The sequence below is a fragment of the Brachyhypopomus gauderio genome, chromosome 12, assembly GCF_052324685.1.
Source record: "Brachyhypopomus gauderio isolate BG-103 chromosome 12, BGAUD_0.2, whole genome shotgun sequence".
In the NCBI taxonomy this organism is placed as follows: Eukaryota; Metazoa; Chordata; class Actinopteri; order Gymnotiformes; family Hypopomidae; genus Brachyhypopomus; species Brachyhypopomus gauderio.
The window spans coordinates 18838936-19127293 of record NC_135222.1 but is presented as its reverse complement, the minus strand read 5'-3'; the positions used below and the strand labels follow the sequence as shown (position 1 = coordinate 19127293).

Here is a 288358-nt window from a genome sequence, read left to right as displayed (position 1 = left end):
AATGCTGATGCAGTCAATTTACATTAAGAACATTGTGTCTTTACAGAGATATTAAGCTTAGAGGAAGGGCAGGATTAAATAACAACACCAAACATTTACCAGTTTAGTTAATGTTGTACTGGTAGTGCTAATCATTTCTTTCTGCCCCTGAGCCACTCTTATTGGTGGTCAGCTGTAATTGACAGTTGGATCGGCCAGTCAAGACGCACCTGCACCATGAAGTAGTCGCAGAAGCTCCAGCCGGGCTCGGTGCGTTTCTCACGCAGCGTGCGCATATCGTCCTCGAAGCGTCCAAGGTTCTTGGTGAAGGACATGAGCAGCAGAGTTCGCAGTTTCGTCAGGAAGGAGTTCCAGGATTCCTGAGAGCGGGACGACTCTTTCAGGGGGTCCAGCAGTGTTACACACCTGAGGGACAGAAAGACCCCCCCCCCCCCCCACACACACACACACACACACACACACACACACAAGACTGGAAAATGAGCATGAGAGCTTTAAGAGAAAATAGATTTGAATGTTTATGTATTTATGTATTCATAGTACAGTCTGAGCTGTAATACAGCTGTAATACCAAATTCACTAACACCTCTACACCTGTACGGCCGCAACTAAGCACAAGGCGAACCGACCGCAGACCTTATTTGTCGAGCACACCAGCCATGAGTCATGCCTTTTCACAGAGAGCCTCTGCTGGCCAGGTGGTGTCTGAGGCCAGAAATAGGGACCAGCTAAGCCCTGTCTAAATTAGCTCGGCCTGGGACGCCCAGCCCGCAAGTACCCACATCCAATCGCAGAGGCCCACATTTACACCAGACTAAAAAAGCCTTGAGTCCGCAAATGTCCTCCCTCTGGAGGGGCTGGCTGGGTGGGCGGGGGCTGGGTGGGTGGCTGGCTGGGTGGGCGGGGGCTGGCTGGGTGGCTGGGCGGGGGCTGGCTGGGTGGGCGGGGGGTGGCTGGTTGGGGGTTGGCTGGGTGGGGGTGGCTGGGTGGGTGGGGGCTGGCTGGGTGGGGGCTGGCTGGGTGGCTGGGTGGGTGGGGGCTGGCTGGGTGGGGGCTGGCTGGGTGGCTGGGTGGGTGGGGGCTGGCTGGGTGGCTGGGTGGGGGCTGGCTGGGTGGGTGGGTGGGGGCTGACTGGGTGGCTGGGTGGGGGCTGGCTGGGCGGGCGGGGGCGCTCACCTGTCGCTCTGCTTGTTGCAGAAGTCGTTGCGGATCTTGTCCAGGATGGAGGTGCGCGGCAGGATGTTGGTTTTGTTCTTCTTCTTGCCGTCGCTCTCCACCACCACCACGAGCCAGTCGGTGGAGCCGTGAAGACGCAGGGCGCCCTGCCACCGCTGCATGTCTTCCTTCACCGACGCCTTGTACGTCTCCGTGTCCTGGCGCCCACACCAGAGCACACCCACGCGTGATGTAGCAATAATACGAACCTCCACATTTCACAGGACTAAGTGTACAAGTGTACATTATATGATATCTATAGCCATATCTATTTATATGATATGCTGACGTGCATTTTACAGGTCCAAGGCCTTAAGCAAGTGTTGCTCTCAAGTGTATGATTGACAGAGGTCAAGATCATTTATTTTGGGGCATTGCCACAGGGCGCATGTCATATAATGGCGAGGACCAGTGATTGGCTGCGGCAGCAACTCACACAGCAGTCGGTCCAGTAGATGTGCAGGAAAGGGAAGGTGAGGAGGGCTTTGTTCCCCTCCTTTGGGAGCAGATCCTCTTTGAACTGGACGAAGTTGGCCTCCAGGTGGATCATCTTCGGCGCTCGGCCGTAAGACCTGCGGCAAAAGGCAGCGCGTTCACTGGCGAAGGAAGACGACGCAGCCTTTCGGATGAAGGTCTAGGGCTCTCGCAGATGAACGAGTGTCTATGGTCTTAGCCTGGCGCAAATCTGGGCAGCTTCTGACCGCTTCAGCGGAGCCTGAAAAACCTTGTGGCTAGCAAACCAAAACTGCTGCCTTAGATTTCACAATTGGAAAATACATTTGCCTTTCAGGCAAAATGTGGAGATTATATAATAGGAAGAATATATAATCCTTACAATTGATAATGTTTTCATGTTGCTAATCACAGTCATTCGGCCTCTTTCAAATGCCGATGCACTCGGTTGAATTGCTTATTTTAATTAGACCTGGCAGTAATGCTATAAGCTTAATTGAATGTTTCTGTTATAGAGAACAGACAAGTGTCACAAGTGTGTTTCGTTAAACCTTGCTAAAATAATTTCGTCACAGTGCAAAATCAAGTCCAGTTTTATTTTATATAGGACATTTGCTGGCATTGTGAATCCCAGCTGAGCCATAGACGTGAAAACGGTCATCCTCACCTCCTCCACTCCATGGGTTCTCTGGGCAGCTGCTGTGCCAGCAGACTATAGAGAGCAGTGAAGAGGGTCTGGTCTCCTGCACCTGTACCACAACAGAACATGGATATGGCACACTTTCTCAGTCCACACGCAGAAACGAGGATTAATATCAGTACATCCACTCATCCCGACACTTACTCGCACAATATTCCCCACGCCCACACCTGTGGCTACACCAGCAAAAAGAGCGTATTCTGTGTGTCTGAATGGTGGCTCCTCGTTCAGCCCAGATCATTAAACGACTGAACTGCTGAATACGCAGTCATCTGAGAAAATGGAAGCGAAAGAATACATTTCCCGCTTTCGTCAAACCGTGCGCATTACACAAAGCCAGATTTCTCCAATAAACCTCAACGAGCTGGGGGTTTTTTTTTAGTGCTTCGCGGAGAATGCCACTTATTCCCCTTCACGGGGGGCCAAACGTGACCGCACAAGCCGCTTGGGCCCGTTTCAAACCCTCCACATTCCGGGGCCTCCGGTATTTAACGTGACGTGTTTCAACCTTACTTCTTTACACATTAGGGCCTCCAGGAACATTAAACTGTTGGATAAGACAACTGGCTAGCCGACTTTAGCGAGCTTGCGAGGCGTCTGCCCTGCGTCGTATGGGACGTTGGCGGTGTGAAAGGCGTAAACGGGCTCTCCTCTCGGGGCGCACACCGTCAGACAGGCCCGGACTGATGTCGCCTGTTCGGGTGTTACTCCAGTACAGAGCAAACGATGTGTACACCGTTAGTAACAGCACACACACACAAAACCACTCGTTTTAGTGTGTCTGGGCTGTCCGTTATTCATTGTTTAGCGTGTAACCGTTTCGTGCTTGGTGGTATAAGGGCATAACGTATTAGATGTCACCGAATTTCACGCCAGTGTTGGCGGATCAGGCGGCTGTCTAAGCGGCTCGCGCGCTAGTTCTGCAGCGCTCGCGCACGGCTAGCGGGCTTAGCCGTTAGCTTAGCCCGCACTCGCTAACAACAACCGAGAGGCAAACTCACACGTCACTATCGGCTTGTTCTCCATGGTGTAGATGATGGGCTTCTCCTCATGGGACTCCATGGGTCACGAACATCGGCATTAGTCCACCATGAAAACGTCCGTCTCGCGAACAAAACACAATATCGTTGAATTGCGGTGCGCTAACGTATCGATAAGGCCCCTTCCCTCTCCATTTCCTACCCGCTGACACATTGACGACTTCCGGTCCTCGTCAAAGCGACAGACAGGAAGCAGAAGCCGTGCGTGACGTTCTATTATTAATCGTCCAAGTGAAACAGATATGGTCGCTTATTGTCAGCGGCAATGACTTGTTTGCTGCGTCAACGAAAAATAAGTATCTGTACTTAAGTTTGACTGAGATTTCTTTCCTGTTAACTGTACTACATTAAGTGTCAACAAAAGTCGCTCACTCTATATATATTAACATAACGCATGTTAACATAATTGAACATTGTAATAAAAAAGCTTGCATCGGGCTATCGTTCTCTAATCTACACGATCTAGCATGCGCAAACTCAACATAAAAAGGGTTTTGTCACACTGCCCATTCAGAAATCACGGCTATCCTTTGCATAATTATACATAATTTATCGCCTATTGAATCATTTTCATTATGTATCTCATTAGAGGGCGACAGTAGGATATCTAAGTGAGGCATTTCTGTTTTGTATAAATAACTGCGGCTATTCTATTTAATTGTACTTTTTGGAAAAATTACGATACTTGCACACATAAACATTTTATAATAACTCTACCACAACAAGTACATTCGTTATCAAACAGTATGCAGAATTTGAAATTATTTATCGTAATTTTAATTTATTTCCTTATTTCACTGTCTTCGCTTATTTACCATCTAACGTATTGAGACGTACCCTCGCACCTTTTCAATTTCATGCTTTTATTTTGAAAACAGCGCACGGTTTCATTCCTAGTCTGTGTATGCCTTGTGCTGGGACAAATTATTCTCTTAACTGCTGTTATGTTAAGGTGGGATACACTCACCCTCTGATTTGGTGAGAAGTTTATTAATTTGTCATACTCTTAAGAATAGTGCTGCACGTCCTGACGTTAGTTAATGTACAATATTTATGTTGCCTGAATTATCAATAAAAATTAACACGTACCGCGCTAACCGGCTAGCTAGCTAGCTAGCTAACTGGTAGCCAGGCAATGACGTTTGACCGTGAATTCCCCATTAGCCGTGGTTAGCTGCCCGGCTAGCAAGTGGCATGTTACCAGTTTTAACCGGCGAGGTTTTAACCGTGTTTGTTTTGAGTATATATTTATCCTAGCCTTGGCCAGTTGTCTTAAAGGTGAACATAAACAATTCACCTTGCTTTAATCGAATAATAAAAATAACACACTTATACTTCGGTATTTGTTAGCTAACCGTGCACATTGGCATTTTCCAAACAAACTAATTCGCCAGGCGTCAGAGTTTACAATAAACGACATGAGCTTATTAACTAACATGGCTAGCTACTAACTCAATAGCGACCGTAGATTACGGATGAATAAAGTACTTTATTTGGGATTTTTTGTGGTTATGGATTTAATTGCGGTTCACGATTCCGTGTCTTATCTAGACGATCAGTTTGTTGTGATTTTAATTTAGCTGGACATTCACCTGGACATTGGTTTCGAACGTCCATGCCGGTGGTCACACTCGTTCCAAGTGTTTTTGGACTATGAACAAATACTAAATAGAATACTCTGAATAAAAACTACAAATAATTATTCATGTTTTAAATATAATATCAAATATTACCAGTATCCAAAACACTATTCGAATCAAAGTACTTCTACAGACGTGGCACGTGTTGTGTGAGGACCTACAAAATAAGTTAACGTAAATTAACTGTCCACTGTGGAAAACCCGTCCCGTGGTTAAGTTGTCCATGGCTTTTCTGCAATTTGCAGGTAGAGAAATGGACCAAGGCGACCGCTCTCCACTGAAGCACTTTGTAGTGGCCAAAAAGAAGATTAGTGAAGTTTTTGAACACCTGCTTAGCTATGTTGAAGAGGGTTCGACTTTTGTAAATGGTGAGATGTAAAAGTAATTAAAATGGTGTGTGAGAGTGAAGAACACAAGGACTTTTGTCAGATGTATATACATATATCGTGTGTTTGTACTGTTTCTCACTGGTCGTTTGCTTCTGTGCTTTTCATACTGTCAACAGATACATGTCAAAATGAATCGCTGGAGGAGATTGCAAAGAGGACACAGCTGGAGGAGATGGAAACATATGCGAACAAACTGGCAGTCATCAGAGAGGTGCTTGCACGCAGGCACATGAAGGTGGCCTTCTTTGGCAGGTGAATTGTCTATTACTTTGCCAGGGTTGTCTTCACATGCTCTTATGCCACACATCCGATTTCTCACGCCGAAAAAATAATCTAGTTTACTTGCCTCTGATCCACATCTATGATTCAATGAGTTACTAGTTCGCTCTGGCGCCAACCACTGGCGATCGATCGATCGCGATATAATACTTAATTTGTGTCCATTTTACACCCCCCCCCCCCCATGATCTTGAAAAGTTGCCAACCCTGATTTTGCCCTGTAAGCTTTGCCCTGTGATCCTCGAGCCACAACAGCGATGTGTATGTTTATGTAGTTTAACATCAGAATTCCAGCTTAAGAAGCTGTTTGAAAACTGTGTTCTCTTAATAAAGGCCCGTGACTTTCTCCAGTGGTACCTTTATAGTTTGATTGTTTTTGGCGTTGCACACAGTAGTGTGTCGTTTACTGTCTTTCCATTTGACCAGGACGAGCAACGGGAAGAGCACGGTTATCAACGCCATGCTGCGAGACCGCGTGCTCCCCAGCGGCATCGGGCACACGACCAACTGCTTCCTCAGCGTTGAGGGCACGGATGAAGACAAGGCTTACCTGAAGACAGACGGCTCGGAGGAGGAGAAGAGCATCAAGGTGAGTGTGCACCATCTCCATTTGGACTGATGTAGTTAGAAGGAATAACATCACTTTGCATTATAAGCCTTGCACATCAGTATGTACTGATTTTACTTCAATCATATGCTGCCTTATTCAAGTAAAAACAAAGAAGTGTTGTGAAACTTAACGCTCACCGATTGTTCTGTGTGTGTGTGTGTGTGTGTGTGTGTGTGTGTTGATGTGGTTTGCCTGTGGTCCACAGACGGTGAATCAGCTGGCCCATGCGTTGCATATGGATGAGCGCCTTGACGCTGGCTGTCTGGTCAGAGTTTTTTGGCCCAAGACGAAGTGTGTACTTCTGAGAGATGACCTGGTTCTCATGGATAGGTGGGATTTCTGTTTTTTTTTTAAGTGTATTCATGATGAAGGTGGTGCGTACGCATGGTATTTTGCAGTTGTCTCTTTATGAGGGAGGTCTTTCCGTTATTTCAGTGAGTTTTGCCATTTGCCACATTTTGATCTGATTGTCCATTCTGGAGTAGTCTTGCGTATTTACACAAAAGACGTTCCCCGTAAATCTGGAGTACGCTGTGTGTAGTCAACTCCGTGTCGGCTAGAGAACAGGCTGGAGGGAGACTGATCTTTATAACTTCTGCTTCAGCCCTGGCACCGATGTTACCACAGAGCTAGACAGCTGGATCGACAAGTTCTGCCTGGATGCAGATGTGTTTGTGCTGGTGGCTAACTCCGAATCCACGCTGATGAATACGGTTGGTGATTACTGAGTTAAGACCTTTTTAATTAAATGAATTAATTTATTTAGTATTTTTTATAGTAGTATTTGTTTTTTTCCATATTTCTTACGGATGCTTCCTAAAAAGGTTAGAAGTTTAGTAGTAGTCTGCTTTTCTAAACTGAATGTGACTCAGTCATGTAGAATTCAACTGTGGTGCTATGTGATGTCACAGCTTTACCCTTGGGTGTATCATTGCATTAAGAATGCAGTACAAAGCATTTGCCCTCTGTGGTGTGGTGGGAGGGGCACACCGTTCTGCATGTTGATTGGCTGAGCAGGACTGGAGAATCCAGACTCCGTCCCTGCTGTTTTGACCAACAGAAGAATAACTGGCATGTTTAGTCCACTGAGGCAGTTTTACAGGCATGTAGGCAACCTACCAGGTGCCAGGATCTAGATCTCTAAACTAGCTAAATTAATAGCTGTTATGTTTGGTTTGTGTGTGTGTTTGGTTAATGTCCGCACAAGTTGTAAAAATTTTGGACATCAAAATGAATCCTTGATTAGGTAGTAACCATTGTACTATTGTTGGAACCATAGTTGAGTATCAAGATGGTGGTCACGAGATGTGTTTATAGAGCATGCTAGAACGTTCTCTCTAGTGAGTTCAGTTATCTCAGTGAAGAATCTATATGCACCAGAAAAGCATTACCTTCAGTAGCCTGTTGTTTGATCACGTTTTTCACGAGTTCGAACTTTCGTTAAGATCATTGCTTTGATTGATCTTTAAAAAGGGATTTTTAAAGATTGATCTTTAAAAGCTTTTCAGTCTGGGCTGTAAGCGCCTGACCTTCACGTCACGTATCCTCTCCTACAACGGGACGTACAAATATCCCTCCCTCGTGTTGTGTGTTTGTGTGTGGCGTGAGAGGCGTTGAAGGTCGCTGGGAGGGGAAGGTTTCTCTTCCGCCATGTTGTGAAAACGTTGGACCATTTTGCCCTAGCCCATTTTGACCAGTTTGCCCTCTTTCTGCCCTTAAAGGAGAAGCATTTCTTCCACAAAGTGAACGAGCGCCTCTCAAAGCCCAACATCTTCATCCTGAATAACCGCTGGGATGCTTCAGCCTCTGAACCGGAATACATGGAGGACGTGAGTGCTTTGTTATCCATCGAGGTCTGGCCAGATATTATTTTCCTTGCGTTGTTTCGATGGTATAAGTCCCAGGGGTTCAGTCCTTGTTCCTCGAAGACCCGGTCTTGGCTACGTCCTCTCCACATTTATCTGATGTGAGTCAAGACAACGGTGGCCAGTCAGTTAACCCTGTTGTACAAATATGTGGACCCGACCTTGATCCAAGGGCTTGGGTTGAGCATCAGGGTGTAAACCTTTGCCAATAGTTTGTTCATGTTGCTAATTCTAAACCCTGCCCAACGGCATCAGGTGCGAAAGCAACACACGGACCGCTGCGTGCACTTCCTGGTGGAGGAGCTGAAGGTGGTGGAGCATGAGCAGGCCCACAACCGCATCTTCTTCATCTCCGCCAAAGAGGTGCTCAACTCCAGAATGCAGAGGGCGCAAGGCATGCCAGAGTCTGGTAAGCAAGACGTCAGCCCTGGGCACTCGGCATCTCGGGCGAGACAGAATGCTCACGGGCACACGGGCATCACCTGAATTGTCGGGCAGGGCCTCTAGAAACACCAGGCCTTTTTTTAACAAGCCTACAGCCTTGGGAAAGTGTTTTGTCTCTGCACTGCTGCCTTGTGCACACTCAGCTGACTACGCATTTGCACATCAGGGTAGGCTCGAGCATGCTTTTGAGGTCTTACGTTGTATATCCCACAGTGTTGTGCTGAAGAGGTGGTGTTTGATTCCAGGTGGAGCTTTAGCAGAAGGCTTTCAGGACAGACTGAAGGAGTTCCAGAATTTCGAGAGGAGGTTTGAGGCAAGTCCTGGACTGCGTCTGCCCGGTGGTGGTCTGATGTGGGAGTGTTCTGCTCCTGTTCTGGGTGGAGGTCTGATGTGGGAGTGTTCTGCTCCTGTTCTGGGTGGAGGTCTGATGTGGGAGTGTTCTGCTCCTGTTCTGGGTGGAGGTCTGATGTGGGAGTGTTCTGCTCCTGTTCTGGGTGGAGGTCTGATGTGGGAGTGTTCTGCTCCTGTTCTGGGTGGAGGTCTGATGTGGGAGTGTTCTGCTCCTGTTCTGGGTGGAGGTATATCCCTGGTCCTGGAGTTGAAATCCATTTAAATTCATAGAAGACACTTAAATTCAGGAATACACATTTAATGTCTTCCAGTTTCCACTAATGACGGACGGACACACCCTGATAAAGCTTAATATGTGTCTACATCAGTAACTGAGGCCAGGTTTAAGTGCATATTACTGACTCAGGCCAAGTGTTTAACAGAGACTCCAGCAAATGTCTTCAGTGCTGCTTAGATATTCCAAACAGAAGCTGACAACCTGCCAGGATCCCGATTTAAAACAAGATGAGGATCTGTTGAACTGTAAAGGTTTCCTAGCAGCCTGCCAGCTGTCTGTATTGTGATGTTCTGTGTAGTTAATGTAACCTTCATGAATTACAAGTGAACACAGGACAGATTCAGTCTCTAGACAGGAGACGATACACAGTGTAGGACACTAGGAAGCCCCATACATCCCTTTACTGATGGGCAGCTTTCACTACAAGCTAATCAAGCATCTCTCTGGCCTCTTTAACTTATGGTGGTTGTGGGATATCCACCCACATCCGTGCTCTGCCAGATATGACCGTCTTGGTCTCCTGTCACGGTGTAGCTGAGCTTCTCTGCCAGACGTTCCCCCACCGAAGCAGCTCTGACCAAGGCGGCCGTCCCCCGGGACCTCCGTGCGTGCCTTTCCACTCGAGCTGTGTGTTCATTGCTGAAGTCTAGATTTGCTAAGGCGAAGGCACCTCAGTCTCCTCAGTTCCCTTTGACCCTCTTTTGTTACTCCTCCATTGCTTTTGGGTTTAAGTTGCCTTGCATTTTATGGAGTTTTTCCTTCTGTTCATTGCCAAAGTGGTTTGCTGGTGATTATAAATATTCAACGCACTGTTTAATTTCTGTTCAGTGTCGTATCGTGTCGCATTAATCCCTTTGTTTGGAATTGTGTCATTTATTGTGGACTTGTTTTGAAAGTTTTGCTTTTGGACTTGGTTTGCCCCGTCGTGTGTGTGTGTTGCTGTGAGATGAGGCCCGGTGCTGCTGGTGTGATGGTACGGACCTGCTGCTGGTGTGATGGTACAAACCTGCTGCTGGTTTTCATCCTCAGTCCCGTAACATTAGCAGCAGTAGGTCTGCGTCTCTCCCCCACCCACCCTCACTTTGAGCGGCCACCATCCCAGTAACACACGCACACGCGCGTGTGTGTGTTTGTGTGTGTGTGTGGCGCCACGCAGGAGTGTATCTCGCAGTCAGCAGTGAAAACAAAGTTTGAGCAGCACACAATCAGGGCAAAGCAGATTACTGAAAGTGTCAAAGGAATCATGGATCATATCCACATCGCGGCCTCTGAGAAGAGGTAGGTCCACCCTCCGGGTTTGACCCGCCTCAGCCGGCTCCACACCTCTACTGTCTTTCTGGATTGTGTTTGAAAGTGAATTAATTTTGTCATTAAGATGGTCCAGCAAGGCTTACTATCCTACTGATGCGCATGCCTAATGTGTGCTGTTCTGAACAGCCGGAAGAGCGTGACGGTGGCATGTGGCCTCGGTGAGCTGTTCTGTTCATGTGGCCTCAGTGAGTTCTCTGGTGTCCCTGGTCAGGGTGGCCTCTATGGCAGAGCGAGATTCTCTGAGAGACCGGCTGGACTTCGTCCGCGATCAGCTCACCTTCCTTATTGAGGACATCAAGAAGAAAATAAAGATGGTGACTGAAGAGGTGGAGAACCAAGTATGTAACTGTCCACTCTATTGTCTTACTGTACTGAACACACAGCTTGGGTAGCCTACATCTGTTAGGCTTGGTGTCAAACTGTGTGTGTGTGTGTGTGTGTGTGTGTGTGTGTGTGTGTGTGTTTCAGGTGTCTAATGCCATGGAGGAGGAGATTTGTCGGCTCTCTGTTCTCATAGATGAGTTTCGCTCAGATTTCCACCCATCCCCCCACATGCTTAAGATCTACAAGTCTGTGAGTTTGTACTCGGGCTCAAAATTGTTGTTGAAATAGACAATTGAAATGGCGGCTTTTGGATGAATTCGGTTTTTAACACGTGATCTGTATCTAGAAGCCTTCTTGTTTGGGTGAGTGAAGGCCATCCAGGAACGTGTGTGCTTGTCTTTCCTCAGGAACTGCTCAATCATGTGGAGAAAGGCATGGGGAAGAACTTGGCCTTCCGCTGCTCTGACGCCGTCAACGCTTCAGTGCAGACCTCTCAGAAAGACATGATCGGTACGGTCCGCACCCTGCGCGGTCTAATACTGTTGTGGTGATAGAAATTGGCAGTAATTTGGAAAAATGTTTGATGTAATTATACTAAACGGTATTAAGAGATACATTTTTAGCAGTGAGCTCTGTTCCTTTAACTGATTTTGAAAGGTTTTTTTTTTGTAAAGGGATCCTTCCTTTCAGTCAGTCAGAGATGCCTGTGAATGACCAAGGGTCACATTACTTTTATTTCCATAACAACCATAACTAAATGTGGTATACTCTATTTAATGTATATGCATTTTTACTGTAAGACTGGACTGGCTGTAACCAGCGCAGAAGGGCATTGTTCACCAGTGTCTTTTTCTGTGTCTTAACAGAGTGTTTGCAGCCTCTGCTGCCCCCTGCTGTTCAGAACCAGATCAACATACTGATCCCCAACAGACAGTTCAAACTCAGCTACGACCTGAACTGTGCCGTGCTCTGCGCTGATTTCCAGGAGAACATTGAGTTTCAGTTCTCTCTGGGCTGGACGGCCCTGGTGAGCCGTTTCCTTGGTCCAACTAATGCCAGGAGGACCCTCATGCTGGTAGACCAGAAGTTACAGGTAAACTTACCTGCACAAACAAACTAAATGTTTATAGCTCATTCATATTTCACACATTTAAATTTTAAGCTTGCATTCTTGATTACATGCTGTATTCCCTTAATCACAATGGCGACATCTCTCAGTCATACTCCCACTGGCCTAATTTTCCAGATTTTTTTTTTTGTTTGTTCCTTTCTTTCAGCTCTCACGGTCCTTGGCCACCACCCCAGTAGGTGGAGGCGTGGCCCAGGCTCCGCCCCCCCAAGCCCCTGGCACACCAGGCCAATCACAGGCAGTGGTGTCCCAGGAGGAGCTCATGATGTCCATGGTCTCCAACTTCGCCTCTCTGACCTCACGCACCTCCATGAGCGTGGTCATCGTCGGAGGGGTGGTATGTGACACAATAACACAAGAATCCTGAGGAAAATGTCTGGAATGCTTGATGGTTTATTGTTTTTTTTCCCCCTCCTTAAAGGAGCAGCAAGTCATTTTTCTTCACATTATGAAATGGCCATTAATCTGATATCTATTATACTGATACATAAACAGATTCAATCAAGGCTTAAAGCAACTGGAAAATGTAATCAACTTGAGCCTTTTACTTTAGAAAAAAATATATATATTTTTCACAAATATGGTTTTCTTCCTTTTGGTGGTAAAAATGACTTAATGCTCCTTTAAATACATGTGCCTTTTTGTGTTTGATTGTTTTTTATCTTTAGTGTACAGGGTTATTTTGTATTCCACTCCTTCCCCAAAGTTTGAGACGTCAGTGTTGAAGAGACGTCCTGAGCCCCTGTCCCCCATTCTTAAGTTCTTACACTGGCTACCAGTACAATACAGGATTTACTTCAAGGTGTTATTACTGGTCTGTAAATCACTTAATGGTGTAGGACCAGTGTATCTATCTGACATGCTGCAGAGCTATGAGCCAGGCAGAAATCTTAGGTCACTAGGAACTAATCAGTTAGTCCTGCCAAAGTTTAAGAAATAAACAATTAGATGCAGCATTTAGTTATTGTGCTGTTTCTAAATGGAACCAGCTGTTGGAAGATACGAGACGAGCTCCAACGTTAGATGTTTTTAAATCCAAAATTAAAGCTTATTTATTTGGACTGGCTTTTGGTTAGTGTAGCTACCATAAATTTTATTTTATTTTTCTTTTACTTTTACTGTTTTATCTTCTATAATCTTAATTCTTTTATCTTAATATTGTAATAATTTTAATTTCTATTTGATTTCATTTTTTAATACATTTTTATAGCTTTTTTGTGGGCAGTGACCTTCCCAAGGTGATGGACCTCTGGTTGTAATAAGCTTCTTCTTTTCTTGTGTAAAGCACTGTGAATTGCCAGTGGGTATGAAAGGTGCTATATAAATAAACTTGCCTCTGTAAAGGTGTGGAAGACGGTAGGCTGGAAAGTGATTGCTCTGTCGATGAGTCTTTACGGCGTGCTGTACCTGTTCGAGAGGCTCACCTGGACCACCAAGGCCAAAGAGAGGGCACTGAAGAAGCAGTTTGTGGATTATGCTACCAAGAAACTCCACATGATCATCAGTTTCACCAGCTCTAACTGCAGCCACCAGGTGCAGCAGTAAGTGGCCTCACCTCCGTATCAGAACAGAGCTCGTGGAGATCTTGGAGCAGGGATTGGGCCACGCGTCCCGGGCTGGTGGGCTGCGGTGGGGAAGAAGGGTCGTTTTGTGGGTGCGTAGTTTTGAGTGTGGGTCTGTGCCCTGCAGGGAGATGGCCAGCAACTTCGCCCGGCTGTGCCAGCAGGTGGACGTGACCCAGCGTGATCTGGAGAGTGAAATCAGCCGGCTGACCACCAAGATCCAGCAGCTGGAGGCTGTTCACAGTCGCTCAAAAGCACTCAGGTGAGCACACGCAGGCAGGCACACGCAGGCTATGCTCACCGAACCTCACATGCAGCTACAGCGCACACACTAACAATAAGGGCAACAAGTCAAGCAGTACCAACAGTTTTAGGCAACTAGGACTGCGGGTACGACACTGGGACATTAAAATAGATATTCCATTAGAAACCACGTTGATTATAAACAAACGCACACAAACCAAAATAACTCATGCCAGTGTGTCGAAATGACAACAGACAACTTGTCTGTTTTTCCAGATACAAGGCCACAGATTTGGAGAATCACCTGGAGAGCTTCACCAGGCAGTATCTCCAGCCACAGATCTGACCTGTGGTCCTGTTCACACCAGCAGCTCCTCAAATGCAGCCCTTGACCCGGCTCCCATGGAGACAGAGTTCAGCTTAACTGAGCCCACCAGGGGGTGCTGTGGGGAGACGTGGAGAGAGCTGCATGTGCACTTTACAGAGGGGTACCTTTTGCAAAAACAGTTATACACAAATTGTCAACAGTTGGTTTTAGATTTCCTTAAAATGAACTCTTTAGTTAGCGTGGTTGCTGTGGTTAAGTTAAATCCATTCTGTAATAATATGCAGTTATAAGGATACAAGATGGTACTACTGTACACGAAGGCATGAAGACAAAGGTATTCACGTATGGAGGACTGGAGCGTTCACACATTGTAAAGGTATTTTTACTGAACAAAGCAGGACGACTTCTGTTCATATTCAGCTCACATGAAATGCCCATCTTGTTTTCTAGAAAAGCAAAGGTTCAATGAAGTTCATAAATGTTATCACTAAGGAAGTATATTTTGTAGATAGCATTTTGATCACAATTCATGTTTTCTATATATTACTTAACCTTTCTATGATTCTGAACCAGTGTAAAAACTTTTTTTTTTTACAAAACTTCTTTGTAAAATCTGTAAATGATAATCTGAAATCACTAAATGTTTTTCCAATAGAGAAAACAATTAAAATATCATATGGCTACTTTAATGCATGTTAATTGTTTGGCTGTCTTGTTTCATTAATGCCCGACAATACATTTGTTAAAAGCTTTTTATTATTGAATACAATATCAACTTATGGCAACATACCATCACCACTAAGCCACTGTACAAATACAAAAAAAAAAACTGGTGAGACTATAAAAATCATTTAACAAATGATTAGTTCACACAATGGCACTATAAAAGGTGTCAAGGCATGAAAGCCCTGGTTTTACTGGCTCGCAAAAGTAAATGGGCCTGCACCTTTCTCTGCTCAGCACAACTTCAGTGTGCTGTGATATAATGTCTCTGTGAAAATGGGTCCCGTTCCCGCCTGCCGTTGCCTGCTCCATACCGCTCCAAAGGTCAGGGCGTGCCAACACTCGATCGTTTCGCCCCTGCCCGGCCGCGATGCCGAGAGCACAGAAACAGTGGGGAAAATGGCCGACGCTGTCGGGAGCATCACTGAAATACTGCTTGCTGCAATACATCAAATAACGTATGGACCAGTGTGGGCTAGAAGTGCACGAGGTGCACACCAAGCCAGTATGTGCAGGACACACACTCGTTACGTCATGAATTAATGTTTGAGCAAATCCCTCCAATGCTGTTAGTGCAGAAGAGTTAAAGAGTACAGTCAAATAAAAAAGTTTTGTATAGACCATGAACGTTGATGAATGTAAATATAAGTAAAAAAATTAATGATTAAATCAAATGTCATTTTTTGACTGACCTTAGTTTCATTGTGCCATTTCTGAAGAGTTCAGTGATACTGTGTTGCTAGGAATGCATGTAACAACCACAATCATTACAATAACCATTCAGATTGAAACTACATTTTGCAGCCCCCTTGTTTGCTGCTGCTATAACTTGATAAGATAAATGATATTATGAATTGTGGAGAGAGGAGACCAGGCCGTGAACTTGGCAGTTTTGGTCACACCAAAATAAAAATTCAGTAAAACCATATACATCAATTACCTTCTTTTTGTGAATGACAATACTGGCTGTATAAGTGGCAGTGAACTCGTCCTTAAAGATACGCCAAACATGTAAAATCACCAATGTTTAGAAACCCTCAAAAAGTTTAGTCAGAAAAAAGCACCAGTGGCCCAATAATTAGAAGCTAGATGTAGCCTCAAATCGTGTCTGGCAGATCAAAAGAGCAGGTGCAGAACCATCACCTGCACAGGTAAAAACCACCAACACAATCGTCTCCATAGTCAAGCTACTGAAAAGAACTCACAGGACAGATGTTTGGTGTATATCTTACATCTCACAGTAGTAAACATTTGTGCTGAGGAGTCGAATACAAGGAAAAACATCAGCAATAAGCTGTGATTGCTCTGGTCTGTTACTCTGGTGTGTTCTGTTAGTGCTACGTGGAAGAGGGACAGGGGTCTGCATGGCAACAGAATCCCCGAGCACCTTGCTGTTCTGGTGATTCCTTTTACCCCAGTGTAAAACTGCCTGGCAATCGCTATACTGTTCACCAGAACTCCTGAAAATCAATACAAACTACAGGCCATTTTTTGCAACATTATCTACCACCCTACCACATCTACCAACAGCAAAGTCATTCTGTAGACTTTGCTACTTAATTAGATTATGTGTAGTCAACAAGACCTAGGACACCTTTACAGAGACTAGCCAGATTTCCTTCTTGTCAATACTCAGGAAACTGATCCACAACATTACTTCATTTAAAATTCCCAAGTGAGTGCAGGCACTAATGTACAGTGCTTTAATAACCAAGTGAAAATGATACACAAATCATTACTAAAGCTTGTGTGTGTGTGGACATGTTTGTCCAGTTCATGGGGAACGTCCCGCTTTATACCATCATGTGGACTTCCAATATAATAAAAATGAAACATCTCAAAACTAAACAGCCAATGGGTGGGAATTAACTACAAAATATATACATTACCATTGTGTAAGCACATATATATATGGCATATACACACATATTGCTGTACATACAATGTTGCTTGAAAGTTTGTGATTTGCCTGTTGTTTTACCATGATCGTCTCTCTGGCAGCACCTGGGATAAAAGTACATGCGTCTACAATCGGGCGAAAAAGCATCAGACAACAAACAGAACAAACTTTGCCAGAGTGCACTTGGAAGTCCCTTCTCTGGACAGTTGAGCTCAAAATTTAATTACTTGGCCACAATCACAGGCACCATGTTTGGAGATACTGCATAAAAAGAGAAGAAGCTCCTCCCAATAGTGAAGCATGGTGGTGGAGATGTGAAGTTCTGGGCCTGCTCTTCTGCCTCTGTCCATATTAACCAGGGAACCATCCATTCACAGATCCATCAACACATTCTTGACTAGAATCAGTCAGGGAACCGAAGCCGAGTTGGAAATGCATTATGAAACAAGACAACAACCCAAAGCATTCCAGCAAAACTACCAAGGAATGGCTTAGGAGAAAGAGGATTTGCACTCTGGATCGGCCCAGTGAAAATCCAGACCTCAACCGCTTAGAAATTCTGTGTCAAGATGTCCTTCAAGGAGGAGTGGGAAAAAATCCCATGTGAGACACTTGGTGGTGATTACAGATGATGTTTGGTTTAAATAATGGCTACAAAAGGAGGTGCCATAATCTAAAAAATTATTTATTGTTGAATAAATAATGAAATTTTTTTTCCTGTGTCCCTTATTTTGAGATTTGGATGTTCATTTCATAAGATTATTAAAATTTGTCAATGCACATGGTTGGGTGGATCACAAACCTTCAAGCAGCACTGTATATACCATATTTATATTCATATACATATATATGTACAGAATGTATATAACACAATGACGCTTGTCTGATCTCGATAACCTTGCTGTCTGACCTCTGCCGAGTCAGCTTGGCCTCTTCACAGGAATGTGTTGTAATATATGAATACAAAAAGGTGCAATGTGGGAAGGTAGAAAACAGTGGCGTCCCCGCATCCGAGAACTGTAGTGCGGAGGCAGACGGTCAGTCCCTCCGTGAGGTCCAGCACCGAGGGCTCAGTTCCAGATTCGGAGGAAACTGTCCCACGAGCCCGTGGCCACAGCCATGCCGTCACTGGTCACGCCCAAGCAGCTGACCCTGTTGTCATGACCGGCAAGGACACCTGGGGGAGAGAATTGGAGGCGATTGAAATTCATCTTGGTTTCTTTGGCACTTTCTAAAGCTTCAAGAAGGGACCTGCTGGAGCTGAACTTATGTTACGCCTTGCTAGAAAGCCTCAGTCTCAGACCTGGTCTTCTGCCGCTATGACCTAACCTGAACATTCATCTAAATCGAATCATAAAAAACATATTACAGTGGCATATGCACCCAGTCGTAAGGAGCATCACAATATGCAGATGACAACTGACCTACGCGTTCGCCCTTCAACGTGTCCCAGACGTTGCAGTTGAAGTCGTCGTAGCCGGCCAGCAGGAGGCGTCCGCTCTTTGAGAAGGCCACGGAGGTGATGCCGCATATGATGTTGTCGTGGGAGTACATCATGAGCTCCTGGTCAGCGCGCAGATCGAACAGCCTGCAGGTGGCGTCGTCCGAGCCTGTGGCGAAGGCCTTCCCGTTGGGGAAAAACTACAAGGCCAGAGGAGTCAGGATCAGTCTACGGGACTGCAGGTCACGGAATGCAGGAACAGGAAAAGTTAACGTTTAAATAAAAATAACCAAAAGCAACTAGTCCGAGGTAATTATTTACTCAGCATTTTGACGTGTTTAGTGCTACACTCATCAAGACACATTCCGCTAAAAGCCGGTGGTCCCGCCGAAGACTCACGCAGACGGCGTTGATGTCCGAGACGTGGCCCGTGAAAGTCTGTCTGCACATGCCGTCGCGGACGTCCCACAGCTTGGAGGAAGCATCGCAGGCACCTGAGACGAACGTCCTGGAGTCGGGGCTGAGTGACAGACTCATCACGTCGCCAGTGTGGCCTGTGAAGGTAGTGGCCTGTTGGCCCGTCTCAATGTCCCACAGTGAGCTGCAGGCCCAGAGAGCTCAGTCAGCTGTGCTTGTGCAAAAACACCCCATTAAATCGGACAGAAGTGATTCCCTGACAGCCCCAAACTCTCATCGACTGTCCTGTAATGTGGAACTAAAGATTTTGGCATGGTCTGCTTTCAACAAATCAGGAAACTTCTCCAAAACCTCAATTCAAAGTTATCTAAAACTTCTTTCAAGGAGTAAACGACAAGATTGGCTATATTTAACATATCCTTGACCTAAATTATATTGTTTAGCCTGGCTTAGAGCTACCTTTACTCACAAATACACTGTGGACATATTTGTTGCAGATCAACTGAACAAACTTTGCTAATCACAAACCGCACTCAACTCACCACGTGGTGTCTCCAGAGCTGGTGACGATCTGCTCATCATTCAGAAAGCGGCAGCACGACAAATACCCTGTGGACCAGAAACAGGAACGGTTTGAATGCGACCGGTTCTAGCTCCAAACACTCCGAGTCACAAGGGGGACTGGAACACCCGTTAAAGAGAGTGGAGAATGCAAACGCCGAGCTTAAGGGTCACGGTGGGAGCGAGGGGGCATGGTTAGCCGTTGCCGCTCACGCCGCAGGAGGCGTGGCCGTGCGAGGCCCCTCACCCGTGTGTCCCGCCAGCTCTCTGGTGACGCGCACGTTGCCCTCGCGGGTCTTCAGGCTGTAGATGGAGCAGATGTTGTCCAGGCCTCCGCAGGCCACGTAGTTGCCGGAGGGCGCGTATGCGCAGGTCATGACCCAGGAGGAACGCAGCGGGATGGCGTGCACCTGAGAAACACAGCGGACGCAGCAGAATGAAAGAGTATCTACTGTACGTTATCTCTTCTCATAACACGAATACTTAAACGTCCAGGCAGATTAAAGTGGGTGATCTAGGGATTATATTACCTTGTTTGTTGTGTAACTGTCCCATATGATTAATTTACCATCTTGGGAAGCACTGACAAGTAACCTACACACAAAAGCACAAGAACCACAAATGTGCCTCCCATTTAGCCTTCACTGTGTAGAAGCCATGCAACATCCATTTTTCCCCACTGGTCTCAGACTGACCCAGACCCGGCTTTGAGAGAGTCGTGTCATGCAATATTCATCCCCTCAGAGTTATCTGAAAGGGCCCCCTGGTTCAGAGAGACACAGAACGGCATTCCCCGCCCAAACGCACACACACTTCCCATTTCACACACTGTAGGGAACAGAGGTCCATCTCAGTAGAGAACAGGGAGGTGCCCAGTTACTGCACGTTAGTGCCGAAAACCGGGACCACCAAAATGTCAATGACTGTGTCAGTGGGGGGAAAACTAAATCAAAGTAGACCTCCATCATAACCATTCAGAGTGAAACAGGACCTGCGAGCATACGCATGCACACACCCATCCATCCACACACACACCTCGAGTCAGTGCCCCAGTGCATGGCATAGATTTTGGCAAGATGGCCTCTAAGTGTGCGTCTGGTCCTCATCTGTATCCTTCCAGCTGAGTCCAGACCAGCTGTTATCTGCAAGGCAAACACAATGCCAAAACGCTTAATTTCATCACACAGGCCACACTACCATGACACACACACACACCCCAAATATTCACCACAGACAAAAACAAGGAGACAATACGATTGTCTAAGGCTTGGTAGAACACAAGTAGTATATTTGTAAGAATTTTTAGTGTTGTTGTTCGAGAAACTGGGACGAGCCCATGCTTTTGGGAAAGCAGGATAAGAACACAAGACACCTGACAAAAATGACCTCCCACCATAAGAGTTGAAATACAAAATGCTGATTTACATCCACTTATTAAATATGTCAACATACCTGTGAGAGGGTGGAGTCACTACAAGCCTTTCTGGCATCCTGTACACAAAACAAAAAGTGTAATGTAACATAAGTTCACATAAAGGTAGTATTGAGATAGAAATACCCGCGGCCCAATATTATGCAAATTTCAGCTGTGGTCCATGACCCCGCCCCCTTACCCGGATTTGATTGCGAAGCTGCTCAGCTTCCTGTCGAAGCTGCTCCAGTTCACTCATGGCCCCTGTGTGACACGCCTGGGCTGTGACCCACACCCACGCAGGAAATGACCAGCTGGCACTTGCAACACAAAGCCCTTTACACGGCGAGAACTGTAAAACAGCAGCGGTTTCAGGGGATTACTGAGGGCTAAAATTACTCTACACACTGTCCTAGGATTAGCTCAATCTACTTGTGTATTAAGCGTAACCAATGTGGCTGAACAATATATTGTTTGTTGATCATTATTGCAATATTATTCCTTCTGCAATACTGATATTGCGGAAGGCAGATGTAGAGAAGTCCTCAAACAAATCACATTTCTTCACGAAGTGCAGTGAATATTGAACGAATGCTGAATCTGTCCATTCAAATTATCAACAACTTAAATGCAAGACAAAATAAATGCAAGACAGTCTTTGACCATGTTAAATCAAGGGTTTACTAAAGTAAGCGTTAATATACCACCACCATTCACCAATACCAATCGCTATATGCAGCAATACAGCTGCAGTATAGTATTTTGTCCATATTATATAGATCCCAATGACCATTACAAGGAATTTCTGATTCCATTACAACTGATTTCAGATCAGTGTAATATAGCACTGGTTGCCACCCTATTGAAACTCAGACGCCAGCATCGCGCTCTCTGACCTTTGATCATTAGCCAGTGCCTTCTTCTCGTGTTTCTCTTTACCTTTGATCACACAGGAATGTGTAACATGTAAACACATGGCGTTGGGAATGTTTCACTTCTCAGTATTTTTGTAGTTCCACTACTTAATTGACTACCTTTCCTCTCATTGGGATATTAAAAAATTAAGGTTATATGCTAATATGTAACTTGCTATCAGGATATATTTTTAAAGATATTACTGTGACCTATTACTCTGTAATGATGGAAATGCTAGAGTGGGTTATTAAGGTTTGCCAGCAGCCTACACTAAATGTTATGTCTTCATACCCCCCCCCCCCCCCCCCCGAAAGCAAAAGTAAACATCAGCAAAATCTGTAACCCCACCATTTTGTAGGAAGTAAACATAACCCTTATTGTTCTCCCTCTCACTACAGGCTGGCGTGATGCTTAATCCTCATGTTGCACGGACAGTAAGAAACAGCTTTTAGGTAACCTGACAGATACTGCCTTTTTCTGGAACATCTCTAAGCGGGCAAAGCAAAACAGGAAAGGCGCAATGGACGGTGAGGAAGATTGCACAGAGTGAAGCATGAACACTGGGATCCTATTGTCCACTGTGGGGTAGCTCTGCTCGGCACGGTCTCACCAAGCACGCTTTCACCACACTGATTTAACTTGAAGATGACAACTTCTCTTAGTCACAAACTCTCTCTCCTCGTCCCCTGAAACGTTACACTTCCTACACGGTGAATGTTCTATAAACGAATCATGGTCATACCAAAAATAGAAAATAAATCGCTGTCACAAACTAAGACAGAATGAGATAGATGAATAAAAAAATGAAAAGACAACAATTGGTCCAAAAACACCCCATTTTTTCAAGTAAAACGAAAGTAAAAGTAGTGTTTTGTATAAAAGTTAGTTAACTCTCCCTTTCGGAACACAAAACGAAAGTGTTCCGTTTTGCAATAAAACGAGAAAATCCTCAAAGTATCTTAATTTGAGTTTTCTGTGCAACACATGCAAAGTGGACCAAATGACAAACACAACGCAAAAATAAAACTCGTCTATTTGCCTTGTTACGAGTTAATGTCGCTACTGCAGTCACACTGTGTAACTATGAACTTCCGGAACCTGACAGATTTTGACATCTCAGAAAATCTCGAAAAAGTCGCTTCTCAACCAACCGGCCAGCCTTAAAAGACGAAAGACACATCGCTTACACCAAATTCTCTCCGTAGGTTGCTAGCAAAAATGAAAAATCGCCGAGATGAGCGACGGTGGTTGAGTGTTTTGGTCTCTTGACAGGCCGCATATTGACAAATCTGTTGTAACAGTAACACACGACCTAATCTACGAGCGGAGTAACCGAGCAGCGCGTTACTGAGGTCAGCTGTAGTCGCCCATTTCACCGGCCTCAATGTATCCACTAGGAAAACACAACATGAGAGCGCTCGACACATTATATCATTTAACTTGTTGCTCAGTAGTCCGTCTACAGCTGGAAATACGAGCAAAGACGAGACAGAATGAGACAGTTTTCCTTCTTTAACGTTACCTGAAGCTTTTTCTTGGTACACGTCAAATTGGTCCGTCACTCGGCTGGCGTCAAAAGCCACACGCAATAGCGACGGCCAAATAAATGACAATACGGAGTACTTAATTTGAGCAAATTTAAGATATTTAAAGGGCCACGCACCCTTACCAGGTTTTGACTCAATTTTCAACAAGCTGTTTCTTCACCACACCCATAGAGAAAATGGGAACATGGCAACAACAGCGGCGGAGGGGTGCGTGCGGTGTTTATTTCTGACAACACAACATCCATGTACTGTGAATATAAATCGTCCTTCAGACGGCTTGTGTTTCCCATGTTGTCAAAGTCTAGCGTCACAACTGGTTTTACTTTTAAACACGTTTACGCCTAAGAGTGATATCGGCATAATGTAGCATCCCTCCAAAGTGATGGTATTGTCTGTCGGCGGCTACAACAAAACGAAGGTATGTGAAACAGGAAGTGTATCCGTTACGCGTTAGAGTTGCTTGGATCCAGATTCACAATAAATAAAATATTAGGCAACATTTGTTTTTTTCTGTCGGAAAGGCAGGACAGTTTTAACGATTATTGCCATTTGCAATTTGAGGCTATGATCGTGAGTCTTCATGCACAATAGAGAAGATATGTGAAAATCTAGTGGAATTTAGTTCCCTTAAATGTTTAAGTCTAGCCTACCCGTAAGTCAGAAATAAAGTAATTTGCGTTATCATCTTCAAGATATTCCAGCACACATCTGGCCTGAATAGTCATTCTCTAAACTTTTTGTACGTTCTGCGATGCACGTTGTTACAGCGTCAAAACATTCCGGATAGTATAGGCTATATGTATAAATAAAAGGACAGTTATGTTTATATAAAAAGACGTTTTAAAGGACTATATCTTAAACGTCTTTGTTGATGCTGAGTCATAGCTACTTAAAATAAAAATGTCTTGCCGCTTTGTTCACATGAGAGCTGTATTGATGTGAATAACCTATGTACACAATACATAATGGTTGCTTCTGTAAAATTATTAGAAATAAAATAGGTGACATGCAAATTATTACTCGGACGACTTACTGACTTAAAAACCACTTCTGCTACTAGAGAAAAATTTAAGTCAGGTATACAACTGGAAGTCTAAGGGCTATTGTAAATGGAGCCACATCCCATTTTCCAAGATAACGAGGTGTATTAAGTGGTACAATCGCTGGTACTATTTATAGTTTAGCTATATTTGTTAAACTTCTGTGATTTTATAATATTTCATATACATATATTACTTTCTATATTTCACTATTCACTATTTTCACTATTATTATTGTTGTGGTTTATTGTCATTCTATATTAGCTGTGTTTTTAAGTTATATATACTAATGCAAATTTGATAATGCTCCATGAACGGATCTTTGAAACCTACGACATCACACATCACAGATTTGATACAGGCTCACAAACCCACGTGATTGCTTTTTGGAATGAATCAGAAAGGAGCATAAAACCAAAAAATAGAACATAGAAAGGTTCTAAATGTTCTAAAGTTCTAAAAAAAAGATGCACGTGCTGCATGCAGAAACGATAACACGATGTGATTCAGCAACTGGTTAAGCATAAAACAATTATGTCATGTTAAGGGTTGAAGAAGAATATCCAGAATAAGTCAAATGCTACTACTGAAATTGAGATTTACACACGTGCAAAAATGTTGCCATGCAATAAATCCAAGCAGATAAACGGTTGGTCTATAGAGTGACACTTTAAAACAAAAACAGCGCTTGTCCTAACCATGAAACATATCTCTTGAGGATGTTAGTGGTTACCAGGGCAACCCTGACAAATGGCAAATGACGTCAGGAAAGTAGGGTAAGTAACCACAGAGAGTATATATAATGGATCTGAATAATGGATCATTCAGAGGGATTTTCTGAACAAGGTCCAAGTGACTTAAAACATGAACCACTCACTCTCACTCCCTTTCTAAAAAGAACTGACTCGGCAAAGCACTACATGATGAGTTTTGTTGCTCTGACTCGAAATTCTGCTGGAGTGGTGAAAACAGGAAACACTAATTAACAATGTACAAACAGAGTTAAATGATGGTGATCTTAACTGTTTGCAAAAGATCTTATGACAACCAAACTGCCATACACCACCATACACCATACAGACACCATTACTATGAGTCTAAATGAGATTACTATGAATAAGATAATGAAAAACATAATGGTTTTTGCAATGCAGTTAATCTGTGATTATATTACTGTAACATGTCAGTAACATGAGGCATACAACCAAACTCAATGCACATGCTAAATCTACAACATGTAGATCTTCAATGAGTTGTAGCTGAATTAAATCAATGCTGCAGTAGTAAATGTCATTATACTGATATGAATCTGTTGATGTATGTTTTCTGCCTGCTGAAGTTTTCTTTCTATCTGAAGTAATTAGTACAGGTACAGGCAAAACTTTTTTTTAAGTCTGTACATTTTGAAAGGGTTTGCACACGAGTAATGTGTAAGTGTAATGACGTTTTTATTTATGAGTAATATATAATTCATGCAAAATATAGATACTTAAAAACCATATGTGATAGAAAAATCTAATTTCAGAATAATACATACTATAAGATCGACCTTTTTTTAGCAAAAACTAATTTTGTTGACTAGTGTATTAAGCCTGCACTAGGGCATGCCTACTTTGTGTGTCTTATAATGTACCAACAGATGGCGCATGTGAGCACGTTACAGGTTAGGACGCGATACGCGTGGTCGCCAAATAGTTATTCTCCTCAGAGGATGAAAGCCAAACTTCGTGTGCGCTACAAAGACTTTACCTTTTCTGTATATGCTTATTGTTGTAAAGTCGTAATGTAGAGTATGTTTTTTTACAAATAGCATGCTGTCCATTTGGACACTGTTAATTTATAGTATATATCAGCAAAGTGTACGCGTTAACGAGCTATGGAATTACGGTAAGGATTCGGTGCTGATATTTTGCATTTATTTTTCTGGATTCATACAAGACTTGGAAAATCAAGATGATGATACGGTTAACACAAGTGTGCGGGTGAGCAATAGTCATCATATAGCGTAGGAGAGGATCTCCCTTTTCTCCAAGTACTGCACTTCTGTAAATTCTGACTGCATTGCCGATATCTAAGCACATCATAGTGCGATCATTTTATTTTACTTAATAGAATTCAATAAATTATTAAATAAAGAGTTTATCTTTATTACTATAAGAGTAATTGCTACTGGTCAGTGGGAATAGTCTACGCCGTGGCACCTGCTTTGATCTGACTTGAGCGCGATGGAAGTTGTGGACGCCAGCCCGCAACTCGGAGTCCTGTTAGGAGACAGCGAGACATTGGACGAGCGAGAACCGTGGATGTCCCTGGAGCACCACCACACTGGTGCAGACGGAGCGAAATGGGAGCTGGTACACGTAGTCCTCACCGGGGGAGCTCCTTGGGGTTTCAGTCTAAGGGGAGGTCTGGAGCACCAAGAACCACTGCTCATCACAAAGGTACAGACAGTACACACACACATAGACCAAGAACCACTGCTCATCACAAAGGTACAGACAGTACACACACACATAGACCAAGAGCCACCGCTCATCACAAAGGTACAGACAGTACACACACACATAGACCAAGAGCCAACGCTCATTACAGAGGTACTGACAGTACACACACACATAGACCAAGAACCACCGCTCATTACAGAGGTACAGACAGTACACACACACATAGACCAAGAACCACCGCTCATCACAAAGGTACAGACAGTACACACACACATAGACCAAGAACCACCGCTCATCACAAAGGTACAGACAGTACACACACACAGACCAAGAGCCACTGCTCATCACAAAGGTACAGACAGTACACACACATATAGACCAAGAGCCACTGCTCATTACAGAGGTACTGACAGTACCATGCTCATAGACATCTAACATCCATGTTATCAATTTCTCAAGTTCTTTCATAAATGTACTTAATAAAGATAAAGAAAACAAATGTTTATTTTCTTTCTGACATACTCTGGTACATGGTCTACTAATGTGCACAGGGAAAGATCAGACAAAAAAAAAAGACCAGGTCTGAATGAACATGTTGAAATGACTCTTAGACTTAATTTACATAAAGCTAGACTTATTAACTTTTCACTAGGTGTCAATTCAACAGTGACATTTGCAGTGTTTAGCCCATAAACTTCAGTCCATCTCATCTTCACTGGAAACCACATCTGTGCAAGAATAGCTCTATGGTCTTTAACAGTTTTAAATAGAGACTATATGCTGGACTGTCACATTCTTATTTGTCTTCTGCCCTTTCTCTGTGCCATATGGAACATGTTTTGTTTCTTCTGAATCAGCTGCATTTAACACTTCAGTTAATTCTTTCACACCTCGTGACAACATGACCTCACACTTTACCTCTTTGGCACACAACATTCTCATTCTCGGTCCCCGATTTATAGATACATTCATGTTGACTGCATTTCCTTTTGTGTGTTCCAGTGGTTATGACATGTAGATGTTAAACTCAAGATTTATAGGCTCTCATGACCTCTGTGTGTTATGAAACAAAATTACATAGAACTTTGTAGCCGGTTTGGTCAGTGGCCCTGTAGTTTGGAGATCCCAGGTTTGGTGTGAGCTGAGGGTTCGTTATAAATATAGCCAGTACATATTTCCAGGAAAGTCTCTGATGGAACAAGATTATTAAATGTTTTATAAAATCCTGTGCAGCCTCTAAAAGACGTTTGAGAACACTTTCTTAGTGAAGTGATGTCTTGAATGAGGAACTTCAGGTATCATTCTGGAGACTTATCATAGTGACTCATCTGCATTATGTCCATGCCGTATACATATAGGTGAGGGACAGAAGTTTTATCACTGAGAACTACACAGCCAGGCTCAGACTTGGGGGCAGCGGGATGCTAAATTACCCATCCAAATAAATGCCCTCAAGGTCAGCTGGTGCTGAAAAGTCTCCTTGCGGGATGTATGAGGAAGACAGGCTCAGGAGTTCGCACCAGAAGATACTGGCGGTGCCAGGAGCCGGAGCGGAATGCGTGCGATTTGTGGGATTCTGGGAGCGTGCTGAATTATTTGTGCCGTGCGCAGGCTCGCGAGGTGTGGCGTGGTAAATTTAGTCCTGGATCACATTATTCAGCTTTTCCAAGGCCGCGCAAACAATGGCACTCTTGCTCACTCTGCGCCCTCAAATGTCACAGACGTCCGAATGTGTGTAATGGACTGCAGCAGCCTATCAGACGAGGAGGAGATGGTGTGTGTTTTTTTAATGCAGAAATACTACGTACATTAAAAAGGCCACTCTGGGGTAGCTGAATGTGGCTTGTTACACTTTCCGTGTCAGTGGCATCGTGCTGCATAGATGTAAACAACACTTGGAAGATTCCTAGTTTTGTGGGGCACTGGCTGTCTCTGTGAAGTCCAAGCTGTGGGTGAGACATCAAGGTTCACTCTTCCTGTGACTCTGGGCCGCCACTGGCTCTGCTCCGGAGCACGCCATTTCAAAATAAACAAGCTGGTTATAATTAAAATTCCCAGCATATTTGAGTCTTTTTTGGAAGCAGAGGCTGAATTTCCTGGAGTCTGGAGATGACCTTTACCTTTTATACTGCACACCATGTTTTATTCTTCATTACTCATTTTCTTTCCTCATTCCAAGTTGTTTGACTGACACCTGTGTATGTACAGTACACTTGTGCCCTACGGCACTGGTGTTTTTTTTGTATGTACATGCACACCGATGCAGCGCGTTCATTGTAAATTATAGTGATGTCTTCAGAGATCGTATATGTTCAGTGACAACACACACACTTGTTGTCACCACAACAAATGTGTCATTTGTTATGGGGCTTTACTGAGGGTTTCTTGTTGACCTTGTACTATATGCACACAACCATCTTCTCATAAAACCTTCATCCTACAACTTTGCTCTATCCATGATGGCCCTGTCTAGAAGTATTTTTTTAGATACTGATCTTAGAGAGTAACTGTTTACCTGTTAACTGTTAATGTTGGCCATGCACTCTAAACAGCGTGAGGTGGTAGCCACCTCTAAGATGACCAAGTCTTGCTGATCAGGAGTTACCTTTTGTTGGGTCACCTCTGGACGTGATGGTTTCAAAACCCTCAGCTTGGTGTGGCCCCGCCCTCTTTACTCCTGTGTGGTCGGAGGTTGGGAGGCGGGGCCCCCAGCGACCTCTCGTGTTTCAGCCGCATGAATATTTTAGCCGGCGGACTCAGGTCACCTGTCATTCTTCTCTGGAAGGGAGGAACGTAACCTGCTGCTAATGGCGACCGGTAGGTCATCAGCCGCCATGCTGCACTTGTGGGCTGGGGTCTGTGTTCCAGCATGGCGGTTGTGCTAAGGTGAGGTCATTGCAGAGTCCAAAACGTACAGTGCATTCCTGTTTTATCACTGCCATCAGTTCTTTATTGGCATTGGCACAGAACATCCCCCGAGGCCTCTTATGAGCTTACATGAGTATGAGGAACATTTTGGAGTTATCCCTCATTAACTTTGCCACGTGTGAATTTCCCTGTTGTATGGCCTCTGGCTAAAGCAATAATTACGCCTCGCGTCTGTCTTGTCGTCCTCGTCTTCTGCAGGACTGGATCTGCGGTTTGGTTTGGTTGGAGAGATGTTATGTAGCTCGTCAAACGTGTCGGCTAGAAGTATCAGTGCCGACCAGTTTCCCACCAGTCAGCCAGCAAACGTGAGAACAGAAGAAGGAATGACCCAGGCCTGGCTGCGTATGCTGGGCCACAGCTTATCGGTTGCTCTCAGAGTGACGGCTCTGACCACAGCCCACGTCTCCAGTGGCTGTTGTGTCCTCTGCACTAACATGCACCCTGTGCCTGTCTGATAAAACTAAACAGAATAAAAAATAGATTCTGCTCTGTCATAGCACTTAATAGCAACATGCAGTGCAAGGTTTACAATGTGTCTTGCTATAATATCACTCTGTGTGTGCGTGCGTGTGTGCGTGTGTGCGTGCATGCGCGTGCGTGTGTGTGTGTGTGTGTGTGTGTGTGTGTGAGAACAGGTAGAAGAGGGAAGCTGGGCAGAATCTGCCTACCTCCAGGTGGGCGATGAGATTGTCAATATTAATGGCATTCCCCTAAGTGGCTACAGGCAAGAAGCCATTTGCTTGGTGAAGAGTTCATCCCAAACCCTGACCCTGAAGATCAAACGGTAGGGCTTGGTTCTCCTCTCACAGGGGTTTCCTGGGTCTCTTACAGGGGTTTCCTGGGTCTCTTACAGGGGTTTCCTGGGTCTCTTACAGGAGTTCCCTGAGTCTTTCACAGGGGTTCCCTGGGTCTCTCACAGGGGTTCCCTGGGTCTCTCACAGGGGTTCCCTGGGTCTCTCACAGGGGTTTCTTGGGTCTCTCACAGGGGTTTCTTGGGTCTCTTACAGGGGTTTCTTGGGTCTCTTACAGGGGTTTCTTGGGTCTCTTACAGGGGTTTCCTGGGTCTCTTACAGGGGTTTCTTGGGTCTCTTACAGAGGTTTCTTGGGTCTCTTACAGAGGTTTCTTGGGTCTCTTACAGGGGTTTCCAGGGTCTCTTACAGGGGTTTCTTGGGTCTCTTACAGGAGTTTCCTGGGTCTCTTAAAGGAGCTTAAGGTCTCATCACAACAGTTTTCTCATAAAGCCAGTTTGGTGTTTGGTTTAGTCTTAGTATATCCACATACCACCACTGGTTTCCACTTTGGTTAAGATCTAAGCTAAAAAATATAGGACTTGTATAATGGACTGAATCATCACTCTTGAAGTACTTGCACACTTCCTTGCAGACATTTGTCTTAAACTCTCCCTGTGCATTCCATGAGTAAAACCATGCAGGCAATATATGGCCCAATCTGAAAAGCTTAAGGAAAACAAGCTTCTACCACAAAAATCTCTTCATTGTTAGGTTTAGATTCAGACCTCACAAACACGCCATTGCCCTTTGTGATTCATCCGCATCTGCTAATGTGTCTGAGATCACTTTGCCAGTCCACAAACTAAACCGAGTTCTAAACCGGAGGCCGTTTTGGTGATAACTGATCATTACTTGACCACAGCGGATAAGTGGGGTTTGTGTTCCTCCTGTGCAAGAAGACGACTGTATTTAAATAGAATGTGTGAAATGCATTATATGATTCTGCATTGTTTTTTTACAAAATGAAAGGGACATCAAAGCCAAATGTTTAAAATAGCATTAATTTGGAAATGTCCATGCTAACTTTTAATGTGGTGACTTGTAGAGAATGTCACAATACAAGCTTTCTGTTTCAGTCCCAGATTGAGGCTAGATTAAGTGTTTGTGTCTTTGGAGTTTCAGAGTTAATGTTTTAGAATTAATCGGGTGGAGAGCTTTTAAAATAGTTGTTCTGCTTGTGCGTTGGGAGTTTGCTTTCGTTAAACATGTCTGGTTATTCATCATTCCTTTCCTGTCCAAACAGAGGTGGACAGACAATGGCTATAGTATTGATTCCACATTTATTTTTCAATAAAATACATTTATAGCAATGGAAATTCTCGTATGACCTATTTAGGCATGTAAGTTGTAATCTGTGCATGTTACAAAGGAAATGGAATGAAAATAAAGTCCTGGGTAAACAATGGAGCCACCACGAAAGCATGGTCAGTCCTGTTGGCTAGAGGATGACACCATTATTTAGCAAAGTGGAACAAAGGGGCTTCATTATTCTGCTGGAGTGAACACCATCTCACAAAGCTTCCATGGGTCACCATTGTCCCTCTCCGCTGTGTCCCGTCCTCGTAGGCTTTTCTCTGTTCTCCAGCGTTGCGGTCCCAGGGCTACCCGGCCAGTGTGTGGGTAAAGACTGTGGGGTACCTTTTACCAGAGACCCTGTGAGAAACTCAGCCCCTGCCAAGAACACAGGGAAACCCCTCCAGCCTCTTTGGAGAGTTTAATGAGGAACTAATGACTGTGTCATTTAATGGAAAGAGGTGTTGGGTGGGGTTTGGGGCCATAAGCCCTGATCTGTCTTTGAAACACTCGTCCTATTGGGTAGCACTATGTGCTGGATTAGAGTAACATTACCAGGATTGCCTGTTCTTTTGTGAATTCATGTCGGAATTGACATAGTGTGGTTATGACTGGTATGGCTTTGTTTCTTACTGTGCACATCATCAGACTCTGTTAGTGCCATTTTTCAGTCTGATTAGCATGAAGACACACTGTACCATGGCATGCAGGACGCTTGATATGCAACCCTGCACATTCACCTCATGAACATGGTCTACTTCTTACTGAATGATGCGTGCCATCTAGTGGCAAGAATGTTGTCAGCTTTGTGGTTTAAATATACTGTATATATATTATTATCAAAAATATTGAAGGAACAGTATAATTTGTGAGTTTTGCTGTACTTTTTTATTACAGGTGATTATAGGAGAATATGTATGTAATGTGAAGCTTTTAGATGACTCATTATCGCATGTTCATATCTGATAAAAGGTTAATGGGCTAAAGAACACTGTAATGTAACACTTTAAACATTTAAACATAGAATGTTTAGTTTATTTGAGCTGTGCATAAAATTGTATTTGTAGGTTGGAAGAATGTTTAGGCCACAAATACATTGGGAAAATAGCAGTCTTGACATAACAATTGAAGTAATAATTACAAGACTAATTTTTCCACTCTGTTACTCAGTTGTAATGTATTATACATATTATACTTTTCACACTTATTACATAATCTGAGTGAGTCTTTTGACCTCAGTGATGCCGGCTACTGCTGCCATAGTCCAGAATCCAATTACAACCCGCAAAGCTGGCCAAACCTTAGCAAACTGGATAACAAATAACCTTTGAATTCAAAAGGTACCATAAACTCATTTTTTCATTACTTAAATTGTATGTATGCATTATGTGAAAAGACAGTAACAATAATAAGATATTTTCTGTCTGAAAGTTATTGTAATGTAAACGGTAAGGCTAATATCCTTAACTAAACCCCCCCTTCATGTTAAAGAAATGGATGGTGCCATTGCCTAGGTGCCATTGCGAGTTCATTCTAGTCACGGGATTGGCTGTGGTGTGTTAGCCCATTGTTTTGGAGGGGCTTTTTGGGGACAGAGTAATCTTAACACAGGGGCCTAAACTCTGTTTAGTGCTACGTACATTGAGGCATTCCTTGGAGAGGAATACATCTCTATCCCATTCAACAGATAAGGTATTTCAGCAAATGAACTTGCTTGAAGCTATATTAAGATCTTACAGAAATGGGCAGGGACATCGCTTGCTTGTATATTTATGTTAGAGTTTGGTAGGTGCTTGTAAAATATTTACAAATGTTTTTGGTATTTGAATATATTTTTAAAGTCTTTTCACATGCAAAACCCTTTCAATTTGTTTAAGCCAGAAGTTTAAGGATAAGTTTTGGAAAAAGAATATGAACTGCTCTAGCCATGGCATATTTGGGCTCACCAAAGATTGTCCTTGAAGTGATGGGGGGATGCTTTATATGAGTGGAAATTATGCTCCCAGATTACAGATGACTGGCTTCATGTCAACACTTCTGCAATATCACACACATAAACTGGAGCCTGCCTTCTTCCTCTCTGAATGCGAAATCTTAATTTCAGTCTTTTTCACCCCCTTTATTTTCTATCACATCACGGTTAATGGTCACACGGTTAATTTGTCTGCTGGTGTGAGCCTCTATTTGGGCTTTGTTTAGTACCCTTAGTTTGCATCTCGCTGGGAGAACAGAACCCGAGCAGTACTGGTACCCCTTGTGCAAGGTGGGAGAAGCCATCAGGATTAGACACTCAGCACTGAGGGACGGGACCTCAACCACATCCAGTCACAGTATCGCATTTATTAGTCAGCAAGCACACCATAAGTTTATGGTTGACACAAGAGTTCAGGCTAATTTAAAAAGTGATGGGGAGGTTAATATGGGGATTTGGTTGTCCAGTCTACATGAGAGTGCCTGTGTCTCCCTCACACCCCTCATCACATGCCATATTAATTTTTCCTTTTTTTTCCACAGAGGATTGGCTGGGTGTGGATCTGTAGACTATGGCCACTTTCATTTCCCACTGTGATAACGAAGCGTGTTGAGTGTGTGTTTCTCTCTTGTGAATAACACGGACTGTGAAGGCGAGTGTGATCTCACAATCCCTGTTTCCTCCAGGTCACGGTGGAAGAATGAGACCGTGTCAGACATGTACTGTCTCTTCCTCCGCTTGGTTTTCTTTTACACCCTCTTCCCTTCTCACATTTCCATGGGGTCAGTAGCCCAGTGCTAATCCAAATGCCTCTTTGGGAAAGAGATGTCTTCACCAACACAGACCACCACAGTTCCAGGTAAACTCTCTGAGCGCAAAGATAACCTCTCATGACCCCTCATGACCTCTCATGACCCCTCATGACAGCTTCTTTGCTTGTTTTCACTCACTGGGTCCCACACCTGCAGTTTACTGAGCTTCAGCAATGTAGATATCCAGCACTAGTTTCATTGATGTAATTTTATGTAAATTGTAAGTTGCTGCCCATATATTCCACAGTCTAAGAAGACTCTTGAGAATGATTTTATCATCATCTAATCAGTGTTGAGGAAACCATGGAAAATGTTGATTAACCACATTCACAGTGGAGTGATCATCATTATTTGAAAGTTTCTCCTCAGAGTCTTAAGTGACCTGAATAAGAGATTAAAATTCCAATTGTCATTTCATCTTAATGTAATACTTTAAAAAATATTCAAAAAAGCAAAGAGATATCAGTTATCAATTAGATTTTAGTTAAATGAAACGTTTGGCCTTCTGCCAGAACGGTGTTAAAGTGTCTGTTTGGAGAAGGCTGTGGTGGCTTTGAGGTGCCCCCACACTGCTGAGCCTGGTTGTGATTATAGTGGCACTTTCCTTTGTGCTGTCTGCCTGGCTCCATTCAGTAAGCAGGCCAGACTAACAGCTGCCTCCTGCCTCACACACAGGCAACTGGAGCTACCGGACACATACGTGGTGACTCATTTAAGGAAGAATGTAACCACTTCTCTTATTCAATTATAGTTGGGAAAACCCAAGATGCATTACAGCTTGTTAAAATATTCACACAAAAAAAACAGATTATATTTCGGTTTAGAAAACACTAAAATGCCACACACCATCTCACCAACGCTGTTCTCTCTGTCTTCTGCTTGGTTAAAGACATATGACTACATGTGGAAATGATACACTTTTACAATTACAATACAATTATCCTGAATAATATTGGTCATACAATATTGATTTTTATTGTTTTGCTTTGCTTATGTTTTGTACATATAGATTTTTGTAAATTTTTTTATCTTATATATTGTTTTTATACTTCTTTCTCTGTCCCTTCCTCTCTGCTGCTGTAATATTGCAAATTTCCCCGTTGCAGGATTAATAAAGGATTATCTTATCTTATTTGTTTTTGCTATGGCAAGTCTCTACAGATGGCCCAAACCCTACAGTCCAATTACTAATAGATGAGTGATTGCTCACTTGTGACAACAAGAGAGCTCCTGCAGTCCCCCATTGTTTATGCACCATTAGCCTATCAGAGAAGCTGATTATGACACTTGTTATGACTGGACAGCCCCATACGCTCCCGTCCGCAGGTGCTAAATCTTCATAATCCCCAAAGAAAATCTCCTATTGACCAGGGCGCGCAAATACCATCAGCCACCCACTCAGTGGTGGACAGCACAGGGGCGTGGCCTTTGTGCGGAGCTTGTGTGTGTCTGTGAGTGTGTGGGAGTGCTGATGGCCTATTGGTCAGTCTCTGTTTTGCCTAGAGAGTTATTGTGCAGAGAGGTGGGAGGTCCTGGTATAAATGCATTAAAGGTCCTGCAGGTCTTCCAGGAGGTTCTATTGCACTCGTGCCCTTATTTAAAGCATGAGTGGAGGGCACTGGCTGGAGAAATATGCCCCAAAGCAGAGTCCCTTTCAGCTGGTCCCCTTTATTTTATTATAAAAACACAAGAATACGTTTAAATGCATGAGAAAATAACTGTGACTTTGGTTTGACTTTGACTGCAAAGATTAGGTGAGTGATGTTTTTGCAATTCATTGGAATTTGTAAGGAGAAAGTACCTCTTTACACTGAGTAGGGTTACAACTAAAGTGCATAATGCGTTGTGTTTGCTGTGTCTATTCAGGTAAAGCAGATTTTCTACTTTTGTCATATGTGGAAAAGGGACATTTTTATTGAACTGGAGCTGTAACTGTAACATGGCATAAGTCTTCTCAGTGAATCTCCCAACAGTCTTTTAGCAGACAAAAACATCTGTGTGCATGTACTCTCGAAAGCATGTACAAGAAAACGGCTCATTTATATACTAGACTAATAGTCAAGTTAAAAACTGCCACAATAACAGTTCATTTAATACTGAATATATTTAATAATTTAATTACATCTGCAAAGATGCTTGGAGAAATGTAAGCTGCAGCAGAAGTAGATTCATCTGTTGCAGTTCTTATGTCATGGAAATGTTTACATTTTAGAAATTAAACTTTAGACAGACAAAGCTTAAACAAAAGAAGTTAGTCTACATCTTATATTTTAAAGGCTCATTTCTCTATAAAAGATGTGCAATTTCTGTATGGCTGGTCATTGAATCTCTTAAATTGGGCAGTTTGATCTGGCTTATATACAGCTGGGAGCGTTGTACTGAATAACTTGAGTATTAACACAGATTCTGTGCACTGTACAACTGACATATTTAAGTGGTTTTGTTATTATAGATGCTGCTTTTAAACAATTCTGAGAAAACCAGTCATGAAAATAGGAGTTGCTCAGATGTTACTAAGGCCCTGGATTGTACAGGAAACTGTGCTGTTCAAGCATGTGTCAGCAAAATAGTATGCTGAAAAACATTGGTGACCAAAGACATTACTTAACATTGGATTGTTAGTTAATGATTCTGTGTAAGGCACCTCTCTCTCTGTCTCTGAGTCTAGGCCATATATACTGTCCAGGCATGTGGACATTTGACGAAACGGGACCTCTTACTGAGCGGTTTATACATCCCCCTTCCTTTTCCACGCTGTAAAAGGAAGGTTAAAATGATGGATATTGTAACAGAAACAATCCCTGCAAAAAATGACATACATGTGGCCAGAGGCTTTCTAACGAAGATTTTGCAAAGCTCCATGAGGTATTTTGCAACAGTTGGTTCCTTTCCAATCCCCAGCCCCATGATCCTCTCCTGTGTACCATTTCCCTTCCTCATACACTTCAGCGTTACCCGTAATGCCACGTGGTGTCTTAGCCGTAGCTGCTCTGTTCACGTGCAAGTAAAGGATTACACATAAATCTGATCTCCAGTATGGTCATTCATGGATTACCGTCACACATTAACATCAGACTGATATTTTTCACAATGGCGTATCAGTTTTCTGCATATGCTAGTTAAACAATATTCACACTGATTGATGATTCTTTCTAACATGGGGTTTTGTTTTCTTGACTTGCATGGTTCACAGGAAGAATCAGTTCAAATCAGTTGGAGTTTTCAGTTCATGGGTGAAATGATAATATTACAGATTTGACTTTAACATTTACAGTTTTGCATCAGCAGATTTAGCTCGATGGCCAGCAAACCTCCAACCCTCTCACTCTTTTGGGAACTCTCATCCTCTTAATATGCTTAATAGTGTTGGGCTGTCCTCAAACTAGCGCTTTCTATTTACCCATTAGGAGGAAAGAACCTTTAGGCCAACCTCATTCCTGGCATCCTGTGCAAGTGTCTGAAAATACCTTGGAACCGCCGCACACTGACACCACTGCTGCGCTCGGGCCAGCCGGACAGACGGCACGTGATGCAGGGTGAGTTCACATTCCTCTCCGTCACAGTCACCCTTGTAGGGCTTAGATGAATGGATGCTTTGCATTGTCTCCTTTATAAAGGTAGAGTAATGTTATCTATTTTTTTTCAGTTCATCCTCAAATGTCTTCACTAGCTGTTGGGGCCAGCAAGATCTGCACCAAGCATCCTACCAGTTCAGTTCAGCGGCTAATATAGAACGAATAGACCAGTCCGCTAACAATCTCCAGAGTGGAGCGGACCATTCGGTGGCCGGGAGGGGTGTCTATAAAAACAACTCTGCACACGACTCCTTTCCCTGTGGTACAGCAGACCAGAGCAGCACTGCCTCATCAGAATGCGTGTTTTATCAGGGCGGCATGAGCGAAAGCCACAGGTTCTTACAGGTTCCAGTGAGCAACGGAGGTCAGTTCAGAGCGAGGTTAGAAGAACAGACTGGCTTCGGATCCTCCTCCTCTGGGAGGATGAACCTGAACCCTTTGTGGCACATCCCTGAGAAAGCTTCAGCCGCTCACTCACCACCCCCACCCCTACCCCTCTCACCGCTATGCAGTGACAGTTTCACCGCAACTAAAGTTCATGAGAAAGGATCGACTGTGCCCTATTCACCAGGACCTCCTCCGTGTTCTTCACAGAAGACTCACAGTACAGTTACCCACAGGCATTTTGACGACTACCACGTTGGTGAAAGTGTACCCGAATTGCGAGGAAGCTACAATACGCTCCCTACGAAAGGCATTCGCCACGTATACCTGCCTGCTGAAGACGACGCTCCAAACCCGCTCAAAACAAGCAAGGCCTTGTCGTCATCGACAACTGATGTGAGACAGGGACAAACACCCTTTGCCTGTCAGTCTTGGCATGAGCAGCAGGGCAGCGATGAGCGTTCCTTCTACCTTCAGCCCAGGAATGCGAGTGCACCCAAACCGCACAGTGTTGGCAGCTGTTACAGCAGTCCGATGAGTGTACACAGTAGTGCAGAGGAACACTACCAGGCCAGGAGCTCCACTGCATCCCAGCCCAGTGACACTCAGGACCACAACCCCGATGAGCTGGAGCACTTCCATTACTATTGCATCACCGCCCAACAACCAACACCGTTGACGTCAGAGGACGATCGTATTCGAGAATCTGACGCTGCCCATGACGGCAGTGGCCAGAAACCAGAAAAGTCGAAGTACCCTCCACCCTACCTGCAGGAATCTGGCATCAAAGGCATTATTGAGCCCTGCAAACAGACAGTCTGTCTCCCAGAAGCTTCTTCACTTGGACAAAGTCCTGTAATGGTGAAGCCCAACTCTGATGAGAGAGACAAGGAAAATCCGTGGAGGAAAGACGGGGGAACTGCTGAGAACCAGCACAGCAAGCACATACTGTACCACCAGACAGAGCAGAGAAGTCTTCCCACAGTAGCACATGGAGATACCTTCAGGGATCCTTGGATCTCCAGGGATCAACATAAGATCTGCCCATACAAGACCCCTTTGTTGCACTCTCTAACTCAGGACAGCCAGATTGTGGCTCACAGTGCCACGGTGTCGACCAATGAAGAAACACAGCAAGAAACATCTGATCCTTCGAGTGGTAAGCAAGGCAGGCGCGGCGACCGGTATTCGACCTCATTACGTAATGATATCCAACAGAAGAGGGCCCAGTTTCAGAAGAGCCGAAGTGCAGTGTCTTTGAGTTTTATTGGTGAAAGTGAGGAGGACTCGGGGTTCTGGAAGTCCACTTCTACGTGCTCTTCAGATGGCTCTTTTACAAACACCTACAAGGACCATCTGAAGGAGGCGCAAGCCAGGGTCCTACAGGCCACATCGTTTAAGAGGAGAGACCTGGAGCTTCCTGGGAATGAATCATCCACAAAAACGTGTTCTGCTATTAGTCAAATCTCTCGCTTTGGAAGCCGAAAGCGTTTCCCCATGGTGAAAAGAGGGCATTCCTTCTCAGAGCCTGAGAAGATCAATGAGGTTGGAGTGAAGCAGAAAACCTCATACCACATGGCTGGTGGCTCCTTTGAAGATAAATGTAAGTTCTTTGAAGGAGCTTCTAGACCATCCTTCTCCAGACCGGTCCTGAAGAAGTTCCCTCTCAGCATCACTGAATACATCAGTGGAGGGAAAAAAAAGTTCACATCCTTTGTAGGTGAAAACGATAGAAAGTCTAAAGAGAACCATGGGAGCAGAGATGTCCCTGCAGCAGTGGAGAAACAGCGACTGGGAACCTTCGCAGAGTATGAGGCAACATGGAACTTGCAGAGGAAATTAACAGAAGGAAAAACATCTAGCAGGTACCATTCAGCAGAGAACATTCTGGATGCAGAGTTGGAGGAACGCATGAGCTTAGCTTGCATCCATGAAAGGTCCAAATCTTCTCCCTCAACTGATTTCCAAGTGGATGTAAGTACGAAATGGTATTGGACAGAACGAGCCACACTTCTCCTTTGATAAAGGTAGAGAGCACGTGTCTAAATTGAATGGATGTTCTCTCTCTTTAACAGAAAATCAATATGCCAGCACAGATGTCTATGGAGGAGTCTCATCCAAAATGCAAACAAGACCAACAGGAGATTTATACTGGCAGGTTAGAATCTTTTGACTTTCTGTCAACCCTTGTATGACCAGTTATTGTATTGGGTAGTGACTATAGCTGACATGTTTAAGATCAGACTTTTAGGTATTGCAAAATATGTAAATAAGCAAGGATATATTAGCTATAATTTTAATCAAATGCATGACAAAAAGCATGCTGTACACATATACAGTGCTGTAGATGCAAACACACTTCCAAAAGTGAAACACACTTCCACACTTTTATTTATCCCTGGTATAATAACCTTTTCCATTTTATGTCAAATCATCTTTGTTCAAGCCCATTAAAAATAACCTCTCATGTTCTGTGCACCCATCATGGTAATGTAAACATATATTTACATACAGCTGGCCAACAGCAGGCCGGAGATATGGCTGGTAGTGAATATGCCAGTTGAGCCAGCTAATGTTGCTCATATTATGTGTGGTGGGGAGTGTTCAGCTAATGTTGCTCATAGTAAGTGTGCTCTAGAGTGTTAAGCTTCACCCTGTCAGAGGTGTAAACCGACTCCGTTCTGAAGTTCTTCCATCATGGAGAAAAGTGTTTGGAAGACCACAGAAGGTTCCTGTTTTCAGTGGGGGAAAAAAGTGACCTGGACAAAACCACACTTTAGTGTTGTGGTTTCCAGTGAAGAGATTCCAAGCTGTTGTACTTGTATATTCCTGTGATTGCAACAAAGCTGAAATGTGCAACACTGAATTGTATGTGTGTGTTTTTTGTTTCAGTGCATCTAACACGAGACACAGCATGCTCAACATCTCTGAGCCTCTGGAGTTCGACACAGTCAGTGACCTGGACCACAGGAACATCACGGCACATTTCCTTTCCATCCACACCACCAAAGTAGCTATTCTGCCACCTCCGAACCCTCGCCACCTCCGTTTGGACCCGGCGTTAGAACAACTGCTTCCACCCGAATATAATGACCCTGCACCACAAAAGGTCGCCCAGCCCACCGAGTACAGCCCCATAAGGTCAGAAACCACATGCCCATCACGTTCCCTGGAAAGCCTCCCAGACCCGGGTGGTTCCCAGGAGAAAGACCCACAGACACTACCAGCGCCAGGAAATGATTGCAGGTCAGAAAGTGAAGACCACCTCTCTGCTGTGGCTGCACCAGCAACAACACCCTCCTCTTCCCCTCAGTGGAGTACTGAAGTGAGCGCACCTTCGGCATACGGCTCCTCGTCTTCCTCACCCCACGACGGTCGTCGCAGGTGATCCCTCTGCATTTTTATGACGGGTTTAATTCACTTGGTTAATCATATGTTCACCTACCTATAAATAACCGTTGTTTAGTCTGTAATGTGGCTTGAACTGTGATTGGTATAATTACGTAGCGAGTAATGTTTTTGTCATATGCAATATGGGGCTGTTTTGGTCAACGTGGGCACTGCCTCCTCCCGCAGAAAAGTGGTGGAGAACACATCAGGGCATAGCTCTGCTGTGAAGAAAGTGCCGGTGTGTGATGTCCAAGCAGGAAGCAACTCTGAGACAGAAAGAAGGAATTATCCAGTGCACGAGGAAGTGATCGGGACAACCGATGAGACGTCCGTCCACCGGGTTAGCCAGCTGTCTTCTCCAGGTCGGTCCCGCTGCCTGTCCCATGTCTACCCTTACCAGGGCCCGCGGAAAGATGCCAACTTCAGTTCTTCAAAAGCCCAAACTCCTGCTGGGACAATGCCAGACAATACAGAGGCGACCGTGGCGATATCGGTGCCGCCTGAGCTCTCTGAGGAGGATGTGAAGAGAGAGGAATTAGCCAGGGACATCATGGTAAGAGACAAGAGACTGGTGGACATCTTGGATCAGAAGAAGATGAAGACCACTATGGACCTGATGGAGGGGATCTACCCACAAGGCGAGCATCTTCTGGAAGGTGCGCAGCAAAGGCGGAAGAGTTCAGTGAAACGGACATCTGCCAGAACCCAGGAGAGGTGAGCTGTTGGTGTATGTTTGAATAGAGATATTTATTTGATTATACTGCAGCATCAGATCTGGTGAGAGATGTGTGATATAAATACTGATAAATGGCATTTAAAGTTAAAAAAAAAATTTTCACAGATACACATTTTGTGAATATTCAATATTCGAGAATGGTTATTATTCTTCTTCTTTCGGCAATTCCCGTTTAGGTTATAATTTTTTTTTTATTGTTTGTTTTGCTTCTGACTCTAAAAAGAAAACTACCCAATACTGCCCTCTGCTGGTGTAACATTGTATGTATGTTTATTCATTCAGATTTATTATTCAGCGGTTAAAGTTACCACAGGCATGACTCACAGGAGATTTACTTTCTCAGACCTCTTTGTTCTTTGTATTTCACCAGTATGATAATTACATATGCTGCTGTTTTTGTAATTTGGCTTGTTTTATATAAAAATGAATGAAATTAGGGTTAACGTGGTTCTTCTGGCCTTTTGATATATAAATTATAGGTCTGTTTTTGTAACATAAAATCATTATCATTCTCCTCACACTTAACAAGAATGACCCAAATGTGTCTCACTTCCAGAAGAGTGGACGACAGAGTGGCTGCCTCGGTTTCCCTGGTTACAAGCTCCTCCTACTACAGCACTTCAGCACCCAAAGCAGAGCTCCTGATTAAGATGAAGGACATGCAGGAGCAGATGAACGAACAGGACTGTGAAGATGAGTTCAACCTATCAAGGAAGAAGGTAAGAAGGTACAGGCGCCTGCACAGGCCGCTATGTTCAAAATCACCTGCTATTGTTTATTGTTTTGAAAAGTGAACCAAATCTGGTGGGCAGAATGTGGAGAAAAGTATGTTTTCATGTACTTTAATTCAATTAAATTAACATACTTGGCAGTTAAGGTAATTGTCAGTGTGTTCTTAAGGACATCATCACACATTTTATAAATGACTGTAAGGCTGTAAGGCTAGCTGACCTCTCATTTCTAAACCGCCCGGTCTCACCCAAGCATAACCCATCTGCAATGCCCTGCCCTTGCCCCGCCCTTGCCCCGCCCTTGCCCCGCCCTTGCCCCGCCCCTGTGTGTCGCCCTGCAGCAGGAGCTGATGGACAGCCTGGCCAGGAAGCTGCAGGTGCTGCGTGAGGCGAGGGAGAGCCTCCAGGAGGACATGCGAGACAACGACGCCCTGGGCGAGGAGGTGCAGGCCACCGTGCGGGCCGTGTGCAAGCCCAACGAGCTGGAGAAGTTCTGCATGTTCGTGGGTGACCTGGACAAAGTGGTCAGCCTGCTGCTCTCGCTGTGCGGCAGGCTGGCGCGTGTGGAGAACGCCCTCAACAACCTGGAGGAGAGCACGTCGGCCGAGGAGAAGGTAGGGGCGCTGGAGCTCTGTCCAGGGCCAAGGGTCTGCAGCTACGCTGGCTAGCTGTGCTACTTTCGCTAATGACCACACCTGTTTGTCTGTGAGGCTGACTGATCATACTGGATTGACTATTATGATTAAAAAAAGGTCCCATACAGCTGCTGTTCACAGTCCAACTTGGGTAAATACACCCACCGGCCACTTTATTGGGTACACCTGTCCAACTGCCCATTAACACAAATGTCAAATCATCCAATCACTTGGCACCATTTAGGCATGTAGACACGGCCCAGATGATCTGAGTGTTTCAGAAACTGCTGATCTACTGGGATTTTCACGCACAACACACTTAATTACACTTAATTAACTGATTGGCAACAAACAGTTGATTCATTTTATGTGCTGATAATTTGGTTGGACTGAATACCTGAAAAAGATCTCAGATATAGAACATAGGCTCTTTGTGGTTCTTCTCTTAACTGAGCGTCTGTGTGTGTCAACCCCCCATTCTGCCCCGCCCCCGCAGCGCACACTGATGGAGAAACGCAAGCTCCTGATTGGCCAGCACGAAGACGCCAAAGAACTGAAAGAGAACCTGGACAGGAGGGAGCGTCTGGTCCACTCCATCCTGGCGGGCTACCTGAGCGAGGAGCACATGGCCGACTACCAGCACTTCGTCAAGATGAAGTCGGCGCTCATCATCGAGCGGCGGAAACTGGAGGACAGGATCAAACTGGGCGAGGAGCAGTTGAAGTGTCTGAGGGACAACCTGGAGCAGACACTGCCCCCCCAGACACTGCCCCCCCAGGCTGATGGCCGAGTCTCAGCCTTCCTTCGATTTCCCCAATGATGATTGGTCATCCAGTGACTCCATGATGCTCATCCAAACATCTTGCACAATAAGCAGATGTTTATGTTGGAGATCTAAATGCTGCGCTCCCATTCGCTGTCGCGGTTGCCAGGCACACACACATCATCTTGATTGGTTGTATGTTTTAATATGCAACTAAATGCCTCTAAATTGAACTGCTGGTCATTTATTAGATAAAGGTCAAAGGATGAAACTCCTTGTACTTGTCATGAAACAGTGTGACCGGGACTCAAGGCTGAAAGACTAGATTATACTTACCTATGTCTGTAATCAGACATGACGGAGACACAGGGGAATACGTGGATTTGTTGAATGAGCTCTTTTTAAAATGTAAGATTTGTATTAATATTTAAAGGTAAGTCATATTCATAATGTATTCATAATGTACTGCATGCTGGTTCATTATTCTGAATGAAATTCTAAAGTCAGTTGTGTTTTGTGTGTTTTAAATTTGAAACTCAAAGGACTCGTAGTGTTGAATTAGTTTGTGTAGTTATAATCGACCTCAAATACTGTATGTATGGGATTTTATGAAATGTATAATTTACCTGCTTCTTTGTCAAAAAACTTTCCCACCAGGGATAGTGGATTTTAAAACTTGTATGAATTTTATTAATTTATTTCAATGTAGAGAATGACTTGAATGGAGTGATAATGCTTCATTTTAACACAACTCTAGGTTATTGTACTTTCAAAGTATTTTCTCAAAAGTGAATTATCATGTTCATAAATGAAGACGTTTTTACGACCGGCTGAAATATGTTGCATATTGTTTATTAACTTTTTGAAGCTAGCAAACCCTGCCTGGAGCAGTCTAATGAATCTAGGATTCAATGTTTCCTGAAGCAGTGACCCTGTTTTAAAGACTGTGGGTGGCATCCGGTATCTCCACAGCCATAGAGTTTGATATTAGCTCTAATAGCCCATCCTTCCTTTATCAGTGTGTGAGAAAAATGACATAAAACACGCCATGTGCTCCTGAATGTTCAGGGGACTTCTGCCACTGTGGCATTATAGGTAATGAGGTGAAACCACTTTAACTCAACTTTGTCCCCTGCTACACACTTTCACAATGAAGAGCATATCAAGCAATGTAATCTTGCATCGTAATTGCATCATAAGATGTTACAGTAACCTCATTTCTCCATGCTGCCGGGTTTTATGGCTTAATAGCGTGCCGTTCCCATCCTCTTGGGTTTTACTGTACTAGATCACACACTCTGGACTGCCTGTCCTGACTGAGCGTCTTCGTGGCGTAGGTGCTATGACGGTTTTATTGAGGACATCATTCGCCAGCGTCTGTGAGGGGCTGGTGTTCTCAGTCAATCATTGACAGACCCGCACTTGCTTCCTATTTACACGCGGCTGTGTGGAGAAGAGGACATGAGGTATATAAGAGGCTTTCAGGACCAACATACAGGACGTTTGTCACACCGTCAACAACGCCTTCAGAGCAGGGTAAGGGAGGAAGGCTGTGTCTATATAAATATTTATTTATTTATTTGCCTTCATCATCTTTGAGTGGATTTTTCTTTTAGTTTGCTTACATATGCGTATATGTGGACTAGTATATTTGAAACTTTTGTTGAGAACTTTACAATTGCTGCTTTTTTGGTGTAGTAGCCATTTTGTAGTGTTGTTTATGTGATGACTGATGAACATAGATAAGTAAGTAATCAAGTAGATTTGATTTAAATATGAAGAGGAGTCATTCATGTTATCCAAACACTTTCATATAGTGTAACAGTTCATACTGTTTTAATGTGCTGTTTTGTATACATTTAAGTCTTGAGTATTAAGGTTTAGGTGAAATATCACACCATTTCATTCTCCTACCATGAATGGTGTGACATTTGAATGGCTGGGCCTTCCCCTGTTGCTTGGTGTTGTTTCTGTGCTATGGAGATTTTGTTTATCTATTTCCTTTGTGTTTGCTTTCCTTACCACCATCAGTCTGTTCGACTAATTGAGTCTACTCTGATTTCCTCTCTCGCTCTCTCTTGCTTGCTCTCTCTCTCTCTCTCTCTCTGTCTCTCTACCTCTCCACCTCCCTCCTCCATGTCTCTCTCTAAGGGACCCTGGCAGTTTGTTTGCTGGGTTTCTTGGAGACGGTGCGGGATCAGCAAAAGTCACAGGTCGTGAGAGACGAGCTCAGTCTGCGAGGGGACAGCGCTAAAATCTCAAACGCTCTCACAGCTGGACGGAACCGAACCCGTCTGCCGAGTGTGCGCTCACCAAGCCAGATGGCCCATGACGGAGAGTGAAAGCTGGAGGCAGCATATCATGCCATACCTGGTCCACACCGCCCATGCTCAGTTCGTGGGGTTTTGGGTGGGGGCGATCGGCTGGATCCTCACCTTGGTGGCCATTGGACTGGTCCAGTGGAGGGTGTGGGAGGTGTCGGACCTGTCCGTCATCACCTCCGGCTTGGTCTTCGTGGGCATTTGGAGGGCGTGCTTCTTCACACACGTGCTGCTGACGTCCGAGTACGAGATCATGTACTGCCAGCGGATGCGTTCGTCGGACGCTTTCACGCCGAGCGAGATCACAGTTGCCCAGACGCTAATGCTGCTGGCGTTCATCCTGGGACTATTTGGAAACTCCAGCGTCATATATGGCCTCAGGAATATCTTCTTCGGGCTGGACAAGGGCAGACCTACCACGCTGGCTTTTGCCTTCGGTGGGGGACTTCTAGTACTTTCCGGGGTGAGCTCCTTCGTACCTCTCTTCTGGAATTTAAACTCGGTGCTGACCAACAAGACGATCGACTTCCCGCCCAACTTCCACTTGCCCCCAGCACCCGTGCAGCAGTACGTCGGACCAGGCATTGCTGTTGGCATTTTCGCGTCCATCCTGGAGGTGATGAGTGGAATGGTGTTCCTAGCCTACAGGTTTCCTGAAGGACAGAACCCAAGAGTCAGGCCCTCCGGGTCAAACACAGACTGCTCTGGGCTGGTGGAGTCAGGGAAGGGTCCATCTCCGACACCAACACCCACACGAAGTCAAGACCGAGTGGGCTTCCACGGGATGGATAACCCAGCCTTCCAGACACAGGCAGATGGATGAACTTTTCCTTCTTCCTCTTTTTTTTTACTTCAAGGTGTTCAATTCCCTGTGTATAAACTCATGTGAACTGATTACAAGCAGGTGTTGATCCAGAATGTTTACAACAGACGCAGGTGATTAGTACAAGTATGCTTGGTCCTCATGAGTAGGACCGTAATTGGGAAACGTCTAATACACAACTGGGTCTCTAGTGGTTTGACTGGTTCACTGCTGTGCTATCACCCAGGGGCCCCTACAGTTAGATAATTGACTTTAATATGAATTCACTGATGCTACGGAGACTTTCAATAAAACTTAAACATTTTTAAACTATGCTCCTGAATACATATCTGCAACTTCGTTTTGAACGTGTGTTTGGTATTTTGTCTTTGGTTTATATAGATGCATATTATTTTATGGCTTATTCACAAAAAACTATATTTTATTATTATCAGAATATGAAGGTAAAATATATTAGTGAAATATGCAAGTGAAATACATGAAAGAAAAAATACATAATCTACTTTTATGGGACTTTTTTTGTACATTTGACATGGGAATTCTTTTATGATTAGTAAGCCTCATAAAACAGAACGACAATTTCTGGTTACTTGTTTTGGTTTCAGAACCATTGTTACATTGATCATTATTATGGTTAGTTCTATTAATTACGAGGCTTTATTTAAAAGTGTACATACTTTGGAAAATGTTGAAAGTGACCAAGAAAGTACTGACTCATGGTACTGGGCTGAACTTTTGCAATATATTCTGCACGTGCCACAAAGCTGTCTGCAAGATGGTTATTGCCTCTTATTCTTATTAAGGTGGACATTGTATAAACAAAATAAATATCCACTTGAAAATTGTAGTTTGATTGTATGATGGAGATCAGATGACAGATGGTTTCCAGTGCATAATAAACACCTAAAAGGTATATTTCTGCAGGTGTGACTAATAACAATATGTCTCATAGATGTGGTTCGTGTAATTTAGGCTTTTGGGCTCCAGATTTCATGGGTGTAGGCTTCTGCTCAGCACATGTAATTATGTCCTTCCAGTCCGTGACCTCTCTTTGACCCCTGTTCATGTGAGTCGTTGGAGGGGGGGACCGGAGAGACATCAGCTCGTGTCCGGCGGTCTCGCTGAGGTTGGAATTGTTAGGCTGGAGATGCCATGTGTCAGGCTGTCTCTGAGTGGGCTCGGTGCTGGGACTGGGCTCGGTGCTGGGACTGGGCTCGGTGCTGGCAGACCAACGACACGGTGACGTGAGTAATCACAGCTCTGTCATGTGTTCGAGTTAAAGGCAATTAAACCTTTAGGCTCCTATTCTGGCCTGACCTTCACAACCCTGGGTGCTAATGTACAGTAAATGTCACACTCATGATTACAGAATCACTTCTGAAGCGTCACTGTTTGGCCTTGATTGTCTGCTGGGAAATGCTAAGTTATGATACGATCAGTATTGACCATGACCCTAGAGTAAATAATGTTTTATTCAGAAGAGAATCCTTATATTGTATCTCATTAAACAAGAAGTGATACAAACTCAGAGCATTGTCTTTTTATTGTTACAGTTGTTTACATAAAACAGGCTAGCTCTCCGAACCGCACCGCTTAAAACGACTGCCACGCCTTGAGCACGAATCCTTTTATGTTTTTATTGCTGAAGTGTTGGGAAAGGAAATGCATTCAAATGTGGTAAAGTACTTTGTCATTCTCTCATTATAAGAAGTCTTCCCGAGCAGGAAATAAAACTCAACAATGTTTTGACTTGATAAGGAGGACAGCTCTCAATGGCAATCTAATGTGTGTAGTATATTTTCAGAAGAGGAAAGTATTGTAAATATGTTATTTAATAATTAACTTGTGACGACGGCTGTGTATCGGACATTGAGAGACGTGTCACTAAAATGGATGTCGTTTTCTTCCCTTTGACACACCCAAAGGTGGAACAAGACGCAACGTTACATCTGCGCGCTACGCCCCGTCCCTACGGTTCATTAGCACAACGGAAGTGGGCAGGAAACAGCTAGTCAGCGAGTCCGCCATGTTGTGCCTGCCCGATGGTGAAGAAACCTTTGTATGCAAAAAGATGGTGAGATTAGCATACAATGATAAAGGGCTCTGTTGTTGGAACCGACAAAGAGTGCTTTCTCCCTCTAGCATGGGCACACTGTGGAAGTCTCTGTGGAAGTCGAGCACTTCAAAGGCCAGGCTACAACACGGGGTCAGCAGGACGTGGAGCGCGCCCCCTCCACTGAAGGACATTTAGAAAAAAAGAACATCTAGATGATTTAAAAAATACATGACCTGGACCCTAGCTTGTGCAACCGTGTAAAGGAAGCAGACACTGGTTTGGCTTTTTGAACTGTCCTCATTGGTTGCAGCAGGATTGTAGGGTCGTAGAATGTAGATCAGTAAGTACACAGCATGGACCAGGAAAGATTACAAACAGGCACTGCTTCTCAAAGAGCTGCTGGGCATAGTCTAGATTACAGAACAAGGCGTTTGTTCATAGTGCAGTGTGTGATGGAGGGGGATTCTATTAACTAGATACACATCAGAATTCTCATCCAAAGTTGTGGGTAAAATAGCTTTCTTCTGTTCATCTTTATTGAATATTTTGAATCCAGTGTTTGCAACAGCCCCATCTTTGAAACAGATGTTACATGATATCATCTGACATGACAGCAGAAAATATGTGGTACCTGTTTTTCCTTAAAGGACAACAACAACAAAAGTTAAAACATAAACACACGTCTCCCATCATGCACAGCTGTTTGAGCTACTTTCAGAAAATGTATAGATATTTAGATTTCTAGATATATAAATATCTCATGAACCCAAAACCTAAAATAGATCTCACATACACAAACACTTAACCAAAGCAATCTGCTAACCTACGATAGTAATATCTTCATTTCTACAGAAAGTGCAGTTATAACATAAATCTCTAAATATCTACATATTTGACTCTAAATGCACGTTTTATCTCACCGAAGCATTACATAATTAAGGAATCATTTACTTCTCAGTAAATTATTGACTAATATTTATACTTGTGAACATGTGATGCTACGTCACACGTACTTTCCTTTTGTCCTTTTCTTACCATACATATAATTGTCAGCTATGTCAGACCTTTTTACTTTATACTTATACTTTATAATAGAATTTTTGATCATATATATATATATATATATATATATATATATATACACACACACAATAGTTATCTGCTTGTGTTATTGCACTGATTTACCAACATTCAAAAATAAACTGATGATGGATCATTTGCAGACATGGGCAGAGTCACTTTTTACTTCTCCTATTCTACTAGCTCCAGGTCTCCAAGACTACACCTGCCCCAATTGAAATCACCATAACAACAATCAAAAGAGAAGGTTTCAATGGCAGCATGAAAACATCACTTACAGTTGTATTGTCTTACTGCGTGCTTTAACATCCTCTACATTCCCCAGTATTAAGAAGAAAGACTGGACTAGTGATGAAAGATTTTGATGACAATCAATGTTTAACACTTTCACTCAAAGGATCTGATTACAAATCAGTCTTACTGCCACACGGCTGATTCATAAATGCATGCTGTGTGCATTTAGGGAACTGAATCTTTGAAATGTAAATTTCATTACCTCTGTGATTGAAAAGGATGTGGTGAAGGGGTTGCATGATGTTCGTATTTTTTTGCATCATATTGCAAGATATTTACATTTCAGTAAGTCCATCTAACCACAACACTGCCCATGCGCTGCAGGGTGAGAAATGGACGTAGTATATCCTTAGGAAGATGATTTTGCCCTCAGACGTATTCTGCCCTCCTTCTTGGAGAGAGTGCAGGGCTGTTATAGCCGCCCTGCAGTGGTATGACCACCGGTATCGGGTAGGGCTGCACCTGGAAGAAGAAGCAGGAGGAAACCAGCAGCGTCCCAGCCACCAGGTTCATCAAAGCTGCCGCCCAGCCCCAAAAAAGGGCGTCCCCAAACTCCCAGCGGGGAACCACATGGGGGACGGCATTGTCGAAGAACTTCTGAACTGTCAGGTGGGCGATATGGGACACGGGCACAAGACCCAGGATGCCAGCTACCAAGCAAAGTGTCCCCCCCACCATCTTCAGGGTCCTCTTGGCTTTGAGGGTGTTCATGCTTCTGTAGCTCTTCACCACGTAGATCCCAGGGATGGTGAACATCAGGCCCAGCGCACCGGTGCCCAGCGCCATGCACATCAGGATCCTGGCCAGGCGGATGTCGGCGGGGAGGCCGAGGAGGCTGTCGTACGACTTGCACTCGAGCACGCCCAGCTGCTGCACCACGCACGTACCCCACAGCCCGAGCTCGTAGCTCTCGGCGGGCAGGAGGTCCGTGGACAGCGTGAGCCACTGGGACATCAGGGTGGTGGCCAGTGAAAAAAGCCAAGCGCTCAGTGACAGGAAAACGCCGAGAAGCTCCATCACACACACCGCTGCGTCCATGCTGTAGCTCCGACCGCGCCACTCCAACAGTGCCGCTCCTCTCCCTCTCCCCCTCTCCTCCCACGGAGCTCCCAGATAAGCTCCCCACGGAGCTCTCCAACTCCCAGATAAGTGCTTACAACACCGAGACCCCAGAGGAAGAAAATATGCTTACGTAAGTTCTAACGAGGAACCTCCTTCCACGGCGAACCTCCTCGGTTGGAACGCACTAAGTAGGCACGATGAGGAGGCTGGTGGCTCCCTGACATGTGGCCCTCCTCTCTGAGCCACTGATGAGACTGAGCACTCTAAGACCAAGGATGAGGGAGAAGGGGGGGGAGGAGGAGCAAGCAAGCACGCTGACAGACAGACGCACAGAGGCAGCAAACAAGAGCATCATTCACATATGCAGATTGTTGCAAACATGGAGTTCAATTCAGCAAGAATGCAGACAGGATGGCAAGAGAATGCAGAGACTGTCACTCGGTGTGAGAAGGCATGTGCCCTGTGAAAGCTCTCTTGCCTCCTGTGTTTTACTTTTTCTGGAACAAAAGTCACGCCACGAGGGGTGTCGCCAATTTGCAGTTAAAAGCCGTTCACCCCCAAGGAACGGCAAGTGTCAGTGACAGCTGACAAAACAATTTAGTGTCACGGGAGAAAAACAAAAAGCCGTTCTGTTCTCAGTCTGCGTGACAGTGACAGAACAGCGCGCTTCACTATCAGCATCAACGTTACTTTGTACATGTTATTGAATCTAGCATGCATTTCACCATTTGGCACAGGGACCTCATGCAAAAAGGTTATGCAAAAGAATTTTACAAATTTACATTTGCAGTAAATTCAGGTGCTACATTATATACAAAGTTTGCAGTACAAACAATCAAACAGCTCCCTGAGAGCCGAGAGCAGTGTTTTCTTGTCTTTTATTGCAACGCTGGAATGCAGGAGCCCACTACACACACGACTGTGACGTATGCTGGTAGGAGGCGGAACATGACAGGCATCTTGCGATAAAAAGAAAACTGGTACAGAACATACAGAAATGTGCTGGTCACACTCTGTTTATGAGTCACAGTGACTTCCACACTTTTATTGAGGGTGAAATGATACATAATGAGGTTTACATTTAGAGGTTTGTTTACAAAACAGCTATACAGCAATAGTAAGAGACCGATGATGATGAGGGTATGGACTATAATAACCATAATAAGAAAAAGGTTAATGCCCTCTCTGACAATAACAGCCATCAACGTTTACACACTCAGGTCTTGATACTGAGGGCTACCCAAAATGGAATATCTAAATTATGAAATTTTCATAATTATGTAATAATCCAACAATTCAAATAATCCAATATATCCTGGAAAAAATACCATTTTGTGCACACTTTTAAAGCCACGTTTATAAGAGTGGATTATAGATTGCAGGTTCGGTTAAAATTCCGTGTTAATTCGTGTATGCAACTTATTGCAACACCACGTCTTACACATATTATGTAATGCGTTAATATTTTGAGAAGAAAACATTGTGAACTGTTGACAGTCTTGTAGTGTGGGAACCTCATTTCGCCTGCGCTCTTTATGCGCATCTCGCCTCTCCATGTTGACGTTCACAAACCCAACCCGAGCGCTTTGACGTTAGCCCATTGCATGCTGGGAAGGCAGACGTCTCGCTCTCTTTATTTACTGCTAGCTAGCTGTATTATTATATGTCAGCCATAAAGTAGGTACTAAGTGCTGTGGTTTACAATAATGCTTACTTCCACAACTACATAATAAGTAATCGGGACACCTGTAGGCGCGGAGCGTCATCTCACATAAGGAATGGCGGAAGGAGAAGGTGAGATGATGACAGCTGCGATCACAGACATGGACGTGGAGTCTATGGTGCTGTCACTGAGAGCCCGATCACAGCATCTTCATTCATAACAGCACTTTAATGCATTCCCTTGTGTTTTTTTTATCTTATTCTACTCAAGCGCGGTCACGTTTCTGTCACATTTCTGGGTTAAGAGGTGTCGAAAGGCCGTTTAGATGTTCTGACGTTTCAACTGCCCCCCCCTCAATAAATCGTTTAGTTATGCTTAGTCTTAGAATATATTGTGAATAAAACGATCAATAAATATGTGTCTGCTTTGGCCCACATGAATCTCTGTGCACTGTTGAATGTATCCGTACGACGCAGCTGTGCAACAGCTTTAATGAAACCCTAAGGCCTTTCTTGTTGATATTGAGGTGCTCTTATTTAGATTTTTACTTATCGGTGATACAACCCTACTGAGAATTACAAATCGGTGTAGTTAGACTATCATTTCTAATTTAGAAAACGCACATACAATTATATGAACGGAACGGGCCTTTTATTGGCAGATTAAAACAATTCTAAGCGGGTTTATAATCCGTGGCTATCTGGGGAATTGGACACTACTGACACACGTCTGCATCCAGTACAAGGTCCTGGGTATAAGCTAAGAGTTGGTCTTTTTCTTAGCCATCAGCAGTGCAACTCCCACGGAGGAGATGAACGGTTCAGGGAACCTTATGGATTTTCTCGATGAACCCGTCCCTGATGTTGGGATGTACGAGGACTTCCACACCATCGACTGGCTCAGGGAGAAATCCCGAGACACTGACCGCCACAGGAAGGTATCGAAACACGTGATAATATTGAAACAGTAATAATAACATTTAAAACAGGTGTTGAAACAGTAATAACATTTGCACTTCATATATTTGCATGTGTACACAAAAAACATGGGTTAAGCATTATACTGTACAAAGTTTCAGCAATGGAATTACAGTGACCACCCTAATAATTATGCATAAATTTCCCTGTAAAGAAAATATTGATTGAATTTTTTGGCTTGTAGATTGTGGAAGCATCTCTGTAGTGGGTTGTATGTCATTGTTTAATTATTCAAACCCTCATTTAGTTGTGTGTCGTCCTTAACACGGTGCAGTTTGACTGATGCACAGCGATGTTGTCAGTAGATCACAAACAAGAGTAAGGAGTCTATCTGGGAGTTTGTGAAGAGCCTGTTGGACGCCTGGTCCGGATGGGTGGTGATGCTGCTGATTGGACTGCTGTCAGGTACGGAACAGCCCTAAAGGCCCCGGGCTGGACTCCGCTGCTGCCTGTTTGTTGTACACCTGAGAGGCTGATCCCCAACATCTCCTCCCCCTCTCAAACAGGAACACTAGCAGGGGTGATAGACCTGGCTGTGGACTGGATGACGGACCTGAAAGAGGGCGTTTGTCTCTCTGCGTTCTGGTACAGCCATGAACAGTGCTGCTGGACGTCCAACGAGACCACCTTCGCCGACAGGGACAAGTGTCCTCAGTGGCAGAAGTGGGCCGAACTGATGACGGGATACACTGAGGTAGAGGAGGCTGGCGGCTGACAGCTGACCTTCCTCTCCAAACTGACAAACAAAAACTAACTGTATGATGGACTAAACTAGTAAATTATAAACAAATAATGAGACATATCACCTTGCTTGAATAGATTTGATAGGAGTGAAGGTGAAAGGCATGGATGGTTGTGTTTCCTGGTCAGGGTGCTGGGGCGTACGTATTGAACTATTTCCTGTACGTGACGTGGGCGCTGTTCTTCTCCTTCCTGGCTGTGTCTCTGGTTCGGGTGTTTGCTCCTTATGCCTGTGGCTCCGGGATCCCAGAGGTAAGAGCTCACGTCAGCAAGGAATGCAGGTCCTGGATGCCACTCAGATCGAGTTTTCCCACCTGAAAGAAAAGTTTGGGTGATTTCTAAACCAGTTTAAGCCTCAGGAATCTATAGCCTGAGACAGATTTATAATGTCTTGTGAAATATTTCTCTTAAAATGTTTTTTTCAAGTAGGCTATGACAGCAGGTTCTGGATAATTCCATTGTGTGCCAAAATATTCAAAAAACATCTAATCTGTCTTTATACAGTTAGTAGGCAATCGTGTAATTTACTGAACGGAACTGGCTTGTCATTGGCAGATTAAAACAATTCTAAGCGGGTTTATAATCCGTGGCTACCTGGGGAAGTGGACACTACTGATCAAGACGGTCACTCTGGTCCTGGTTGTGTCATCCGGGCTCAGTCTGGGGAAGGAGGGGCCTCTGGTGCATGTGGCCTGTTGCTGTGGCAACCTCTTCTGTAGCCTCTTCTCAAAGTACAGCAAGAACGAGGGCAAGCGGAGAGAGGTGAGCGGATTTGTTATGCTTAGCGTCCTGTAGGGGGCGCTTTCAGATGGCCATTTTAGCACTTACGGTTATGTGATCCGTAGGTTTTATCGGCAGCTGCTGCAGCCGGGGTGTCCGTGGCGTTTGGGGCGCCAATCGGAGGAGTGCTTTTCAGTCTAGAGGAGGTACACACGTCGCGCTAACCGTATCTTACATAAAAAGTCTCCCAAGTGGAACATCAGCTGGGCTTAACCTTTTTTTAAAAAGCCAAAGCTAAGTTTGGTTTCTGGCGCCCCCTTCAGGTGAGTTACTACTTCCCGCTGAAAACGCTGTGGCGTTCCTTCTTCGCCGCCCTGGTGGCCGCCTTCACGTTACGCTCCATCAACCCGTTCGGCAACAACCGCCTGGTGCTGTTTTACGTGGAGTACCACACGCCGTGGTACATGGCAGAGCTGGTGCCCTTCATCCTGCTGGGCGTTTTCGGAGGCCTGTGGGGCACGCTGTTCATCCGCGGCAACATCGCCTGGTGCCGGCGGCGGAAGACGACGCGGCTGGGCAGGTACCCCGTGCTGGAGGTGATCGGCGTGACGGCCATCACGGCCGTGCTGGCCTTCCCCAACCCGTACACCCGCCGCAGCACCAGCGAGCTGATCTCCGAGCTGTTCAACGACTGCGGCGCGCTGGAGTCCTCGCAGCTGTGCGACTACATCAACAACCCCAACATGAGCCGCCCGGAGGACGACATCCCGGACAGGCCGGCCGGCCCCGGCGTTTACAGCGCCCTCTGGCAGCTGGCCCTGGCGCTGGTTTTCAAGATGTTCATCACCGTCTTCACCTTCGGCATGAAGGTGAGACTCGGCTTTTATGCACGTGTGGATGTTTGAAACATCCTCAGAAAAGGGTACTTTCATTATTAAAATGATATGCGTGTTTCCAAAACTTCCATTATAATAATATGTGTTTCCACCTGCGCTCTGTTAACACCACGGCTGTGAGTCCAACAGAAATGGAAAAATGTAAACAAGCTCTTTGTGTCGCTGCTGTTTTGGCCAGATCCCATCAGGGCTCTTCATCCCCAGTATGGCGGTGGGAGCAATAGCTGGTCGAATCATGGGCATCGCTGTGGAGCAGATGGCTTACCACCATCACGACTGGATCATCTTTAAGAACTGGTGCCGTCCCGGAGCCGACTGCGTCACCCCCGGCCTCTACGCCATGGTAGGGGCTGCAGCGTGTCTCGGTGAGATACTCCAGCGTTTGGCCCGTTTGCTTTACGGCCGTCGTCGAACGAGGTAAATTGGGTCGTTTTTCTTCCTTACACTCTTGTGTCCTCAAATCAGGCGGCGTTACCAGGATGACCGTCTCCCTGGTGGTCATCATGTTCGAGCTGACCGGAGGCCTGGAGTACATCGTGCCGCTCATGGCGGCCGCCGTCACCAGCAAGTGGGTGGCGGACGCCTTTGGGAAGGAGAGCATCTATGAGGCCCACATCCGTCTGAACGGCTACCCGTACCTGGACCAGGACGAGTTCACGCACCGCACGCTCGCCACGGACGTGATGCGTCCACGCCGCAACGAGCCGCCGCTGGCTGTCCTCACGCAGGACAGCACCACGGTGGAGGACGTAGAGACGCTCATCAAGGAGACGGACTACAACGGCTTCCCCGTGGTCGTCTCGCGCGAGTCCGAGAGGCTCATCGGCTTCGTCCAGCGCAGGGATCTGACCCTGGCCATCAGTAAGCTCCGCCCACGTGGGCCGACGGCGTACACGCGTACGTCTCTCCTTCGTGTGTCTGCGACGGACGGTTTGTTCACTCCGCTCTTTGCCGTCTCCCCTCTCTCCCTTCCAGGGACCGCCCGACAGAAGCAGGACGGCGTGGTGAGCAGCTCCGTGGTCCACTTCACCGAGGAAGCTCCACAGTTGGCCGCCTCGCAGCCGCTGAAGCTGAGGCGTATCCTCAACCTCAGTCCCTTCACCGTCACCGACCACACGCCCATGGAGACGGTGGTGGACATCTTCCGCAAACTGGGTCTGCGTCAGTGCCTGGTCACACGCAGCGGGTAAGGGCCTCTGAGCCTCGGCCGATGGGAAATGGATTTTACACGTAGACTTTACTGGTTAAAATATTACTGCTCCTTCACAGTGTAGCTTTGATCTTGTGTCCTTTTTATTGGATGATGATGTATTTACCATGATGCTTCGTCACTCTTGAAGAACAGAGAGCACACAAAAATCATGCTTTGAAAACATATAGTGAGAGTATTGTAAGAGTACTGATGGAGGAGGTTCCCTGTAACTGATCTGAGACCAGGGCCAATATTGCATACATATACATCGAGGCCTGAAGTATAGATCATGTACTGATCTGAGATGCATACTGATTATATGCTTTTGAACACTTGGAAAAGTTAAGGTCCAGTCTTCTAATTACCATCAACCATCTTTACCATCTAACAACCAGCAAAATGTATTGGTGCTGTATAAATCACCATCTTCAGATCTGATCCTGTACTTGTCCTGGAACTAAGCTTTTCAGTACATTATCCTGTACTGACTGGAGATTAGATCCATGGAATGTATTGTGTGTTTTAGATAACCTGAGATAACCTGAGCTCTTTGATCATGTCCTGTCATTTCTCTTCAAAGTGGGCTGTGGTGGTATTGATGCTCAGGTGTACTGGTGCTCAGGTGTACTGGTGCTCAGATGTATTGGTGCTCAGGTGTACTGGTGCTCAGGTGTATTGGTGCTCAGGTGTATTGGTGTTCAGGTGTACTGGTGCTCAGGTGTATTGGTGCTCAGATGTATTGGTGCTCAGGTGTACTGGTGCTCAGGTGTACTGGTGCTCAGGTGTATTGGTGCTCAGGTGTATTGGTGCTCAGGTGTATTGGTGCTCAGGTGTACTGGTGCTCAGGTGTACTGGTGCTCAGGTGTATTGGTGTTCAGGTGTATTGGTGTTCAGGTGTATTGGTGTTCAGGTGTATTGGTGCTTAGGTGCATTGGTGTTCAGGTGTATTGGTGTTCAGGTGTATTGGTGCTCAGGTGTACTGGTGCTCAGGTGTACTGGTGCTCAGGTGTATTGGTGCTCAGGTGTATTGGTGCTCAGGTGTATTGGTGTTCAGGTGTATTGGTGCTTAGGTGTATTGGTGCTTAGGTGTATTGGTGCTTAGGTGTACTGGTGCTCAGGTGTACTGGTGCTCAGGTGTATTGGTGTTCAGGTGTATTGGTGTTCAGGTGTATTGGTGTTCAGGTGTATTGGTGCTCAGGTGTACTGGTGCTCAGGTGTACTGGTGCTCAGGTGTATTGGTGTTCAGGTGTATTGGTGCTTAGATGTACTGGTGCTCAGGCTGGTGCTGAGGGTTATGTTGGTGTCACTTTTCTTGGCCTGCCATTCATGCTACGTTCTCCCAGTCTTTTAAAATCTGTCTTATGTTTGTCATCTTCTCAGGCGGCTGCTTGGGATCATCACAAAGAAGGATGTATTAAGACACATGGCTCAAATGATGAACCAGGACCCCGAGTCCATCATGTTCAACTAAAGCCTATCTTCACCTCTGACCCTTCACCCCTGCAGGCCAGTAGCCTCACAGGGCGCTGAACCCTAAAGACTGCTCATGTAAATAGTGCAACACTACTGTCACTTGTCAAGTATTCATTCCTATAGCACTACAATGGTGAAGCTCTGGTGTGTTTTCTCTAAAAAAAAAAAAAACAACCCCAAAACATAATCTGAAAATGAAAGGAGCAACTTTGCACGATGAGACTAGCAACATTTTGAGGTAAACAGGTGATTTTACCAGCAGGTACTTTTTTTTCTTTGGTGTGTGTGTCAATTTTGTAGCCTGCTGTGCTTATTACATGAATATCCTCTATCAGTCTGCTCTCCTGCTGCAAATGACACTGGCTCTTCAAGATAAGTTCCAACAAGTTTAACAGCGAATGTAAGAAAGATAAAAGATCATCAGATGTGTGTCTATCCTGATCATGTCATAAAGATAAGCTGTGTATTTCCTGTGCTAGGACCATTAAGACACAACACATGTTTTGCATCTTATTGAAGACTGTGTATGCTAAAGGTGTCAACATGATCTTATGTTAATAGCATGGCCGTACTAATTTGCCAGCGCGTCAGGTGCACAAACGCCAAATGTTTTGTCATGTTTTTGTTTTGTAAGTCATTCAAACTGCTGTTGCAATATTTATTTTTTACTAATCACTACACTTTGCAAAGTTGTAGCTTTGAAATGTTTGTTAATGAGGGACTTGATTAAACGCTACTAAAAATGAACCTGCAACCTTTTAAAAAGGGGTTTTTGAAGCATTGAGAAGTTTCCCGAACTTTAGGACTGAAGTAACTGCTGTTGTATGAAGCAGGAAACCATCAGTTTTAAAGTGACTTTGTTCTGAGGTATAATCTTCACTAGCAGAGCAAGGCCAAGCGTGTACTTTAAAGGGTTGGTAGCTCATTTTTGGCACTTCTGCACATTTCACCATGGACGAGATAGAGGGGAAAACGTGAACCTTAAGAACAAAGTTAATGGTGTTCATGTTTGTGTTGGATATGAGGACAATGCAGTTGGAATATGCTCACAGCTAACACTGTTAATTTAATGTGAATATTTATTTATAACTGATACAAGAATGTTCTTGGCATTTAGTTTGGTGTCTGTTACAATTGTTTTGTTTTGTTATTTTGTTTTTGCCCAAACTGATATATATACATATATATATATACAGAATGTACTATTGAGTTTCTTTTTTTTTATGTACACGTGCTGAAGCTACAAGAAGGGTTATGTTAGGAGGGCAAGCATTTCATTGTTTTAACTGTAGGCTATATGTTAAAATACCACTAACTCATGACGTGGATTCAGATAGTTCTGCACTGCAAATGAGTAAAACACTGAAGGGAAAAGCAATCAGTTGAATTTCCTTTTATGGTCATTAAACCATTAAATCAGCAGCAGATTTCTGAGGAGTTTTCTTGAAGACTTTTTGTCCACTCAGGCTCTGGAATACCAGCTCTTTCAAAAATCCAATCCAGTACAATGAAACTCAGTGTCCTTACGCATATGTTAATGTCCGTACCTCCTGACGTCCTCTAAAGATGTCACTCAAAAGGAAACTGGGTAGCTCATGGCCAAAACAAAACGCATGATTTACAATACATGAGTTCAATACAACAATACACTGTTTTGAGATATTCTTTAAAAAAAAACTCAAATTACAGGTAAGTTGAATTCATAAATAAACCCACCTTGCTGAGAAGTGCAGAAGCTTCTGTTCTTTTACTGGCCACAACAACAACAACACCGGCGTCTCTACTGAACAATATTTGTAATAACTTAAACACTCGGTTACTCAACACTAACCACCAGCATGACCTGCATGACCCCGTGTGTCCCATCATATCACATCACAGATTAGAAGGTCAGTGGCGTAATCTTTTTCAGAGTCCGTGGTCTTAACGCCGTCAGGGTTGAGGCTGGTGGTTTGGAACACTGCGTGGCTCCGCCCAGTTGTGGCGTGGCCCTACGCCCTCATATGGGCACGGAGACGATGGTGGGCAGGGCGCCCACGGGCGGAGGGTTGTACTTCTCCACCCGCATGAGCCGGCGAAGGATGTCGTCCCGGTCCCTGGGCCACCTGTACACGTGTGTGTGCTGCAGCCAGGATGGGACATAGCTCTGAGGGTGGTGACCAAGAGAAGAGATAATGACACACATGGGGCTGTTCCTGTGGTCCATATGTGTACATGGACTGGTTTATATTTGAATAACAATTTTATCAGAACACATTCGCTCAATTTGAGTGTGTGTTTTAAATGTTTAGTATGGTCTAGTGTGGCTATGACTGAATGAGTTGTCTGGTATTAATGACTATTAATATTGTCATTTCTTCTCTCTTATTTGACTGCTTTGTAAAGATGAAGACTAAGTACTCCAGTTTTGTACTGCATTAGATAATATTTAAACAAAAAAACCTTTGGAAACTTTGGAACCAAACTATCCATGTTTCTTTTACCTTCTTAGCCCCGGGAAAAAGAACCGGAATGAACCTGAAGTTCTTGCAGCCATTCTGAATGAATTCACTCTGCAGCTGGTTGGCACAGAAAAACAATTCATCATTCACTTCAAGAGGAAGATCCTATCGGGATTCATGTAACGTAATGAAAATAAACGGCAGTGATCACGAGATGGGTGTTGCTTGTGGCTCCTGAGTTATAAATCAACATTCAGAACCAGTGTGAAATAGCTCCGTACCTGCTTGTGAATGTACACAGTGTTTGATGTTCTCTCGTCATTGTCCAGACTCATTTTGGCACCTGTCACTGTCTCGAAATACTTCTGACTGATGATTATGATAATCAAATAATCTTTCTGCAAAAAAAAAAAAAGTTGGGATACACAAAGCATCAGAGACCTGCTAGTCAAGGCTCAGGATGTACATGCAGGCCCAATAGAGGCGGTTTTTAACACGACACTCTCTACCTAATTTTCGCCTTTTACCTCGTTCAGGTATCTCTCCATGCAGTCGATCTTACTGATGCTGTTCAGCTGCTGTTCGAAAACGTCAATCTGTAGGAAAACACATCTTATTTGGTCAGTGATGGCGACACCGTCTGACACCAGGTGTCATAAAGGGTTTCTGATCAGAAGCTGTGGAAGTCGACGCTCATGCCCTCACGTGCGTGTCGAAACCGTTGCTCCTCAGCAGAGCCACAAAGTTGATGACCTCCTTAAGGTGACCTTCATTGTCTGACTCATACGTGACAAACACTTTCCCTTTGACAGAGCAAGATTGAAAGAAAGAGGAAAAAAGAAAGAGAGAAGAAGAAAAAAAGCAGAGTTGTAGATCTTTGAAGCCGTTGATACCACGTCGGCTTGTGCGACAAGGCTCCTTGCTCAAAAGCTTCGTGGCGTTCGGATGAAAGTGAAAACGAGGTCTTGTAACACTCGCGCTGACAGCATATGACAATATTTCAACTTAACCACATTCAGAAAAGCAGGCCTTGTGTGGCACAGCTAAATCGATTTGATCATGACAAAATTTTAACATATTTGTTCATAGGAGAATAAAATTATAGAAATGTTGACAGCTATAACAGTTCTAAAGATCTATGTTGTGATTCTTGTAGATTCTTGTTGTGTAATCCAATGTACATACATTGTTACCTTCTTTGAAATTAACAAAGTTTATTTTGGGGGGTTCAGAGATAAAAGATGATAGCAATAATTTATAATTTACATTCAATTTACATTTGTACTGATCACCTTAATTGTGTAACAGAGGAATATGGCATGCTATTGTATTAACGTTGCATTAACATTTGAAAATGAGGCATTACATATTAAAAAAAACATATCATGTAATTACAAGTGTAGTGTATGTGCTTATTAATTTGTACAAGTGAACAGACATTAAGCTGTCAGCACTCACTCTGGTCCTGAGACAGCTGGCCAGTGCTGGGACTGATAGGTCTGGGATGGGGAGAGTCATGTCCACTGTGGATAGAAAAGTCCAGTTAGCCACAACAAGGCTGTCACTTTCCACACCCCAACCAAAACAACATTCGGTTATGAAAGGACCTCTGACCAGAATCAGAACACAACCCATTTTATATTTGGGTTTTGCATTCTTTGACCTATTCACTGAGAGCATTTTAAAGTCTGTCCCAAGTTAAGTCTACTGCTCAACTCAGATGGGATGGAATGATCGATTGAACAGACTTTAAAAGTTCCTTAATACTGATTTGATTTGAAAGTAGACCTTGTTCAAACACTGCTTTGTGAACACACAGAAAGTAGAGAAAGTACAGAGAAAGTAGATCATGAACATGAAAAAGAATTTCCTTACAGTTTATTGCCAGCAGCATTTTATTTATGAAATCTGATTTGAGGAGTGGCTGTTCAGGAGACTCACGTGTCAAAACTGCCTGTATGTGCGTGTCTGTAGCGCCCGGGGCCTGTGGGGCAACAACACCCACTGAGTCAGAGCGGCGATACAGTGGAACTTAATAAACCTCTGCACAATTTCCCTTACAGAATCTGCCGGCACCTGTCATGCACGGCACATGCGGGTCCGGGCTGTACCCTTGACCGACTGCATTCCTACACCTGCTAACGTGCAGGCTTGATAGCGCACTGCACTGGGCAAGCTCGAGAATGTCACAGTGTAAGGAACAGTTACCTGTGAGCCCATGGGGCAGGTGGTATCCGGGCCTGAGGGTGTGGTGGTGGAGGGGGCCTGCTTGGAGTAAATTGGGCCCGTAGTGAGCGCACCACAGCGGGCTGTGGGGGAGGCCGAGGAAAGGAGACGCGTGCTGGCCATGATGCATGGGGGGCGCAGCAGGGGGAAAGGAGTGAAGAGAACCAGGCTGCTCCAGACTGCCGAGGCTGGGGCTGTTTGGGCCCGGGAGGGAGTGGGACCCATTGGGGAAATAGTTGTCGGCCCCTGGGTAGCTCTGGTAGTCCGCGGAGGGAAGGTAAGATGGAAGGCTATTGGGGTAGCATCCTCCAGGGCTTTTGTAGTGCCAGGCGTGAGACGCTCCCGGTTCGGCCCGGCTGGGGTAGGGCGCGTGCTGGTCGTACCTGCAAAACGGGTCCCGGGGGAACTGGGAGAGGTCAGAGCATGCGGGGTCATGCTGGTGGTTACACAGCTGTGCCTCCATCGATGCCTGCAGGTGGACGGAGAGGTGGGGGGAGGTCTTTGGCTTCAGAAACCTTGTGAACAGCCCAGACTGGAAGTCCTCGCTCAGAGTCTCATCGTTTTCCTCAGGACAGTTTAGCGGCTCGCACTGCTGGCCGTGGCGTGCCATGCGGCTACGGAATCTATGCAAAAACCCAAACACGCCACAAAGAGTTCATCTTTGGTCTTCTCCTGAGCTGCATTACCAAGCCACAGCCATGACAAACAAAACACATTCTCAGACCAGTCTAATAATGGACAAAGTGACTGAGGTGCACGTTTTACTGCCAACAGCTGGACCCACGAAGCTCTGAGGGAGGTTGAGACGTGCTGGTATATAACAAGCGCTCCTCCGAGCGTGCCCACATCTCACAGCAGACCCAGAAAGGTTACTGACATTACATAGTGACATTTGTTGTACATTTGTGCGTGTGGGCTTTTTTTTTTTATTTGTTAATCTACACTGTCATAAACGGGAACAAACGGGGAAATCTTACCATACGCGAGATATACACAAGAAGGAGGGCAGCGCTTGTGGGCTAAGAGTAAAAAATGAGGTCTTCACATACAGAACAAGCAGCGCTCTAGTCCTCACATGACGATATTATTTAGGCCAAGCTGCATTTTAAAAAAAGGCTTTCTGACAACAAGAGTAAAGTTTCTGCAGAACTTGCAACTTACTGAAACCACATCTTAGCCATTATCTCTGTACAAGCCTTGTCTGCTTTCCCCGTCACTCAGGGATGTTCATTACACACAAAAGCTGATCATCTGAAAAAGGGGAATAACCTTGGTGTATTGACCTTCTGACGGGTGCGATCTGACATTACATCGGATGGCCTTAGGAATAGTGTACATTATAGGATAATGGTAATCAAATGAAAACCTGATCAGTATTATCTAATAATTACTGTGTGTGGGTAGCTGAACACCGCTGATAAGAGATCCTTCCTGTTATGCTTGGAAACAAGTACACAAACACAACATTAACACCACGCATTACTGACAAGGAACACTTAACATACCAAAACATGCTGACATACAGTCATTTCAGTATATAATTTTTGTTTATCCTTAAATATCAACCGTGCACCTACGGGAACACTATAAACCCTTTAAATACGATGAAACTTTGAAGACATAATTAGCCAATGTGTGTTTATGATCAGTTCGCTGATGAGACTTTTACATGAAACAGCCTTACCTGCTACTGAAGTAGCGCGTGACCAACTAGCGACAGCGGAGAGTGATCAGACTGTTCAAAAAGGTGCGCAATAAGAAAATACAGAAAACACGTCGTTCTCAAATCACACTACACCGATAGAGAATGTTTGCATAAAAATAAGAATAACTCGAGCAATAACACAATGCATGCCCGTTCCCGTGGATGTTTCATTTTAAATCTTCCTGCTTACTTTTTAAAAATCTGTGTAGGTTAGGTTTCCAGTGAACTTCACGCGGTAGTAATGTAAGAGATGATTGTGGTGAACGCAGATAGCAGAGAAGGTTTAACTAACTCCACCTAACCAGGAGGAGTCTCACCAAACCTGGGCTGCTGGCCAAGGTTGGCTTCAGCGCAGTTCACTGTCTACACAAAAATGTAAACTGCTATATTAAACCAAACAAAATCCGATTGTACTGGTTTTAAATGCCTTTTTACTCTGTGCATTATTTTTCTAATTGAACTGAAAATATGATTTAATTGTTTAAAACGTATTTGTATATTTTAATACTTGTTAGATGTAGCCTACATACTGTACATTGGAATTTAGAAATCTGGATACGGTTCCTCCGACTATAATTTGGATGAATACCAGGGACCCATTACATTGACGCAATAATACACGAGAGGGAGTGCTATAACGGGTAATATCGGCACTGCTGTGCTGCGGTCGTAGGCACGAGGCCGCAGGCCGAGTGCCGTAGATCAGCACAGCAGTGCCGATATTACCCGTTATAGCACGAACCTCGAGTGTATTATTGCGATTATACCACAGTTCCATTATCGCTGTTTATTGAAAGATTTTGAGTAAAAGAGGACGAGAAAATACGACCTGTTTGGTTAAAAACACTCCGCCAGTTAAAATAGTTCCATTCAATGGCTCGCTGCTAAACTTACACAACACTGGAACAGCCTTACCCAATAAATATTATAGAGGTAAATATACACAAAAACAACTGTTGATAAAGTTGTATTTATTAAAAATAAAGTACAATTATTGACCATCCACAGCTGATTCGTTCAGGTATATGTTCAGTCCAGCTCTAAACCAACGAAGCTGCTGATGCCATATAACTCTCCCTTCACGTTTCTGACGGATCCATAAAAACGTCGTAAAAGCTGATTCATTTCATTTTTGTTGTTAATACTAAAATCGACTGCAGTGTCGTTGCTCTTTAACCAGGATGTAAATACATTAAGAGCCCAGGACGTTTGTTTAACGGTATTAATTTCGTTTTTCTGCATTTCCAGCTCATCCAAATCATTATTTGTAAGCATGACAAACCTTGGAGGCTCATTGGAGGAATCAGGCTGGTCATTTATAACGTCATCCTCCAGTTTCAGATCGAAACAAATGGTTTCGAAGCCAATAGATTTAATTAAATCCGTGTAATTCATTTTGATACTTTTGATACTTGTTTGTAGTTGCGCTGTTTGGCTTGTAAACGCCGCTTCGTTGCTAGGTTACCTGTATGTGGCGGAGTAATACATGGAGAGCTTCGGTTACAGTGCTATAACATGTAATATTGGCACTCCTAGATCGCCTCTCAGCCAATCACATTGTAGGGTCGGAACTAACTGTGGTATAATTATACTTAGAAATCTAAAAGGGGTTTTATGTTTTTTTTTGTATTGAAGTGACGATGATTATGTCCACTACATTATTTAATCTAATTAATTATTTTATATGATTTATTTAGCCTCCACCTAACAATGTAAATATGGACCGCAGTTTGCTCTTAGCTTCACAGATTAGTTATTAAAGTCACTTTCAGTGATTTTAGACCAAACGCAAGAGCAAGAGCAACTGGCATAACTCTGTATTTAATATTAATGGTTTTATGCTGGAAGAGACGTAGAGGCCTTCCAATCCACGTGTTGCTCTGCTAAGTAGGCCTATACGACTTTGTGATTCTCAATGGAGAAAATAGCGTGCATATGAGTGGTAAGAACCTGTATTTACAGAGTTTTAGAATCCCTCGTTTCAGTTCATTTCAAATCTAGACATCAGCTTATTAGGAGAGGTTGAATGTGGAGGATCTGGGAGCTGCAATTCCCGGTATCCTTGTTTAAGTCTCCTACATCTGTTTACTTTTATTGTTAACCCCGTGTAAGCACCCACATTTGCTAAGAGAGTTAAAGAGAGTTAAAGAGAGCCAAATAACCTTATATTTGGCCTATACTGCATTTCTAACAGTATAGTGTTTGCCCGTTAGTTTTGTAGATTATACACTGCTCAAAAAAATAAAGGGAACACTAAAATAACACATCCTAGATGAATAATGAATAAAATATTCCAGTTGAAAATCTTTATTTATTAAATGGTGGAATGCATTGAGAACAAAATAAAAATGATCAATGTAAATCAAAATTATTATCCCATGAAGGTCTGGATTCTGAATCATACTCAAAATCAAAATGGAAAATTAAAAAGCTGATCCAAATTCAGTGGAAATTCCTCAAGACAAGTTAAAATGAGGTTCAGTAGTGTGTGTGACCTCCACGTGCCTGTATGACCTCCCTAAAATGTCTGGGCATGCTCCAGATGAGGTGACGGATGTAACATGTCATTGGTGGATGGAACGGGACATGATGTCCCAGATGTGCTCTGGATTCAGGGCGCCAATGATGAATCTGCCAATTTTGGTGTTCTCGACTCGGGCAATTGCCAATTAACTTGCACAGTGTTGGTCTGTAAGCCCAAGCCCCACTTGTGGACGTCGGGCCCTCACACCACCCTCATGGAGTCTGTTTCTCATAGTTTGAGCAGAAACATGGATATTAGTGGCCTGCTGGAGGTCATTTTGCAGGCACTGCTCCTCCTGTTCCTCCTTGCACAAAGGAGGAGGTAGCAGTCCTGCTGCTGGGTTGTTGCCCTCCTATGGCCCCCTTCATGTCTCCTGGTGTATTGGCCAGTCTCCTGGTATCTGCTCCATGCTCTGAACACCTGAGCAACTTCTGTGGGTTGTAGACACCGCCTCGTGCTACCGCTATGGTGAGAGAACTGACAAAATGCCAAAATGACCAAAACATCAGCCAGAAAGGATAAGAACAGAGAAAAGGTCTTTGAGCACCACCTGCAGAACCACTCCTTTATAGCGGGTGTCTTGCTAATTGTCTTTAATTTCGACCTGTTGTCTGTTCCATTTGCACAACAGCAGGTGAAATTGATTCACAATCAGTGTTGCTTCCTAACTGAACAGGTTGGTTTCACAGAAGTGTGGTTGACTTGGAGTTACATTGTGATGTTTAAATGTTCCCATTTTTTTAAGCAGTATATGTCTGTGTTGCTGTTCTTGTGAAACTTGAAAAGCTCAATAAATATTATGTTTATGAAAAAATCTATAACACTGAGGAATGATTTGGTAAACCCAACCCTTAAAATCTAAAATTCCAGCGACAGTTAGTGACATAAAGAATTGGGTTTTAAAGCTATTTGCTTGCTGTTTATATCAAAAACTGAAGTAAAAATATTTATTTTTTAGCTAAATGGAAATTAATAGCCCATATTTGAAAAAAAATGCTATAATATTTACAATATTTATTCTATGGTAGCAAAACTGTACATCAAATGTCCAGGATTATGGATACACCAACCATTAAATGTCAAAATTTTCTAAAATTGCATAAAACTGGCATTGACAAGGTAATGAAGTAATGTATGAGGGATTCAGTCAGAAAATCTAGAATTAGCCCAACAAACGTGTGAAAAAGTGCATGTCGCGCACCTTCATGGTTTTGACAGAAGAGGGCGCTGTTTCAACAAACCCGAACAAGGGCGCAAAGGCGCCACGATCGGCGCATGCGCGTTACGGTCTTTCATTTCGAACGGGGCAGTACGGGGCGGAGATCAACGGTACTCGCCGTAGAATTAACCGATCATCAACAAACCCACAATGACTCCGGCCGCCGAAGATTAAACATGGCAAGTATGACCGCTGTGCCTCGGTATCCTGCGATATCGACATTTCCGAAAGCGTCCGCGACAGCCCCGTTGACTGCCAGAAGAGATTTGTGTCCATTGCCAGCTTGTTTGCAAGTTAGCTGATACAAATCAATGAAAGTAGATAGTTGGAGCTAGCTAGCGAGTTAGCCGCCTGTCCAGCTAGCCTGGGTAACAGAGGACGGGGGCTGTGTCTGGATCAAACAGGCATATACAGATTTAAAGGGATGTCCGCCTACAACAGACTACATCGCATCTAAATTGTATTATTAGAGATCAACCTTCATAAAAATAATAATAAAAAAACAATAACCAACGCTACAGCATCCAGTTATCTCAGTATGAACTGTATATGAACTATATTTCACGTCTAAGTTGACATGTAGCTCTGCTGGACTGCTTGGTTTACTTGTGAGTGGTTCAGATATGCATGTGAAAAGCCGGCAGTTTTTTTATTTTATACATTTATTAAGTATTTTTATACTACTAGTAAGGTGTTTGTAACGCTCCCAGATAATAGTGTAGTGTGTTTTTCCCAGATAAAGGCCAGATAAATAACTAACTGGTTGTCCAGTCGCAGGCTACAGTAGATGATCTAGCTGGACGGCTAGCGAGCTGGTGAGGAACCGCCTGTCTCACTGACCACATCGGAGACACTGGCCAGCGAATCATTGTGTTAGAACATCTCAGATTTCTCCAGACTCCTCGCAGAGAGCTTGCAGCGTCAGTCTTGGGATTTTGTGTGTGTCTGATCTAACGTGCCCGTTATCCCCAGACTGGTTCAAGGCGATTGAGGCATATTGAGACAGTTGCCCGTCCTGTTTACATTTTGGAGACCTTCTGCAAGTCGGCGGTGCACACAACCTGCTGGCTAACGGGCTAGCCAGCTAGCGTGGATTTGCACTTCCCATGAGATAAAACTTAATAGAATTAATACTTAACAGCACATCTGGTTGTGAGTTTTGGTGAGCTAACATCTTCAAATTGCCTTTCAGAACGGCAGAAGAATGAGGGACTCATCATCGGACTCGCCTCCCTTCACAGATGCATTGCTGACGCTTCTCCATTGCCATTGTGTGAACTGTGTACTGTAAAAGCTCTGAGCTAACATATGGGTGCACTTGCCTTCTCCTGAGTTGTGCTCGCAAACAGTGGCCTGCAAATAAAAGGGACAACATTATTGGAATAAAGTACATTTTTGCACCATCCCTGATCACTCTTACTGCATTTGATTACTTTTTTATGCGTTACGTTCTGGTCTTGACTGGCCCAAATCTAAAGAAATATGGAAACCAGTATGGAATACATCGTGGAGCAGGTGATGCAGAAAGACTTGGGACGTCGACTGCAGGTCGGACAGGAGGTCATAGACTACATCCTGGACAGACAGAGGTCACAGGATCTGGAGCATGATCAGACCATGTTGGACAGGATGGTGGACAGCTTGGCGAGTTCATGGGTCAACTCCAGCAACTTCAAGGTGAATAAAACAAATGTTTTCATTTAGTCTGGTTACCTTATCGATGCTTTTATATCAGTTGCAGGATCTTGGGGACCCTCCAATACACACAAAAATGTTCTTGTTATGTAGATGTATCTTGTTGAATAGATATCACACTGTGTTATTAAGGGGAAAATGCTATAGATGAAAGCAGTTCTCCATCCTGCATAAGGAGTGAGGATCTTATACATATCCCAGATCTTTGGCCTTGGTAGGATGTCTTTATTGATGTATTAAGCGATTGTGATTAGCATTAGAAAAAAATGTAAACAACATTCTTGGATTCTTGGACAATTCTCTGTCATTTAGGAGCTATAATAGCTCATTTATTTTGAGATGTCTGGTTTGTAAATGGCACAGTTGATGCGAAATGGAAGCTCTGTTTTTTGTCCTTGATATTGTTAGGTGTTTGTTCCCTGAAAATGTCAAGTTTTGGACTATAGGCACATTTGGCACTGCTGACCGAAATCTGTTTGTAGAACACAGTAGCGCACAGTTAAGCATATAGTTGAATACTCAGTTCATCTTGTCATTTATTATATTGTCATGTGGAGCAGTTATGAGTACTTTGAAATGTGTGTCGTATTTAAGGCAAAGTGTGCTCGGGTACAGCACAGTTCTGCTAGAGTTTTATGGAGAATTTACCTTTTGTTTTACAGCATGAATTTCTGTATTCCATATTTGGCTTTCAGCTGTAAACTCATGGCCTCCATGACAAGAGTTGCAGTTAATGGTATGAACACAGTGGAAGGTATTTCAACGAGTAAGAAATACTGTCTGGAAAATGCATTGGGAGGTTCTAGGATTTCTGTCTTTCTTTTCATTGCAATCTGCGACGCTGCCCTCAGTATTAATCCAATCGAGTCGTAGCCCAGTTGAACACGTGGTTCATAATCGTTCGTCTTTGCAGTTTGTCGTTGTGACACTTCCCGCGCTTGTCATAGGAGCTTAATTGGAGCGACTGCAATGATTTTTATGGTCGTTTTTCATTTGGCAAAGCTGAGTGGTGTAGCAATCGAAACAATCTCAGCAGGGCCATCATCCCTTATAATAACATGGCCTTTGTGTCACAAGCCAAAACTTGTTGAATTTCTCTCGAAGCACTAAGCTAACCATGTCTGTTTATTCAGCGACGTACTAAACAGGACACCTGTGCTCTTGTGCATGTGTCCGCCGTGTGCGTGCGCCTGCGTGGGCGTGTGCAGCCGTGGGCGTGCACGGCCGTCTGCGTGTGCAGCCGTGGGCGTGCACGGCCGCCGGTGTAAACGAGACGAGTCATGTCTGGGGCTTGTGCGATGGAGCTGTGACTGAACGAGACAGATGTCACATCTGAGCACCGCTGTCCTCGGGGACACACACACACACACACACACATCTGCAGGGGAACCACAGGAGACAACATCTCTGATCTGCTGCTGCTGCCCCAAACTTGTCTAACCCTCCGCTGTTAGTTTTGGGGCTTTGAAACTCATGCAGTCAGGCAGGAAGAGGAATGTGTGTGTGTGTGTGTGTGTGTGTGTGTGTGTGTGTGTGTGTGTGTGTGTGTGTGTGTGTGTGTGTGTGTGTGTGTGTGTGTGTGTGTGTGTGTGTGTGTGTGTGTGTTGGACAAGTAGGCAGCTCGCTGTTTACACTACTCCCTAACTTGAAATATGTATACACCACTATGTCAACACTGTGTTGTGTTATTACATTTTAATGTCATATGAGAGAGAGTTGGCTATGTGAACAGAACACTGACTAGCTAGGCATTAATGTATTATGACATTGAATTTCTGTGGTATCCGTGATATAAATTCAGACTGCACAATATATCATTTGTTACCTGTTTTTCACTTTTGGCTGTTGCAGTAACTGACAGTGCAGATGGCTGGAATATGCAAACAAGCCGCTTAAAGCAGCAAAAAATAAATAATAAAAACGATTGTCTCAAGAGCATCCTGACCAATCAAAGAAGAGGAGAGCTGTGTGGGCATTGTGATGAATCACGGTATTCTTATTGACTGTAATCACAATGATGTAAGATGAAATGTAACCATGTGTCACCAGGGCCCACGAGCGTGTAGCGTTACATATTTGACTCTTGATGGCCAAGACGGTTTCTCTCATTAACCATTGCAGTCTTGACCTTGGACCGTCTTTGTCCACCGGGGTACCACTGTCCTCTGATGAATAAAACATAGGAATGCCCTCAAAAGAATGTCACGCAAAGAACTTTCTTGCACTGACTTGCTTGTAGGTACGACAAATGAAAGTAACCATTAGGCCAGAGGTGACATGCATAGTTATAACTGAAATAAACACATTTATAGCCTCTCATCTTTCATCCAGTGCAGACCATGGTCCCGCTTGTCAAAATAATTGTGCTGTTAAGATTCATATCATCTTAAAATGAGTGAGAGAAAGAGCTCAGTGCGACACCCACACTACCGTTGAAAGATTAGCGTTGTATTGCCACACTGTTGTGAAACCCTAACCCTCCTTTTCTCGTGAATTGACTGCCATGATGCCACTATGACACCTCAGATTGGATGAGGAGGAATTAGGTGGTACTGACTGGTAACTGAGATCTTTACCTGACTGACAACTGTGAAGAACGACTGGTAACCTCGATGTAGACGTCGGTTTTAAAGTTACAAATTGAGGAAGGTGGGGTGAGACGACGAGGCAGACGGAATAAAGTGCTTTTATCATTCATAACGGTTATGTGTGTTGGAGCTGCTCACGGTCATTAAGCAAGCGCAGCCTTCACGATATGATGGAGCTGCCTTTGCATTCTTCTACACAAGATCGTCGCACCATTTCGTGGTTGTTGAAGAATCACCACCATATTCAGATAGTCTTGATGAATTATATGTATCCCTCCAAGGCTACATACAAGGCATTGCATTTTCTCAAACCTTCTCCATCTTCATTTTCTCAAACTCGAAGCATCTTCACTCCAGATGTTCAAGGCCAGTGTAGGTGTGTCTGCTTGTAAAACCTGGGACTGATGTAAGTGGTGGGACATGCTTGTTGAATGGACACAAGAAAATGTGGACTTGCTAGAACTTGTGGACTATGAATGCCGTCATTTTGCACATCTATTCACGGCTCTTGTGGGTGCTTTCTGTGCAGTTTGCTTGGTCCAGAATGAACTTATTAAGGCTCAAAGCATGCCAAGGGAGTGTCTTAAACCTTAGCTTGCTTTAGGGATGCCTGTGGAACACGTGCTAATTAGTGTGATGTTTTTGTCAAGCTATGACTAAATATTGTTTATGATCGAATATTTAATATTGAGATCGAAGCGTAGCTGATATGACATAGTGTCCTGATACCACTGTCTATTAACTGGTACCAGATCGGATCCCTAAATTGACATGTTCGTTTTTTTGTGCATGCATGTGTCTTTAGGAAAATGCTAAAGGCTCGTTTAAAAAAACGTACCCTGCTTAAATGTTTCATAAAACATGACTTCCAGACTCCCCTCACTACTACGTCTGTGGCTGCATTCACTGCGGTACGGCTGGGCTTCTCTAAAAGGAATTTAAAAAGGCCTGCGACAACTGAACAGTTTAAAATTGCAACACACACACACACACACGCTCTTGTTTGCTCCAGTGCCGTTTTTAAGATCCACATGTTCAGTTTGATGGCTACGTTTCGCAGACTTGCAGGGTGCCACGACCACCCCTCCTCGCGCTAGCCTGGCTGGCTCGTTAAGTGAGGATGTCGTTTGCAGTCACCTCGCCGTTTGAGTTTAGTCCCCATTTATTAGGACCTGTCACACAACGCCTGAGCAGAGCGAGCCAATCAAAACTCTTCTTCCACAGCTGGCCTGGAAACCCACTCGTCTCCCCACACACTGGAATGAGGACAGGAGTCCCTCTGCAGCTCTGCCCATCTTAATTTACCACACACACACACACACACATACACACAAGCGCTGGAGGCATGGGGAGCTGTAGAGGATTAGCCATATGCTAACTGCATTATGACTAGAATATAATAACTACTTAAAACATGAGATGCTGCCTTTGGGATAGCGCATAGAAAAGACAGTGTGCGCTAATGCACGATGGCGGGACACATAGCCGAGGTGCATTATAGTGTGCTGAAGCGTATTCTGTCGTAAGCGCGACCGTGACCCGTGGTTCACACGAGCAGGAAAAGGTGGAACTGCAGCACGCGGGCGCTCTCCTCGTCGGAGGTGTTGACCCCTGACCAAGACTAGATATAAAACCAGATCAGCGCCATCACGGTGTTGTAACATTTACTGCCGGCTCTTGTTTTAATCGTTCCACAAGCTGCTGTTGTTCCACAGATCGGTTATCAAACGTCTTCCCCCGAGAATGCTACATTTGCTTGCAAATATGCGTAGATGCAGTCTTTCCATTTAGATCGCTACAGAAGTAATCTTGTTCAATTTTCCGTGATGACACGCTTGTGTTCCGTCTGATCATGTCTGTAGTTCACCGCTAGATGGCAGTGCTCCCTTGTGGTTTCTAGCTCTGTTGTTATCTGTTTTTTACAGGTTGTGTGAGGTTCCAAAAATTGCACCGTAGCCTGAACGTAAATGTTCAGGTGATGCTTTATGTGTTGGTTAGGTGTCAGCAGGGATGCTCTCACTAATCGTTCATTGACCATCCCAATCCACCCCCAGACAAGGAAAGTTGCTCGAACGGTGCCGCATAGGAGACTTTATAATGTCGTCGCGAACACTAGATCATGGTAACGATAATAATGTCGTTTTGCTTCATCATTCTTAATCGATTACAATGTAAATGTCACGAAAACCTGTTGGTGCGCAGTGTTTTCAAGATTACATTAAATATCACACAAATAAAAGGGAATTAAACGAAATGTCTAAACATTACCCACAATCCTTTGCGCTCCTAATTTGCATGATGTAGTTGCTGTAGAACTATCAAAGTATTTTGCAGCTTGTAAACGGAAATGCTGTAAACTGATTTTACTTTTTACATCTTTATCATGGAAACATCGAAATTTTTATATATTTTGAACTGTTATTACCTCTTTTCATTTCGATGCTTTTCTATTTCAGGTGGCACTTCTGGGAATGGACATAATATCAGCTTTAGTTACCAGATTACAGAATCGCTTCAAAACTCAAATTGGAACAGGTAAAATGCTGTTTTAAAATACCACAATTATTTTAAGTTGTAAAAATATTTTATTTATTTTCAAGGACAGTTCACGTAATTTTCCTGCAGTAGTAAGTGGGGTAATGCCACTCTATCTGCAGTCCTGTCGAGTTTAACGGACCGCTTGGGTGACGCCAAAGACCAGGTGCGAGACCAAGCCCAGACTCTGCTGTTAAAAATAATGGACCAGGCTGCCACTCCACAGGTAAACTCTCGCTCATTAGCGAACTTGTTCATAAATGTCAGTGATCCTCAGAGCTAGGACTGCTGAAACATTCTTGCGTATTCTGTACTCATATTGAGAATGGGAAAAATACAGATTATCCATGATTAATCTCACAAGTCGATAATTAGCTGATGACGAGCAGGAATAACATTAAACGGTGTAGTGTAGGACCCCAGCAGGACTCTGTGATGTCATACTGTGAAACGTGCGGTTTGTCCTGTTTACAGTACGTGTGGGACCGAATGCTGGGAGGTTTCAAACACAAGAACAACAGGACCAGAGAGGCTGTTTGCTTTTGCCTTATTTCCACATTAAATATGTATGCATCAATTATTGTCCACTCTGCCCATTTCAAGATGCATTTGTCTTGCATTCCAAGAAGTTAGTGTTTCCTTGCTTATACCTTCAGATATGGAGCCCAGGGCTTGACTCTTAGCAAGATTGTTCCCCATATATGTAACCTATTAGGAGACCCCACAAGTCAGGTATGTATACTTCCTCCTTTGCCGGTTTCTTCCCCGTCCTTTCCCGGTTTGGCTGATTTTCTGTTGATTTTTGCGATAATTTGAGGATGGTTGTAAAACTCTGATCTTGGAAGCCACCTGGTGGTTATTATTGTTACAGCATGTGATTTTTTTTTTTATCGACGTTCAGTGTGACGCTATTGCAGGGTTGACAACTTTTCAAAATCACTTGGAGTGAGGTTTTATTTGGGGGGTGAGATTTGATCTACATTGAATCATAGATGTAGATCAGAGATAAATAAACTAGATTTTTTTCAGCATGAGAAATCGGATGAATGGCGTGTGTTTCACGCTCATTGCGTGAGAGTTGGCAACCCTACTATTGGTATGAAGTGAGATTACTGTCTTTAAATATGAGAGCACAAAGATAAGGTTAAATCGAACAAGTCAGACACACTGAGCAAGCAAAATCAAGAAAACCCAACTTCATGATTACAAGTGTAAATACTTCACAGCTTTATCTTTGCGCTCTCACATTAAAGACAGTAATCTCACCCCATATATTGGTTATTTATTCAAACTAATATAGAAGTTCCTCGTATTACAATAAATAAAAAAATTAAATGTAGTTGTTTTGTTGGTTTCTATGGTCTAATCTAGGTTCGAGATGGAGCTATGAATTGTCTTGTGGAGATTTATAGACATGTTGGGGAAAGAGTGCGGATGGATCTCGGAAAAAAAGGATTGCCACAATCAAGGTAGAATGCAAACAGCTGTGTGTGCATCGTAAGGTTGTTTACTCCTGAGCGTCATGTCAAAGCAAGTTACACATGCTCCCTCTGAGGTGACACGCCCAAAAGAGAGAGTTCCCTTTTTTTATGTGAACGAAGTTCTCACTTTTACCATAAAAGACTGGTCTGAACAGAAGTGCAGACTGTATTACTGAAGTGTTTATCCTTTCTGTGTTCCTCATTTAGGTTGAATGTAATTTTTAGTAGATTCGATGAAGTCCAAAGAGCGGGGAATATGATCCTGCCTCCGGGTGAGTGAACACAGCCGTACGAGCCTGGAGGGCTTGAGAAAGCCTACCTGCATAGTCACCATGGTGATCTGCACATGTCATAGTCAGGACTGTGTCTTTATGACTCTGTTCTGAGAGAGGTTTCATTATTTTTATTAATAACAATCATCATTATTATTGTTAGTCATAGTCTGCCGATTCATATGGCACTGGTACACAGAGCGTGTTTTGTGTTGTGATCGTGGACACGTATCTGCTATACAGTATTAGGATATACGTTTGGAGTGGTAAAGATTACTGATCATCATCTGTCATTTGTACTCAAGGCTCTGACTCGGACTTTGTCTGGGGATGTTATTCTTCATGAGAATGAAAAAAAAAAACAGGCTCTCTGCGTGGGAGTGCCTGTGTGTGCCTGTGTGTGTGTGTGTGTGTGTGTGTGTGTGTGTGTGTGTGTGTGTGTGTGTGTGTGTGAAGTTCTGGCTCCCATTACAGTGTTGTTGTGTTCCCTTTGGGCACTATTAAACTGGGAGTTAATTGTGTTCACTGAAAAGCCGCATGTGTGTCCTTTGTGCGGGTCTATTCCTCCTCTCTCTTCATACATGGCTATTAGCGCTGGCAGGCTTTTGCAGAAGCTTGTGGCGTGGTGTGCGGTGGCTGGTGATCTACCAGCAGGCTGAACGATGCGCGTTGGTGAACGCAGGCGATGTGGCTGTATGTGCTGAGATGGGCCAGGCACACAGGCCGGGCACACAGGCCATGCACACAGGCCATGCACACAGGCCATGCACACAGGCCATGCACACAGGCCGGGCACACAGGCCGGGCACACAGGCCAGGCAGGCCAGGCACACAGGCCGGGCACACAGGCCAGGCAGGCCAGACACACAGGCCGGGCACACAGGCCAGGCAGGCCAGGCACGGTCCTGCACAGCAGGGGGACAGCTGCAACTCAGTTGTCATGCACAGCTGCACTGATCTGTGTGATTAATACTCTCACTCCCTCTCTCACTCTCTTTCTTTCTCTGCAGCTGCACTGTAAGTTTACTCTGGTCGATAGCTGACATGCTTAAATAGCCCAATTATCACTGCACTAAGCTTTCATATGCAGCAGCAATGTTTGACGTTTAATTCGCTTTCTTACTTTGAAAGTTTATGCAAATGTTATACAGAAGTGCAGACTGGACAGTTTGGGTTTGTCTTACTTATGACTTTCTTCTAGGAAGTTTTAGTTTTATGGGTAACAGGAGACTTAGACATTTGTTTAATTGCCTAGCACTAAGATAGACCTTTTCATAATACATTTGTCCCAATTCTGCTTTGTATTTTGTTAATGGAAATAAAAGTACAGGGTTTGTTTTGGGGATTTGAAGTAATAGGCCTACAACATTAAACAGCAGAGGGTATGGAAATGATGGAGTGCTTTTCTCACTGTTCCGTGCCTGGCGGAGAACCCAGGGGTTTTCCTTGAGCTAGCTAGGGGTTATTGCCACATAAAAGCACCGAGGGGGGTTTCTGAGGCCCCCGAGTTCTTCAGCCCTCAGTTCTTACGGTTGGGGAGAAGGGGGGGGGGGGTCCTTAGTGGAAACAGGAGGAACGTCAGAGCCGAAAGTATTAGCTCAGAGTTTTGATCGGGTGAACGAGGGGGGAGGCGTAGCGGCGACGCGCTGTGCACGCAGTCACACGATCAGAAAGGAGGGGAGGAGAGCAAGAACAGGAGAGGGAAGGAGGGAGGGAGAGGGAAGGATTGAGAGGGAGGGAAGGAGTACTGCGCAGAGCGAAGGAGCGACATATCGGCTCCGCACACGCACGCAGACGCGCTGGACATGACGATGGGTGAAGGTGAGCCTCCAGAAAGCCCTCTCCGTTCCGCCCGGTGCGCTCCGTTGGCATCACGTTTCCCCGAGGAGATTCAAGATCTCACGCGTAATCCGAGCGTGGAAGTTCTCGTTTACGAGTTCAACGCACCGATCCGGTTAGGTTGATTCCGCTTTCGATTAAATCGCGGTGGATAATTTAGCGCATTTCCATTTTTAGTGGAGCAGGTGCACTTGTCTAGACCTCTATGGTCACACTTTTACCCGGTGGTTTCCGGTGAAGTATCTCGTTATGTTTTGAACATCAAAGGACGAAGCGCAAAACAGCCGCGCTCTGGTTAATGAGATTTGAGTGTGGTGACAACAGTGAGTCAGTGTTTGTAACGAACTCTATTTTAAACTAGTAGTTTAACATATTTTAGTGAATTTAAACTTGAAACGGTAGCTTGGCCTTCTTCATGCCAATTCTCACACGTCTTAAGAGGTATTAAGTATTTATAACGATGACCTTAATGTTTCAAAGTGTGCAAGGCAATATGAGCGAACTATGGAGAAATTATTTCACTGTCTTAAATGCTTTTGTAGAGTAGTCTGTTTATTCATTATTATTACATTTTTTATTTTTACCAAGTATCGTGAACTTGTGGTTTATAGGTGAAGTACTAAACGTGTACAGGTCACAGGAAGAGCTTCAGCTCGGCTGCTTCTCACCCAGACGGTGTGTTGCGGTGCTGACGGTAGCGGTTCGGAGGCGAAACTCCAGACGTGGCCGCCAGCGCCTCTGGTGAAAGAGCACAACGTTCAGAGAGGAACGAAGGAAAAAAAAAACAGCTGAATGTTGTTTTTGTGTTCTGTTCCGGTTGGTTCACGAGCCCTGTGTGCTGGGTGCCCATGTGACCTCGAGCTGATGACCCAAATGGGCTCAGAGTCTCTCAGAGTCTGACAGAGGGGCAGTTAACAAGAGCGGTAGAATCTCGTACCCTGAATGCCTCCTAGTGGTATATTTTTCTTCTTCCTCCCCTTTTTATTCTGTCTATCCTTCATTCTCTCTCTCTCTCTCTCTCTCTCTCTCTCTCCTCACTTTATTCGCGGACGGCCGTACCCTAGATGTGGTGATCTACTCTTTCGCTGGGTCTTGGCTGCATGAGTGGCTGGTTAGCACAGACGCGCAGAAGGGATTAACAGTGATGACTGTTGCCTTTCCAGCATCTCAACATGCCTGCGTGTGTTTGTTTGTGTGTGCGCATGTATGTGTGTGCACGTGTCTGCTAGTGTGAGTGTAAGCGAGAGAATGAGAAATTGGAAGAATGTGTGTAGGATCCACTGGGTATGTGTTGATCTTTTACTGTGCTGAGCCCACACACACACACACACACACACACACACACACACACACACACACACACACACAACAGCACTTTCCAAAATAAGCCTTTTTGGTGAAAACATTCTTCTCCATATAGGGCAGCTATTTATCCCCCACGGCTTTTGTCCTTTTCAGATTTTTGTGAGCTTTAACCCACCTTCCCTGAGAGATCACATGTGCGGTGCAGAAATTAAGATGATGTTTGTATGCATGAGATTTCTGTGCACTTTAATCTTTCTCCGTAGCTCTTTCTCAGGTTTTCAGCAGGTTTTCCTCAATCCCTGGTGCTTGTTAATTGCCTACTGGGCAGATGACCTGTTTGTTCCACTACAGATCATCATTTATGAACTGCTCATTAATGCCCAGTACTGATTTCTACGCTACATTAGTTTCCCACTCTTTCAGGTTGGCCGATACCAGGAAGTTTCTGTGTTTTGATGATGTCAACAGGCTCATTTTGAGTCATGGCTGAATCAGCCTTCACCCTCCCTGGGGCTGTAGTAACGGCCCGTGCATCGATCTGCTGCTGCTCGGCCGGACGCGTCCGTGTCTGTCACTGTCGAAGGGGAACCAGAATGGCGGAGCGAGTTTGTTGGGTTTAGCCACCTGGCGACTCACCCTGGCAGCTTAGAACCAAGCCGGTGACGGAGGGCACGCCCTTTTGTCTTCTGTAAGCAGACGCTCAGGATCTCATTAAACTTTATTACTTTGCGTGTTCGTTCCTGCGTGTCCCGCTGGGCCAGGCTGTGAGAAGATTCCTCGTGTGCTGTGGTGCTGTGTCAAACATGTGTGACCCGTAGGGAGGGTGGAGGGGCCGTGTGCCGTGCAGGGTGTTGCGGTGGCTCTCGTTCTGTGGTTGCGGAACGGTTGCTTCTTTTACGGACTGGACCTTCTCCACTGATCCTGGCTCCACGTTCAGGGTCTGAAGAGCCCAGCACCAGCGTCCCGCTGTCCCATGACCTGTGCTGTGTCCAACGTTGCCATCTGAGCAGGACGGGGCCCGCATCGGATCAGGAGCTAGAGCAGGACCGTAGAAGAGAAACAGAATCCGCGGCTCACTGACTCCGGCCGTCAGGTGCCTGGTGCAGTCAGCCAACCTGTCACCCAAGAGATGTCAGTGGCTTCGGAGGCGCTGGGCTGAAACCTATAACACTCACCTGTAATAACTCACAATACATCAGTAAAGCTGATGAAAAGTACATGTGCTTTGCGAGAAGAACTAAAAAAACACCTCCATCCCTATGCAGCCGGGTGCTTGATCTTGTATGTTTGTACCACGGTCTTTATAAATAGCTCCAGTGTCTCTGGGATTGGTAGGAATGTTATTTACAGTAGCAACAGCAATGCATGTGCAGGTGTTAGAGAGCATGTTCGACTGAGATGCCTAATGGGGGCCATAGCCATCAGACACAGTAGGCAGAGTTGTGGTAGGGTGTGTGGAGGGGGCGTGGCTATTTGAGGGCGTGGTTAATTAGGGTGTTGGCCTGAGAAGCACGTGCTGCATAGCGCATGCGGGAAATTAGGCCGTGTTTTAAGTGACAGATGTGAAGGACGTGTGCCGACCTACTTAAAAGTCACACTTATGAGAACTGACCTTCACGTTAAACCGTATGTACCAAATGGTGAAGTAAGACATGATTTTGTTTTTTCATCTTTCTTTCAAGTCATTTCTGTTCCACAGCCCAATGAACCTTCCTTTTGTGAAGCGCTAGCTCTCTAACTCACGCTAACTCTTCTGCGAATTCCAGTTTGTCACGCTTTCTTTTCTTCTTCCCTGTGTTACTGACAAATAAGTACTGGAAGGAACTGGAGCTGCATGTTCTGTAACTTTGAGCCTTTGTTGCTATGGTAATGAAGTGAAGTTTAACCAAAAACAGTGAGATGAGTTGAAACCTAACCCCCCCATGGCGTTCCAGAAGAGAACAGAGACCTAAACTCTACCCTAAAGCCTCCTGTTTGGGTCTCTGTTTTGAGCAGGATGATCAGATTGCCTTTGAAATGAAACAGGAGATGCTGAATCTGACAGTAATTTATGAAGGTGTGGTGTTATGGGCCACCTCTTGGATTCACTCTCTGCGTAGACATGCACTGTGTTGTCAATGCAGGCAAATACTTTTCATCTGATCTCTGAGAGGATCCAAACTTGTTTCGGGTTCTTTGCCGAACGTGTTGATCTGCTGGGATCCCAGTGTCATGCGGAGAGGAACGTACTCTAGCTGTTTATTATTTTTTTTAACTAATTTTCTGAATTGGGGAGTGTGTAGTCAGCTGTCGGGAAGCATGCATCTCCAGAGTTCTGTGTTTTATCCAGGTGGGTGACCAGAAGTCCTGAGCATTTATGCAGCAGCCTAGAAAACGTTTCTGCACTTCTCTGAACTCTCTTTGTGTGTGCAATATCCACATTTGCTTCCTCCCTCTGTATTTGATGTAGGTCAGTTCTCCCTGCTGAAAAGATCAACCTGCTGCCTTAAATTTCTGTTGATCTGTTGTTCTTTGTGGCTGGGAATTTGTTATTGTTCTAATATGGAATTAAGCCAGCATACGTATATATATAGATTTTACAACCAAATGGCTTTGAATGCACATTTAGAACACAGCAAAGAATAGCCAAGGGACCATCTGAATTAGGGCTGCACCTAACGATTATTTTCTTGCCGATTAATCTAACGATTATTTTTTCGATGAATCGATTAATTGAATAGTTGTGATTTACCTACAATTATAAAAAAGAGAAATCCTCAAGACGAAACCGTGTCTGCATTGACAGGCTATAATGTTAGTTTAATCTATTCTCTTACCGCTACCCGGCCATTAAAGTAGACAGAAAAATATAAAATGACCGAATAACAATCTTGCATAACTATAGTATGTTACCATAACAGCAACAGTGCAGAAATTACGTTTTAACACGTGCCGATATAGAGAGTTAGCAAAACAACTTGTAGTGAATACTACAATGTATGAATGTGAATGTGCTAATTTACGATTACCTAAAAACAGAACGTACGGTGGTGTTTCGCTGCTATCTTGATGAAGTGCTCCGGGATGCTTGCGCTTCAGGTGTTCGTGCATAGCAGTCGTGCTGCTGTGATAAGCCATCTCCATTTTGCAAAGCTTACATAGCACCACGTTGTTCGGTCTCTGTCCAAAATAGTCCCAAACTTTAGATGCTCGTGTGCGAGTTTTTGTAGCCGCTGCATGCTCCCCAGAGAAAGCCATGGTTTTAGTGGGCGTGGCCATCTTTGTGGCGTCGACGCACGTTTTTGCAAATCGACATGTTTTTGTAGTCGATTATGTCGATAACGTCGACGCGTCACCCCACCACTAATCTGAATGTTTGATTAGCTGCATTAGCTACATGTTTGAACTATCTACTTGATGCAGAAAAAAAGATCCATTAATTTTTGTATAGATAGAGAAGACTGCCACCGAGTGGAGAAATATCAGATTGTACACCCTCTTTGGGATGTATCTGAAGTTTAGTGTTTAATATCACAGTACTACCTTTTATTAGATGTGGTTTTGTTATAGCTTTTTATCCTGCAGGAGGGTGTTTTTTGTATAAGAGCCGAATGGATAGTACATTTAGTATAATATGTCTGAATTTATTTTATACTTCACTGTGTGCCAAAACAATATAAATCGAGAAATATCAGCATGACAAATATGGGCTGATGTGTGATTTCCTGACTTCAGACGCTGACTGTGACATGTTTGCATTTGAATGTGACCCAACAATACACCAAACTACTACCTGTAACACTAACTACCTGAAACACTAACAAACAAAATTTTTACTTGAGGGGAGTCTCTTTTTATCAAGCTCCATCACTGATTGGCCACACAGTATACATATCTAAATACTAAAGAATACTGGAAATATTAATTTATAATGTACCAATAATTTATTAAGATTCTTGTACGCCAGATATCCTCTACACTGAGACACAAGAGCTTTCTTTAGGCTCACAGAGCTAAGTGTACCTTTCCCTTTAAGACAGGAAGTGAACATGCAGTTGTCTTGCTGTTACTTCCTGAAAGAGTCCTTTAATCTCTCATTTTAGGACTCTGGATCATCCAGAGAGCAACTGTGGACCAAATATACATGTGTTATGGGACCTGAATGAAAACTCTGTTGTGCTGTCAGGAAAGTTAGGTCCAACCGATGCAAGCTCATGTTGAAATCGGGCATGAATGTACAGCTGGCGAACCGTCCACACCGGTCTGTGCTACGGCCAAGAATCCGGTTCTGCATCTGTGTCCCCTGGGCTCCTGAAACATGCAAAACCCCACTGTGATTGTGTGTGTGTGTGTGTGTATATATATACATCTTCTGTTTATATTTTCTGCTGCATTAACAGCACATGTCAGTTAACAGTACACCATGTCCCTATCCTGCTGTGCCTCATTGTTACTGGTGTCACATCTAAATGTGTCCCTCGTTAGTGGCTGCGGAGTGCAGATACCTCAGGCGAGTTATTTTGGTGAGGGAGCAGGACGGCCATGGTAGCGAGGCAGATGGTTTAGGTTGGACACCTTCAGTCAGCCAGTGACCCTATGGGGAGGAGAGCGGGTGGTCTAATCCTGATGTAAACACATGACCTTAGCTAAAACAGTATTGACATGCAAATACATTTGCTGATGCAGTTGGATTTTATGGGGGGATGACAATGAATTTCATTATAAGGAGGTAGATGTGGCCCCTCCCCTAGTTTAGCTGCACCTTCCCCACCAAGTGAAAATGAGAGGCGGGGCCTGTTTGAGTGACAGAATTCAGCAATGGGGAATCCTGGTCCCAGCTCAACACAGAGGAGGTCTGCTTGTGTAAATCTTAACTGGACCGAAAGACCATGCCAGCCTGCCTGTGTATGCATCAGAACACACACGTTCGTTCCCAGAGGAGGCAGTAAAATCATTTTTACACACACAGCAGGCGAAGGAGGGAGGTAGGGATGGAGGGAGGGAGGGAGGGATGGAGGGAGAGAGGGAGGGATGGAGGGAGGGGCAGGCAGTGGGGACAGGGAAGCATGAGGCCGAGGGGGAGAGTGTGGCGGCATGTTGAGGAGACTGGTGTGCCGGAGGATCTGCGGCTGTAAGCACCTCTCTTTCTTACCATCTGAGGGAGGGAGGGAGCGAGGGAGGGAGGGAGGGAGAGAAAGAGGGTGTGAGAGAGACAGTCAGAGAGGGATGGCAGAAAGGAGCCAGCGTCAGACGGCAGTGTTGGGTGTGAAACAGGAAAGGCTGTGAATAGTAGCTAATCTTCATCGGAGCGTGTCGCGGTGATGAAGGGAGCAGCATCTGTGCCATGGCCGGAGCTGTTAGTGTGGACAGATGTTCAGTGTTTGACTGGGCTTCTCCTGGTTTGGTTAAGTGTGAATGGGGTGGAGGAATGTGGGAACCAGTATAGGTGTTTTGTTAAATCTCTTGCTGTGTTCAAATGGTAGGGTGTATGTCATTCTGCAGTGTAAGAGAAATATGATCACTATTGGCTTGCATGTGTATGTGTGGTGTGTATGTGTGAGGTTTGTGTGTGTTTATTTATGGCTTGGGTTTTTGCTTAGTAGTGTTTGCACCACAGAATATGTGCGAGAAAGACGTGTTGTAAGTGATGAATAGGAAATGATGTCTTCGGCAAACTGCTCTTGTATATGAGTGCATGTCTGTGTGTGTGTGTCCCTGTGTTTGTGTGTCTGGGTGTGTGTGAATAATTCATTAGAATTGATTGCTGGTCAGGCACATTTCATTGCTCTACCTCTTATGTATGTGTGGCTCAAGGGAAACTGTATAGACGACTGATGCCTCCCTAACACTTCCACACTAAGGTCAAGCTGGACAAGTCAGTGCCCTTCAGAGAGGAAACCCTTGATCAGGGCTAGTCTCACTCTCGTGATCATGTCATAGTGTAGCGCTAATGTTATACCGCAGCTGGCCTAGCATTCACGTGACAAGTTAACTCAGCATTCATATCACAGCTAGCCTAGCTAGCATTCACATGGCATCACAGTTACCTTGGCATCTACATCACAGCTAGCCTAGCATTCGCATGACATCACAATTACCTCAGCATTCACATCACAGCTAGCCTAGCTAGCATTCACATGACATCACAATTACTTTAGTATCTACATCACAGCTAGCCTAGCATTCACATGGTATCATAATTATCTCAGCATTTACATTACAGGTATCTTAGCATTCACATAACATCTCAATTATCTCAACATCTACATCACAGCTAGCCTAGCATTCACATGGTATCATAATTATCTCAGCATTTACATTACAGGTATCTTAGCATTCACATAACATCTCAATTATCTCAACATCTACATCACAGCTAGCCTAGCATTCACATGGTATCATAATTATCTCAGCATTTACATTACAGGTATCTTAGCATTCACATAACATCTCAATTATCTCAACATCTACATCACAGCTAGCCTAGCAGTCACATGACATCACAATTACTTCAGCATCTACATCACAGCTAGCCTAGCATTCACAAAAGATACAAGTTAATATTTTCAAGAGAGCCATATTCTTTAATTTAATTTCAGTAAAAAAGCAAGTTAACAAGCATGTAAACAAGCAAACATGTTAATATCTGTATATATATACATGTATCATGGATCAATAAAAAAATGTAAAAAAAAGCTAGCTTTTTATTTGATCCTCTGGAAATTGGAAATGTTGAGTGGAAAGAGGGTTTATTTGTTACTGTTAGATTAAATTACACATGGTGACCAAAAACAAAACAAATGCAAAGCTTCAGATGGCTGGAGAGGTTCATACTTGGTACGACGATGTATCGTATTGAGGCACTGAAGCGGTTTTTTGTTTGTAGAATATTTTACTATTAGTTATTTATATTTTACTTGTAGTCTTCCTGGCACTCTACACTTCAGTGAGTACAAGCAGCAATGAGGATGTCTATTCCCCTGAATACTGTGTAGCCAGACGCACAGCCTCTTTTAACCCAGATATAATTAGAAGTTATGAATCAGGTATTTGAAGTCTCTACTGTCTCCAGATAAGAACATCGATGATGATGACTCTGTGGATGGGGGACGCTCCTCCGCCTCTTCCAAGGGAGCGGGAACAGTACGGCGAACAGGATCCATGCGTCGCCCAAGCTCCGCCTCCAGCACCAAGAGCACAGGTTAGCCACGCCCTTCGATCTCATACAAACAACATAACTCATTCCACTGGAGCTATGCTTATAAAGTGCTGGAATCGAGATCAGTAAGGCAGTTAAAGACCTGTGTGTGCTCCTGTCGGCAGGTAAAGAGAGCACTGGAGCCGGTGCTGTGGACGAGGAAGACTTCATCCGTGCCTTTGAGGACGTGCCCTCCATACAGGTGAGACTGGGGCCCACACCATCTTTTACTACCTGCTACCGCCTGTAGGCTCAAAGGAGGTGCTTTTGAGCTCTGCATGTTGGCACCCCATTGGAAGAGGAATGCAACAATAACAATATTTGTGTCAAAAGATTTGATTAAATATCTCAAAAACTTCACAAGTTTTGATAGATGTTTGGTTTGATTTTGCAATGAATGAGCTTTAATTGCAGCGTGACCTGACATTCTAAAACACAAGCAGCTGTTGTTTCTGTTGCGGTGTGACTGCAGTCCTGTCAAATTGCAGGTTTTATTCACATTCATTTCAGGCGGGGTGACATCTCTACAAAGTTGTTGTTTCTTTATAAAAAGACTGTCAGTCTTTTTTGCAGTCAGCAGATGCATATCTATCTATCTATCTGTGGTGTTTACTAAAAATGCTTAAATATGCTCTCAGTTGTTGGATGACACACCTGGAAAAAAAGAAATAAGACGTGTGGTTGTGATGGCGGATTTTCTGTGCCAGTGTGTCGTTTCCGCCGTGAGCAGACTGGCCAGCAGCCCCGCCTGTCGTCCCGCGTGTCCCGTGCAGCGTCCCGGCCCTGCTGACCGTGCCCTCTGTTCCATCTTAGATTTATTCCAGCCGAGAGCTCGAGGACTCCATGACAAAGATCCGAGAGGTCTTGGCAGATGACAAGCAGGACTGGGAGAAGAGGGTGACGGCGGTGAGTTCACCGGATGTTCAGAGTTAAACTGATTCACAGAATAAATATCTGACACAGCCAGGGACTAAAATCGATCAGTGTAGTATCCGGATGTCCCAGAGGCACTTGATTACTGCCCGGTTTGTTTGGGCATTTTAATTGGTCCCTGGCTTGGAGTACAGAGGGAAGCTTGCTATGTTCTGCTGGATGCCCCTTACAGATACAGATACATCTGGAAGCAGGGTTTACTGGCCAAACAAACAAACAAACAAACAAACAAACAAATGAGAATTCCTCACTCTTGGATTGCTATTTTCTTTCATACAAATAATCTTAATTTCCTTTCCCTACACCCAAATCAATACTCCAGCTGAAGAAGGTGCGTTCGCTGCTCCTGGCCGGTGCCGGGGAACATGAGACCTTCAACCAGCATCTGCGGCAGATGGAGGCGGCCTTCAAGCTCTCGGCCAAGGACCTGCGCTCGCAGGTGGTCCGTGAGGCCTGCATCACACTGGGGTATGCCCTGTCTCGCCTCCTCTTGGCCCTCCTGTGGAAAGTGGTGTTCCATGTTGAATGGGTTCAAATGAGCTTTAACGACTCATGTGCTACAGTAACGCATTACTGTACTATAGGCATTACTGTACTATAGGCATTACTGTACTATAGGCATTACTGTAATATAGGCATTACTGTACTACTGTATTATTTGTTACTACATTAACGCCTGTACTATAGTAATGCCAATAATACAGTAATGCCTATACTACAGTAACGCCTATTCTACAGTAGCGCCTGTTAGGATATAAAGATGGTTGGAGTGTATGTACAGATGTAGTCACACACACACACACACACACACACACACACACACACACACACACACACACACACACACACACACATGCAGGGAGATTGTTAAGTGGTCTCGGGTGTGTCCCTCTCCCTCCAGGCATTTATCGTCCGTGCTGGGGAACAAGTTTGACCACGGTGCCGAGTCCATCATGCCCACACTGCTCAACCTCGTTCCCAACAGTGCCAAAGTCATGGCTACGTCAGGCATTGCAGCCATCCGGCTCATTATTCGGGTATGTACACACACACAGAGTTGGGGGCATGATTCACTGGGCCCCTTGTACAGCAGGCCGTTGACTGAGAGAACAGCAGGTATCAACAACAACCGGGTTGAGAGCTTCATATGTACCTTTTGGCATGAGGCTGGACCATCACTGAAGAGAGAGAGTGTGTGTGTGTGTTCTTTTCTGCATTTCATTCTTTCATTCACCTTACATGTGTTATTCAGCTACTACGCATGCATAACTTAAGCATAACCCGAATGACCAATCCTTACCTGGCTTGTGGATGATGTTGTGCATGTGTAAATGTACATGTATAAATGTATATTGATTTGTGTGTGTGTGTGTGTGTGTGTGTGTTGTTTCCTTCCAGAACACACACTACCCACGACTCATCCCCATCATGACCAGCAACTGCACGTCCAAATCCGTGGCCGTGCGACGGTAAGGACCACCAACCACTGCGGTCTAGCAGAGATCACCTGTTGATGTATCGTCAGACGCAGAGGCTGCTGGTCCTGATGTGGCTCCTCCCTCTCTCCTCTTCCCCTCCCACAGACGCTGTTATGAGTTTTTAGACCTTTTGCTTCAGGAGTGGCAGACGAGTTCCCTGGAGAGGTGAGACCAGCGTCTGCTTGGCCACTGCATAGTGTTTTTGTCATTCATCTCACAGCTCCAACCAAGTGTGTGTGTGTGTGCGTGTGTGTGTGTGCGTGTGTGTGTGTGCGTGTGTGTGTGTGTGTGTGTGTGTGCGTGTGTGTGTGTGCGCGTGTGTGTGTGTGTCTATATGGCAATGGCAAAATACAGATGTGCAGGATATGCACTGGAAAGCTATGTGGAACATGGGCATGCACACACACACACACACACACACACACACACACACACACACACACACACACACAGTCATGACCTTGGTCATCGCATCCATTCAGTCTGCTACACCGCCATTATCCCTAGCAGGGGAGGCCGTGGGAGGCCTTTTAGCGGGACGTCCTGCGTGCAGGTCCCCTATCAGGACTGGAGGAGCAGTAAAAAGAGCTCACGTGTGGTTTGAGGAGGCCAGCAGAGTGAACCCTGTCATTGATTACGGCTCCAGTTCCACCAGTGCTTACTACGGGACTGGGATCAGGGTCCGTCTCTCATAACGCTTCACTGTTTCTGTTCCCAGGCATGTGGCGGTTCTAATGGAGACCATTAGGAAAGGACTCCACGATGCAGACTCAGAAGCCAGATCTGTTGCCCGAAAGTACGTGTTTGGGTTTTGCACCGCTTGAAGTTCAGCCTGTATGTGCTGTACGGAATTTGTACAGTGTTGACATGCATGTTAGAAAATCACTCTGAACCTGAAGGGAATTTGGTACCAACCTGCCCCACCCTGTCCAGGTGTTACTGGGGATTCCATGGCCACTTCAGTAAGGAGGCAGAGCAACTGTTTCAGGCGCTTGAGCTGACCTATCAGAAGGCGCTTCAGTCACATCTGAAGAGCTCTGACAGTATTATGTCCCTCCCCCAATCTGATCGCTCTTCATCCAGCTCTCAGGAGAGTCTTAAGTAAGTCCTGACTCCTGACTCCTGAATCTCCAACCCTTTGCTGAACCTTCCTGTAACCTTTAACAGGTGTCAGTACCCTTCTGAGTTTACTCTCTCACTCTCTTTCAGTAGGCCGCTGTCTGCTAAAACTCCCGTCGGAAGCGGTGTAACCAGAAGTAAGAGCACATTTCTTTACTTTGTGTGTCTGAAACCAATCAGATCCTTCCAGACAGTTAAACTGACCAGTGATAAAATGTCTTGACTGCAACTCGTCTACAGAGTATCAAGCTTCATTTACCAGCATCAAATCTATTAACCAGCACATACAAATAAATTGCTCAGTCACTACCACAAACCTTAGCACTGTTTAGATAATCCTCAGCCCGTTAGTTCTAGAGTAAAACACAGTGTAGCTGTTGGTATCGTGCTGGTCACGTGATGTTGGCTCCCTCTCTCTGTGTCTCCCAGCGAAAGTGGTTAGCGCTCGAGTGTCGTCCACCCCCGGCGGGCTGCAGCGATCACGCAGTGACGTTGACGTCAATGCAGCCGTCAGTGCCGCCACCAGTGCCAAATCCCGCATGCCTGCTGTGCCCGCTGCTGCCCCCTTCAGCACGGCCGCGGCACTGCCGCCGGGCTCCTACGCTTCGCTGGGTAAAGGGGCTACGCCGTTCACACCTGGGGTTTATTGTCTTTTTGTTTTTTGTTTTTTTTAATTCGCCTCACAGTTGTACACATCACGGCACTTAATGGACGAAGCCTAAATATTATGATTTCTCTTAATTGTTTATTTTGTTTGCTGTATTTTTGCATTTTTTGAGTAATAGTTAATCGCTTTTTTCAACTCCTGTTTTCCTCTTTAAACATATGTACTACTTCCTGTTTTAATGACAGTAGTAATGATGCTAATATCGTCCTGTTTCCTTTGGTCCTGTTTGTATGTGCCTTAAGATGCTACTCCTGGTAATGTGAAGGGTAAGGTCTGTGTAGATGTGTGTGAACACCAGGTCTTGGTGTATTCGATGTGTGTGTTGAGTGGGGGATCTCTGTGTTGTAGACATGTCTTTCCTTCCGTTCTCATGCTCACCATGTGATCCAGGGGTGCTCAGCTCCCGTCTTGGCGTGTGAGAACACACCCGATTGGGCAGTGCAGCTAACGCTCGGGCTGGTTGCGTCCGTCACCCGCCAGTCGCCAGCACTGGCACTCGGCACCTCTGGCTGTAGTTAAGAAGAGCGTCTGTGAGCGTCTGCATGGATCGTCTGCATGGGGTGTACTGACCCGGCCCAGGCAGAGTGTTTTGGCTCCTAGACACCTGCAGATTACATGCCAATGGAGTGTTTCGGGTTGAGCGTGCTTTTATTTTTCTGGGGAGGTCAGCGCTTGAGGCTGCTGTGGGGGGAGGTCGGCTTTAGCTTGTGGGAAAGTCCTCTGAGGGGGAAAATGGGAAGCGGAGTTTGTGTTCGTCTACCACATCGTGTCTGGAAGTGGCCGTGCGTTCTTTTTGTTTCGTATTAGTGTTTGAATGTGATGCTTCTGTTGGTCTTAACCACTGTCCACTGTGTCTTGCATGGACAGGGACAGATTTAGATCCTGTGGGTTTTGGACTGGAGGGGAGGATGTTTATGTAGATTGAAATGATATTTGTGTCAGGTTGTCAGTGTGAGAGATTGACGTATTAATATTCCCTCAGATTTAGCATTTTCTGAACCTAGAATCTCACACAATAGTGAGTGCTGTAGGATCAGGAGGTTTTCTGAGATATAATTTATCCTTATTATAGTATTAAAAGTTGCTTTCTCTCTGCTAAAGTACAACATGTTCCCATGTCTTCCATCTCTTTCTAGGTCGCGTGCGCACTCGCAGACAGAGTTCAGGCAGTGGTGTTGGAGGCGGGGTCTCCATGACGGACAGTAGGGGGCGGAGTCGAGCCAAAGTGGTTTCTCAGTCACAACGTGAGTTTATCCCTGACATCATAATCCACAATAGCCACAAGAATGCTGTGTTGATCCTTCACAGTTCTTTGCTGTCAAGTTGTTTTAATTCCCCCCCCCAAAAATATATTGATTAGTTTACTTTTTCTTTTGCTACATTTGTCATACCATTTTCACTGAAGTGGTATGAATGTGAATGATACTTCTGATGCACAGAAAAATCTCTTTCTGTGCTGCCTCACCATAAACACTGGCCTTCCTTGCAGTATTGCCCCTACCCACAATCAGTGATTGCTTATGCAATTATTATGTCATGCCCAAAGCATGCTGGGTAATGTAGTTTCACTGACATTGTATAACGGGATGCCCTTCATTGCTCTGCGTGCTGCTCATCCAAAAGGATCCAGGTCTGCTAATCCAGCCGGTGGTAAGACTCACGGTACAGCAGCCTTAATGACTAGTCCCGCTTCTGCCCGTGTCCCGCTGTCTGCATGCTGCAGGACCCGTCTGTGCTCACGCGGGTTCCCATTAGGTCATCAGAGCATGAGCTGTCCACTCCCACCCCCCCCCGGCTCCCCGCGAAGGATTTGAATAGATTGTGAGATGACGAGTTTCCTTTTGTCAGTATGCTGATGTTCCCCATTATGTGACGTGTCACTGGTGAATTTTGTTGATGGTGGTGTGGTCAGTTTGCCTTTCGGTGGTTTAAGACTTTCTTTAATGGCCTCTCTGCATGTCCATGACCCTGAAAAGCTACGCTAAATTATTCATTCTATTACGATTAATGTGATACGTTTTGGTTCGGTTGGATTAACTGAGGTTTCTGTTTTTATGTGTCTGTATGTCTAGCTGGGAGTCGATCCAGCTCTCCCGGAAAGCTGATTGGTCAGTCGTATGGAAAAGTCTCTCGTGCCACCGGCGTGGTCACACCCTCCGAGAAGCGCAGCAAGATCCCTCGGAGCCAGGGCTGTAGCCGTGAGACCAGTCCCAGCCGCATGGGCCAGGGTGAGACACACACACACACACACACACACCCAGACAGCTGCTCTGTGAAATCAATACTGTGGATCCAGGATCCAAGATGTTCATGGTGGCAGGACCCATGTGGAATCACACTCTAATCTGCTGATCTGACAGATCACCTTGCTAGATCTGCTCAAGGATGACATTGATCTGAAATGATCTGAAATGTGTGCAACCTAGTCCTTAATGTTCCCACCTTGTGTTAGTTGTTTATTTCTGAAGTGACGGGACCGGAAGATCCATTGTTTAAATGTTTAGGGTTCAGTGATTTTCAACTGCACTCGTTTGCAGCTGTTCACCAGATCACGGGTTACAAAAGGTGCAACAATTATACCTTCTGCATAACTCCAGTTCTCGAAGGTGTTTGATCTTTTGTCCTGTCCTTTCTGCTCTTTCTAACACTCCTTTCAGCCCTGCGTGACTTACCTTTCCCTGATCTCTGTCCTGTCTTAATCGTTGCACTTTCTTCTCTCTTGCTGCTCGGCTAAATGTGTCTGTGTGGGACTGTGCTCGTTTGTGTGTGTGTGTGTGTGTGTGTGCGCGTGGGGGTGTTAGTGCGGGGCAGTCGTATCCCTCGGCCCAGTATGAGTCAGGGTTGCAGTCGTGACACGAGCAGAGAGAGTAGCAGAGACACCAGCCCCGCACGGGGGTTCACACCCCTCGGTGAGTCTCACACACACGTACACACACACACAGGTCTGAATTCATTTTACAAACTATTGTAATGTAGCCTGTGTGGCGAGGGTCAGGACAGACAGGACTTCTGCTTGTCTTCTCTCGTGTTGTCTTTCTTCTCTCTCTTCCTCGCAAACACCAAAATACAATATAGACCAAATTTAGCACGGGTTCTTATAAAAGTTAAAATATTTAGTTAAATATTTAATATAAAGATATATAAAATATTGTTATTTTAATGTAATCTTTGACCGGATTGTTGGACCTTTAAATCTGAGTTGTATTTGGGTTTGCTGCCCCTCTCCAATGCCGCCCAGCGTCCCGACGTCACTCTCGCTCCACCAGTGCCCTGCCAGCGGGCGATGCTCTGCAGACAGGTGATCTGCATGACCCTCCAATCCAGCATGTGTTCTTACCACTGCTAAGCTCCACACCTACAGGGGGCGTCAGAGAGCTGAAATGGTCACATTCCACACCTGCAGGAAAACAAACTGTTAAAAGTCCTGTTAACGAGTCTTTACCGCTTCACAACAGACAAATGTCTGGGTCACAAAACATGGAAGCAACACCTGTTTCTAGAGGCAAATGTGATTTTGGTTTCCATAAGGTGTGACATGTGCAGAATGTTTATTTGTGTTCTGTTGTTATAGGTTTTGTTTCATATTATTGGTTGTGTAGTTTTTATGTTTGTGTATTTATATTTTTTAATTTATAATTGTATCCTGGGATTGACATGTCTCGACGTCATGAAATTTTACATTGAATGATTTATGTTCAACTTATTAATAGTTTTTTTACATTTAATTTGGAGCTTTAAGGCTGCAACCAGTAGATGAGTAGATCTGGATTCGATGTGGATGATATAAAACTAAGATAGTGAGTTGATGCTTGGATTGCACTGAAGGCCTACTGTGTCAAAGTAACCAGTTCCTGGATGAACACTGGCTGTTTAAGTATGTGAACATGATGTCAGATAGATCAGAGTTATGGCCACCTCAATCAGGCACAAAAAGTCTTGATTTTAAAAAGTGTAGCTTAAAGCATCAAATTCACTTTGTGCATGTTTATTTTTTGTGATTTGTCTGGGACCTTTGTTGTTTTTGGTTGTAGCTAAGCAGTTCGTATCCCATTGCATCCAAATATTTTAGACTCCATTTTTGTTAACATAATGTGAAAGGATGCTTTTGTGACGGCAGTGTTACTTTTGCTCTGACTCTGTCCTCATATCTCCCTCTCTCTCTCTCTCTCTCTCTCTCTCTCTCTCATATCTCTCTCTCTCTCTCTCTCCCTCCCTCTCAGATCGTTTTGGTCTCATCCATCAGGCGCGCATCTCCGCCTCGGTCAACGCCATGCGCATCCTCAACACAGGCATGGAGGTGGAGGCTGCAGTAGCAGACGCCCTGGTGAGAACTCCCTCCTCTCCGTCCGCTTTTTTAACCTTCACTTCTACATGCTCCAGAGCCCACTAAGGGTTTTTTTTGGACGACCATTGAAAAGATAAATTCCCTGATAATTATCTGAGGATAACAACCATTAGATTATGTTCTTTCTGGATGATTTTCCAGATATTTCATGTTTCTTCAGGTTTCTTCCATGCCTACTCCGCACTCTTAATGGCAACATCACGCCATTCCGGCAGCATTATACAGCAAAAGCAATATATTGACTTTCTTCCGGAGGTCTGTTATAAAACTAGTTTTGAATGCTTTTTCGATGCACATAATGATGTCTGCTACTTCAAGAGCTCCTTCAAAGTAAATTGCTTTATAGTGGCCATTTTCCAGCTTTGACCTGTAGAGATGGGCAGAAAAAGCTTTGGGGCTTCTTCACGATTTAAGATTCAAAGCATTTGAGTATTTCAAGTTGATGACAAAACTGTGACACCTGGTGGTTTTCAGAAATTATAGCAGTCGTGGGTTCAAAACACAGCACTGCAAACTATACAACACTCCACCGTTTTCATATTTCATTTAAAAAAAAACATCCAGTGATGATCATGAATTATTATTAAAGTTGGTTAAAGTTCTGCAGTCAAAGCTTACAGAGTAATACTAAAACAAATGCTGCTATTGCAAAGCAATGGAATATTGCCATCTCCTAAGAGTGGCTGAATAATCACAATAATAATTATCATGGAAAAATCTTGGGCTGGTGGCAGTCAGATGGATTTTTATAGTCACCATCTAAACACAAACGAAACCATTTGCTATGTTGGTTTAATAAGATTCTTATGGATTGTTGAGAAAAACCCAAAACTGGTTGATGTTGACCATTAACAACTTTAATTGTTGATGTTAGCTCTTAGCGTCTTGGTTATAACACAAAACCAAAATTCCTGATATTTGGTTGTCTCTGCTTTCCCCTTTCTGTATCTAAAATGCCCTCAGCTTTTAGGAGACTCCAGGAATAAGGTAGATAGTCCTTCTACTGAAATCTCACCATTTTCCTCTTTTCTTCAACATCTTCAGATTCCATTTGCCGTACTCATAAACATCATTTAAGAAACTGAGGTTCTCTTATGTAGTGATTAACTACATTTCCAAAACCTACTGACCCAGATGTTTTCAGAGCAAATGTTCTGGAGAGCGTCAGAGTTAAGCAGCACACATGAAAAACAATCATAAAATCATAAACGCCCTGCATGTTTGTCCTCGATACATCAACGGCACATCCGCAGAAACGTAGCTAGCCCTGCATGCTTGGTGGTTCCTTGCTGGCGCATGAAAGCTTGATGGCGCGAACAAAGTCCCTCCGTGTCACGTGTGCGTTTGTGTCTGGATCGCAGCGGAGGCCCGTGCGGCGACGCTACGAGTCTCCCGGGATGTACTCCGACGACGACGCCAACAGCGACGCGTCCAGTGCCTGCTCCGAGCGCTCGTACAGCTCGCGTAATGGTGCCGTCCCGCACTACATGCGGCAGACGGAGGACGTGGCCGAGGTCCTGAACCACTGTGCCAGCTCCAACTGGTCAGAGCGCAAAGAAGGTCTCCTGGGCCTGCAAAACCTTCTCACAAGCCAAAGAAACCTGAGGTAAAGGCAGAGTCACCTTCAGTTATAAAACCTAAATTACAGTTCAGACCTCTTTTCTTTGTCAGTATAACTATATAAATTGGTACTTGCTTTTCTGCGGTAGCCCGGCAAATGAATATAGAACAAATGAAATATAAATGTTCTAGCTGATTTGGTAGCACAAGCTGTTCTAGGAGTGTCTCTGAAGGCCAAGTGACTGGTGATTACTGGGTAACTGGCTCAGGTAGAGTTGGGCAAGCCTCTGAAAACATGGTGGTTACACTTTCTGGAGGAATTCAGTTTGTGATTACAGGGCAGTTTGGTGGTACACAAACTGAGGTGAAATTCAGAAAAGCTCTCTTGAATTTAAAATGTGTGCCTGGACCTTCGACGGCTTAAACGAAGTGATCCTGTCTCCAGTTTTGACCTTCAAAACTCTTTTTAGAAAGTAGGATTGGTGTAAACTTTAAGTGTAAAGAAAAGACACGTAGCTGGTTTATTTTCTGTGCATCTCTCTCTCTTCCTCTTTCAGCCGTGTGGAACTCAAAAGGTTGTGTGAGATTTTCACCAGGATGTTTGCAGATCCTCACAGCAAGGTGAGTCCCATGACAAAAGACATCTTCGAATCAGCACCATGCTGAAAGCGTCACCTCCTTATCTGACGTGTGACAGAGTGCTGTGTTTCCAGCTACTAACCGGTTGTTTGTTTTCCTGCATGCCCTGCCTTTGGTTTGGAATGCTGCAACAGAGAGTACGTAAACCTTCCTCACCAACACAAATCAATCACTAATTTACGTCGCAAATGTTTTTTGCCAAAAAGTGAAGTGTTATGCTCTGGCGCTGCGGGGTGCACAGGTGTTCAGCATGTTCCTGGAGACGCTGGTGGACTTCATCACGCTGCACAGGGAGGAGCTGCAGGATTGGCTGTTCGTGCTGCTCACGCAACTGCTGAAGAAGATGGGAGCCGACCTGCTGGGCTCGGTGCAGGCCAAAGTGCAGAAAGCCCTGGACATCACCAGGTCTGAGCTCGCATGGGCGGGACGCATCCCGCATTAGATTAACTGGTGATCAACTGATCACAATTCATTTCCTCTTCAGTTTCATACAACTCCTGATACAGATGTTTTGTTTACGTCTTTACATCTCTCACAGCATTAATTAATGTGATTAAGGATGTGATTTATAGGATGCTCTTGTGAACACAGTGTTGTCCTCCCTCTCTCTCTCTCTCTCTCTCTCTTCCTCCCTCTCCCCACCTCAGGGATTCATTTCCATATGATCAACAGTTCAACATTCTGATGCGCTTTATTGTTGATCAGACGCAGACTCCGAATCTCAAGGTTTGCCCACTTTTTACATTTTCTTCTGTTGTTTCTGATTTTACTGGCATTTAAGTTGCGACATATGCATCACCAGCTTCAGCGATCATAGTACCGGCGGTGCGCCCTGACTGAACGGCTCTGCTGTGTGTAGGTGAAGGTGGCCATACTGAAGTACATCGAGTCCTTGGCGAGGCAGATGGACCCCAGCGATTTTGTGAACTCCAGCGAGACGCGCCTGGCCGTCTCCCGCATCATCACCTGGACGACGGAACCCAAGAGTTCGGATGTCAGGAAGGTGAATGTTGTCCCTTGATTCCCACGTCCCGGATATTTATATTCAAATGAACGTATGACGCACCGACGACACAACATCGTCCTGTCCCGTGGGTCGTGCCCTTTCTCCGGTCACACCTCTGGAATTGCTCGGCTCGTATTTGAACAGTGCTTGCTCATAAAGGCCCTCAGTAGGGAGGCGTACCGGTCTTCAGCTGTTCTGACCGTATGTGTGTGTGCGTGTATCCCACCCCCCCGACACTCAGACCCTGCATAGCTGGGTGAGTGAGGAGCTGTCAGGCAGGCTGGTGTCCCTGGCCTCCCTGCCCATGGAGGGCAACCTGGAGGAGAGGTGTAAGCAGGTAGTGACCTCTAAACTTTGAACTCCGACCCCTTCAACTGCCGTGCATGATCTGCCCGTAAACCAAACTTTGCTCGAGCTGGCCCTCTCCTGCTCTCACACTCCTCGAAACAAGTGTGTCCTCGAATGACCTGCAAATACATCATTCTTCTGTGATTGTACCCCTTACTCAATCTTTTAGCATGTCACCTTAAGATGCAGAACATAATCACTTTCTCTAATCTCTGATAGGTATTAACACCTCTGTCTACTGGAATGGCTGTGGTAATACTTACCTTAAAATGGCAGAGTTCTGGTTAATATTTTAAAAACCTTTTTCCAGTGCTGCCATTTGTTTAATGCCCAGAATAGATCTGTGGATGGGTCTCTGATAGCTGAGCCTGCTCTCTCTCCCGACTCTAACTTCCTCTCTCTAACTTCTGTTAGCTTCTCTCCCTTCACAAGGAAACGTCAGTGTGTACCGATGGCTCAGAGTCGGACTGCTGAAACTCAGCTGCGTTAACCTGGCACTGAGTCCCGGTGCGACTGACGGCTGGTCCGTGACCACGCCCACCCCCACCCTCCTCTCACCCTGTGCTGACTGTGTTCACGGCAGGCCGCTCAGACTGTGCTGATCTCCCTCTTCGAGCTGAACACCCCCGAGTTCACCATGCTGCTGGGGGCTCTACCCAAGACGTTCCAGGATGGAGCCACCAAGCTCCTGCACCACCACCTCAAGAACTCCAGCAACACCTGTGCCACGGTACCTCCGGCCTCTCTGCACCGCCCTTTGGGGCAGGTTTACTCCACATGCCCTTAAACGTCATGCTTTTGTTTGTTTATTTTCTGTTTGCTTCGATCGAAAGGGTTCACCCAGCAACACGGTGGGTCGGGCCCCTCCCAGACTCCCCAGTAACCGCACCAGTCCTCTGACGTCACCCACAAACTGCTCATATGGAGGCGTCTCGCCCAGGTAACCCACTGTTGTCCCAGCAGCCTCGAGCGCTGTCAATCACAGAGCCGGTGGACAGCGTCTCTGCTGTTTTGGCATCACACTCTGATCCGGGGACAGCTCTCATTCGAGGGCAAACCCTCTGTGTCCCTCAGCCAAATACTTTTTTCTTCTAGGTAAATCTGTGTGTGGTCAGTACGTGTCTGAGTACCTTGTCTCGTATTTTATTGCTAAAATGTGGTTGGGCAGCTTTCTTTGTGAAATGGCTGCATTTTGTTTGTTTCCTCTTCTGTCAGCATGTGAGCTGTCTTTAAATTCTCGAACTAGACGGGACTGAGTTTTTAGTGTTGAGGCAGAACACGTCTGACTCTCCTCCCACCTGCATGTTCTTATTAACCGGTTTATTCAGCTTTGCTTCTGAAACGAAATCCATAAACGAGTCAGGAAAACCCATAAACCATAAACCAAAGACAAAACATTTCCTCATTTCATTTACGGGTAGCATGTGAGTTGGTTGGCGGGTGTACGATCGTAATTACGAAACTCCGCCCATCTTTGTTTATGGATTTCCGCTCCACCTGAACACATTTTAATCCTGTCCAAATAGCCCGGAACCTTCTAGCACATCTGGCTTTAGGCCCACGCTAAAGCCGCTTTTTTTCCCCTTTGCTATTCTCCCTTTCCTACTACTTTTTTTCTCTTTTTCTCTCTGTTTGTTCCCTCTGCCCTTCTTCATCCCTTGTTCCTGGCTCAGTCGTTTGTGGGGCTGGAGCTCCAAAGCGTGTCCCTTCACCCCCCCTCCCCCCGGCCCCTCCGCTCCCTCCCTGCGGGCGCTGCGCCGGGCCTACTCGCCCAGGTAACGCGCCTTTGCTCGGGGGAGGGGGCGGGGTCACAGAGTGGCTAACAATGGGAGGGGGTGGGGTCGCAGAGTGGCTAACAATGGGAGGGGGCGGGGTCACAGAGTGGCTAACAATGGGAGGGGGTGGGGTCACAGTGTGGCTAACGGGAGGCATGTAGAATCAGGCCGTCATTTATACATTTCTTCCTATTGCTTTCAATTTTGCATACTGTATGGATAAATATGCCTAAATCATAAGTGGTAGTGTTTATGTTCACTTTTTCATCTATTTACATCCTCATCATTACACGTTGATTGGCTGAATCTTTGGGAATCTGTTGAGAGTCTGTTGCCATGGCGTGCCTGTCAGATGTTCACGCTGTGATTGTTTTTCCAGTCCTCTGCTCCTTTTTAGTCCCCCCCAAGCCCCTCCCCTCCCCCACGGCCCCTCCCCTCTGTGACCCATGGCTTCTGACCGTCTCGTGAACGTCACAGAGTGGTGCTGTGCGCGTGTGTCATTCTGTTTTGCATATTGGTGGAATTGAATCAAAACCACATTAAACTGCACCTCAAATAGAGTTTATTCAACTCCAGCCCATTAAAGCTGCAGTCAGAGGCTTTTGGTTGTTTGCATGTTTGTTTATTTTGTACTCCCTCAACAAAGAGCAGCCCACTCTACAGGCTTTAGAACTACAGTCCGTACAATCTAGATTTGTGAATGATTACCATGCTGTTTATCTGCGAGAGAAAGCTAAATTACTAATATATATGAAGTTAAACTGCACATTCCTACCCAGGTTAAGCACTAATCTTGGTTTTCACACTGCTAGAGAACCAAGGTGAATCACCTTGACAGAAGGTGAACAATTGTGAACAAATGGCCTCAGGCCTAATGGATGTTTTGGTGATTTCTGCTTGGACCTTCTTACTATTTTTTCTGGAGTGACACACTATCTCCTTCCAGACAGGAGAACTCAGTTGGTTTTGGTGCGTGTGTGTGCATGTGCACGTGTGTGTGTGTGTGTGTGTGTGTGTGTGTGTGTGTGTGTGTTCTGCACGCAGCATGCTGGAGTTTGACACGGAGAACTTGAACTCGGAGGAGATCTACAGCTCCCTCAGAGGAGTGACTGAAGCCATTCAGAACTTCAGCTTCAGGAGTCAGGAAGACGCCTACGAACCAATCAAACGCGACGGCAAGAAAGATGACGCGGTGAGCGTAGGTCCATGCGGAACGCATATTCAAATGAGCTGCTTGAAACGGAACTGCACTAGTTCCAACCCAACCCAGTACTGGAGCAGACCACCGACTCTGCGTGCATTAAAAGATCTTTCAAAACAGCACAGCACAGACACTGTACATCAAGGAGAGCCTGCTAAAGAAGTCACTATTGTTCAGATTGTGTGTCTTTCTTCATCATTTCCCCCTCTCCTCTCTCACACACACACACACACACACACACACACACACACACACAGTGTGGCGTGACATCGTCTGCTGCGGAGCCCCGTGTTGCCGCGGACGCGCTGGAGGGTGGCCGGACCGCCCTGGACAATAAGACGTCGCTGTTGAACACGCCGTCGCCCCGACCCTTCCTGGGACCGCGGGCACGCGACTACAACCCCTACAACTACGCCGACTCCATCAGTGCCTACGACAAAGCTGTCCTGAGGGAGGCAGCCATCGACGGCGACGTGGAGCAGTCACGTGATGGTAAGGGACCGCCCACAACTCTCCCACAGGTCATTACCCAGAGGCCTGTTGGGCAGCCGAAGGTTTCCGTAGTTAGCTTCTTTGCCATCTGCGATACGGAACGTGGCATATCGAGTTAAAAAATGGCAAAATGTCTTTGTACCTTGATAGGTCGTCGGCAAGATTTTGGTGAAAATAAAATCATGCATCCCAAAAGCTACTCGGCAGGTAATTGGATCTTTTGTGAAAGCAGTAAAACCATTTAAATGCAGTTTAAGATGTTTAAAACATTTGTGTTTTTCGGTCATTGGCCAGGCCCCACACAGCACGTGGAGCTGGTTGGTGACCTGCTGAAGGAGCTGTCCAATCACAGCGAGCGCGTGGACGAGAGGCGGTCAGCCCTGCTGGAGCTGTTGAAGGTTACCCGTGACGACAGCGTGGCCGTGTGGGAGGAGCATTTCAAAACCATGCTGCTACTGCTGCTGGAGACGCTGGGGGACAAGGACGTGAGTCGCGCGCTTTACACCGCAACACGCAATCCGAGGGGGGGAGGAGCTTGGTGCTAAAGGCCCCGCCCCTTCTTCTCCCTCCCCAGCACACCATCCGGGCCCTGGCCCTGCGCGTCCTGAAGGAGATCCTACGCAGCCAGCCGTCCCGCTTCAAGAACTACGCGGAGCTCACCATCATGAAGACGCTGGAGGCGCACAGGGACTCGCACAAGGAGGTGAGGCGTGCACACGCTCCACGCTCCTAGCCCAGGTGCACTCTGATTGGTCGGTTGGGAGTACAGTAGGGTTGTAGGGGCGTGGCGTACAGCAGATGAGCGGCAGTCCTTCCAGCGTACAAGCTCGGTTTTGCCTGTCCGTCAGGTGGTGCGTGCGGCGGAGGAGACGGCCTCCACCCTAGCCAGCTCCATCCACCCGGAGCAGTGCATCAAGGTGCTGTGTCCCATCGTGCAGACCGCAGACTACCCCATCGACCTGGCCGCCATTAAAATGCAGACCAAAGTCATCGAGCGCATCCCCCAGGAATCTCTTCGCCAGCTGATGCCTGACATCATCCCTGGCCTGCTGCAGGTGTGGGCACACACACACACACACACACACACACACACCACACACTTTTTTACGCACACACACACACACACACACACTCTCTCTCTCTCTCTCTCTCACACACACACACCCACACCACACATTTATTTACACACGCACACACACACACACTCTCTCTCTCTCTCTCACACACACACACACACACACACACACACACACACACACTCAGACAAACACACACTCCGACACATACACACACACACACTCCGACACATACACACACACACACTCCGACACATACACAGACACACACACTCGGACGCATACACACACATACACACTCAGACACATACACACACACACACACACGCGGATACACAATCACAGTGTGTGTGTGTGTGTGTGTATTTCAGGGCTATGATAACACTGAGAGCAGTGTGCGGAAGGCCAGCGTGTTCTGCCTGGTAGCGATTTACTCTGTGATTGGTGAAGACTTAAAACCACATCTTGCTCAGCTTACTGGCAGCAAGGTAAGACGCCCACATGACTGTGTGTGTGTGTATGTATGTGTACGTGTGTGTGTGTGTGTGTGTGTGTGTACGTGTGTGTATGTGTACGTGTGTGTGTGTGTACGTGTGTGTGTGTGTGTGTGTGTGTGCGTGTGTGTGTGTGTACGTGTGTGTGTGTGCTTTTGTTTTGTTACAGACTCCTTTCTATACATGCAGAAACATTTTTTCTTCTGCTCCTCATGTAGTCATATCCTCACTAATCTCTTCACATTTTGCCCTAACAGATGAAACTGTTGAACTTATACATCAAGAGAGCCCAAACCACCAATAGCAACAGCAGCAGCTCCTCTGACATCTCCTCCCACAGCTGAATCATCTGTCTCCAGACCTCAGCCAGTCCTAGCCTCACTCCTGTTCTGGTTCAGTCCCACTGAGAAGGCTGTCTGGGTTGCGGTCAGAACAAGTGCACTTCCACTGACGCGTCCCATCGATTAAGTCCTGCATTCTGTTCAAATCGCCCACTGCGGCAGGAGACGCCGATGGTGTGTGCGGTAGTGGTGGTGCGCTTGCCTGTCTGACAGCTCAGACGTCCAGTCGGTACACTACGGTGTAGGTGTTTTAGGAGACCCGTATTTAAACGCAGGGCCGAAGGACCGATTTTGTTACGTTTTTGTGTCCATGAGCCAACGGGACTGGTTTAAGAGTAGACTGTTGTCACATGACGTTGAGCGATTGTGTGTGTGTGAGACCGTGTGTGTGTGTGTGTGTGTGTGTGTGTGTGTGCGCACGTGTGTGCTACTGTCCATTGTAGGAGAGCAGTCGTGTCTCAGTCCTGCCAACCTTTATGGCTGTCCTCCCCAGTACAGTAATCTGTTGTGTTTGTCCCTCGCAATAAATGTGTCCCTGCCTTTAACACGTTGTTCCATCAGCACAGTGGCGGAGTTGTTTTTAATCTCATTTATGTCCCTCTTAGGACCAGATTTTACCGTAGCTTCTCATGCATATTTAAACCGGCTACGCGTACAATTCAAGTAACAAGGTTTCTTATGTAAGATTATTCAAGACTGGCTGAAGAAAACCTTCTGACCAATGACCTGCTGTGTTACTGTTAGCTTGAATTGGCTGCTTCAGTAATTTAAGCCTTTTAAAGTGAATGTAAGGACTTGTGACTGGTGGGATATTGACTCCCTCTGTAGTGATGGACGTCTTTAACACTGCTGCCTCAGACTTCTGGAACGTTCTCTTTGTGCATGTTAAATATTAGGGATTACAGAAAAAAAATCTTTTTTTTGTAGGGGCATTCTAAACTATATATGCAAAAACAGATTGTATTTGTACAGCGTTTTATTCTGCCCTGATGGTAAAGACAAAACAAGATGAAGGGTGAACGTCTTCCTCGTTTTAGTGTGTACAAAATGTATAGATTTCTTTAAGTGTTTCCCGTTCCTGCTGTAGTTTGGTGTCAGGATCGTTTGGCTGGTGCAGTTGTGTACCTCACAAGGCCTCTTTAGAATGAAACGATACAAAATTTAGTGGAGGATAAAAAATATATACTTTAATTGTCTTTAGGTTTGAAGACTAAAAAAGGTGTAAACTGACCAGGATATATATGGGTAATGACTGATTTGAAGGCTCAAAGACGACTTTCAGCAAAGTTGTATGTGGCTGTCCTCAAGTTCAACATTCCACAACAAAATAGAAGCGTTTTGCCTGAACCGATCTGCAGGCTCCAATATATGTTCAGTGGACGCAATAAAGGCAACGAAAATTATCCAAATTGGATTTACTGTTAGTCAAACCACTGTTTAAATCCAATGTTATGGTTTCCAGAAGGTGTGTGCTTACGTGGTCTTTCACCCTGTGCTCCGTCGCTGGTTTTTAAAGCTGCTTTGAAAGGAACCCCAGGCTCTGTGTTGTGCTACATGTTGTGGATGAATGTTGAGAGTGATCGTTTCTTGCTGTTGTTTTTTTTCTTGAGAATGATTGACTTGTCCTTCTGGTGTCCGAAACTGAACGGTACTCTTCTGAAGTAGGAAAGTGCCTCCGTTGTTTTTGATTTGGCTAGAGTGTCTAGAGGGGGTCCAAAATCCAGCCTGAGACTTGAGGATCCTTGTCTTCCCGATGCATTCCATGTGTTAGGCCAACGACGGCAAGTCTGTGGTGAATTGTACACACACACACACACACACACACACACACACACACACACACACACACAAAAATCACCAAAAAGTTGCCAAGGAGATATTTGCTATCTTTGTATCAGTAGAAAACTAAATGGGTGAAAATCATGAAGATACTAATACTCCGAACGAGACGAAAAAGCATTACGATGACTTATTTGACGCTTTTATAGTACCTAAGAGGTTCTGCTGCATGCAGGTGAACGCATGCATATTTTAGCAATCACTACTAGTAAGAACTTCTTTAAAACTTAAGTTCCCTTCTACTGCTGCCACAGTACGCTAATTATTTGTGCAGTGAGAAACGTTGTCCACTACGCGAAACTAAACAAGCTAACTTCAGAGGAATAAGTAATGCAACCCCGGGGTGTGTGTATACTGTAGATGTTTACATGTTCACTTCTTGCATAGGGCGCTATTCGCAGACTTGATAGGGTCCCTAGTTTTGCTAGGTTTGCTGGGTGGGTCCCACCTGTTCCCAGTGTTCGGAGGGGCTGAGCCCTTATCTTCCTGTTCACTAGTAATAATGTAAGGGACCTCTTTCTTACTTTGTGTGTGTGTGTGTGTGTGTGTGTGTGTGTGTGTGTGTGTGTGTGTGTGTGTGTGTGTGTGTGTGTGTGTGTGTGTGTGTGTGTGTGTGTGTGTGTAAGGCAAAAGCCAGTGTTTCACAGAGGACTGTTAATGGCAGCCAGTACAATGCTCTATCGCTTTTGCTGATGTATTGAAATATTAGACAGCGCCAACTAGTGCTTACTGCGCATGCCTTTTGTTTAGCTGCTCTTATTTAATATCCATATCTGTATTTATATTTTTGCTTTATTTTGTGTGCTCCACAGTGACTGTACATAAGACCTGTTTTTGTTACCTTCCACCTGTGGTAGAATTTGCAATATGTAAACTTTGTTTGCTCTAGATAAACAAAACCTCTGAATTTTGAAAATTCTGAAATCTGTCAGACCCTGCGTCCTTCTTAAAGTGTTGTGGTAATGAGTTCTGATGTACATAATATTCACTATTACATAAAATAAGCTCACATATCTCTCTCAGTGACAACACCGATCTCCTGGGCATGGTCACCAAACCACACACATTTACCCTCCTTAGTAACACCACCATCCTTTAGGAGTGGGGGGTGGGGGTGGTTAGTGATCTCCATCACACTATCTGTCCTTTGGGGTTGACGGTCCCCAGTATCCTACCCTCACCTTCGGGGGGAGATGGTCTCCATCACATGGTCTCTATCATTCCAACCACTGAGTGACAGTCGTACAAGTAGTATCACGGCTACGTTATTCTTCTGATACTGGCACGCTCGTGTGCATCACCATGAACCCTAGTGTCCTCCACAGCTCCTTCACATTACTCCACCACGTTACGGGTGATTGCATCATGGGTTGTTAGAGTAACCAATGGGGAAGCCCATTTGGGCCCTCTGAATGACATCACTGCAGGAGGCGGGGGCTTCCCTAGTCTACTCTGACCATGACTGCTGTAGGTTCCCTAATGAACCTTTGCCTGCTCAGTGGGCCTACATAATAAAACACACTGCTTGAGCCTGTTCCCATTAAATGGAGTTCAATTCAAATGTAACTGAGACACAGAAGTGTCCTTCACTGGACTGCAAACTAATGATACAGAGTAAAGTTGCTTTTAACTTGCTATAAAACTTAGAACAGTATCCCCATAAGCCTTAAGAAATTACTAACAAATATTTTGCACTCAGATTACACAGAACCAAAACAGAGTTCACACAGTAAACAACTGAACCCAGATTGGCAGGAGAGCCGACGACAGCTCTTCGGGGCATTGGGTTTAATCTCTTCGGTAGAGCAGGACGTGCAGAGGACACATCACATTACACTCTGGCACAGCAAAAAGGCCACTGTCGTAAAAATACGTACGGACTGCTGCACTTCTGAAGGGCGCGAGGCACTTCACCAAAGGCACTGGATTTGCAACACCTCTGTCGATTGAAGTGCGGAGAGGTAAGTGTTAATGGAATTCCCTTTCATGCTTCAGGTGGGAGATTGAAGGCAGGAACAGTTAGACTTACAGTTTGTCCTCTAGAAGAATTCCTTTTTTTTATCCACTTGCTTTTTTTCCACAGCTTTTATAAATCACTGCATACACATAAATCGCTGAATATTACGCAATATAGCGTCTCATAAACCATGTAAGATGAATGTTCCTTGTTTGCATAGGCTACATGTAGAAAAGAATTCGTCATCCAGTCTAGACTGGTGGTATTGCCACATTGTTGTTGCAGTTCCTAAGACCATCACAAGGGGGTAATATAGAGCTGAGTATACGGTTGCGAGTGCATTCCAACTAACTTTCCTCGATCTCACACAACCTCGACACTTGCTGCAAAATTTAGATGATGTATGGAATTGGAATGTTCATCCCACAGTATTAATATACCGAATAACAGAATAACGTTTTTGCTTATGATGTGCTTATTGTGATGGATTATACAGATAAGATCGTACGATAGCAGTAGACGAGCAGTAGGCCTACTGGCTTGTGTGATGGAGTTTGTGAAGGATGTCATAAAGTGGAGACAGAAAGTGAGCATGTACATTCAGACCTTACACAGACCTTTCTTGCCCCCCCCCTCCCCCCCCCCCAGCTTCTCATGAATAAAATTATGGCATAATAATCGAAGGAATGAGAATGACTGAGCAGTAATTGGCTAAATGACTGTATTTATACACATGTCCTGACAAGACATCATTGCTCTTTAAGATCAAGAGTGAGTGTGTCATCTTCTTAGCAGGACTGTCACTGGGAAATATAATCAAGCGCACTGAAGCTGAAAACGACTATATTGCGGTTCCGCTGAATCGTGATTGCGTTACTCGGGGTCACGTGAGCTGCGGCGCCGAGTGTTTTCTTCGGGCTGTCTCTACTGATAAATACATTTACATCAAGAAATTGATTTACTGTAGAATTTATCCTGTGTCATCAATCATTCAATTCCTAGCGCTGAATAGTTGAAAATTACCTGTTCGTAGTGGCTGCCCGCATACCAATTTATTGTAGCGCGGTTGTCAGCTGCCGTCCGTTTCGAAATCCCGGTTAGGATCAAACATATTGCCACTGTTTTTGAGGAGCTTCTGTGTATTCTCTTTTAAGCTGGTAAAAACGGAGGATTTCACGGATTTTCAAATGACGCCACACTTTACCAAGTATATAGCCTACTTTATTATACAGTAGACCTATTTAACGGGTTAGATATTCTAGCCCATATATGCTTTATTCATTTCTTGGTTTTCTTGTTTAATTATGTTGTGAACAGTGCATTGTAATGCTCTTATCATTTCATTTCTATTTAGGGCAGCAAATTAGCGATGCTGGTTTCACATTCCATTATTATACCAGGTAGTCTCTACCTTTTCTTTTGAGACGGACTCTTTATAGTAAGTTTATCAGAAGCTGGCAGCTCTACAAACTGGGTTGGCCTAAATCTCTAAATATCTCTCCCAAAGTGCACGTATTTATTTGTTTAATTTGAGGTGCAGTGTTGGTGTGGCAGGTACTGCTGTGCGCGTGATGCAGGTGTGAGTCTCGCGCTCCGGTGGTCACGCCCCCTCTCCAGCGTGGCGCCACACGCGCGTCCTCATCAATATTCACCTCGCCGTCCAAAATTAATTTTATTAAACCCCCCCCCCCCCCCCCCGTTCCTCTCGCCAGGCCTTTCTGTTTAAGCATCTTTTTAGTGTATGATTAGCGCGTATTCCCCAAACCTGGTCAGGAGTGGCGGCTGGGGCGAGGAGGTCGAGCCGGTGAAAGAGAGCGACTTCATTGTGCGATGACTGGACCATAAATCATCGGCCGTTTTCTATAAATCACGGCAGATGGCGGGGAGCGCGCGCAGGGCTCGTGGGAGCCCGCGCGGGCGCCGTGCATGCTGGGAAGGCTGGCCTGCAGCAGACGCCGGCCGCGTAGGAGGTCAGAGCGCGGGACGGTTGTGCGGCGCGGGGGAGAGGAGGAAGGAAAGGCGGAGCTCCGCCTGCGGGACCTCCTCGGCAGGCAGCGGTGATGAGATGCAGACCTGGAGGTCCGGACGAGCCACCTCTCCGGCCTGGCCTGCGCTTAGCACGTCTAATCGGCCTGATTAATATGTATGCGCTTAGCTCCCCCGGCCCATGTGAGGCCTGTCAAACTGACATTAAAATGTCTCGTGTTGGGGGGATTGCGGGGGGTGAGCTGCCCGTCACATCATCCATTTTGATTATGAAGACATAATTGAGCTGAATATTCCCGTAGTACAGTCACAACGCTGCGCAGTGTCAGAGGCTGTCAGACAGGCCCGCCTGGCATTATCTTCACTGCATAGGCCTTCACATCTTGCATATTTACCACTTTAAGCCATTTAAAAAAACAAACAAACAAAAACAAACAAAAAACAAGGTTTTGGAAGCTGCCTGGCGCACCTTATGGAAGGGCTTTGAGTATCATTAAGACACTAAGACTTTCAGTAGGCCTATTTGCTGCAGTGAATGTCTGTTCAGTGTTTAACATTTATAGATATCTTGTCAGCTTGTGTTATATGCTGTGTTTCCTATATCTCTTTTACAAGACATCTTCCTTCATTGTTCATTTTCCTCCTGTCATATGCAGTAATAATTGGTTCAGTATTTTCACAGCAGTGCTGCGTCAGTATTGGGCGGTTTTGTTCCAGTAGACGTTGACCCTCCACGGCTGTAGATATCTACCTCACTGTTCCTTCAGGGTTTAGACATTGTTACACGGAAAACCTCTAAATCCAAATTTAGATAAAAAAACAAACAAATGAAAGACATACTTTTGTTTACAGTGCTATTAGTATCTTCATTAGCTGCGTTCGTTGAGTTAAAAAACACACATTTAGCACGTTTTCTTTGCCTAAAGCCTTTTTAAATTAATAAACACCAGAAGGTGTCAAAATTACTTTTGCTTGGTTCCTGTTCAACATGTCCACTAGAGGGCGTATAAACGCTGATTATTTGTTAGCTCTTTGAACCATCTCATTGAGGAAAAGGAACAAACCCAAATGAAGCCTGTTGCGCTACTTTACAAAACAGATCAGTAATAAAACTAAATAAAAACCCAAATTAGTTATAACATCAGTAATATGTGCATAATAATATATGCATAATGGTTATGAAATATACAAACTACTAAAATCAAAGGTTTGGTTCTTTTCTAATACCAAACAAGCTTGAGGGAACTGTTGCAGTAAAACAAGGGATATAAAACAACACTTTGAAAAACCAACAGCAACTGGCCACCAAGCCCAAGTTTGGTGCTCAGGGGGCGTCTCTGTTTTCTTGCTGCGGTGAGAGAGGGTGTCGGGGGGCGACCCTGTAAACCTCGAGTCTGCGCAATCGCGTTCTTATTTAACAGCAGGGTAAAAGATGTCTTCCTCTGTGCCGGGTGAATTTATGCCGTTGTCTCAGCTCGAGACCTGCCGCTCCTCTGATCTGCTTTTACTCTGGTGACCTCTGACCTTGGGGTCATTAGGGACAGGCTCAGACTGGCGGTGGGAGCTTGTGCTTAATCAGACGGTGTGTTTAACACAAGCTGGGCCTCAGCTCAAAGCCATCTGACATCTGGTTAAAATTGCCACCTCACATAATTATGTGTGATTTCTTTTTGTTTATTATTGTTTGTTTTGCTATTTATAAATGTGGTTTAATGGTCAAAGCTTGTAAACCATCACCAGGGAATGAACTGTGAAGCCTTTTAATGTTTAAGAGGAAATTTTCTTCACTTTGTCATAGCTCACATAGAAAGACGAGAGAAAATGACTGAAATTGTTAACATGCCTTCAGATCTGTAGAAAAATCACACCTTTCTTTCTTTCTTTCTTTCTTTCTTTCTTTCTTTCTTTCTTTCTTTCCAGGGCTTCTTGGGAACTCCAGTGAGCACATGTGGTCGGCCAGTGTTCCCACGTTCATGGCTGTCTGACAAACACGCAGAGGGATCTCGCATTGCAGACTCTTGCTGCTGATCCAGCCCTCCACGAGCCCAAACGGGACAGACCCGCGCAGGACAGATGTGGTGCTGGCCAAGGGGGCTTCGTCTGGCGGGGACGCATCGGGCTGTCTTCTGCGGGATGTCCTTCTACACTCTGTAATCATGCTGCAGTCAGAGCATTTGTATTGTCTGCCTTCCTTAGTTGTGTTTATATAGCAGAGATTGGTAACTCTGAGATGTCTGTATTTAGATATGAATGATGTACACAGTGTGATTACATGCTGCATCGCTGCTGTGATTATGTGTTCTGAAGTCTTTCCTTTGGTCTGTATAACAGTTTTAAAACGATGGTGGTGTAGGTGTGAGCTGCAATGCTGGGTGGAGATGGGGCAGCAGGGGTGGAGAGGGGGCCACGGTGTGTGTGGAGGTGCTTCTAGAACAAATAGGGCAGTTTTGGTAATCTGCAATAATAACCTGTGCTGTGAATAGGAACTATTAGAGCAGGGTATTTGGTATCTGTCCGAGGTGTATACTGACTCCATACCAAGCCAGCAAGGGGATGGGAGGAATTAGGGATGTGTGAGAGATGGAGGGGAAGAACCTTCTGGAGGTCAAGGACATTTGGGGGTGGGGGTGGTATCTGAACATGGAACGATCCTTCTCCACAGCCGCCGCGCAGCCTGCTGTCAGGGGGCGCAACCACCGACATTAATGCAAATTATAGTCTGATAATTTAATAACTCCGCCAGCTTGATCTGTCCTTTTTATTACAATTATCATCGGCCAGGGGGTTGCGTTCCGTCATCGCAAAATAAACATCATCTATCATCCTTACGGATGATTAGTCTGTGACAGGCCGCGCGAGTCGCGTTGCATAAATGAGAGCTAATGCCGGTCGGCCGAAAGAACTGCACTCTGTTTTTCACACGCCCAGATTAGATGTTGTCGGCTGGGTCTGATGCGAGGTTATTACCCAGGGCCATAATCAGACCCAGGCAGAACAAACGTTGGCTTCGCCGGCGCACCGATCGTCCGCAGAGGCCGAAGAGCGAGCTGCATTTCCCGGTCGTGTGAGGGCAGGTATAACGCCTCCGTGAAACTTTACCCCACTACTCTCGCTATCGGAGGGGGGGGGGGTCTACCGTATGCTGTATTTCACAGCTGAAAGAACCACAGATATTACGTCAAATAATTTGGGAAACGATTTTTACAATATCATCACCTTCCAAATGTTCTATTTTCTTTTTTTCATAATGTTAATTTTATTTTTGTTCCAAAAATCCTTATAGTCCTTGTGTTTTTTTCAGTTCATGCTGGTCATAGATGTTTTAATCTCAGCCTTCAAGGATGAACAATATATATATATATATTTTTTGCGCTGTCGGGGTAAGAGACAAATCAAACGCGAGTGTGTACTCAGTGGGCATAGGAGACAGTCAGAGTCTTTGTTCTGAGGGCCCTTTATGGCTTTGTTTTGAAATTCTGAAGGGGAAAGGTTTTCCTACCCTGAGCAGAAGTCTACACCCCCCCCCCCCTTCTGACCACAACACAGTGCAATCTTTAAACCCACAGGCTTTGTGAAGATGTAAGATATATTATTTATACTCAAACCACCATTACATTGTTGACCTTGAGTGCCATTGAGATGAAAGACATGGCACCTGTGTTTTGGGTTCGGGTTGTGAGTGAACGCTCTGGAGTTTTTTGGGGGGTGGGGGACCTCCCCTTTTCTAGAGAGAAAGTGCTGGCGCAGGAAAACTCGTGAAACACCAGCATCTCTGAAACATTAGAGGCAAATCTAGGTCTCTCTCAACTTGTTTTGGTCTTCTCCTGCATGGCATTGTGCTACTTTATATATCACACCGTTTGAGTGGGTTTTTAGTGATAGCTTTCCATTAACTAAAGGCTTATTTTGGTTGAATTGCCAACAAATAAAATTACTAGAGTTTATCTGAGAAGGTCTAGTTGACAGGCCCAATGCCCTTTTAGACATTGTAATCTTTCATAAGACCACTTCAGTTCACTTCATAAGACCATCTTTCATAAGGATCACCGTGAATATGAATGTCTGCCATCCACAGTATTAATATGCAGCTGGTGGACTAGTGACTAGATTGCCCAAGTGTGCATGTGTGTGTGTGTGTGTGTGTGTGTGTGTGTGTGTGTGTGTTCAGTGACCTGGGGGTGTAGAGGTGTATTTTGGGGGGGTCCTGTGTTAGAATAAGAATGGTGAGGTTTTAATGAGGCTTTGAGGGGAGGAGACGATGGGAGAAGTAGGGAAGATCAGGGAGGAGAGGAGCAGGAGAGGAGAGGAGGGGGTTAGATGCCATCTTTGGACTCTCTCTCTCTCTCTCTCTCTCTCACACACACACACACACACACACACACACACACACACACACACACAGTTCTTGCTCACTCTGGTTTATCGCTGAGCTTCCTTCCTCCACCTCCATTCTTCTCCATGTTCTCCTTCTGTTTGGTTGATCTGAGCACATGTGTATGCTCTGCCCATTTCCCATTTGCATATTTTGTTCATCAAATATTCCAACAGGCCTCTCAGTCAGGTCTAGATCTGCACATCTTCTCCGCACTTGTTCAGCGAAGCACCTGACTGTTCTCACTGATGACTCACAAGAGCAGGCATGCTGGGAAAGAAACGAAAGGGTGAAGGGGGCGTGGCTACGGCAGGGACAGGGCAGCCCCCTCTCACCGGCGAGGCGTGGGGTGATCTTTGGCCCCCCGAGTGTTTGTTTCTACCCTGCAGGGATGCTGGGAAGGTTTTCCCACCTATAATGTGTGTGTTTTACACCTCTGGGTGCTAAAAGCCACCAACATCCTGTGAGGTGTGGGGACAGATTTACTAGAGGACAGGAGCTTCCCGCCAACTTCCTCTTCCCAGGGACAGCAGATGGGTGGTGGGTTTGCTGGTGGTGCTGACCACAAATCTCACACCGACCGTACCTTATGCTCGCTGCTTTGACATCTGGCTCAGAAGGGGCATCAGTAGTGATCAGGGAAGCATTTACTGTCATGGTCTTTGGCTTCTAGTTGGACAATTATAACAATGCAACAATAATCTTGAGCAGTGCAGATCAGCTCTCAGAAACTTGAACCAATGTTTCTCATCGTTTTGCTGTATTTTATATACATTTTGTATGCTAAACAGTTTTTAAGGAGTGTTTTATATCTAGTCAGTTTCTGTATAAAAAGCCTTTCACTGTATGTAATAATATGTGTACCCTGGTGAATTAATGAGACATAATAAACCGTTGAGGTACGCAGCAGGCAATGAATGCGCAAACATTTCCACTTGTTTGATGAGGGTTTCAGAACCTGATAAGAGACCATATATCACTTTAATAAAATAATACCTCCAAAAGAGCAATGGAAAAAATGATCTTTTTAGATCAAAATGGATAATGTGCATCACAGTAGCTTTTTATCGCAATTGTCTGTTAAAGTCCCAAAAACAGATGGTGTGTTATTCCAAAACAGATGCTATTTTGCATAGAACCACCACATGAATATTTATGCTTAATTATTTTGTGACACTGATGAACCTGTAAGCGTTGAGATGCTTCACACAAGCCACCCTGTAACCCCAGTTAAAGATGCAGTCTGTGGTGGCCTGTGCCAACAGAAACACTCTCTCACCCGAAACATGTTTTACCCAGTGTCCTTCTGACAAACTACCATACCAGCAGTAGACTGGACTGATTCAAGCCAGCTTTGGAACTTTCTAAAATTGGATTAGAGTTGTGCACTGCATTTGACTGTGTGTTTTCTCCTGAAGGTTTTTATCGATAAAGATCTGTCTGCACTATTACTCAACTGTACTGGAATTTTGGAAAAAACAGATTCTGATGTTATCGCCGTCGCGCTGTTCACGCACACACCTGCATGCAGACGCAGATACTCAGATCACAGATGTACAAACAGCAACAGCGCCCGCTTAAATGCGTCAAATCGCGTCAGGCACTGACAAAGTCTTCTGTCCTCCAAACTTTCATCCTGCAGGATGACTTCTTCCTTTTCCTGTTGTGACAGGCCCCAGGGGGGCTTCTGCTCGGGTGATGGGGCAGCTGTCCGGGTGAAGACACGGGCACGGAGGGGGATCTCACAGCTGCCCTGTGGTGCCGTCCGGACTCCCTGACTCGCTGAACGCCAGCCGTAATTAGACACTAGGAGGTGTTGGCACCTCTAGCCGTGTTAGCATTCTTAATAAAATACAAGCCCATGGCCTGCACAGGACAAGCGTTTTGATCCAAGCCTGCTTGCAGTGGTCGGATGAAGCCCTCCAGATCCAGAAGCGCAGCTCCTACTGTTACGAGGACTAGCCCAGGCTTGTGGTTTCATTTGTAATGGATAAGACTGAGAGAGTATTTGGATGAGACCAGCGATCAGGTCCCAGCACAGTAATCTGTGGACTGGAGTCTGCGGTGTAGCAGCACGCCCAGGTGGAGGTGTGTTTCCTGCATGGGGGCTCCGGGCAGTGGAGGAAGACAGGGAGGGGTGAATAGGGGCTGCCATCAGCAGGCTGGGGGTTGGAGGGTGGAGGGGTGAGGGTGGAGGTGGGGTGGGTGGGGGAGTTGGGTAGTGATTCAGCTGGGCCTGTCTGGTCGGCTGCAGCTGGACTCCATTTCTGTCGATACAAAGCTCCCCACAAGAGCAGAGTTAGCATTCCTGCTAAAGCTGTCCCATATGAGACTGAGCTGCAAACATACACCCATGTAAGAATGAATGTTTACACCTTCCTTCTCTCTCTCTCTCTCTCTCTCTCTCTCTTTCTGCCCCCGCACTTGCTCCCACTTTGTTCTTAAACACAGATTCACAAACTCAGCAGGTACAGCATATCACAGAGCCCAAGCCACCCCTAGTTTCCTGCCTCCACCAGGCGTGTGTAGGTAAACCTCTTGCCTTTGAAGTAGGTTACAGGAAGCCCCCTTCTCTAACTCTGCCACTGGGTCCCATTCACTCCCTCTGACCTTTTGGCATCAAGGAATTATGCAGTAAGGAATATTAATATTCACCAGACCCAGGCTAACGACCTCGAGTGTTCACCATGGTACCAGCTTCAGTCTGATTGGCTGTGAGGTGGTCTTATTATAATGAGGGGGGCAGAAGTCAGTAGGACAGAAGCATGAGATATTAATATGTCTTATAAATCGCCCCTTGGGTGTTCTTGCCACCCCCCCTGTGGCCCAATCGCAAAAAATATTCAAGCCGTTCCTGTTCCTCAGGAGGATCTGATCTTTAGTATCGCTCTGCATAGTTTTCTTTTTGCCCCCGGCGGTGCTTAACTCTCCCACTAACAGGCTCAGAAGGAGGCGTGTCTAAGACCTGCACAGTCGCTGTGGCGTCCGTGTGGAGGAGACACTCGAGAGCCTTTAAACGCACGCTGCCCAAGTTAAGCCGTCGTTAGCCTGGGGGACGTAGTGTGATGACGCTACATCCTGTCCTGGGCCCTGGGGGCCGGACGGTGTCGACACGTTCCTGGCCGGCGGGGGCAGGGGTGGGTTAGTGCAGCGTTCTGGAGACTTCGCTTCTTTGTGTGTGGTGTGCTGGAATAAGACCTGCACAGAATGATCACGCACAACCCTCACTCAACATGGACGTCACCTGCAGTCTCGGACATTATTGTCCGCAGCTGCTGTAAAGTGCTGCACTGAATATGGACTCATTTTTTCTGTGCTGCAGGTTGAGTGGCCACATCCAGGCCTGCTGCTTGAACTCTGCACATCTGTCTTTAACTTGTCTTAACAGGAGCTCAAAAGGACATTTGACTGTGAAATGGAATCATGTCAGATGTTGGTTCACACATTAGACACAGCTAAAGGCAACAGCAATAATCCAGAATTAAAATAATCCTTAATCTCTGATTATCCTGATCTCTTGAAGTTTTTTAAAATGTATGTCTTTATAAATTACATTATTCATCTGGGAACAGTTTTGCTGTTTCTTTTAGCAGAGATCACATCTCCGGTTGTGGGCGTGTGTTCTGCTGGGCCTATGGCTGGGTGGTCAGAACGATGAGCACTCTCGGGCCCAAGACTGACATCTCTCACTTCCTCACTCCCTGTGATGCTCTCTTCAGCTGCCTGGGCGTGGCCTCTGCCCCGGACCCGTTGCTCTTTCAACAAGGTCTGTTTTAAAAAGCCCATTTTAATGAGACTTTTCCCATCCAGCACAGTTACACTGAGCACTGAAGTAACCAGCACCAGTGTAAGTACGCAGGCCACACGTAAACACCAACTAACTTTTTAAAAAGGTGGTAGTGCTTTCATTATACAACTGCTACAGTGTGACTGTACCATTAATTACAGTGTAATACACTGAACAACCGTGTGCACAGCATAAGTATGTGTACGTATGAATGCATTGTTACATAAAAAAATAGCAGCCTAACCAAACTATGAAAAAAAAGATGCGTTTGGAAAATGGAGATTGATTGCAGTCCTCTTTTCACACTAAAAATGAAGGGGACAATTCACTGGGGTCGTTCTTCACTGGGGTCGTTCTTCACCGGGGTCGTGCTTCACCGGGGTCGTGCTTCACCGGGATCGTGCCTCACTGGGGTTGTGCTTCACTGGGGTCGTGCTTCACTAGGGTCGTTCTTCACTGGGGTCGTTCTTCACTGGGGTCGTGCCTCACTGGGGTCATTCTTCACCGGGGTCATGCCTCACTGGGGTGATGCTTCACTGGGGTCGTGCTTCACTGGGGTCATTCTTCACCGGGGTCATGCCTCACCGGGGTCATGCCTTACTGGGGTCGTGCTTCACTGGGGTTGTTCTTCACTGGGGTCGTGCCTCACTGGGTTCGTGCCTCACTGGGGTCATGCCTCACTGGAGTCGTGCCTCACTGGGGTCATGCCTCACTGGGGTTATTCTTCACTGGGGTCATGCCTCACTGGGGTCGTGCTTCACTGGGGTCATGCCTCACTGGGGTTATTCTTCACTGGGGTCATGCCTCACTGGGGTCGTGCTTCACTGGGGTCGTGCCTCACTGGGGTCATGCTTTCTTTACCTCTCATGCTTGCTCTTGCTTTCTCTCCATTAGTTCAAAAAGCCAAATATGGGACAGGCGTGGTCCATCCAAGGAGGTCTAGGGAGCTGTGACACTCCTCACCAGTAATCTTCTCCGCCTCCTACTGGCACAAGCAACACACGAGCCCTCAGTTAGCAAAATGACTCGGAAAATAATTTCCCAGTTCCTTAGTGGGAACATCTGTGAGAAATATAATGTGGTATGTAATGAGGAAACATTGACTGTGAATGCAAGTGAATGCTCAAACTGACTAGAAAATCATTTTTAAATCTAGATGCACTTCCAGGTCAAACTCCAGATGTTTTGCAGAATAAAACCGGAACGACCCATCTAGTATTTCCATGTTCTGTCCGTGTGGTCATGGCAGGTAACACACAGGGTGCAGCCAGGAAGCCTCAGTCCTTGTTACACAGTGACATCAGTAATCCCAGCCATGTGGGCAGCACACAGATGACGCTGTGGTTCAGAAGTGGGACAGAGAGAGGCAGAAAGAGGCCTTAGTGCCTGGCTCAAACGCTTTAACTGCGCACACATCTCTGCTGCAAAAACCTTAAAAAACAACAAAAACTAAAAACTAACACAAGCAAAAAGGCAAAAGAGACAAAACAGGCATGATGTGCCTGCTGGTTTGGTTTCGCTACTTTTAAACATAACTTTACTACAACTCTTAGGTAGGTATAAGTCAGAATGAAGATTTTAATAAGGGTCTTGAAATAGAAAATATTGAGTTTAATCTATTCATCAAATTAAACCCCACACCCTCAAATTTCTTCCCATTTCATGTCAGCAAAATAAATGAAATAATGAAAATACTCTGACTAACAGAACATTAGACAATAACACTGCTGGTCTTAGACTACAGAATGTTTAGAGGCATTATTCTCCCTCGGTAACATGGCTACCACCAGCAAACTAGTACCCAAGCCCATGCAAAACTAGAATAAAAGAAGTAATAGCTCAAAGTTGATTTGTTTTGAATTGATTAATATCAGTGTTACTTCTAAGGTGCCCATCAGTGAGAGGAGTCAGTCGCACGCTCGGGCGGGTGTGAGTCCGCCCTACCCCAGTGTGTGTTAATTAGCTGGCGCGCGCGGCCTCTGGGCTAGGGGGCTGGCCGTGTGCTTAATTGATTGATTGGGCAGCATGTGTGTGTGGCTTCTCAGCCTGCTCCCATAGCTCACCCAATCAGTCACCGGGCTGTTGCCGTGGACAGCAGCACTACATTACAGCCTCGTTAGCTCACCGCTCTCCTGAGCCCCCGCCCCCTGGCTCTCAACACACACCATTATCAACTCCCATAAGTCTTTCTCTCTATCACCTCTTCCATCCGTCTCTATCTGTCTGTATCTCTCTCTCTCTCCCTCAGGTGTGTAGGACCGAACCCTTTCTTGAACTAAGGAGTGCGCTTTAACAGCCATTCGTCCCATATAAAGTTTCTGCTGAGATTGTCCTGAATGCTTTGGGGACTGGTGTATTGGTGGAAGATGTCAAACTACCATCAGAAACCCGGCTATTACCTCCGTCGAAGCTTCTAATCTAACAACTCTCACGCTCTCATTTTAGAAATTAAAGACAAAGATTACTTGACGAGCGCTGAAGTTTAATTACATTATTTACATTCTGCTTTAAATTTGATGTGACATAGGCTAATATAATATCAAATACCCTGAATAATGAGCTGCTTTTATTGTAGTATTTCCATTTGATGCCACGCACCCTTCGGAACGCAAACTCCGTTACGCTGCAGCGCAGACGTTTGTCAGGATGTGAACGTTTATTGCTTCTGCCGAATTACTGCACCTATGCAAAGCCAGCAGCAGCCAAGCTAAATTAAGTGCCAACCGCACAAAACACACCCTTACTGCGCACAAGTGTCTAATTATCAAACTAATGAGGCACCTGGCAGAGGTGAGTGGGGTCACTCCTCCACAGCGCCTCTCCAATCAAAGCACTGGACGTTTCTTCTCAAAGCCCTCTCAGGCCCTCTCACGCTCGTCGCCCAGACGAACGCTTGTTAAGGTTTCTCCTTCTTCTCTTTTGCTCTCCTCCCATTCGTCCTCGGGCTATTTTCCCCCTCGTCGGTTTCTCAGAGAGAATAAGAAATTCCAGCTATCAGAAAGCGCAGATCAAACGGGGCCTCGGTTGAATTCGCTGTCAGAATAAAACCATTTGTTCCTGTGGATCACTCGTCCCTGGACTTCTTCCTTCTTCAAGTGTGTGTTTAATGGGCTTTCAGCTACCCCCCCCCCCCCCCCCCCCAACCCCCCTCCACCCCCCACACCAGGACCTGTCTGCCACAGTTCATTTCACCAAACATGGCGGTATGCTTAAGTGAACTCGCCTGCTCAGTATGCGTCTGTTTTTATTTAGGCCCCGTTGTTCATGTGTTTGTGGAAAAGTAAAGTGATTGTGTGCTTTGCACGGACCAAAAAAACCAGAGTAAGCTAGCGATGTGATTAAATGAGAAAGATATGCAAATGTTTTACATGCTACACGGAGTAGAAAAATGCAATGTGGGAAAAGGGTAAAAATGTTATTCAAAGGAAAAAGTTCCTATACTGGAAAAACAATCAACAGGTCTGTATGTTTAGCTTCTACATTAAAAAAAGCAACAAGCATATGCTTGTATTCAAGGAGGATCTGGCGCAGGTCTCCTGTGACTAGCCTCTCTTTCTCTCGACCAGCCAGTGATTAGAAACCCAGTCGTGCATTATTACAGGCTCTTGTGAGGACCAGTATTTCAAAAGACTCCCCAACACAACACCAGTAGAAAACCAACAATAATGTATTTCTTTAAAAAAATGTACAAAAGATATCTACATACCCAGCCCTAGTAAAAGGTATCTGGTCACATATAAAAAAACCCGCAAAATGATAGTGAAAACAAACAAACAAAAAGATTATATGTGACATCAGGGATCAGAGTTGAAAATCCAAGACAGTCATTGGCTGGGATGAGCTCTGGTCACGCCCACACTGCGTGAGAGTCGTCCGCCCTGTGCAGGGTCTCCGGGTATCACACGTCTCTGCATTCTGTCCTTATAAACAAGGGTTCCATAGCACGACACTACAACGTCTTTGTTCCACGTACAATTTCTGATATATGGTGCTCAATTCTTTGACATCTTTGACACCAAATATTTAGCCCGTGCAGAGGAAAAGCATTCAATTTGACATTTCCTTCTATATAGTGTGTGTGTGTGTGTATACCTTTGTTCCATCAGCATGTAAACAAAAATCAAACATTTGCAATTTACATAATGTACAGCGTTTCTACACATCCTCAAGAGACATGACTGGATCTTTGTTGCTTCCTGCATATGCATTTGCATAGCAAGGCACTTGATGTTTTCTGTTCACCACCATAAAAGCATACAAAAATATTGGACTGAGGCTATTCAAAATCTCTGTATCTGTACAGTATACAGTACAGTACATATATTGATCTACGGCAAAATATGGCTTTTGTAACAGGGGAAACTACCACAAAGTCTCTAAACTAATGCTACACAGGATAATACAGTTAAAATGTGTTTAAAAAAAGACATTATGCTATGAGAAGTCTGCTTTGATAAACATTCTTAATTTTATATTCATAGACAGCTTGTCTACTTCAACATTTTTGTTCTTGCTGGACTTCTTAAGACATCATGTTGAGGAACTTGCTCTCCTCTGCCAGTGCTGTCAGCATGGAGTTCATGTCTCCGATGGCCATGTTACCAATTCCTGCAGGAACTGGGGGCAATGTCACTGAGTTGCGAGGGGTTGTGAGGCGTGAGGAATTCTGGGACAGGCTGCGGAGGATGCTGGGACTCAGAGTTCCCGAGACGAGGCTGGAATGGTCACCGTCGTCCAGCATGGTGTCAAAGTCGATCTGAGGCTGCACCGCCCCGTTGGAGCAGTCCACTGTACTCGACACCTGATTGGCTCCTGGAGAGCCAACAGCAGCCATCGTCACGACGCCCGCCTCAGTCTCGGGCAGGTTCAGGCCGCTGGAGTCGAACATGCAGATCTGGCCAGTGTAGAACACGGTGCCGGCACTGCAGTCAGCCGTGTCGGCGGGTGTTTTTGGGCTGGCCTCGGAGGTGTTGTACTGCGGGCTGAAGCTCGTCCCCGACTGCGGCCTGCCGTAGGGTCTGGTGTGTGTGGGCGGCCTCGGTCGCAGCAGGCCGGGGTCTCCATTCAGAACAGCATTCTGGGACGCTGGACCGTAGCTCTGCTGACCACTGTTCAGATGATGGAAGTCACCCTGACGGTCCTGTAAAGCCAAGTGGCACTGAGACCCGACTGGCTTTGTTCTTAACCTGTTGTTCTGCCCGTGCAGGGATTGCTCCGCTGTGATTGGCGGGCCTGTCACAGCTGCCCCGCCTGCTACAGCAGCACTGTGAGAGGGAAGCTGGCCAGCATGTCGGTTGATGTTGGCAGGGGCGGGGCCTTGATGGTAGCTGTGTTGGCTGACGACCTGTTCACTGTGGTGGCCCAGGTTGGCTTGGGGCCCCAGGGACCGACCACAGTTGAGGCCCTGGGCTGGGATGTCAGCGCTCCTCTGAGCAGGTCCCTGTTGGGTTAGGCTCTGAGCCATACCTCCCGCTTGCTGAATGCATGTTAGGTTCTGGAACGGGCCGAAGATCTGCTTCTGCTGGTCCCCCCACGCCGCTGCCTGTAGATGCTTGGTTTGGCCGGGTGACGTCTCCACGGTCCCCGAGCTCACCTCGTTCCACTGCACGGGCATGTGGCACTTGCTGGCTCTGGGGGAGCGCGGGAAGGGGTGCGGTTGGGCGGGACACGGTGATCCGTCCACGGTGGCCGTCCGTCGCTGATAGTAGCACGGCTGCAGGGGGGGGGACGTCGTTCCCGTGGAAGCCCTGCTGGTGACGGTACCCGTGGTCCGCCGGGCGAGTCGCGTCTCCTGTAGCAGCGAGGTACTTCACCACATCTTCCGGCAACATCACGTCGTCGTCAACGACAGGGTTCGGGCCGCTCGCCTCGATCGATGTGGTCTCCATGGCAACGTGCTCCGAGATGCTGGGTGGGCGCGGTGGATAAGGGAGGCGGGGCAGGCTTCCGTTAGAGCGGCCGAAGGCTTGCAGCGACAAACGGGTGGGGGCCGGTAGACCTGTCGCCGGATGGGGGTTCATGTTGCTCATGCTGCCAGAACACGGCCCCTTAAGAAGGAACTGAGGCTCCGCGGTGACCCGCCGGACTGGGTCACTCGCCCGACGGGCGGCACCACCCGGCACGTCGCGAATCATCTCTCTGGCGTAGCCCGTGTCGCTGCACCTCCGAGGTGGTGCGTGGGTGCCAGATTGGTGGAATCCCCCCTCGTGAAAGTCCCCCAGCAGGGCCATCCGCATCTTCACACTCATCCCCTCCATGCTGGGCAGTGGCGTGGGCGGAGTTCCTCCCGTGGCCGCCGCGTACTTTGCCTTGAGCCGGTAATGCTGGGCCGGCGTGAGGCCCAGCAGGCCCGGGTGGCCACCGCCGCCCTGGCTGGCCTCGCTGGAACGGCGCGACAGGTCCGTGGAGATGGGGTCGTAGGAGTCAGCGGAGCGCACATCGTGCAGCCGGCCGCCCACCGCCGAGGCCTGGCTGGAGCGCCGGCTGGAGTAGCAGGGTGAGATGCCCGAGGAGCGGCGACTCAGGGTGTATGCCGAGCTCCCCGTGCTCGCCAGGCTGTCACGCCGGTCCGAGGCTCGGCTCACCAGCGCCGTCAAGCCTGGGCAGAGGTCACTGAGACGGGGCCCCGTGGCTAAAGCAGGGTCGATGGCATCTCTGGAGCACTCCAGGAAGGAGCCTAAGGCACAAGAGATTACATTTACAAAATGAATTTTTGTTTAATAGAGGTATATTGAGCAATTTTAAACGCTCTGAAAGCCTGTTATCCATATGTAAGGTGAAATGCACAAATGTCATGGCCTTGGGCCGCACCGCTGGGAGGGAGGGGCGGCAGCTTGGTGTTGGGGGCTTGCGGAGTGATGTGGGCCCAGTAGCACGAATCCCTCACTGTCTTCAGCTTCTCCTGTTTCAGGAGACCCAGCCGGCAGGCGGGGCTGGCGTTGGCGCGGAGGCGGATGCCCAGTGCCCCTGCACGGCTGCTGGAGTCCACCAGGGGGGCGTCGTCCGGCCCGCCCAGGTCTCCGCCCCCGCCAGGTCCCGCCCACTCTACTCCACCGTCATGGTGGGAGGCACTGCCAAGCGGTGACGGCTGGCTGCTACATGACGACTGACCACCAGGGCTGGACTCATACATCTGATGAAGAGAGAGAGAGAGAGGACAATTGATACTAGAGCGGGACAGAGCAGAGCGATTCTGCTGAGCAGGGGCACTGTGGGGGACGTGTCCACCACTTGTACCCTGAAGGTAAGGAACGGAAAGCCTGCAGAAACAATCCAGACTGTGTGTTACATGCGGAAACACAACTCATGCAGCTACCAAAACCCTGCACTCAAAGGGACGTTTCACGTGGAGAAGCAGGTCAAGCTTGCATTGTGTTTGAAATGTACTGCAGTAGGCTGCTGAGATATTAATAGTCCACCCAATAACAAGGCACACCTTCTCACTTGGTGTTTAATTGTTTTGTATTTTTTTAACAGTTGAGGAGACCAACCATAGAAACCAATGAAAACCAGATGAATGTATTTGCCTGACTGAAAAAATGCTACTCACTCTTCCTTTTACTCTCAGTGTCCTATGGAAGAACTGATTCTACCAGATCTTCCCACAGTCCCATGCCCTCTGAGATGTTCCCACCCCTCAGACATGATTAAAGCTTGGGTTAAACAGTTGACAGGTTGTTATTTCCTAAGGCAGTGTCTCTGGGCGTTATGCACGGGGGGGCGGGGCTGAAACCATCCCAACATTAGCATAAGGTACTCCGCCTCTCCCCGCCTGTGTCATGCGCCCACACCACCACCTGTCCCCCACTGAATGATGTAAATGTGTTCTGTCCCTGTGTGAAGTACCGCACAGCTATTTATCACAGTGTGATCATTTCCAATATTTGTATGTTGCACAAAAAGTGTCCCCCCCCTCCCCTCTATAGAATATTAATTGTGCAGAGGCTTTTAGCTCATGGCACAAGGCGGTTGAACCCCCTGTGATGGGGAGTGGGTGGAGTAGTCACCGGTGGTTGGGGGGCCCCCAGGATATCAAAGATACTTCACATTTAAAAGAGTCTCACACTGCGGGACTGTCGGATTCAAGCGTCTCTGACACTTTCAGGATACCGTCTCGCTATTGCATGCCTTGAACGGAAGATTTCAAATGAACGAACGGCTCAGAAACGATGATGACGTGAATCTCATATGAATGTCGCTGTCAGTGTGTGCTGTGTGTGGGGTTGACAGACAGCTCTGTGAGGCAGCATGACCCACTCAAGAGGAAGCCTGGGGTGGGTTGTGGAGTGTTGAAGGAAGCGTGTTGTGCTATCAAGAAAACGGAATGGCATTAGGAGTTAGTGCTCACCTCAGTAATGTCTGTCCGGAGGGAAAAGAGGCAAAAGCGGACAGAGTAGAGAGAAGGTGAAGGCAGATAGATAGATAGATAGATAGATAGAGAGAGAGAGAGAGAGAGAGAGAGAGAGAGAGAGAGAGAGAGAAAGGGGTGGAGTTAAAAGGAGACGGAATGCTCAAATCCAAAGTAGACTGCATGCCTTTGTTAGTATGTTTTAATTAGTGCAATCTCTGACAGTCGAAAAAACCTTTTAATGCATAATTAATCCGGAATTAATAAAACATTAAATAAGCCACAGACTACTGTACCACAACAGTGCACTGTGCTGACTTTAAAGTGTCTCTTGTTAAAATGACATGCCGGTTGTGTCCTGAAGCAGGACTTCAGCACACAGTTGGTCGCAGGACGTGATCTTACCACAGAGTTCTCCGTTTTGATAGACTTCACATGCAGGTACTCCTCCACGCCTCTAGTGGTGCTATTGGCCTCAAATTTGTCGTGCACCCCGCGGCCGGGGTGCTTGGTCCCCGCCTCACTCTCCCCGTTTTCCCGCGGTGGCGGTTGTGGGCGGGGCGGCAGGTCGCCGCGCTGTTTCTTGGTGACGTGCGCCTCAGGGCCGTGGACGGTCTTGACGTGCTTGCGGAGGGAACTGGGGTCTGTGTAGCGCTTGGTGCAGCCGGGGATCTTGCACACGTACGGCTTCTGCAGAGACAAAACGGCACCGCCGGCAGTCAAATGTACGACTCTGAATTAGAGCCTGATCAGCCGTCGTTTGGTCGGGTTAGCTTGTGACCGAGCTTTGTGTGAAAGTGCAATTAGAGGAATGGATTACTGTGTGAGGCGGTGTCATGCTGATTGGGCTAATGCTTAGTGTTCATGATTCATAGCTATTTGCTAATAAAGTTGGGATGAGCGGATCTCTCTCTCTCTCTCTCTCTCTCTCATCCCCTCTTTCTCTCTCTAGCCTTTGATGGATAGGAAGAGGACTGAAATGGCGAGGTTCCATTTTGTATTTGCGATCTGCAGGTGGTCCTTCTCACTCCGTGGGGGGATGTGCTTGATTCTCACTAATGCACTGTGGGCTGCCACACTCATTAGTTCTACACCTCATTATTTACACACACACACACACACACACACACACACACACACACACACACACACACACACACACACACACACACACACACACACACACACACACACACACACACACACACACACACACGTGTACGCACACACACACTTGCAGGCACAGTTTGTTAATGGGACAAGACTGGGCGTCTAGCAGCAATCACCAAACATGATGAGAGACTACGCATACAAACCTAATTCTGGCCTAAATATGAAACTGGATACTGCAAATGGAACATTTGCATAGAAGTAGGTGGTTAGCAGTTCGTTACCGCCACCGGGAAGTGGATTAAATAAAGCTGGAGCTGCAGTCACTGCAGGACCAGGAGACCAGCCGGATTGAACAGTAGGAACACACTTCAAAACAGCCCGCTGAGTTGTCAGAGGCGAAGTGAGTGTGTGTGTGTGTGTGTGTGTGTGTGTGTGTGTGTGTGTGTGTGTGTGTGTGTGTGTGTGTGTGTGTGAGAATGAGAGACACAAAGGGAACCCAATTCTTGGCTGAGTTTGGGTGAATGCCAGCTATCTGTATGTGTGTGTGTGTGCGCGTGTGTGTGTTTACCTCATTGGAGTGTGTGCGGTTCTGGTGCTTGGCCCGGTCCGAGGCGTTGGAGAAGGCCTTGTTGCAGCCTTCGTGCTCACACACGTAGGGTTTTTCCCCCGTGTGCGAGCGCAGGTGTGTTTTCAGGTTCTCCAAACGTGAATATGCCTTTGAGCAGCCCTCAAACTACACCAAAAGACACACAAACACACAAAAGACAAGTTACCCTCAAACTACACCGCATGTGCACACACAAACACACAAAAGACAAGTTACCCTCAAACTACACCGCATGTGCACACACAAACACACGCAAAAGACAAGTTACCCTCAAACTACACCGCAAGTGCACACACAAACACACGCAAAAGACAAGTTACCCTCAAACTACACCGCATGTGCACACACAAACACACAAAAGACAAGTTATTTCAAAGAAGGTTTTCCTCAGTTCAGAAGCCTCGCAACGCAAGAAACAAACCCCTGCCACGTTTCTGAGGCCGACTGTTCTGTGTCTGTGAATTTGTCTGTGTATGTGTGTGTGTGCATGAACGTTCGTGCGTGCACGTGCATGCTTGTGTGTGTGTGTGTGTTTGTGTGTGTGTGTGTGTGTGTGTGTGTGTGTTTGCCAAGCACTGCTCACCGTGCACTTGTGTGGCTTCTCGCCTGTGTGTCTCCGCATGTGTACCACCAGCATGTACTGCGCCTTAAACGGCTTCTGCTCCCTGGAACACTCCTCCCAGCGGCACACAAACTCCTTCTTCTCACCATGGATGTGCTCATTATTGATATGCTGTAGACACACACACACAGAGTGGCATTTAGGACTCTTGCTGTTTCCCCTCTGCTGAGCGTCTAAGTGTTCTGAGGTGGTTCCGAGTCTCCTTCATCAGCCACCGCGCTGAGTCTTTTGGCTGTGCCATCGCGATAAGTGCCGATGGAACTGCAGTGTGCTGGGAGCTCCAGAGAAGAAGAGCTTCTCCACGTCCGCCTGCTTGGCATTTAAGGCAAACATGCAAACCTGTGCGAGGCTGGTCAAGACCAGTAATTAGGTGGAAAAACTCTCCTGAGCTTAAAAAGTAAGGTGACCCAGAGCACTGCGAGGGGTCAGTCAGTCAGAGTGTAAGTGAGGAAGAGGAAGATGAACGGCCTGCGGTTCTCATAGCTGCTGGTCACTGGAGTCAGTGGGCTGTTTTTTTATGAACAGCTTCTCCACAGCTAGCAAGGCTACAAATACAAAACTCTCTCCTCTCTTCATCTCACTCTCTCTCACGTTCACCCTCTCTCTCATCCCCTCTCTCCATTCCTTTCTCTCTCTACCTCTGTCTCCCTCACTCTCTACTTCTCTCTCTCTTCCCTCCTTCCATGCACCTTTTCTCTCTCCCTCTGTGGCTGTCAACTCCCCACAATAACTCCTGTTCTTTCACAAATACAACTGTATTCCTGTCCCCTCCCTCTCTCTCTCTCTCTCTCTCTCTCTCTCTCTCTCTCTCTCTCTCACACACACACACACACACACACACACACACTCTCTCTCTCTCTCTCTCTCTCTCTCTCTCTCTCTCTCACACACACACACACACACACACACACACACACACACACACACACACACACACACACACACACACACACACACACACACACACACACACACACTCTCTCTCTCTCTCTCTCTCTCTCTCACCAACCTCTTTCACAATGTCATTATAGTCCACATCTGTATAAACTACATCATCCAGTAAGCTTTCCTACTGAGTTTCTTTAATGTCAGGTATCTGATAACAAGGTCAAAACTACACATGCACAAACACACACATACACACAAACACACTGAAGCATTTGTTCCTCTGTAAGACCATAATGAGCTGTTATCAGAGTGGGTATCGCTTGTATAAACAAACAATCAAGAGGGTGTAATCAGGTAAAAATACAGCTAAAACCTCTGCAACTAACTGACAATGGAGACAGACAGACGCTGTTCAAGTGTATCTGTTTCTCTGGGTGATGTTCAGGGCCTCTCTCTCCTCTTCATTCTGCTCCACCGGCTCACTGGAATGCAGGAATCACGTTGCCCCCCACCCCAGTGCATTATGGGGTTGTGTGGCTAAGGCCAGCCTCTGAGCACATCACGGCATTCATCCGTGAACAAGCCCTCATCCCATCCCTCTGTTTCTCTCTCTCTGTGTTCTCTCTTTCTCTTTCAGTCTGTCTTATACATCTTTCAGCCCCTCCCCACCACGATAACTGTCCACAAGTGCCTGATCTTATCACCACCCTTGATGCGTGCCATCGTTTTTCACACAAACTGAACAGATACACACACACACACACACACACACACACACACACACACACACACACACACACACACACACACACACACACACACTGCTGATACAGGACTGATGGTGTTGTAACTCGACTGTTTAGCCATGCCGAATTTCTTCTGTGTGCTACAGGGACTGGAGTCAAACAGTACAAGGGTGTGTGTGTGTGTGTGTGTGTGTGTGTGTAAACGCTACAGGGACTGGAGTCAAACAGCTCAACACCATCCTCTTGGAGGATCTACCATTATGGATTTCTCCAGGGTCAAAGGTGAAAAAAAGGTCAGAGGACAAGGTCAGAGGTCAACATGACCTGGTGTCACTTCACTGTGGAAGGTGGTTTGCTTTAAAGTGGTAATGATGGCACTCACCCATTTATATGATTACGCACTGGATTCACCAGAAAGCAAACGCTGTAGGGCTTAAGAGAGCACCAGCACTGTCCTGCACCAGCAGTGTCCTGCACCAGCACTGTCCTGCACCCGCACTGTCCTGCACCAGCACTGTCCTGCACCAGCACTGTCCTGCACCCGCACTGTCCTGCACCAGCACTGTCCTGCACCCGCACTGTCCTGCACCAGCACTGTCCTGCACCAGCACTGTCCTGCACCCGTACTGTTCTGCACCAGCACTGTCCTGCACCAGCAGTGACCTGCACCAGCATATCTGGTGAGTGGCTCCTGGCAGGCTGGGTTACTTGTAGCGGAGCCCGGTACCTTCAGGAACACTCACATGGACCAGCTGCTCCTGCGTGTCGAACTCCTTGGTGCAGCCTTCCCAGTGGCAGTTGGTCTCGTACACCACCTCAGGCTCCTGCTTGCCCTCGTCTCTCTCCACATCGTCCTTCAGCTCTGATGCCCCCAACGGGTCCTGAAGGGTGAGAGGAGAACGTCCAGTCAAACCCGTCCTGGGACTGTCCCACCCCACCAAACCACACTCAAGTGCTGGCCACTTATACACACGCACACACACACACACACACACACGCACACACACACACGCAGACACACATGCACACGCGCACACGCACGCACGCACACACACACACACACACACACACACACACACACACACACACACACACACACACATACACACACGCAGACACACATGCACACGCGCACACGCACGCACGCACACACACACACACACACACACACACACACACACACACACACACACACACACACACACACACACACACACACACACACACACACACACAGAAGCAGATGTTGGTAATTTGGCAGAATTAGAACCTGTTGGACTGATTTGTGCTCAGACAGAAGAAACGTTATCTTTCACTTCACCGACGTCAATTTATTTTAAATGTTAATGTGAAAAAATGGACTGGAAGAAGATAAAAATGAAGGCAGTGTGTCCATTATATCTGTGTGTGTATGTGTGTGTGTGTGTGTGTGTGGTGTGTTTGAGCACTCTCCAACTGAGGGATGTGAATCTCAAGTAGAGGGTTGTGAATGTGTGTGTCTCAGGCATCTGCTAACACACACACACACACACACACACACACACACACACACACACACACAGCATGCTGACTGCAGCATGTTTATCTCTGCCCCGTGAGCTATCTTCATCAATTCTGCAGGCCCCAAGACGACTGCATGTGCCTCAGACCCCATGCATCAAGCCCCAACCTGCCAACACTGCTGAGAGCGGCTGCAAATTTGTCAAAAGACAAGCAGAGGGAGGAAGAAAGAGAGAAAGGGAGGGAGAGAGGGATTGAGAAAGGAAGAGAGAGAGAGAGGAAGAGAGGGCGAGAGAGCATGAGATGTGAGAGAGAGAGAAGGGGAGAGGGGGGGGGAGAAAGCGGGGGGAGTGAGAGGGGGAGAGACGGGGAGAGAGAGCATGAAATGTGTGTGTGTGTGTGTGTGTGAGAGAGAGAGAGAGAGAGAGAGAGAGAGAGAGAGAGAGAGAGAGAGAGAGAGAGAGAGAGGAGGTGGAAAACAGGCTCTCAGATGACAATAACAGCCAGCCAATATTTCATTAAAATGAAGTGCTCTGGCACAGCAGGGACGGAGGAGACCAGAGAAACCAATGAACGTAAAGCTTTTATCAGCCTGAGTTTTTCTCACGCCGGACGTGTGCGGAAAGGCGGCCAGAGGAGTGGGGTGCTCCCTGGGGCTCTGGGCCCCTCGCTGATCGCCGTGTCTCTGAGAGAATACACACACACACACACACACACACACACACACACACACACACACACACACACCACACACACCGCTTCTCTGGATAACAGGACATATTGGAGATTTGCTGCCGTGCTGCTAAAGGGTCCGCAGTGAAACTGCTGCCACCTGTTTGGCTTGGAGGTGAGGGACAGTGGGACAGGAGGAGGAAGAGAGGGAGGGAGAGAGAGAGAGAGAGAGAGAGAGAGAGAGAGAGAGAGAGAGAGAGAGAGAGAGAGAGAGAGAGAGAGAGAGAGAGAGAGGGTGGAGCATTCTTACTGGAGAGCAGGGGGAGACAGGCTGCGACTCGTCCAGCTCCGTCTTGACCTTTGACCTTTTGGTGATCAGGGGGTTGACTGTGCTGCTGACCGCTGAGTCACCGCTCGTGTTCTAGTGATGAGAGACACAGAGTAGGAGACAGAGACAGAGAGAATAAGTGGACAGAAGAGGAGAAGAACTCTTTTTCTGCAGCTGCTGAGATGTAGTTTGGGGCTCAACACTACTGAACACGCTGGGCTCGGGACAGAAACTAAATCTGAAGGTCAAACATATTTCTTCATTGGTTTTGGTCTCAGCCATTTTCTACCAGTCAGGTAGTTCACCTCTGACACACAACAACTGCCAATCATGGAGCGTGAACGCTGTCACATGCCCCCTTACATTCAACCAATCACTGCATCTATTCAGGCCGCAGCTCCTGCAACATCAGGGCGGTGGCGTAACACACTCTGAGGACAGCACAATCTGTCCCTTTCTGATGCATGAGCTCAAGGACACTGACGATTGGCCAGTGTTACTTTTGATTGACAGGAGAGTGAGAGTATTCCACCCCTCTCTGCCTGAGAGGCAATTTTCAGTCCCAGGCTGTTGCATCATCAGAGAACAAACTAATTTCTTATTACGTACAGGTGGTTGAATACACATTTTCAATGCCATGTCTGCTCTGCATGCGTGTGTGTGTCCAGTGTGTGTATGCGAGTGCGTGGGAGGGCGTGTCTCTGGTACCTTGGCCTCATTGTCATTGTGGGTGGCTGTGGGCAGCGAGGACACGCCCAGTGGGAGTTGCCTGGGCGAGAAGGCGGGCGAGGCCTGTAGGAGAGGGGGTGGAGTGTGTCCGAAGGCGCTCAGGCCCCTCTGCTGGGACAGCAGCTGCTGGTACGCCACAGGGTTGATGGGGTGAGGGAAGGGGAACTGGGGACTGGAAGAAAGGAGGAGCAGGAAGAGGGTGAGCCTCCACCCAACGACACGTTTCTCCACCCTGCCACTGTCACCGTGTTAGGCTGTAAATCACTGCAGGAGTATCTACAGGCGAGGCGAGGATCAGGCGCGGGGCGGGGTGGGTGGGGTTAGGGGTGAGGAGGGTGGGGTTAGGGGCGAGGTGGGTGTGGTTAGGGGAGAGGTGGGTGGGGTTAGGGTCGAGGAGGGTGGGGTTAGGGGTGAGGAGGGTGGGGTAAGGGGTGAGGTGGGTGGGGTTAGGGGCGAGGTGGGTGGGGTTAGGGGTGAGGAGGGTGGGGGTAGGGATGAGGAGGGTGGGGTTAGGGGTGAAGTGGGTGGGGTTGGGGTGAGGTGGGTGAGGTTAGGGGTGAGGAGGGTGGGGTTGGGGTGAGGTGGGTAAGGTTAGGGGTGAGGAGGGTGGGGTTAGGGGCGAGGTGGGTGGGGTTGGTTACTGGGATTGAGAGGGAGACCCGCCTCATCTTTTTGGCGGTTTTACAACTGTAGTTCTTCTAACTACACATGGGACTACAGAGCAGGAGGGGCGTGGCCCTGGCAAGGCGGGGGCGGTACCTGAGGCCGCCGACAGACAGGTGGCCGTAGGAGCTGCTGGCTGCGGAGCTGGAGCGCGAGTTGTTGATGTAGGCCACCAGGGAGTTGGGCGAGGTGCGGATCATGGTCTGGAGGTCGATGCTGGCGTCGGACAGCGGAGAGATGGACAGGGCCCGCTTCCGGCTCAGCCTGGGCGTGAGGCGCGGACTGGAGAACCGAGACACTGTAGCACACACACACACACACACACACACCACAGCAAATGTTACTTCAGCTCAGAGTGACTAAAGCATACGCGTTTTCCTCAGGAGATGCTTGCAGTCAATACAAGAAAAAATAGTTCTTCCAATAAGAGAAAAACTCAAGGCGTCCCTATCACACGTTCCAACCTATTAATCACACACACAGACACATGCAGCCCTCTTATTTAATCTGAGATGTGTTCGACTCTCTCTGCCTCTGTAGACCTGCCCAGCTCAGCTGACATTCCTGGCTAAGCAAATTTCACCCCCACATGGTCCTCCCGACCGACAACCCTCATCACTTTACCCGCTTATTCCGAATAACCTATTTTCCTTTAACCCTCTCCCTACCTCCCTGATCCACCCCCCACCCCTGAGGCCAGCCAATAGCAGCGCTTCTTCCCAAAGGGTGCATCCCATACCACTGGAGGGAGGCTCAGGATTGTTTGAAATGGATATATCATTCTTCTCTCTGGCTGGGGAGGAATCTAAGGCGTTACGGTGGCGTCGGGTTGCATTGTGTCGTCTCCCGGTTCCACCCACTCCGGCGCTATTTCGGGAGGGCGTGAGGAGTCTGCATGCCAGGTGGGACAGTATGATCGATGGCCATACACTCTCACACAGACACCGCGCCAAACCGCAAATATTGCGTCCCTATCGATAAAGAGCCGGAGAGTGCGTCGGGGCTCAGTGGAGGCGGAGGCCCACCGCGCACAAGGTGGAGGAACCCGACGAACACCACCAGGCCCGTCTACGGAGGGCAGGGAGGCCGTGTCTTCATCCACTCCTTCTTCAGCTCATACTGACCTCATCCTCACGTGACTGGGGATGTTTAATCGTTCCGTTAATAATACCGTAATCACTGAGAATGATCGACTTTTGGGGGGCATGTAATCGGTTTGTTTAATGAGGGCACTTTACGGGATACATTTAAACTCAGAAGGAATGTGCATAAAAAATTAAGCAGGTGCATGTGGGTGTGTGTATATGAGTAAATCCGTGTGTGTGTGTGTGTGTGCGTGCGCGCGGCACGTTTTCACGTTTTGCTGATTGCAGATTGTCTTTTATATTACTTTCCATATACACAAATCCTAATGGTGACATTGTGGGGTGTGTTCCAGTCTGAACCAGGTCCTCTCCCCCCGGTCCTCTTTACCCAGGTCCTCTCCTCCAGGTCCTCTCCCCCCAGGTCCTCTTTACCCAGGTCCTCTCCCCCAGGTCCTCTCCCCCCGGTCCTCTTTACCCAGGTCCTCTCCTCCAGGTCCTCTCCCCCCAGGTCCTCTTTACCCAGGTCCTCTCCCCCAGGTCCTCTCCCCCCAGGTCCTCTTTACCCAGGTCCTCTCCCCAGGTCCTCTCCCCCCAGGTCCTCTTTACCCAGGTCCTCTCCCCCCAGGTCCTCTCCCCCAGGTCCTCTTTACCCAGGTCCTCTCCTCCAGGTCCTCTCCCCCCAGGTCCTCTTTACCCAGGTCCTCTCCCCCCAGGTCCTCTCCCCCAGGTCCTCTTTACCCAGGTCCTCTTTACCCAGGTCCTCTCCCCCCAGGTCCTCTCCCCCAGGTCCTCTTTACCCAGGTCCTCTCCCCCAGGTCCTCTTTACCCAGGTCCTCTTTACCCAGGTCCTCTCCCCCCAGGTCCTCTCCCCCCAGGTCCTCTCCCCCAGGTCCTCTCCCCCCAGGTCCTCTCCCCCCAGGTCCTCTCCCCAAGGTCTTCATCCCCAGCTCTTCTTCCCCAGGTTGCTAAATGCTAAATGCCAGGCTGCTAAATGCTGTGCTTGGGGGGAGGGGGGGGGGCTTCCTCTAACAAGGGGAGCAAACATGGTGAGGCTGTTAGCTCAACAGGTGCTAGGCATTAGTGCTAGTGTAAGCAGAGGCCTGTGTGTGTGTGTGTGTGTGTGTGTGTGTGTGTGTGTGTGTGTGTGTGTGTGTGTGTGTGTGTGTGTGTGTGTGTGTGTGTGTGTATGTGTGTGAGAGAGAGAAAGAGAGAGAGGGAGATTAAGGGTCATAACCAGAGGCTCTGGCAACCGGACATCCATAATGATTTCACCACAGCTAGTGCCAACACAAGCAGGCCTACACAAACCATTCCTCTGTGTGTGTGTGTGTGTGTGTGTGTGTGTGTGTATGTGTGTGTGTGTGTGTGTGTGTGTGTGTGTGTGTGTGTGTGTGTGTGTGTGTGTGTGTGTGTGTGTGTGTGTGTCAGTGTGCCCATTTCCTAACAGCACAGGACTAATCTCAGCTTTTTAGCTTAGAAAGTCATTTTTCTTAGCACGAACTAATGGTTCTCTGTCATTTGTGCACACAAGCTGTGGATACATTCTTAGCACCCAGAGCTGTCGGATGCTGTCTTATCTTCTGAGTTACGCTGGAAAGCCCCTGGAACAATCCCTGAAAACATGCTGATGGCCATAGAAAGGCCTTACTGTGAGACTCAATTTCTCACTGGCTTTCATCAAGGGACACCAATACACAGACGTAGAGTGCGCACTTGCAGGTGTGTGTCTGTGTGGATGTGTGTATGCACGTGTGTGGACCGTACAGCTACACAGACGAAGAAGGTCTGCCTTAGCATCCAGTTTTGCAGCCTGGCTGAGCTGCTATTTGCATGGCGCTAATGGGGGTTGTGAGTGTGGGCAGGGCGACACACGCTCACCCCTGGCACCGGTATTTGTCTCCGTTACGCCCTCACCTCAGGGGAGGCGTGTTTATTAATGTGCCACTTCCTTTGATAAATAGCCAAATGGAGAAGCAGGCTTGGACCTTTCGCACCGCCCCCCCCCCCCCCTCCCCGCCCCCCCCCGGTGATTTATATCAGCCGAGCGCTGCTAAATCCGCCGGACCCCTCCCACTCCACCCTTAAACACGCTCGCACAACGGGGTCCTGGAAGTGTCTGGGTGTGTTGTGTTGAGTTGGAGCAAGTTTGCCAAGCGTGTCTTCTGAGGTTCTGTTGTGCATGGACTACAGGATGACACAGAGTGTGATATATGGGTTTTGGTAACTCAAAAGAATGTCAAATATGATTCCGTTGGGATCTCTGCTATGTCCCGCACTGGCTGATTCCACACGGATTCACCTTTGATAGTGGACATTCACCTAATTCTTGACTAGATATTTTTTAGCTGGAATGCTTTTCACAGGTGCAGTTTCTGAACACTTTAAGAACACCAGTTTTGTGAAATTCTCCCAAATCTTAATTTTTAAAACAACATATTACACAAGTTTTAACAAAGAAATTACACAAGTTTGAACAAGTTTTTGTTGATTCCATCTCTATACCTGCTCTGGACAAACACCGCCAGTCAAAAACTAAACCACCAATTTACATTGACTTTCTAATTATTATTTCCCTATTATTATGAAAATGTGTATTATAAAAACTAATAATTAAATATAAATTAACAATAATATATAAACCATTACATTTGTAATTCCTACTAGTAATACTATTAACACTACCACTATTAACACTACTACTACTACTACTACCTGTCACGGTACAGCCCCTGACCCCGCCCCTTGGGCGTGTGTGTGTGTGTGTGTGTGTGTAGTCTGCGTCTGTTTATGTCCACATATGGCTGTGGTTCAATGTGCGTGTGTTCATCCGTCAAACCTGTGGCTCTTCTCGTCAATGTTATGCGTTGCACTCGTGTCTTGTTTATTTGTAGGTATTTAATATGTGTCGATGTAGTGAAATCTTTGTCTTAGTCTCGCTCTGTGTGTATTTGCACTAATCGCGCAGCTTTGTGCTAAATAAATGCGCTATTAAATGTCCCCTCATCTCGGCATCCTGCCTGATCCCTTGCGTCACTCTACCACTATTAATACTACTACTACCACTATTAATACTACAGCTACAACTACTACACTGGAAGAAGTATTCCATTGACTTTAATGTGCACATCAATAAACAAACTCTTATACTTCAGTCAAGTTAAACTGTTTGTGTCATGAAGTAAATAATTTACACCAGGGTTTATATACTTTAAATCCTGAAATAAAACATAATACTGTATGCACACACACACACACACACACACACACACACACACACACACACACACACACACACACACACCTTCTCATTGGTGTGCTATGACACTCTCCGCTACGTACGTGTAGCTACATGCTTCAGACTTGTAGTCTTAGTAGATTTTTATGTAAGTAAAAAGGAAAATTGGAGGTACAGCTGTGTGCGAGCTTCAAATGATGAAGTACTCAAGTTACGAAAGGGTCGTACTCTTAAACTGGAATTACGAATGAGATACTCTTAAATTTCCAAACGAGTTTAAGTATTATGTTACTTACAAAGGGTGTCGGGAAATGCTCGTAAATTTAAGCGAGTATTGGATTACCAAGTCCTTAGCATTGTAAACGTTTTATTGTAAGAACTTTTTGTGACACTAATTTTCTGATCCTAGATCAGTGGTAGGGAGGCTGTGAGATATTCTGATAGTGAGGAGAAGCCACTGTCAGCCTTAATACCACACACATGGTTCACCAGTGCTGGTGTCACGCCGTTTGTTGCTCGGGAGAGTGTGCGTCTGTGCCATGTGCTCGGGCGGGAAAGGCTGAGTGAATATTTAGTTGACGGTGGAGAGGGGGGCGGAGCTTTACGTGTGCACCATTGTTTGAGATCAAAGCTTTCCATTGCCACCTTCACTCTGCTCTTTGGAAACAGAGAGTGACAGTAGCAGTAATCACCGCTGCTGCACGGCTTTGACCGAGAGTGTTTGATGTTGTCAACAGTGGATGGATGGGAGAACGTAAAGGATGGGTGGGTGGGGGAGGGGGGGAGGCTCTTAGCAGGACTCATAATGAAGAGCTGGGCACAGCTTGAAGGCCTTTCCCGTGTCTGGAACGTGGGCCTGGAACAATGAGGAGGAATGCCAGGAGCCCTTTCCGTGCGAGTGTTGGCCAAGGCGACATCCGCTTTCCCACTTAGCATCTCCATTTCGGGTCATGCCCGGAGTCTAGCAGCTGGTTCTGTTAAACAGGCCCATGACACATGATGTCGCAGGCCACAGTGTGCAATAGATCCAGGGCCCGCTGTCACCGACGTGGCCCGTCCCGACGGCGCCGTGCCCCTTTTAAGGTGACTTAGGAAGCGGTACCAGAAGCTGACATTTATCATGCTAAACGCACGCCAGCAAATGTCAGCGCGGGCCTGCTCGTCCTGCGGTGCGTGTTTACAGAGGCAGCAGGCACGGAGGGCAGGGGGAATACCATGCAAGCGGGACTCGTCGCAGGACTCCCACGAGGAGGGAGGGGGGGAGTGGAGCATGCCCTGGAGGCGGGGTGTCGGGGCAAAAACATCTCGCTCTGTCCTGTGGCGTGACTCACCGTCCATGGGGTTGATGTAGTCGGGCAGGTGGACGGCAGCAGCCGCGGCAGCCGCGGCGGCAGCAGCTGACCCCGCCCCCTGCATGAGCAGCTCTCCATACGGGCTCCGGTGACTGGTCATCAGGTGGTAGTAGTCAGCTGGGCCGGCCCCTGGCGGGGGTGGAGCCAGACCAAACAGCCCACGCTCTTTCAGGTGCTCATGGGTCACTATTAGAGGGAAAAGAGCATCTTTTAAACCTTAACACAAAGGCAATCAATGACCTTGGATAATTAGTTTACTGCTGAATCAACTTGTTATTTTACAAATGACTAGAAAAGAAAAGGAGAAAAAGAAAGAAAGTGAGATAGATGGAGTGAGAGAGAGAGTGAGAGAGAAATAAATTAAATATGATCAAGCATGAATTGCAAAATGGAAAATATTCCTCATTTCCTCCACTGATAAATAAAGTCAGAGCTGTAGTCACACAGGCATACACACACACACACACACACACACACACACACACACACCCACCCACATACACATGCACAGAGAATGTCCACTGGATGTGGTCAAGAAAAGAGACCCACAGCTTCCGAGCTGTAACAGTGTTAACAGCTGCACCCAGTAAAGTTCTGTTAAAAGTGTCAGGAGCAATAAGGCTGTGAAGGCCAATTCTGCTTTACACAGCAGCCTGGCCTTACAGGTCATGAGAACACCTCGCCATATGGTCCCCATTTACATACAGTTACAACAGAAGGATGTATAGAGTCTTTGGGCTTCTTTCTTTCTTTCATAACATAAATGTTCACGTGTGTGGTATATATATATATATATATATATATATATATATATATATATATATATATATATATATATATATATATATATATATATATATATATATGTGTGTGTGTGTGTGTGTGTGTGTGTGTGCATGCAAGTTTGTTTAAGCACTTTTTTGCATGCGTGTGTGTGTGTGTGTGTGTGTGTAATGTTGGTGTGTGGTGGGAGCCGCATACACCTTGGAAACATTTCCACTGATTTTTCACAGACAATTAGCTCTAACTGTGTTTGAAGTAAAGCTCTCCCTGTCCTGCGTCTCACACTCCTTCATTTGTGTCTCTCTGGACGTTGTCCATGTGCCCAGAACTGTGGAAAATGAAATGGAGAAGCCTGCTGAGCGCTGCTGAAATGTCACTGCTGCTGAAACTCGACTTGAAACCCTTTTGTTGGATGATTCGCTATTCAGACATGCTGATGTTACTAGGCTGAACCTGTGCTGTGGCTCTAAGCCTAGTTATCTACGATGTTAATAGCTCAGTATAATTTACTATCTATTACTATTTGGCAACTATCTGCCAAAAATGATTTAATTTTCATTTCTGTATGTTATTGTGAAGGAATAAATGTGTATCTAAAATAAAAGCCAAAAATAGCCTGAATGTTTGCGGCTGCCTGCTGCCTTAGTATGTGGTCAGTGGGACCTGTGTGTACAGACTAACAACCAAGCCCATCTGCACCTTCAAGGCCACTTCTACCTATCTGCATTCATTCAAGTTAGAATGGCTTCATCTCTCTCCTTCTCTCTGGCTTTATCGCCGCTGGGATCCCCTGTGTGCTGCTTGTTTAAGTTTAAAGGGGCAGACACACTGCCGTTGACAGACTGTAAAAGGTGATTTATTTGCTCTTTTGCCCAAACGCCTTGACCTGTTTTTATAATTCCACTCAGAAGTGAGGAGGCTTTGGAATGTCGTGGAGAATTCTTTCTGGCTGCGTTTCACTCGTTCATAGCCACTTCTCAACTAACCTTCCAAAGGTGAAATCGCAGAATGGAAAAGTTCAAAGTTTCACTTGTTGTGTGTTTAACAAATGCATGCTTCATTGGAACTGTTTTACCGAGTCAGTAACCACTTGTGGAAGACGGAATGCTTTCATGGTCAACGGGAAATATCGCACGCAAGCCGTGTTTGGGTCTCGGTTTGCTTCTTAGTGTGGTTCAGACTAAACTGAACCTAACTGAATTGAACAGAACTGAATCAAACGGAACAGAAGAGGAATTGGATAAACGCTGAACTGCATCGTGGTCCTCGTGCGCTCACCGTCTGCAGGGCTGAGGCCCCGGGCGGCTGAGATCATGGAGACGGGGCTGCCGTGCATCGAGCGCAGGTAGTGCTCCATGTGCGGTGTGATGTAGGGGTGGGCGTGGCTGAAAGGAGACTCGCCCGTGCCTCCCGGGGACAACCGGATCAGGGAGATATCAGAGATAACCGGGCTCCCTGCCAAACCTGCGGGTCTTTGGAGAAAAAGTGAACAAAACAACGGATCAATAGTGATACTCATAAATCAATACATTTACCAATTAAACAAGAGACAGGAGGACTCGGTGAAGAATTATGGTGATTCGATAATTTTTAATTTTTAAAAATATTATCCTCAATTGCTATCAGCGAATTTTATGTAACAGTGATTTTCGATCCTAATTTACGCTCTTAGCAAGACTCTAAGAATCAAGTCTTGAGACTAGTGGTGGGGTGACGCGTCGACGTTATCGACGTAATCGACTACAAAAACATGTCGATTTGCAAAAACGTGCGTCGACGCCACAAAGATGGCCACGCCCACTAAAACCATGGCTTTCTCTGGGGAGCATGCAGCGGCTACAAAAACTCGCACACGAGCATCTAAAGTTTGGGACTATTTTGGACAGAGACCGAACAACGTGGTGCTATGTAAGCTTTGCAAAATTGAGATGGCTTATCACAGCAGCACGACTGCTATGCACGAACACCTGAAGCGCAAGCATCCCGGAGCACTTCATCAAGATAGCAGCGAAACACCACCGTACGTTCTGTTTTTAGGTAATCGTAAATTAGCACATTCACATTCATACATTGTAGTATTCACTACAAGTTGTTTTGCTAACTCTCTATATCGGCACGTGTTAAAACGTAATTTCTGCACTGTTGCTGTTATGGTAACATACTATAGTTATGCAAGATTGTTATTCGGTCATTTTATATTTTTCTGTCTACTTTAATGGCCGGGTAGCGGTAAGAGAATAGATTAAACTAACATTATAGCCTGTCAATGCAGACACGGTTTCGTCTTGAGGATTTCTCTTTTTTATAATTGTAGGTAAATCACAACTATTCAATTAATCGATTCATCGAAAAAATAATCGTTAGATTAATCGGCAAGAAAATAATCGTTAGGTGCAGCCCTACTTGAGACTCCCGAGGGGAATCTCAGGGGAAGGGAGTCTGTGTGCCGTTGGGCTGGTGACGAATGGGCTTTGGTTCCAGGGCTCCAGGCATTCGTCACTACATAAACCCAGCAGAGGGACGCAGGGCTCTGTCTGAATGGGCTTCAGTCCACCGGCCGTAGCCCGATCTGCAGAGTCTCTCCCTGGGTCATTAAAGAACATGAAGTCACGTCTGTTGCTCTCATTGTGCTGAAATTCAGGTTCAGGTCGCGATCACGGTGAGGTCGTCGGGTTTAGTGCACCGGGAGGCCTGTGACTGGGTTACATGACCACGGGGGCTGGCGGGTGAGGGTGGGGGGTGGCTCCGTGTGATACTGCATCCAGTCTGTCTGACCAGATCCGTACAGAGGCACATTATGGCCAGCAAAGGTCCCTGAAGAAAAGAATATCCTGTTTGGCTGCTTGAGTTTTTCACTGTAATCAGATACAGATTGAAAAGCCGGAAAAAAGCACACTTTCCGAACAAAAACATTATGAATATACTGAGTCAGTCATTATACTACTGTATTATAATGAGCCTTTAAACTCATCTCTTACAAATTTCACACCTGAGAATGAATACACGCAGTTGATTAATGTCTATGTGAAGGTGTCTAACTTACGAGAACAGGCTGACACAGTCGGTAATTAGTGGTGGGTGACTGCTTGTACATGGCTGTGCTGTAACACCAGCGGTTGCCATTACCAGCCAATTTCACCCTCCTGTGGGCACCAGAAATCCAACTATCCAAGCTGAGAAGCTAAATTGCCTGCAGATCTGGTTACACTTTATTCTTATCAGCTAGTGGTAAGTGTGAAGTCCCCTCCCCAGAACCCTCATCCGATTACACTTTGTTTGACATGGTGCTGTTCTCCTTCTCTGGGGTATGGGGGGGGGGGGGGGGGGGGGGGGTGATTTCGGTCTGATTTCAGTATTGAGAGGATGCCAACCACCAGACCTACACCCCCCCATCTTCCCCCACCTGACTGACTGCACCGTAGTTTCTTTTTCTGCACTCTTTCTTTTTTGAACCTCCCTCCCTTCCTTTAGCCGATTTTCAGCCCCACCGGTCTCTTTTGCTGATGATTCCCAGACCACACAAAAAAGCAGCAGGACGCTGGTTTGGTCCAAAGAGCCCCCTGGGTTCGGGCCGCATTAGTAGCGTTTGGTGCATTGGGCCAAATGCACGTTGAAAGAGCAACCGATGGAGCCCATGTGGCTGCAGGCCTTTCTCCGAGACCCCCCTAGAGAAAGGGGGACAAGAACAGCTGGTTGTGGAGCCTCCAGTGCAGATTCCTTCACGATCCTGCCCTGTTTTGGCCAAGCTGATAAAGGCAAGATGCAGCTGGTGAGACAAACAAGAGAACATAATTCTGCTAATCAACTTAAGCTTCTCCAGGTTATAATGCAGAGACAGTTTGTGATAATTTAGCCATCCCTGCAAGGGTTCAGTCCAATAAAGACATGCTGTCTTTCTGAACTGGTTGGAGAAATCCCTGAACTGACTAACATTTCACCAAAGGGACAGGTCTACCTGGCTTGTTCTGAAGACAACACCCTCAGGTAGACTCTAATCCCCATATTCACTCTACAGTGCTGGGCAGAGCCAATCAACTAATCAACTTCAACTAACATCTATCATTAACTTATTCACATTAACCTAGAGCCTTCTGTATAACTCTGGATAGCTCTGGCCGTACAGTCCCGGCCTCAGTAGGATCTTATTTGCCTTGATCTGATCTGAATGCTAGATTGAGCATGAGAATGACCTGAGACCTAAAAGGCTGAGCTCCAAACCAAAAGAAACCACCCACCCCCAGTCCCCAGTCCAATGACTTCACCCTACCACTGTAGGAAGACGACATTCAACTCCTACTCTGGAATACATCTAGATTTATAGAGTGTGTCTGACATGGTAGTCATTGCATCGATGAACTAAACCCTTCTGTTAATGCTTCAGCTAACTGACATCATTAAACTTTATTAAACTGGTCCATAGCCAGTAACTAATTAGCGGTTATGATGTATTCCGTCCTGTTTTTAACAACTCAATCGCCAATTTTTTATGTTGGAAAATGAGGAGCATTCTGAGAATAGTGTTTTGAATTATTCCCTGTGATGTCACTGAGTAAACAACAAGCTTCTAGCTCTTGCAGAACCACTGCAAATAAATATTAGCACGATTACTTCACTTAAATTCCCTGAAATACAGTATTAGTTTCTGAGTTTCTGCAAAAATAATCGTCCTAATATCCATGAAACAGCTGAAGCCATTATTCTGTTCATGTACTAAATAAAAGCACGAATGTTATTTAATTTGCCAGTCAGAAATCACATGGTAGTCTGTCCCCTCTGGCATTGTGTGTGTAAAACACATCTTATTCAAACACGAACTACCCAAGGAGAATAAGAGGTCTGTGCACAGCTAAATAAGTCTTGCAATATTAAAGGTTTTGTACATGAAAAAGCTCCTGACTGTGGAGTGATTCCAGGACTGCGGGATGGTTCAAATGCCCAGAGCTGCCCTCTCAAGCACAGCCCCACTGGGCACTCGGGCACTGAGGGACCTCCAGCTTGCTCTAGAGCTATTGGAGTTATGGCATACGGCTCCCACAATGCACTGGGCTGCATAGCAGGTCCAAGCCAGAGCCAACAGAAGCTTAGTAGCCTGGGGGTTTGAGTTCACCAACTCCATGGGAACCCATAGTGGGTTAGGTTGGTGTGCCAGGACTGATACCTAAAAAGCCTGTGAAATTAACGTTTCTGGTTGTTTTTTTAAGAGTAGTGATAAATTATGTTTAATTTGCATGTTTTGGGAAGGAAAATCTGATATTTTCCTAACAATTCCTGATATTTCCCCCTGAGAATAATGATAACAGCACGCAGTAATTACACCACATACAAACAGCATCATTTCTGATAGTCAGCGATCAATCTATGTCATAATGCTGTCATGTGTAATAACAACGTAGATTCAATGCAGGCTGTTTTGGCCCTATTCATCACCTAGCGCTTGAGTGTCGGACGATGCCGGTCTATTGTTCAGGGCTGGTCGTGGTGCCAGTCCCCTGTGATGGGGCCATTGTTCAGGGTGCCCGTGTTGGTGCAGAATCCATGCCCAGCAGATGGGCAGTGCACCTGTTCTGCCGTGTGCCAGGGTGTCAGGTGCCCGCACGGGCCCATTGTCTGGCCTCTCGGGGTAATGGAGGCTGGTGCCTCGGTGCACAAGCCCATTCACAAGCACCACAGGGGCCAGGAACATCCGCCGTCATGCCATTGGCTGGCTGACAGCGCCGGCGCGGCGTGAAGCTGGCCGTAGGTGTGCAGGTGGGTTCAGGTCAGTCTCACTCCATCCGCACGCCGCAGACATGATCCTGCTCGCTCGAGGACCCTGATATGAACGCGCGCTTGCAGCTGTATCGTGTGGCTCAGTTAGTCTGGCAGGAATGAATTGTGGGATACGTGTGTGAGACTGAAGGATAAATGAAAAACCCAGAAATGCATTTTCATGGCCTCTATACCTGTAGTATTAGCATCATGAGCGATTGAGCAACTATTTTGTCTGCACTAGCAAATCAGCTTCTTTATGTGTGCAAGATCTCAACAGTGCAGTTATGTTTGACTTCCAGTGGTGTGCAGAACCTTGTGCTCACACTGCTGTGTCTGAGTGAATGACATGGATTCAGAGTCTTTCTTCCTCTCTGAGCACAACGACTTGCCATGATGGGAATCTACCAACAGCTTCCCGGTCGTCTGCTGCGGCTGGCAGGCAGCAGGTCGCATGTTCCTCACCAAGTTCAAAGCGATGTTTGCAGTGTGCGGTGTCTGGTCCCTTGCGCAGGCTACCAGCTCCCCGCTGACAGTGAGAGATGCAGAGGGTGGTTGTTGACGCTCGTGTGTGTGTGTGTGTGTGTGTGTGTGTGTGTGTGTGTGTGTGTGTGTGTGTGTGTGTGTGTGTGTGTGTTGGAGGCTGGAAGACAGACATCCTCTTAATTTCTGCCTGTGAAAATTCCCACAGTGCCCTGCTCCGCTCCACAGATGAATTGTCCCATCCTCTGTCATTCCAGTCAGTGGTAGAAGCACCAGACAATCCCCCCGTGCCAGAAAAGCCCCTCCTTGATAGGGAAGTTTCCCCACTTGGCTGCCAGCTCTGACAAAATAACCAGCACCCTCATTATGGTATATGCAAACAATGATAAAGCGCACTGGATGAAGATGTCATGTTAGACAATCAGAGCGAGGACCCCTGACACGCCGCCCCGTGACTCTAATAAAGTGTCTCGGCTTGCCACGAGCGACACCGTGCTTAATTTGCTGTCCAATGTTGCTGTAATTAGATGAATTTGGCACAGGCAGAAGGAAAGACAGCTAGATCAAGGCCTTGATAAATTAGGGGTCCACTGTCAAGATCAAATCACATTAATCAAGGTGGCTGTGTAGTGAGACAGGTCCACCCCCTCACCCACCCACCCAACCAACTTTGCCTTCGCCACTGTGTATGATGAATAGGCTAGCTGCTACCAGCCACACCGTATGCATCACCATCAAATCTGTGAATTTAAATGTAAGAACACAACTTCCAGAATTCTATTGATTTATTCTGTCCCCTTCTTAAGATAAACCTTCCTCAGAACCCACAGCGCCTACGTTAAAAACAGTTTGAAGTTTTTGCGCAGTATTAACCAAATAAAAAAAATAACAGGAAAAGAAAAGGGAGAAAAAAAAAAACAACCTTAACTGCAACGACGACGACGATGACAATGGCGGAAAAGTGTAACTTCAAAACCAGCATGGCCCACTTTTAAGCACCAGGCTCCCATTTTAAAATTCACCGGGGACGTGTGGAGATGCGGGGGTCAGAAACTTAGCCTAGATGACAGAGCTGGCCAGGGAATGCCACCTTTGACCGGGAGGATTCGGTTTCATGGCTGGAGTCGGAGCTCCAGTTTTGTTACCACGTACTTCCAGGTGTTAGTTTTTGTTTCAAGTGTTCTACTTGTAGCATGTTCTGCATCCTACAGAAACAATGGCACAGTTCTGTTGATCTGAAGAACATGTCTATCAGTATGTTTCTGTTTAAGCTGTAGATGCCAGCTGTATGAGTTCATCCCTGGCGCAGTGAAAATGGTGCTGAGGGGGGAAATGTTTACATGTAGCTGTACAGTCATGAAACATTTGCTTTTGCTAATCACAGAGCCTTCATCCGAGTATGATATTAGCCTGGCCTGTATTCAGGAAATCACACTCTCTTGGGGAGACTTGAAGTGCTTCATACACTGGACATTCATTTGGGGAAAACACCTCTCTGATTTGAGGCATAACGGAAAAAAATGGTTTGGAGATAACATTCCAAGTCCTGGGCTGTATCTGTTCAGGATCTGCGGACACCATGTCAAACCGAAGCCGACTCCTGTACGCTCAGACGCGCGTCAGAGAAATGCATCTAAATATCGAGGCCCTTACTGGCTCCCAGCTGGGTGAGCCCCGTTCAGCTCAGCACTACCCGTCGCCCTACGAGAGTCCTGAGATCCGCTATTAGGTCTTCGGCTGCTAGACATCGAGAGAATGGCTTAAACAGAAAGAAAACTCAGTGGAATGACCAATCCAGACTCCGGGTGCCAGTGAAGTTTAGGTGAGACGGCTTGTCTATAGATGTCTCAGTGAACTGAGGCACTTTTGTAAGGTCCGAATTTCACTCACCTGCTGGCCTGTGAATGTTTAAATGGTGAATGGTGTTCAGTATGGACAGAACTGACAACTGTTTGGACATTACTGGTTACTACTCATTTATGACCCTTGTTTTCATAAATCTGAATATCAGATTGTGTTGTGTGAGGAATTAGTGCTGAAATTCTGGTAATTTCAGAAATGTTACTCAATGGCCTCTTATAGGTTTGAGCAGGACTTACCCATGCAGGGCGGATAAGGAGTGGGGTTCGTAGTGGTATCTGCCTTCATGATGCCGCATGTCGATTGGAATGGGGGTGTGGAAAGTTGGGAAGATAGGATGAGGGCCTATGGAACAGAGAGAGAGGGAGAGAGGAAAAATATTTAAGAACTTCAAAAAACAGCCTGCCTTTCAAAAATATTCAAAGCCAAAAGATCCACAATAAAGTAAGATGAGTCTCAAGGCAGAGTGAGCGGTTTTGTGTAAAATATTGGCACTATCACACAAAAGAAGTGGAATAAATAAATAATCAAAGTCGTCCTAAGAAATCCTACATCTCAAACATAAAAGATCTCCAACTGGGCTTTTGACAAAGACCTGCAGCCAGACACTCTTTGAACTAGGGGCAGTGATGGATGCTATCAAGGAGAAGCATGGCCTCGACGCAAACAGGAGCTGACAGCACGGGGAGAGATCTCCTCCACCCTACGATGCTGCATAGGAAGAGGACTCCTCCACCCTACTCCTGCATAGTGAGAGATCTCCTCCACCCTACTCCAGTGGTACACACACCTGGGCAATGCCATGCTCCTGCTCAGCACATGCAACCAGCCCAAAATACACACACACACACACACACACACACACACACAAATAACCACCGCTTAATGGCCCTGAAACATGGACCAAAAATCTTGTGGGGTGGAGGGTTTTGAAAGCGTGAGTTGGGTTTTGTAAGGAATGTGAGAACCAGGGAAAGCTCACGGAGGCCAGAGGTAGAAACAACAGAAAAGACACTTTTGAAGACTTATGAACACTGTCTCATTAATAACAAGAGGGTGTGCTGCTTAGCAACTTTTTCACTAAGCAACACTACAGCACTCAGCGTGGCATTCAGTCGCCCTCTTTTATAATATCCAGGCGTTTCCTTCATTGCAAGTCATTTTGTTGGTTTTTATTTGCAATGAAAGAGGATCAAAATAAACGCTTTCCTTTAATCGTTTCCTGCAATAAAGACACTCCTGGCTCAGGAAGGCCCGTTAAACATGAGCGGCCTTCATTAGCCGTTGTGATAACGAGAAACCGCAGTTGATCTTTGCGCGCGGGCAGGTTTGTTATGTTGTGCCATGACAGCATAGCTTTTGGAGTCTCAAATGCTTTACAGACTTTTTGGTTTTAATTAGCGCCCCTGTTCCTGTAACCCCTCACCATCCTTCCTCTTTAATTCCATGAGAACATTAACACCCCATCTCACTAACTGGCCGTTGGGCTCACAGACCGGGCAGTGGTCCCATTCTTTGGGTTTTTGCGTTAATTGTAAAGGCTGGAGATACGTCTCTCAGGAGAGGGGACCAGGGAAGAGGGGATGCAACGTGGATCGGGCCCTTTCTGGATCGGATTAAAATTCTTTGGGCATTGCCATCTGCAGCAGAAGAGAACGGTTGACCCCTGGAAGGGGTGGCGGGGAGGTCAGGTGAGGTCGGGGCCACAGATCGTTATCTACACCTGAGACGCCCACGGGCACATCCAGGGCCCCGGTGCACTCGCTCTGTTCATCCTGTCACAGACTCCGCCCCCTCTGTACTCTTCATCTGTACTCTTCATCGCATTCTATGCGACAGAACTAAGGAAAATACACCTTCGATCAGTCTTTACATTCTCTCTTTTGTCCTCTGTTTCACTCTTCTGTTCATCACTGTGCTTCTGCGTTTGCATTGGGGTTCATGTGATCCGTGTCTCAAGCTGACCTGTGTCACAAAGCAGGACTGAAGCAGGCAGTGTTGTTTTCATGGCGATGGTGGTGGCTACATTGTTAAAAGCCTTGGCCAACACTTCTACACAGTCACACATTCTGAGGAACCAGCTTTCTTGAGACAAGGTAAATTGTGAATGTGTAACCAATCTTTGAGCAAGAAGTTCGTAATCGCGTTGGAATAAAATACGTAACAAATGTGTTTGGGGTTACACAGCAGTTTGCAGTGAAAGAATACACAGCCAGCACAAGGCCCTAGAGTTGCTGAAAAGGTGCGTGACTGGCTTAAGTCATCCTCACTCTTTACAGCGTTTGTCATGGAAATCGCCCCGGGGTCGGGTTTAATTGATGCAAAACACCATAAAACACACCTGACATGCAGAAAGCACGCAGCACAACAAGAACACAGCCCAGCTGGTACACAAAACACGGCACGGTACCGGGGAACGGATCCGGAGCCGTCCTCCTCTCGCCCTCCACGCGGCTGCATTCACGTCTGACCTATCAGCTGCCCTGCAAACCCGGGCCATTAGGACTGATCCGGCTGAGGCTGTTCGACCAGACACAGGAAGTGCTGCCAGGCCACTCCATCCCCTGGAAAGGGCAGGGTGGCTATTTTTCACCGCAGGCCTCAGTAAGTAGTATAATAGGACTGTGTGTGAGCATCGGAGGACCGTTGGAGCGGCTGCGGGCGAAACAGCTTCATTCAGCTCCTGGGCTGAGTTAATGCCCCTTAACTAATGCTCCGGGTGAGTCAGTGCAGCAAGGAGGACCAGGGCTTGGGGAGGAGGCCCCAGACAAAGGGAGCGGAGAAGTGGGTCAGGAAAACATGACGGAGAGCAGCACGACCGGCCCCTGCTGGATACACCACCACCACCAGCCTCTCCAAAGTCACGGACCACCATCCTGAATTTTAATCGGCTGAGTCCACTCAGCCCCAAGACTGTGTTTAAATCATGCTATTGTAGGGGAAGGGGAACTTTTATGGGAGTTTGCTGGCAAGACACCAGGTAAAGAGAAAAACTACAACAAAAAAAACCCAGATGTTTCAAGTGGGATAACAGAGAGGATAAAATGCATAACAAAAACAAAATATTGTCAATTATTTATGACAATATAAACATACACAACCCATAGAGATTTTCTCCCTGTGGCAATAGTAAAAGAACAACAACAACATTAAAGAGCATTAAACCCTCCCCACTCTGTGTCATTAAACCTCAGCATTACTGCACACAGCACCATTCATCAGCATGCGGCCTCAATTATCCGCATTACCAGTGTTATTTCCACCGGTCACATTTTTCATGTCAGCCCAGTCGTCCCGGGTGCTTGGGGGCGGGGGTGGGGCCACTGAGCCCTCCCCCCCACCCAACTCCCCTCCCGGCCAGAGGAGACGAGGGGTGCGGGGTACACGAGGTACGCGGGGCCGGGCCGGTGCCCATCTCCGGAGTGGGCGGTGGAAGGACTGACCGGGCGGGGGTCCTCTGTCACGCCGACAGCTTCATTGTTCGAGTGCAGCGAACAGAACAAAAGGACGGTGCTCTAGAGAGCTGGAGAAGGGGGCGTTTACCTGCCTCTGCGAGTGAGGTCCCCGGGGGGGGCGCGGCAGGCTGTGGAACCCCACTCGGGCCCTCGCATCTATTAGTCTTTGGGTGATAACATTTGTTTCCTCCCGCGGAGGGAGCAGCACGGCAGGCAGGAGTGCTACTTCACCGTCACTCCCGAACACGGAGCAGGGCCTCGGCCCGTGGAACTCGCACAGGTGGAGCGCTGGATGGGAACCGAGTCAGGCCGTGAGCTCATCCAGGGCGTGACGTCACGCGCCGGGCCTGCTACACCAGCCCCGGCTCGCTGCCAACACATGCTCATCAAGCTTGTGCTTAAGCAGATCAGATATAACCTTCCTCCTTCTAAAGCTAATCCCTAAGCAAAATAATAATAAGGTAGCCCCACTAAACGAAATGGTTTGTTCTGTTTTAAAACTATGCTTTGAATATACAGAGCGCACAAATGTCTTGTCTTTGTAGAGGCCTAATCGCTGGATCTAAAGTGTTCCACCGTATAGTATACAGTAATGATCAGCAGAGCGGCCCATTTGAAGGCTGTGTAATTAAAAGGCTTTCTGTCTTACCCAGAGAAGCTGGGAGAAATTAGACAGGAAATTCCTGTGGAATAAGCTGGCCAGAGGCCTAAGTACACATTGTCATGCCAACCATTACACACCATCAGGCCCCATTTTGCAAAGCATGCTGGGATGTGCCAAGGCAGCTCTGTGCCTGTAGCAGCTTTAAGACCTCAGTATGCAGTTTGCAACATGGCTAGCTGTGGGAAGGCAGCAGCCATGTTTAATAGCGCCACTGAGCAAGTTTTATTTCTACAAATAGGAGTCCTATGAAAATATCTTTAAATAATCTTTGTAGGGTTTTTTTTTTTTTAACAAAAGTGAGCAATAACCGTGGCATCCTCTCTTGGAGGGGGCAGCGGTCCAGTGTCACGGTTCAGAAGTTTGCAGTAAGCTCAGGTCAGGCCTGGCCTGGCAGCTGCAGGGGGCAAAGGCAAAGGCCACGGGGGGAGGGAGGGGGGCACTTATCAGTGTCCTTCAGCTGCGCCTGGCCCCCTCTGCTAATAAGACCCATGCATCATGGTGCCAGGGATCCGAGCGTTGAGAGCCGGAGTGGCCGGATCCGCCGGGCCTCCTCCGCATGGCCCGGTGTCGGCCGCGCGTCGTTAGCATGCTGTTTGTGTAATTTGGGTACTTAAGACGGCAGAGGGCCTCCAAGACTGATTGCGCGGTGCAGTAATCACACGGCCCTCTCCGCCTGCTGATTTATCACCCCTGCTCTTAATAGCTCTGCTTAACACACAGGTTTGTCCAGATTAAGTAATTACCTTTAAGCAAAAGTTTATTATCTTTAAGACTGGTGCAATGATAAAAGGAGCACTGTCAGAGAGAGAGAGAGAGGGAGGGGGGAGAAACAGAAGGACGAGGTACTGGGGGTGAATGAGTGAGAGTGATAATTAAAAAACAATGCATTAAATCGGTGTTTCTACACGCCCTGTCACTGTGCTCCTCTGCTCACATTCATATTAGCCCTGTGGAACTCTTGCTAGGGGGCGATGGGGATTACTCCAGCCCAGGGGCTGCATCTGAGCAGGGGAATTACTCCTCCGGCACATCCGTAAAGTGAATGCAGACACAGCTCATTTAGAAAGATCGGGGGGGGGGTTTTTGGCCCTGTCTAAAAATAACACCTGAGCACCAGGCAGTGTGTTCTGGGTTTTGCCCAAGCAGAGTAGCAGAGTGGTATAGGGCATGTGGGGAACTGAGGTGGCCCGCGTGACGGACCGTCTCTTGGCCACAGTGACGCTGCAAAACGTGGGGAGGCTGGAGGAGAGGACAGTGAATGACGCGGCACTGGCCTCCTCGTTGGGGCAGTGACGAATGGCCCCAAGGGCAGAAATAGCTTCCCCACCCTCATCCGTCATGCTCGGGGCCGCTCCACAAAATAAGAGTGGGACGTGATTCCGAGCTAGCCGCTGGTTGGCCCCAGGTGAATCACTGTTGACCGGTCATTACATGGGGCGGGGGGACTAGAGAAATTAAAGGAATTTGTAAAGGAATTAAAGATCTGAGATTATGGTAAATGTGACAATTATTAACTATAAATGTAATCGTGGTGGTGTAATTACCAAGTAGACTACTCGAATAATTACACAACCAGTGACCATACTGGTGACATACACTTATTTCTTCTGAGCAGAGAATTCTCTCTGATGACATGGGCTTGGCTGAGTGAAACAGGCTGCCCTCAACTGGCTGCTGTGTTTGCTTAACTCCTGAGGTGTTTGCTGAAGTGTTTCAGGCTCATGGCCGCTTGAGTTTCAGCAGAACTCCCGTGGCTTCCACCCATGCTTATAAACATCTCTTGCTCTTCCCAAAACAGTTTACTGTCTGTCCTTCAGTTTAACCCTTTACTTATTCCGAGGACCAGAGCACCGACCGATTTTCTTTTCGTCCGCAGTTTCGAAAAGGCATTTACATAAAAAAAGGAAAATCCCAAAAGAAAAACCGTCTGTTAACCCCTGTCGTAATTCGAGAGGTGTCGGTAATGCTTTTAGGCAGCGCCTCGAGCACGTGGCCGAGCATGGTGCGAGTCCAGTTGCCTCGCAGTGGCGCTGCTTTGGCCCCTCGGAGACGCTCTCGTCCAGCGCCGGGCTTGTAAACGCTAAATGAGGAACAGCTGTAGGGTGCAGCCTCCTCCCTCGCGCTTGGCGCGGCGTGGCTTCGCAGGGGGAACTAAACGGAGTCGCGCCGCCTTTGCGGGAGCCGCGTGTGCTCGAATCCTTCAGATTTGCCGTGAAACGTTTCGCGTGAGAGGCGCTTTTTACAGTGTTGTGTACGTCATAAAGATGGGGGGCGGGGCGAGGCGGGAGACCTCGCCTCGTTTTATTTTCATCGCTTTTCCGGGCATAAATAACGCAAACCTCCGCGCTTCTCCGAGTCGACTGCTTTTCATCAGACGTGTTTAAAGTTTTATTTTGTGATATTGTGCAGACGCACACTTAAAACAGCCTGTAAAGTGATCCTTGGAGCTCTTTCTAGTCGACTGCAACGATGACAACAGTGTTGAAAGAATTCAGTAAAATGTGACGGTAGATATTAGCATGAGGAATGTTCACAGTATCTTCACAGAGAAATTACACTGCACAATCAACCGAAATGTATTTATTAAATGTATCAATCAAAATGTATTTATATACAGTTGTTTTCGCAAAGCGGCTTTACAAATGTCCAGGTGGAAACCACTCGGTAAACACCGCAATGGCGACGGTGGCGAGGAAAAACTCCCTAAAAATGTACGAAAATTACAATGTAATTAGCCTGCACCATGCTTATACCATACTGGAATAGACTGCCTCAAAATACTTGGCACTAACATAATGTAGAAACGTTATCTGCATGTCAAGTACATACAGAAAATGTGGATTGTTACACACTGTTACTTTGTATACTATACTGCAATTAATGGGATGATTGCACTCAATAGTGGTGTGAAACATTGATTTGGTTTTTGTTTTTATTTTTATGTAAGGTGTGCATGTTAGCACGTTCTGTCTCACACTGTCACACTCTCACTGTGCCACACTCACATGCCCACCACACTTACTCCTGGCCCAACCTAGACAGCGTCACACTGATATACGGGTAGAGCAAGACTCCTGACTCCCCCACTCCTAACTGCCCCCACTCCTGACTGCCCCCACTCCTGACACCCCCACTCCTGACTCCCCCACTCCTGACACCCCCACTCCTGACTGCCCCCACTCCTGACTGCCCCCACTCCTGACAGCCCCCACTCCTGACACCTCCACTCCTGACTGCCCCCACTCCTGACACCCCCACTCCTGACACCCCCACTCCTGACTCCCCCACTCCTGACTGCCCCCACTCCTGACACCCCCACTCCTGACACCCCCACTCCTGACTCCCCCACTCCTGACTCCCCCACTCCTGACACCCCCACTCCTGACACCCCCACTCCCGGCTCAGAAAAAAAAACCCACTTTGGGGTATATGGCTGGTCGTAGTTTTGCTCACACAAGTATACCCATGTTGCGCTCTCTCTCTCTCTCTCTCTCTCTCTCTCAAACAACTCCAAGCAGCAGGCTGATGGGGTTTCCTTAACAAACACTTATAAGTGATCCAGGAAGAACCCCAATTGTGTTGACAATGATCAAACCTGCAACATGAAAAACCATACAATGAATAGTTATTATCTGCTGAGATTTGATATGGGCCTTTTCCTATGTGTGAAAATCAATGTTTTAATTGATAATTAGATCAAAGTGTCTCCCAAGGCTTAACCTCACTCTCCAAAGTATTATAAAAAAGTATCTTAGGAACTAATTTAGCTCTCTTAAAGGAAGTGTCATGAATGAATTGGTATGGGCAGTCAGTATCGGCAGACTCGTTAATTGAAGCATCTTAATTGAATAATTAACAGGGTTGGTGTCAGCTGGAATTGCTTTAAGGCAGAACGGGCGGGTTAATGAGGGGGCTGAGACTACAAATGTGCTGACCCTGTTTCAGCAACATGGCCTGGATAGGAATATAATTAGCTTTTATACTCACATCCACAGCGCCAAAGTCTTAGCATTCAGACCCGGCAACGAGTCTCAGCACTTGAGTGTGTTATAACTAACAGCTAAGTAGCTTCCAGTCAGCACAGTAGGATGAGTGGAAATGGGAATCTGATTTGAGATTGGATTATAATTTCCTGTATTTGCCCATGAGTAAGGGATGCTAGTCAAAACTGGCAATTGAAGGGGCATCTTTCTCCACAGCTCACAGGCAAAGTTCCTCCCCCTAAAGTGAAGCAGTCATAACTATCTGTCTTCCATGAGGGAGAAGAGAGGCGTAAGCAGCAGTCTCCCCCTCCTGAGCTCCACGTTATGACTCCATTAGACTCATCTGGATGTAACCCAAACCCTCTGGCCCAGTCGGGCTGCCTCTGTAGAGATGATGAGGGGAGCAGTGATTGCAGGAGCTGTTTTTTTTTTGGGGGGGGGACGTGATTGTGAAATCAGAGAACAAAAAGGGTCTCCACAAGGTCTAGAGGGCTTGGGGGTGCTGGCCCCCACCCCCCACCATCAGGCTAGTGGGGGGCCAACGAGGAGGTTCTTCCCACATCAGACAGGATGCTTTTGTAATACACCCGCATCAATAACAGAAGAAACCTGGTTGTCAACAGCAATAGAGTTTTGCTCTCAATTTAAAGAATAAAATTTGATTCCTCGTGAATAAAGGCCTGTGTTTTGTCTTATTTGTCTCCTCCACTGAGTGAATTAGTGTTCAGAATGCAAAGCATTTGGGGAGGTAAAATGTAGGTGTTTGCTTATGTGCTCAGCCATCTATTATTACCAAATGTATGAGATCTGTCAGAACATGACGGCATTTTGCACATGCCAGACACAATGAGTTGTGTCATTAGAGAAGACGTCGGTGTCATCGCTACATGTTCTTGCTGGTTTCAGGGCGGGAGAGGCAAATGACAACCAGCAACCAGTATGACAACCAGCAGTAAGTGTGTCTGATGAGAATGAGCGCGAACCGAACAGGCCTCACAAAGAATTTGCCGTCGTAATGGTTCACGGTGACGTTCAGATTCACTTCGCTACAGCGTCGTCATGTGCTGCCAGGGGTCCCATGTGAAAGTGTTTTTGCAGGCAGGGTTGGACGGAAGCTTCCTGTACACACCGCACACACGCAGGCAGTAATTTCAGCCGTCATCTATAACACTAAATGCGTTATACTTGCCGGTAGTTTGGAGGGGCCTCCTACATTGTCTATCCCAGTTTTCCTTACCACAGTGTATCAATTGGGCCGGAGAAGTATGAAACAGCGAGCCCTAAAGCCATTCAAGCTGTCTTTTGAGAACAGCGGTTGCCAATCACGCAGTGTCGATTCTGTAACTTCTCTAACTCTTTCTTTCCTCCTCCTTTGAGTGACATCACCTTGTTTGGCTCTGGTGTGGCCTCATGCCACAGGAAGTTCTGGCACTTCACTCAAGTGCTGCTGGGTATTTTGACTTTCCCTGTGTCCGCGAGCCACTCGAAGGCTGCCGCTCTCTCCGTGGCGACGGCCTGCTGTGGGAGGGGCTGGGCAGGGGGCCCCTCGTGTTTGAACACAAAGGACTTCATTCACGACTGAATCTTTTTGTCAGCCAAGAGGGTAAAGATTTACTCAAAGCAATCCACTCACCCCCTTCATGCCAGGGCTTATCAGAGCTGCTGATAGTAGGGAAGTAAAAGCCCCTTTTATTGAGACAAACTCCAGAACAGCTGTAGTTTCTTACATATAGCCACTGGCTTTAATTACACCAACTTATCACACATAGAATTTGCGAGGGGGTCTCACTATGTTTTTACAATGTCTTAATTAACACTGGTGATTAGCTTATTATCACAATGGAAAGGGAGAAAAAAGTTCATATTTAACTCTGAAACTCTGAAGATCAAGTCACTCAGTCTGCCTGCCCTGTCCCTTCAACTTCTGAACCCCTCACCTCTGATTCCATGTGGCCCACACCCCCAACACAAACCCACACCCCCAACACAAACCCACACCACCCAACATAGACCCACACCACCCAACACAGGCCCACACCCCAACACAGACTCACACCCTCAACATAGACTCACACCCTCAACACAGACCCATACCCCCCCAACAAAGACTCTTGCATCCTCAGAATGCTTGTGCCCATGGCTCCACTCACACAACTCCGAGTCCACTAATGGGGGATGATTAGTGTTTCTGTGTTTAAGACGGGTCAGTTTAGTAGTGTGGAGAATCTCGTAAAGAAGTAGAGAACCTCTGTCAAGCCCATATATTTTTCATTTATTAAAACTCAGCCAGCAATACTGACATTTTGAAAGTTAGAAACAGTCATTGTGGGATTCTGAATGCACTAATTGATAATCAAATATGTGCATAATAAACACGTTCTGTAACATTCTCTCTCTCTCTCTCTCTCTCTCTCTTTGTATGTGTGTGTGTGTGTGTGTGAGTGTGCATGTGTATATCTGAGGGTGAGGTAGCCTGACTTTAGAAATCTATAAAGCACTAAAGTTTCTTTTGATTCTTCACCACAGCCTTTGGTAGTACCAAATGTCCACACATCTGCAAAGGCCCTAATCTGACAGAATATCAAATTTCCCTGGAATTACTGCCCCCTTTAGATAAATGTATGAAGATAAATTGCTACAGTGGTTTTGCATTTTCTGCGCAGCGGAGTCCTGATTCACAGGGGAGAGTGGTGGGCGGGGCGGCTAAAATCACATGTCATCAAGATGGACAACTTTAGGAGGAGGATGAAATAGATTTCAAAGACCCAGGGTCTCGTCCCGGATCCAAATACGCCAATGCTAACCCACGGCACGAAACGGCTTCAAGATCTGTGGCGGCATTAATCCCTCAGCTCTGATAAGCAGTTTCAGAATCAGCCTTTGCAATGCAGAGTAGCCCTGTTGTCTGACCTGCAGTAAAGGTATTACAGCACAGCATATGAGCTTTTCTATTAATTGCAAGAAAAAAGGGGAAATTGTTGCAGAAGCAAAAAGCCTTTAAAGTGTTTGTCAGACGTAACGCAGTACATTAGATGCGATGTGAATTTGAATTCTCCGCTACATACTAACTAGTTTAGTTAGTATCTAACTAGTCTGCTTGCATGTGTTTCTTTTTGTGCTTAGAACCATTACCTGTTTTTTCCTTCCAGAATATTCCTATGTGTGTGAAGAGCAGGTTAACTGACTCCAGGCCCGGGTGACTGGCAGGCGTTATGCATGCCTGCGAGGCATGGTTCCTGTCTGGCTCCTCCCAAAGCCCTACAGTTGGCTGCCTCAGACATGAGGAAACTTCACTTTATGCAGACAGGCTAACTGCCTACAACTCCAGCTCCCCTGGACTGTGAATATAAATATAACCCAACTCATAAAAACTAGCAATAAATAAACAGAATTATAAAAAAATAAAACATCTGAATATGATATATATAAGATTTTCTCTCTGGAACTTCAGTGGCCAAAGTCTCCAAGTTGATTTATTTGTTATCCTCAATAATATGCGACTTGAGTACCCTCTTGCTGTCAGATCACTTCACATGAATAAAGCTGATGCCTGTCACCTGGCATACACTAGGCATGATGAACGTACCCTCAGTATTCCCTCAGTGTTGACTGAACATTCCCTCAGTGTTCTATCAGTATTTGCTGAACATTCCCTCAGTGTTCTATCAGTATTTGCTGAACATTCCCTCAGTGTTCTATCAGTATTTGCGGAACATTCCCTCAGTGTTCCATCAGTATTTGTGGAACATTCCCTCAGTGTTCCATCAGTATTTGTGGAACATTCCCTCAGTGTTCTATCAGTATTTGCTGAACATTCCCTCAGTGTTGACTGCACATTGCCCCAGTGTTCTATCAGTATTTGTTGAAAATTCCCTCAGTGTTCTATCAGTATTTTTGTTACTCTCCCTAAATTCATTTCCCTAGCAGAAACAGAGTAACAAAATCTGCTTACGTTTCCAGGTTATCGTCAGGAGCACATTTCAAAGTGTACCTTGAGGCAGAGTTATTAGCAGGTGTGATACAACATGTCAGACAATACTGACTCTGAACATAATGGTCAGACTTCCTAAAAATTTCACGCAGTCAAAACAAACACACGACCCACCCCTCAGAAAGCAGCATACATGTTCTCAGATAGCTAAGGGTTTCTTTTCCTGCTTTAACACCTAAGCATATTTCAGCTGCTACTCTGAGACTCCCAGCAGGGAGAGTGTGGGCAGCGTGTAGGCCCTGGTGCGGTCGAACGGCATGGTGTTGGGCCCCCACCCCTCTGACTTCCCGCTGGTGTGTTGTCTCAGCTGGTTCTGCGGTCGCATGGGTACCGCAAGAGGGGCGGGGACTTGCTAAGGTCTGCCGACAAGAAATGAAATAAATGCTTATAATCACGGCCTTCTTTATTTAACTCTCCCCTGGATGCAAGGTTGACCATTTATGTAGAGCAAACATACGATACTGCCTAAGTGAAATATAATCACTCTGAGTCCTCATTTGGATCATTCCCATTCAAACTACTGTTGCCATTTGAGCTTCCATTCATTATGCTATAGCTGCTAGCAAAGTGTGTGGAAATCACTGGAATTGTGTGTAAGTGACGAGGAACAGTAATATAACTACTTTTTATATTATCTTTTTATTGACAGATCTAGGGTCAGTGCACAAAAAAATATTTATTGAGAAACAACAAATTCTAAAGCTAATTTAGGCTAGACAAGGCTAGACAAGTTTGTAGAAAAGACTTAAAAAAAACGCAGTGTTAAACAAAAACACTATGCTCTGTGAAACTGTTAGAGAAATGGGAAACATTATAGAGAAAAAAAACTAGGCTTACTGACAGCAAAATAGTAATTGTGCTCAAGCAACAGTGCTGTGGTTTATAAATAGTCCAAGTGCTAGGTAAAAGTCCTAGGAAAAACTTAGGGTTGCAGCGGTAACCGGTTTCACGGTATACCACGGTATTAAAATGCACGGTTATCATACCGTGTGCGTTTGCTTATTACCGGTAAAAAGCAAGCCAGCGGAGAAACTGACCCGCGCATGCGCAACTCCGCTCCGGTTCAGCTACTAAGCACACAGCAGTGAGAATGGCAGAAAGTGCATTAGACTTAACAAATTTTTTAACAAAAAAAAAAGCTTAACTAAAATCAGCGGCGAAAATGACGTAATCGCGGTGGCTCCGCCGGTGAGCGCGGGTCTCGCGCGCTGTCGATTCGCGAGGTCGTGCACGTCTCGAATTTTGTAACTTTGCGCGCGTCGCGCCTCAGCGCAATGAACAAAGTCATGTTTGCAGGGTTCATACACCTTTATAAGGTGGAATTAAAGCACTTGTACGTAACTTTAAAGGTCCGTTTCAATATTTCCCAGCACCTTAAACTTAATTAAGTTAAATATTTATACATATACTCAAAATAATTCGCTTTTTATTAAATTATTTAATGGTTGTTTATTTTCAAAACGCCCAGTCTTAACGTCTTCACGTTCTCTCGTGTTTCGTCCTGGAATTACAAGAGGCTCGTATTTGTTAACGTAATACAAAAGAACTGTGCCGAGTCGCGCGCTACGGTCACTAGTGAAAGTGTAAATCCATAGATTTTTAAGGTCCTTGCTTTCACTGGATGTGAAAGATGCCATTAATTTACATGCGTTCATTTTCAAAATTTTACGTGCCTGTTTTTCATATGTTAAAACCAGACTCGGTGTGAAAGCCTTAAAATAGAAATCTCTATTGTGAGGGTCATGTCAGAAATAAATCCTCTCTTTCTGCAGTATCTGGTTATATTCTAACTTGGCAGTACAACGGACGTTTACAACAGTTGTTGATCAGACACTGACCCAGGTTGAGTTTATCAGATATTAAATAATTTAAACTTAAATAATTGTACTGAAATCCATGATTTAGGTTTATCTAATTTTGCAGTATTTATTTAAACATGTGTACAGCTTATTTTTTTAAAGGAGACATTTTGTATACAATAGTTCCAGGTTTCTACAATAAATAGTTAATTGAACAAAAAAAACTTGTAATTTCTTTAAGGGTCAGTGTATCTTTTAATAATATACAAACTAACTGTGATACCGTGATAACCGTGATACCGCGGTATTTTCTGAGACGGTTATCATACCGTGAAAATCTCATACCGTTGCAACCCTAGAAAAACTGAAACACTCGGAAAGCTCAGAAACTGCATGGTATGCAACCCACTCTGTCGGGTAAAAGACAATATCGTAGACGCCTCCTAACTCTGCACTGCCTTACACTGGAAGCGAAACCTTTCAGTGATTTGAATCACTTTGGAACAGTTTAGCCAAAATAAAGATTCACATGTCATACTCGTAATAACAAAATCAGTTGTTGAAACAATCTGTGTTTTCATAAGTCTGGAAAAGTGCACGAAGAGTGAAGAGTCGGACCAAGAATAACGTTGACTGAGCATTTGCCAGTAGCCATCAGCCTGTCTCACATGTTAAATGCTTTGGCTGAAAAATAAATTATCTTTTTGTGCTTAGCACTTTTTTCTGACTTTTTGAAACGATACTTTATGGTTCTTGCACTTCTGATGCCGTACTAAGGAGACCTGTGTGTCCTGCTATATCTGACGATGCTGTTGAGTTAATCAGCCCACACTTGTTTCTCCAAGCCAATGAGATCCCGGGCTTTCAAAGCCCTGAAATGCAGGAACCGAAAATGCATCCAGAGGCCCTGCCTGGACCCGGTCAAGGCAACCGGCAGGAAAAACGCTGCTCTCTCTCATAATTCTACAATTGTGGATCATGCACCTCCATTGTTGGGGTCTCCGCAAGGAGTAACTGTGGCGTAGAGTCCTGGCGTGACTTCTAAAGCCGCCTTTGGGCCACACAGGAACAAACACGTCCGGGGCAGTAACGCGTAGCCTGCGGCAACAACGGGGACGGATCCGTGAAAGGCGGGGAAGGATATGAGGCGTCGCGTGCTGCCGGCCCTCGGCCAGACGTCCATGCGCCAAAGATTGCAGCCTTACAGACTGACCCAGAGAATGACGGTAAATCAGACAGCAGGTCCAAGAGCCAGAATTATAGAGCTGTAGCAGATGCTATGACAGTTCTCTCCCCTCCTCTCTCTCTGTTATAAAGCAAACAGGAGCTTTGTCACAATCGCTAAAATGTCATAAAGCTGAGGAAACTGAATCGCTGTGTTAGAAGTCAAACCACATGGTACAAATGAAGATGTGCATATGTTGGTATAGTGTAGATTTGGAAAGACTATATAAAGACTCGTCCTGAGCAGAGCTACTCTTAAATGCAGCTCTTCTATACAGTCATTGTGGTTTGATGAGCTGGAGAAATACAGCATACATTGGCTTGGTCTGCCCACGGCACAGACAGACGTCACACTGTGGGCTCAATCAGAAACATCAGGCAGCTTGTTTGGGCTTGGACCATTTACTGTGCAACTGTCCTATTCTCCAGCTCTCTCTCTCAGATGCACCAACACACACACACACACACACACACCTCCTCCTCCTTCACTCGAGCTTATCTGCCCATGGATCTGCCGATTATTATTTGCTTAATCCACAAGCTTGTCAGCCGTGGTGTCAGACAGAGCGTTACCAAATAGCTCCCTGTAGACATTTTGGAATTCCCATGTTCTTAACGCGCAGACTGAATTCCGCTTGGGACTCGTGTGTGTGTGTGTGTGTGTGTGTGGGAGGGGGGGTTATGGGGGACTGCATGCATGCCACAGAACCTTTTCACATTACAGACATCCCAGGTCTCTGTGGAGAGGAGTCACTTGCAGGCATGAACACAAGGCAGTCAGGGATAAACAGACCCATGCTGAGAACAGTGCGCCGTGACACGGAGGAGAGGAGGAGAAGAAGGACGCTGGTTGGGAGAGAGAGAGAGCGAATGACAGACTGAGGAGCAGGAAGTTGGAGCTAATCCCCTTAAACACTCTTACGGGGTTGCAGCTCCTCGCTGGCCCTTGTAAAACAGCAGGAACGGGCCGTGCTCTTTCTGGGTCGAGTGCAGGCGAACCCCTCTGCCAGACATCGCCCAGGGCTCACTGTTATTTTAACTGGGCGCTTTGAAGCCCAAATCACGCTTTATTATACGTAAGGTATAATATCAGGTAATCGTTAATTGCTGTGTCTAGCGAGCTAGCACAGCTGTTTCACAGCAAAGCATCCACTTTGTATTGGAATGTAAAGTCTGGCTAAGATTACTGTATATACTAAGAGGATTCTGGGGTGGATTTGATTGTTGCATTACATCATTACCGTGATGATAATCAGTCACATTTGCAGACGCACAAAGACCTCATATAGGGCTTGTTCAGAGTTCTACAGAGTACAGTTATTTGTGCAAAAGCATGGACCCTGTACCAACATTCATGTTCAACTCTCTGAACACATCCTGGTCGCTCATTACATTAGTGATTAACATGCAAAAAAATGCATATTTTAATGCCAATAATCAGAATGTATCATTTATTATGCATAAAACCTCTGTGATTAATGTTGAGTAAAAACATGAGACTCGACTTCCTCTTCTGGTTTCTAATAGTATCTAGGGCATTCACCCTCAGAGCTGGTTTTTCTTTAATGACTGTATTCAAGTTCTAGAAAAAGCTTCATCCCTGTTTTGCACAGAAGAAAAAAACTGAAAAAATGGGGTTGCTGTGTATCTACAGGAGATTTTTATCCAGCAATCACCACGGTCACCTAAAAATAGGCGGGAAAATTAGCAGGCGTCCTGCTTTCTCTTAGTGCTGTATATCTGATCTCAGAGCTCCTTCAGGCTAGCCAGCCAGGCCCGAGAGAAAGCTCCGATTAAAGGGAAGAGGGCATCTTCCAAAGCCATCGAGCTAAATGTTTACAAAGACTTGCTTAGATGTATGGACGTTACAGAGCCATTAGCGCCAGTGCAGGAGAGTGTTCCCATGTGAGGGGAAAATGAAAATAATTGCAGTCTCTATTACAAGGCAAGAGCGTGTATTTATGCAGCATATGGTGGGGCCATATGACTCACGCAGAGACTATACAGCCCCTGTAAAACTGGCTCATACAGTCTGGGAAAAGGCTCATGTAAATAGGGGGCAGGGTAAGCCGAATCCAACATGGATGCCATTACTCACATCCTTCTGGGGATTTTTCAGTCACTTATGCACAAATTCTGATTCTCTGAACGCAGGTCAACACACATTTGTGAGTTTTGTAAAATGAAAGCCCACATTTTTTCATTTTTACACTACACACAAACTACAGTTCTCACAGTTTCATCTTATACTGTCTTTATCAGAACTATGCAGTTCAACAGGCAAAACTCCAGTCACTACACTGAAACACAAGTAGCACCTGAAAGTCACGGTTTAAACACTAATGGGCTTCGTTGTTAACACAGCATCCTAAAATCAAGCAATGAGAAAACATGTTTGGATTCTTACAGACCAATAAACATTCTGTCAGGTATGAAACAATCAGTACGGTCCTACGAATACAAATGTTGAGGAGATCCAGAGTTTTGAGGAGAAGATCTACGTGGGGAAGAAGCTTGAATCACTAAGACTGCTCACCTGATGGTGCTTCAATGGAAATGAACTAAAATGACATCTGCATTTAAATGGATGGGAAATACCAGTAAATCGTTGGGAATTGTGATTGAAAGAGCATCTTCAGTGGCTGTGATACCTGTGCATTAGGGCAAAATGTTAGAGAGCCAGAACCAGCCTGAATGCTTTGGCCCCTAGAGAGCAAGACATGTTTAGGACGCGTCCCTGGAAATCAATACCTTTACCATTATCCTGTAATGACATTTCTATCCTGGTTTTGAAGCTAGGAGTGGCCTCTTGCAATCTGACATCACCCCCATTGGCTACTGCACGTGTTGATTTGGATGAAAATGTGTAAATGAGATATTATATAAAGTGATACAAACTTTTAAATGATTTAAATGATAATGGCAATTAACAATAACTTGATCTCAACCTAGTTGAATGCACATAGGAGAGTTTGGACCAAAGTGTGAGACTCCACCATCGTCAAAACACTAGCTGAGAGGTTTCCTTTGGGAAGAACATCTTCAGTACAGTTGCAGACTTGTAGAATGTAAGCCAAGGTGCACCGAAGCTCATTCTGAAGCTCCTTGGTGTATTTCGTGAAACAGTCAAGCACCTGAGTCCCATTGCACCTCTGATGACATCTCTCAGGGATCTTTGAGATGTTCTGGTTGAACAGAAGCATAGAGTACAGCCTGTGTCCTGCTGTCCCATCTGGTCCAAGGTCAGTTTTCATCACAGTGTTCAGGGTCCTGAGTAATTCAACCCACTCATGTCCAATCCGTCCACCTTATTCCTCTTATTGGGAAGTGTCCTCACTAGCCTGATCTCAGAATTGATGTAGATGAATTTATTTGGCTTGCTTAAGGCCAGAGAACCTGAATCAAAATAGATCAACATTTTATTTTGTCTACAGAACATCTACGTTTGATTCATACTTTGATCCAAGCACTTAATTTGCTTAAAAAATATATATATGACTTTAAAAATATATATCTTTTTGTACTGCACTAGTCCTCCAAAGCTCACTTTTTACTTGGTTTTCCCACGTGCATATTGATATTTTTCTCTTGCACAATTATTATCATTTCATTAGTGACTTTGTTAATGGTGTTATCAACTAGAGTTCATTGATTGTGCATCTGAAATATTTGCAGATTTTGAAGACCACTTTGATTCTGAGCAATACTCACATGTTTCTGGGTCAGTAGTTTTTGCCAGATAGACATGTAGAGATGTACTTCGGTTAACTGAGATTTTGAATTTGTGGTTTTGAGAAAATTATATATAATTTCAGAAAATGTGTTTTAGCAGTAGTTAAAAAAAAAAAAAAAAACGAGGTGACCGAATGTGTCCTAAACGAAGGACACCAACAACACCACTGCTCTGCTATTTTATTTTAAACATTTAACCTGCCAACAGTGCAGTTGGAAATACATTTGAGAGATTGGGGGAGAGACAGAGTGAGAGACAGAGTGAGAGACAGAGTGAGAGAGAGAGTGAGAGAGAGAGTGAGAGAGTGAGAGAGTGAGAGAGTGAGAGAGAGAGAGAGAGAGAGAAGGAGAGAGATGGGGGGTGGGTTCTCTTCTCTCAGCCTCTCAAGGCCTATAAACCTTTCCTGTGAGGAGCCTCATTTGGAGTGAACGGGTGGGGGGAGGGGGGCGGAACTTGGGGAAGCTAAAGGAGGGGGGAGAAATTCCCTTCTCAGGAAGATTAGTGGCCGTCCCTTTGTCGGAGGAGGCGGATGCTGAGCTCCTACGGACACATTTTTCTCTGCCAGCTCACTGACCCCTGGGGCGCTCCCAGTGGCGGCCCGGTCCCCACCGCCCGGCCACGCCGCCCGCCTCTGTCAATTACTCACTGTCGCCGCCGCGACTTCGTCCAGTTGATAAAGGAAACTGTCCTTATCGCTAACCAGCCTCTCTTAAAAAACTATTTACACCAGCGAGCCCTGGGCCATCCATCCCGCTCCCTCGCTCTCTGCCAAGTGTGCGTGAGGAGGAGCTTGAATAATGTACATGTGCTTTCATATGTGCTGCTAACATGAGATGTGTTACGAGTGTTTTGATAAGATTCGTGTAAAAAAACTAAAAAGAAAAAAAAAGAAGAATTAATCATACAGCGTTTCCCCCTCTCAAATCTTCCTGGAGATGCTGGCACTCTGCACACTGCCTCCTTTTCACTAGGTGTCTAAGTCTGCGTGCCTTTTGGCTGGCGAAGCACAGTTTTTACAAACACCGCTGCATGAACCATTCGTTTCTTCACCATCACTGTTAACTGTTAAAGATGTATGTATCGTTCCATCCCCGACATCTTCGTCTGTATGGAAGCCGGATTCAGCCGTGATGCCACTGTGATTCTCAGGGTTCAGGGCTGGAGGCTTTAGGGCCTGGGGCCTTTAGGGGTGGAGGCTTTAGGGCCTGGGGCCTTTAGGGCTGGAGGCTTTAGGGCCTGGGGCCTTTAGGGTAGTGTGACCATGCTCCCCCAAGGCCAGGCTGACTCAGCAGAAACAGAGCGCTTGCCCATCAATCTGCCTCCAGCGCGATGAGCTCACTTTCACCGTGATGTATGCCATGAGGCACCAAAACCAGTTAACTAAGTCATTACCAGCCAGGGCCCGCTCCATCCGGCCCGCCCAAAAGTCTGACGGCTCAACGAGAGAGGCAGTAGACAGGCAAAACTGGGCAGAACTGGACAGAACTGGGTAAATGTCTATTTTCAATGTTGAATCCATCAGCTGATGGAAAACTGTAAATAAATAGATAACTAAACGAATTAATAAACAAAAAATAGATAAATAAATGAACTTTTTGTGTTCGGTATGGAAGATACATAATACACAAGTCATTTGGTAATGTGGCCTTTTTTAAAAAAATGCTTCACGATTCAGGTCCTTAGGGCGGTGCTTGCTGGCACGACGTACGAACGACACGTCCATGTACCTTTCCATCGCCACAGCAGACAGATGCGCGCTGTCAGAAGAGATCGGGCATGTCGTTTAGCTTCATTAATGAAGGGCAGTAGACTCCGCTGTGTGGAGGCTTGGCGGAGGCTGGGTGGAGACCGGTCGCTGCCCCCGCCGCCACTGCCGCTAAACGGGGGCTCGCAGTGGCCCGAGCCCCAATAAATCGCCCAGGAAGTGCGGCTTTAAACTCCCTCATAACCTCCGCGTATATGCGTCCTCCCCTCTTGCACAGACACCTGGTCCCGCGGTAATGGACTCCGTTGTTTTCACTTTTCGGACCACGTGACTTGGACTGGCTTCATTATACATGCGCCCACATTTCCAAAGTGAGACCCGGGGAACGGGACCTGGCCTGCTAACATAAACCAAATGACCAACCCCGTGATAAATGGTTCTATTAGCAAACCAGATTGTTAAACTCAGATATAACGGGGCAGAGGGGAGAGGCGACCCATTCATTTTCTCACTCTGCACACAACGAGGGCCTGCAAATAGTTGAGTTTTTTTGAGTGTGTAAATAACATATTAAAAGTCTGCATTAGCCATGTCTTCCGATAGAGAGGAAATTGTTAGGAATAAATAATGTTGGACAGGGATATAAAACAGCGGACATTTAATATAAGGAAGGGGAGTTTCACTCTGAGGTGGGCATGACTTAGGTGACAAGAACCTCGCGGCCTATTGTAAACCACACACTGACAATAAAGCCCCGTAACAGAGCCGTATATTAAACCCGCCTGACTGCCGGCTCTAGGGAATGCACGCCCGGGTTCAAGGACCTCGTCTCCAGGGCTCGCTCCATCGCATACTGCATATTCACTTATCTGCGTCTGGGAGCCGGAATAATAATACGGATTACGGTGATAAGTAATTGCCCTGTCGGGTAGCGCGCGGGCGGACAGCTGAGGCTCTTTAGCGCGGAGGCGCGTGCGCTCCGGACCGGGACGCTATCGGGCAGGCAGCAGCGCACTCACACTGCCGACAACACAGAGCTCTGTTTATTTAGATTACAGCACAGTGGATCTTCCTCTCTGAGAGGGAAGCTCGTGGGGTTAGAGGATACAAAGGAGAGGTGAGGACCATCGACTGAATGTGGGCTAGCCCTCAGGAGCGTGGCGAGGGCAACGGCTTTGCTCTTGGGCCAGCGTTCTGGCGAAAGACGCAGGGCCAAGAAATTACACTCAGCTCAGAATACCGCAGTTGCGATGCACATCCACTGCTGTGGCCAAGAATACTTTTGGGCCAAATGCGTAAAACACGCACACACACACACCTGGCCCTCCTGTCCTCGCCTTCGCCACAGCTGCGGGAATAAGCGGGACCCCAGGGAGCACGTGGAACGGAGCCACTGTAGTCTCTCTTTTTTCTCTACCCCCCTCTGCTCCCTTGGTTCATTCAACCATTTGTGCAGCACTATGAGGGAGGGTGAGCGTGCCCGTAACGGAGAGCCCAGAGAGCCCCACTGCGCTTAGACCCCACCTGGGAAGCAGGGTCAGAGGTGACGTCACTCTGCAGCGCCACTGACACTCAGTGAGAAGGCTGGGCTGTAATATAGCGATTTCAGATCCGGGTGTGAACAGGTGTACTTTTAATTACAATTAGCTCAGATGTTAACAAACTCTTTAAAAAAAAAAAGAAAAATTGCAAAAAATGTAACTCACTGGTTAATATGGATCTGTGTTTTACAAAACACAATTCATTTCTTTACTGACAATCAATGATCATTTATTAATAATGACATGCTAACAATCTCCATCATTAATATATAAATAAAGGGCCCCAAAATACAACAGGATTTTCTTTGCACAAGCTCCCGTGGACTGGCATCTTTGCCCATATCATGTCGTCCACTGCTCAGGAGGACATCTTGACTAATTTATAACGTTTATACTCTGGCGGTAAGAACAAGGTCTTTCGGCCTCATTATATGGAGTTTTCATCACTCTCCTGCAGACATGTTTAAAACATGCCCCCATGCTCTCTCCCCACTCTCTTAGGCTCTTGACAAGGTCGAGTGCCACACAGGAGGAAGTGCCCACAACCACACTGGAGTTTCAGCTTGCAGTTATTGCTAGCTTTTGTCAAACATTGATATTTTCATCATGTGCTGTGGGTATTACCTACAACATGGCACAAATATGGATTAACCACCTGTAATTGTTCTCCTGGACATGAGTGACATCATACAACAGGTCAAATGTACATTTAGATCTTTGCTTTGTAGGTACGAGACAAGAATGGTGTCGAAATCAAGGGATTTTACAAAGCCTGTTTCTGTGAGCACCTACAATAAGTCAGTTTTATGACACACCTCTCATACTGCTATATATATATATATATATTCATTCCCTCATTCCCTTCCAATAATATAGAATATTAAACACTACATTACACAAACAACATTGTTTTTAAGTATTTGGTATCAGTAATGCTGTTTTGGGTACGCAGTTGTGTTTCCACCATGAGCCCCAATTCAACTAATTTCTTTAACAATTCATGCATTTTCCGCCTTTATTATGGCAGGCCACCAAAGTCCATTAATATGTAAAAATGCCAAAACTCCACAAGCAGTATTTCCATTTCAAAGGTAACCCTCGACTGGCATCTCGATCTCGATGTCGATCTCGCAGGGGCCACGTCGTCCACTGCTCAGGCGGCCATTTTGACTAATTTATAGCGTTTATACTCTGGAGGTAAGAACGAGGTCTTTTGGCCTCATTATTCCCCGCTTTCATCACTCTCCTGCCGACATGTTTGAAACATGCCTCCACACTCTCTCCTTTTCTGCCCTCTCTCTAACGCCTCTCCCCCGGGACGGGGCCGTGGAACTTCGTGTCAAACTCAATGTGAACGCAGTGCCGCGTTTGTGAGTGGGTGAGGGGGGGGGGGGGGGGTGTTTGCGTTGTAGTGCAGTCTACATGCGGTTCATGCTGACACTGGTGGTGATCAGAGAATGCTGGAAGCTGTGCTAGGATGCCTATCAGAGCTTGACTGCATTTCACCTTTGACCCCTGTTGTGGGGGGTGGGGGGGGGGCGGGAATCACCTGGTAACTCATAAGGGCAGTGATTAGGGAGAAGTGTGTGTGTCTTCTCCATGGACCGAGCTTTATCTCTGGAATGGATATTTCATGCTCGTATTTTCATGCACAGGTGCCATTGCTGTTGTGTGAAGACTGTAGCTCCGCCCCACTGCAGGGCCCTGGGGTCACACAGACGGGCAAACGAGGACACCTAAAACTCCATCTGACCTTTAACCTTTGCCCAGCGCGAAACACCTCGCAGTGTTGAAAGTAAAAAAAAATGTAGCCAGGCGGCATGGAGGACGACACTAGAAAAGTGAGAGCAACCCTGCTCAGAAGGTCTGAGGAGAGGCAGGAGAGAAGGCAGCCGTACCTCTGGTCAGGAGCGTCGGTGAGGGCTTTTTGGGCAAGTCGCTGAAGCCGCTGGCGTCCATGCCGCCTGTCTTACACTCCTTCTTCTCGGCCGCGCCCGCCTCCATTCTAGTTAGTTCTGGTTGGTAAAAAAACAGAGGAGTCAGTCAGACAGAAGTTTCTAGAAACATTTTGAGCTACTGTGACCCAAGAAAGCAGAATGCTGGACATGTTGACATCTAAGCTGAAACTGTAGTTATAATTCTGTGTAAAGTGGTCCAGGGCCTACATCACAGACATTTCTACAAAAATAACAGTAGTTATAGGACTGAGTTCCTTGGTTACAACACCTGCTTTGCACATCCTGCTCTGTGACATAAATGTCTACACAGCGTCTCTAAGTAATGGAGATGCCACTGTGCTTTTCACCCAACAGAGGGCGCTCTGTGCAACATTTCCCAGAGTAGCAGCCTCATAAACTCAAATAAATAGATCAGAGTTGGATAAATTATGTATCATCACATACAGCGTAGTGTGTAGATTTTATACCATTTCTCCTCCTGATCATCTTCATATATATATATATATGTATATATATTCTGTTTCTTTTGTGTGTGTGTGTGTGTGTGTGTGTGTGTGCATATATACATATCACGCACACGTACACACACACACACACACGTGTGTTTGCTTAAATTAAAAAATGGACTTTGTTTTATGCCGAGAAGAATTCTCCACCTCAAGACCTCAAGCACAGGTCACGCAGGTCACGCAGGTCACGCAGGTCACGGCACAGAAGCATCACCATTCCATGCTGTAGGACTCTCCACGGCGTCCTGGTGGACGCCAGCTAGCCAACAATATCCTGTGGGCTTTACTCGTTTACTCACTCATCCGTCCCTCATCTAATTTTCCCCCCCTCCTCAATGTAAGCCGATTAAGGGGACGATGTGCGGCTCGATGGCATCTGTTTCACTGTTTGCCCGGCCAAGAGTGGCACTCCTGCCACCCGTTACCCCGTGACCCCGTAACCCCGTACCCTCGTGCCTGCCTCCAGCTCTGGAGGGACAGCGTCTCGTCCCACGCCGTAACAGCTACATGATGTTCGGCAGTCTCAACACTGGCCTCACAAAGTGAGTGGAGCAAGGAGCTGATGTAGTCACATCGGTCACACTAAGTAACGTGCTTGGCAGATCTGGAGACGTGTTGATGAGACTTCGTTGTCACTTTTGTCATGGACCGTTTGTCATGCATTACAATAACACTATCACTCCTTAAAATCTCTTCTGAGATTCTTGGCTCCATCTGTTGGCAGGCCTTTCAGATGACACTACTGTGGAGCTGTCCTTTAAATGACAATTACATCATATCTATTGAACAGAAGAATTTGTATGGCAGAACATAACTGCAGTAAAAAAAAAAAATCAATTGACACAAACAGAAAATGTTCATCTGAAAAGGAGGATCAGATATTAAAACCTCAGACATTCTTACTCAAACAATATGTCACGTCCTGGATAATTCCTTTCGACCAATAGATGCCCATCGCCAACACCTCCCAAATTCACAGAGAGAGCAACTGAGATAAGGAGTCAAACAGGACTCTGTCCCCTCCCTAACCCCTGTCCCAGGCTCCATCCACAAAGCTGGAGCCCACATGGGGTCGTATGGGGTCCACCGCAGCGGCACAGGAGGGAGGACGCGACAGGCTAGTACAGGTGTCAGAGAGCAAACAGACAGATGGTGTGGAGAGCAGAGGTGACAAGAGGCACTCTTTTGTCATTTTCCATCAGCGGTTAGGCGCCAGGGGCTCGGGAGGAAGACCGGGAGGATGAAGAGGCAGGAGGTAGGACAAAGAAGGGCTAATCCCTGATCAGAACCACACAACTCACTTGGTGACGCCCGTTAGAGGTCAGATGAACGCTCTGCAGGGATTTGTCCGGCAAAGCTGCTACCGTGGATGTGGAATCCTACAACGCTCAGATTTGGGGTCGGGCTGTGTCACGATGCTAAATGTAATCGCACGTTGGAATGACGTGAGAAGACACTCCAAAAAGGCCACGATGTTTGTATTGCCTGAGCACACGTGACCCTATGAAAGTGGTTACCTACGTGATGAAAGCGTGCTCTAAAACAAAAGAAACCATGCTGATGTTTTAATCCCAACTCATTCGAATGATTAAACAGATTTTGCCAAAGGTGTTCTGTATGTGAATAACCTCACCAAGAAACCCAATATAAGTGGTGTCAGACTTTGTACTATTCAAATCTACAACAACAACACCTGATATGCAACAGACCATGAAAATATGCCTGATTCAACCCTTGACACAGGACACGAAAAAACTTTTTGTGTGAATGTATTTTCACTTGATCGCTTTCTAAATGGTCAAAGAGTATAATGCACACAAAGAGTGTAAGGCTTGGATTCAAACGGCAATCTATAACCACCTCCTATTCACACCCCAACTGCAGTTCACACAGGCCATTCAGTCTAATAAGGCCTGAGGCACCCAAATCGTGGCTCTATTTTTTCAGGCCCTTGAATACGTGAAAGAGGCGTGAAAGGGCCTGACGGACAGGCCTGTGTGCTCTTTGGATCATCAACAGCGGCTGAGGCGACAAGCTCTCTTTGAAGACGCTTAACAGGTGCGAGAGGGGGGTTGTTCTCCTCTGTCGGTCGGGTGTTGGAGATGGATGCGCCCCGTGGGTGTAAACACCTCACCCCCACCCCCGGAATGGAGCTCTCATTAGTCGCGCACAGTCACACCGAAGACTTTGGATTGTTAATTACTCCCGCCGAAATAACAGTTGTCGTTCACGTCACATAAGAAGTACGCCCACACTGGGCCACTGATCGGTGTGTTCAAAAGCCGTGAGCTCGCCGAACGCCCCTACCACAAGTGTCGCTCCTTCACTCCATCAGGGGTGCACACACAGGGAATTTGGTCATCTTCATTTTCAGCGTCGTGGGGATTAAACTTGAGCACGAATGATTTCTCACTCCATTCGAGGAGGTGTTATGTCAAGTCTGTGAATAATACGCACGCGTAAATTCCTCGTTCAGACAAAAGAATTAGCTATTCGGTTTTACCACAGCTCAAACGGTTATTAGAAAAACCCTAGTGTGCAGGAAGGCTGCACCAGCTAACCAAATTCCTCCTTTGTCAAGCACCACTGGCTTTAGTGTACACATGCAAACGGTCATTCAGATGGGTCTGATAACTAACAATAGACGGTGTTAGAAGAAGGTAATTGAGGAGAACAACAACTTTTGAACTTAAGTCTCTCTCATTCAAGGCCCCATTGTGTTTAAATCAATGACATGTTTATTTTAACACCTTGTTCTCTCTCTGGAGGTTTACTACTGCTTTTCAGACACCCCCCCCCCCCCCCCCCCCCCAATAAGAAAACTTAGGGTTTAAATGAATACCAAGCAGAATGCAAACACACATCAAAGATGGAAACTCAGTTAAAGCTCCTAACTACCTCTGCGAAGCCTTTGTTTTTTGAGACTGGGACCACTGCCAAGCCGTCAGCGCAGAAATAAAAATGTATAACGCAAGGAAAGGCTGACTTAGAAGGATCGGAGGAAAGTCGGAAACGCTGTGAAATGGGCCGGCATGAGAGCAGCCTCCCTGGAACACGTGTCAGGTCAGGAGGGCCCGCTGACGGATGCGACTTTAGCTCCTCTCCTGGCTGCAGCCCTGTGAGGTTAGCAGTGTTTCATTCGCAGGTGGACAGCTGCGCCATTACGGAGGTAACCCACCCCGCCGAAGCCGAGAGTGGGGGCCCACATGCAGTCCATTTCCTGTGTGAAAACGCTGTCCATTATTTCCTGACAAAAGCCAGCTGTTAGTTGCGAAGCACAGCGAGACGCGAGGGATGTTCATGCCATTCCATTCACATCTTTTGTTGGACTCATAAAGAACATCAAAATTATTCAATCTGATTAGTTACTCTGGATTTAAGTATTAACTTAGTAGCATACGGTCTTTTTAACACTGGTAAAAAAGGTCACATATATGAACCAGTGGTAAAGGGTTTGCCTGTTAAGTGAAGTGATATAGATCAAGCGTAGCCAGACATCTAACTGGAGACACCATCCAGTCTACAGAGATTAAGTGGGACCTGTTATTTTACTTTGAGTAAAACATGATTCAGTAGGGATACCATGGATTATCAGCCGCTCTATTTGAACGGAGCACAGCAGGAGAAGGAAACTCAACGAGCCCAAATTTGGAAAATTTAACTTAGCAACCCAGAGAAAACCCTAACAGAGCTAGGCTGAGTTTCAAAACATTATTCACGCACAGGCCCGAAGAGATTTGCACGAGGAGCCCTGAACAAATGTTCATTATGTTCGCATAGGTTATGAGCAGGTAGTTGTGATCATTCAATATATTCAAAACATGCCACGTATGTTTAATGTGCAATGAAAATAGCCGTGTACTGTACAGTTCAAAATTTGCATGTTTTACTGGAAAGAGAGTGCACAGGGACCCTGATTCCTTAAATCCGGCCCGTCCGAGGCGGTGAGGGGAGAGGGGGTGGGGAGGAGGCACACACCACGTCCTCTGAAACGGATGGCTCCGTGTTCCAGGTGCACCGAGCTTTCCGGAGAGCCGCTTGGCTCATCGCGCAGGATTACTTACGGCAACCCACAACCCATCACGCTGAGTAATTACGGAGGGAAGCTGTCGGCCAAACAAATGGCTGTGACAGAACGCTGAAAGGTCACCCAGTGAAGTCCTGGAGAACACACTGAGCCCTCTCTCTCTCTCTCTCTCTCTCTCTCTCCCTCCTTCCCGGTCTGTGTCTGGTGTGATCATTCAGACAGCACTGTCGAGTTGGAGCAAAGTGTTCTCCTTTGGTGCCTAGGTAGGGTTAATGATATTTACATATGCACTGGAAGAAAAAAAAAACATTTACAAACTTTGACTTTAGCATGACAGCACGAGTTTGACATTCATCAATAGAGCTAGTGGTACCGTTCGAACCCTAGTTTGACTCTTAGGTAAAAGTTAAGCCGAATGCCTCCAAAGAGTTACATGCAGTTGATCAGACTCTTAACAAAAAATGTTTGAAATCTGTTTCTTGTCATAGAATTGCAGAATGATTGCAGTAAGGGAGGTTTTCTAAGCCCAAACCGAATGAAAGGAAATTACTCTAAAACATGACAGGCATTTGCACTTGTCAAACATATCTGACACAGAACATTTTCTTCTTGTGCCTCTTACATAAAAGGCCAGAGACGTGAACCCCACTAAATTCCAGGCAAATAGTTCTCCTCATATGATGACACTAAACTCAGCAGTGAATCCTGGACATGAAGATGTCTTCATGACATACGAGGATTTACAATCCCATCAGGCCACGGGAGAGGGTGACCAGGGGGCAGTTCAAGGTCTTGTGTGGATCACAGAGCCAGAAGGATGCCAGGGGTTTCTCTTGGGCTCCCTCAGCGAAGGAATGTGGGGGGGGGGGGGGTTTGAGTCAGGCAAACCTGGCTCTAGAGAAGGAGTAGGGGCCGAGGTGGGAGAGGGGCCCTGTGGCTGGGATCACACCCCCTGCTGGTAAGTGCAATATCCTGTGGGCGATCTCTTTGGATTTGGCCGATGTCAAACAGATGTTGAGACTGCGGCACGTCCTGAACTTCAGGGAGAGAATCCCTTATGGGAGGATCCGTCCTGTCTCAAGGAATCAGCCTCTAGAATTATTACTGCTCGAATGCGCCAAGCTGCGGCTCCTTCTCCAGGTAACATGGCGCGGACCCTGTGCTGAAGACGCGTGCGTGGTCTGGGCCTCCGAGCACAGCCCTAAAGGCAAACCCTTGGGGGAGCTTTCTATTGCTTTAACTGCTGTGTCTGCGCAATGGATGCTTTCTTTAGGCGGTCACCTTTGATCCAGTGACCAAATGGCGCTGTTAAGAGACACTTGTGGTTTAACAGCCAAGCAGCGCTGTAAACGTCCTCCCGGGTCTGTGTTCCAGGACTGAAGAGGCCAGTCAACTGCTTAACCACACACTAGACTCCACTTTTAAGAGCTTTGCTGTCAGCTCAAGCTGGCCCATTGTGCGGCTCTCTGAAAGGCATTTTAAGAAATACCAGATTGGGATTTAAACTCCTAACCGTACTCACTCTCATCCTCACATGGAAAGGCCACTGGCTATCAGGCAGAGCATTTTTTTGCTTTTTGCTTCATGTGTTTTCTGAACGCGGGCTTGAGACATTTGTAGCACACTAGAGGAAGAACCTGTTATAGTTATACTGGAAAGAGAGTGCACAGGGACCCTGACTCCTTAAATCCAGTACCAACTGGTACTGTTGGATCTGTTGCAGGTTACATCAGAGTCAGAGGTCTGATGTGCTAGCCTAGACTCAACCTTGTGCTGTAATCTCTGTACTAGACTCAACCTTGTGCTGTAATCTCTGTACTAGACTCAACCTTGTGCTGTAATCTCTGTACTAGACTCAACCTTGTGCTGTAATCTCTGTACTAGACTCAACCTTGTGCATATGCTGTAATCTGTGGGTCAGTTGTCTCAAACAGTTGTCTGACTGCTATGCTACAAACTCTGTACTACAACGTGGATGAACATACACAGCTTTCCTGCATTCTACTGATGAAATTCTTCTTGTGCACCCATGGGCCCAGGCGTTTACTAGAGCAAAATGTCAGTATGATTTATCCAGCCACCTGCTTCAGGCTTGACCTTACCTTAAACTTAGCATGCATAACTGTAACACGGCTAGCCAGCTGAATTCACTTAAAAACCACCGCAGCCGGACACAGACAAGATAACGGCCCAGGAGAGGGCCGTGCAGGCTACTCTATTACTTCAAAGTTCCAAGCGTTCGGAAGATGAAGAACGCAAGTACGGCTGCCTGACAGCCATCCCCCTTTTTCAGGGATGGAAGAGTCCCGGATCTCTTAGCTGGGCCCTGACCCCACGCCTGATTGCGGGAGTGCGTTTGATTGCGATGGGCCAGCACCCGGAGCTTTTATTAAGGGCGTCGCATGTCAGCCTCGTCTTCTGGTGCGCCGGGTTAGGAGCCTGTGGCTTGGCTGTTCTTCAGCGTGTTTGGGCTCCGTCGCATGGCGCTAATGAAGAACATGCCCTGCGAAGAGCTGGCCGACTCCGCTAGACAAATAAGTCATGAAGGACTACACGGGCCCAAAGAAGGCCGCTCTTCTCCTGCAGCTCAGTCTGGGTGATGTAAACACGTTCGGTCCAGCTGCACTGCCATGTTCCGAGCTGCTGCACATGGTGTCTCAGCTGCCCTCTGCTACAGCGAGGGGAGCCAGACAGCCCATCCCTCGATCCCTGGTGAGTCATCGGGGGTGGGGGGCAGGACCGGAGGGAGGGGGGGCAAATCTGCGGCCGGTGAGTGTTTGTACTAGTCTATCTGCGGAGAAAGTGATCGAGATACGTTCGCCTTCCTGTGTACAGGCGGGCGGCTTGCTGCTGTCACAAGTTCTTTAAGGGTTGGAAGAGGATCATCCGGTTACACCATCCCTCCAGGAATTAATTAAGTCCCGAATCAAAGCATGCCAAGAGGTGCTATGGATACCCATCACATTTCATAGTGAGGCGAGTTTCTGGTGCCCCTGGTGGCGTGCAGATCCTTTGATTTCGATGCGTCTCTTGGTGCGTGATGGCCTTTCATGAGACAGGGCCTCTCTGATTTCATTCAGTGTAATTAGATGGTGCTTGATGCCTGATTGTCTCTGGTCGATGAGGGCCTATCCTCGCGCCTGGGTTCATGCTCTTGCTCAGTGCCTGGGGCTGACTGTTCATTTAAATCTCACTGAGCTGTTGAATTAAGTCTTAGAGGGCGGTTAATACCAACTGGGAATGGAAAAAACAGGGATATGCACACTGTATACCTACAAGGTTTCTATTGCTGTGGCTGGTGAGTTTACATTTAGACGCTAGACATACATTAAATTAAATGTCTCTGATATGTTTTAATCAACTTAGGGTTTCATCTTGTGAAACAACTTAATCCTGGGTATAATGTGAATAATTTTGCCTTACATCAAGATTACATGGTTTTGTTAGTAAATATCATGAGGATAATACATTTAAGCTAATATAAGGGCTGTGCTGACACATGAATCCACCAGAATAATATTCACACCAGCCTCCGACTGGCAGTGAGCAGATGAGCTGTAGGCTGAGGGTGTGTGAAGCCATGCAGTTTTGTGGATTACATGATACCGAAAAATATGTTGTTTAAAAGTGTGGGTCCAAAGCACATGCCAACGTTTCTCCTTCACGCCCGAGAAGAACAAACTTCTCTCAACACAACCTTCTCTCTCGCTCTCTATAGAGCTCTGCTTGATTCTGGGCGCACTACATTTAACCCTGCTCACTTTAACATCTTTAACATCCTTTCATAATGTACTACACATTCTGGCCAGCGTGACTACATTCCTGGAGTGATGTGGAGGCTCATAACAAAATTCATATGTCATCGTTAATAACAAAACTGACATTTTTCCTTGCTTTTAGGTTCTGATGAGTGTCCACAGTGTAGCTTTACATTCCATTTCCTGTCCTAACCCAAGGTGAAATATTTCCTAATCAACCACTTCTCTAAATGCGAACATTTACCTTGACACACACACACAGGTACTGTCACACTCTGCTTTTATATGATATCCTGGGTCCCATATGGACTTAATTTACCTCTGATGAGCCATCCCACACGATCCTGGTCGTGAGCCGGGCTCCTGGGACATGTAGTGAGGTACTGTAGCCCTCCCACCAGGCCCCCCAGGAGACGGCAACTCAGAGGGACTGAGAAAGATGCTGACCACAGAAATTGCCTGGAGACAAATTGCTCCCAACTGGTGGCTAGATTTCTCAGGGCAGACGAGAAAACAAAAATATTAGTGTTCTGCTGGTCCACTGGTTTATGGAGGCAATTACACATGTTTGCCCTTTGGGGAGACAGATATAATACTTGGGAGATCATACTGTCTGTCTGCTAATACAGAGGAAAAATGTATATACTTTAAACAAATGTTAGCTCTGATGATACCATAACAATTCTATCCAACATTCCAATGGCAGTCTAAAATCTGTCAAAATTTAGTTAATGAACAATGTAAACTATTATTCACCTCTACATCAGTCATTGTAGATAATTAGGCCAATATGGCAATGAGAAACAATGAAACTTGAGAAGTTTCTGCGCCCCATTCGTCCAAAATCAGCTTGGTGTAACATAACATAGATTCTCCGGGGTCATTGCTTCCATTGAGACACCACAATGGAATGACTTCTCCAGGGGTCGGCTCCCCTCGGATTCCTGCACATATTGGAGGACTGACTTCATATACTCCTGTGAGAAAGACCATTGTGCTTGTGGTCTTACTAAAAAAATGTGTGTGTGTGTGTGTGTGTGTGAGAGAGAGAGAGAGAGAGAGAGAGAGAGAGAGAGAGAGAGAGAGAGAGAGAGAGAGAGAGAGAGAGAGAGAGAGAGAGAGAGAGAGAGAGAGAGAGAGAGAGAGAGAGAGAGGTCCCCTGCAGACCAGAACTGAAGGCTCAATCACTTACAGATATGTGGAAGAAGAAGGGAGGCGTACTCAACACTTAGGAGAGAACACATGGCAAGAAAATTCAGATAAAAAAAAGTGTTACTACTTTTACACAGGTGTTCAAGAGATTAACCAATCTTTTCTAAGATATATTTAGAATAGCTACACCACCCCCTACAATTATATAAATATATGTAAACTTTGGAATTAAAATGCATAAAATGTATAAATGCTTTGTGACCGAGTCATGAACACTACACTTCTCTTCTGTGTGAAGAGACATCTTATGACATCTTAAATAAAATGATCATTTGATAATCAAGTGGAAACTGACTTAATGACTTCTTATGCCAAACACCAAGAATGGATTAGATGGCTGAGTGCTGAGGTCTATTAAAGCAGGCAGCCTTTCTTGTTTTAACTTCTCGGTCGTCTCTGCGGGAAGTTTTACGCACAGTTCATCCAGAATGCCCTAAGTGCTCTCTTTCCTCCGTGGCAGTCTCGGCTACCGTCGTTATTCTCTCGGCGTTTTAAGAGACAGCTCTCCTTCTTTCGCGGCGTTTGGTTCATTAAATTCGCCACCAATGGGCGCAGAAGAAAAGGGCCGATCACTGAAGGGTTGACTGAGAACGGGACGTGTGAAAATGGCAGGCGAAAGGCTCCGGGTGAGATGAAAGGGCAAGACCGTCATGCGGCTCGGAGGCCGATGACCGCAAGCTCCACCGGGCCTGAATAATCTGAATGGTGCCTCCGTTCTTTTACATCCTTTCAACCTCTTCAGCCTGACTGCTGGAACTCTTCATAGGGGACAATAGCAAATGCACTAAAACTTTTTTCTTATGCTAATGCATGTGGCCGGGTTCTCGCATTAAAAAAATCACTCCCACCAACTCCTTTCGTCTCTTCCTCTAGGATTTAAATGGGCCAATTAGAGGGTTTTCCTGCTTCTTGCTTGTTCTGCCTCCTTGTCAGCTAAATATCCGAGCACACCGCCCTTACGTTCTCTACCGATGAATTACCCACGTTTATTCTCTTTTTCGTCGAGCGCATAGAATGATCGCACAAAAGCCGTATGAACAAGTGCCATAAACAAAACATGAGCTTGATTACTTATATTTATTCTACACACTTCGCATAAACCTACAGTAAACAGTGAAGAAAAGCCGCTAAGAGTGCGAGAGTGTTCCTGCGTGGTGAGCAAACATCGGGCTTTTCAACTTTCAACAGCCTGGGCGCTTCAGAAAACTAGAACTCGCGCCAGTTAATTATCCTCTGCTTGCCTATTAGCAAACTGAACATACAAAAATGGATATGAATAAAAATATACCCACAGTTCATAACTAAGGCACGTGTTTACTGAAGTTTATATTTTTGTGTAGTGCGCAATGCATCTTAATCAAACATAAATAGCCCAATAAAACCTGCCTTTAAATGTATAACAATTTGTAGTGAAAGTTATTCCCGTGATTTAAAAAGTGAAACCTTCTAATTGAGTGAGCCATTATGAATGTACTCAAATCCGTAAGCAAACACACGAGATAAAAGCCTATCATTAATCTTATTATAAAATTCAATCCGCATGTATATCTTGCTGGCTAAAATGCATTGCATGAATCTTATTAATCGGTCTGAAATCCCTTGCGTTTGAGCTCTTTAATGGGATTGGCGCCTTACGACTTTCTGATCAGATCTTGTCCCATATGGATCAAGTTGCAGGGAAAATGTTTGAAATTCCAATGTGAAGTCAGTTGAAAGTGCAAACAAGAGTTGAAAAGCAACTCGTATCCAGCGTGTATCTACATTACCTCAGCATATTAACATTCACTATGTCCAGTTTAGCTCAGGTACCAACAATATAGTAATACATCAACTAATACATCTGGGTGAATTCATTAAGATTTTTAAATTAACGAGGCAAATTTAATTGCCTATCCCTTGAATAGTTCAAGAGCCAAAGCAAGGCAAGAAATAAAAAAAAGAAAGAGAAAGAAAGAAATTTAAACAATGGTAGAAAGAAAAAGTGCTCGATGGTAGCCTAATACGGTTGTGATAACATGCAGCGGAAACATCATACTCCTGATATATCCAACACACTTACGTCTGGGACGATGGAGGTCCTGATTCAGGTCTCCTGATTCGGTAGTCTTCTGCCAAGACGATGCGAATATTGTTCAAAGGAAACTTTTTCGGTCCAGAAATGACAAGACACACATCCTTTCGAGAATGACACGAAAATCCATCTAAACACAGCCTATCAAAACTCTGCAAAACTCAGGATAGAGCGCTAGTTAAGCGTTCCAGCGCTCCGTCTCTCACCGATCATTCATAAAGTTCGCGCAGAGTTTGCGAGCCTTCTTAACTTCTCTGATCCATCACTTTATATCACTGAATCAACTTTTCGAACACATTGGCTTTCGGAAACGCAAACATTTCTTGGTGTTCTAGTTGCGAACCGAGGGATAAAACATATGAAGAGTTTCGACTGACGGTCGTACGGTAGACGTTCAGCGTTGAGATTCCCTGGCTGATCTGTTTTCAATCCGACCCCCCCTCACACCCCCCCCCCTGGCTTCTCGCTCCCCTCACTTCCCCAGTGAGTTCAACCATTTGCTACTCCAGATGGGCCGGGCTACAAAACCCGACTGCGCGACACAAAAAAGTTTGAAGTTTCATTGCGGTTCAGTCGCTTTTGTATTTGATCGAAGTCTCTCTTAGAACACAAAGAATGTAGGTGCATAGGTATGTAACGGCACATCGGTCGACCTGTTATTTTGTTCGTGGTTTTTCTTTATGTAGCTAAGCATCACTTCTGAAAATAGCATTTTCTGAAATAGCATTATATGTAATGGGATAGCTTGCCAACTGGCCAAGTGCTAAGGCCTGTATCATTAGTCTGTACGCATTTAGTCATTAAATGATTTTGAAACCTTTCAATTTTTTGGATGCGGCATTTTCGATTTGAATAGAGATTTTACATGCTTAGTGAGTTTCCCACAAACATGTAAAAGGCCAGAAACGTTTGACGTGGTTTGTCTCATGCATTTGCTTGTGTACAAAAACAGCCTAGATTATATGATAAAAATCATATAAAAACAAGTGCCATTTAATCTACTACTCCGATTAGTACGGATTTTTTTTTCAATTTTGGATGAAAAATGAAATTGTAAAATTCAACAAAACATAACTCAGTGACATCATACTCATTAAAGTCACTTATGGAATCGGTGGCGTTGCATCAGCAAGTTAGTACAGAAAAAGTGACATTTTCCAGCACCCAAACCACTAGCCTACACTCACCGAGCGTCTATCTGTAAATTGTTAATCTCAAGGAAATTTCGTGTGTCAGAATCATTATGTTTAAATTCCGACAAATCTCCAAAGATCCAAAATAGGTTAACCCGTGTGTTGACAGGATACTATACAGACACAATAGAAAACCTTTCAGAAGTGGAGTCAGGACCTTTAGTCAGGACTAAAGGTTTTTTGAGGCTTTTCGAGGTTTTTCGAGGTCATGAGTGCACTGAACACGGTGTAAAGAAAAATCAGGCTTGCTAAGGAAAAGCCCGTTATTAAGAATAGAAGAGTGTTAAGAGTGTTAGAGAGAGTGTTATGGCAAAGACATGTTCGTAGTCCTCAGTCTGACCAAAAAATAATGTCGTTCTCTGGATAAGTGCAACGCTGAAAGTTGCTTCCCAGATGCTATGAGAAATTATGTCACCAGGCGCACCAGTATCATCAGAAAGTAATTTGCAACTGTCAGACGAAAAGTGAGAATGCTACTTAATGTATCTTTAAGTCAATGAAGCAAAACACATTTTAAATGATGATTGTGATTTTATTTAGAAAATTCCGAGACGTTACATAAAAGTGTAAACAAAAATGAAAAATTAAAGATTTTATTTTTAAGCTGGGCCTGTATTAAAATGACAACTAAATTAGTTTTTCATTTCAACATATGGTGTGAGAATTTATATTTAGTCTAAAAGAGAAAAAATCAACCAGAATCATAAAAAGTTTTTTGCTACACTGTTTTTTCATTGGTTCTATGGTTATTACAAATGGTCTTATAGCACTACCTTTTTATTTTTTTAAGTGCATGTTTAAATAATAAGGTCTGTGTTGACTGAAAACCAGAATCAAACAACACTTTTGTAGTTTCCCATGAAAGACAGCACCATCTAGCGGATGAAGACGAACCTGCGCTCTGTGATAAACTGGATCGGGACCAGTTTTTAAGACCTGTTTGTGTTTATAATTGGATAAATGTTTCCTAAAAATTATGTTGCTCTGGGGATCTGCAACTCTGCACTAAAAAAAGATTATACCATTTAGACCTTTTAGACCATTTAACATAATCTTTCAACCTCAATGTGAACCAAATTATATGTTTTATCTCCACTGTTTAGAAAAAATGTCAAACCACAGCATTTAAATTCCTTAAGGGTTATTTATATCCTAGATTGTTGTTTGTTTGTTTTTATATCCTAGATTGTTGTTTTGATGTTTTGCTTCTAACTATTCCAATACATAAATAAATAGCAAATAACAAACAACAAACAAAAACAGTGTTGAATTTGTCACATTAGAATGTATTTTGTCAGTACTAATCTCGATTCAGTATCAATCTCTGTTCAGTATTAATCTCTACTCAGTCAAATTCAACACTTTTTTGGGCTATATAGATTGTTTTTTTATCAGAGGTGGAAGAATTGCCCCTTTGCCATTCTGAAATCTTTGACTGTTTATGTGTGTGTGACAAACCTGTTCTGATGGTCAAAAGTGCAAGTCGAGTGTTATATTCTACATCTACCTTTGAAATGTACTGTAAGGTTTTATACCTTAAACATGTCTCTTGGTTGGCTCCACATCTTCTGAATGCAGGCCAGTCTCTCTATGCCTTCTACTCCTTCCACACATCTATAACTGAAAAAGAAGATTTTATATCATTTTGTGATATTTAAATCATAATAACACCACTGACTTATCATAGACACCATCATTTTCCTGGATCCTCTCTCTATGGAAACACTCACCAACATGTTTAATAACGAGAATGGTGGAGTCCCTGTGTTTTAACGCGTTCAAATGTTCTAACATTTCAGAGGACATGAAGACAATCACAAGAGTGAATCAACACTGTGCTGCTTTTGATGGAATGAGGAGTAGCATAGAAAGGTATTAGAAATTATTAAACCAAACAGTTGCATAAAATTGTTGACATAGACCTATGTGCCATGACACTTTAATATATTCTATATATTTTCTTATTCATTATATATATAAGATATTATGTAACTTTATATATATATAATATATATATATATATATTAATATGTATAATGTTATAGTTATATAATAATTATAGTTATATAGTTAATATATATAGTTATATTATATAATAACAATGGGATGGCTTCCTACATTTAACAAAAATGAATTTGTGGCTCCACCTAGTGTTCAAAATTGTGAGGTGCTTAGAACTCATGTTTTTCAACGACATTTTCTGTGATTCTGAATATCTCTGACGCTTTAGTGTGATTTTGTGTTTATAATTCCAGCAAAAAAGCCTTTAGTGAATGTATTATGATATTTTGAACCATTAAAAAGAATGTTAATTCATATTTGCTTTGTTCCCAACACCACATTTGATCTATGTCAAGAATGTCCGATTCTCCTTGAAGAAATTCTTTGCTCATTCATGAAGATTTTAGACTGAAGCTGGATCTGCTCGATGTGTTTCCTGGAACGTCTGATATACACTCTCACTTGCAACTATAGTCACCGGCTTCATTATTAGATACATGCGTATTAGTGTTACTATTAGACACTTCATTTGGTGCACTGTTCCTTAGCCACTTTCTATGCTGCCTGTCACTAGTCAGTTTCTGACCACCAGAGCACTGCTGAGATGGTATTTATTGGAATGTAGATGGTGCTCAACACTGATATTGTAGTGGTGTGGTTAATGTCCTCAAGCTGGCATTTATTGGGCATAGCAGTGTTGCTGTGTTGAGTGCTGGTACTTCAGCCAAGCCTACCGGCCACCAACAGAAAAGTACCACAGATGAGATTCTCCACGTTCTTCATGGTAACAGGTGGGCTATAGACTGTCACTGTGTACCTATGAGAGACTCTAATAAGGAGCTCAGTGTGTGTTCAGCCTGGTGTTTTTAGGTGGCAACCCTACATTTGAGATCAAGATGGCATGTTTCAGATGAGTAGATCTCCAGAAGTAACAATGAGCAGCACTGTCGTAGGACTATTAGTATGACCCCAGAACTCTGGCCCGCCGCACTGACCCCAGAACTCTGGCCCGCCGCGCTGACCCCAGAACTCTGGCCCGCCGGGCTGACCCCAGAACTCTGGCCCACCGGGCTGACCCCAGAACTCTGGCCCGCCGCACTGACCCCAGAACTCTGGCCCGCCGGGCTGACCCCAGAACTCTGGCCCGCCGCACTGACCCCAGAACTCTGGCCAGCCGGGCTGACCCCAGAACTCTTCCTCTAGCTGTGGGTCAGCAAGCCTTGCCAGCCTCTTTTCAGTAACTCTATCCTTCATGCACATGCTGGGAGACCTCTCACCTCTCAATATCCGCAGTATTCTCAGGAGGCCCACTGCTCTTCTTTTGAGTCACATGATGAACACCTCATACTGCTGTCGCCCCCCCCCCCCCCGAATGAGCCAGCACAGGGTAGTGTGCTGATGCATTATGAAACCCCTGGTGGAGCGACGGAGGGAGGTGATGTATCGGAGCGGCTCTCTCCTGGGTGGGGAGGGGATGACTTCACAGGGAAAGCATGAGATGGAGAGAGGGGAGCAGTGCACGTAGGAAATGAGTAATGGTCTGCAGTGCCGTGAAACTTGCTCCATTTACAGTGTTCACACATCTACGGAACAGCTGGATCATCTGGAGCGTCTAGAAACAATGAACAGAAATGTCCAGACTCTGATTAAATCCGGATGATGAAGGTAAGAGAGATCAGAACCAATATTTATGAAAGTCATCCAGGTGACCACAATAAAATCACCCAGCTCCTTTAATCCATAATTTATCATGATCATAAAACTGATAATAATTTATTGCTACAACTAATAATGTTTGCTTTATATTTCGAGCTGATTTCTACGGTATGAAATGTCACTAATTCACAAAAATCATACATGCTGAACAATATTTCAGTACTGTGACAGGTAGAATTACAGAACTAGGGGCAAGAGCATGTGTAGAGTATCGTCATTCTCCGTAATAAAGAAATGACAGATACACAGCAGCGAGCTGGCCAGAAAGTGAAAGAAAAGCAGTGGCAGTCCAAAGGCGACGCGTTGGTACATAGCAGAGAAGCCGTGAACACGAGCTCACGGCATTCAGGGAACACTCCGGCTCACAGCAGTCAGGGAACAGGGGGCATCATAGGGGTGACAAGGCGGGGTAGTCCCCATGCCCTGTGGTCGCCCCGCCAGTAGCCTCTGTTAGTCTGCAGTGGCATTCCACGTGGCATTTGTTTATGTTTTTGTCTTTTGTTGGGTGTGGTCTTTGTTTTGTTATTTCGCCACACCGCCCTCTCGTGGTGTGGGGGTGTGATTCATTGGCCACACCACCTGGGGTTTTTTATTTTATGTTATTGTTATTCCTTGCTTGTGGTACTCAGAACTCAACAGAACGCTGACTCTCAAACTCTGGGACATTTCCACTGCACTACTGATTATTTGATGCATTAATTCATTTAAATATAGTCCTATGGTGAATATGAAGTCATTTATATTTATAGTAGAACTTCTATTTACAATAGAAGTTTAAGATGAATCAAAACAGTATTCATAGAAAATTAAATGAAATCCATAATAAAAACACTATAAAATCTATTACAATTAATATAATGTAACAGCAAGACATACGGCACCAAATGGTGTTTCCCTATATGCATCAGACCAGTGCATCTTCCAGTCCAATAAACAGCAGAACATCAGGGTTTATTCCAGGTCTCAAGGTCAATTCCTGTGGAATTACACAGTCTGTCCTGCTCACTCACACCTGATTCAACTCGGCAAGTGATTATCGAGGGTTATTGAGCTTTCGTTGAGACAGGTGTGTGGCGGGGGTAGAACAGGAAACTGAGGAAACGTGACCCTGCGTTCCCGCGGTGGGAAAGAGAGGAGGTGTGGGACCTTGACCCTGGACATCGGTCTTCCTGCTCAGTTGACCACAGCTGGCACTAATATCTTGCTCATGAAAGCTTGAGGAGCAGCTGTGGAAGATAAGTTAATGCGATAGCCATGCAATACAGGCAAGAGTTTCTTCCACCATGTGATTGCAGTTATCTAGTGAATTAGCTTGACCTCTCTCTCTCTCTCTTTCTCTCTCTCTCTCTCTCTCTCTCTCTTTCTCTCTCTCTCTCTCTCCCTCTCTCTCTGTTCCTGTCACTCCTTGAGCTGCCTGTGATGCAACTGCAGAAGTGACTATGGTGTTGTGAGCTCAGGTTAAGGTCTGCTTGTCTACTGATGAAACTCATATGCCCTCTGTCACCTGTCCTAGAAGCAGGGGCGGATCTACGGGCGGGCCTGGGTGGGCCAGGCCCACCCTGATTGGCAGCTGGGCCCGCCTAATCACAAGCTCAGAATACAGTTTTCCATATGAAAATAAACTATAATTGATTTTATGTAGCCTATATATTTAAACACAGCAACTGCTAAACGACGCCCCCTCACCCGCTCAACAATCGTCACACGCCGCCACCCCCGGTCAATAACTTACTGATGAAGTCCTGGTCTTCTGAAGGTTCTAGCAACTGTCATGTCCCCTCCATGTACACCACTGGCTCTCCGGTGGGGTCTGGGTTTTGTAGTCCCTGTAGCTCCAATGTTGATGGGACTATTATGGTCTTTTGGGAGCCCTGGTGCTGATAGCAAGCTACCAGACGGGCTCTGAAGCAGTCCAAATGTCCTGTTGGACCTTCATCAAGCAATCTGATATTGGATGGGTGGCGGTTGTCAGGTGATGATGTCAAGACACAAGAATACAAGAATATGATGTCAAGGATGAAAGATGATGCAGGGTTTTGGTGTCGGGCACACGGGGAACCCGGGGGGTGTTTGTGTGAAGCACTGGGGGGTCTCTCAGGCAGGAGAGACCCCCCCCCATCCCCCAAGCTAGGTCACTGTGAAAACCGTCCGATTTTATTTTTGGCCTGAAATGCAATACAATATTCCTACTGCAGATGGCATCGCCTCCACAAAAAAAAAATAAAATAAAATAAAAATCCAGAAAATCAAGAAAGATGACTTCTACCTTGCAGTTCAATGATGTAAATGTAATTCTAGTACAGATCAAATTCAAACCATCAAAACCCCAAACAATATCAACATTTCCAAATTTTGTTTTGAAAATACAACCATTGGATAATTTCAAAACAAATTCAAAGCCTGTTCCCTACACAGGGGGTTTATTCCTGGACATCCACATTAAGCCTCCAATATCCAACCAGGATTTGTTAGCGTAAGCTTGGGAAAGGGCCTCACAACAGAGGCTTAAAAAGCCTTCCGGGCCATTTTACTAGAGGGGTCAACAACAAATAAGGGTCATTGTTATGGAACGTTAAACCTGGTTCATTTTAATGGCACCTTCAGCTAGCGCACCCTGCAAGGTCATAAGAGTCTATAGAAGAACCACTAGTCTTTTCCCGCATGACCAAGAACTGAAAGACTGTGCCATGACCCTGGCCTTTAAGGATTAGGAGTGGAGATTTATTTTTTTTGAGCAGTATATATACCATAACTACAACTGGAGATCTCAAAAAAGGTTAAATGTTGTGAGCATAGATTCTTTGGAATTGATACTTCCATCTGTAATAATCATTAATCTCTCTCTCTCTCTCTCTCTCTCTCTTGTTTTATTTCTTATTACATGTAATGCTATGGTTATCTATTGTCTTGAGTACTCTGAGGCAAATTTTTAACAACCGAGCTGTAAGCTGTATGGCAGAAAGATACTGAATCTCGAAACCTGAATATTAAAAAGAGTAAATGGAATAAAGAGTAAATGGAAAGGGCTTTGAAAATACAGGAATTGTTTGCAGACTTTACTTTGGATTCATAAGTGAACACTAGGGGACAGTAGAGGGCTAAAGTACCCATTTTACTCTCGTAGCGTTGTGAAAGACTTTGAACTTGATCGTCCAAGAGATCAAAATCCATTTGTAGGCGAGAAAAGCCCTTTTACTTTGTATATAGATTTAGATAATTTTCTCTTAATGAAAATCACTGTAGAATGAATGAAAACCACCATCCTCCTAGCCCATCTCAAAGTAAAGGGCAGATGATTTGAGTAAAATTATTGCTGGCATTAGTTTTAATTAGCGCCTTAACTAATCCCAGTCATAAAGACACCCATAGACAAAGATTCAGGTGAGAAGAAGAATTTACAAGTTGGTGAAGAATCAGAACCGCCTGCAGGTCTTTGTCATGCCTCCTGTCCATCCTGTGCATAGGAAGCGTGTGGCCCGGTTTCATCCTGTCCATGCGTGCTGGTGATTCCGGGCTTCGCAGATAAACACAAACCTGGTTCCGCTCTGAGCCGAACAGCGCCGTTTCCCTCCGGAGAGCGCGTTGTTTTCAAGACCCCAATGACTAAACAAATTGGAGCCTGACCTCTTGCTCCAGTGTACTTACCCATGACAGGTGTATAAATTACGGAGCATGCAGCCTGTCCCGCCCTGTCCATTACGAGCCTGCCTCTCCGGGCCCCTTTGTGAAGTGTTTCTAGACGTGAAGGGCCATGACCCCCTGACCCCTGGCTCTCATATTCACCCCCCCTCCACCCTTCGCCCACCGGGCTCTGGCCTCCACCCGGGGTAAATGTCTGATTTATTTGGCTAGCACTGGTGGTGGAACGGGCTGTGTGACCCTCTGCATTGTGCCACGGTGGAGGTCTGGAGGGAGAGAGAGAAGCCGCCCTAGCCTCAGGGCAACTAACGTCCTGCAGATATGCCATTCGCCTCGAAAGGGAGGGAAAAGGAAGAGACACACCCACAACCACCCACCCACCTACCCACACACACACACACACACACACACAAACACACACACACACACACACACACACAAACACACACACACACACACACACACACACACACACACACACACACACACACACACACACACACACACACACACTTTCTGACTTTCTGCTGAACTGTTCTGCTCCTTCTGCAAAGTTGTCATTCTAACTCTGTATGGAATTTACGTTCTTTAAATACTACTGTCACACTGGCTGAGTTTATGAATTGCCCTATGTCATGAGGGCAGACATGGCGGGTGTCTAAGAATCACTGCAAACTGAAATGGATGGTTGTAGCTATATATATATATATCTCATAGACATGTAGGTGTCTCTCTCATACACATGTAGGTGTCTCTCTCATATATATGTAGGTCTCTCTCTCATATACATGTAGGTTTCTCTCTCATATACATGTAGGTGTCTCTCTCATATACATGTAGGTGTCTCTCTCATATACATGTAGGTTTCTCTCTCATATACATGTAGGTGTCTCTCATATACATGTAGGTGTCTCTCTCATAAACATGTAGGTCTCTCTCTCATATACATGTAGGTCTCTTAGATACATGTAGGTCTCGCTCTCATATACATGTAGGTCTCTCTCATGTACATGTCTCTAAGGGCGTACTCACACTAGGCACCATCCCCCTCTGGCCTGCACTCACACTGGCTTCATCAACCGCGCCCGAGCACGCTTACGTCATCACAACGTGACTTTATTTGGAAAAAAAGTGTGCTCGCACAACACTATGAAGTTCACGATTCTCTTTTTATTGTATTTTTGTAGTCGTTTTGGGAGTGCAGAAACACGGTGCAAGCACAGATTTATCGATAATTTAACACAACGATTGTCTGCTAATCGCTTTGCCGCTATGAATGTTTAACGTGAGCGTCGCATCACTGACATCATGTTTGAGTTCCAGCGAAATGAACCAATCAGACGAGGCACCAAGCGGGCCCGGGCACAGATAGCGCTCACACTAGAAGCGAACCGTGCCCGAGTCCACATGAATCGTGCCCTGGCCCACCTCTTCAAACGGGCCCGAGCACGGTTAACTGATCCGGGCCCGGGCACGGTTGGAGTGCTCACACGAGCCAAACGAACCGTGCTTCGGCAGGGAACCGTGCCCGGGCCCGGATCACAGAGCCTAGTGTGAGTACGCCCTTAGATACATGTAGTTCTCTCTCTCATATACATGTAGCTCTCTCTCATATACATGTAGGTCTCTTAGATACATGTAGGTCTCTCTCTCATATACATGTATAGGTCCCATCTCTCTGCTGAGGTTTGGCCATTTTGCTCCCTGTTTCTCGTATTCTTTCGAAAAGACTCATATTTCTCCCCTTTTGTCTTCTCCATACTATGAAAGGTGTTCCTTGTTTATCAGCTGGGAGAACTCATAGTTTAGGGACATGTACTTCCACTTGGGATGAGTCATACAGAAATGTCACACATGTTGACCTGCCCGTGCCCTTATGCATGCACACACACACAAACACACGTGCGCATATGTGCACACACACACACACCCACACAAACCCTAGCGCCTCTCGGCCGCTGATATTTCAGTTGCCCTTGGTTGCCGTGGCTCCGGTTTGTAGCTGGCCCAGATCAATGGCGATGCGTCTCTTTTGTGCGAGCTGTGAAAGTGGCGGTGGAGGAACGTGAGACGGCAGGGAGGTGGCGGGGACAGAAAGGTGAGAGCTCGGGGATGTCCCGGGCACCGCTCCCCCCTTTGTCCTCCCTCGTCCCACGCTCTGGACGAGCGGCCCTCTGGGACCTCCGTTTGAGACAAAAAAAAAAAAAAAAAAAAAATAACGAGAATCCCTCCCTAATCAACGCTCATCTCGGTAACCTCTGCTTCACCTCGATTCTGCTACCTGCCTTTCACACCTTGTGTGTTAGAATTCGCAGGGGGAGTTCACTGTATGGCCCAAGCTGCCATACACTGTCCTGGGGGGGCGGTTCCCACCCCTTCAGCACCGTAACCCAACCGGTGCTGTTCTATGTAGTCTCGTGTTAACGAGGCATCGCTACCTCGTGCTGATTAACTGGCACCCTGAGGATACGAGCACTTAGGAACGTGAAGGTTTCAGCCAGCAATACAAGTACAATGGAGCAACTCAACTTTTGTAGCTGAGCAGAACAGCTTTAAATCACAAAACTGCTGGACAGGCTCCTGTGCTGGTGGGCTGGAGGGAACTTTTTACTCAGAATTTAACATTGATACTAATTGTTGGGCCTGGAAACCAGAAGGGACATGGGTCCACACAGCAGGTTCCTCGATGCTCTCCTCTCTTCTTCTTTGGGTTCAAATCCTGGTCCGATCTCGTTTTACACTGTTCCACTTACACACACACACACACACACACACACACACACACACACAATATCTCAGCACTGGACTGCTCCTCTCTTGCTGAGTTTCAGAGCAAGAGTGGGAGACTGACGGGCGATCCAGTCTAGACCGCTCTAGATGTCTTCCCCAGACACGCAGGTATGTCTTTAAACAGCCCCAGAAGAGCAGGACATTTCCTGCCTGGGCCAGCGCAAGGTGCATCCGCCCACCGCACGCAGCCGGACGCAGCCGGACGCAGCTGGACTCAGGGCCATTTCCATACAGACAGGTGGAGATCACTCATGTCTGGATGGCGGTGAGATGGGGCGGGAGAAGGAGAAAGAATTTGCATAACATTTACATAATAAAAGCTAAAAGCTGCACGAACGCCCTTGTTTGAGCACAGACACCCAATCGTCTTAGTGTAAAATAAAATATCTGGAATATGAAACGCTTCCCATCAATTTGAACATGTTGCTGCATTTGAAGGAAATCTGCCTTGCTTGAATTTGCATGGTGAAACTTAAACTTTTTTAAAACTTAGCATGTCCATCATTTATATACCTTGAATGCAAGTTTGCTTTGACTCTGCATGATTGAACTTTCTAGCTTCAAACAGATTTGCCAGGTGTGAGTTCTCTGCACAAACGAAGACTTTGGAATGGCAGTAATGCCCACAGGTTAGATTGAACAGATCAGACACAAAAGCCACTGATCAGATCTGCCATTTGAATAATGAATTTATTATTATTGCTTGACTATAATTATATCATTTGGGATCATTGTAATCTTCCTTGAATCAGTAGTCACAAGTTGCATTAGTCAGTTAGACTGAGTGGATGCTACTGGGGGGCTATTTCTCATTCCAGTAGTGCTCAAGGTGTGTGAGCTTGTGTATAAGTGTGTGTGTATGTGGGTGTAACCAAGGTCAGCAGCCCCCCCCCCCCCCCCCCCCCCCCCCAATAACTGGCATTAACTAGAGTACTTGCCCTGGCCCCTTTCCGCCCTGGCCCCTCCCCCGGCCCCCTGCTTTGATGTCAACGCTGTGCATTCTGCCCTCTTTTCTTTTCTTTCCATCTCTCCGTCGCTCTCAATGACAGCAGGCACCGCTGGGGCTTCAAACACGGCTGGTTGCCTGTATCGCGCAAACCCCCCCCTTCCCTCGTGGCGAAGACTCCGTGACATAAGTGCCTCCGTGCTGGGTTCGTAGAGCGCACACCGGCCCAGTGTGTGGGGTTTGTTTGTGTTGCTCGCTCGGAGGAGAACCTGCTGACATTCCTGAGGCCAGAGGGGCCCCGAAAGGTCACGTTTAAGTATAATAGGCAGGACGTCAGGCTGAAGTGTGAGGCTGGATCGTTTGTCTTGCTGATAACAGTCAGCGCGGTCACGTCCAGTGTTCATTTCTAAGGGAGACGTCTCAGTCCCAGATAGGGCATGTGCTGCTTCACCATCGTCATGTCTCTCCTTGTAAAAGTGTTGATTGTTTTAGGAGGGTCTTTTTCGAAGTTGGTGGGGGGGGGGGGGGGGGGGCTGGACAGTGATTGAAATAGTTCCGGAACTAATACACTGTTAGATATTAATAAGTTAACAATATTAATGTTTCCTTTCTTTAAAAATGTAAATATTGAATGGCTCTGGATTGCTAACTGAATATGTTGTGATGGGTTGCAAATTTCCTTTCTGCATTGCTGGACACAGTCCAGTGTCAGAGCTATGACAAGGCCATTCTCAAGTCCATGTCCAAGTCTCTAAGCAAGGTGAGTGTGTGGGAGTGTGTATCTGTTTAGGGGATTGATAGCACGCTGTGTGAAACTTGAGAGGCTGACCTTGGTCATGCAGCCGTATCGGAGGGAAATCAGGCTTAAAACAGTGGCCTCTCTCTCGCTCTCTCTCTCTCTCTCTCTCTCTCACACACACACACACACATACACACACACACACACACACACACACATATGTATGCACATGCACACACACATGCACAAAAGCACGCACAATTTTGCACAATACAATTTTGCACAAACAAGCATGCAAAAACACACATGCACGTGCGCGCGCCCGCGCGCACACACACACACACACACACACACACACACCACACACACAAACATACACACACACACACATACGTGCATGTACACCCAGATGTATACATACAGCTGGAGGTTATCAGGACATCTCTGGCCCTTCTCTAGACCACTCCGGTGCTGCTTGACCCCTCACCTCCTCACACACACACACACACACACACACACACACACCACACACACACACACATTCACCTCAAGTTCAGCTCCTCTAATGGATGGCTGTTTTCACATGTGTGTGCGTGTGCAAACGCGCGCGCACTCTGAGCGGTGCGATGCTGTCCAGGTCCCTTTAGTAAGACAGACAGACACCGTCGCTGATGTATTCTTGGGTTGCCCTGCTGCAAGATAGGACATCTGAAATTCCGCAGCCTCAATAAATTCTGGCCTGTCCGATCTCCCCGACCTGCTCTTGACCACGGGGTCAGCCCCAGCCAGACCTACTGTTTGCATTTCTCCAGGAGCTCTTGCCCGTAAACACGGGGGGTGCTGCTGCTGCTGCTTGTAATCCACGTGCTCCTCGCTGGATATGTTTGTGCGTCTGCGGTCTCCGTCCACTTCCCGTGGTCCAGGCGTCAGGGAAGAGCCTCACCGAACAGAGCCGCGGCCCCCCCCCCCCAGTTGCCGGGTGGGGGGCGGCCTGGGCCACAGTTGCGGAGCGCAGGGCCTGGCTGTCACGATGTTGACACTAGAGTAACGGATCGTTTCCCCCTGCCGAGCCTTTAAAGGGAGTGAGAGCTGAGCTCCAGGAGTGTTGGTGGCGCTCTGTGTGGGATATGAATGGGAGAGGTAAGAATGTAAGGGATGCAGGCCACGCCGCTGCCCGTCTGCTTTATAAACACGGTGGGGGTGAGAGAGCATGACGAACAGGGCGATTTCTCAATCCGCCCGTGCACCACCAACCCTGTCTGAGGATGCCCATCAGTTCATAAAAGGTAACACAAAAATGTCATATGGTGACATTCTTCTCTTCTCTTCTCTTCTCTTCTCTTCTCTTCTCCTCTCTTCTCTTCTCTTCTCTTCTCCTCTCTTCTCTTCTCTTCTCTTCTCTTCTCTTCTCCTCTCTTCTCTTCTCTTCTCCTCTCTTCTCTTCTCTTCTCTTCTCCTCTCTTCTCTTCTCCTCTCTTCTCTTCTCTTCTCTTCTCCTCTCTTCTCTTATCTTCTCTTCTCCTCTTCTCCTCTCTTCTCCTCTCTTCTCTTCTCTTCTCCTCTCTTCTCTTCTCTTCTCTTCTCTTCTCCTCTCTTCTCTTCTCTTCTCTTCTTCAGCAGCTGCCGACATTCCTGTCATTGCTGGCTGTCATGTAGCACCTCTTAAACTTCATGCTCAGTAGTCAGGCAACAGTCCTAAGTTTCAGCATCTACTTACCTACTTCATGGAGCGCACACACACACACACACACACACACACACACACACACACACACACACACACACACACACACACTTTTACCGACATTGTCAAAAGATAATTAATGACACATTTACAATGACACACAATCACTTTGACTGTAAACTGCAAACATGGCCATGTAGCTGTGTGTGTGTGTGTGTGTGTGTGTGTGGTTAAGGTTAAGGTGTTGTCTCACTGGATAGATGACTGCAATGAACAGGTCAAACCAAAGCTGATGAGTCCTTACTCCTGTTATGTAACCCTGTGTTTATGGACCTTCTTGGTGTTCTGGGAGGAAGTTCTTGGTTTAGATAAGCACATATTGTGCAGACATGAATATTGCCTTCCAGCTCTTGTTGACAAGAGCCATGGTTGGAAAAGTGCAGATGTCAAAGAATTGCATCTTGAGAACTCAAAGTTGTAAAACTTTGACACACTACTTTCATGCCAGCAAATTAGCTAGAGGGTTCACTAGAAGAAGGTTCCCTACAGGCCACCTCCACAAGGGTTAGAGTTTGGTTTGACTTGGTTCAACTCCATCCAATGAGAAAAAAGGAAACATTTTTCACTGTCCCTGGAATTTTTATTTGAGCAGAAGCATGAATATACAGAATACCCACATATGGACACATATGGTGGATAAGTGATGGTTGTTTATGCTTCCAAATGAGATGGGATGGTGAGTGGATTGGACCAATGGCTTTGGTAGAGTTGAATTTACCAAAATATGACAACCCCTGGCAAAACTAGACCAGCTAATCATCATCAATTGCGATAGAAAGCAATCCAAAAAGCTCTCCCAGACCCAGACTACTTATTTTAGAAGGAAACATATCATAATCATGTAGTTCACATTAACGCCAAGTAGTAGGTGTTATGGATAGAATGTGACTGCAGTGTTATTTTGCCCAGACCGTGCATAACCAGTTGCGTGCACAAGTTCAGCCTAGTTTCAGTAAATCTGAAGGAAGCTCATTAAAGCACTACCCAAGTCATATTAGTCCAGCACCCATGAAAACATGAAAACTAGTGTTAGTCTACCATGAGGACTGGATTGAGAGTCTCTGGTCATAGTTTGGATAGCTTGGTGTGAGTTGGTGACTGTGTGTCTGTGCACTGCAGAAGAGATAACGCTAAGCTCATATGAACGCAAACTCAGACTGCCTGTGCTAGGGAGCGCGCCCACACGCCTGCTTCCACGTATCACGTCTCATCTTCCTGCTCCACTGTCTGCATATCTGGCTTCACGTTTTTCTCTGCTCTGCTAGCAGTGAAGGCCCACGGGAATGTCAGTTTGCTTTCGCGGCATGGAGGAGGAATGTCTTTAATCGGCCCATCTTAAGTCGCAGAGCAAACAGGGAAGAAGCTTACACTTCAGCCCACTATCCACGACACAACTCCCTGATTCTGTTACCAAAGGTGTCCTTTAAGTCCCAATTAGGAATCATAGCAAATGACAGACCTGTCTTTCACATATTCACCACGGTGTCCATTAGGAAAACTTTGACATTGTACTACACCTCTGTGGGCTTTAGGCTGCTTAGATATTCATTATCAAATATGGACTCGTCTAGCTTTTTTTATGCATTTCTCTCTCTCTCTCTCTCTCTCTCTCTCTCTCTCTCTTTCTCTCTCTCCTTCCCTCCCTTTCAGACCATCCTTCCTAATCAGTGTGGGCACTCCAGGGAGAGGGAGTGGGCTGTGTGCTGGTGTGAGGGATTTCTGGAGCAGATACAATTAAGGTCCCGTTCAGGGATTAGAAGACTGCAGCGCCTGCCCTGTTCCTTGTCATTGCCTAATTCTGATTAACAAGAGACCTTCTGCCTCCACCCTTGTCTGCACCACCCAGGGGAGAAAAAAAAAGCCGGAGAGGCCCCTCTCTTCCTTTAAACATGGTCAGGCCCTACACCCTCAGAGTGCCCACGCCTAATGAAACATCGGCTTTAGAACATTCCCGGCCGCCATTTTTATATGCACAGGACCATATGGTGCTCATTAGACAAATAAGGGCAATGGGGCTGATTTTCATGGGTGGGGGTGGATGACGGGTGGATGACGGGTGGGTGCCAGAATGAGGTGACATGGCGCTCACACATTTATGCTCTGAAAGAAGAGGAATATTTTAAAAAATCAAAGACACAAAGACGCATCTCATCTGTGGTAGCCTATAGTTTGTCAGTTTGGTGTGACCAATATAAACCTAATAATATTTGTTTGATAATGATCAGAAATGCACATGTAGTAATTTCATCTCTTTCTTTCCCTTTCTTTCATCCACTTATTTGCTTCTTAACATAATTTTCATATCTTAAAGTGGGGAGGGTGTATTAGACATTAGCCTGCAGTTAAGTGCTGTCTCTCGACTTCTTCAATCCATGAACTATTTTAGGCCTCGGAACCACGTGATCTTTGCGCTTCTGGTGATCAGATGTCAGTCAAAAGCTGTAAACCTCAACCCATAAACCTCGAAAAGACTAACAGTATTCCTCTGGAATCATTACTCAGTTTGATGTTTGCTATGATAAATAACACCAGTGCTTTCGTGTTTCTTGCCCCTGTGGGTATGACATCTGTCATAAAACGACACAGTGAATCGTGTCACGTTTGTGCGGCGGAACCGACGCCTTCATGTGGCTAAAATGACGCGATTGTCAAATATGACAGAACAGGCCAAGACACGTCTGCCACAGTGCTGGGCTTTTTCATTTTGCCCCTTTTCTTTATGCGCTTAAGTGTTTGACTCGTGTGAAACATTTCGTCTCTGACAGTGACAGAAGAATGCTGGATTTGTATTGAACAGATAGGAGCGGAACGTTCGAGATTCCCAGATAATCCGCTGCAAATGGTCGCACGTGTTAGAAGCCGCTCACTTTCATCTTATCACTGTTCGGCCAGGTTCAGTGCCTCTGTGACTATTTGTTGGGATAGAAGGAAGTATGCATCCTCCCTACACACATCGGACAATAATTTTAAAAAAAGAGATCACTGACCCACACATTATTTTCTATGGGCATCAAGACAAAGGAACCTCCTGCACTCAAGGTACCCCCATTACAGTTCAAAAGAGCCACGTTCAATAAACCCCCATCTCAATAAAAAAATAACATCTGTATGTTTTCCCCCAGTAGACAATCAACCTGCAAAACCTTTGAGAGAAGGCTGCACTGTGCAATTATTGCAGATGAGCAGTGCCTGCTATAATAAAACTCAGAGACTAAAAATCTTCACAGAAAGTGGCTGAGCTGAAATCTAGCCGTCTCAGTCATTAGTGCGCAAGACCTTCTGCTCACCTTCCAAAAACTTCTTCATGCTCACCTGACTCTCCTTTGAGCCAGGAAACTGCTGTCTGCTTTAGTGTGTGCTTCACGGCCGATGGAGAAAGTGCAGCAAAAGAAACAGGACTGGACAGCTTGTTTGGCCTGTTGTTCCCCACCAGAGGGTTGGAGGTGGGAATGAAGGTGAGTTTTGGTGGTGGGTGTCTCCTCTAGGAGAAAGGTAGTCTGTGTGTGTTGGGGTTGAGCGGTTTACAAACGTTTGGGGTCTCTACAAGATCAGTGTTTTATATATGAAAAGGGAAAACGATGGAGTTTCTCAGCACAGAACATCCTAGAGTCAATCCAAGAGCAATGACAGCTTATTACTCACCCTGTTTAAAAATACTTTGCATCTGATGATTACCTGTCATCTGTCATCTAATGTAATGATTTTAACAACCATATATTGAAATGAAAGATAATGAAGCAATTAGTAATGTTTACATCACTTGAGCTATGTGTGAGTTATTGGAGGGCGTTTGCCTTGCAGTCACTGAGTGACCTTCATTATGGCGAGGATCTCCTCATTGAGTCCCAGCGCTGCACCGAAACACGTCCGTGGTCTGAAATGGTATCCCAGCAGGGTCCACGTGAAATCTAAATCTTTTTCTCGAACTTTAAGGCACATCTTGGATCTTGGATAAAGAGGTAGCACACATGCACACCTATTGGCGAGCCAGAAAGCCAGTAGACCACTGTGTGCGTCTGTTCAGAGATCAGTCTTCATCATCTCTTCATGATTTGGCTATGAAAGAAGCCTACCAGGTTAATTCTAGGTCAGGTTTCGTAATATGTCCAATGATTTTTAGCATTCTGACCATACTGGTGATTATATAAAAAAGTTGTACTTTCTCTGACAGATTATTGTTATTAATTTTCTTCTCTGGCTTAATACACTACCTAAACATTATTCTATAAATACAATAATACACATCTGTATGGCACACTGGACAAGTTTATCTGCTAAATTGTGTCAATGTAAAACAAGATAATTTAATCTGTAATAAGTGACAGGACACTGCAGATTTCTCTCTAATTCTAATCACCAATGTAGAAAATCAGTATTTACAAGTAATAAGGACTTAACCTGGTTTATACCACATAATTAAACCACCCAGCAGGGGCAATGACCTGTTAAATTCTCTTTAATTAAACTATCCCTCTTCTGATGGTGTCCTTCGGTGAGACTGTTTATTTTGAATGTAATAGGTTGAAGATAATTGTGTTTCAGGCAAAATGAATCGTGTTTTCATTTTTGGTGTGTAATGACTTATCCTAGTCACTGAAGCGTCATTAGTGCTATTCATTTAATTACAAGATTACCCCATTACATCAGAGGAAGACTGCTCTTGTCTGGAAGATGGAAGAAATCATATGATACTTCTTGGTACTCAATAATTAAATCAGTTCCCTCTTGACCTTATCAGAGGCCTCATTTGGTTAATTAGTTTAACTGAAATTATTTAGTTTTCTTTCTTTTTATCATGCATATGGAGTGAAATCCTATTCTGTGGAGCACACAGTGATGGAGGCCAGCCTGACCAAACCTGTGGGACCACAAATTGGGCTGGGCTGCTAGAGGCCAGTGGCATTTCAGTGGTTAAGGATTTTAACTAGTAATCTGATGGTTGCTGGTTCAAGCCCCAGTAATGGCAAATTTCAGCTGTTGGATAAAGGTGCTGTGTGTGTACTAAGCTGAATAATGTGGGCTGTGCTCATTTTTCCAGCCTTTACTTGCTTCTTGCTTCTCAGCTCTATATTATCTTCCATTTACTCTAAAGACCCAGGTTGATATTAAAAAAAAAGGATGATATGAATTCTCAGGCAGGCTGTAGAGTCACTTCTCAGTCTGTATGGAAAAAAAAAAAAAACTCGCCTTTGGCTTCAGTGGGGGGGTGAGGGCAACTGTCTGCCCCCGTGGAGGCATTTTGACGCGCTGTCATGGGCCAACAAAGCCCCAGCATGCAGAGGATGGGGAAGTAGAGGGCCAGTGACGACAGGGCAGAGTAAACACCTACAGAGCAGCAAAATGCTGGACTCTGGGCAGCGCTCTCCAATGTCAAAGAAGCCTCCAGCCACACGGCCCCAAGGCAGCCTGGCAAAAATAAACTCCCCGCTCCTCCTCCCCTAAAAGCTCTTTGCGATCGGATATCACAATATGAAAAGCTTAAACCTGCTCAGCTCTTTAAGGTCTATATGATAATAGTGTTATTTTGTTGGGGGGGGGGGGGTGGGGGGGATTATGGGTAACTGTAGAAGGGAGATGAGGCAGGGGAGAAGGACAGGGCTTTTAGCACCAGTAATGGCTGTGCAGCAGGTTTGAAAGGGCAGGGCGCAGTAAACTTTAACAGCCATGCGAGGAAATGTAAAAGATTTTATTACCATTAACAGGGCTAGAGAGTCAATGGGGGTCCACTGTGGGCGTGAAGTCAAGCCAGAGGGGATGTTGTACAAGCATCAATAGCCTTTGAAATGCAGGAACTATGGTTCAGACTCATAGACAAAATGGCAACCTAGATTCTGGAGCTTTTTGTGTGTTGGTTGGTTGATTTTGCCATGGGAAAATAACAACAGACATTAAGAGATATGCAGCGTACATCTCAGTCAAATGTTAAACAGTTATGTGCTTTTTGGAGTGATTATGATGTAACAATGACAAATGATGTCACAATGACAAATGATGCCAAAGTTTCTGCTGCATCTATGTCATCGCTGAAGTAAGCATGGGTTTTGAGTCATGGTGGAAGAACAATCGGACTGATACCTAATGAAATGATACCCTGTACCTGAGTGCTGTACTTGCCCCACAGTTCTGCTAAACTGATGTCTTGTCAAGAGTAAATCGTGTCCTGGAGCGAACTATAATGCAAAGGCAGGTATCTGGTGTCTGGGCCTCAGAGCTGCAACCCCTTATCCACAGAGCGTTCCATTGTTGACTGTCCCACTGGTCTCAAAGCAGCCACAGATACAGTTAAAAGCCGCAGCCAGAGAAAGTGATTAAATTTCTCTGTATCAATCGTTCCATCACAAAGTGTTCAATTGTGTGCCCCTGAGGCTCTCACAATGGACAAAGCTCCTCACAGTCAGACTGCATGTGGTAGAAAAGGTGTCTAGTGCCCCGTTTTTGTTACGTACTCTCCAGCCTGTGAAAGCAATCTTACATCAAAGAAAAGCTGTGCAGGTAACACAATGCCACATCAGTGCCTTTATGATGGCATGCAGTGTGTGTGTGTGTGTGTGTGTGTGTGTGTGTGTGTGTGTGTGTGTGTGTGTGTGTGCGTGCGTGTGCATGTGTGTGTGTGTGTGTGTTTCCTTATCATGATGTAACATGCCTTTGTATGTCCTCTTGAATCAAATGACCCTTTGTGTGGGTATGACCCCAAGAATCCACTCATTTGAGAGCACTGTGACTCAGGACATGCCACAGAATTCCATGTTTGTAGATGAAAGATAACGGATACGCAGAGCAATTTTTCCACTCTCCTCCGCACACAAAGGCTCCTGTAATCACTTCAGCACTGTGACTTGCAGAGACGAGACAATCTACATCGAGGTGTGTGTGTGTGTATTTTCAGTGGAATCGGACTGGTGAAAGGACCCAGTGCTTTTTTTTCCACATGACTTTCTTTTGAACAGCTTCAACATGTGAGGTATCCGGGTGCATCTGAACAAGCCACATATGTTCCTCACATATAGGGTGAGGAGCTGAGCTGTGAGGAAGACTCAATTCAGTGTTGAAGGGTTAAACTACATCTGAATCTCCCTGGAATGGGTTCTTAAACATCCAACTTTCTCATTTATATTCTGTACTTCAGTGGAATTGCAGCATGAAAATTGAGAAGTAGCAGATTAGCAGCTATGTGGAAATGGGAAAATCACTCTTGTCAATTCTAATATATGGTGTATTCAAGCATCTTTCTAAACAGACGTTTGATACTGGTGAATTTAGATACATCTTAGTCTATAAGTAATTCATGCACTTTGTGTTTTTTACTTAATTCCCTTCAACAACCTTTAACCATGTATCGGTATTTTATACAAATATAATTTATTGGTGTCCTACTAAAACAATGCTCTTTGCATATCCATAATAGATCAGCAATATAATAAATTAAAACCAGTGTATGAATGCAGTTACACAACACATTAAAACATTAATTTATTTTTTATTGGTTTGACTGACACACACACACACACACACACACACACACACACACACACACACACACACACATTTTTGCCCCTTAGATTTTCAGGTTTATTTAATACAGTATCTTGTTCAAAGCATTTTTTAAAGAATGTGTTTATATGTAAATAATACAATGTATGTAATTGTATTAGTTCAGTGCATAATGATGACAGATTACAAGTCATGTCTGACCGCTACTAATTTCAGGCAGATAGAGAGGGAAACACAGAGGATAAGAGAGAGAAGACTGCAGTTAGAATAAACTGTGGTAAGGAAATTCCCTTGGAAGACAGGGTATGTGGTTAAACCTTTCATGACAAGTCTCGAAAAACACCCACAAACTCACGGCCCACACAGGATGAATGGCCCACAATATCATGTAGCGATGACACATGCACAAAACACTTGGGAAGGACTTCTTTTTTTTCTGCCTGTCGCATACAGGTCCCACTAAAAGAACCAAACTCTGCGATTGGAGAAAGTGAAGCCTCAGGCACTCAAGCTGTTCCTGTACGTAAGCAGGTTCTATTTTTAAACCGAAACAAAGGTATTCAAGAAATACGTGGAGCAGAGGTGTGTTGTCTATTCAGTGAAGTTTGCCAGTCGTGGTGCGCTGTGTTTCGTCACAGGTGTACCCATCTCAGGCATTTAAGTGTTTATCAGCACTTAGATAAACAACAACACATAAAAAAAAAGACAATTCTACCCTCAAATTATCAACGAGGAAACAGTCTAGCTTAGCAACATAAATGTTTATGGAACATTTGGCCATAAAAGAAAAATTATTTGATGGCACGATGCAGATGTAGTCAGGCTGCCATAACCTAATGGTGCTACTTCTCATTTGCATTTCCACTACCTCATTTGCATTTCATGCCATGACATTGTAAGCTCTTTGGCAATGTCCTGGTTCGAGCCTATCAACCATATCTCGTTCCCCGTTTTCAATGAATGAGAAAGTTTCAAATCACTCGCTGCCTGGAAAGTTTTGTCAGTGAAGGAAAACCGCATGTTTCCCCAAGCACATTATCTACAAAAAGCTTCAATCAACTCAACTTATGTGTAGGGACGTGTAGCACATATCTGTGTTGCAGTTTTGAAACTTTCTGTTTACAAACAGACTGCTCAGCTACTGATATTGCAGTACAGAAAGCATGTTATGCCAAACCAGATATCCATCCAACGTGGAGAAACATTCCTAATCAGGATTTGGCAACACCGACCTGGCATAAACTAATTCCAAGGCTCCATGAATAATTACTATGGGATAAGATTTTAATGGCTTAACGCTCTGACAATCAGTCTCATAAGAAGAGCTTATTACTGCTGTTTTTGTGAGCAGGCCTACTGTTGGAGGACTGCAGTCTGATTAATCTCCTAAATGCTACAGATGACTGGTCCAGTTTCAGATTATGACATTTTAATTCAACACTGCATATTGTGACAGTCCACAATGTTCTCTCTAAAATCAACAGTATGAATTAAAGTAATTATGTTGTGCAGAATCAAAGAGAAATAGCAGTTATATAAACTACAGAAGACTTGACTCCTAGATGTGTAATTATATACAGTACAGGTATTTTATTACACAATGCATTACGCAATACAATGCAATATAAATACTGTTGAATCCCACTACAGTAGACAAACGAATGAACAAAAAGAAAGACATGTACCTGTGTAGCTCATCTAGTAGAGCCAGTCAAGCCAGGTGTGAATAAGACCAAGGTCAGGGGTTCAGTTCTCAGCGAGTACACACACACACACACACACATACACACACACACACACACACACACACACACATACACACACACACACACACACACACACACACACACACACACACACAGTCATACTGATAAATATGTAAACTACTTTGTTTAAGAGTGTCAGCCAGGCACTGTAAATGCAAACCGAGAAAGAAGAGTTACTGCTTGACATTCTTCTATGAGGGAAGGCCTGACTGGAATTGAGATGTTTCTCAAGTATAGATAGCAGAGCTAAAACTCTTGAGTGCAGGCACATTGTAAACAAACCCGTGTTTGTGTGTGTTGCAGGTGTTGGGGGAAGCTTCTGGGGTTAACTCCCTTCCCCTGGCATGCAGACAAGAGTGAACAGGCCCAACAGATCCTTTCGTGACGATTTAATGTTTCAGTCCTCGGCATATTTTTTAACGCTGTGACAGATCAAACACCAAGGGCGATCTGTTTCCTAAAGATTATTTTTCTTTCGTAGGAGGAGGAGAAGGTAGACTACAGAGGAGGATGGAGAAATTGAAATGGTTGGAATGGTGAGGATCAATCCCAGCTGATGCAAATCCTTTGATTTGGATGTAAAATTGTCCAGTGCCCATACATAAAGATTTGAAACTACAAGACATGAAATGTTGCAGAATCTTTGACGACATTATATTTAGTAAAATGCATCCCCAGGAGAACAAATGAACACATAACCTAAACACATAAGATAAATCTAAACACATAACCCATCTGAGAAATTTATGGATGTTTGCTTTCATAAAATGCAATTACAAGCAAAACTGAAAAGATATTTTCATGCTTTTTTAATAGAATTTTGAAATACTTGTTCTGTACATAAGGCCTAAATAAAAATAAACCGTTTTTGTTTCTGCCCGTTGTTATTGAGATGGTTATTAAGAAGTGAAACAAGACCTTCTCCTTCTCCTCCTCCACTCCAGCTGTCCTTCTCCTCCTTCTCCTCCTCCACTCCAGCTGTACTTCTACTCCTCCTTGTCCTCCTCCACTCCAGCTGTACATCTTCTCCTCCTCCACTCCAGCTGTACATCTTCTCCTCCTCCACTCCAGCTGTACATCTTCTCCTCCTCCACTCCAGCTGTACTTCTCCTCCTTCTCCTCCTCCACTCCAGCTGTACTTCTCCTCCTCCTTCTCCTCCTCCACTCCAGCTGTACTTCTCCTCCTCCTTCTCCTCCTCCACTCCAGGTGTACTTCTCCTCCTCCTTCTCCTCCTCCACTCCAGGTGTACTTCTCCTCCTCCTTCTCCTCCTCCACTCCAGGTGTACTTCTACTCATCCTTCTCCTCCTCCACTCCAGGTGTACTTCTCCTCCTCCTTCTCCTCCTCCACTCCAGGTGTACTTCTCCTCCTCCTTCTCCTCCTCCACTCCAGGTGTACTTCTCCTCCTCCTTCTCCTCCTCCACTCCAGCTGTACTTCTCCTCCTCCTTCTCCTCCTCCACTCCAGCTGTACTTCTCCTCCTCCTTCTCCTCCTCCACTCCAGCTGTACTTCTCCTCCTCCTTCTCCTCCTCCACTCCAGGTGTACTTCTACTCATCCTTCTCCTCCTCAACTTGGTTCTCATTTCTTGTCAATTAAGTCATAAATTCCAAATCCAGGTCCTGATGTTGAACTAAACCACTAACCCACAGGTTAGCACTGCTCTGAATTCTTCCATGTCTTCTCTATGTTGCTTTATAAAGGTGACTCAAATATCATTGTGGTGTATTACTCATTTTATTTTCTTCCCATATGCTGTTGTCATGGCTGTAGAACACACAGGACAATAAAGGAAGTAATTGTGAGTCTACAACTTAAGATTGGAAAGAACCTTAATGAACAAAACCAAACGTAAACGTGCACAATGTAACCTCATAGTCGGCCATGGTAACACAAATGCTTTACAAAGGAGACAACATAACATAATGGCACACAGGTAATGTGTTAACTGAGGCATAGCAGGCCCTGGCATGGGGGCGTTGCATAGATCCAAAACACACAACATATGCAACAGAAAAGGGAACATAAACAAAAGGCCATGTGGAAGGCCACTGCTGACAGTTCTTCAGGTGACTTTATCTATTGTCATACAGTCTTTGCACTTCTAGGGCACCGTAGCTGGTGCCGTATCACAGGCCTGTGACACTCTAGCCCAGCTTTTAATGTCCCTCAAGCCTCAGTATAAGTTTACTTTGAAAGAAAGTGGATTCACACGAACAGCTGTACAGGTTACAAGGTTCTGACATTTAACATGTGTTTTGTTCTGTTTTTATTCCTGTCTACCCATGCCATGCAAATTTGGTACATTTTTGATGAGCAAACACACTAGTCATTGAGGGAGGCTCCCTCACTTCAAGTCTGAGACGAACTAAAACCATTTGCCTAAATCCCCATATAAACAAATAGGGAAATAGCAAAATGACCCTTAAGGCAAAAAAGGCACCTGTCGCAGTGTCAGCTCATACCACCTCATACCGCCTCATACAACCTCATACAGCCTCAAACAGCCTTATGCCACCTCAAGCCACCTCATACAGCCTCAAACCACCTCATACCACCTCATACAGCCTCAAACCACCTCATACCACCTCATACCACCTCATACCGCCTCATACGCCCTCATACCACCTAATACATCCTCATACCACCTCATGCCACCTCATTCCACCTCATACAGCCTCATTACACCTCATACCATGTCATACAGCCTCAAACAGCCTCATCCCATCTCATGCCACCTCATACAGCCTCAAACATCCTCATGCCACCTCATACCATCTCATACAGCCTCATGCCACCTCATACCACCTCATACAACCTCATTCCTCCTCATACAGCCTCAAACAGCCTCATACCACCTCATATCACAACAAACAGCGTCAAACCACCTCATACAACCTCACTCCACTTCATACCGCCTCATGCCACCTCATACAGCCTCATACAACCTTATACCACCTCATGCCACCTCATACAGCCTCAAACAGCCTTATACCACCTCATACCACCTCATACTGCCTCATACAACCTCGTGCCACCTCCAAACCACTTCATACAACCTCATACCACCTCATACAGCCTCATACCACCTCAAACAGCCTCATACCACCTCATCCCACCTCATGCCACCTCTACAGCCTCAAATGACCTCATACAGCCTCATGCCACCTCATACCACCTCATACAACTTCATTCCACCTCATACAGCCTCATACCACCTCATGCTACCTCATACAGCGTCACACAACCTCATACAGCCTCATACCACCTCATACAGCCTCATGCCACCTCATACCTCCTCATACAACCTCATACAGCCTCATACCACCTCCTACTGCCTCATACCACCTCATAATGCCTCATACCACCTCATACAGCCTCATACCGCTTCATCCAGCCTCATGCCACCTCCAAACCACCTCATACAACCTCATGCCACCTCATTCCACCTCATACAGCCTCATACCACCTCATACAGCCTCAAACAGCCTCATCTCACCTCATGCCACCTCATACAGACTCATGCCACCTCATAAAACCTTATTCCACCTAATATAGCCTCAAACAGACTCATACCACCTCATACCACATCAGACACCTCATACAGCCTCAAACAGCCTCATACCACCTCTTCCCACCTCATACAACGTCATTCCACCTCATTCAGCCTCATACAACCTCATACCACCTCATGCCACCTCATACAGCCTCAAACAGCCTCATACCACCTCTTCCCACCTCATGCCACTTCTACAGCCTCAAACAACCTCATACAGCCTCAGGCCACCTCATACCACCTCATACAACCTCAAACAACCTCATACAGCCTCATACCACCTCATGCAGCCTCATGCCACCTCATACCTCCTCATACAACCTCATTCCACCTCATACCACCTCATACAGCCTCAAACAGCCTCATACCACCTCATGCCACCTCATACAGCATCACACGACCTCATACAGCCTCATGCCACCTCCAAACCACCTCATACAGCCTCAAACAGCCTCATACCACCTCATCCCACCTCATGCAGCACCACACGAGCTCATACAGCCTCATGCCACCTCATACAGCCTCATGCCACCTCCAAACCACCTCATACAACCTCATGCCACCTCATACAGCCTCAAACAGCCTCATACAGCCTCATGCCACCTCAAACAGCCTCATACAACCTCATGCCACCTCATGCCACCTCATACTGCCTCATGCCACCTCCAAACCACCTCATGCAACCTCATGCCACCTCATTCCACCTCATACAGCCTCAAACAGCCTCATTTCACCTCATACCACCTCATCCAGCCTCAAACAGCCTCATTCCACCTCATACAGCTTCAAATGACCTCATACTGCCTCATAACACCTCATACAGCCTCATACCACCTCATACCACATCAAACAGCCTCATATAGCCTCATACAACCTCATACCACCTCATACTGCCTCATGCCACCACATTCAAACTGATGCCAACACATTCCATCTCATACATCCTCAAACAGCCTCATACCACCTCATCCCACCTCATGCCACCTCATACAGCATCATACAACCTCATACCACCTCATATAGCCTCATGCCACCTTATACAGCCTAAAACAGCCTCATACAACCTCATGCCACCTCATACAGCCTAAAACTGCCTCATACAGCCTCAGGCCACATCATACAGCCTCAAACAGCCTCATACCACCTCATCCCACCTCATGCAGCACCACACGACCTCATACAGCCTCATGCCACCTCATACAGCCTCATGCCACCTCATACAGCCTCAAACAGCCTCATACAGCCTCATGCCACCTCATACAGCCTCATACAACCTCATGCCACCTCATGCCACCTCATACTGCCTCATGCCACCTCCAAACCACCTCATGCAACCTCATGCAACCTCATGCCACCTCATTCCACCTCATACAGCCTCAAACAGCCTCATGCAACCTCATGCCACCTCATTCCACCTCATACAGCCTCAAACAGCCTCATTCCACCTCATACCACCTCATCCAGCCTCAAACAGCCTCATTCCACCTCATACAGCTTCAAATGACCTCATACTGCCTCATAACACCTCATACAGCCTCATACCACCTCATACCACATCAAACAGCCTCATACCACCTCATACCACCTCATACCACCTCATACCACCTCATACACCCTCATACCACCTCATACAGCCTCATACCAGCTCATACCAGCTCATACAGCCTCATGCCACCTCCATACCACCTCATATAAACTCATGCCACCTCATACAGCCTCAAACAGCCTCATATTACCTCATACCACCTCATACCACATCAAACAGCCTCATGCCATGTCATACAGCCTCATACCACCTCATACTGCCTCATACCACCTTATACCAGCTCATACAGCCTCATGCCACCTCCAAACCACCTCATACAACCTCATGACACCTCATTCCAGCTCACACAGCCTAAAACAGCCTCATACCACTTCATACCACCTCATACCACATCAAACAGCCTAATACCATGTCATACAGCCTCATACCACCTCATACCACCTCATACTGCCTCATACCACCTCATACACCCTCATACCACCTCATACAGCCTCATACCAGCTCATACAGCCTCATGCCACCTCCAAACCACCTCATACAACCTCATGCCACCTCATACAGCCTAAAACAGCCTCATACAGCCTCAGGCCACCTCATACAGCCTCATACAGCCTCAAACAGCCTCATACCACCTCATACCACCTCATACACCCTCATACACCCTCATACCACCTCATACAGCCTCATACCAGCTCATACAGCCTCATGCCACCTCCATACCACCTCATATAACCTCATGCCACCTCATTCCACCTCATACAGCCTCATATTACCTCATACCACCTCATACCACATCAAACAGCCTCATACCATGTCATACAGCCTCATACCACCTCATACTACCTCATACCACCTCATACTGCCTCATACCACCTCCAAACCACCTCATACAACCTCATGACACCTCATTCCAGCTCATACAGCCTAAAACAGCCTCATACCACTTCATACCACCTCATACCACATCAAACAGCCTCATGCCATGTCATACAGCCTCATACCACCTCATACTGCCTCATACCACCTCATACAGCCTCATACCAGCTCATACAGCCTCATGCCACCTCCAAACCACCTCATACAACCTCATGACACCTCATTCCAGCTCATACAGCCTAAAACAGTCTCATACCACTTCATACCACCTCATACCACATCAAACAGCCTAATACCATGTCATACAGCCTCATACCACCTCATACCACCTCATACTGCCTCATACCACCTCATACACCCTCATACCACCTCATACAGCCTCATACCAGCTCATACAGCCTCATGCCACCTCCAAACCACCTCATACAACTTCATGCCACCTCATACAGCCTAAAACAGCCTCATACAGCCTCAGGCCACCTCATACAGCCTCATACAGCCTCAAACAGCCTCATCCCACCTCATACCACCTCATACACCCTCATACCACCTCATACAGCCTCATACCAGCTCATACAGCCTCATGCCACCTCCATACCACCTCATATAACCTCATGCCACCTCATTCCACCTCATACAGCCTCAAACAGCCTCATATTACCTCATACCACCTCATACCACATCAAACAGCCTCATACCATGTCATACAGCCTCATACCACCTCATACTGCCTCATACCACCTCATACACCCTCATACCACCTCATACAACCTCATGCCACCTCCAAACCACCTCATACAACCTCATGACACCTCATTCCAGCTCATACAGCCTAAAACAGCCTCATACCACCTCATACCACATCAAACAGCCTAATACCATGTCATACAGCCTCATACCACCTCATACTGCCTCATACCACCTCATCCCACCTCATGCCACCTCATCCCACCTCATGCCACCTCTACCGCCTCAAATGACCTCATACAGCCTCATGCCACCTCATACAGCCTCATACAGCCACATGCCACCTCATACAGCCTCATACCACCTCATACCACCTCATACAGCCTCATACCAGCTCATACAGTCTCATGCCACCTCCATACCACCTCCTATAACCTCATGCCACCTCATTCCACCTCATACAGCCTCAAACAGCCTCATACCACCTCATACCACATCAAACAGCCTCATACCACCTCATACCACCTCATACTGCCTCATACCAGCTCATACAGCCTCATACCATGTTATACAGCCTCATACCACCTCATACACCCTCATACCACCTCATACAGCCTCATACCAGCTCATACAGCCTCATGCCACCTCCAAACCACCTCATACAACCTCATGACACCTCATTCCAGCTCAAACAGCCTAAAACAGCCTCATACCACTTCATACCACCTCATACCACATCATACAGCCTAATACCATGTCATACAGCCTCATACCACCTCATACCACCTCATACTGCCTCATACCACTTCATACACCCTCTTACCACCTCATACAGCCTCATACCAGCTCATACAGCCTCATGCCACCTCCAAACCACCTCATACAACCTCATGACACCTCATTCCAGCTCATACAGCCTAAAACAGCCTCATACCACTTCATACCACCTCATACCACATCAAACAGCCTAATATCATGTCATACAGCCTCATACCACCTCATACTGCCTCATACCACCTCATCCCACCTCATGCCACCTCTACAGCCTCAAATGACCTCATACAGCCTCATGCCACCTCATACCACCTCATACAACTTCATTCCACCTCATACAGCCTCATACCACCTCATGCTACCTCATACAGCGTCACACAACCTCATACAGCCTCATACCACCTCATACAGCCTCATGCCACCTCATACCTCCTCATACAACCTCATACAGCCTCATACCACCTCCTACTGCCTCATACCACCTCATAATGCCTCATACCACCTCATACAGCCTCATACCGCTTCATCCAGCCTCATGCCACCTCCAAACCACCTCATACAGCCTCATACCACCTCATACAGCCTCAAACAGCCTCATCTCACCTCATGCCACCTCATACAGACTCATGCCACCTCATAAAACCTTATTCCACCTAATATAGCCTCAAACAGACTTATACCTCCTCATACAACCTCATGCTACCTCATGCCACCTCATACAGCCTCATACAGCCACATGCCACCTCATACAGCCTCATACCATGTCATACAGCCTCATATCACCTCATACAGCCTCATACCAGCTCATACAGCCTCATGCCACCTCCATACCACCTCATATAACCTCATGCCACCTCATTCAACCTCATACAGCCTCAAACAGCCTCATACCACCTCATACCACATCAAACAGCCTCATACCACCTCATACCACCTCATACTGCCTCATACCAGCTCATACAGCCTCATGCCACCTCCAAACTACCTCATACAACCTCATGACACCTCATTCCAGCTCATACAGCCTAAAACAGCCTCATACCACTCCATACCACCTCATACCACATCAAACAGCCTAATACCATGTCATACAGCCTCATACCACCTCATACCACCTCATACTGCCTCATACCACATCATACACCCTCATACCACCTCATACAGCCTCATACCAGCTCATACAGCCTCATGCCACCTCCAAACCACCTCATACAACCTCATGACACCTCATTCCAGCTCATACAGCCTAAAACAGCCTCATACCACTTCATACCACCTCATACCACATCAAACAGCCTAATACCATGTCATACAGCCTCATACCACCTCATACCACCTCATACTGCCTCATACCACCTCATACACCCTCATACCACCTCATACAGCATCATACCAGCTCATACAGCCTCATGCCACTTCCATACCACCTCATACAACCTCATGCCACCTCATTCCACCTCATACAGCCTCAAACAGCCTCATACCACCTCATGCCACCTCATACAACCTCAAACGACCTCATACAGCCTCATACCATCTCATACAGCCTCATGTCACCTCATGCCACCTCATACAACCTTATACCACCTCATACCACATCAAACATCCTCATGCCACCTTAATTCACCTCAAACAGCCTCACCACCTCATACAGCCTCATACAACCTCATACCAACTCATACTGCCTCATGCCACCTCATACAACAAGGGCAGTCATGGCCTGGTGGTTAGGGAACCGGTCTTGTGACCGGAGGGTCATTGGTTCGATTCTGAGACCTGAGGCCATGACTGATGTGCCCCTGAGCAAGGCCCTTAACCCTCAATTGCTCACTTGTATAAAAATGAGTAAAAAAAAAAAAAGTAAGTCACTCTGGATAAGGGCGTCTGCCAAATGCCATAAATGTAAATGTAATACAGCCTCATACCACCTCATATAGCCTCATACTGCCTCGTACCACTTCATACAGATCAAGAACTCAAAGAGCCTCTGTGCTTATGCTTGGTGATCAAGATGCTGTTGTAACAGTATTTATGTACCCACATAAATGTACCCTCATATTCTGAACACATATAACCTAGTTACCTAATCTGTATCTTTATACACACGCATACAGCAGATAGTAGACAGAAATCACATTACTCTTTGAGGAATATGAAAATTTGCTGATTCTCAATTAGATTATACCATCTTAGAAGCACTCTAGAGTGTCAGGACCTAAGGGTAGAAAATGTCTTACTGCTTTGAAAATAGATGTACTTATCAGACATCAAAAAATATACTTATCACTGTCCACAGTTTCCACAGTCCTTCAAGATATGATAATGAAGGAGATCTCAGCATGGTGCAGTCACGTAGCCCTCCTACACCATTCACCTGACGCGCTGTATCTCTCCAAACCAGCATTCGTCACCTCCCTACGTCAGAGCCTCATACAACCTCCTTACGTCAGAGCCTCATACAACCTCCTTACGTCAGAGCCTCATACAACCTCCCTACGTCAGAGCCTCATACAACCTCCCTATGTCAGAGCCTCATACAACCTCCCTAGGTCAGAGCCTCATACAACCTCCCTACGTCAGAGCTTCATACAACTTCCCTACTGGCAGCAGATAAAAACAAAATCAAAAAGAAACAGAATTTGCTTTTCTAAATCACACTCTGTAGACCAGTGTTTAAAGCTAAGATAAAGGTTAGGGTTAGGGTTAGGTTAGGTTGGGGTTAGATATACCTACACAAAACCGAGATGACATAAACACTCTCAGCACGCCACCTTCTTCTTTTGGGACTCTTGCATATTCTTGACATCCAAAGAGAAGCTGGTGTAACTGTGAGTATGACAGCTATTGTTTGGATAGTCAAAGGTCACAATATCTGCTTGGGACTGAATCCAACTTCAAGCAATTTCCCATTGTTTCCAATTATGATAATGTCAAGCTTGGCTCCCTATACCTTTGACTGGGGTTTCTAAACTTCCCACCAGCCTCTGTACAGTTCTGGCATTCTTGTTCTCTCTCTCTCTCTCTCTCTCTCTCTCTCTCTCTCTCTCTCTCTCTCTCCTCTCTCTCCAGTATAGTACAGTTACAACTCCTGTTGAGTACAGTAGTCTCCTGTCCTTGTAAAATACAAACACAAGCACTGAAAAATGAATATCTCAAAACACAACCAACACTGAATTTTAAAATTAGCTATGCAAAGATATAATTTTTTTTTACTTTTCCTTTTCCTTTTTTTAAAACTTTTATTTCATTCCTTTATCTGTGGTTATTGAAGCATTGAAATAAGCACGCATGAGGCAGCTGCCAGCCTGTCTGACCGTCATCAGGGGTCTGCTGTGTTTTTCTTGCCAGGTTAGACTTGAGTGGCAGTATCAGCTCTGCCACTTTAGCACCTGGCACCAATCGCAACATTGTTTTGCAGTATATTTATTCTAGGTCAGCAGTTTCACATGATGATGACCTTGAACCACCAAACCTCAAGACCCAGCTGGCCCTCCGGAATAGCTGACACACTGAATATTAACAAAGATTAATATTATTAACATGAATTAATATGAATATTAATAGCTGAATATTCAGCTTTTTACCTTCTCTGATTCTCTTAAATATGCACTTGAAAACACACAAACTAACTGCCTGCCTGACTCACCAACTAACTCACCTTTACCGTCTCCTTTCCCATTCTAGCGTTGTAAACACAGACCTATCTACATTTATCTTTGTTTTCAGACACTGCGAAGGTCTTCAATAAGATGCTCTGGACAAGGGCTACAGCGCATTACCTACATATCCACCCACTGCATTCCCTTCTGTAAAAAAGGCAATCTGGCCCAGATTGCTTTAGATTTTGTTCAATCTCCATGTACAAACCGCACATGGGAAATGATTTTGTTATGGTTTAAATGCCATCGTTGTAGTCATATTTGGAGAGGTTCCCCATCCAGATGGCAGCTTTGTCGTTGTGTTCCGTTAACACCACTTAAGGTGACCTGGGTATTCCCTGCTATTTTGGTTCATAACGACCTTACAAAAATTCATGAAAAATTCATCATTATCATGAAGGAGACAACACGGGTGTGCCTGCTTGCTAACGGCTCACAACTGTGGTATGTGGAGAGTGCTGGCACCTTAAACGACCCGGATCTAGCACGCGTCAGCAGTTCAGTGTGACGCTGTCAACACACCCCAACTCCAGCGGCTCCGCCCCTATGGCCCCGCCCCCATGGCCCCCAGCTCCAACAGGAGTTCCGGTGTGGTCAAAGTGGCTAGTCTTTGTTAGCCCAGTCTCCCCATTTACACCCACTGTGACAAAACACAGCTAGCCATTCAGGGAGTAGGGCACAGATGGTGCAGAGTTGTAAACGCCCACACTGTGGAAGATGTGTTATAATTTTCATAAGACGAGGCAACACACACACACACACACACACACACACACACACACACACACACACACACACACACACATACACACACACACACACACACCTTCACATAGGACTGCTGATGTGTGAGAGTGCTCGAGTATGTCTCCATCAGGATGTGCAAGGTGCTGCTTAGGACTGGGTGGAGGTGATATTTTAGGACTGGGTGGAGGTGATATTTTAGGACCAGGTGGATGAAATCTGGGGCTTCATGGGCACACTGATCCCACTAAGGTGAGGCTGATGTGGGGACAGCAAGGGGCCACTGAGGAGGACAACTGGTCTCAGAACAGTAGGAGCACATTAACAAGATGGCCTAAAACACACATGTGGACACACAATTCTCATCCTTAGACTGCTTATTTATTTATTTATTTGTTTGTTTGTTTGTTTGTTTGTTTATAAAGTGTTTTCAGCAGGCTGCTGATGAAATTGGTTTGCGGTATTGAAGCAGTGTAGGGATTTTTGCTGTGTGTGTGTGTGTGTGTGTAAAATGTCTCTTTCCACTATTAGAGCCATATGGTGTGGTAGAAGGTGATAGGGGTTGAGTCTGGTCAGTGTCCTCAGATAACATGGATGGGCTGTGTTCTTTTATAGGCTTCTGGGCTCCTGTCCTGGACGCATTTCCAACTCGGCGCAGAATAGGAACGCTTGCCCCTGTCCTCCCATCTCCATTCATTCATCTCCACACAACCCTGCCTCACTTTCTGTTACAGAAGCCCCTCCCTGCTCTGAGGAGGACAACAGGTCTCAGCTATTAGACTAATGTATCCTTAATTGACAACCTGAATGGGTGATTGGTAACCTTTATATATAGTGTATAGAATTTACTACTTGCAGTTCAGTAAGAGAACCATGACGTGCATGTACAAACAGGTCTAAAAAGTGACAGATGTAATAATGCTAATAGCACTAATGCTAATTTTGGGGAACAATGCCGACTCCCGTAGACCCACTTTGCTTTGTTCAAACAGTGTGAAGCAAAAGGGGGGATATTGTAAGAGTGGGCACACAAGAACGGGCACAGAGGCTTTAAATGCATCTGTGCTCTCGGAGGCTTGTAGACCTTGCCAAGTCTCCCAGGAGCCATTTCTCTCTCACCAGACCGTCACCACCAGCTTCTGCCAGTTCCCCCCTCCCCACACCCCCCGCTGATAAATCGTCAGATAATAGGCGTGGCTGCTGACCATTGTCTTGCCAGGGTAAAGTGTTTAAAATGAATTTACCCGGTGTGTGCGGAGAATACATTTCGTATTATGCATGTCGCTGATCTACATGGGGCCTGTTCCAAAAAAATGTATTGGGTAGCATGCCAAACTTAGGGCATCTCACAGTGCCTGTGACCGATACAAAAGGACCCACACAATCGCTGCCGTTAGCTATGCATGCCACGCTGTTGCCGTGGCTAAAGGGGTGGGGGGGGGGGGGGGGGGGGGTAGTGCCACGCAGGGGCGACGGGCAAACACACTTTGTTTTTGTTGCACCTCCGAACCCTATTCTTCCCGTTTGTGTTTTGAGGCCTCGTCTGTCTCTCTGCGCCGTTCCCTCAGCGCGTGAGAAGCGCTCACCGGGACGAGTGAGCTAACGCACTGCGTCCACGCTTGTGACCCTGGAGCTCGGGCGTGGTAGAGGCCACGAGGCCGCTGCCCACTGGGGGTGTAAAGAAATCAGCCAAGCTGGCCTGACCCAGAGATCTGCTCAGGTTCCTCCATCTGCACTGAAGCCTCCTATCATTTAACCGGACTACGAACACTCCACTTGCAGGCCATGAAGAACAGTTGAACAAAAAAATGCATTTTTACACCTATCAGAGATTTTCACTGATTATTATTAAAGATATGTGAATCATATGCTCGATTGAAAGCTGTCTTTTGGAAAATCCAGAGTTCATACTTATGTATGAACTCGGTGTCCAGCTCATGAATAAAGAACTTTAAGAGGTAATCAGAAATTGGATCTCCTTTGTGAACTACATCAGTCCTCAGACACTCAGCTTGTCGACACCTAAGTAAGCATTACGAAGGCTTCTGTTGTAATTTGCTGTCTCCAGGTCAACCTCAAAGCCCTGACCATCTCTTCCAACCACCAACGGACGCCATGATTTGTAAACCCTTTCACTTGCTCGTGAAGGAGTTCGACCTTGATAAAGGCCAGGGGAGAGATGGAGCTTGCTCATAATGGACTGGTGTCTATGGGAGGGTCGTGGGAAAAGTGTTGTAACGCCATTATTGGGATATTTCAACTGGGCCATGGAGTGACCCTCCCAAAGCCATATTGTAGTGACTGGCCTCCTAATGGTGGGACTGATTCACGAGGGTTACAATGGACATTACTCTACACCAAAGGACCCCCTCCCATCAATGTGTGTATTGGGTTGTGCCCAAGGGGAGGCTGTGTAGGCTCTTTTAATTCAGATGAGAGGTGAAAGGATTTGGTGCTGGAGTGGACACATCGCAGGCTGACGTGTATTGGCGGTTCCCCACGGCTTACTAACACCTACACTGATGCATTGCCAGGAATACGGCACGTAGAGGTAACAATACACGGAAGAGCAGAAGAGTTGTTGACTGTTGGTGAAAATGTTATACCTGCTTTGTGTCTTTTTTGGATGCCTTTCTGAACGCCATTCTTCAATATTGGAAGGGCACCTTCACTAAGGAAGTGAGATGTTTCCTATGTTGCTCCACCCCACGGCCTTTTTGCTCCATGGCGTCCAGAGGTGTCAATTCCAGGTTCAGAAAGTAAAAGTCCGCACCAGGATTTTGCTCAAGCTTGCTAGATTTTCTAATTAGTGCAATCCAGGTAAAATTATTGGAATCAACACAATACAGGAAGCCTGAGCAAAATCCTGGTGAGGACTTTTACTTTTTGAACCTGGAATTGACACCTCTGATGGCGTCTTGCTGCAAATATTCTCTGCAGACTCACCACTGACACTGCTTGATTTCCCCTTTTTTGCCTCTCAACATCCATCCTCCTGCTCCACAAACCACCATTTTAAGGTTTAACCAGAGTGATCAGCAGGAGGATGGCCAATAAAGCACTTTCACGCTGCCACACCCCAGGAAGACACATTTCTGTCCAAACAATTACTCTGGCATTCCCCCTGGTCACAGCGGAGGCAAGCTCAGCTCAGTGCGAAGGTCACCAGAACCTTCCCACCCCCGGTCAGAGGCCACCACACCTTAAAGCTGTCTCGTCATGCAGGTACTGAGAGACAATCAACTGTAATATGGCAAGTCAGCACAGAAAAACACTGCAGTGCTCTCTGTCTTTTGCAGCTTAAATGACTGAACTCCAGGCCCTCCGTGGAGTGTGGAGGAAGCAAAACACTCTTTCCACGAATGTCCAGTTCTGGAACAATGAAAGATGGAGTTTTTGAGAAGCCTTGAGAAACCATTGATTGAGCCACTTCTGTTTGGGCTGCCTGATCCAACCTCCTGTCTCTTATCTATGTCAAAACAAGCAGATAGACACTAGCGCTGCCGTTTTTTGCTTAGCAGGGTAAACGTTTTGCACATGCCCTCCTATTCCCGCTATAGCTGTGACGCACAGCGCGTCTCTATACAGATTGCCCTAACCGTGCTGCACTGTACTGTACCTCACAGCCAAAGACACAAGCACAGCACAGAAATCTGGGAACGCAGAGTTGATGGCCTTGTAATTCTTGAAGCTTGGTGCAGATAAAAACAGATTGTTGAAATATTCAACATCGACCAACTGAGAGAGTAGGAAGGTACTGATGCTCAAACCTTGCACACTTTCACAAAATGGGCATATAACAACAGCGTTAGTCACTGTGTTATCAATATGGTGATTATTTGTAAGTAAAATGGTCTTTTGGGAAGATAAACCTAACTCCTTTGTGTCGATGGTAACCACTTAAGAGTTTATCTTCATTATCACATTCATTAGCACACTGTGTTTCAGAAGGGAAAGCTCTGCGCCATCTTGTAAACGTCATGCTCAAGTCACAGTTTGCTCAGCAAACAAAGAGACCCTGCTCCTACACATCTGTTATGGAAACTGATGGTTGACCATATTAAATTAGTATGTTGTCATGTTTGTAAAATTCTTATTTGAGGTTATATACTTTAGCCAGGCCTAAGCTCCTCCTCAACCCTAAAAACCAAGGGTTAAGCTTTTGTCTGACATCCAGGCACAAAGGTCAGTCTTCACTGACTCGTTGTTAAGATGAGTGCCGTAGTACTATTGAGAGAACCTAACTGACCCCTCCTCCATTAGGCCTTAATAAGCATTACTTCTTGAGTCTTCTGCGATTGGTCAAACATATGTCAAGGATAATTTGAGGTCAAATCAAGCTGACCTGATATAATCTTCTTTGAAAGGAGACAACCATTTGCTGTGTTTAATGGTGCCTGTGTCTTTTAGAATCTGCGGGAGTTGAAAAGGTTTTAATGGACCTTTACAACCACATAGTCCCTAGAGCTTGAAAGGATCTGCAAACATGCTCCCACAGAGATACACACACAGACACACACACACACACACAAAACATTTTAGCACACACATCAAATCACATGCTACAAAGCTACAAAGTTATATTTGCTGCAGATTATGCAATTCAGTCTAAAGTAATTGGTTTTTAGTTTAATAACTTCCACAAAAGGTGCAAAACAGGAGTAAAATAACAGAAACCTGTAGTTTGATTGCTCAGTTGATGGGCATCTTTTCCTTTTCCACACTCTCTTTAACTGACCCAGTGAGAGAGGAGAGAAACCAACTGGGATCAGGGCCAGACTCAGACGCCCCGCTTCACCCCCAGGGGCTGTTGGGACTTGAGTGTGTCATTCAAGGGCTCAATGGTGGTGGCTCAAGCAAGTCTATGAGCACGGAAACTCTCTGGATTAGTTCCTTGGTGAGTCGCTTGAGAGAGGTTGATTATCATGATGTGGGATTCTGGAGTAAGGCAGAAAACTTCTCTAGACATGACTTCTCCATTAGTTTCTCAGGAGCTCAGTATAAAGAACCTACCTGATGTGGTCAGGTCATTTATGGTTGTGTATATTACAGTGATGTTTTAAGGCAAGCTGCTCAAGCATTTTTAGGGATGGCCTAGGATGGCGTTTGAGTGCAGAAACCTTCAGGGCTGTAGTTTTTTTGAAGAACTTGAGATTTAACTCTGCATTTCTTCCAGATATGCATTTTTAAACTTTTGGCAGATGGGATGATGGTTAAATTAAACAATAAACAAATTGTGAGACAAAGGAGGTACAACAACATCTTCTTTGACCTCCAAAATCCAACATGGACTTTTCAAAGGCTGAAAAGGTCACCAGTGTGTACCTTACCTTAAAGAAAGTTTCTGTCTCTTTCTCTGAGGGCACACAATATAGGGGGGTATACAAAATGTAGGGGCGGAGAGTATTGTGTTCGTTAATGCAAGCCGCCGTGGCCATTCAGGGCTTTGAGAGGGTGTGTGAAAGGGGAAAGGGCTATCAGATACAGGCCTCAGCGCTCGGGAGCTGGTGACGGCGGGTAAAAGCCTTTCAGTGTCTGTGTGAGCGAGACACTCCGGAGGCTGAATGGAGATGGCTTTTAAAAGCCTAGATTACAGTAAAGCTGGCCTATGTGTCCTTTGTATCACGCCGTGCCTCCTCAATCACTCGCATCTGCTCTCGCTCTCTCGTCCTGTGAGGCCCTCTCCACTCCGGCTTGTCAGCCCGTCAATGGGCTTTGTCTCCGCCCGATTTTAAACAAGCGCTCCAGCTCCGTGTCGCCTTTTTTTTTTCTTCCTTTTCCCTTCTTCCCCAGGTCACAAGAGGAAGAGAGCATGGATCATGTCTGTGAAATCCGCTCCTAAGGAGAGGAATTTGGTGCCCGAGTCAAGTTCAGGAGCGCTGCGCCAACGCCGGCAAGATGTTCTTTGTTCCGAAGAACCGTTTGTGGTTCTTGTTCTTTGCTGTATCTGTCAGCAAAACCACCAAAAAACTTAAATGCAGCATCATTTGCGTTAATCTGTGGTAAGTCCAACAGTCAGAAATGATGGACTTCAAAAGACTCTCAAAGTGGCTTCAGACCAACTGCTGCCAGAGCTTAGCTATGACATCAGAGAAGCTCGAGCCTTGGGGCCGTAGCAATCATCTGTTCCTCGTTTTATCCTAAACTCCAGTTATCAACTCAACATCTCAGCTCATGACAAGTTTATTTCTACGAATGGTTTCTGGGGCATGAGATGCTAGTTTCACTGAGAACACGATCACCGCCTGAGCACATACAAAGCACTTTGCTTTGAACCCAGAGCTGGTACGTATTCTGTTCTCAGAATGAGAGCTCTGATCTCGGGTCATTCTTTACATTTCATATTGCAATGATTACACAGATGATCCTCCATCAGCTGCCCTCCTCTCAGACTGCCTAAAAGCCTGGGGTGGAGGTGAGAGCAGGGGCCGGTATTCAGCTCTGAGAGGGCCTCTCCTGGACCCTTCCTCCAGCCTTTGCATTGGGAATAGCAGCTTGGAGCAACAAAGACCCTCGGCACTACCTCCAGGCTGTCCATGATCACTCAAGGGAGGGGTTTTTGGATCAGTAAGTAGCAAAAAAGATTGCTCTCCAAAGAAGGGGGTGGGGGGATGGGGGGGGGAAGTGTCTAAAAGCTGCTCTGTCAGTCGTAACCTTTGTTCATTTAGAAGAGGACTAATGTTTTCCAGTCCTATCCTACTGGAGTCGGAGCAGAAGCTGGCCCTCACCAGCAGGGCCCCTTCAGCTCTTCTTCCTCCTTGTCTCCGGTCTCACCTCACTGGGCGAACAATGGCGGCCTTTGTAAATACAGAGAGCATATAGGATCTCCACCAACCTATGGGCTTGTAATTGGCTGATCGCGAAGATCCCGTGAGATGGGCGATTCCTAGAGGATGAATTTAATGACCAGGTAATTGGTTCCTTTGTTGATGTCCTTGCGGAGTGGTGTCACTGAAATGTCAACAGTTGTGGATTAACCTGCAGTCGGACAAGCTCGGTGCACTGAACCGCTCCCTTCACCGTCCTCTGCTTGTGCGGGCGAAATGCACACATTTGGTAAGATAAACCTTTACTTCCCAGGTGTGCAGAATCTGAAATTTTTCCAAGATGCTACATTTTCAGTCTCTATCATCAAATGTGACTAAACTGAAGACTTTCTTAAAATTCTGTGTGCTACATAGACTTAGAGGGCATTTGAGAAGGTGGAGTTCAATAAAGGAAGTGTGGTTTGCAATTGCCCAAGTAATATTAGGGTAACAGCTAATCTGTGGCTTCTTGCAGGTTGTTTTTACAGGACATTGTACCATTCCGAATCTCTCCGACAGTTACTATGGCACGTTCCCATGGCTCTCTGTTAAATGTGACTTCCCAAAGCAGACCATCTTCCTTGGCATCCATGCTACATTTTTATAACCACAGATCCATTTTGCTTGGTCGTGCTTAGTGATTTTAAATGAGACGCTGAAGTTCGTTCCAAACTAGCGTACCCTCCTATCCTGGCCTGTCCGGCACTTCTTCTAGCAGAGGGGCAGCTTCTCTTCAGAGCTGAGTTACAACGGATTCACTGTGCGTTTGGACTGCTTAAGAAACCGTGCATGTGTGTGTGTTTTAGTTGTGAAGCATGTAGGTCACATCATACATACAACATACATCCATCCATACAACATACATCCATCCACACAACATACATCCATCCATACAAAGATAAAAAATGATTTGTTTGGGTAACCGTGCTCATGTTCTGATTAAACCCAACATCAGTTAGAGGTTCACAGTTCACATAGGAGGCATAAAAAGCCCTGGGGAAGGTGACGCTATAATGTGATAGCCAGGTTTGTTTACTTTTGTGTTCGAAATCAAAGAAAATATCTATGGCAGTCTTCACTCTCGAGAGTGATTAGGGAAGACCTCAGGTTGTAGGAGATTTGCATTCTAGCACAAACGGAGGATTTTTTTTTTCTCATAACCTTAAATGTTGTTTACAGTTTGATTCTGAAGTTATTCACATGTTTCTGTTTTTGGCATTTAACCGTCAGTCAACACTGGCTTTTGAAAAAATGTGTTTTAACATTTTTTCCATAATGTTTTCCATATTGGGGTTCATAGTTCTCCACATGCAGTCTGATACCTTCAGTTCCACATTTGGTTTTGCAGATTCCGTGATGGATACGCAGACTTCAGATCAGACGTCAGCTAGGATGAAAATGACTATGGCTATGATTTGGATAATAGAAATACTAAAGACTATTTTTGCTTTTGGCATTTCTAAATGAAAACATGCTGAGAAGTACTTGTTCTCTGTAAGATACTGGCGCGTTGTGAACAGTACTCTTGTGTCCACAGCTTTTTAGTACTCTGTGTCTTAATGATAAATTACACCCTTGTCAGCACCCTAGAAACTGTGTTTGTGTGTGTGTGTGTGTGTGTGTGTGTGCCTGAGTATGTGAGAAGAAACATATTTGTAATGTTTCTTCACATAGAACAAATATTGAAACCCTGTTTCATGAACAGCTTGAAGTGATCGCTGATTAAATGCCTAACATTAGTGCAGCACACCTATGTATATAATTACAGCATAAAATAATGTCAAATAATGCATGCTTCTTTATTTTGGTAAAAATTCACTTAACACAGCTGCAGTGTACATTGGGTACATCTCCGTTGATGACTAATACCCCATACTGTGGTAATAACTTCAGTTAAGTTTATTAGCATCCAAACGGTCTATGGCAGTATGTTTACAAGCTCTCCAAAGGTTGTTTAAACGGCTCTGGCATGGTTAACTCTTAGCGTCTCTGAGGGCATGGAGTCATGTTACTGCATTGTGTTGGATGTTGTGTTACTGTGTGGGATGTTGTGTTACTGTGTCGGATGCTGAGTTATTGTGTGACTGTGTGGGATGCTGTGTTACTGTATTGCTGTGTGGGATGTCGTTTTACTGTATTACTGTGTGGGATGCTGTGTTATTGTGTTACTGTGTAGGATGTCATGTTACTGTGTGGGATGCTGAGTTATTGTATTACTGTGTGGGATGTTGTGTTACTGTTTGGGATGCCATGTTACTGTATTACTGTGTGGGATGTCATTTTACCGTGTTACTGTGTGGGATACTGTGTTATTGTTTTACTGTGTGGGATGCTGTGTTGTTGTATTAATATGTGGGATGCTGTGTTATTGTATTACTGTGTGGGATGTCGTTTTACCATGTTACTGTGTGAGATGCTGTTATTGTGTTACTGTGTGGGATGCTGTGTTATTGTATTACTGTGTGGGATGTCATTTAGCCGTGTTACTGTGTGGGATGCTGTGTTATTGTGTTACTGTGTGGGATGCTGTATTATTGTATTACTGTGTGGGATGTCGTTTTACCATGTTACTGTGTGGGATGCTGGGTTATTGTGTTACTGTGTGGGATGTTATATTACTTTGTGGGATGTCGTTTTACTGTGTTACTTTGTAGGAGGTCGTTTTACTGTGTTATTTTGTGGGATGTTGTGTTACTGTGTTGGATGTCGTGTTACTGTGTGGCATGTCGTGTTACTGTATGTCATTTTACTGTGTTATTTTGTGGGATGTTGTGTTACTGTGTTGGATGTCGTGTTACTGTTTCTTTGTGGTATGTCGTTTTACTATGTTACTTTGTGGGCTGTGTGTGTGTGTGTCAGAGGTGGGTAGAGTATTCAACAATTTTACTCAAGTAAAAGTAAGCATCCAAAAATTTACTTGAGTAAAAGTTGATTATACTACTCAAGTAGTGAGTAAATGCAGAGTACTGTCTCGTGTCAGTATATTACATCATGAAAAAGATGATGTAATTTAGAAAACAATGACTTTTAATGATAACAAAAATTATGTATTATGAATAAATATAATGTATAAATATTATTTATTATAAATAATATGTATTTTGTTTGTTCCTAATTATTAGGCCTGTGTAACTTCCAGTGGCAAACCGTACTTACTGGCCATGGGCCTTCACTAGACATAGCCAAATGAAAACATGACCGTAATATTAAAAACACGTACATACCACTGTTGTCATAAATGCGTCTATTATGTGCAACGTACCTACACAAATTCTGCATCACTTAAACACCAAATGCCAGTCAGTTAGAAGTCCAAACTTCAAAATTCGTTCACAAATGTCAGCAAATTATTAATAGCTGAACACTTATTTATTATAAGCATACCTATTCGCTGACTATCCTGCGATTCCTTTGTAAAACCTCACGGTAGTGCTGGCTAGGAGCTGCTAACTAGCTAGCACATGAGCTAAAAGCTCACGAGGCACCAAACACACAGAACTGATGTATGAGGACCAGTGAGAATACCCTGAAACCATTGGAGCATGCCCCCATGATTCTAATTTGAAATATGATTGGTTGATTAAACTGTCAAAAGGCAAGGGTATGCAACAGATAAACAGAAGGTCCTGGAAGGTCCTTTCTCTGTTTTACCTAGAAACAACGGTGTGAAATATTCTGATTGGTTGATTTTTAATTTCAATTTTAATTTAATTATTATTTTTTATTTAATTTTTTCAATTTAATTTAATTTCAGGAAAAATACAAATTATTGTTTTACAAATTATTGACAAATTTGACATCAAGTTCTTGTAGGCTGAAATATCCACACATTTTGGCAGACACAACTGACAGAGCAATATATACCTGTCCTTTTTACACGTTTGTAATGTAAACATTGGCTGTATGTGAGGCCAGGGATGCTCGGTAGGTTTTTCTGTCATCATACTTTATTACTATCGGTGGAGAAAGTTTGTGTATGCGATCACGTGACTGACCGGCTTAATTTCATTGGTCACACATACTCAAGACTGACACAAGACATTGGTCAGTCTTCTCACTGAAAACCGAATAGGCCCTTTTCACACTTTCGCATTTTTTCTTCCGGAAGCTCTCTTTGCAGGCTAAAGTTACTGTACTTCTGATAAACATTAAACAATGGCAGAGTCCAAGAACAAGAGCTTTTGCAGTGTACCAGGGTGTTCGAACTATAAAACAGCCGTATCTCAGTTTCCATGGTTTTCCAGCTGACGACGAGCAGAAAAGAAAATGGGTTTGTGCAATTAGGAGAGATGAAGGGGAAAACTTTGTGATATGGAGGGGAAGTACCTTTGTGTGTAGCCAGCATTTCACTGCTGCAGACTACATAGTAGGAAGCTCGTGACTAAAAGGTACAGCCTGAACGAAGATATTCTAACAGACTTTCGAGCCAACCGGCAGACCAAGTATAACCTCAAGTTTGTGTGGCTTTTCTCATCAATCGGTAGCATCTAGCTCTGACTATCACTTTGCTGTCGACTATATGAGCTCATGACTGAGGTGCCCTTGAGCAAGGCACCTAACCCCAACTGCTCCCCAGGCGCCGGGCTAGAGCTGCCCACCGCTCTGGGTACGTGTGATCCACAGCCCCCTAGTAATCACTAGTGTGTGTGTGTGTTCTAACTGCACAGATGGGTAAAGTGGAGGACAAATTTTGATTGCGGTGAAAAATCACAATTGACAAAATATGGCACATACTGGACACTGAATAAACAATAACACTTAGTCTCACATTCCCATAGCGAGGAATAACTTGGTGTGTGTCATGAACTTGACTGATACTGATGTAAACCAAACAATCAACAGCTGACATTACTTGGCTTGCCAACCTAGCTAGATATTGTTAATTAAAGCTGTCAGTATCATTCGTAATATTATAATATATATCATAATAATATAGACTGTTACCACTCCATAGGATGACTAATGGAACTAGCTATACGTTAAATAATAGTTAGTTAGTTACCTAGCTAGTGATAGCTGGTGTCACCTTACCCTGGTATGAGTGAATGAATTCTTCAACAAACAATTTGTAGCCTATATTCAACTTGGAACCCTTTGTTGTTGAATGTTCTCCAACGATCCTGGAAACGTCTTCAAAATTCAGTCTCGGCAGCGACAGCAGGGATGAAGTAAATACACGCTCCATGCTGAGGTGAATTGACAAGAACTATCTTCTGCGAGTACAGGAACTTGTTTTACCCGGCGGTGACGTATTTTCACTTTGTTGTGAAAAGGGCCTATTGTTTACAAAACTAAAGTAACGGTAGCGCAAATCCGATTGTAACAGAGTAAAAGTTGCGTTTTTCTCACCACATATTTACTCAAGTATAAGTAGAAGTCTTTCATATTAAAACTACTCTCACAAGTACATTTTTGTCCAAAAAGCTACTTGATTAAATCTAACACAGTAAATGTAACACGTTCCTACCCACCTCTGGTGTGTATGTGTGTGTGTGTGTGTGTATAGATAGATAGATGTGACTGACACAGATTGACTTGATGTGACTGGAACCTATAAAGATGATCCTGACCCACAGACTCCAAATTGGGGGGCTGAAGCAGAACAGACCCCCTGGGGTGCAGCATACAAGATCCACCCAGGGCTGTTCATAACATCTTGGCAACGGGTTCAGGCATCACATTTTTCTCCCTCATTCCATCACTTTGCTCCTTTAAATACCTCCTAACACATAAACACACACTAACACATACACCTACACACGCACAAACACACACACACACACACACACACACACACACATACACCTACACACGCACAAACACACACACACACACACACACACACACACACACACACACACACACACACACAAACACACACACACACACACACACACACACACTTGACCTCCTCCTAGCACTTGGTTGAGTGACATCACCACAAGATGACCATGTACTATACCAGTGGCGTAGACTCTGGCCTCTGGGATTTAGATAGTATCTTATGTGTCCCACAATTCCTAGTGCATGTGTGTATCTGTGGTTCTCACTGTTCTCTGCATAAACAACATCAGTCTCTGCCATTCTGTGATCTTTAGTGTGGTTTTGCACAGAGAATCTTACACTATTCAAAGTTTGAAACTATTTAAAGTAAACTAATTAATAAATCAACCCAAGAGAGTTTGATATGATTATTTCCTCCGATTGCTCTGTTCAAAATGCAGGCGTGTGGCACCTGTGACCAGTGCCGTCACTACACCTATTCAGCATCTCTCCTAATACCCGCTAGTCATTCGTAGCGACAGCATCACCCTGGCACGATGACGTCAGCGGAAATGGCACTGCACTTACTTCTGAATGTAACACTACATGAAGCAGTGGGAAATGGGGAAATACAGACCCACATCAGCACTGACACTTCAAGTGTAGGTTCAAGTGCTCACCTAAAGTTTGCCATTGACCAAACAGGTTCATGTGCCATTAAAGCTCCAGTAAGCTTACATGTTAATGCTCTATTTATAACTAATTAAAGCTGCAGTAAATCCCTCTATATGGCACAGTGGTTGAATGCCTCATCATTCTTCCCTGCATTTAAAGGTTAACAAAAGCGGGATCTTTCCAAATAGACCCTCCACAGAGACCATTCAGTGCTAATTAGCCATTCCTAAAAAAAAAACCTATCAGAGGTGAATGAAGGATGCAGGATTCATAATAAACAGCATAACTTGAGCTACATGATCATGTTTTGTATTAACATCAAAGAAAGTGGGAGTGGGGTTTTTGCTGGAATTTACATAGCAAGAACACAAGTATCCAAGCACACTGCACTGACTGGTTTGTTTGCTTGTTTAACATTACAATCGAATGTTTTTATCATTTAAATTATTGCATGAGAACACACACATTTTCCACATGTCAGAATTTTTATGTCACTGTGGCCTGAATAAGGATTTTATGGAGAGTTAATTATAGTTCCCCATCTCCTTTAATTCTGGAGCTGAGGATAATCTCTTCCTCTGCTTACAGTGAGCTATATTGATTTTGCCCAAAGGCACTTCACTGACCTTCAAAATCTGTCCTAACGCTTCTGCTGCAGAAAAAGACTCATAATCCAAACTGGAGGATGCAGATTCAGCACAATTAAATAGCCTTAATCTATGCCACCCATTGCTGCTAAATCCCATTTCAAGGAAAATCGAATCAAATAGGCCAAAATGTTTTTTTTTTTTTTACAAATGAAGCTTGTACAGGAGATAATGTCTGACTTTGAAATTCCTGTCCCATGCTGAGCGCCGCACAGAGGCTATTTTTGGGCAAGGGAAAGCGGCCATATAATTTTGGATTCCCGGTGGTCAACTAAGCCTCGGGTCTCTAATAACCCAAATTGAGTTGACTTTGCTGGGCAGAGAGAGGACTAGCCCTCAGGCAGATGAGTGGAGGATACAGAACGCAGTGAAGTCCAACAGAGCTCTCCAGAACCACTACAACGGCTCAGTCAGAACGTCAGTCTTAATTCAGCTCTTCCTGATGCTCTAGTTCACACCGATCAATAGCCTTTCTTTTTTCTTCCAGACGTCTCCATATCTTGCATTTGTTATGTGACATATCATACATATCTTCATAATAACAAATCACAGCTCTGTTCAATGAAATCTGCATAAGTAGGTGCAGTGTTGCATAAGAAATATGTGGACATGACATTATTTGACCTTGTCTCTCTGCAAGTCCACATGTTTTTTTTTTATTGTTGTAGATTATTAATACCTGTCCATTATTCTGTGGAATGTGACTATAAACCCACAATTATAATTGCACGGACAATTGTATATTTATTTGCCTAAATATTTTGTAGGCTACAAACCCTGTCTTCTGTGCAAGTCATATAAACTGCATATATTTACTGAAAAGAATTATGGTGATAGTAAACAAAAATAATAATAAAAAATTGATGCTGTGTGAGAAAGTCACTCTTCAGGAAGCGGAAGCTAACTGTGTGGGAGTGACCTGGGAGAGGAACTGGAACTGGGACTCGAAAAGCAGGAAAACCAGGCCTCTGGACTCCAGACTGGACGTTCCTTTCTTATATAAGCAGGTCAAGAGTTGCCTATTTATTTTTGTCAATACTGATTGATAATTTGATTAATTGATTAATTGGCGGGCGGGTGGAAGGGCCAGGTGCCTGGCGAGGTGCGTGTTGACCGCTCACACTCCGTGCCGTGTTACAGGGAGACTCGGTCTCAGCCGGATCATCGTGCCATTGTTTGCCTTGGCGTAGTCTCCAGCTCCCTGGGGTCTGGTCCATAAAAGGGTTTCTGTTAGCCGCTGGAGTGCTTATTGTAGAAAAATTGTCCCTCGGAAAAATTAGCATGGAGGAATGAGGAATGCATAATGCTAAGCAAATGACAGCTGCATAGCTGAAAGAAAGGAAACCCAATGGCTTCTGCTTTCATGTGTTTCTCATGGAAATGAAGCCACCCTCTGCTTTTAGAAGCAAAGAAGAAATTCACACCTCATTTAATCACGCGCACACACTCCAGGAGTTTGTTACTGAGTTTCAGTTTTATTTGCTCAGTGTAATAAGTGATGAACAAATTTGTAATATAATAAAGTCTGTTGGAAGAATCCAAGGAGTAAATAAGTCAGTCAGATGTGTACGTGTTACTTACACATTAAGTAACTACTGAGAAAATGTTATTTGACAATTTACGTTTATGTACGACTATGAATTTTGGGAATAGAGAGTGATTGTGCACAAAAACAAAATTAGCAAAAATGAGGTTTCATGGTATGCTGTTTAATATGCTAATGTATTCATTTCTTAGTTATATGAAAAAAAGTAAAAAGAATAAAATGTAAAAATATGAAACAGGGCCATGATTTGTAGAAAAGTTTGTAGCAGCAACAGCAACAGCCCTGACCAATTGGCGACCTGCTGCTGGGCTCACATCAAGCGCTTCATTGCCTGCAGACGCCACCTGAGCTAACCCCTACATCCAGGATGGCTACCACAGCTAATCCGGCAGGCATGCAGAAAGCTTGTCCTTGCCGTGGTCTCTGCTGCTGGTGGTGGTGGTAATGAACGTCCTGGTGGTTTGCACTCCATCACTGATTTATGGAACTCCAGTTATTTTTATTAGTGCATGTGAACAGCCCGGGGACGTTCTGGGATGTTTGGGCCTCTCACTTGGTCTTCTGCGCACTCTTCGCAACATCTTTCCCGGTACATGTCTCCGCAGTATAAAAAAAGGCCAGTTGAGGTATGTGAAATATTCTGTATATTTGTAAACTGTGAGTTTTCATGTTTCAACAAACAGCTTCAAGAGCCCTATTTGGTAGAAGAGAACAGTTCATTAAAGTGCGTGTTTGGCTTGTGCCCCATTCATTGCCTCAGGAGTACTTTAATGTTTTAGTTAAATGGATTAAGGAATGAATTAGAATTTGCTCTATTAAGTAATTCTGAGTGGAATCTATGAAACGTTATAAACAAAAGCCAGATGTCCAGGACAACGAATATGTAAACAATTTAGACATTTACATCAATAATAGCTTGTGGTTATACATTCAAATGGTCTTTTAAATCTTTAATTTCAGTATACCCTTTCACATGTGACAATGCCTTAATTTAAGGGTCATTTCATCACCTGCAATGCCTTTTAGCTGTCCTTTTCTTTAAACCAAAGATTTGTTTTTTTGTCATCCTGTGAGCAGTCCAAACAAACATCTCCATATTGTTCAAAATTGCAGCGGTCTCTGTTGACACATTTGTATATATGATCGATATGATTAACATTACAATATGGCTTTTTGCCGGCGCAGGGGATGTTGGTCATGGGCCCGATGAGACGGACACTTCTTCCTTGGGTTTTTGTACTCCGGCCCTTTGAAAGCGGAGCTGGCAGTGGACGCCTTCCCCTCATTGTTGTGAAGGCACAGAACCACTCGTTTGGTATTCCCTTCACAAAGCGGCCCAAACTTTGGCCTGAGAGATGTGTTTCAGGAATCCAGCTCAATGCCAGCTCAATTCATTCACCAGTCAGCTTTTTAACTCAATTTCTCTCTCTCTCTCTGGTCTGTTTCAGTGTCTTTTTCTTCCACTCACCTTTTTTATTGCTTGTTTTCTTGGTTCTCTCTTCTATCTTAGTCCGTCCTTCTCCAGGTTTTTTGCTTAATGCAGGAAAGCTTCTAAAATAAACCTCTGTGACTTTACATTGCAAGACAAAATGTCTAAATCACAAAACCTTTATACACTGTGGTTAGACAAAGCTATGTGATTCTGAGCAGGATGCTAAACAATGCTAAACACAAAAGGAACCCACTACGACAGCTGTGGTGTCACACCCACGTCTTTGGCAACTGTAGTTGAAGACGAGCAGAAAGACGAGCTCTCCACCAGGGTCCTTTACCTTTACAAGTAGTAAAACACCATAGAATCGAACAAAAATAAGTTCCTCAAAGACTGTAGTTTTACCAATGATACGCGTTATATGACAAGGAAACACCGTGCCGCCCTCAGTTGTCTGTTGTTATTCTACATTCGCACATTAAGAAGCGCATGTGCGTTCCATCGATCCATGTGAATTATACAGCCAGTATCTGGTATTTCTTCCGTAGAAAGGGGGAACTAACGAGGCAGTTTTGAGTTTTGTTTTTCATAGTCAATCTCCATGGCCAAAGAGCAAGGAGACGGTTCTCATCTGCTTTTCACATGAAACGATCCCATTCATGTCACCGCCACAGCTGCAGCCGGTCTTCTGCGTCTGTGATTAGAGGGCTCAGGGAAAGAAAGGCACCTTTCTTGCGCTGTGATTAGAAACATGGCCTCCGAACAGGATTTGTTTTCGTTCTGCAGCATTTGGAAACATGTTCCATGAACATGTTGAGCGTGCTGTCCTGTGTTAGCAGGCCAAGTTAGACGACCCCCATCGAAAAATGGACATTCAAGCACCACCGCACTACAAAAAATTATTTAGGCATGCTTTTATTTCTGCTCACGAGCCACTTCCAAAACATTCCCAACCCTCCCAATGGCACCTAACCTGTTTTATCATTTTGTGCGGTCCTGATGGAAAATATGCAACAGTTGAATTCTACAGAAAAAGCCACTAATCTTTTCCTTTGAAAGAATCCTAAGTAAGTGATTAGACTCCTCTGATATCACAGTAACACCATGAACGAAGCTGTTGATCCCTGATTAGATCATTTTCACCACGCTGAAAGCCTGGTTCTTGGCCGTCTTCCACGGGCGATCGTTGGGGGGAGCTCCATTGATGCTCTCATAGTGAGGGTGGATTGGTTGGTCAGTAAGCACTCTGAATTGCCCTTGTCCTGCCTGCTGGGCTGGACTTTAGGGCCTGATGGACAGGCGTTAAGCCCCTCCAAGCACTTGGAGATGAACCCAGCCGCTAAGAGAGACACTGGCCCAGTGTGCTGGTGCCCGCTCGGGCAGGACCCACACACTGTGGCCCCACTGTTCCTACCCAGCAGGGGTGCCTCAGGGGGCCCTCCGTGCATCTCTTGATTGTGTCTGTCAATATGCGTCAGCCCCCGGGACCCCAGCTTTGTGTCTTATTCCAACGTTGACAAACACATTGAAAACAGTGAAAGCATGCGATGACATCGGACAGTTCGGCCCTAACAGGAGACCACAAACACCAAAGCTACTGCAGGGCTGACCGTTAATGATGGTAGTATACCGTGTTACATTAAGCTTTTTACACTTGATGTTACATATGAAACTGTGGTAGTATCCCAGGCCCGTGTCAATGTTTAATCCATTGCAATTAACTTATTTTTGTTCTGGGGCATTTTTTAGCATGTCGGCAAGAGGGTTACATTAGACCCAGTTCAAAGGGTCTTTGCTGCGAAAGACGCCTGACGGGAGAAGTGTCGGAGTGACAGGGGCGTTGATTCCTAACATCTTGAACCGCTGCCATGCATGTTGGAGAACAGTGTGGAGGCCTTTTTCATTCCAACATGTGTTAACACGTGCATTTACCGGCTCAGTCGGCATTCAACTGCTCTGCAACAAGGGAGGTTAAATCACTACATGAGATGTTGGCTGAACCATTTCTGGCCACCATTGTAAGCAATCAGTTATGCAAATACATATAAGATAAATAAAGGAGACTCTTGCCAGTAATTGGTTGGACTCACTGCTTGGTGAATAGAGTTGACTACAGGAGAACAATGTGCTTCATTGTGTTTGTCAGAAACCAATTAACTTGAAATTACATTGAACAAACAGCCTGAGAACACAGCTTGGAGTGAGAAGGATTGCTAAACAAAATTATTGCCTTTCAGTGATGACCCTGTTTTGACTGAACGATGCCCTTTGTTGTTGAAAGAAGTTATGTTTTCTTTTGTTCTTTTTAATTGATCCAGTCTTTATAATGTTACAATTTGAAATATGAAGTCAGCCTACATTTTATATAAACTCACATATCGTCTCTTGTGGTTTAGGAATATTCATCTTCACTGACAACATTTAGCCTCAGTGCGTGACTTCTTAAAAAGAAAACATTTATCCAGTGCTCTGTAAATCCCTGTAAGAGGCTGAGGGCATTTCATATTCCCACCACGGGTTTATTTAAGCCGGCTTAATGATATGTGTTCGCCACTCTTTCACGTCACTACCTTCTTGACTGATGAAGTCACTCATACCAGCAGATTAGTGAGCCTTGTGGTCATGACCCCAAAATAGCCATCCTGTTAGTGATTGGTTCTGTTTTAGAGAGACCTGGAGTTAATGAGCGTTCAGACGTGACTCCTTCTTTACAACACCTCGGCATGTGGAACAGCTTTCATGCCACTCTGACTGAGCTCAGTTTTGTTGTTTCATCCTCACTTGCTGAAGTTCAGAATTTGGATTTGGGCCAAATGGCCCTAGATCAGCAACAAGCAGCAGACAAGGACCAGAGTCACAGTATTTCTGTGTTTCGCGTCATGATCACTGATCCTCAAGAATTAATGATCCTCAGAGGTAATCTTCTGGTATACAAATCCTGTCCCTCTGCCATAGTTAGAACCAGTATTCCTTTTTTATGGTCCGGTCACATGGTTATAAATTGATCTGTGTTTTCACATACCAACTTAGTGCTGAAAAGTTAAACATAGGCAAAGTAACAAGTGTAGTCATAAATTTTTCTGTTCTACTTGTTAGAACCACTTCGAATTATGAATGAAATATGGTTGCCAGCCTGTATGTACAATGTGCTCAGACCTCTGGCTCAATGAAGCTGCTCTCTCTCTCTCTTTCTCTTTCTCTCTCTCTCTCTCTCTCTCTCTCTCTCTCTCGTTCAGGTCACTGGGCTAAGACTGTGAATCATTTTGCCCTGTCCCATATAATGGGTTTCTGTATCTTGTTACTGCAGGAATACTGGCTCTATGAAGGCCCAGAGTGCTTTGAAATCATGTGTCCAATGTATACTGAGGCATTACTGTTCCAGAACAGGAATAGAAAAATTGGAGTGGGGTTAATGCTGGCCGTGCACTTCCTGCGACCCTTAACCCCTCTGAAGTGCCATCTCCTAGTGGGATGAGCTGAGGCATGCGGGTATCTGTGCCTCTTAAAACATCTTAAATCACCTGGACCCTGAATTTAGCACAGAGACCCCCACCAGACGTCCTTCTCCAGCAGAGGATCACACTGCAGATTTACATGGCACATAAAGAATCATTACTTGAACTTGTCCAAGTCCTTGTTATATTTGTGACCTTCTTGTTTTTTTTTGTAGGACCAGGGTATGATAATATATATGATATTGATATATGATAATGCTGGCATCTCAAAATATACTTATGGTAAGATCAGAGACATAACATAAATTATCCTGGGACTGGATGGTTTGGGATTAGTCCTTTGTTTTGTGACCTCATTTTTGAGGACATAATTTTCACCAATACTTTTCTCTGATGTTTGATATCCTCTTTGACCTATTTTTATTATTCCTTAAAGATTCCTTACTGTGCATCATTTCTATCTTTTTTGTGTTTGTATGTTTGCGACACTGAACATTATTGTGCTTTGTGCTTAAACAATTTTTTTTATTACATTTTTTTTGTCAGTGTATGCCTGGTCTTTCTTAGAATGGACATTTTGTTGTAACAGGTCAACAAATTGACCTCATTAGTGTTTTTGCTCCAAAGGCTCACTGGGTTTATATGTTTCTCTTTATCGTAGTTTAATGGATAATAACACAATGGGCTATTATCACTGTAGTGAGTTTTTCTCCTCTGTTTAGGCCTCTATAGAAATTTCTAATCAGCCATGACATGATGCTTTTAAATCAGGCATTGTTTTATGAATGTCTAATAAGCACTTCATTATAACTAATCATAATCTTCCTGGTCAAGCAGATCCACACGCTGGAGAAGACCACAAAAGAGCAGCATCTGCTATGCTCGTACAGAAAGAAAATCCCAATCTCTGCCAATTATCCTCATTATTTTTACTTCAGGAAGTGTGTCCTTCCCAGATATACCATGAAATTCGTTTGCTCCTAAACCTTTGGGCAGCTTCCTATGAATATTCATGAGACTCACAGACGTCACCTTTTTCCTGAGCTTGGCTCATTATGAATATTCAAATGAAGGGAGGTAGTCGTCACTCCTAATAAGCGTCTTCCCTGCATGAATATGTATGAAGGAAAAGGTCCGCTTTGTACAAGCGATGGAAGAGGCACTCTGAGAGCATCAGCGGCAGTGACCAACCATCTGGAGTGTTTGATGACACAACGATGCGTCTGCAATGAAAGCTAAAAAGGTTCCTCACAGGCATTTTCGGGTTTAAAGGGCCCGTACTGTCAAGTAGGACCTCCTGTATTTATGAGCCATAGCTTATTTGGTGTGTTTCTTTTTAAGAATGATGACACATCTATCCTATGACATGACTTTTTTTTTTTTTTTTTCTTCACCTGTAAGGTTAAGATACTGAGCGTCATGTTGAGCTCATTAATCAACTGCATCAGTCCGTCGTCCATAAGACTTCTCCCAGCATTGTACTCCAAGTCAGGCAGCAAAGGGTAGTGTGGTCAGTGCAGCTTGCAACACGTCTGATTTCCATGAACTTTGAACACACAGTGAGGAGACAACATGGCAGACCTACAGGGACCTACATCCTTTTTAAAAAAACAAAGGTCTTTAGGTCTTTCTTTAGAAGAAAAGCACCGCATTAGATTTATTTTTCTATTATGAACTTACAGTAAATAAAAACTGGTGCAGTCTCCAGTATGAAACCGATTACAGGGGCAAAGTCTTTCACTAGCCTAATGCAATACTGATGAAGATACTCAGGAGACAGGGTAACAGAGGCAAAAGTGATTTATCAGATGTAGCGTAGGCTACATCTTAGTAGAACGTTTGGAATTATGGATGCAAATGCAATTATGATTATGAAATAGGGCCCCATCACTGTATGTGCTATGTGTGAATGGACTTTAATTTGCATTAGAATGTATCCTTACACGCATGACGCATATGCATGTGACCAGCTGAAGACGACAGGGCCCTGCACAACAAACGAGGAACAGCAATGGTTGTTCTGTGTGTGCTGTTTTGTACAATATTAAATTAATGTTTGTGCTGGTAGTTGCAGATTGCATCTCAGTTTCTTAGGAATTTAAGGTGTTAACAATTTGGATTATTAACTATGAAGTACGAAGCCAGATTTAAAAAGCCTTCCGTTCTAAAAACGGCTTTTGTTCTTTTTGTGCAAGACCTGTATTTACATATGTGAAATGTGCCATTTTTCTCAATTGTGATTTTTCACCGCAATGAAATTTGTCCTCCACATTTACCCATCTGTACAGTTAGAACACACACACACACCAGTGATTACTAGGGGGCTGTGGTGCATACATGCTTAGAGCGGTGGGCAGCCGGCACCCGGGGGGCAGTTGGGGTTAGGTGCCTTGCTCAAGGGCACCTCAGTCATGGCCTCAGGCCTGGCAATGGACCCCACGACCCTCAACTGGTTTCAAGACCAGTTCCCTACCACCGGACCATGACTGCATATAAAACCTATATTTATGTGGGAGTGTGTCTCAGTAATACTAACTAGTTTTGGGACATATAGCATGTAGATTGGTCGTAAGTATATAGTTATATAGAAACAGAATTTCTACCTAAGTCTTGGAATTTGTGAAGAAATTGTATTAACAACAGCATCAGAACTGGTGTATAAAGGTAACTGCAACCAAAATCTCTTTTAAAATAAATACATTATTTAATGTCTCTAGTACTGTTGCACAAAAATGTTTATTCAGTGACAATAATTCTATTCTATTCTATTCTAATACACTGACTGTGACACTTATAGTATGAAATCAGTCTGAAACATATATTTGGTGCAAAGTACCTACCTAGTCATTAGCAGGTAATGAGCTAGTGAACATTCTCAAACAGCAACTTAATCAACCTTATCTTAATCTACCTTATCTATCTTAATCTATCCATATTTGTATGAGATATCCAGCAGATGTATTAGGTTTAATACAGAAATATGGGCCAATGCTCACTTATGAAAAAATAAATAAAACATTGGAGCTAACTTAATATTACCTTACCAACTAAACCCTACACTCAAAACATAGCAGGATGTTTCTGTGAGAGCATCTTTACCACCTCAAACCATGATGGTAGTAGGTACAGTTACTTATCATCGTCGCCGCTTTGTATGATGTACACTGGCTTGTCAACAGTTCATCACTTCATGACAGTACAAAGCCGCGCAGTACATGCAGGACTTTGTGAGCAACAGGCCCGGGTCAGGCCAGACCCTGCCGCCCCGTCACCCCATCGCCCTGTTGCCCAAACCCCTGGACAGCTGCGGATCCCTGAGGCTGGGATCCTGGAGCACAATCCTCGTGGCTTTTGTGCACCAGATGGGGCAAACGACAGCTACCGCAATCACCGAATGCCTCTCGCAGTTGTTTTATGTTTTTTTTTTGTTTGTTTTTGTCACACTTAGTATGTCAAGCCTGACAAAACAAATGGAAAAGTACAGGTCTTTACAACATTGAGAAAATGAGCATTCATTAACAGGAAGTCAGTAAGTTAAAAGTTAACATAATTAAAAAGTATTTAACACACGCATGCTAGTACATTTTCAACCATCCAGCCACTGTCGACCTCCACCCAATTAAAATCCACTATATTAAGTGTATGGTTATACATACTGCATGAACACAAGCTGATGAGACTTATGTAATATGATTTAATCTGAATAAACGCAACAACCACTTTCACAGGGTTTTTTTTTCCCCCAGCATGCATATCTTAATGTTCACACCAGCAGGAAGGAGCAGTAACCGCAGACATGTGAATTCTACAGTGGGGCCCATTCTCCATTCATGACAATGGGGGGCCCTGGTTTAAGCTCTATAGGATATCCACCTGTTCAGTTTGATCTCATAACTGTGGTATCATGGAGTGAATAGCATGAGGATGGAGCCCTCTACAATGGGATTATGGGAGAGTGATATGCCAAAGTAAATTTCTTTGTGCTCTGTGAAATACTATCAGTTATGAACAATTCCACCTTTATTCTGTCTTAGGAGATAAAACGCTTAGATGTGTGTTATGCAGGACTGCGAGGGCTGTTTTTGATCTACAATAAGCATTAGATGACAAAAGAAGCTTTTATCCTGGTGACCACACTTTGTTTGATATTTGCTAATTATGAATCATCTTTCAAGTCGTCTCAAAACATTAATCATTCCTCTTAAAACATTAGATCCAAATCCAGGAACTGTCCGTAGGGGGACGATGTGACGATTTTGGGATGATGAATCAGGGGCAAAAAATAAAAGCTAAAATGGAGAGGAGAGCAAAAGCTCATGAGGAACTGGGATTCCATGTGGTGCCTCCTGCTGTGACTTATTGTCATGTCCCTTGTGTCATGTATAATTCTTTTAACCACATTTATCTGAAAAAAGAGGGTCAAATAAGTCTTCTTTTCTGTCACAAAAAAGGACGGACCTCTTTTTTGTTCAACACAATGTGTTTACGTGGGTGAGGTATCAAAGTAGCTTTGGCCACCTACATCCACCATGTCCAGTAAGACTGAAACCAGTTCCTTTTTGAATATCAGTGTGGTGTTGAGACGTGGGCTAAAAATATACTAAGATGTACATATTGTGATAAACAAAGTGGAACATTCTTGTCATTCCCCTCCAAAAACTCTCAAGAGACCGTAAAAAAAGGCCCCAACAACCCAGTCTGTTTGGCAGCTAAACCTCTGACTAGCTCCACACTGTAATGAGATTCCAAAGGTCCGGGTGTCATATGGCCAAACTGACCAAATTGTTTGCAGTACTGATTAAGTGGGAGTGGGAGCCCAAGGGCCCGGGTGCCACTTTGTCCTTTACAAAAAAAAATTATCGCTTTTAAGATCTTTATTATTGCATAAATGATTGATTATGAAATTATTTCTGCTAGCCAACTGAGATGTTCATTAGTTATCAATAATTTACATGTATTGATTCATTTTGATGACTTTTCTAATAACTGATATACTTTCTACTCATAACCAATAAAACACAGAGTTTGGTGTATTATTACATTTTAGCCAGTCAGTGTGTCAAAATAAAATTCACTCACAAATGAAGAATAATGAACCCAAAGCTTATTACGGCATGAAAGAAAATACCTCAAGAAACGTAAACTGTTTTGGTGATTGTATCTTGTCCAGTGACACCCTAACCTTGTGTGTCACTCGGACTTGAACATAAATTTGCCACAGGGTCTCTTTTCAGCTTTGCAGCTCTTTTAACTAAATGTCATGAGAACATCATGTCTGGTAGGATTTACTTTGAAACCAGTCACAATCCTGTTAAAGGGAAGGTCAATAACCACTGGCTCAGCTCTTATATTTCATGCCATGTCAGCATGGACATACCAATAACATAAGACTTTTCAAACAGAACTCTTTTTCCCACAAGATTTTCCCACAAACTTGAGTCCATACATTATCTCCATGGTCTTATATTCTTTTTGCTTGAGTGGTCTGGCAGATAAGTACCTTAAAATTGTGAGCACAATCCCAGGGTGTTTCAAAACTGAAAAAAACCAAACAAAAAAAAAAACATCTCCTTATGGCTGAACACGCAAAGCCGTCTGGAGCTGTTTGTGGGAGTGATGTCGCCAAAAAGACTCAGGGCAGATGTAACACAATGAAAAAAGGGGGTTTACGTTCATTGTAAAAACAAAAGAGGCTGTGAACAAAGGAGTCATTGGAATGATGGTATGGGGACATTCCAAAGGAGTTATAGGGAGAAAATCCCCTTAAAATGCTGTGATGTAGCCAAAGGAAAATTCTTATTAGCAAAGTGGTTGTGATGAGATCATCAGTTATACATCATAATTCTATTAAAAGTTACTGAAATAGATTATCTGTTTTCTGTAATGTTTATGGTACATAATGGCCATACCACTGTTTATGAAACAAATTTCTTGTCATATTATTTTATGGTAAAAAAAAATTCTAGATTTCTATAAAAGAATGATTTTACCTGCCATAAATTTATCAGTGCTATGTTATCATAATTCAAAGCCCTTTTTAAAAAGTTTATCAGACAAGTTTAATTTGCTCATTTTCTCAGTGCTTATGTATCATAAGCATTCCTGGCCTAAAGGTGTCCACTACATTACAGAGACATAGTTTTTATAGTTTCTAAATCTTTAAACCCTACCCCCCCCCCCTATCTATATATCTCCCTCTCTCTCTCTCTCTCTCTCTCTCTCTCTCTCTCTCTCTCTCTCTCTCTCTCTCTCTCTCTCTCTCTATTTATGGTACAGTAAAAGAAAGGCTTGTCTGATGGAGGGGCCCTGCTCCTTTCCAAAACATGCCATTTCGTGTACTGCTTCAGTGTTTCTATACACACGACAAACGCACGAGTGGAAACACATGCAGTAATAGCTTTGGTGATGGAGAAGGGATATTGTAGGCTTTAAAATGACTTAAGCAACCCTGTGTGGTCTGGAATGGAGTTGTTTGTCACACGGCCTAGGAACAGCAGTTACGACGCATGCTTGGGTTTAGCCGTAATGAACATCTTCCTCCCAGCACTGTAGGGTGCCGCGTTTTCTGGGGGATTGCTTTTCCAGTTTCATCGAAACACATGAGGTGTAAACAAGATGGGTTTTGTAATGTTCTTTCGAAGTATGACTCCTCATCTGATGTCCTAAAAAGAAAAAAATGAAACCAAACAAGCTGAGGTTGAAACCTGAGTCCGGACTAGAAGCTAACACATCGCTGGCTGCTACAGTAGGGTCTGGTTTCCCAATCACGGAGAGTGTCACCGGAGGGCAGTTTCTTGACCCCTGTATCCTGCCCTAAACTCACTCAGCAGTAATTAGCACTATTCAAATCTCTCTGTGTCCTTCATAGAGCATTGAGAGTGGGGTTGCTTCCCACAAAACCATCGCCAGCTCAAAGAAATGACATCTAATAAAATAATCCCTAAACATTGGACTCTCATTTATAAACTACATTTATATATAAATACAATACTTTGCAGATTTAGATGATTTTTTTTTTATTTAGATGATGTTTTTAATGATGCATAAAAAATCATCTCTTGTTTGTAAAGGCAAAACAATGACAAGTTCAAATGCAGAATATGAAATTTATTTCATAACTGTTACAAAGAACAAAATCTTTAAAAGCATTTTTATCTTACATAGGCTGTACAGAGATGGCATGTATGTGCTTCTAAATGATTCTGGAAACAGAACTAGTATTAAATAGAAAACAGAAAATATTAAAGTTGATGAAAAAATATGAACTATTCCATTTGTTTCCTGTACACAATAAGGAAGAACAAAGAACATGGACTTGAGAATCTGTAATATTGTACCCTGATACAGTGTTTAGGCCTCTTATGTGGTCAAAAAGTATTTTACATAATAACATGATGGGCTGGCCATCTTATAATAGCTAAAAATCTTGGCCTCTTTGGTTCAATGATTCCGTATAATACATCTGAACAGAATTCCGTTTGCTTTTATAAAAATAACTTTATTTCAATGGTGGTTTTTCTTTTTTGTCTTTTTTATTTTTAAGTATTAATGCGACTTTTTGTCAGTGCAAACATCGTAACAACAATTCGCTTGGAGGAGAAGCGAAAGACATTTCAAGTATTGAAAAGAATTTACATCTGGTAGCAGGAACTCAGTGTGTCTGGTGTGGGTCGGTACTATACATTGCATAGTTCTGGCGGCACTGTGAAAAGGACTGTGAGCATGCACAGGTGTGCCACTTGGTACCCTTCAAAGGCAGTTCAATCAGCAAGTGCTATAAAATGTGCATTTAGGCATTTTTTTTTTCTTTCGTTTTACAAGTGCGACGCTGCGCCTCTGGCCAACTGAACAATATGGCAACTTGAGAGGAGAGAAGAGTTATAACACGCTTCTGTTGTTTAAGTACTTTTGGAAGTGTTTTCAAAGGGCACAGTAAAACCCAGAGGCAGAGGCCAGGATAGCGATTATTATTCCCTGCACGCCTTTTACAGCTTGTCACATGAATAAGCAAACTCCCAACCCGAGCATGGCAGGACGCGAAGACCATGTGTAATGTTTTAGGCATGGCCCCGGCGCTCGGCCGCGCCATCCCGCCTGCTCGTGTCCTGCGTGCTCGCGTCCTGCGCACTTGCGTCCTGCTATCAGGAACGGACGGAAAATGCAGCATGTGAGAGAAAACAAGGGCCCAGTCGTTTCAGAAGCGTCTCAAGACATCCTAGATGCCTTTAACGAAGAAGACCGGAGATGAATACTGTGGCGGAGACCGTTAGACGAACTGGTCGTCACATCGACCAAACAGAGTGGGAACAGGAAGTGCTGATATTGAACGGAGAAAGTGGGGAGCGGGTCAGTGCTTTCATACACAGTTTCGGGCAGTTACACAAAATGAGGCAGTTGGAAAAGTCCGAGGAAATCTCTCTTAGTCATTACCCACAAGGCTCTTCTCTTCTCCACTTCAAAGTGTGGTCCATGCGGAGAAGGACAGAAATGGCAGTAACCTGGAAAAAACCTTTAACGCCCTTTTGACATCGAGATCTATTACACAAACCTGTGCTCACAAAATAAGACTGAATCACGTGATAGCCGAAATAATAAATGCTTCTACCAGGAGATATTAACAAACATAAATATATGTACAAAGGTTTGTGCATGCATGGAAATGTGTGTGTGCATGTACACAGACGTGTGTAGATGTTCATAAATATACTTTTTTTTTTTTTTTTGCTAGAATTGTTTTTTTGTTTGTTTTTGTTCTTTACAAACACAACTTAATGTTTACTATCACCGACCATCCTAAATCCCCCAGGTCAAGCGCAGCCGCACTCCTCCACGATCATGTTGGGCACGTCCCGCTTGACGATGTTGTACTCGTCGTCGAAGTACAGCATGGACATGGTGCTGAGCTTGGTGGGAATGCAGCAAGAGTTCACAGAACCGGGGCTCATGCCCCGCAGGCGGTACTGGTTCACCACGGCCGTGTGGAAGGAGGACGCCGAGCTCGGCACGCCGGCCATGTATGCCGGGCAGTTGCCCTCGCAGTAGTTCCCGAAATAGCCGGAAGGCGCGATGATCCAGTCGTTCCAGCCGATGAGGCGGAAGTCGATGTAGAACTGCTGTCGGCAGCACAGGCCTCCGCTGCTGCCGTCGCACTCCAGGCCGCGCTTACGTATGCGGTGCTTGGCGTCACCCGCTCGCGCTCGCACCACCAGGAAGGGGCGGTGGGCGTCGTCGGCCGGGCTGACCAGCACGGGTTGGACCCCGGCCTCGTCGCAGCCCTCGCAGCGCACGTCCAGGTTCTGCCGCCGCTCGCCCTCGCTGAAGACCAGCTGCACGGCGTCGGTCAGCGGGAAGGTGTGCCAGCCGCCGCGTTTCAGCTCCACGCGCTTCTCCACCAAGTGCCACTTGCTGCCCACGCCTGGCTCCTGGTAGTACACCTTCACCGTGACCTTCCTGCGGGAGCCCTTCTCCAGAGGAACCGGCAGGAGCTTGAAGTACAGCCACAGGTTCGCCTGGAAGACGTGGAGGTTCTGGTTGCCCTCGTTGGAGATGGCGAAGAAGAGGCTGGCCTTGGATGACAGCAACTCATCTGTGAGACAGAGGAGAGAAAAAGAAGCGTAATGAGAGTCTAGTCGGTTGAGAACGTCACCACCGTGCTGCCTGTGCACGCGAAGAATGTTCGTGAGTTAAAAACCCGCAGCTGTGTTGCTATAGAATAACGCCTGGTTCTGAGGGCTCGGGACATTAACATGCTGAGACGACAGTACATCTCTCACATTGCCGTGAATGGGCTTCCTAACTGGGAACACTTCAAGCTAAGGGATCAAATCGAATGGTGTTAGTGTTTCACATTAAACGACAATGTTGGTGGGAGGAGTTGTCAGGGTCCGTTCCGCTGCCACGTCTCCCTCTTTCTCGCGCCCGTCTCCCCCCCCCCCCCCCCCCCCCCCCCCCCACTCACTAAATCTGACCCACATGAGCTTTCTCTCTTTCTCTTTTGCTCCAATTCAGAGGTATTGACATCTCTGTAACGGTCTTTATGAGGTTGTGGCTCAATTAAAATCCAGGAGAAGCGTGAACTCTCACAGCTCCGGTTTTTGCGTTAAAAAGGGGGGCCCGTGGCAATCTTCACCGAGCTCTTCTCATCTCCGAGTCACATGACAGTGCGCACTCCGACAGCGCTGTTCTGAGGTCAGCCCCAGTTGGCTGACAGTCAGGGCGAAGATGAGGAGGCGGAGCTTATGAGGGTATAGCACAATGGTTCAAAGGCTTTTGAATGAAAGCGGGTGAGAGACAGAGCTCACAGCGTCTCAGAGAGGGCACAATGAGCCCTGTGATGTCAAAAGAAACACACGGTAGAGCCAGACATTCAACACATGGCTTTACAGTGAGGACACCATCACAAAAAAAAGAGAAGAGAGATAGAGAGATAAAAAGATAGAGAGAAAGAATTAGATGAGGAATCGCATGACACTACTCTTTGATAATCTGAAATGTTTTTTGAACCTGCGTACAAAAAGTCATGCCCATGGGTATTAGCAATGACATAACTTAACATAACTGTCTTAATCAAAATTAAGCACAGGGCAAACCTACAGTTTCCAACGTAGTTATTCAACATGTGTAACAGCTTTCATTATTAAAGTTCTTTAGCTTGAAGTATATGAAATCTGTTTAGAAATCTTACATGACATTGTAAATGCATTAGCAGGAGCCATAACTATAAAGTGGAGCCACTGGCAGCTTTATGGGTGAACAAATATTCAAAGTGCTATGGAGAATGAAATAAAATACTGTACTGGACACAACACACACTTTAAATTTACTCTAAACATAGTGTGTTTGAGTGAACCATCATTCTTCTCTACAATAAGAGTAGATGTACGAGGACTGGCTGGACCCTGGTGTGGCTGCGATGCGTTCTGGTACTGTACATATGAGACCACGGATTCACTTTGCTGTAGATGCAATACAAGAATCCAGTGAGAATTTGTGGCAAACAGATAATTAAGTCCTTAAAACTGGATCTTCTCATATGTGAAATATTAAAACATTTCTGCATATGGACCTCTGACAGACAGAGGCCTTTCATAAGCATCTAGGTCTGGCACCCATCGGAGGCGGACACGTTCCTGCTCAAATCAGCCTACCTTTCTGGCTTCTACCCAGGACTCTGTCCAGTTCTCGTTAATTCATCATATATCTCATGCCCCTCCCTCTGAAAACCAACAAGGGCTCCGGTAGAGAGTCTGAAAGGCAGCTGTCATTGGATGCAAATTAGAGCGTTAGAGGAGAAAGACAGATCTAGGAGGTCAAAAGCCCCAGAAGTTAAGCCTGCCCGCTACACGTAGGGCAGCACAATACCTGGGTGGGCCCCTCCGCCAGCAACAATGCGCACGGCTCAGCGTGCCTCCACCTGCAAAGGCCCCCCGCAGGCCGGAGGAGTAATCTCCGTGTCATTACTCAGAGCCCCACCGCCACCTGGACACCAGCAGCATAAGCGATGAGTTGGACACATGGCCAGAAATAGGCCACTGAAGTATTGTGTGTGCTAGTCCCTTTTGCACAGTGGCACATTTACCAACAGTAATAGCCAGACAATACTACTGAGATGACAAGAGAACAATGTGCAGTAATAGAAGTGCTAAGAAAGAAAATCACTAGAGGAACCGTATATGTCATTGATACCACTGATTGCCATTGATATCATACCATATCATAGCAGTGGAGTGAAATCAAGCTGAATGCAAAGGTCAGCAGCTACAAAACTATATTATGACAGGTGGGCAGACCGTTAGTCTTCGGCTCAAACCAAATCACATGCATTAATCAGTTTTGTTTTAAAGCACGAGTCGGTCACACAGCAGGGTTTTTACACAGGTCACTACCTCCCGTGAATGTGGTTCACTGACATCCTCAGCCCTCCTCACCTGTGAATTCAAAGACAATTTAGCCGTCAAGGAAGCAGTCTGCGGGAGGCAGGAGCGCAGCGTGGGCCCGTTCCTGAATGAAACCCCCAGAAACTTTCTGGAACTCTTCCAGGGCCCGTGTCCCTGGGTCACCCTGCATTCTAATGAGGCTCCTCGGTCAGCCAGGGGAGCAGCTGTGGTAGTTCCAATCCATGTGTGGATCCGAAGGCTTTCCTGTGCTCCCTCGACCTTGGCAATATCGGAATCACCTCAAGGCCTAGGTACTCATTAAACCCCACAGCGTTCTACAGTCAGCCTTCACGTGTGTGTGTGTGTGCGTGTGTGTGTGTGTGTGTGTGTGTGTGTTTGGTTGGGGAGGGGTGGGGGTGGGTACAAGGAGCCTGCATCTCACTTCAGGTGAAATAACAGAATCGCCCCTTTCAAGTCGTGTTTATTGCCTCTTGTTTTTTCCTTAGACAAGGACGATCTCCACTGAGCCCCAATGTGAAAACCCACCTGATCACAAGCCAGCAGCACATATCCGATAGCGGCTGCATGTAGCCGGCCGTCCCACGGTCCCGCGGGGCCGGATTTGAACGTTCTCCCTGCCGGACATGTGGCACCACTGATCATTTCAAGTCTGCTTCGTGAGGCGCTTTGGCGAACTGTTCCCGGGGCTTGGCACAGTGCCAGGCTTGGCAGCCCTGGGCAAGCGTAGTGAGCAAGCCAAAAGGGAAAAGGGCCACAGGCCTGGCACAGAGTCTGCCAGGGCCATGCAGGGAGAGGGACACAATGAGGAAACTAATGACTGGACAGACTCACAATAGGCACAGAACATGACTGCAAGCACGACGTTGTGGGTTTTTCTCCACTGGGTTTGTTTTATGTAGTTTCCTTGTTATGTACTCGTGTTATGTGGGATCGTATAATTTGAGGACCGACATAGAAATTAAGCTTCCTTCATAAATATTACTCAGCCAATGAATTATTGAGGGTCCCAAGTCACTGTGTATACATCCTTTTATACTAATTATTCATTCCTATTCCAAAACTTCACCTGTGTATGTTGTCGCAAAGGAGTCGTGAACAGTGTTACACTGGTTACAGGTCACACTAGAGCCACATCTCAACACTTGCCATTATTAACAAACTGGGCTTGCTGGAGTTTCATCTATGTCTCTCCTTAGGAAATGTGTGAATCCAAAACGACCTCTACAGAAGGTTAAACGTGTGCTGTGGTTTTGTTGTGCCCAGGTGGTGGTACTTCTGGTCCAGTGGTCTATTCCCCAAAATGTTCCCACTATTCCAGCCGTGCTAAATTGCTTCATGGCAGTGGATAAGGCAGGCAGGAAATCCTAATCATTCACAATCATTCACAATCATTCACCTCGGCACACAGATATGTGCACACATGCCACTAGTTACAGCTATATTGTTCCAAGATACAGCCAGATATGTATACATATACATACATGTATGTGTGTGTGTGTGTGTGTGTGTGTGTGTGTGTGTGTGTGTGTGTGTGTGTGTGTGTGTGCGTGTGTGTGTATATGTATGTGTGTGTGTGTGTGTTTGTGTGTGTGTGTGCTTATGTGAAATTAACCACGTACACACCTGTCTCAGCAAAACTGATGATTTCTGAAGTTTCTTCTTCGACTTCATTGGTGTAACTTGCGTGACCGTCAAGGTTGGGGATCTCAACCCTGCCGTCCTCTCTCACTTTTCCAGAGTGAAGCTTCCGTAGCGCAGTCACCATCGCTGCCTTTGGTATAGGGTGGGTGATGTTGGGTCTCTCCCTCATCTGCAATCTGCTCAAAATATGACGTTTCACAGCCTCCAAGAAATCTACGTTCATCTGTCTCGATTCATCCGGCTGCCCGAGGCCACAAGATGCGCAGGTCTCCCGAGACACTGTTTGGGGTTCAGTGTCCGGTGCCGGAGTGCAAAGGATAGAGAGAACGCAAGTCACAAAGCAAAGCACCTTCACAATAAACTTTCTCATTTTCTTTAAACGTAAATTTCCAAATCTCAGAGATGAGTTGCGTGTTTTCGATTCACCAATATGAATGATCAAGTTCGTATTACAAATCGTTCAGGCTTCTCCCAAATGAAAAAAACAGAGTTAAAGAAAATAAAAATACAGAGAATAAGTTGTAATATCCTCTCTCTGTGTAGGACCTAAATGTTCCATACGACAACCTACAAATTCGCAATCAGATGCAAGCAGAATATGAAATCATTAAATTTTCTTGGATATATTCCTTTTATTTTCAGTCTTTGGTCACTCGGTAATGCGATAAAGCATTGAAAAAATTACATTGTTTGCCGATCGTTATGCCATCCACATTACAAGTTGACTTATTGTGCTACTTAACAAAGACTCGGAATCTGACTGGAAATCTCCAAATCGCTTATGCCTACGGCCGTGGTGACACTTCAGTGCGAGGGCTCGCGCGTCATGGCATGGCTAAAAGCAGTGAAGAACAGTCAAACGGTGGGCGCGCGCCACTGATGCACTCTTAAATATTTCGCCGCTGCTTTTCTTGTCAGTTAAAAATATCCATAATGAAAGAAATTAATTAAGAACCAACCATATTTTTTTTCCTCCCCACTGTATTTCCAATTTGGCATTCGCCTATCTTCTAGATCTTCAATTTCAGGTCCTTCTTTCCTTTGTATGATATGATGACTTCCAGTTTGCGTTTTCCAAGTAGTTCTTCATAGCTTTAGGGGCACGGGGATGTGTTTATCTGAACAGCTTTTCCCCTTCCACTCGCGACATTGTACTGCTTTAGGCACAAACTTTTTATACAGGAGTAGAAACCACGTGGGACAGCCAGCCAACAGGAGGTCTCTGTAGGAAATTATGCTTCAAGCGAACGTAGAAAACTTCCTGATGTAGCGGTCAGCAACGGAACGCATAGTCAACTAGAACAATTTAAACCTGACGAGCTGGTTGTTTTTAGCAGGTTTGTCGTATTGCTTAGATGGTTTCGTGTTTTTCTCTCTCTCAGAAATTGGTAGTCTACAATAATCGTGCTGATTAAAATCGATTGTGTACTGTTTACCTGCTAGATGCTATTAATTCATTTCTATAGGCTAAAGCACATTTCCAAAGTTGAATTTACAGATAGCCCATGGGAGATTTGTTCGTGTATAATAACTAAAAAAGATTAGGTTCATCAAGTCCGGCGCGCGTTTTATTTAATTGGCTCGGAAGCTGAGCGATACAGCATCGCCCCAGTAACAAGAGATCGCTAACAAAACGTGTGAACTTGTAAATTCGATAATCCGGAGCCGGTGGCGCGCGACGAGCTGTTCTTTAACTCGGTTGATAGCCTTAGTAAGAGTCAACGCGACACAGGCTGTCCATTACAGCGTTTCATTTTAAAACAAAAACAAAATTTACTAAGTCGTGCAATTAAGGTCGTGGGAAAATCATACACCGAGGGATTATCACCTACATTGTACATTCATAAATCAGTGCAGGTTAAATTAGATTAAATGTTTTCCACATCTTCAGAATGGGGTATGAGCGGTAACGTTATGAGTTATCACACAGCGCCCCCTTTCTTAAAACAACTTGCGCAGAATTCGAGTAGAATCATTACTTTGCGCGAGATCTGGGAATCCCTGGCAATTTACCAACCCGATTCCACCTGTTCCGTGCTTTACCGGAGTCAAAATTCCTCCTTTTTAAAAGTTATTACTGGCATATATTGGTATTGGTATACTGTCATATTCTGGTGTATTCTGGGGGTGATAGTTTCTAGCACCTGTAGGAGACCATGCGCCACGAGAGTAACGTAATCTGAGAGTCTGATTCAAAACTGTAGGATGATGGTCGATTTTTTTGGAAAAACTTACTTTTTAGTATGCAATAAATAATAGATTTAATATTTTACGACATTGTGATTTTCAAACATGTCAAGTCATTATAATGCAATCAACGTATGAAATGCTCATTAGCGCTTAGTCCTTTAGTGTGGTTAACCAAATAACATATACTAATAATTTACTTAATCGAATATATAAAGGTAGTTTTACAGAGCATCCGCAGTGATGTGTCCACCTTAATGTGTTATGCAAATCAGCCCACTGGAGAATACATCTTGTGAAAGTGTGAAAAAAAGGTTTACTATTTGAAAGACCGGCCTGCGGTAAGAGAACTTTAATGAACTAATAATCTAATATTATTTTCATTTTTCAAATTAATCTAAAAAATATAAATAATTATTTTTTTTGTGAAGTCGACTCAATCAAGTGATTATTAAAGAAATTCTGATTAAAGAACTAGTATCAAATACATATTTCAACGATATTAAAGAAAAAAAAATAGTATTAGTATTTTTTCAAAGTATGAAAGTATTTATCTAATGCCGTTAAAGAAACACTATTCCTGAGGGGTGACTTCTCTTCTCTGTAAACATTTGATTGACCGCCGTTTTGTCCTATAAGCATGAATATACAAGAGAGCCACCTCAATGAGATACAAGTCAACCAATAGAAATCAGAGGGAGGAGGGTTCTATAGCACAATAAGGAAGAGGTGGTGTGTTCTTTTTGAAAAGAAAACGGATCCCATTTAGCTATCAAATAAATCCAGTTGAAACTGATACACACATTATTGTGAGCAGTATTTATTAGATTACGGAGACTGCCTATATCTTGCTTGTACATACAGCATCGTAGTAAGTACAACACAAAAGCTGACGGTATTATTCTCCCGCTCAGCAGTTGTTTTCTTAGACTAGGCCTATATATTAAAAGTTTTCGGGGAAATATTTTACATAATAGTTTTCTTTTGATTGACGTTATTAGATAACACGTCCTCTTTGTAAAAAAAAACAATACGTAAATTGTAGTCTACTTTAACTGACTGAATCCTGACCGTTATGATATAGTCAAGTGGAATGTGTGGCAGAACTATTTTTAAGGTGACCAAACTTGACCAAGAAGTACTTTGCTCCTCTGTCAAAGAAAGTTTTTAATTTGCAATTGTAGTAAAATAATTAGCTTTGTGCAAGGTTTGTTGTTATTCGGTCATTTGTAGGAAGTATCATGTAAGTGATTTCCAAGAAACGGTTGTTACTGTCACGCGACACTTCCCAGTTCCCGCACTGCCTTTTCATTGTGTCTCCTGGCAGTTTTATCATCGTTTTTGTTGATCGCGCACTATGCAAACGGATTAGTGCACGCAGCAGCCTCTTGCAACAGTGACACTAACCATGAGCAAGTGTCATAGATATGGACACAACAACATCTACATCTGAAGGTAAACTGTAGAGAGTTTCATGAGCTGAATCAGGTGTCAGAAACATTTAGTGCATTCTTTAGGGAACAAGAATAGCTTTTGTGTTCTTTCTGTCAACCCTCATCACATGTGCGTTTTGCACACTGTCTTTCCTTAATAACCACTTCATTGAGGAGTCTTCACCAAAAAGGAAAAAAAAAAAGAAATATTATTATTAAATATACTTGAACATGCTTCAGTCCTTCCCAGAGGAAGCCATCTGAGAGCTGGAGAAGGTGCAGCAGTGGTACAAACATGGCACCCAATAAGAATAAAGGCCAGAGCTCTGTGGTTGAAGATCTTCACGGTGGGGAGTGGTGGAGTGGGGAAGTGTGGCCTCACGCTGCAGGTCAGGTGCAACAGGATGAGCTCCACTTCCTCTGGACCAGAGTCAAACAGAAGATCCGTGTCTTATGTTTCTCAAAGACAAAAGGTGTTCCTATAACGGCACTTGTACTCTGAATTGCTTGGTACATTAGATACACACCACTCTTGAAGCCAGTCCGAGCAACTCAGTCTCATGCAGATTTCACAGAATTACAAACGAATGAGATGAATTTGTATTAATTTATTTATTGGACTTCATATAAAATAAGCTGTAAGACAAGATAGGACTGCATGAGCCCCACAGCGAGCGTTTGCAGCCTTTCAAATTAGTCTCATTTACTATGACTTTGTAATTGTTGGAACACGTAGGTCTGAGTGTAAATTGAGAAATGGTACAGTGAAAATCCTTTGTGAATTTTTGCAGGGCATAGAAGACACATCAGAAGCGTATTAATCGTGTGTATTTTCTGAGATGGAGGTGGCCCTGTATATATGCTGCTCCTCTTATTTACAGTGTGAATTGAGTTTGTTGCATTCCCATTCTAATCATGACACCTGGACTTTTCTTTCAAATAAACATGGCGTTGTGACTGTAATACAGTGCTACACAAATGCCTTTTTTTTTTTTTTTTTAGAAAACTAACCCCAAATCACCTCTCACAGGACTATGGACCCTCCAAAGCAAGGGTTCTCAACGGGTCTCAGCCCGGGACCCACATTTTCTCATGGTCATTAAGCCACGACCCACTTTTATACTATACAAATGTTACAAAATACAAACAATTGGTGGTTACTATGGCAACAGGAATGGTTTGCATGTCTGACTGGTGGAGATTATGCTTGGGGGAGTTTCTATGCCGAATTGTGCATGATTCTCTAAAGATTTGTTGGTGATTAAACCTTATATTTGATCTGGAAACACTCCCATTGTCATCTGTCCGGTTGATTTTACCTTGGTTTGTGTTTGTCCGTGAGTACTAAAGATATGATTCAGCAATTTTTTTTCATCAATGACATCATACCCATAAAAAGATGCACAACACTGTAGAAACATGCAAAACCAACCAGTATTGAATCTTGTTCTGTGTCCATTGTCTTATAAATTGGCTTACATCTTATCATTACAGATTTATGATATTTCATGGAGTGTGTGGGTGTGTATGAGTGTATTTTGTGACAGGGAGGAGCCCACAGCCACACTTCTGTCGCTGTGGTTAGTTTTGCCAAACCCAGTCAGATACACAAACTGTGGCCAGCGCTAACTTCTTCGTGCCTTTAGTGAGGTCCCTGTTACAGGAATACTTTGGTTTCCTCTTTTCTATTTCTGTGTTTGCTTGTTTACTTTTTAAACCATGTTTGTTCTGAGATGCTTTTTGTTACTTTATCTATGTTTTTGTGCCATCACACTGAGGCCATATAATCAAGCCAGCAGGGCAGCTATCACCAGCATTTAAGGGCGTAAAGCGCCTTAGTTCTGCTACCCAATCAGGAATTAACTGCATGACAGTTTCTAATGATTGCATATACAGTAATACACATAAAAGAAACTCCTAATGTTTCTGTTTAGCACAAATTAATTATCACCATTGCAACTATTACTTATTCCGAAAGAGCTCATTATTTATAGGTCCCATTCCACCAGGCTTATCTGAGATAATCCTTCTTAGCCACAAAATAAATCTTTCAGGTTTTGTAACAAGCCAAATTATGTAATAGTCATGTGAAGAAGCAGTGTCTGTGCTCTGATTGGTTAACCTTCTTTGCTAGGTACTGTGCCACCTTCACGAAAACAAGCAATCACTCTGAACATACTCTGTTCATACTTTTAACATTCTCCTATGATTAAGATGATCTTAATGCTAGGATTGTTTCCAGAATACACAAAAGAAGCTGCAACTACATAAGTAAACACCCTCTTCACCAATTAACCATCCAGAGTATGCTTTCAGTATACTCTCAGTGTAGCAAAACCATGGCTGGGGATCCAACCATAGCCGAAAAAGATCAGTACTGGAAAAGCTTATGGGAGAATAAATTATAAAAAAAACACCAGTGCTCAGTAATAAAGGGATCTCAGAGACCCCTCTCCCAGAGCAGGAAACTGTCAGCATTATAACAGTAGATATCCAAAAGCAGGTCAGAATGTGGCAGCCCCTGCCTACAGGTTAAAGATAGCTCTGCAAGCCCGAGCACCATAACAAATGAATCAGCTGCTAAATACTGAATCTCACCTGGGCTGGATACCAGCGTTGAAGCTGAATGAGCTTGGTGGCTAGTATGAAGTGTTGTGGCAGGATAAGCCCATCCTCAAAACCGCTGACATGATACCAGAGGTTGACAGATACCAGAGTTGGCTGACATAAGACAATCTTGCCAATATCTGGAAACACTGAAATTGAAGGACAGCGTGGTCACTAATCACGGCAACACAAGATCAACCTCTAAGCTCTAGGTCAGTGGAAGCAAAAGGCATCAGAGCAGAGACCCAAAATACAGCCTGTGTAGAAGAGACTCTGAGACAATCTAGCAAATAGTCATAGGATGCAAATTGCTGCCAGGGAAAGCCTGTGTTGAGAGACACAATCAAGTGCCAAAAATCGCATACATATATTTGCAAGACATTTGAGTTGATCACATGGAGAGAGTGGTGCTGGTCAATAACATTAAGATGCTGGACCTCCAGATCCAGACAGATTCACCATGAGGGACAAATCAAGACATTGTGATCATGGACAAGATTCAGAAATCAGTGCATTAATAGGAGAAGGAGCAACACTACACCACTCTGTGAAACTCCCAAGCCTTTTGCAGAAGGCCTGATTATGAGCAAACGATATAACCGCCCACTGGAAGGGTGAGACAGGAATGAACAAAATCGTGTCTCACCTTTCCAGTATGTGACCATTTATATATGTGCTGATTTAGCCACTGTCACCATTGTGAGACAATGTACAAAATGAAGAAGTAGATATCAGCACATGAGAGATCTGAAATATTGGTGACTGAGGTTTGCCTCTGGCAAGCTAAGAATGTAAAGGAGGTGGCAAAAGTGAAAAAGCATTTTTTCATTATAAGAGACATCTATACAGTAACATGAAACAATTTGGATCTCCTTTGTCCTTTAGAACTACAGCAGTTTGATGTGGCATGGACTCCACTAGGTGCTAAAAATGTTCTGCAGTAATCTTGGCCCACGATGGCAGGACAGCTCTTTGCAGTTGCTGCAGATTAGATGGAGATACTCACGTCCTTTGAGCAGCACGTTCTACTACGACTATACGGCCCTCGTGGCATGGTGCACTGTCCTCATGAAAGTGTCCTTTTGCCACAGGGTAAACAGCTGTCACAAAGGGATGAACTTGGTCAGCCACAATGCTCCTCAGATCAAATGACTCAGGGTGTGCCAAGGAAACATTCCCCACACCATTACTCCACCTCCACCAGCCTGAACTGTTGACACCTGACAAGAAAGACACACTGATTCATACTGCTTGTGCCAAATTCTGACCTTCCATCAGCGTGGTGCAACATAAATCTAGATTCATCTGACCATGTGATGTTTTTCACCTGCTCAGTGATCCACATTTGTGCTGTTTTGCCCATTGGAGTCTTGGCTTTATGTTTCATTTAGACAGCAATGGGGATAAAACTGGTCACCTGCAGTTATAGCGCATCGGTGCTAAGAAGAGAAGGGCTGTGTGTTTGTACACATTAGATGGAGCAGCAGTATTGTATTTGGTTGCAGTTTGCTCAACTGAGCACCGCCTGTTCATTAGAACGAGTCTTGACGTCCTCCTCTAAGCCCTTTTGTCGACGAGTTGTTTACGTCCACGGGATCTCCTTTCGTTTGATGTTTGTCCTCGATCAAACCATTGTCTGTACACTCTGAGCATCACTGCATGAGAAAACGCCGCAAGGTTGTTAGTTTTGTAAATATCGATGACCATGCCTCATTCCAAGACCTCAGAACTGTTGATTTTTTCATTCTAATGTGGATTCATACTAAAACTGATCCACAGAAAAGATTTAATTCTGCAGTCCTGTGAAAGGATAGTGTCTCTAATAAAGGTCATACTACATAAGGCTTTAATATAAGCTTGTTTATTATTCAGTGGCTTTGACTGGAGATACATCTACATTGAAGATAAATCTACTTTCCATGTGAAAGAGGACATCTGGGAGGTGTCAAAAAGATATACAGCATTCCACAGGTCTAGTTTAGTGAACATACACACATGGTAAAAATTTTAACTCAGTGACTCACACACACAAAAACACACACACACACACACACACACACACACACACACACACACACACACACACAATGATATAAACTCACCTAGAGATTTCAAAATCATCCTTGAGCCAGCAAGAATTATCTCTGGACTTAGGTTATTAATGGAATATTAGGTGTATGGATGAATGTTCATGCCAGTATTTTACCTTAGCATGTTGACATTATTAATTAATTTAATTCTATTTGCTAGGAATTGTATAGGAATACATTAACTCTTTGGTTTATGAATTAGAGTTGTGATACCAGAGTGAGCCAGATGAGGTCAGTATGACCTTTGTCCTTGACTACTTGAAAGTTAAACTTGCCGGTCTTAATTTATCAGATCATTCACGTATGTATGAAGGTTGCTGTTGTCTCGACTCTATAAAGGGATGAAGTGTTGAAAACAGCAACTAACAATTGTAGACGTATGCATAAATTAGATGACCACTAGATTGTACCTTAATTAAAGTTGCTACTTCAGTCTATAACCATTAAGTATAAAGTAGATTTTTATATATGCGCTATAATTATCAAATACTGTAGTGTAATGAAATATCGAAGCAAAATTTTGGCACAAACCTCTTATACAAAATTAGTAGTTTAGAAAAGTTACCATGCGACATGTGGCAGTTTCACTGAGATACAGTAGATACATAAGTTAAACGACCATTATAATACATCCACTAATCTATTGAAGCTAACTGAGCTAATATTGTTGATTTGATTCTTGGAGGGTCTGTGAGCACTGCCCTGATCTAAAGTGCTCTGCCATTGGCTGGAACTTGGAGCACAGAGTGTCTCACAGTAATCTGCATCACGCCATACGCTCTCAGTCTAGTGAGTTTGTGAGATAGAGTGGGATAGATCCAACTTACATGATTACATGACTTTGGGCCTCATCATGTGTAGAAATAGATTATATGAACAGACTGTATATTTAAAGCAGATCTCCATTCCCCCAGCATCGGGAACACGTGTAATGATTGAGATGTTTTAGCAGCACCTTCATACATCCGTCTGGCCACTGGAAGGACTGTATTGGGAGCAATGTTCACAAATTGTTGAAAAAAATGTACATACGTTTGATATAAATAAACATTATGTGCTCTAAGAAACAACCTTTAGTTTTTGCTCAGGAAACATCAGACTTATAAACATATTTTGCAGCTTGTGTTTATTCTTTGTAATTTACGCTCGTTTAATACATAACATAAAATGTACAGCCTAAAGGTCAATAAAGAATAATTCAAAATTAGTCTCTACAGACTACAAGAAACACGAATTATTTTTTTTCTACGTAACATTATTTTAGAGCTTTTATTGAACTCTTATACTGAAATGTAAACAAGAAGGCTGCCATTTCGAATTCTACGTCGTCGGCACTTGCTTCACACAACTGAATATATTAAGCCTTCAATAGCCGGTATTTATATTCCTAGCGCGTCGTTGTGTATTTAACTATAGCGCTCTTACTTCTCATTGAAAACGACTACTATATTTTCTTATTTAACCCGCTATCCAATCCATCTCAGCTGGTCTGAAGAGAGATACCAATGTCTAAGCACAGTGAGATAAGGGAGAGAATGCGCTTTTTTTGACGGGGATGGTGAGAAGGCATCCAGACCTCATCATTGCCTCGGCGGATTTGTAAGGGATTTATCTCGCTTGGGATATAGTCACCGGAGCAAAGGAATAATCCATCTGAAAATCCAATTGAAATATAAGGTAAAATAAATCTTTAATCACGAATTTCTAGGCGAAATATGACGTGGAATTTCGCTCGGAATGTTCTTTCTAAAGAATATTGGCGCAGCGTTCCCATCATTGCAGAACTGAATCTTCCATTGTGTGTGGGCCTGTCACGCCTAGCGAGACGTAACAGCCAACACTCCTTCTCTAACAATATTTCTTATGTAATAGTCTTTACTCATTTACGTCAAGAAAATTACGATTTCGATTCGGAATGCATCATGTTGGATGTTAATTTATTGTAGTAGCCCCAAACCACTTCAGAGAAATGGGCTATTGAGCAAAAATCATCCACCAGTATGTTGATTTTATGAATTCGGAGACCTAAATAAATGAAAAGCTTTAGACTTAACTGCATCTTTTTTTTTAACCCCCGCGATTTTATAGACGCGGACAAATTTTTTGTGAGATATTCGCCTCTATACAGTACTGCCGGACATTTCTCATGAATTCTAAACGGGGTGTAACAGCTGATCGCTGTTGAGTGTGTGTGTGTGTGTGTGTGTGTGTGTGTGTGTGTGTGTGTGTGTGTGTGTGTGTGTGTGTGTGTGTGTGTGCGCGCGCGCGCGCGCGCGAGACGCACTCGCAGCCGCACCGCGAATTCCACAGCCTCCTGTCACCCCGAATCTCTCCGTGGGGATCGCGGACACACGCAGGTCTCTCCCCGCGGAGAAACGTGGACCTCTCCAGCTCCCCCTCGCTCAGGACGGCCACGTTTAAGGACTAACGTTTTCTACCGTTCGTGGGGTTACGTTTTAAAAAGGGGACGCCCTAGTGGTTTTACCTGTATTTTTCAAGATTTGTTTTTCGCTTTAGATTTCTGATTTCTGATGATCCTGATTGCTTTTCGCCTGCACGTGATTTTCGTTCGTGCTATATTTGTCACACGTCTTCGGTAAGGTCAAACGCTCCGATCGCTCCTCGCTGTAGACCCGGTAAGTGCGTCGCATGTGGCTGTCACGGCACAAAGACCGTTAGAGGTTATGTAGTGAATGGCTACTTCATTAATCTTCATTTATATATAGCTTAAAAACATAAAAATGTCTGATCGTGGTAATATGTGTTTGTCCACCGACTAACCGATGTAAAATGTGATGTGCACATGGACAATAAGGCAACTCTTGCTGTCTTTACTTGGAGAACCGCGCTGGTGAGATCTTTAAGTCATTTGTGCAGAATTTAGCAGTAACTGCCGTGACGTCGTACCTTAATAAAGGAAACGGGAATTTGGGGAATAATTCCGTGCTTTATTTTTGCATATGTGTGTCTTGGAATGAGATGATTTCATTTATTATTTTAATAAATAATGCAAATATTGTCACAACAGATAGTTATTGCCAGTAATTAACCTCATTTCATATCTGCGCTTGCTGGACCTCAGTAAACTGTCCATTCATAAAGAAGGTGCATATAAATCCGACACGTCCGTCTCTCCCCTCGCCTGTAGACAGGTGTATGGTGCCACCGACCTCGCTTCATTGTGGCTCCATCAAATGACCACAAGTAAATGCCAACCTCGCTAAGTGCTGCAGTGAGGCGTCTACGTGGTAGACGTTTCTTCACTACAGACCGTTCCCCAGAGGGTTTGTGGTTTGCCTCCTTGATTCGAAGGATCCGAGCTGGCATGCGTCGTGTGCTGTTTATGAAACCCGTTGTGTGATGTAGGTCGTAAATGTAGTTGGAGTTTCACGGGCAGCTTCTGTGTATGCACCTAGTGGCTCCACCTTTTAGGGGTTTTGTTAAATGGTTGGCTCGAACAAGTGACACCAACATGCTTACTGGTGCGGGAGCATTTGTTATTACCCCCATGGCCATTGTGTGAACTCATTTGACTAAACTTTTACCATGATTAACGTGAATGAAACGAGACTGGGCCTGGTTTCCCAAAGGCGTTGGTTTGTAATGCTCACTTCTATTGTATTGTAATGTTTACTTCATAAGTTTAAGGGTGTAAAGAGCCGTGTTTAATGTGAGGTTTGCTGTGGCGCCTAGCGCTGATTTTACTGTGCTGTGGTGATATTAGTACAGCAGGGATCTTGTTAATTCAATTATTGCCTGTTGAAGAACACTGTCTGTATAGCATTTTACTTTCAAACAAAAAGAAAGCGATTGTTTCTGGTGGTTCAGACATCACTTTAGTAGACTAGCCTGGATTTCATCAGTACAATAGAAGCTTTCAGAGATGAGGAGCTCACAATCAGTTGCCAAAAAGAGCAAGCAAAGGAAAATATGTATAAACCAAAACGTGCATATTTCAGATAGCTCTACCTGACAAACATCCCAGTTATGATCTCATGTAGATAAATAGTACTTATGAACTGTCTCATTTAAAGTGGCCACTCTAAAGTGGGATTTAGCATTATCTCTGATTTCTAATTCCAGGAACAAACCTGTCGAAAGGAATTGGGTTTAAATATATTCTTTCCAATTTATACTTGTTTTCCCTTTTCAACACCGAGAAATAATAGCAATGAATTATGTTAATAAAAATGGTCACTTTTCCCTGTGCTGTTTCCTTTGCTGTTGTTCCCAGATTGGTTGAATGGCGTCCTTGTGTGCGCCTTGTGGCCTAATGAAAGCCTGGCATTCGCTGTGACAGCTGTAGACTGTGATTGAATGGCCCTTGGCTAAGGAAGAATGGCCAGAAAGCGCTCAGTCACACCTCTGTCCCAGTGCCTGGTCATAGTGGTGCTAAGTGGTCCACCACAGAAAAGGACTCCCGCTGACTCCAAGCGTTCCACGAAAGTCGGGCCCAAGCGAACTTTCAGTCCGGGCTGTCGCTTTGCGTAACTGTTAACCGTCTTATTATTGTTGAAGGACATGTCATGTGGTGGTGATGGTGGAGGTATTGAGGAATCTTAAAGAATACAGCAGATGGTTGACTTCAGTGGACTACCGGCATGTATAACCGACATGAGATGCGGCGTGTCACTCCGTGATATAGACGCCTCCTTTCGGTGGCCATAGTGAGAGGAGTTGAGGGTACAAGGGTGGAACTACAGTCTTGGTTGGTTGCATTTTCTGCCCCAGAGAGGCTGCAGTGCATCTGTTTGGGGGAGATAACCAATCTGGGGAGAGGTTGCCCCTTCAAGCTGGCTGGGACCCGCTCAGCATGTGATCTTAACTGCTTCGAGGGGAAATAAAGGAAGCTGTTCTCAGATCAGCGGCAAGTGGCGGTTTGTTGCCATCCGGAGATAACGGACGTCTCCCCTCCACTGAGCAGAAGGAATTGGCTGCAGGCGATGTCCAGCCGGTCCAATAGTGGCTCGTGCCGGGCATGATGACCCGTGCTTGGAAAAGCAGTCATCCATGTTGATGAGTTTGTCAGGTGGTTTTTGTGGTTGTCTCCAGTCCTCTGCTGATCATGGTACAACAAGGTCTCTTACTTTCAAAAGCCATGTCCCAGACTTGGGGCCCTCTTTAATTGTGCTTGAAGCAGAGGGTCATCATAGTATGTATTTTGGTGGGTGTTAGGCTAGGTTTAACGCTGCAGATCAATCTAAAGATTTGTCCTTTGGAAGCACGGACAACAGCTTCTACTGGACATTCAGTCTCCTAGTACAGTACAGAAAAATACCCCCCCCCCCCCCACCCTGCTGTGTTGCTGTTGGGTTGCATAAGTCTTTGGTCTGACATTCTCTGCTCAGAAAGTCATCTGTTCACACTGTCCTCATATCGGAGTGAAGTGTAACGTGTACTTTACAGTGGCTTTCTGTAAAAATAGAATCATTGCTTTTCTACAGCAGTGACTGCTGCAGCCCATGGAGCGGACCTGTGTTCGTCATTCTGGAAGACGTCACAGATGAAGGGAGCTGCGTCCAAGTTGGGCCATTGCTCAGTTTCTCTCTCATGATGAGTCGACATCTACCTGAAGCCCTGTGTTTTCTTTCAGTTTCTGCCATCGCATTTCCTGTCTGGCGGTCTCCTGGCACATTACATTTCTCTGCAGTCCCTCCGCCATTACTGAGCAACCGCCTGACTTATTAAATGTTCTCCTGTTTGGCAAAATATTCAAATACATAAGCTTAAAATATCGCGGTATCTCCAAAAGAGTCTGGTGGAGTCAGATAAGACTTGAGGGGTTATGAAAGTGAAATATGCGATAGATTTGTGTTTGCTCTGTTCTGCTCAAATTGCTTCAGCTATTTCTGATCGTGTGTTCTGGTTTTGTTTCTGATCTTCACTGATTAGTTCGTTCATCCTGAGTGAAGCTCTTTTGCGAGTATGGCCCAGGGTAAGCTTGGCTTTCCTCACTGCTGAGACAGGTGCTGAGTTCATCAGTGAACTACAGAACAGGGTGAAGAGCCTCTCCCCTCCCCCCCCCCCCCCCCCCCCCCTCTCACACAGAATGGAAGTGGAGAATTTCACAAAAAATCATTGCAATTGATGCATTTGCATTGAGGATTAACCCGGGCAGACAGATATTTCATCCTTTCTGCTCAACAGGGGAGAGATCAGTTTTGGGGTTACTTGCTGAGGTCTTCACAACTCACATTTTTACTTTAAGTATTACATCCAAGGAAAGCTTCAAACCTGATTCTTTTTATTATAGGGCTTACCAGAATATCAGTTTATTGTAATAGGGTGCAGATGGTAGAAGCAGATATATGATATGTGATAGAATTTCTAAACTCTGCTGGGGACATGAGATTATTAAATAACCATAGCTAACAGATTAAGGGAAGCCATGTTTGGTCCATGTTTTAAATTGCCAGATTATCTGTTTCAGTTATGGTAATCGTAAAGCAATGTTAAATCTTAATCTTACACTCTCGGTTTCTTGACTCAGTGTTTGTCTCTTATATCACCACCATCTCTGTATCTCTAGTAAGTGCTTCTTGAAGGTTTCATATAAAAGCAGCATTTTGAAAAGGTTTGTTTCTATATGAGCACATGTCTGTCGTAATGTATTGTTGTTGTGTTCAAAGGCGAGTGCACGACGTAAAGCAGTGTTTTCAGAAGGCTGTGTTAAAGCCGCATGCTGTAAATATGAGAAGTGGTTCGAGTCGTGTGCTAATTTGCGGTCTGGAGGAGTACTGGAGTACTGACTGAATCTTCCACATCAGGCCATGGTTTTTCGCCAACTCTATTTTCTTTCTCTCCCTCTCCCTCCCCCTCTCTTTCTTTCTCTCTTTCTTTCTCTTTCTTTCTCCCTCTCTCTCTCTCTCTCTCTCAATCATAGAGGAAAGACCTACGGGGAAATGTAGGCAGATATGTTTATCTGCAGTGCAGAGACGTGTTCATAAGATAACAAGAATTCTGCTAAACTCTGCTAGCCTGTTTGTCATTACAGACGACCAAATTCACAACTTAGTGTGTGTCACTGTCACATTCTATTCGGACATCTTGTGTCTTTTACATGTCATGGCCGAACAATTAGACCTAGTTCACACAAATAAAATATGGGTCCATGGAATTAACTAAAACTCGTATTACTCGTATAAACATTTTCCAGGCCTTATACCTTAAACATATAGAAGAAATATCACATCATAACCTTTTAAAATGTGTTTTGCATGTAAATACACGTACAACCACTACAAATGTTTAAAGGCTACACTCAAGAACTACTCGCTATAACTTGAAATGGACTGGCTAATGTGCATTTAAATATGGTATTTTAACCTTCTTTAAAAATATATATTTATTTTTAAATGTATTTCATTGTATTCAGGTTGCATAGTGGTATTTTCATGGTGTTTCCAAGGACAACCAAAGTAGTTCTTTAGCAGACAGTGCAGAGAACGTTACAGTACAGTAGCTAGTGTCATGGCAGGAGCATTCTGGGTAAATTATGTCCTTTAAATAACCGACATAAGGATGAATTCAGGCAGACGGTCCAGGTTGCCTTAGTGTTGAAAGTGAGAGAAAACTGCAGAGAAATGTCACTTATAATATCAATAATAGCAATAATAATAATATATATAATATATTTTGATTTCTTCATCTGTCAGCATATTTATGTGAGGAAGCATGACTAAACAGTTAGGGAGAGAATTTGTGGACTTTAATGTAATTGTGAGTCTAGAGTTTCAGCAAAACGGCACAAAAGCAGTTAATACAATATTGTGAAATATATCAGCTGGTTATAGAAACACCCTATATGGCCCTGAACTGTAATCTGTGCACCAGACTTTCTTGTGTCGTTATTTGGGAAGAATGCTTCAGAATTATTCATGAACATTTATTCATTTAAAATAATAAATAATAAATGTCCATCTGCATGTGTGTGTGCGTGTTTGTGTGTGCGTGTTTGTGTGTGCGTGTGTGTGCGTGTGTGTGCGTGTGTGTATGAGAGAGAGACCCTTCATTCATGCTGGGAGCAGTAGTTAACAGTAATTAGATTTATTCTCATAAGACAAACCCCTTTTTTATCATGGCAGTTCTGGAACTGTCCACTATGTCTTGTTAGCAGTTCAGTTGTGATGCTAACTAGCCTGAACAAGGCATAGCATAGATTTTATTTAATTTTGAGCTGAAATATTTCATTTGCTGGTACCTATATAATTTCTACAACAGTTCCTACATCACTTCTTCATACCAAGCTGATTATTTCACTTAATCCTGCAAAACACTTTTCTGCCTATCTACGTAGAAGTTGAAAAACGCCTGGGGTAGCTCACACAGTTTCTAGAGAAGCAGGACCTTTTGCAGGACCACAGAAGGAGAAGCAGGACCACAGAAGTCCCTGGTGAGCTGTGGGGGGGAAAAAATGCCCCACACTCTCTGCCTCTCTGTCTCTCAGGTTGTTTCACTGGATCAAAGTAGTTAAGACAATTCTGTGTTTTGTAGAATCCGCCTTCTGCCACTGTCTGTAGTGACGGACAGCCGACAGTGCATAGCCTGTGTGTCACTAATGACCAGGTGTGGTCATCTGTAGCTCCTTTTGATATGTTCCTCGTTATATCGGTCGGCTGCTCGGCCCATAAGACTGTCTGTCTACTTGAAAGGCTTTTCATGTTCTGTCGGGATTCTTAACATGCTACTTCGAGCCTGGCCAATGGTTCTGCATCTTTTGATAGATGCTCTGACATGTAGGTGTGTCTTGAATCCTGGAAAGTACCCTTGACTTTGTGTAGAAGCTTCTCTTGATGATCGAAGGGTCATCTACTGATTGGGCCATCTGTGACCTGCCAGACTGCTGGCTACTGCCAAGATCTTTAATCCATCAGTGCCTCTTAACGGCATACCGGAGTCAGTTTGGATGCACCTGGTGTGTTGTTGCGTTTGCATCAGCAGGCAGAATAAATCCAAATGGACCAGAGACAAATGCCACATCTAGAATCAATTTTGCAATCTCTCCTATGCAGGACATAAACGATTTCTCCAGTGGATGGCACGGGAAAAAATTAGTAGCCTCTCTTCCAGTGAGTTCTAACTCTTTAAGGTAGTAAATTAAGGAGTGATCGAATTGCGTCACAGTTCCCTCAATAGGGTTGTCTCTACTTTCATAAAGAAACGTCTATAAATAATAATTTTGCATGTCTTGCATGTACTCCATGGTCATTGTATTCTTACGTGTCACTCCATTAAAATTCAGAACCAAACATAGAATTAACCCTTTGCTAAATCCCCACTTGGTTACTGTTGCTATGACTGTGAAGGTCCCACTCCAGCAATGTTAAAGTTGTCAGTGATATCAATGAGAGGGATTTCAAAGGAAATAATGGCAAATTTCAGGAATAATAGTTCTGAAATATCAGTGAGAAAAACAGAAAGGACTCGTGCATGTGAGAACTGTAGTTATATAATAGAATTGGTTGGTATTTTTTTGAATGAAGAGGACATAAAGGGAAAAGCTCTAGTCCCAGGGTTACTCACTACTGACTGTGAAATGCTGTGTCCTTTCACACTGAATGATAGCAGTACTTTAATTATCTTTTGTAGTTCATCGGAACAACAGATTCACCCTAGGTGAATTCACAACCACCACCACGAGTGAGGTTTAGCAGGTGATTTAATCCATATCTGACATTTCACCTCTATTTCGGCTATGGAATAGCCGTTAATACAACACCCCTCAAACTTTGGGCTCTCTCTCTCTTCCAGGTGGGTCTCTATATAGGGCGGGTCATTTTCCAGCCTTGTTGGGTCTGTCTGGTCTGTCCACCAGGACTTTGCTGACATTTTCCCATTCCTGAACTCTTACGAGTGAAATAACACCAAGGCTATGTCTAACGTGTTATGCGGTCGTGTGGAAAGCCTAAATGTACAGAAGCTCCAAAGAAGACTGCAATAATTTGTAGCATGGTTGTAGACACAATTGCTTACATTTTTAATTTGAGGCAGAGCATATGAATTTCTAAATGTAGTTTAGAAATCTTAAGCATTCCTGTAACACGCCTCCCGCCCTGCTTAGACAGCTCTGTGTCTTCCTTTCGGTGCTTGCATCGTTGGACTTTTTGTGGCTGATTTTAGAATAGGAAAGACTTGCGAAGTTCAGCTGTTGTTCTTGCTAATCATTTATTCATTACATCCCCTCCTCACATGCTCCTCCTCATGCTCCTGCCTCCTCCTCTCTTCTGTATCTTTCACTTTATTCTGTGTGCTCACTCTCTCTCGCTCTCTCTCTCTCTCTCTCTCTCTCTCTCTCTCTCTCTCTCTCTCTCTCTCTCTCTCTCTCTCTCTCTCTCTCTCTCTCTCTCTCTCTCTCTCTCTCTCTCTCTCTCTCTCTCTCAATATAGAACTAAAGCAGAAAAGAAGCCCCCTTTCTTTTCTGTTGGCAGAAGTGGGCCAGTGAAGTGTATAGAGTATGAAACAAGCTGCCAGCCCCCTGTGGGATTTGGGGGGTTGAGAACACCAGCCTTCATGATCACCTGCATCATGGTCTCTCATACAGACATGAAGTGGAGAAATGGAAAGCATTTTGGAGCAATCTGTCCCAGAAACAAAATAAACCTCAAACCTAATGATGACCAATGGCTCTAAACAGTAGCAGTACATTGCACTGCCTGGCAACAAATACTGCAAATGTTTTTGATAATTTCAAAAAATAGAGTTTGAACATTTTTTATAAGTGAAGTATTAAAGCACTTGGGCTGGGGAGTAAGCGGTTAAATTAATCGTTCATATCTGTGACTGACCTGTGAGCCCGTCTGTCCAATCGAACCAGGCGTCTGTCTGCAGTGTTTCCAGGAGCCTGGTCAGCACGGATGTCCTAATGCACGGACGAGTCTCATTCAGATGGCAGTTGAAGTCCATCTGCCTCACCAAGTATAATGGAATAATTAGTTTTTAATGATTTAATTGGCCCCAGCTGCTTCATTTAAAACGTATCTCATCCAAACACCATGTACATATGCAGCAGAGTGCAGCAGGTTAAGTGGAGATGTTGAACTGCCAAACCAGCACGACCATGATAGAGCGATCGTATGGATACGTGATTGGTGTTCAATATACGTGAATGCCAATATATAACACACGGTAAAGACAAATGATCATAACGGCTGGCTCGCAATCTTGGCCCCCGACATGCTGTGAAGATGTTGGTATGGAATGGCAGAGGAGGCCATGCTCACGGTCAGATGGTGCGTGTCAGGTGAGCGTGAAACATCACTTAGGACCATGGCATGCAGAGCTCTCCTTAGTCCAGGGCTGACACCCGAGGCTCTGATTCTTCTAGGTGTCCGATTCATCTCCCGAGAAGACACTACAGGATAGTGAGTCTGTCACTCTGGCAAGCGTTGACCTGTTGAAGGGGGGAGAGTCCTGTGGAGTGCTCTTCTTCTTTTACTCTTTGGTGGAATTTTGCCATGGCAATGCTGGCAGTGCTCTCTGGGTCCAGTGCAGGTCCCAGTGCAGGTCCAGGTGGGATTATTTGGGAGGATAATTTTGGAGATAAGCTGCTGGGTTGGGTCTGCAGCTGTCGCCCTCTTCCATGTGTTTGTACTCTCTCAGACGGCTGCTGCTCTGAGCGTGATTGGAGAGACGAGCTGGGTGGAGGTCTGGCTGTAACATCACCGGGACCGTGTGAGGGTGGGGCCCAGTCTAGCAGAGCCATCTGCTACAGTCCTGCTGCAGAAAAGCCCATCTCACACACACAAACACACACACACAAACACACACACACAAACACACACACACAAACACACACACACAAACACACACACACAAACACACACACACAAACACACACACACAAACACACACACACAAACACACACACACAAACACACACACACAAACACACACACACAAACACACACACACACACACACACACACACACACACACATTCACTCACCGTCTCCCTCTGTCCCTAACTCTTGTACACATTCATTCTGTCCTTCTGATCTTCCTTCTCCCATTTCAGTCCTCTCTCTCTCTCTCTCTCTCTCTCTCTCTCACTATTGAGATGTCTGTCTCTCCAGGCTGACCGTTAGTCTGGTTCTTACCTCAGCCCTGGTCCACACTCACTACCTAAACAGTGTCTTCATTCTTCACCTCCAGCAGTGCTGGTGTTTATTTACCTCCTTGGCTGGCCAAGTTTTTCCTCAGTGCCCATCTTGAAAGGCAGCTGGGGCAGTGACCGCCACATGCCGTCAAGCTGGGAGGCGAGGCGGTGTGAGACCAGGGCGGGATGGGGGCGGGGCGGCCCCAGAATGGGGCGTCCTCCCCACACAGTCCCCGTTGCATCAGATGGAAAAACGGCTCTGATGTAATTGCTCCTTCAGGGAGGCGGTCATCTCCACAGTGTGAGATGTTTGGTGATGTGGTGCCTTTCTGTGATAATTGGGCTGGGGAGTGACGGAAAGGGGAGGTCTGTGCAGATATTGGCAACAGTGGCTGCTAGGATACTGGCCATGATGGAGTTTTGGATAACTCTCAAATGACAGCCATGGAAATGATGGCGCAAGCCGTACTCACAGTAAAATTCTATATGGTTGTAGATGATATTATTTTGCCTCCGTTGCAGGCTGCTTTAGTGAAAAGTATCTGATGGTAATAACTGTAGATGCACGTGTTTAAAGCAGTAGTATTGTCTAATAATTTGGCCCACATGGAGGACTCCTGCGCTTCTGGTTTGGTTGGATCTGCTCTCCATTCTCTTGGCAGTGTGTCTGCCGCGCTGAGCCTGTTGCTATGCCAATCCGAGTCCAGTTTGGCACCATTTGGACTGACGTGAAGATGTAAATGGTAGCAGGAAGCAGGCGTCCGTTTGCAATTAAACCATGTTTGCCAGTTTGACTGTGCACTTAAGCAGATTGGCCAAAGATGATTAGTGGTTGTGTCCTCCTGATCTGCTGAATCGTCCCTGCTCTCTCTCCCCCTCATTTTTGGTGTCTTTCTCTCTTTTCTTTCTCTTCCCCTCCCTCTCACTCTCTTAATCCGATTCAGTTCAATAAGCTTTACTGGAATGCCTATATTCATTTACAGTATTGCCAACGCACTTGAAACGCCATGAATGAATCTTTGCAATGTCATGAAAATTAAGAACTATATTGTAATACTAATCAACGTTAAAAGAACTTTAGCTAGCAGGAACAAATGCTTGTTCATGATGAGAAAAGTACAGAAGCAAAAACGAAGGGAAAATTAATAATGAAAATAACAAGAGGAAGAAATAATAAAATCGTTTAAAAAAAAAAAGCCTAAAGGTTCGCTCTCTCTCTCTCTCTCTCTCTCTCTCTCTCTCTCTCTCTCTCTCTCTCTCTCTCTCTCAGCTTCTTCAGCAGGATGCAGCAGTGAGCTGGTAGGCTGCCGCTCGTAACCATGGCGCTGTTCGGGGTGTCGGCCTGTGCGGGCCAGGCTAGCTGCTACAGCAACTCCTCCTCCAAAGACTACTGCTACTCGGCACGTATCCGTAGCACCGTGCTCCAGGGCCTGCCCTTCGGGGGCGTGCCCACCGTCCTCGCCCTCGACTTCATGTGCTTCCTGGTGAGCCTGTCGGTCCCTTTACCCACAATCCCCAGAGGGATTCTGTTGACCAATGCCTTCTCTTGTTCTTCCTGCTTATTCCCTTGTGCGAGTCTTTACAGCTGATGTGAGCCTTAATGGCTCCCGTGAAGGTTTTTCTTTGTGTTGTCATCGCCGCTCGGAGCTGCGGAAGTCTGACCGCACAATCTGACTCCTCACCCATGCAAGAGTGAGCGCAGGAGAGGAGTGTGACCTACTAACACCTCCAGCTCCTCACTCGATCTCTGGGCAGTCCTTTTGACCCATATTCTTGCTGACGAGTACCACTCTGGCTCCCTTCTCTGGTTTAATCCCGAGCTTTGGAGCGCTGTGAGGCGTCACGTGTGTAACGATGTCAGGCCTTGAGAGTTGAGGGCACTGACCTACCCCCGCACGCCCTCTCCTCCTCTTCCTCACCCCCTGGTGTCTCCCCTGTCTCAGGTGCTGCTCTTCGTCTTCTCCATCCTGCGGAAGGTGGCGTGGGATTACGGACGGCTCGCCCTGGTCACCGACGCAGACAGGTAAGGGCCCTCCCTCCACCACCTTACCAGAAGGTTTCCTCCACTAACGGAGAGCTCCCTCGTGGATGACTGAGGCCGACTGGGTCCTTGTCTCATGGCCTCCGGTGCTGTGCTGGCACTTTGGAAAGGTTATCAAAGGAAAACTGTGTTTACTTAAGTACGACACAGAAGAATGCACACAAGTTTAGATGTATATTTGTAGCTTAAATGTATATTTAGCTTTGCATTGCTTCAGCTGTTTCCTCATTGTTTCTGGGCTGTATTCCCAGATCCGGATTCAATCAAAGCCTAGTGTAATGATGATGGAAACCCCGACTGTCATCAGGCACATGGAGGAAGGTTGCTCTTAATCTTAATCTTAACCTCTTAACTTCTTATCTAATCTTTGTGGTTAGTTGTTGGGGGTGGGGTGGTGTAATTGTGGTACTATAGACTGGGCTTGACCTTTTTTTGTAGTTGTTGTCAAATTGCTTTTTCTCTCCTATCCTTCAACATTACGTTATGACTCCTTAGTTTCTGTATTAAGCCATCGAGACCAGTAAAACAAGTTCTGAGACTGACTAAGCCGATTTCATTTCTGGAGGATCTGGGCTTCCCCGGGATATTCCCCTCGGGATATCAAAATGTATCCCTAACATTACTACTGCACTGGAACCTCCAGGAAATGCACAGTTTGCTACAGATTATTTTTTCATGAAGAATGTGGGCTTCATCTAGACTGAATGCTCTCGTGGTGCTAATGTCCACTTTGCTAATGTATCTCATCTTGGCCAATCAGTAACTGTCCTTTTACCTCAGAAGGCTACGGTGGCCAGGAAGGGGGAGAAAACTAGAGGCAAGCATCCAGCTGATGTTGATGTTCTCAGTGACGGACAGGGAGAACGTAGACGCAGACAACCGTCGTTTCTCCCTTTTAATTCAATTACCCGTTCATTTTGGCAGACATTCTTGGAAGAGCTCGTAATTAAATTAGTCTTTGTGGGTTTTTGCTGAGGGGATCAGCAGTGCCGCTTCACCAGGAACCAGTGCAGGAATTCCGGCTACTACGAGGCTGTGAAACCACGTGTGCGCGTCTCCTGATGGGCACCAGGCTCTGCCATCGATGACAGAATAAGCCATTGTGGGCTCAGAGACACTGGTTTCCTGTGACACACATCACAACAGGAGTATGCCTGTTGGGGCCTGTCTTTCATTCAGACAGGTCTCCTGCTCACTACCCCTCTCGCGGCTGTCAGAAACAAAGGTGGCAGGGATTTTCATTTAGCAGATTGTTAATGGCTGTACCCGGAGGCACAGATCACTGCCTAATAGCAGTTATGTTTCGTGTTCGCCTCCTGGGCAAAACCTGTTCTCCAAGTCGAGTTGTTTGGAGAGTAAAAATAACCTCCTAGTCAGACGTCGCCCCTGCGTCTCCTCCCGCCCACACCTTTTTGTTTTTTTGCCGCCAAGGCCTGAGAATTCGTTTTCCTTTCCCTTCCCCTGCCATCCTACTCCTCTAGAGAGAAATAACAGGTCTCCTGACACTGGTGGAGGTGGTATGGGTATGTGGGGGAGGTGGGGGTGGTGTTTTGGGGGAGTGCATTAAGCCACAATCATAAATGCCATCTGTTCCATAAAGCAATCTGTTTTAGGAAGCGCCATGCTTATTTACCGCCCTCCCACAAGTCATACTTGTTCTGTACAGTGCAACTGGGTATGTCTATTTCCAGAGCCCACGCATTCTCTCTCTCTCTCTCTCTCTCTCTCTGCGCGTGCCGATGAGACGGCGGCTGCCTCCACTGTCGCATCATCTTGCAGTATGTTGACTGCTTGGGGCTTTATTGCTTACTGACGCACACCCAAAATCATCTGAGCCAGAACCCGACACCATAGCATAAGTGCCGCATATGTTGCAGTCGGAGATTCTTCGTGGCTCATAAAACCCTTTTCTCAAACACTGGGTCGGGATGTTCTTGAGCGTCTGATCTCCATCATCCACAGCCCCAAGGGCCTACGGCGGACCATTTAGATACTGGCGTGTCTTGGATGTTGACCGATGCTCACCGGAGTGTTCTGGGGCCGGAACAGGGAAGCCCTGTTTGTCTGCTCAGTTCTGCGTGCAGCTTCCTTCTCGAGAGGAGGGCGTCCTGCCGGCTGGTGGTGGAGGAGGGATATCCTGCCTCCTGCCACCCCCGTCTGCTGCCCTGTGGGACACGGCGTGGATCGCAGCGTGCCTCGTGTTCTCACGATCATCTGCATTAAAGAATCTGATATCACATGCGTCATATTAAAATGACCAAATGATGTTCACCAGTATTATAATGTATAGGTATATTGCAACAAAAATATTTGCAACATAATCATAATATAGTGTTTCTGTCCATGTCCACAGCCATATTTAAATTCACAGTAAGACCACAAGATAACTAGCTCGCAGTTTTTTTAGTAACCCCATCTGGGTAAAGGGAACTTGATGGGTGGCTGCACTCTGTGGCTTCCTGCACGTGTTCATAGTGGATGCCCTCTGCTACGACGCAGGCGTAGCTGGCTAACCACGGCTAAGATGGAGGGACGTATTCCAGCACAGCTGGTAGTAATGGTTTAGCACGTGCTCACGTCAACAGACTTACTGCTGCTTCTGTAAAAAAAATGTGTGAACAAGCTTTCTGACGTCAGCCATATGCTGTGGTCCTGTAACCATCGGTGCATTACTTCGACATGCCTTCCTCCTCACGTCCTGTTCTGTTACAGAGATCGCCAGATGCCTGGGTGTGCTGACTTCATTCATCGTCTGTCAAGTTAACCTTTTTTAACCACCTCTATTTTTTTTCTCTCCCTAAGACAGAAGAAGCGATTCGCAAATGGCCTGGAGGAGCGGGAATAGTACGTTGTTCTCACGTCGTTCTCACTTTTCCCAGGGGTTTGTTTTCTAATCTGCTTTTCCTGGGGTTTTAGCCCCCTGGTAATGGGTGAACTAACATGATTCTTCCTTATATAGCGTGTGCATGTCTGCAAGCATGTGTGTGTGTGTGTGTGTTATGGGTGTGTTCAGGAGGGTTTGGGAAGGTTTTGTTGTGCATTCTCTCGGTGCTTTACCCTTTGACCTCTCCTAACACTCCATTGATACTTAATTTTTCTGCTCTGTGTGTACATAAGGGTTGGCACTGGTGTTGCTTAACCATTTCTTTCTGGCACTGATCACTCACCACCAATCACTGATCTGTGTGTGTTCGTGTGTGTGTTGTTTGCAAATGGCCTCTTGATGTACGTGACATTCTTATCCTGCCTGTTTGTACAGTAGAATGGACAATGGGCACTATTTGCCTGTTCTCAGGTAACTCCCAGAAACCCTTGTGTTGCTTCATAAAAGAAAGATGCTTTTCCTTTGCCTAGCATTAAATTGGAATCTCCCCACACGCTATTTTGTGGTTTTCCATTCTAATGAATGGATAGTGATTAGCCAACCCTGGAACTGTAATGTAGTTACTTTGGAAATTGTATATTGTAGGTGGTGGATGTGACTTCTCAGACACACCCCAAAATGTATGCGGATTTGGTTGTAGTGTGAAATAAGGCTGACGCTCCATTGTCCTCTTGCGCATCGCCGAGCAAATCAGATTAAGCGATATTAGGATTGTTCATCTGTCAGGCATGCTGTCGTTATAATGCCGATGAACTGCACGCATCATGCCAGGAGTCTGCTGGACTGCCCACTTATTTCATATACAGGCGCCTCTCAATAAATTTGAATATCATCAAGTTCATTTATTTCAGTAAATCAATACAAAAAGTGAAACGTTATGGCTTATAGCCAATGAAAACCTGTGTGGCTGTCACATTTTGATGATATTCTAATTTATTGAGATTAACAATGGTTAAAGCCTGACATTTTATGGCATTTGATTATATTCCCATAGCTAATCCCATAGATATTCTAATTTATTGAGATGCACCTGTATTTCCGCTGGGTGTGAGGGCCAGACGTCTGCTTGGTGGTGAACGTCTGAGTGTAAATGGGCTCGTCTGTTTCTACGCGTAACTCCTCACGCGCAAAGTCAACCTGCTCTATGTTTTGTAACTACAATGGTTAAAGCCCGACGATTTATGGCATTTGATTATATTCCTATAGCTGCGGGAAGTTAACGGTTCTTTGGGAGTCGGCATCTAAGGGAAAGCGCAGGGGTGATTCATGACTCCTGACACACGCCCGAGAGTGGAGATGGATGTGCTCCAGCTAATGTAGCAGGCCTGTCAGTCAGCTCGGTCAGGATGGAAGAGGCCGTGTGTCTGTCTGTGTGTGTGTGTCTGTCTGCGCGTGTGTGTGTGTGTGGGAGAGAAAGACAGCTGCATGAAATGGTGACTGGAAAGACCGCACTTCTTTTGAGCGATATTCACATCAAATCTTGAGCCTCTGTGTCGCGTTTATTTGGCTATTCTTTAGCTTTGCTGTGCCCGTGTGGTGGGGGTACTCGTGTGGCAGAGGGGTACTCGTGTGGTGGGGGGGTGTAAGGCTGTGAGGCGTGTGGCCTCGCTTCTCTCCGGAGCTTCTGAGCTTCAGAGCGCCGCGTGGCATCAGGAACGTCACCAGCCCAGCAGCTCTCACTGCACTTCAGTGCTTCCAAACTTCACAGAGATTACCAGAGAGATTATTTCTGCTTCACAATCTAATCTATGTTTGTCAGTGTTGACTCACTATGTTGACTGATGTGTGTGTCTCTCTCCCTCTCTCTTCCTCCCTCCATCTCTCTCTCTCCCTCTCTCTCTCTCTCTCTCTCCTCCCCCCCCCCCAGTGTGGCTTCAGCATTACATTCAGAAACTCCAGATCGTTACGAGCGCCTCACATCCGTCTCCAGCTCTGTGGATTTCGAACAGCGAGACAACGTAAGGCCCCTGCCGACCCCCCAACACCACCCTACCCACCCCACCTTCCTCCTCCTCTCACCACACACGTCCTTCTCCTCTGCTTTGGCTTCAGCGGGTCGTCTGAGGGTGTGGGGAGATGGCGGGATTGACTTTACACCTCCTCCCTGATAAAAAAAATAATAATGCAGGATTAGTGTGAGTGTGTATGTGTGTGGATGAGTCTAGGTGTGTGTGTGTGTGTGTGTGTGTGTGTGTGTGTGTGTGTGTGTGTGTGTGTGAGAGAGAGTGTATGTGTGTGCATGAGTCTACGTGTTTTGTGTGCCTCTCTCCATCGCCCAAATCTATTGATTCTGCCCTTGGCGACTGACCACGCGTGATCCATATATATCGAGAGTAAATGTCCTGCAGGGCCAAGTGGTCCTGGCCTCTCGGACAGCTCGACACATAAAAGCCCACGTCTGATGATCCAGCACTTTTCACGAACCTCATGTCCTTCAGCTGGGGGGGGGGGTTACTCAGTACTCAGGGACTTTCCTTTTAGTTTCACCAAAACCATTATGAATAAGCACTTTCGTTTTGTGAAATGTAACCACGAGGCCTCCACCCCCGTCCTTCAAAGCGCTGAGTGAGTGTGCGTCAGCCTGGCTCTGTCGGGAAGCTGGCGCCCAGGACGTGGTGGTGGGGCGTGTCCTGAAGCAGGCGTGGGCAGCGGTGTGGAGGCGGGATCACGGGTGGTGTGAGGGTGCTTACCAACCAAACTCCCTCAGCCTCCTGTGCACAGGCTCTCCTCTTCCTCAGTCATGCTGACTCCTTGTGTCTCATAATGTCTGTTTCTCCATCACTCTGTCTTTCTCCCATCCGCTCTCTCTCTCTCTCTCTCACTCACTCATTTACTCTCTCTCTCTCAATCTCTCTCTCACACACACACACAGTCTCACAGTCACACCATTTTTGTCCCCAATTGTCAAGCCATCCCCAATGTGATGGTGTGTATTCTGAGATTATTCCCCAGAAATGTCCCAAGTCAACACACGTATACCAATCACACACATGGGTGCATGTGTATTTTGCACATGTGTACGTTTTCTAATCTAATTCAGATGGCTTTCTGAAGCTTGGCTTTTATTTGCACTTAAGCCGAGCAGTTAGTCATACCCCAGAACACATGATTCGAAATGCCCTGCACATTGGAAATGGATGCACGTGTGTATACGTGTGCATGTGTGCACGTGCATTTGTGTACTTCATATTGACTGAGCAGAAATTCAGAATCGTATCTGCTGTTCCTACAGGGTTTCTGTTCCTGGCTGACAGCCATATTTCGAATAAAGTAAGTGGCTATTTAAATCAAGCAATTGTGTGGTTGTTCCGGGGGGGTCATTTTTACAGCATTTACTGTATTTACTGTTGTGGTCAATGCAAAACTTATTGAGAAGCATTTAATAAAGTTCGGCTGGGCTGATGTTTAACAGCTGGCTAAGGTTGTAATGTGTTACTCTGACTTTACCTACTTAAAGCTTGTGTCTCCCAGTAACGTTGGTTCTAAATGCAAAAGCGCAGAAGTCTGTAGCATGTCTGTGGTCCACCAGTGCTCGAGGTCATTCGGAGACATGTCCACTGCAATAAATCTTCTCATTGTGTCTGAATTATGGTCAGTTCAGTAATTGTGCTCATGCAGTGAGTTGCGTGTAGGGGTGAATGCAGTTTATTATGAGAGCAGTTGACCAATGCATTCTTTTGTCTGTGTGTGTGTGTGTGTGTGTGTGTGTGTGTGTGTGTGTGTGTGTGTGTGTGTGTGTTTTAGAGATGAGGAGATCCGTGAGAAGTGTGGCGAAGACGCCGTGCACTATCTCTCCTTCCAGCGACACATCATCGGGCTGCTGGTGGTGGTGGGCGTGCTGTCGGTGGGCATCGTCCTGCCCGTCAACTTCTCCGGGAACCTGCTGGGTGAGTCCAGCTGAGGGACCCCTGCTGGACGCCCTCTCCATACGCTGCCCGTGCAGGAGGCTGTGTGTCCGCTTTCTTCATGAAGATTTGCTCCTAACCACCTCTCTCCTGCCCCATCAGCCCCTCTTACCCCACCCCCACTCTAATAACCCCCCCTGCCCTCTAACCCCGCCCTGGTGGTGGAACTCGGGCTGTGCAAAAACCGAAATGCGCGCTGCTCTTTAACCCGACCTTCATCCTGACTGACCGCAGCGAGTCAGCTGGGTGTGTGTGTGTGTGTGTGTGTGTGCATGCGTGTGAGAGAGGGGGACTCGCCACAGCAGCTAATGAGCTGACGCTAGCACTGGCACTTGGCCAGCCACTGTCCCCATACGTCCAGACCTCTGGAGCAGATAGTTGTAGATTATGAGGGGCGTCCTAGTGAGCGTGCTCCGCTCCTCTAATGGGACTGAACTCTGTGAGAGGCTGATTAGCTGCCTGTCGTGGGCAAGTAAGGAGAAGAAACGAAACAAAGAGGGGAGGGAAATGAAACGTGGAGCGGAACAAGGTGAAGGAAAACAATGTGACACACACACACACACACACACACACAGGAACAATAGAACAATAGAAAGGGCAGGGAGCTCAGTGAGGGAAATGGTAAGCGCTCTGTGATGAGTGTGAGAGTCCTGGCAAGACAGCGGTAGTTAACTCACCTTGGCAGAGCATAAGAACTGAGTTCCATACCTAGAACACACAACTGTTTCTGCCTTTAAAATATCCTCCATAACTGCACCCCCCCCCACCCCCTCTCTCTCTTCTTGCCTGTGGGTTTTATATTATTATTTTTGCTGTTTTCTCTCTTTCCATGTCCTGTACCATATTTATCTCAGTCCTAATCATTGTTATTATCTTTAATATCTTCACACAACGTGACGCTCTTGTCTTTCCCTCTGTCGTTCCTCAGAAAACAACGCCTACAGCTTTGGCCGGACAACAATAGCAAACCTGAATTCGGGGTGAGGATGTGCCGTTTAATAAGATCCCGTTACAACAAGAGCAGCACTGTTCAAAAGAACGGTTGTGATGAAGCTCATTCAAATATAGTACAGCGTTTCCATATCCACATATTCACCATTTGTGTTTCGCTCTCATGCCTTTCGGTTCTTGGTTTTTAGACCCTCTTCTCTTGCCGTCCTGCAGGAATAACTTGTTGTGGCTGCATACGTCCTTTGCGTTCATGTACCTGCTCCTCACCGTCTACAGCATGAGACGCCACACCTCCAAGATGCACTACAAGGAGGACGACCTGGTAATTCCCGCACCACAGGATTACTGCTGCACCCGCCCTAATCCCAGCAATCCCATCTGATGTAGCCAAAGCTGTTAGACCTTACACACCCTCCATATAAACCTGTAACTCAACCAAAATGACTCTAAATACAAAATCTGCCACATTTGCATTGCTTCTAACCATTATGGTACAGTAATAAGACTATGTAAACGTATGAATGTCTCACTATGGATGGCCATAGGCTGGTATGTCTGTCTCTAATGAGTCCTTGGCCCTACACTCCAGCGTCTCTGTAGAGCTCATAAAATATGCATGAGGGATGTGTATAGCACTGACCTACATTCTGCTGTCAGCTTCTTACCTCTCTCTAGGGTTAGGGGAACACCCAGATCTCTCTCTGCTGCGTTAGAAAGAGCTTTTCCTCCCATTTCTGTCCACAGGTGAAACGCACCTTGTTTATAAATGGCATCTCGAAATATGCAGAGGAGACCCAAATTAGGCAGCACTTTGAGTAAGTTAAAGTTTTCTCTCTCTCTCTCTCTCTCTCTCTCTCTCTCTCTCTCTCTCTCTCTCTCTCTCTCTCCTTTCCATATCATTGGTTTGCTCATGGAGATGTTGTATGTAATGATGGTCAGTACTGTGTTCTGGCTGTAAGATGTAGGTATCTGCTGCAGTTAGCATGTCCATGCCTCATTCAGAACATACATGTCATCAAGTCTTCCGCAGGACCCTTAGTTAAGAGCCACAGTGCAGGTAACCAGTGGTCCTTCATAGCCTTGTGAACAGACAACCAGCTTGGCTCATTCATTCACTTGGCATACCATGACTTCAGCTGCCAAAAATAGTCACCTCAGCAGGCCAAGGCATGGCTGAGAATAGCCACCACAAACATGTCGTTCTGCCCAGACCAGGGCTTTTTAGCTTTAGCGCGAGAGGCTAATTGACTTTAACCTTGGTACTGGCCCTTGTATTTACAAACACAAATTAGCATAGGGAACGTATCATTTTAAGCCCCACTCATGCTCAGGTTGGGTTCGGGTTTAAAGAGGCGGTCGTGCATTAGCCTAGCCTGCGTGCTCGCGCGAGCGGTCCGACCACGCGCAGCTCTGATGCCGGTGTTCTTGCTCCCCCCCAGGCAGGCGTACGAAAACTGCGTGGTGCTGGAGGCACGTATCTGCTACAACGTGGCCAAGCTCATGGCTCTCAACGCTGAGAGGTAACGGTCCCTTCCCACTCCCTTCTGACTCGGGCGTGTGCATTGGACAGGAGCCGGACGCTGACGCAGGACGTGTCGGTTTGGGATAAACAGCTGAAACCAGCCACTGCTTTAAATAACTAGAACAGAACAACCAGCAAACCGTTCTAGCAGTTCCCATAATCTATAGTGTTCCCACACGTCCCGATCAGTTAGTTGTAGCTCTCAGACCTTAATCAAAAGCCGTCTCTCGTGCGTC

At 45.3% G+C, this 288358-nt stretch overlaps 12 protein-coding genes, 1 long non-coding RNA gene and 1 other non-coding gene across 34 annotated transcripts in view; 7 read left to right on the top strand and 7 right to left on the bottom strand.

Annotated features, from left to right (window-relative positions):
• Positions 1–3589, bottom strand: part of trappc10 (trafficking protein particle complex subunit 10) — a 13827-nt gene extending 10238 nt beyond the window's left edge. Inside the window, 5 exon segments of the mRNA XM_077023532.1 lie at positions 210–405; positions 1177–1373; positions 1652–1787; positions 2336–2417; positions 3370–3589. Of these exon segments, the coding sequence (XP_076879647.1) occupies positions 210–405; positions 1177–1373; positions 1652–1787; positions 2336–2417; positions 3370–3430 (672 nt within the window). The 5' untranslated portion in view covers positions 3431–3589.
• Positions 3590–3660: 71 nt separating this feature from the next.
• Positions 3661–15473, top strand: mfn1b (mitofusin 1b). 4 transcript variants are annotated; one of them, XM_077023538.1, is made up of 18 exons: positions 3661–3700; positions 5294–5416; positions 5554–5689; positions 6143–6305; positions 6532–6656; positions 6931–7039; positions 8048–8155; positions 8447–8600; positions 8881–8948; positions 10420–10541; positions 10786–10912; positions 11043–11147; positions 11306–11408; positions 11765–11991; positions 12176–12364; positions 13372–13568; positions 13717–13851; positions 14109–15473. In XM_077023538.1, exons 2-18 carry the CDS (start codon positions 5302–5304, stop codon positions 14176–14178), a joined length of 2253 nt encoding a protein of 750 aa, XP_076879653.1. In that variant the 5' UTR covers positions 3661–3700; positions 5294–5301; the 3' UTR covers positions 14179–15473. The 4 variants fall into 4 exon arrangements, with proteins under 4 accessions (XP_076879653.1, XP_076879652.1, XP_076879651.1 ...); XM_077023537.1 differs by lacking the exon at positions 3661–3700 and adding an exon at positions 3735–4360; XM_077023536.1 differs by lacking the exon at positions 3661–3700 and adding an exon at positions 3735–4386.
• A 1090-nt stretch (positions 15474–16563) lies between these two features.
• On the bottom strand, positions 16564–23333 carry gnb4b (guanine nucleotide binding protein (G protein), beta polypeptide 4b). Of its 3 annotated transcripts, none has more exons than XM_077023541.1 (10): positions 23198–23333; positions 20816–20965; positions 20655–20693; positions 20238–20344; positions 19733–19796; positions 19450–19612; positions 19184–19250; positions 18624–18825; positions 18208–18424; positions 16564–17960 (listed from the first exon to the last, which is right to left on the bottom strand). In XM_077023541.1, exons 2-10 carry the CDS (start codon positions 20870–20872, stop codon positions 17854–17856), a joined length of 1023 nt encoding a protein of 340 aa, XP_076879656.1. In that variant the 5' UTR covers positions 20873–20965; positions 23198–23333; the 3' UTR covers positions 16564–17853. The 3 variants fall into 3 exon arrangements, with proteins under 3 accessions (XP_076879656.1, XP_076879657.1, XP_076879655.1); XM_077023542.1 differs by having other exon boundaries at positions 23192–23253; XM_077023540.1 differs by having other exon boundaries at positions 23051–23235.
• Positions 23334–23442: 109 nt separating this feature from the next.
• shroom2b (shroom family member 2b) lies at positions 23443–45393 on the top strand. 8 transcript variants are annotated; one of them, XM_077023525.1, is made up of 11 exons: positions 25774–26097; positions 26274–26607; positions 30123–30271; positions 37764–37892; positions 38003–40289; positions 40391–40473; positions 41208–41699; positions 41892–42419; positions 42998–43160; positions 43514–43786; positions 44304–45393. In XM_077023525.1, exons 2-11 carry the CDS (start codon positions 26341–26343, stop codon positions 44625–44627), a joined length of 4695 nt encoding a protein of 1564 aa, XP_076879640.1. In that variant the 5' UTR covers positions 25774–26097; positions 26274–26340; the 3' UTR covers positions 44628–45393. The 8 variants fall into 8 exon arrangements, with proteins under 8 accessions (XP_076879643.1, XP_076879641.1, XP_076879640.1 ...); XM_077023528.1 differs by lacking the exons at positions 25774–26097; positions 26274–26607 and adding an exon at positions 23443–23493; XM_077023526.1 differs by having other exon boundaries at positions 25767–26607; positions 43001–43160.
• Positions 45394–45549: 156 nt separating this feature from the next.
• On the top strand, positions 45550–49244 carry LOC143528055 (claudin-34-like). Its single transcript, XM_077023543.1, has 2 exons — positions 45550–46106; positions 46722–49244. The coding sequence occupies exon 2, from the start codon at positions 46899–46901 to the stop codon at positions 47712–47714; it is 816 nt and encodes a 271-aa protein (XP_076879658.1). The 5' UTR covers positions 45550–46106; positions 46722–46898; the 3' UTR covers positions 47715–49244.
• Positions 49245–49312: 68 nt separating this feature from the next.
• LOC143528056 (claudin-24) lies at positions 49313–52429 on the bottom strand. The gene has a single exon (XM_077023544.1). The coding sequence runs from the start codon at positions 52180–52182 to the stop codon at positions 51514–51516; it is 669 nt and encodes a 222-aa protein (XP_076879659.1). The 5' UTR covers positions 52183–52429; the 3' UTR covers positions 49313–51513.
• Positions 52430–53803: 1374 nt separating this feature from the next.
• clcn4 (chloride channel, voltage-sensitive 4) lies at positions 53804–60071 on the top strand. The gene is made up of 12 exons (XM_077023519.1): positions 53804–54000; positions 54652–54806; positions 55152–55251; positions 55353–55540; positions 55717–55839; positions 56143–56349; positions 56433–56513; positions 56631–57176; positions 57382–57568; positions 57669–58064; positions 58179–58389; positions 59776–60071. The coding sequence occupies exons 1-12, from the start codon at positions 53985–53987 to the stop codon at positions 59864–59866; spliced, it is 2301 nt and encodes a 766-aa protein (XP_076879634.1). The 5' UTR covers positions 53804–53984; the 3' UTR covers positions 59867–60071.
• Positions 60072–60653: 582 nt separating this feature from the next.
• Positions 60654–66539, bottom strand: traf3ip2b (TRAF3 interacting protein 2b). Of its 4 annotated transcripts, XM_077023523.1 has the most exons (10): positions 66431–66539; positions 66220–66270; positions 64518–65158; positions 64251–64293; positions 63768–63832; positions 63015–63112; positions 62837–62905; positions 62591–62707; positions 62352–62426; positions 60654–62014 (listed from the first exon to the last, which is right to left on the bottom strand). In XM_077023523.1, the coding sequence occupies exons 3-10, from the start codon at positions 65143–65145 to the stop codon at positions 61868–61870; spliced, it is 1242 nt and encodes a 413-aa protein (XP_076879638.1). In that variant the 5' UTR covers positions 65146–65158; positions 66220–66270; positions 66431–66539; the 3' UTR covers positions 60654–61867. The 4 variants fall into 4 exon arrangements, with proteins under 4 accessions (XP_076879638.1, XP_076879637.1, XP_076879635.1 ...); XM_077023522.1 differs by having other exon boundaries at positions 64518–66270; positions 66431–66528; XM_077023520.1 differs by having other exon boundaries at positions 66220–66518.
• Positions 66540–70063: 3524 nt separating this feature from the next.
• On the top strand, positions 70064–108803 carry clasp1b (cytoplasmic linker associated protein 1b). Its single transcript, XM_077023296.1, has 43 exons — positions 70064–70162; positions 71176–71660; positions 76723–76801; positions 76924–77027; positions 77276–77367; positions 77458–77533; positions 78173–78270; positions 78490–78554; positions 79565–79571; positions 82517–82746; positions 83851–84027; positions 88750–88878; positions 89001–89077; positions 89689–89781; positions 90131–90276; positions 90710–90845; positions 91207–91277; positions 91392–91451; positions 92005–92082; positions 92220–92387; positions 92496–92542; positions 92835–93017; positions 94209–94316; positions 94696–94734; positions 95145–95300; positions 95874–95981; positions 97293–97396; positions 98381–98404; positions 98779–99023; positions 99535–99598; positions 99858–100021; positions 100264–100342; positions 100476–100619; positions 101554–101700; positions 101804–101910; positions 103790–103937; positions 104204–104438; positions 104589–104645; positions 104733–104923; positions 105013–105141; positions 105287–105493; positions 105886–106002; positions 106266–108803. The coding sequence occupies exons 2-43, from the start codon at positions 71466–71468 to the stop codon at positions 106350–106352; spliced, it is 4971 nt and encodes a 1656-aa protein (XP_076879411.1). The 5' UTR covers positions 70064–70162; positions 71176–71465; the 3' UTR covers positions 106353–108803.
• LOC143528961 (U4atac minor spliceosomal RNA) lies at positions 76201–76331 on the bottom strand. Its single transcript, XR_013134567.1, has one exon. It is a non-coding gene; the product is annotated as a U4atac minor spliceosomal RNA (small nuclear RNA).
• A 1186-nt stretch (positions 108804–109989) lies between the features above and the next one.
• On the top strand, positions 109990–114423 carry LOC143528044 (uncharacterized). Its single transcript, XR_013134348.1, has 2 exons — positions 109990–110149; positions 114052–114423. It is a non-coding gene; the product is annotated as an uncharacterized LOC143528044 (long non-coding RNA).
• A 9394-nt stretch (positions 114424–123817) lies between these two features.
• On the bottom strand, positions 123818–187103 carry gli2b (GLI family zinc finger 2b). Its single transcript, XM_077023518.1, is given in 15 exon segments — positions 123818–126006; positions 126008–126966; positions 127101–127422; positions 129043–129327; positions 130319–130483; positions 130941–131090; positions 133357–133494; positions 135096–135206; positions 135822–136014; positions 136602–136803; positions 142157–142363; positions 144239–144432; positions 151291–151396; positions 175045–175161; positions 186670–187103. Coding segments are annotated over 14 exon segments (4332 nt in total). The 5' UTR covers positions 175151–175161; positions 186670–187103; the 3' UTR covers positions 123818–124812.
• Positions 187104–251519: 64416 nt separating this feature from the next.
• LOC143528041 (inhibin beta B chain) lies at positions 251520–257572 on the bottom strand. The gene is made up of 2 exons (XM_077023517.1): positions 256391–257572; positions 251520–252456 (listed from the first exon to the last, which is right to left on the bottom strand). The coding sequence occupies exons 1-2, from the start codon at positions 256776–256778 to the stop codon at positions 251678–251680; spliced, it is 1167 nt and encodes a 388-aa protein (XP_076879632.1). The 5' UTR covers positions 256779–257572; the 3' UTR covers positions 251520–251677.
• Positions 257573–266062: 8490 nt separating this feature from the next.
• Positions 266063–288358, top strand: part of tmem63bb (transmembrane protein 63Bb) — a 37075-nt gene continuing 14779 nt past the window's right edge. For 4 of the 6 annotated variants that reach the window (XR_013134340.1, XM_077023506.1, XM_077023505.1 and 1 more), the window contains exons 1-11: positions 266063–266402; positions 278090–278303; positions 278763–278842; positions 281663–281704; positions 283612–283702; positions 284977–285014; positions 285489–285631; positions 286578–286629; positions 286814–286922; positions 287345–287415; positions 288040–288120. Coding sequence is in view for 5 of the 6 variants with exons in the window: in XM_077023506.1 (XP_076879621.1) it covers positions 278139–278303; positions 278763–278842; positions 281663–281704; positions 283612–283702; positions 284977–285014; positions 285489–285631; positions 286578–286629; positions 286814–286922; positions 287345–287415; positions 288040–288120 (872 nt within the window). In the remaining variant the exon portion in view is untranslated. Of the gene's footprint in view, positions 266403–267014; positions 267362–278089; positions 278304–278762; positions 278843–281662; positions 281705–283611; positions 283703–284976; positions 285015–285488; positions 285632–286577; positions 286630–286813; positions 286923–287344; positions 287416–288039; positions 288121–288358 lie in introns of those variants that run through there. The other 2 variants (XM_077023504.1, XM_077023507.1) reach the window with 2 other exon arrangements.

Excerpts from the sequence above, each read along its gene's own strand:
- mfn1b (XM_077023538.1), top strand. The coding sequence starts at position 5,302 with ATGGACCAAGGCGACCGCTCTCCACTGAAGCACTTTGTAGTGGCCAAA. Across the intron at positions 10,913-11,042 it reads CTGAAGAGGTGGAGAACCAA|GTGTCTAATGCCATGGAGGA; the intron begins GTATGTAACTGT and ends TGTGTGTTTCAG. Across the intron at positions 11,148-11,305 it reads TGCTTAAGATCTACAAGTCT|GAACTGCTCAATCATGTGGA; the intron begins GTGAGTTTGTAC and ends GTCTTTCCTCAG.
- gnb4b (XM_077023541.1), bottom strand. The coding sequence starts at position 20,872 with ATGAGTGAACTGGAGCAGCTTCGACAGGAAGCTGAGCAGCTTCGCAAT. Across the intron at positions 19,797-20,237 it reads CACTGGGGCACTGACTCGAG|GTTACTTGTCAGTGCTTCCC; the intron begins GTGTGTGTGTGG and ends TTTTGTGTGTAG. Across the intron at positions 19,251-19,449 it reads AGAGCTGGCGGGACACACGG|GGTATTTGTCGTGCTGCCGC; the intron begins GTGAGGGGCCTC and ends TCTGGTCCACAG.
- shroom2b (XM_077023525.1), top strand. The coding sequence starts at position 26,341 with ATGGAAGTTGTGGACGCCAGCCCGCAACTCGGAGTCCTGTTAGGAGAC. Across the intron at positions 40,290-40,390 it reads CAACTGATTTCCAAGTGGAT|AAAATCAATATGCCAGCACA; the intron begins GTAAGTACGAAA and ends TCTCTTTAACAG. Across the intron at positions 43,787-44,303 it reads GCACGTCGGCCGAGGAGAAG|CGCACACTGATGGAGAAACG; the intron begins GTAGGGGCGCTG and ends CCGCCCCCGCAG.
- LOC143528055 (XM_077023543.1), top strand. The coding sequence starts at position 46,899 with ATGACGGAGAGTGAAAGCTGGAGGCAGCATATCATGCCATACCTGGTC.
- LOC143528056 (XM_077023544.1), bottom strand. The coding sequence starts at position 52,182 with ATGGACGCAGCGGTGTGTGTGATGGAGCTTCTCGGCGTTTTCCTGTCA.
- clcn4 (XM_077023519.1), top strand. Across the intron at positions 54,807-55,151 it reads ACACTGACCGCCACAGGAAG|ATCACAAACAAGAGTAAGGA; the intron begins GTATCGAAACAC and ends TGTTGTCAGTAG. Across the intron at positions 57,569-57,668 it reads AGGGGCTGCAGCGTGTCTCG|GCGGCGTTACCAGGATGACC; the intron begins GTGAGATACTCC and ends TCCTCAAATCAG.
- traf3ip2b (XM_077023523.1), bottom strand. The coding sequence starts at position 65,145 with ATGGCACGCCACGGCCAGCAGTGCGAGCCGCTAAACTGTCCTGAGGAA. Across the intron at positions 64,294-64,517 it reads CCTGCCCCATGGGCTCACAG|GCCCCGGGCGCTACAGACAC; the intron begins GTAACTGTTCCT and ends GTTGCCCCACAG. Across the intron at positions 62,906-63,014 it reads GCAACGGTTTCGACACGCAC|ATTGACGTTTTCGAACAGCA; the intron begins GTGAGGGCATGA and ends GTTTTCCTACAG.
- clasp1b (XM_077023296.1), top strand. The coding sequence starts at position 71,466 with ATGGAAACCAGTATGGAATACATCGTGGAGCAGGTGATGCAGAAAGAC. Across the intron at positions 88,879-89,000 it reads CTCCAGCACCAAGAGCACAG|GTAAAGAGAGCACTGGAGCC; the intron begins GTTAGCCACGCC and ends TCCTGTCGGCAG. Across the intron at positions 94,735-95,144 it reads AGCCGGTGGTAAGACTCACG|CTGGGAGTCGATCCAGCTCT; the intron begins GTACAGCAGCCT and ends CTGTATGTCTAG.
- LOC143528041 (XM_077023517.1), bottom strand. The coding sequence starts at position 256,778 with ATGAGAAAGTTTATTGTGAAGGTGCTTTGCTTTGTGACTTGCGTTCTC. Across the intron at positions 252,457-256,390 it reads CATCAGTTTTGCTGAGACAG|ATGAGTTGCTGTCATCCAAG; the intron begins GTGTGTACGTGG and ends TCTGTCTCACAG.